General features: G+C 37.8%; 8 protein-coding genes across 33 annotated transcripts in view; 5 read left to right on the plus strand and 3 right to left on the minus strand.

Moving 5' to 3' along the window:
- Positions 1 to 245: 245 nt before the first annotated feature.
- On the plus strand, positions 246 to 42606 carry rxfp2a (relaxin family peptide receptor 2a). Of its 2 annotated transcripts, XM_082156961.1 has the most exons (18): positions 246 to 600; positions 13513 to 13656; positions 13951 to 14028; positions 16942 to 17047; positions 18612 to 18683; positions 23078 to 23149; positions 23941 to 24012; positions 24736 to 24807; positions 27801 to 27875; positions 30643 to 30714; positions 32404 to 32475; positions 32619 to 32690; positions 33239 to 33310; positions 33409 to 33480; positions 33568 to 33797; positions 39159 to 39569; positions 40088 to 40306; positions 41387 to 42606. In XM_082156961.1, exons 1-18 carry the CDS (start codon positions 513 to 515, stop codon positions 41650 to 41652), a joined length of 2265 nt encoding a protein of 754 aa, XP_082013087.1. In that variant the 5' UTR covers positions 246 to 512; the 3' UTR covers positions 41653 to 42606. The 2 variants fall into 2 exon arrangements, with proteins under 2 accessions (XP_082013087.1, XP_082013088.1); XM_082156962.1 differs by lacking the exon at positions 41387 to 42606 and having other exon boundaries at positions 39758 to 40129.
- Positions 42607 to 43676: 1070 nt separating this feature from the next.
- Positions 43677 to 111085, plus strand: fryb (furry homolog b). Of its 13 annotated transcripts, XM_082156934.1 has the most exons (63): positions 43702 to 43796; positions 44361 to 44420; positions 64457 to 64647; positions 70894 to 70947; positions 71950 to 72089; positions 74470 to 74560; positions 74919 to 74998; positions 75207 to 75287; positions 76697 to 76865; positions 77028 to 77120; positions 77328 to 77426; positions 78349 to 78450; positions 79695 to 79798; positions 79984 to 80092; positions 80262 to 80348; positions 80566 to 80737; positions 80841 to 80973; positions 81197 to 81304; positions 81408 to 81642; positions 81754 to 81939; positions 82857 to 82943; positions 83153 to 83412; positions 83545 to 83734; positions 83825 to 83949; positions 84736 to 84793; positions 84960 to 85051; positions 85231 to 85403; positions 86654 to 86814; positions 87351 to 87461; positions 88607 to 88761; positions 88887 to 88986; positions 89255 to 89426; positions 89661 to 89917; positions 90140 to 90286; positions 90379 to 90547; positions 91194 to 91284; positions 91442 to 91524; positions 92528 to 92678; positions 93813 to 93916; positions 94496 to 94681; positions 96494 to 96695; positions 97603 to 97754; positions 97861 to 98048; positions 98173 to 98267; positions 98439 to 99046; positions 99588 to 99685; positions 100172 to 100348; positions 100453 to 100593; positions 100695 to 100877; positions 101981 to 102145; positions 102317 to 102424; positions 102665 to 102832; positions 104335 to 104532; positions 104792 to 104938; positions 105154 to 105314; positions 105413 to 105623; positions 106238 to 106387; positions 106526 to 106624; positions 107644 to 107727; positions 108513 to 108530; positions 108940 to 109050; positions 109150 to 109352; positions 109649 to 111085. In XM_082156934.1, the coding sequence occupies exons 2-63, from the start codon at positions 44369 to 44371 to the stop codon at positions 109905 to 109907; spliced, it is 9084 nt and encodes a 3027-aa protein (XP_082013060.1). In that variant the 5' UTR covers positions 43702 to 43796; positions 44361 to 44368; the 3' UTR covers positions 109908 to 111085. The 13 variants fall into 13 exon arrangements, with proteins under 13 accessions (XP_082013062.1, XP_082013060.1, XP_082013059.1 ...); XM_082156936.1 differs by lacking the exon at positions 44361 to 44420 and having other exon boundaries at positions 43677 to 43796; XM_082156933.1 differs by lacking the exons at positions 43702 to 43796; positions 44361 to 44420 and adding an exon at positions 51830 to 52275.
- Positions 111086 to 111393: 308 nt separating this feature from the next.
- Positions 111394 to 113316, minus strand: zar1l (zygote arrest 1-like). Its single transcript, XM_082156974.1, has 4 exons — positions 112670 to 113316; positions 111969 to 112061; positions 111823 to 111897; positions 111394 to 111741 (listed from the first exon to the last, which is right to left on the minus strand). The coding sequence occupies exons 1-4, from the start codon at positions 113300 to 113302 to the stop codon at positions 111598 to 111600; spliced, it is 945 nt and encodes a 314-aa protein (XP_082013100.1). The 5' UTR covers positions 113303 to 113316; the 3' UTR covers positions 111394 to 111597.
- Positions 113317 to 115409: 2093 nt separating this feature from the next.
- kl (klotho) lies at positions 115410 to 122126 on the plus strand. The gene is made up of 5 exons (XM_082156960.1): positions 115410 to 116530; positions 117733 to 118243; positions 118470 to 118738; positions 119548 to 120673; positions 121488 to 122126. The coding sequence occupies exons 1-5, from the start codon at positions 115805 to 115807 to the stop codon at positions 121826 to 121828; spliced, it is 2973 nt and encodes a 990-aa protein (XP_082013086.1). The 5' UTR covers positions 115410 to 115804; the 3' UTR covers positions 121829 to 122126.
- Positions 122127 to 122369: 243 nt separating this feature from the next.
- Positions 122370 to 125196, minus strand: rfc3 (replication factor C (activator 1) 3). The gene is made up of 9 exons (XM_082156973.1): positions 124996 to 125196; positions 124625 to 124762; positions 124476 to 124543; positions 124303 to 124400; positions 123981 to 124162; positions 123404 to 123540; positions 123139 to 123237; positions 122753 to 122822; positions 122370 to 122636 (listed from the first exon to the last, which is right to left on the minus strand). Exons 1-9 carry the CDS (start codon positions 125080 to 125082, stop codon positions 122445 to 122447), a joined length of 1071 nt encoding a protein of 356 aa, XP_082013099.1. The 5' UTR covers positions 125083 to 125196; the 3' UTR covers positions 122370 to 122444.
- A 15111-nt stretch (positions 125197 to 140307) lies between these two features.
- On the plus strand, positions 140308 to 191033 carry stard13a (StAR related lipid transfer domain containing 13a). 4 transcript variants are annotated; one of them, XM_082156958.1, is made up of 14 exons: positions 140308 to 140338; positions 172219 to 172290; positions 176811 to 176892; positions 178428 to 178491; positions 180710 to 182043; positions 182405 to 182575; positions 183180 to 183339; positions 184198 to 184396; positions 184495 to 184708; positions 185654 to 185768; positions 186351 to 186596; positions 186953 to 187170; positions 188534 to 188710; positions 189533 to 191033. In XM_082156958.1, the coding sequence occupies exons 1-14, from the start codon at positions 140317 to 140319 to the stop codon at positions 189648 to 189650; spliced, it is 3192 nt and encodes a 1063-aa protein (XP_082013084.1). In that variant the 5' UTR covers positions 140308 to 140316; the 3' UTR covers positions 189651 to 191033. The 4 variants fall into 4 exon arrangements, with proteins under 4 accessions (XP_082013084.1, XP_082013083.1, XP_082013082.1 ...); XM_082156957.1 differs by lacking the exon at positions 140308 to 140338 and adding an exon at positions 151228 to 151689; XM_082156956.1 differs by lacking the exon at positions 140308 to 140338 and adding an exon at positions 156087 to 156570.
- The window catches only part of ccdc169 (coiled-coil domain containing 169), a 239433-nt gene continuing 107652 nt past the window's right edge, over positions 156578 to 288358 (minus strand). Inside the window, exon 9 of the transcript XR_014202235.1 lies at positions 156578 to 159166. The gene's annotated coding sequence lies outside the window, so the exon portion shown is untranslated. The remainder of the gene's footprint in view (positions 159167 to 288358) is intronic.
- Positions 204785 to 288358, plus strand: part of nbeaa (neurobeachin a) — a 127160-nt gene continuing 43586 nt past the window's right edge. For 6 of the 10 annotated variants that reach the window (XM_082156950.1, XM_082156948.1, XM_082156951.1 and 3 more), the window contains exons 1-13: positions 204786 to 205389; positions 257196 to 257427; positions 259508 to 259608; positions 260919 to 261014; positions 262149 to 262270; positions 267155 to 267281; positions 270432 to 270551; positions 270977 to 271123; positions 280938 to 281135; positions 281668 to 281801; positions 283558 to 283666; positions 283933 to 284085; positions 286826 to 286994. In XM_082156950.1, the coding sequence (XP_082013076.1) occupies positions 205108 to 205389; positions 257196 to 257427; positions 259508 to 259608; positions 260919 to 261014; positions 262149 to 262270; positions 267155 to 267281; positions 270432 to 270551; positions 270977 to 271123; positions 280938 to 281135; positions 281668 to 281801; positions 283558 to 283666; positions 283933 to 284085; positions 286826 to 286994 (1990 nt within the window). In that variant the 5' untranslated portion in view covers positions 204786 to 205107. Of the gene's footprint in view, positions 205390 to 257195; positions 257428 to 259507; positions 259609 to 260918; positions 261015 to 262148; positions 262271 to 267154; positions 267282 to 270431; positions 270552 to 270976; positions 271124 to 280937; positions 281136 to 281667; positions 281802 to 283557; positions 283667 to 283932; positions 284086 to 286825; positions 286995 to 288358 lie in introns of all 10 variants that reach the window. The other 4 variants (XM_082156946.1, XM_082156952.1, XM_082156953.1 and 1 more) reach the window with 1 other exon arrangement.

The raw sequence follows: 288358 nt of genomic DNA on the forward strand, positions 1-288358 counted from the left end.
TATTTCTATGGTGAATGAGGAGCATGTTAAAAACACTCCAATATTGCTAATGAAGGCTTAAGGGTTTAAGCAATGGCAATAGCAATGTTGACCCATTTATGAATGTAATTCATTTTCACTCAATTTGACTGGTTTTGTGTGACTGTAGTAGCCTAGTAACGTGTCAGTGTTCCCTATTGTTCCCATCTCTCATTGTTGATCACAGGAATATGAATAGGCGTTCTCACAAAAGTGTAAAATAAAAACAAAGACATTTACTACTTAAGTGTGTATAATCCCAAACCACGCTGCAGTGACGAAATTCTCAATGAATAATGTCGAGCTCTGCTCCAGCTCATCAAGTCTCTCAGTCCGCGGGAGCAGGTGACAGAAACTGCTGGACCAACCGAGCGATGCTCTACCGTTCGTCCCCACGAAAGCGATAAACGCTCATCTTCCTTTGGAAATAGTGCGATTTGAGAAAAGTCTGTCCGGTCGGTAATGTCTTTGGAGGACCGCTGTGAGGCTTCAGCATGAAATCCTTCAAATATCCTTCAAACACTCTTTTGGAATTAACCGTCATTTTCCTGTTCATTCAAAAATCCAGGGTGGAAACCGAAGGTAAGATCTTTTTTGGCACTTCATAACCCGTTTCGTTTGGATGTGAATTGTAAAATTTAAGCTAAATGGTGGTCTTTCTCACAACAGTCTTCTTTAATTCCTGCAAACTTTTACTCTTTCGTCCATGTGATTTGCTAACCTCTTACATATGCGAGTCGGAGTCATTATTTTAATGTAGCCTATTCTGATGATTTATTCGAAGTGGCTGTATGTTTGATTAGCCTACTAAATGGATTATAAATAATGCGATATAAAATAATCTAGCTTAGGCTACACATAATCAGCAATGTATTATGCTACCGCCAAAGTAGTTCACTGAAAAGAAGAAAACACTAGTGTCACCTCTGAGGAACTTTTGACCTTTCTCCCGGTACACTCTGTTCCGTGGAATGACAATATTTTGCTTGTTTAACAACACGCGTTCTTTGACTTCACGAACTTCTATCAGATAAAACAAAACACAGGTGGTGGCTTTTCTCGCAGCTTATCTACAAAACAAAACGTTTGATAGGTTCTTATTTATCGCATTAAGTCAGTCACCCAGGTGCTTCTTTCTACACAAAGACTCGATTGAATTGCGTTTCAGCCTGTGCGCACTGCGGTCCCCACGTTGTCAGACAATACAGGTTTTGAATAAAAAGTTGCATTGCTCATAAACCCAAGCCTTAAAGAAACAATAAGCGGTGGGTGGACATCTGTGAGTATTTTAAGTGGATGTAAAAAGGATGAATAAAAAGCAAAGGGGTCATAGCTGTGCGCTATTGGGGTAATTTTAGTATGGTAGCATATACATTACATTGATTTTCAGTCTTAGTTAGTAACTGCCTTTATTTTCTATTACTATAATTTATTTTAGCCTATTGAATTCTAATATTTTACTCCCTTTTCATTTCCACATTTTTTTGTCCACTCTATAAATAAACCTTTTAGTTTAAGAACCTTATTTAAAGAGTTCACATCTATTTAAGATGGTATGGGTTGTTGACTCTTATTTCTGCTGTTATTTAAACCTTTGAGATTGACTTTACTGTCTTTGTTTGAGATCCCAGAGACAGTGATGTGTATGTGAAAATTATGAACAAAATTAATCTCTTATTTTCCCTTCAAATTAATTTAATATGTGTCTTTGTCTTAAAGTCCCTGTCTAAGTTTTATCCTTCTATTACTGTATGTCAGAAAATAAGACGTTTCAAAAAAGGAAACATTTTGTGGTCACATTTACCAGTAAAATATCCTTAAAGCAGGATAAATTTGAGATGCAAAATTATATACAATAATAAATTGTTTTTCCCGTTTAAATATTTTCTTCTTTTTAAGGATTAACCTCACTAAATTTTACCAGTGTGGTAAGATAAAAAACAAAACTAATTCAGAATATATATTTACTGAACAAAACAAATACAACAGTTGGCTGGAGTGAAATACTACAAATATGAGAAATTTTCATGTAAAACTTATTTGCATTTATTCATCTTTTATATCCAGAGTTTCCTATCCTCACATATGCTTAATAACTTTCTTTTTTCCTGGTTTATGTTTAAAGGATCAAGTTGGAATTGTGTTTATAAGTATGTAGCGGGTTTTTAGAACTATTAAAAGGGTCTCTCAGAACCCTAACAAAGCATGAGCCATGAGGGTTAATAAATAAGTAAAATCAGCATTTATCTGTTTCTTAACAGAATCATGTGGAGTCATACCCCTCTCTCAGATAAGTAAAGTTAAATGGCTACAGGCTTTCATGAGGTGAAATAAGGAGGCACAACACAGGGGATCTGAGTGCCATGGTGCAGAGAGATCTTATCAGTTGCTTGAGTCAGAAATAGACAAAAGACCATTCCAAACCAACAGAAGAGTCATGGTAGATGCTATGTTTTATTCAACAAGAATGAAAATTATGCTGTGAGGGATAGACGTGCAGTCTGTTTAAAAAGCTTTAATTTTGAATCACAAGCAGAATGAACTTCAGGGTGAATTATGTGTAAAACCATCCTTTCAGTATGTAAATGGTCCCATTCAGTTCAGCGGGACAATGGACTACTTGCACTGTGCTTCGTGGTGCACTTCCGTTTTGAAATAGTAACGATGTTAGTAGTTCAGGGAAGAAGGAGGCGGGACCTGCAAACGTTCAATGAAACTTTAATCATAAAATAAACTAACACGAAATGAAAGTAAAGCGGCAGCCCCTCACGGATGACTGTCGCACAAACATAAACAAAACACAAGGTAAAGTCCAGGCCTGGTTCTCTCTCGTCTTGCACTGTCGTCACTCCACCTTTTATTCTTCCAGATCTACTTCCATGAGACTCAAAGCAGGTGTGGCGCGCAGGAGATGCTCATTAGCAAATTGATTTAAAAATGGAAACTCAACAGGTATGAAGAGAAAAAAACACTGTTAATGAGAAGACGAGCATTGGACTGCTGCAGGTTTGTAGGAAATATATTTATTTATTATTCAGAATGCCCCTTTGGAAAGAAAATATATTTATAGGAGGTTCAAGATAATTCATGTTAATGCAGAGAACATGATTCAGTGTTTTAATCAATTGACAGCCATAAAATGTAGTAATAATTTGCATCCTCATGAGTAACTGTCTGTATGCAGGCGCGCTGAACGCTTTTACCGGAAACTCTCGAGTAGTAAAAAGTAGAACGTGGAAGTAGTCCATTTACAAATATACAAATTAATTTATGAATTATTTATACAGAAATTCAAGCCCACTGGGTTGTGCCACTGTAACTTCTTGTCAGTCGTTCGGCCAACAAAACAAATTGCTGTGGACAATATATATTGTTGAAATTAATTGAACGAACATAATCACTCTCTTACAGCCTTGTTTCAGTCACGTTACCTTTAAGGTGCAGTAAGCAAGCAATTTCTAAGAATCACTGTTGATATTTGAAATCGACACCCAAATAAACACCAATCCCTTCATTGCTCCGCCCCCAAAATAACAAACACACTATACCACACAGGCAACTACTAAAAGCTGGCGCATAATACAGCTCAAACAATATGGATGAATCAGCTGTGATTCAACAACGACAGCAACAGCATCTTGGTTCTGTGAAACAGCTAAAGCTGATGTTACACACATATCGAGCAGAAACAAAGCAACCTCGGCATCCACTTTCAGGCCTTCCCGCTCTCTCCAGGAAAGCTTTTCCTCTTTTGGTAATACATCTCAACCATTCCACTTTGTTTTTTCTCCTATTTACACAGCCAGGACTATTTACAAACACAATTTAGCACTCTCACACACACACACAGAAGAGACATCTAGAAAATGTTCACAAAATTGTTTGTTTAGGTCAGGGGTGTCCAAAGTTGGCCCTTGAGGATAGAGGGGCCACTGTCCTAAAGAGTTTAGCTCCAACTTGCCTCAACACTCCTACCTGGAAGTTTCTAGAATGCCCAGTAAGAGCTTTATTTGCTGGTTAGGGTTAGGTGGTGTTTAATTGGGGTTGAAGCTAAACTCTACAGGACAGTGACCCTCCAGGAGCAGGATTGTTTGATTTAGGTTGATTGGTTGATTTAGGTGTTGATTTAAATTTTCTGCAGCGTTTCTCAGAAAAATTATCTTTTAAATATGGCATCTACCCAAGCGTATGTGGTTCTTTTGAGATTAAAAACTAATTTTAAAGATTGTACTTAATAAATGTCCAGGATTTGCCATGTCAATCAGGGAACACTCTCACTGCAAACGCATCGTGTTATCAACATCTGACCAGACTTGAATGCCTCCCTAAAGCCCCTTTCACACAGAGATTCCGGAAAATACACGGATAATGTGTCGTTTGATTTTGGTTCATCGTTTGATTTTGGTTCATTCCCACTGCCGGTGATTTTCCGGAATCTGTGAGTGCGTTCACACACATGCCGTAAAGACACTTGATGTGATGTAGATGTGTTGTAGAAAGGCCAGTCTAACAAAGCTGGCGAACAATCTCAGCTTCAGCGTGGATAGTAAGGAGCTCGCTGGTCTCTGCTTCATTCTATTTTGCAGAAATGTTTTCGTTCTTTGTTGATGACGAACACAGACTTTCTTCTAAGAGCAACAAAATACCTCTTACGGCATTGGTCCTGGCTTTTGTTCACAGGGCGCGTTCCGCGACTGATACCGGAAATGTTACTAGGTCCCCATTCCGGCATCGATCCCGGGACGTGTTTGCGTTCACACAGAAGGCACTCTAGCAATTTTACGGCAATTTCCTGGGATCAACGTGCTGTGTGAAAGAGGAAGATTGATTCCTCTCTAAGAGGAGATAAACACATTTATTCTGATGGCAGCATCTGCATTTCATTTCCATATTTATCTCCTCACATTCTCAGCTAAAAGTGATGGAGAGTTGTGTTACACTGCATTTCAAAAGGCCAGTGTCAAAAACTTGCACTATAGCCAGAAGATTGAATGCAAATTAAGTCGCACAAGAACCCTGTTTCATTAATTGTGTAATTAGATGAACATAAAGGCTCAGTTATGACTCTATCAACTTCAACAGTTTTCTTTCCACATGACTTTACTCCATTAAACTCCTGATTATAGGTAGGGTATACAATGTTCTTGTGTTTTTGATTTGATTTTGAGGTGTTCGGGTAATGACTTGGCCCGTTATACTATGTTACCCGCATCAGGGCTCGGAAGCCTGAATGGGTAAATTGAATGGACCACTTTTGCCGGCTCTGTAGAATAATAAAAGACACGCTGTGAGACAGGACTCACAGGAGTACTAGCTGCGAGTACCGGCAAAGTTTAACTCTCAAGCTTTTCTTAGCTCTTTATGTATTCACAACATTAACATATTTAACTATACAGAACAACAATACTTGTTTCTCTGCAACACAACACATTCAACCAAAGAAAACAATATTTCAATAAAGCTTTTCAGAAGTTACTTTTGTCTGTACTTGACTTGTTCTGCAACACATTAGAATCAATCACAATGACCTGCTACAGTGTTTTCACATGTTTTCACATCATCATAAACATTAATTCCATTTTCACACTGCCACATAAATGAATCTCGCATTTGGCTTCACACTAACCTGTTTTACATGCAAGTCGCCATTTTGGCTCTAGTTCACACATACATGCATGAATCTTGGGATATGTATACTGTATATATATATATCTTGGGATCGAGTCATAAACTGCCATCTACTCCAAAGATGAGTTGTCTGGGGAACCTATAGAACAGGTAGATAAAGTAAAATTACTGGCCACAATAATAGATAGTCAGCTGTCATGGGCAGAACATATTGATATCATAGTGAAGAAGATGGGTTATGGTATCTCTATGGTGAGGAAATGTCTTTCTTATGTCCCTACACACATCCTGGGATAAGTGGCTAAATCTTTCATTTTATGTAATCTGGATTATTTTGCCCTTGTATGGTCATCTACATCTAAAGGTCAACTAAAGAAATTACAAACTGCCCAAAACAGAGGTGCCAGGTTAGTATTACATTGTCCCATCAGAACAAACACTATCAGTATGTATGCACCGTCGACTCTCATGGTTAACGGTGGAGAACAGGCTGGTTTTCAATACAACAAAAAATTTCAGAAACACGGTCTTTTCTTCTCAACCCGTTTTCTTATACAACAAAATTGTTAGGTGTGATCAGGTTCATTCTCATTTGACTAGGTCAGCTGATAATGGGCAGATGATTTTACCATGCCCAAAATCAAATGCTTTAAAGAGAACAGTTATTTATCGTGCCATCAATCATTGGAATAATTGCCCACTGAATATACATAAAATGAATGGCAAAGTCTCTTTCAAGTACGATCTAAGAATGCACTATTTAAAATTGTGAGTAGGGAATGGACATATTTACTGTATGAATGTAATAATGAATGTAATACTGTAATAATTTATTCTGAATAATTTCTGATGATGTTTATAATGATATCTACAATGTTTTACCCAGGAAGACTAGCTTGTCTCACTTTGGTGACAGCTAATGGGGATACTTTTAACAATAAACAATAAACATGCGCCACCATTTTGGCTCGAGATAACTCTAGTAGCAAATGTACATTTAACTCGCTTAAACTTTATCATCCAATTACAATCAACATCCAAAACACTTTAGAAACATTCCTAAACTCTTTTCACATGAGTATTTTCTCTCATTTCACTTCAAATTCACATATTTGTCACTCGTGTGTAATCCTATATATGACTCATTACTACTGCATGCGTATGAATAAAACTAACAGTCTTTCTCAGTAACCCATCAAAATCAACATTTACATGTTTGAAACAGTGTTTAACATCAGTTTCGACCAGTTTTTGAATCGTTTTTGCTCACCTGTAACAGGAGACAATAAAAACATTTTCTTTACCCACAACAAAGGTAACGATGAATTTAACCATCAATAAACAAATGTTGAAGGCACATTTATGAACAATACAATTTTTTTTAAAGGGGTGTCCTTTTTTTCCTCTTTTATTTTAATATATATATATACACTGTAAAACATTTCTAACCCTCCCAAATCTAAAATTTAAAGTGACCGATAACATAAATTTTTCAATTGGCCCAAGTGAAATTCTTCTTGCAATAGTCTGTTAACATTGGCTCAATGAGAAATAATACGTCAGACTAATTGAAAAATGTAGATGTTATCGGTCACTTGAAATTTTTTACTTGGGGATGTAATTTTTTTTGACAGTGTATATATATATATATATACACACACACACACACACACACACACACACATTTTCCAACCTACAACATATACATAAACAAATTGAGAGAGTTGTTTTGAGACAAATGAGCACCTGCCACCATGGACTGGAACCCAGTCTCTTTCACTGTATCTGCAGTGTCATGGGGCTGTCCTGTATTGTACTTAAATTTTCACTTAGTCTATATGTCCCATGTACCCCTTTCCCCCACATTTCTGGTATGTAGTTTTTTTTTCTACTGGTTGGCAGTATCTTATTCTGTCACCAAGTATGGTTGCCTGGCAACATTGCCTTAAAAATCCTTTTGCCACTGTCATGGGAGTAAGCCTCTTTCCAGATGTTCGAGGCACATATTAGTTAGCGCCCAAATGTTTCATGTGAGCCCTACAGAGAGCTACAAACCTCAATTGCATGAAACAAAAAACTAAATGCAAATCTAAAACATTTCCACAGTTTAGAGAGCACTGTTCTGCTCTGTAGTGCCAATTGTTACACTTGGTTTCCTTATCTGTGTCATCATGCTCTCTTCTTCTCTTATGCTTTCTCATAAGTAAGTGTTCTTTTGAATTTTTTGCTGTAGCATAATCTTTTGTGCATATCCTCTATTAGCATAAATTACTAATGTGTTTTTCTAAGGCTGTCAACCGAATTAAAAACATTTTCAAGCTAATTTCTTGAATGCTGATTCAATAAATGAGTTGCATACTGTATGTCAATATTTATAAAGTCTCCAACAATAATTCCATGACATTACATTAATGTGGTTCAGACAGGACCACTTTGGCAAGTTACTTGAGTTTATTTAACACAATTTATCTTTGGCGGTATGGTTCCTTATGGGGGTTCTTGCTCCATGATTAATGGCATTACAGAGCTTGAGCATTAACCCCCCATAGAACCATTAGCTTGAGTGATTTACAGATGATTAAGACACTTTAGTAATGTCTGTAAAGCAAAACAGTGTTAACGTGTAGACATGGCAGTAAATCCCGGGGCGTCTATACTGTACCTTGGCTATGAGTATGAATGTCTCTCAGCAATGATGTCCGTGACAGCTAGGACTTGAAAGCCTTGGTAATCTGAAACAAAAGAAGACAACAGCTAGAGGGTGCACAGTAATATGCTTGATGCTTATAGTGGTGAGGGCGGGAGGGTTGTGAGCAGTTTGAGCATGCTACCGAGCAGTAATGACACGTGTATATACATCCTCCCGGTCTAATAGGAGAATGGTAGTGGCATCATTTCCAGTTTCCTCTGTGGAGGATTCACTGGTCTGAACACATGATAATATAAACAGGAATTTGGAATAATGCAGTTATTTAGAGCACTATTTTGTTTACAGAAATATAAATTGGTGCTGATATGCAGTATGTTTACAATCCCTTTGCGGCTCTTCCTCAGGAAAATTAACTTGGAAATATTTAGCTCCATCTTAACCAACAACATGCCTCAATCTCCAGGGGTATGTAAAATGTGCATCTGGGTTTTACAGAACAAATGATTACATTTCCAGACTGAGAATGTGTGTTTTTCCATGTAGCATAAAAGAGACTCCTGAAATAAAGATCCATGCCACAAACTTAGAAGTCCAGTCGATGAAATGTGTCGGAAACATGAAGTTGGCCCCTGTTGTTTCTTTCTCTATTCAATACACCTTTTAAAGGTTTTATTTGTTCCCCTGATTTGAAGGATCAGGTTTTCTTTTGCTTGAATCCCAACTCCAAACATATCCAGAGAAGCCATAAAAGACGACATATCTGGACGACTGCTAATGAGATCATAAAAACCAGATTTGCTGGCTTTGTTGGGCCGTCTGCTCCGGTTACTGGGATTACAGCCGCTTTGTTGTGTACAGGAGAGAGAGATAAATGAGGAGGTGACATATTTGTGGCACAGCTCAATCCCTTGACTATCATCAGGCAAATTAAATATGCCATTATAGGGAACAGGTCATTATAAGTTCATTATGTCATTTTTACCAAAATAATACAAAAACAATAAAAGATTTTTGAGCCATCAATAAAGGTAACAATAAATCTGGCCCCTATTTCTTTTTTTTTTTTTTATCAACCACTAACACAATTTAAATTTCACAGATCTTAAAGGTGGGGTAAGCGATATTTGAAAAACTTTTAAAAGTTGGTCGGAAAGACACAACAACAAACGTGTAGCCAATCATTATTAGGGGGCGTATGATGGTGGAGGAGAGAGAACGAGCAAGATGGAGATTTGAGAGAAAGAGAAAAGCTCATAAGAATATCACTGGAAAAAGGAGGGTTATGATCAGGAAAGAGCTTTAGGACCCCCGTAATATTAGAAACGTTTTCCAGCCCTGGAATGCTAAGCGGGAAGGCCTGAAAACAGATGCTGAGGTTGCTTTGATTAGTGGAATATGTGAGTAACACTGAGTGTCATTATTTGTCTGGAGCTGCTGTGCTGTTGACAACTAACAACAAACTCTTTGTATTTACTCTTGTGTATGTATGTTCATTTTTTGTGCTTTCTTGTTGTTTGTTTATCATCTGCGATTTATTTTTCGTGAAGCATTATTTTGTTGTGCTACTGCTAGAATAAATAGACATCTGCTGTTGCATTGCATGTGAAATGGAGGCTTATTGAGAGTTGTGCAGGCTGATGACTGCTAGAGAATGCGGTGTTTACTGTTTAGCGTCCTTGTTAGTGCACCCATGTGCATGACAACGATCGGGTTCAAGACCGACTCGGAGCAGGGCGGTTAGGATTGGAGGGTGAGCTTTGGAGGCGGAGCAATGAAGAGAGGGGTTCAAATATAAACACTGTTCAGCAACGACTTTAAGAAAGAATACTGCACCTTTAAAAACAATAAAACAACGAAATCTTGTCAACAGCAAAAGTTCCACCCAAAATCTTGCAATGTGCAATTGTTCACATATGTGGTCACAAACTTCTTCATTTTCTGGTTTGAAGCAAAATTATTTGATTAGCCATATCTCTCTTAGCATTCTCAAAACCTGTGCCCTAAAACAACAGTAAAACATTGTCATTTTAATCGCACCAACAAATGCAAATGTAACATCACTTAGGAATACATTTAGTAAAAGCAAAGATTCTGAGAATTCTGTATCCATGTGTGATTATTGTATTGTCTAGTGATTTTATTGGGGGTATTATTTATTGTAAAAAGAATGCCTGAGAACACTTACTGTATACTCCTTCATTCATAGTCTTCATTAAGATGCACAGAAAGTGCTCTGAGAATGCAAGCTCTCCTAGTTGAGATGGTATTGTTCTGTAGAAGAAATTAAGAAGAGACAAAATTACAAATCACCATGCTAAAGTGGAAATTTATTCACAAGCATCATAAACAGATCACAAATCTGGACAATGACAGCCATTAGTTTACAATTGTTTCGTCCTGCAACAAATTTTCTCTGGTAGATGCTGGGCAGTTTACTTGTGTAACTGTCCAGTTTTTACATATACTGTATGTCTGAATCAGTGGGATGGTGATGATTCGAATGAACTCAGCAGCAATGTAGAGATTTAAGAGACACAACACTAAAGATAGCTTTCATTTTTTGTTTTATTACATTAAGCGTTAATGACATCTGAAGACAAAACAGCATTGTTTTTGTGCACTCCATGTTTAAAAACTGCAGGGCCAATCGGAATAAGTGGATGGGAAATTATTACTGCGTCCAAAAAGGCAATTCGCTAATCTATAGTACTTCAACAATTGCAATCTAGTTGACACGGTTATTTTGCAGTCTTTACATGCTTGTTTTGAGATAGAAACGCAAGTTAGCATAACTGACTAAAATGGAAAAATACTAAAGAAAGAAAACTTAACCTATATGTAACAGATTAGTATAGCCACAATAAATTGCTAACTTAAAATAATAAAACTCTGTGGACACATACATAATTTTTTCTATGCAGTTTTTATCAGGATGGTAAGGAATGTTAATCAAATATTCATACCTGACAGAGTCACTGCATCTTCTCCACAACGTGGCTCTTGTGTCTTTTGGTGCTCAGTGTAAGCAGCTATGGTGCGCGCAAAGGTCCAGGCTATATTGTTTTATTAATTTGTGCGTTTCACTCAGCAATGTTAAGTTGACTGAACAAACACTTTTTAAGAAAAGCTGACAATACAAATTTTTTTGTTGAAAATACTCAGTTAACTTAAGTTCATGTAGTTACATGAGTTTTTTAAGTAAAGTGAACAAGGATGGTTTGAATGAAACTAACAACAGTAAAAGTTCATTAGGCGTAATGGTTTTTATACTGTGTAAACTGTATATCCCCCTACACTAACCCTACTCCTAAACCCATCCATCACAGAACATATTTTAGATTTTCAGAAAAAAATCATTCTATATGTTTTGTAAGCTTGTTTCCCGGGTCCCCATAACTTAGAGAAAACCTAGTTCTTGGTCACAGACTTCACTCGCAGACAGGCAGTAAAAAATAATGATTCTACTAAAATTAGGAAAACAAACTAACAAAAGATAAGATAATACTTACATTTTGACTGGATGTGATGTCTCTCTTCCTCTGCGTTTTGCATTAAGAGCTCAACAATAAGGACAGTATACTTTTTTTTTTTATCCTCTGCAAAGTTTCTGTGACATTTGGTTTGCAAAATGTGCTTATTAACTTTTTAAACTTGTCAGTTACCATTATTTAATTATCTGGCTAACGTAAATGAGGATTTCAGCTATTATTGCAAACTGTCTTAGTAAAGAAAGTGTAACATATGATTTGAAAATATATCTGTGGAAAAGATGTAATAAAAAATAATTTTAAAATAGTTCAAATGAATAAAACATGTACAAATATACATTTAAAATTAGACTCATAAAATTCGTATGAAGTCTGAGTACTGGCCCAATCAGGCTGGTGGACAGAAAGGTTTCTATTGAGCTCTGGCGGCTGGCGTTATTACTTTATTACTAAACACCTCTAAAACAACACTATAAAAAATATTGTTCCATGAGGAGTTGTTTTTCATTACCAGCACTCTGGCTCCTGTGGCATCATAGGCTAATCTTCCTGACTTGAGGTTGCTTGATGGAGACTTCTTATTTACAGTATATGCTTGAAGCATCATTTATTTTATTAATTTATGTGTGGAAGCCTGTGCTCTAAGCATTTTAATACAGTTTTCTAAATGAAAAAAAAAAAAAAAGTGGGCAGACTGGAGCAGTAAGCTTCTAGTTCAAGAAAAGAACCCAGTTATTTTAAACTTTTTTATTATCAAAGTGAATATCAATACACTCAATACACTATACGAGTGGCTGCATGTGAAAACAGTATGCTATGGATTACCACGTTTCAGTATAGTGGTCAGTTTTATGCAGAAGCTAAGACTAACCAGCTATACCTATCACTGGTTGTTGTATAAACCAATAATCAAAAAATAATAATTCTTAGCTGCATATAGCTATCATTTGTCATTTCAGTGGCTAGTTAAATCATATTATTCACTAATGCCCAATGTGACATATGGACAGTGTGACAAGTAGGCTCAAACAGAACAGCGTATTTCTTGTATACGAGGCTGTTAGAAACAAGGCCGTGTTTCATTATGATAAAGCTCCGTGTTGAGAGCCACCCACCCTCACAATTTATTACAAATCCACTTTGTGATGAGTGTTCGTGAGAGCCAATAAGAAAAAAACACAAACAGAAATTTATTATGCAAAATGAAGCTGTCAGAGAGTTATTTTTTTATTGCGAAAAAGCCTTCGTGCAGAACTTTTCGTTTGTATATTCTGGCCTGACACCTCTCTTTGTCATGTCATATGGAAAGAAGAAGAATTGCGAGCCATAGGGAACCCTGTCTTCGTAAAGTCATATTTTCCGATTACAAAATACAGCATTGTCGTCATGCACTGTGTGTAAGTGCTTTTCACGTCATTGTATTTACTGCAGCATCTGTAGCCGTAATCGTGCATTGTTAGGATGGTAAAATAAATATGCAAAAAATACACTCTTCATATCTTTTGTCAAACTCAATCGAACTCTGCTGTGTTTTGGTGCACAATCATCCGCATTGGCTTGTGCTTTCCATCTAACACTGCTAGCTGGAGGGCTTCTAGTCATCTACTTTGCCCTGATGGAAGCACAAAGTACTGCAGTGATTTAAAGAGCTTTTCACCGGTGGTTGTCCTTTTTGTACTTTTATAACTTTTCCTTCTCTTCCTCCTTCTGCCCTCTTGCCGCTAGCAGCATCCATGATGGCTAACAGGGCGGTGACAGAAGGTTGCCCTCTTGGCCAGTTCCCTTGTGGGAACATGAGTGTGTGTTTGCCCCAGGTCCTTCAGTGTAATGGCCACAGAGACTGCAAAAACGGAGCAGATGAGGAACACTGCGGTGAGGCCACATATATTTGTCTTTTTCACTTTTATGCTGTTCTCAGTTCTAAAGCATTTCATCCATTTAAAATAGGCTGGAAATGTAAGGTTCAGACTTACAACTGGGACAAAATTTTAATGTTAACACTTTAAAATACATTAGGAGCTGATGTTTATTCAATATTGATGTTATCAGTTTTTCTGCAGGGAGACATTCTGACATCTTTCTTAGGTCTTTTCTTTCTTTAAAGTGTCATTTTTATCTTTTTTACAGTGACTTTCTCATACAAAGACTTGCTTTTACTTTTTGCAGGGGACAACAGCGGATGGGCGGATATTTTTGATCGCACCATAAAAAAGGCAGAGCCACAGGACCTTCCTAATGACTGCTGTATGTGTCCCGGTCTTGATCTGATTTCCTCTGGAAAAGATAGGAATACATAGATAAGCATAAATTGTTATCTTGAGGCTCATCCAAAAAATGTAGTCCAAAACTCAACTGCAATTTTCATGTGAGGGCCAGACTCAGATTTTCTGACAGAAAATCAGAGAGTTAGAGTCTTTTTTTTTTTCTTTGTCCAGAGTTTATTTCATGAATTTACAACCTTCAATAGCCTACTGGTTTCCTTTAAAGCCAGAAATGCTATAGGTTTCATTTTACTGTAATGCGTCATAAATCTGCATGAGTTTTACGATCTTGTAGAAGCATCTGGTTGGAAATCTATTTGCTTTCAAAGTCTGTTGGCCTTGAAATTTTTGTAGTTACCGAGAGGCTCGTAATGACCTGAAAAATGGGGGAACGTTATTAACTTTTATGAATATGGAATGGATCATGAATATTATTTTGGTGACACTTGCCTCATAATCGTCCCAAAACAGATTTGCTGAAAGGCAGGTAAGTGGGCATGGACCATAGTAAAACTATTACTTACTGCTTCTGCGTTTGCTGACAGTACTGGTTAGCAGATGTTTGGTCTTAAGGTTGTCATTTATCCTTTTTATTTTTTTTTATTTTGGAGTTGAACTACAAGCTTAGTCTTCTACAAGCTGAATTAAATTTAGTTCAAATTGAAATGTTATACAAAAGTATATATTGTAGGGGTCCTATTATGCTTTTGGAAACACTTAAAATTAGTGAACACATTCACTATTAACTAGTTGCTTATTAACTAGCATATTGGCTGTTCATTAGTACTTATAAAGCACTACATTCTACATGACCATTTTCTACATCCCTTAATCCTACCCCATACATAAACAACCACAGAAATTAGCAGTAATTTTTTCTTCAAGACGGGTCTTTTTTTTATTTAAGTCGGTTACATAAAAAGGTTGATTGGTCTTGTTTGAATCCTAAAAGTAAAACTGATTAAGACTAACTAATTGCCTATTGGTCAGACTATTTCATAAGTTAGTGGCTATGTTTATGCAACTTGCACCTACCTTGGTTGCGTTTGTTGTCACTGTAGTCACCATGTCCAAGAGAAGGTGTTTTTTCCACCCTGGCACATGTAGTGTTTGCGAAGGTGGTTCGGGTTGATCAGCTTGTTCTTCTTGCTGGGGAGAACTCAGGCTTGAAGTTGATTTGGCAAAACTGATGGCACAGTTTGCATAGTTACAGTTATGTTCACAGTGCCTCAGGAAGCCTTTGGAGCTGATTCTCGCTGATTATGGTTAGGGGCATTACATTACATATTAGACTACATAGCCTATAATAAAAGATAATGAATTTCAAACCTGAACCAAACATATTTTTATTCAAAGATCAACAGTCTGTCATTAGTCTTTAGTGTACCACAAAAACAACAACATTAAAATCATGAACTCAAAAAATGAATTTGCGCCTGATATCTTTGTAGAACATCAGAAAGAAAAAAAAGAAGATGCTGCAGCCAATGATGACTCAACCTCCACGGACAGTTTTTAATGTTTTATCAGACAATAACTACTCAAGATTTTGCTTTAGTATAATTTTCGGGACAATTAGGGCCGGATTCGGGATTCGGGACAACAGCTTAGATTTCGGGACTGTCTCAAATTTTTCGGGATGTCTGGTCACCCTAGTTTAGGCTAAAGGCCATTGCACACTGAGTCCGAAATTTTCGTATGCGTTTTTTCGTGTTCGTCAGCCTTAAAATTCGTCACGCACAGAAACCTTGCACACTGAGTCCGATGCGTATTTATTAAACCTTTGCGGGAAAAAACGCAAAAAATACAAAATGGATTCGTCAAGCAGTGAGGATGATTTTGTTTTTGTTGCCCTCTTTCTTCTTAAAAAGAGAAAAAGAAAGAGGAAATATTGCGTCCATCCAATCCTGAGATTGCGCCGAGAGGAAGGAGATTCACCTCCTTATCAAGGAGTTGCGAAATTATCCCAAACGATTCAAAATTTACCTCAGAATGTCAGTGGAACAGTTTGATGCTTTGCTAGCGATACTGGAGCCAAAAAGAAGACCACCAATTTCCGTGAACCAATCGATCCTGAACAGAGACTGGCAGTCTAAGGTATGGGCGCGCGCGCGCCCACACACACACACACATAGCCTACACGCACACGCACACGCACACACACGGCCGGCGGAAGCGCGGGGCAGACAGAACAGCTGTATACAGGTTATATTTTATACCCAAATAACACATGATTAATTGGCTGCTCAATCCATTGTGGATTTTGTCGTTCGCTTGTACGGTGGCTCTGAATTGTCCAAAAAACCTCTCCAAATACTGGCTGTGGATGCGAAAAACGCAGAAAATCGAACCCGATCCGAATTTTTTTATTACGGACGAAAGTTTCGTAGACAGTGTGCAAGCGTGATTGACATAACGTGAGGTCGAATTTTTTTTTTAACGTGCGAACATTTCGGATGCGAATTTCGGACTCAGTGTGCAATGGCCTTAAGGGTGAAAACAGGCGCTACAACAATGTAAATTATAATACAATTATTATTTAAACATTAAACGATGTAACCATATTCTAGTAGACCCCATTAACAAAAAATGGTAATATTTAAAAGAGGGCGAGGGGACAGAAAGAGAGATCAATGACTAGAAATAGGACAAAAGGGATAAAAACTATATTTTTCTCAGTGTAAGCCTAATTTGAACAAAAAATGCATTAATGCAAATCATCAAATACTGTATGATTTTTTTATGTGTTCCTGATAGTAGAACTTAGAACTTGACAATAGTAAGAAAACTAAAGACGCAACAATAATGCAACACATGTTTGTTTTTTACAGCTTTATGTACTAGATTTACTTTAATAACCGAGTTTATTATGTGTGTTTATGTTGATCTTTTACAGTTCTGAAGCAGTACCCAGAGAGATGTGATTGCATTAAGACAGAGGTGGAATGTGTGGACAAGAACCTGCATGCCGTACCCGTCTTCTCCTCCAATGTGACTTGGTTGTAAGTACATCAAACTGGGAGCCAACTGCAGAGCTTTACTTCTCTGCTTCCACTAGAGGTTATTAATCTGTAGCTGGAGAAGAGGAGTACAGATTTGACATCAGTGAGACATAAAGCTGTAAAGCACTGAATTATAAAGCTTAACGAGATAAAGAGCTTCTTTGCACTGAACAATTACTAAAAGAAAGAAAAATTATGTACACTGCCTGAAAGGCGGGGTTTTGTTTTGTTTGGTTATTATGTTTCAGTTGTTCTACATGAATTCTAGTTGTGCTTTTGATACTTTTATTGGGATCTGGACATTGAAGATATTGAGATATACATGGTGGAAGAGGAATTTAAAGATAATTTACGGTTTTTGGAATAAGGATTCTGGAGATGATCTTTTGGATTCTGGGGATGTTCTTGGAAAATGAAGTCACTTAAGTTGTATCCAATAATTTATCCACATTGTTTCATCTTTGTGGAATGAAAAGACTCCTTAAAGGGAGAATTTATTTGAAAAATGAGAATTCAGTTCATGATTTACTTCCAAATTACCCTCATATCTTTTGAAACATGTGCAATTGTTTTTCTGTGCACACCAAAGGAGATACTTAAAATGTCCATTTCAGCATTCTGATATGTGTTATCTCCATTTGTGTTACAATGAGTTGGTTTTGCTCTGTTTTCTGTTCCCGCTCTTGATTTGTCTTCTTGGTTACTGATTGATTAGCTTACACCTGATGTTGATTTCTTTGATTAGTTTGGTCTACTTAAAGCTGCAGTCGGCAAGTCTGGCAGATTGAGGGGACTTTGCCAAAATTAATGTTTACAACTCTCGTGCCCCTCCCCCACTACCACAGAGCACCCTCCCATTGAGTTTGTGGTGCTCTTCTGTGAACGTGCCCGTCTCATCAGCATCGATCAACACCATGGAGTACTTGGTTACTTGGTACTTTCCTTGGTTGTTTTGGACCTCCTAGCTCTGGTTGTTAACCGAGCAATTGGAAGCTTGTTAGTAGATTTTCTCTCCGCCATCACGTTCATACAATCCAACACACTTGCGAACTTCAGGCGTGTGCATGTGATATTGTAACGTACGCGAGGGGGAGGGGGGATCTGTGGTGTGTGCACGAACTGTGATTGACAGTCAGATCTCACACAGCCCTGCGCTGATTGGACCAGAAGAACCCGGGAGCGGTGGATTTTTGCAAAACAAATAACAGGCTCTAGATGGAGGTAGAAGCGCGTTTGTTTTTCTAAAACCGGCTGATTTATGTTGTTCTGTCGGAGCATAGTGTCGGTTTCGGTGAATATGATCAAAAATATCTTGCCGACTGCAGCTTTAAGCTCTGTTTTTTGTTCAGTTAATTGTCTGTTCTCGTCAGTGTATGGGTTTTGCCAATGTGCTTAGTTTCTGTGTGTTTAAATAAATTGGACCATTGCACTTTGAATCCAGCTTTTATTTCATCCTCGTTTCTGCAACCCAACTGTGACAGTCCACTGTGACTAACTATGCCTGTGTGAATGTTCTGATAGTATTGCGGTGTTGTTTGTAATTCAATGCTTTATAATTGTACAGGTCTCTGAAGAACAATAGGATTAGGATTTTGGATGATCACATCTTCTCCAAATATACACAACTGCAGAGACTGTGAGTATAAAAATGCACATAGCCATTGCATTTGCTTAAAGTCTTCAGCCAATGTCTTCTGAGTCATTCTACAGTTTTACTTTTGCTGTGTATCGCCAGTTCCTGTTGATGCCTAAATTTATGGATGCTGTTAAATTTCCAATATCCGATGAACCAAAATATCTCAGCCCTGAGAACTTTAGGTCACGCCTCAAACCCTGGTACTCAGTGTATGAGTGCAATATCTCACCGATCTGCTGGCCATCGATAAAACACTTTAAAAGTACTTTAGGCCATTGGCCAGTGCAGCAAGAAAGCCTTCATCCTGTCCACATAATCTACTGCTCAGGCCTAAATCTTCATTCATAATTCAGATTGTTCTGAGCTGATGAGCAATACCATTATACTGGTGGAGTTCTCCATATGAGAAAAAATTTAAAGTCCAGTCATCAGAGACAGTTTCAGTTAATTGGTTTTTTGGGCTGCTATATCTCGACTGGAAAGTCACTAACAAATTTGCATATAATTAATTTTCGTGCATACTTTCTTTTCAAATGGATGTTAATGGTGTGTGAAGCTGATATAATCCTACTGCTTTTTATTGGCTGTAGTGAACATGCACTGTTTATTTCGTCTTGTTTTTGAGATGTTTATGATTTATCTTGTCTTGTAGTACACTTCACCATGCGAATTATGCATTTGTTATTCTTTGTGAGAAAAAATGCACTGTGTGAGATATGCACCCATCAATGTGGTTGTTTTCACTTTATTTTTTCTTAACATGAATGATTAGTTGATAGGCTGTTAGGGCAGTTTTTGTGGGCAGTTGGGTTCTGATTAATTGCCCAATCAGAAATAAAGAGAAGAGACACCACTGGCTATAGACTATGCACTGAGAACAGTCTTTATATCCACCCTATCTAACAGTTGGAATGGGCTTGTAGAGGGCATCTACAGAATAAAGTGCTTAATTTTTTTGCCCCGCAGAGGCGAGTCCCGTAGTGAGATCTAAGATGTCAAGCGAGTGAAAATGAATTGAGTGAGAATTGAGTACTGTCTCTGCCAGACAGTAAAATAAATGGTTAAATAAATAATTTTGATCTCTGCCAGGCAGATGAACTCTGCTCTCTGAATTTTTGGTACAGTCTATCAATTCAGAATCTTTTGTCTGATAGTGTCGATGAAATGTTTTGTTTTGTCATATCTTGAAACGCATAATTCCAAAGCACATTAATGTGTGTGCAGAACTTCATAACTTTGTTTGGAAAATCCTGTTTTTTCACTTGATATTGGAAAAGTATGATTCATAAATATCTGACAGATGACAGACCAAAGATATGATGCGTAAAATAATAAACAGCTGAATAGACTTATTTAAACTATTTAGCAGAAGTTCAACACCGGGTATGACTCACACTTGAAACTCTGTCATAAAGCAGTTTAACTTACACATCATATTTTTGAGTGATGATGGAAAAAAACTGGCATTCACATGTGGTGATGAGGATAAAATATTCCTAAAGCCACAGACTAATACATTTTTTGAAGGCCATAAAACTAAAAGGGACAGTGAAGGGCTGTTGGGACCGTCTATGGAATGTTAAGCACTTTATTTGACAGGTCCTCTGTGTTCAGCATTTTACAGCAGTTTTGGCCTATTGGTCTTAATAGCTTATATATATTTTAGGGTTTTGTGATCCAATCAATATTATGATGCATGTGCAAATTCAAGGGATTTTTAGAGATCTAGGGCCAGATTTAGTAAACAGGACAAATTAGCAAGAGACTACAATCTCATAAAAGCTCTAATGGGAGTGGAAAGTTCTTTGGGTGATCTAGTGGCAAAACGCAAATTAAAGAACACAGACCCAGGCAGCGCAACTATCACTGCCATGTCAAGCACAAAATGGGTTAAGACATGGTTTTTGGGCATTAAATAATGGCACAAAAATAGCAGTAAACTTACTATCACAAACCTTTGTAAACCATGTTGCATGATTTATTTAAAATCTCTCAACCCATACATTTTGCGTCTGAAAGGAAAACTCCTACAAATTCATATGCAATAAGGTCAGCCACAAAAATAACTGTCCAGCGCAATTTTTTTCGCTGCATGTCTGACAGCTTTTAATGCCAAAAGAGGGTTTGCGCTGGCGCAAGCTGTTGGCCCTTAATGTCTAAAATTCATTACGTTCCACTAACCTTTAAAACCCCTGAATTGTCCAGATACTATTGTTTTAATATCGTGAGCTCAGAAAAAGCTCAGTCTTTCTCCGGTATGCGCACAGTTCTTCCTAACATATCCGTGAATGCTTTAATGCTTTTCACCACTAAATTCCCTTTTGAATTTGAGAGCGCGTGGTGTTGGCTGATAATGTTTGCAGGTAAGAGCTTCAGAGCTCTGCAACTCTCATGGGGTCAACATGTTCCTCACAGTTTGGAGGAATGTTCTGAATTGAGAGCATGCTTTTGATCTCTTATTACTTGAATTGCACATTCATTTTTAAGCTCTTCTACACCCTCAAAAAGTGCCAGATGAGATTATCATCATTCTTCCAAATTTAAATAATAGGATTTGGAAGAGGCGCTATTTCCTAAATTATATTCAAAATCTTGGAGCTTTTATTCAAACCTTAATTTATTTATATATATATATATGAACTATAAATTCTGTTTAAAATAAAGAAAGGCAGTTGTAGTTCTCTCCAGATACAAATCAGTTCAGTCAAGACTGGCATAACTTCAGTTGAAAATTTCATGGCAACTTTTGCAGTCACTGCTTCTTTTTTTTGTTTTTTTTTGGGAGTTTTGCCTACTACAGTACAGTGTAGATAGAAAATGCAGCACATATTTATGGAATGAGTGGCCCACTCATGATGTTAGTCCAATAATAATTCTAATAATGTTTACACCAAAAATCATCAAATCAAATCCATCATTCCTTCCTTTGTTTAGGCTGATATTTGATTATCTGAAATGTATCTAGTTGCTTTATTAAATATATTTAAAATGACAAGATCGAAGAGACTTGACATCATATTCATATGTAGAGTAAGAGTAAATGGTCAGAAATTGGCATTAAAAAAACAACTTTAAAGACTTTTTTTTTTAAAATGTACCGTTGAATTTTCAGAAAAATTTCATTGTGTTTTTGTTCTGACTGTTCGCCTGTGTGAACCTGTTTTTCCCTTGATTGATCATCCCATTCACCTGTTGCCCAATTAAGCTCGTTGGGATGAAGGCCAAAACATCAGGGGCTTGGGGCATCCTCTTGAAAATCGGTTTTCAATTATTTTTAAGATCACCTAAGATGTACTGCACTTCTGTATTAATGTAGAAGCTCATTTGTGTCTCTTTCTCTTCCTTATGAGATTATTATGAGTAACATTACTCACAGTTCTAATACTTTATAGCCTTGTTTGCCTTAAAAATCTTATTTTCAGATTTCAGATTATTTTCAAGATCACCAAAAATCTCCTCAATAAACAAATAACATGTGGGTATGGTGCTGATTGCCAAAGATGGTGTGTGTCTTGACTCTTTTTTTCTCAAATGTATTATCAGATTACGGTCCATCCCTGTCAAGTAAATAGGTAAAGATACATGTAAATGCTGCTTGCTTTCTGTCTCACAGGCATACACAATTATTATTAGTGACTTTCACTTAATGTTCTAGTACTTTGTGGCCTTGTTTTTCCTGAATTTTTTGATGACTGTACTCTAATCATCAAGAGCATGACGAAAGGAAAGTTATGACAGGTACATAATTTAGTCTCAGTCCACCCGCTGTTGTAACACTGTAAATGAGGCTTGTAAAATGATGTATTAATTAGGTACTTTATAATGGCTGCTATAGTTGTAACAGTAGTCTACTGAAGGTGAGTGTACTGAACCCAAGTGCAGTTTATTTAACATGAACAAAGTTAACAAAAACCTGACTTGATACTTGAAATTAACATGAACATAACAAACTCACCTACAGCAGTAACAGGGAATGGGACAACAAAATGGGAACATGAGGTCTATTTATGCACAGATTCTAATGACTAAACAAGGGAAAATTAAACAATGAACCAATGAGAACATAACACAGACAAGGGAAGCATGTGGCAAGATTACATGACAGAATAAGGGAATCACATGACAGGAACATGAAATAGGGCTAAGGCAAACCAGAAAATAAAAGTGAACCAAAACAAAACACGGCAATAGTGAACAGCATGAGAAGTATATTAAAATGCAAATGCAAACGCAAAGTTATGGTTAAAATTTGCATAAACCAACTTCTTTTATTTAAAAGACTTCAGCTGAATATCTAGCCATTTATGGTGTCAGATGTCCAAATTAACCCAGCTGAATAATAGTATCCATAAACATTTTCAGCACTTATTTGTTCTGACTTTCTTTTCGAACAGGTTTCTTCAGAACAACACAATTCAGACGGTCTCAAGCCATGCCTTCAGTGGATTATTCACCCTTGAAAAATTGTGAGTACTCTTCTTACCTTTCACTTAAGATTACCTTTTTAAAAAAGTTATGAATAATATTTCTGTTTAGTTTTTTCTGCAATTTCATTCTTTAACTTTTATAAGCAACTGCTCCTTCATTAAAAGCCAGGAAGAGATTGTATGGTCATGGAAGAGGTGTTCAGACCTGGAGATGAGAAATTACAGTCTCCGGTCGAATATTGAAGAGTGTGCGCCCTTTCACAAAATTGTATTATGTGTTCAATGATGCAGAGCACAATGGCTTCTTTGGGCTGTAGATCTTTTTGTATGTTGGGCCAGATGGGTGCAGGCTATTTTTTAAGGTGGTTTGAACAAAGTTTTTGCGACTAGCATATAGTAATTGTCTTTCTTTCACAGCAGCTCTGAGATCTCCTTGCTCCCATAAACAGCAGGATGAGGACAAACCTAATCCTGGGAAGATGATGATGTAATGTCATTAGGGAAAGTCAGTCTAGTGGGTCTGGATGATAAATGACATTATCGATTTTTCTTAAAGAGTTTTGTAGGAATTATGATCTTTTACCTTTTCTTTACTGTTCTAATCTTCCTTTAGTTAATTTGAAAGCATCTCAGATGAAGCTCAGTGTGTGTGTGAGGCAGACATTAGTTTTGCAGCACTCGTATTCATTTAGATTCTTAATAGGGCCATTTATTATTTTTATATCCGAAAATCGATCGTTTGGACAATTTAATGCCTAACCTTGACAGCGAATGGAGCTTTTTATCAATTTCAAGTCTGTGTCCCTAATTAAACATGGTCTTTTATGCAGGTTTCTGAGCCAAAACCACATAACCTATTTAGGCCCGGGTGTATTCAGAGATCTGCACAAATTAGACTGGCTGTGAGTATGCATCACAACACATTTAATGAATTACAAAAGGGAAAATGGTTGTTTCTTGATCTTTTGCAACAAATATCAATCACAAAATGTAATATTAATTTCCATTTGTCACTGTTATATTTCTATTTTATTTTATATATTTTTTACATGTATTTCTTTGTTTTATATTTATATTTTAGTTTACGTTTAATTTTTAATAACTAATTTTCTTGTACTTCTGTTATTCTTTGGCTTTACACACCTCATAGACATTTCGTACCATATTTTGCAATATTTGTTTTTATTTTGTGTACTTTGATTTTATTTTCTCATTTAAATTTCCGGCGGGGCACTGTCTCCTTAAAAATAAATACTTAATTAAATATAATATACTTAATTATACTTGGCATAATAGCTCTGAGTTAGTAGAATATGGCTCTGAATATGATTTAGCAAACAGAAGCTGAGAATGACTTGGGTGGCTTGTTGGCACAGTCAGCAGCACACACACACACACACACACACACTCACACACGCGCGCAGACTGGGCAACTTTATGCAGCACAAGAACAAGCACAGTCACTGACAAAAGATATGCCATTAAGATATTTCTTTCTATCATGCAAAAACAAAAAACAAAACAAAAACACACTCAAGGTAAAATATGGCGTCATAACAATGTATTCCTGTGGTTAACATTTCGTAAAAGACACTTCCGTTCTTGTATTATTCTTTTTTCCTCAGAGTCTTGGATCATAATCCACTTAAAAGCTTCACCCGGGATGCGTTCATCGGTTTGAGGTCACTGACATTTCTGTAAGTGTCTTGCTGTTTAAAAATATTTCATGGTGTTTCTCAAGTGTGGCATTTAGTTTTATCTGCTTGTCCTTGTTATCTCTCTAAGGAAGATATTTTTGTATATACTATATATATATACTACTATTAAAATATATATATATATATATATATAATTATCTTTTATCAATTTTATCAAGTTTGTCCCCGTTTCTGATACAATTGTGTCTGACCAGTCAAGTAAATTTGAAAACTATAGGATGTTGTTTTAGGAGGTTGAAATTAAGCAATATTATCTTTTACTTTTACAACTTTTTCTCTGTTTAGAATTTGCCAGTCACTATGAATTAAATCAATTCCCACAAAAATGTGATTTGTCAAAGACACATCTGAGTTTATTTGCTTGTTGGTAACAAGTATGCCAAAAGGAAATGTCATGTCAAGGAAATGTCAAGACGTCATTCAAGAAACAAAGAAAGGGATCTAGGGATCACTAACCCTGTAACACAGCCAATTTTCTTATTGCAACAAAACAACTTTTAGATATTTTCACCGTGATACAGAACTGTCTGTACTCTGTACCCAAAGAAATCGAATACTTTTGGGTTTTAACTTGTGGGTCCGAAGGCTAATGTCATTAATATCTTATGGCTTTCGTGCCTGCTTTGTGATAACTTATGTGCCAAAACTAACTAGAATAAAAGAAGGAAATGTTTTACAATCACAATACTTGTTCTTAAAAAAAAATTCCCCTCCTCACTGAAAAGATTTCATTTATATTTGATTCTTTTCCTCTTGGTATTATCATATCATCCGTGTTCACCTCCGATAAAATTTTTGTGTGTGTGTGTGGCCTAGACTCTGCTGGGGTTGTTCTACATAATTCACACAAATTGGTGCCATAGACATTTTTCTAAAAACAAATAATCTTTCATCATGATAAATACAAAAATAGATTTTACTGTACATGGATTTATTTTTACTTTATTGACATAATACATATAAATTAAATATGACTATTGTAACGCTTGACATAAAGCAAGTCAAATTTGTAGTTTTCTTCTCATTCGAACTACAGAAACGCGACCCGGTTTGGCAAACTTGCATAGTGTGGTTATAGCAGATATAATGCTGCAAAGCGAATCCAGGAGTGCCTTTCACCCTGTTACGACTTGATGAACCACTGATACGATTTTGGAAACATTATTTAAGGTAATTTTTTTCTTTTTTTTCTTAGTGTTGCTTTAAATGCTTTGAGTAAATTCCCAAGTTGTGTTAATTTTAAACTACACATAGATATGTGTAAAATAGGTTCTTTTTTTCAACACATTTTTAGTTAATATTAACACAAAATGTGTAAATTAGAGTGTTACACATATTTTGTGTAATTTTTCTACACATTCCTTCTAAGACTGTATTTACAATTTATTAACACTTACCAAATTAAATTAATTAATTCTATAAATATCAAGAGTAGCGTCGGTTCTGGCAGGTCATGTCAGTCAAGCTTGCATCAGCTGACTCTCAGCTGATCAATGTCTACCGATAGGAATATTATACAGCATCCATAAGGCACCATTCAGTATTATTATTATCAGCAGATTTATCGTATTGTTCAGGAGCTAATAACCTTCCTCCTCTCGTCCACAATTAGGACTTGGCCTTCTGATATTTCTCTTAAAATTAGACTATTATTTATCTTGATTTATGTTGGTAAATTAATTTATTGTCATTAAGAACTTTAATGATATCCGTAATACATTTATGTTGGTTCTGTTCTGTTATTTTTGCTGCAGTCCCTGCTCTTATCCATGTTAGGCTGTATGGATGTTTCTTATCCTTCTGTTATTTATCTTGATTTATGTTGGTAAATGAATTTATTGTCATTAAGAACTTTAATGATATCTGTAATACATTTATGTTGGTTCTGTTCTGTTATTTTTGCTGCAGTCCCTGCTCTTATCCCTGTTAGGCTGTATGGATGTTTCTGATCAGAACAGAACCATACCGCCAATCTAAACGGTATACTGATTGTCAATCATCTTTGAAAATCTGCAAATTACACTTTAAGGTGCGAGTTTAATTTGAACTTCAAAGTAAAAATGAAACATTTATGCCACTTTTGCAAAGTATTTCTAAACAAAAAAACAAGATATTTTAAAGAAGTGTTTCATTTATGTTCCTCCATCTTTATGAAAACCAAGCTTCTCTCAGGGACTGCTAACTAATAACAGAAAATCCAAAGCAGATATTAAGCATCACTCAAAAGAAAAGTACCTCATGAGATTACCTTTCATGAATTAAGATATAAATCTGAAGTCATCCCAGAAGAGACTACACACTAGCCCAGAATGTTTCTCCAGCCAGTTCACTTCGCTCTGTGATTCCTGGATAATAGCTGAAATAACAGTAGTAAATCTCTTGAACGTTTTCCAGCTGCCTGGCTCTGTTTAAGTTTAGCCATTGCATGCAAAAGCTTAGCTTGCGGGAGTCTGTATTTTCAGAAAATTACTTTTTGAGCCCAATTTATTAATAAATAAATACTACCTTGTAAATTAGTAATACAAGTGCTCACTGCATAACAAGCACTCCATTCATTTAGAATTTATGAGTACAAATGAAACTGTTCTCTATATTAGCATAATTAATTAGTTAAATGCATGTTTAATGTTAATTTCAAATTTTCTGGTGTTTTTGATTATATGCATGACCTCCTTTCAGAGGTTAAAATTAATTTCTTAGTTAGTTGATAATAACTAAGGACTCGTTTTACAAAAACTAATTTAAAGCTAATTATGCTTGTGAAACCGAGAACGCCTGTCGTCTAATAGCACAAAGTAGAAAGCCTTGATTGTTTTCCCTCTGAGACTGATTCAGTCGCACCTTGAAGTGCTGCAGGGGGTTTGTTTGACTTCTACAATAAAGATCTTCAAGGCTCTTGCTGTGACAGTCTGCACGTCGAGGCTGGGTTGCCATTTTAGGTGGTTGATTATCATTTTTGTGCTTAATCGCAGATCTATGGTGAACACGTCCTTGATGTGGCTGCCCAACTCGAGTCTCTGTCAACACATGCCCTTGCTCAGCTGGCTGTGAGTACTTCATTTTATTGACCCATTTTTCCCCTCTTAGTAACATACACACACAATAGTGGATTGTGTTTTAGATGTTTCTCTCTAAATTCAGTGGGGGAGAGTGGGGTAATCTGTGCCAGTACACTGTAAAAAATTTCTAACCCTCCCAAATAAAAAATTTCAAGTGACCGATAACATCTAAATTTTTCAAGTGGCCCAAGTGAAATTCTTGTTGCAATAGTCTGTTAACATTGGCTCAATGAGAAATAATACATCAGACTAATTGAAAAATTTAGATGTTATCGGTCACTTAAAATTTTTGACTTGGGGATGTAATTTTTTTTTACAGTGTAGCTGTCCTCTATCAAGGAGAAATGAGATGAAGTAAAACAAAAAAAGTTTTCTATAGTTCACTATAATACCTTTATTTTTTTATATATTTTTAAATATTATTTTATTTTATTTTATTTTAAATAAGACAGGAATAGATTTTAATATATTAAAAATTATAATAAATATTTGTTATAGTCATTTTTGTGTATGAAATAGTGAAACATAAAAAAGGTTAAATTCATGATTATAAAAAGAATTACAAATATTATTATTCAACATTCCATTAATCAAGGTTGCATGGAAATATTACTCCCTCTGTGCAATTTTCCCAGGCTGAAGTAGCTTCTTCATAATTCTACATAATATTATTCTGGAAAATCCTTAATCATTTTGTGCCAGTTAAGTCATACTTAATCATCTCGGTTTCAGAACTCAGTAACTAATTTTGGCCAGTTCAGCCATTGACACAGCTTACCCCAAAGCATCTGACACAGCTTACCCCAAAGCATCTGGCACAGTTTACCCCACATCTATAATTTTGAAAATTTGTTCATTTGTTAATGAATGGCTAATGTTTAGCCAAATAATAATGTGGTATTATAATTTGGCAATACACATATGTGATTTATGTAAGTTTTTACATATTTTTAAAATTAAATTAAAATAGTAATACATTTAATTAAAAATTTTAATTAAGTTTTTTGCTTTGACATAAAATTGGTAGTTCTATTATATCACTTAATGAAATGTGCTGTAAAATATACAGGCATCCTGTAAAAAGGGAAACATTGACACCGTATTTTTACAGTGAATTTCTGGCAACCACAGCTGTCAGTTTTTTACTGTAAAATTAACAGGATATATGTTAGTGTACCAGTGTTGCTGCATGATACTTTAATAATTTTAAAGCCTTCTTGGCTGGTCCATTTATTTCAGTGTGTGTACATTTGCACTGAATCTTGTATAGAGAAAGCATTTCTTTTTGATCCAAGTGGCCTCTACATATCATCAAACTGACTTCTCAGTAAGGTTTTGGTACACTGGGAAGTTTTTTTTGTTGCTACTTTCAGTTGTGTAAGTGACTGTATATGTCTGTATGTGTGTGTTTATACCCACATCTCCAAGGATATTAGTCATCAGGCTCTTTGCTTTTTTTGAATAGGTCATTCTGAGGTTAACAAACAGAGAGAGTCCGAACTCAAGACAATTGAGACCCTATCATAATCCTCTTTTGTATTTGCTATATAATTAGACCGTCAGGTAGGTTTGAATTTAGCTAATCTCACTCGGCATAAATCATATCAGCATTCCACAGCTGTCCAAGTTAAACCTCTCAATATAACTTACGCTGCTGTAATAAGTTGCTTTGCTCAGCTGAACCTTGCAGAGAAGACCACACTCACTTACTGGAAAACCTTTAAAGATGTGTGCTCCAAAGTTTTATAGTCAACAATAACCTAGAAACATGATTATTCTCAGACAGGGCGCCCACGGACTGGCCCACAGGCCACTGACTGACTGTCCGATGCGCATCGCACCCAACACTGGAAAGCATTTTCTGGCAAGCTTTAATCTGATTGGTTGATTTTAAGTAACCTCCTGGAGTAAGGGAACACAGAGTTTATTATCAGTCTACTTGGAAACAAAGTCATGTTTATGAGGTCCCGGGTGAAACGACGAGTGCTTTTGAGGATGAAATAATCTCTGGATCTGCCGGTTTTTCAGGTTAGAGCGAGCAAAACAGATTTTTCTTTTGTCGCTTGACATGTCAGACAGACACTCTCTTCCTGTTTAAGTTGGTGCTTATAGGCAAGATTAAGTTGCTTGTGCTGTTTAGTCAAAGGTCTGACAACAACTCCATTGACTGTCACACATCTTGAGTTAACAATGAAAACTTTTTTCAAAGTGCCTGTATCTTTGCCAAATGTGTTGTCGGTGTTGTTTTCGACCATCTCTCCTTTCATAATGAGCACTTTGGACTCATTTACAGCTTTTCTGTGAGCAATGCACTCTGGTAATTATAGTCAGGATGGAAAGAGATGGACAGTGGACATCAGCAGGGGTACTGTGTTTTTTGATGTTACTTATCCGAGCAGGCTCACTCGTACTGCAATACTCTCGACGCTGAATGACAATTTGCCATCTGCAAGTCCAGCCCGACAGTTCTGTGAGAAAGACTATCAGCGGCACTATCAAAGTCAGGCACGTCCTCTGATCAAGGCACTCACTGAATGAACGATTTCAGCATGGGGCAAGCTTATTATTCATGTAGCTGTCATGCACCTATGGCTCTTGATCAAATTTATTTTTGTTGTTGCAGGCAGAGTAGTGGGATGACTTTTTGCAGCCGTCGGTGTCGTTATTTTGTACTCGAATTTAGGATTTATATGTATTTTTAAATTTACAGCTGTTTTCCTTTCTTTTCTTTTACTTGGCTTGTCTTTCCTCGCAGGGACTTTGCTGAGAACCACGTTGAGTTGCTGAATTATTCCACTCTGATGACATGCACCAAGCTCACAGTACTGTAAGTGTTTTTCGTGCTTTTACCCTCAGCCATAGTTGGTTTCCTCGTGAACGTGATATGCTTACGTTGATGCCAGCATCTCAATTTATAATGGTAATAAAATTTGATTTAATAGTCAGTTTAATTGAATGTGTTACAGATGTTAGTTTATAATGCCAGTCATGTTTTCTTAATTCCCAGTTTATTATCTCTAAAGGGAAATGCTTGTTCTTAGTTAGTCATTAGGATGTGAGTGTCTGCATGCATGTGTTTCTAACAAGTGAAGAACAAAGCTTGATGCCCTTGTGGAGAATGATGTCAAGCACATGTTGAAATCTTAATTTAACTGTGAGTTAAAAAAAATTAGGGACATTTATTATATGCCATATACTGTGGGGTACAATAGTCTGGGACCACTTTTGAAAATGCATCAAACATGTCAGCATGCATTGCCTTTTTTTATTCCATACAATTTTATTTTATTACACCATTTTTATTCGAATTATATTGTCAGATTAACAACTTAACAACTAACATTGTTTTTAAAAAAAGTATTTGATTTGATATATTTTGTTTGATTTACATAAATGTAATTGTAACAGTGTTCAGTTCAGGGAAGAAATTAGGCAGGAACCAGCAAAGTTCAGCATAAAGTTTTAGTGATAAAAAGAAACAAAATGTCCCAGGCCAGGCCTTGTCCTCTCTCCTTTCCACTGTCATCACTCCTCCTTTTATCCTTCCGGAGCTTCGCCATGGGACTCAAGAGTGTCTTGCAGATTTCGCTCATTATCATTCCTTCCACTGTCCTCGCTCCGCTCCCACAGCTCTCTGCCCCGCCCTGCTTCAACAATAATCATTTCTTTGAATTTTGCAGTTTACCAGAGCAAATTTTGCAATCATCACAATTCTACCACAGATTGAGAATGAGTTGTGAAGACTATGTTGAAAGGTCTCCATTTCAGAGATACAAGCTGCACATTGTCTAATGAGGCTTCCATCTGCCAATTATTTATTTATTTTTTGATAATTAGACTTTTTTTTTTAAACAGACTTTCTATTCTCCTTTTCATTTTGCTTTTGGCAAAGTAACATAGTTTGATGCAACTGATGATGTTACTTGGAAAAAGAAATCTAACTCCCATCACTTTCTTACAAGTTAATCAATACCTCAGGACGTTTATCTATGGGCTGACTCATTTGTGGTTGATCACATTTGGAGTATAAAAATAGAGGAATCTAATCCCAGTTTCTCAGAGAGCTGTGAATTTGTAGTCCTGGCACTGTTTTCCTCCAAAAACTGTTGCAAATGAAAGCAGAATGTCTCCTTGGAACAGTGTGATGACAGAAAGATTTCGCCTTATTCGGACAGACTGGAGTCTCTGACAGTGACAACTAAACCCATTCCAGACGTTTTCTCAAGGCTCTATTAGTTTATTATTAAGATGTTCTCTTTTGTAATAGATGTAGGGAAGTGTCAGACGTATCTTAAATGAGATTTTGAGGGAAAGGTGGTATCTTTGCAAGCAGGGTCAGCATGCCCTTTCTAAAAAATAAGCTGGAAATGCAGCAGAAAGCAGAAGGATTTCATTATCATCTGGCTGTTTCACGGACCAGTGACTGTTCTTTGAGGCTTTCCACACAACTGAAAATGTTGAAGTTTAGTCTCATTAAAAAAAAAATATTGTTGTTCTCTTATTTTTATATGCCCAGATCACTGCATGACAATAAAATCAAGATCCTTCCAGAAAACATGTTTCATTCTCTTGGATCTTTGGTTGAACTGTGAGTACTGCAGCACATAATCTGGATGTACAATCTTTTGATTTGATAAGGTTCTGCACTTAAATCATAATTGAGATATCTTTGTATGCACATGGATTTCATTCATCTGATTGTTGTGTTTGTTTCTCCTTCTTGTTTTTTAGAGATTTGTCTTGCAACAGACTTTCCGACCTTCCTAAAAACACTTTCAAGAGTTTAAAATATCTGCAGAAACTGTGAGTTATGCAAATATCAGTCACATTGTTTATTTATTTATTGATTTATTTAATTGGTTGGTGCATGCAGTGCAATAAATGATGCCATGATTGATACAATAGGACAAAATAAAAAATGTATAGGGATATTTTACCCAAAGAGGAAAAATTCTGTCATTTTTCACTCACCCTCATGTCCTTCCAAAACTCTGTGCTTCTATTTCTTCTATGGAACAAACAAGTCTTCATTTGGTGGCTGAAAAAAGCACCACACAAGTAGTCTGTATTCGTGCTAGCTTTTTACAGACTTGAATTTAAGCTTGTCTATAGCCCACATCGGCATTAAAAAAATGGTGTGTTGACACTGTTGATGTCAAAAAATTGTATGGACTTCGGAAGACTTGAAATATAGCGTATGAGTGTTTCATGTCCTTTATGGAGCTTGACGACTCCTGGTCCCTATCCACTGTTGTTTCTGGCAAGAAAAAAAATCTGTTTAAAGAAAAATGGATTTGAAATGTGACTAGTGAATAATCATTTTTGGCTGACATTCCATTTAATGTTTGCAGGAACATGTCCCATAATCCTGCTCTCCATATTCATGCCAGTCACTTCGATCACCTGGTTCAACTGGAGTCTCTGTAAGTATCAGCATTGCATGCTCTGCGTAGGAAAATAATGGCTTTTAGGACACTTTTATTAGGTGTCGGATGAAATACAACATTCATATATTTAACAGAAGTCTGGAGGGCATTGAAATTCCTGATATAACCACCAAGATGTTTCATCCCATGGGAAACCTGTCCCACATGTACGTACCTCTCATTGTGTGGTCTGTGTAATGATCTGCATCTGCTCAGTTTGTAATCTGTTGTTTGTTTATATCTATTTTTTCTAGATATTTTAAGGATTTTCAGTACTGTTCCTATGCCCCACATGTTCGGAAATGTAAACCTAACACCGATGGGATTTCATCAGTTGAAGACCTGTTAGCCAGCCTGGTTCTGCGGGTGTCCGTCTGGGTGATGGCCTTCATCACCTGCTTTGGGAATCTCTTTGTCATCGGAATGCGCTCCTTCATTAGAGCGGAGAACAACCTGCATGCAGCCTGCATCAAAGTCCTGTGTTGTGAGTAGGGCTGAAACGATTTTAAATATTGAATAAATAAATACGTTTTTTTAATAATAATAATAATAAAACAACTAACTTCATTATTGATTAATCTTATCTTTGCACTGAACACTTCATATATTTGATAAAATAAAATAATGCATTAAAATATTGTATTATTATTGTTTTCTTTTTTTAATTATATGAAGTGTACAGCACAAAGACCAGTTATTATTAGTTGTTGTTGTTGTTATTTATTATTATCATTATTTTCCAGTAATTACATGTTGCAACACAGACAGACAGACACACACACACACGGCCCGAATTGAGAAATGGCTCCAAAAAAGTTTGGCTACACATTCTACATTGGCAACAACAAAAAAGGATTTTCCTGGACAGAAAATATATCCAGTAATGCTAAGGCCTTCATCAATGGGGGTATTAGCAGAAAAAAACAAGGGTAACAATAGATAAAGGATTTTATCTGAATAATGGAAGCTGTCAGGAAAGCCTATTATGATTTGGTTTGCTTTCGTGTCTGAATGTATATTCTTGTGGGTGTTTGATTGTTCATTCCTGAACGTTTATGCATGCATCTATAATCCTATTAAGAGAGTGACAGTTTGTTTGTCTTCATATGCTAGCATTTTTTAACTCATTTAAAAAGTAAAATTACAGACTGTTCCACTGTCCGATCGCTTCCTGATGTACTGAACAATAACAATCTACTAATACTTCAGGAAATCTGTGACAGATGTATTTTTGTCCGGACAGATAGAGGCCTTATTTTTCAATACTGCAGTTTTACCGACATGCATCCAATAGGGATACAGTTTGTTTGTAACTGATTGAAAATAGCGGTTTTAAGCTTTTCCTGTGTATTCACAATTTACCCTTCGCTAAGCCACACCCGAAAACCGGCACACACGTGGCTTAGCAACCGTAACTAGGCGCGGGAGGTCTGGCAAGCTTTCGAGCGAGGGGAAACATGCCGAAGCGTTGTGCTTATGGATTGTGCAAATCTGATACCCGGTATCCTAAAAGTTTGGACGGGGGTGGAATTTTTTTCCTTCCCGAAACCTAAAACCCAAGGGGAGAAATGCCGGGCGTGGATCAAGCAGTGTGGGAGGCCCCATTCACAACTATATGTCGACAGGATTAACAAAAACACCTACATTTGCTCCACGACGTGTGAGCACTAGCCTGGCGCGCTAACAATATAAGCGGGAGAATGTTATCATTGCAAAGTGGTCAGGCTAATGTCTTGTGTTTATTCCACAAGATGTATGAATAAGCTGTTTGATTTATAATTATTAGATTATTTTCAAATTTCACTTACCCTGCTGTGCATGAATAGCCTGACGTCGTCATACTCAGATTCTAGTCAGAATGTGAGTCTGATACTGCTCCATTGAGCTTTGATTATGGGGCGTGTTTCAACCGAACCAGGAAGGAAAATGCCTCTGCACTCAATTGGATAGACCTATAACCAATCAGAGCAACGGAGTAAGTGACGTATGTTTTTCATTCATGTTTTCGATCGACAAATGTCTTGATCGTGGTTCTCTGTTCCTCTTTTAAAATCAATGCGCTGTCGATATCTTCTATAACAGACGCGATGGCGAAATCTACACATAACTTATAAACAAAGTTCGAGAGGAGCACGTTCAAATAATCAATCCAATCAACTTGTCATCAAACAATGACCGTCTGGTCTACACTATCAGCATGAGAGGAAGCATATATTTATTCACTTTGTCAACTCACCTAACATTCCTTGACAGTTTTCAGCATCCCTCCACTCACTCTCGGCCTGTTCTTCCACAGCCTGGAATACGGGGGGAGCACTTTGGATTCGGGCCGAATACCGAGCCCGGAGCCTCTCCTCAAACAGCACGCCAAATATGCATTTATTCTATCTGACTTATTTGTAAGTGTGAACTCGTGAAATAACAATTCTCCAGCGGCAGTCATCTGTGTTGTAAACTAATTCAACCCAAGCGCTCATTGGTGATGTGGATGATTACGTTACGTTGCTCATCTGTCCATCATCGTATAAAGCCCGCCCTGACAATTTGATTGGTCCGAACAATTTTTGTTCGGGCATAATAGCTCCTCAACGGAACGAGTCCAGACCGAACTTCCCGACCTAAACATTTTGTGGGCGGGGCTAAGTTCGGCTGGCATCCAGGCTAGTGCATGAACATAGCTGTTCCTCAATTTGTGCGTTTCCCATTTGAATGGTCAGCGTATGAGGGGGCTGCTGCTTGCGATTGGACCTATAGGCTTTAGCTTCAATTTTGATGAAATTATTCTCTAATCGGTAGCATATTATGTCGTGAATATATCCCTCGAAGGCATACTGCAGTCCCTTTTGTCTTGCTCAGATATTTCACCTGTTCGGCAAAAATTACTAATTATCTCCTTGGGAATGTCTGACACCGGTGCATAGATACTGTAATAGACGTGCCAGGTGCGAAAGCTTGTCAGGCGTAGCAACAGTAATTTGATGGAGGGGAGGGTGGGGCTTAGCGAAGGGTCAATTTGATGTGAAACTTGGTGAGATAATATTACTGGCCATGTGTCTTTTTTTGGCTGAACCATATTTTGCTAAAATGAAGCCAGCAAGCTACCTTGATTTCAAAAAAAGGTAAAATGATCAAAAATTATAACAAATTACTTTAATACTGTATATAACAAGGGCATAGTTTTGGTTTGAACATTGGGGGGGTTCAGATGTGAACCGCGGTCCCAGGGAATGCTCCCTCATGAGATATGTTTGTTTGTCTTTGTTGGTCTTTTGTGGTATCTTGCCTATCATTCACAAATGCAAAGTTTTTTGATAATATAACTGCAATAAAGTAATAGCCTGGTTAACAATTACTTGTTTACATAGGATTTTTGATGTATTTTATATTATCTAACCCTCTTTTTTTTTTTTTTTTTTGGAATGGTACAAAAGTTACTGAAAGCTTTTTTGAGAATTCAAGCTCAAATTTGGATCACAACTTGTTTAGATTCAAGGCTTTGATTTTTCTTGCAGTTTTAGAGTAAAACGTTTTTGAAAATATATATATTTCATTAAAAAAACAAATAAACAATAAGCAAAACAATGTGCAACAATAAACAAAATTCTGTAACTTCCCTTTTAAGTTAACTTTTTTTAAACATTTTTCACCAGCAATAATCTGACAAGTGTTGTCTTTGAAAAGAGAACTTAAGTCTGTGCTCTAAATCCTTCAAGATTTACGAATTTTCAGGTCTATGTTCAAAAAGTGAATAAATGGATTATAAAATGGCGTAAATATAATTTGGTACAATAAAATCCCCAAAATATTCATTTAAAAAAACATTATCTTGTCTTTTTTTTTTTTTTTTACGACACGCCAACAGCACCAGAGGCTGGAACCGTATCAGTATGACAGAATTGCCATGGGAAGTTAAAGTAATTTAACATTTTCTTATATTGAATTGTTTTTCAATATAATAGAACAGTTAACAGTTCACCAGGCTCTTAATTATTTTTGGCTGTCATCTCTTAATATCTGAAGGCTTTTCCTAATCATCATTAGAACAGAACACATTTTACACATGGGGAAAACCAATTGTTTGGTTAATAACTCTTGAAGGACCAGACTTTAAAGCTCTTCGTTCTAACACCACTGTGAGGTTGTGGGTGGGGTTTTCCTCTCAGCCCTCGTACTCCACAAACGCTCCCTCGGCAGCACACGATGTTGCGGGCTTACGCACCTGGTCAGACACACCTTGTGGTTTAGGCTCCGGGGCGACGACTCCTTCCGTCCTGTCTTTAAGTTCAGACTCGTCAATCGCAGCTGGCTGCGAAGTCCATGGTCTGCGGTTGGGCTCTCGTATCTCCATCGGGCCGGGTGTCGGTGGCTGAGGGCTGGGCTCCAATCTCATGGCCAATCTCATTAGCCGGTGACACATTTTTAGTTCAGTTCAGTGTCCTTATCTGTACTTGGACTGTTAATCTCAGCTATAGCAGATTATAGTCAGGGTGGGAAAAGGAGCTTGGCCTTTACCTTCTGCTGTTCACTGATTTTAATTGCATCTCTCTGCTCACATTTGCCATGCTGTCTGAATCAAAGATTGCCTGCTATCACAAGATGGTGGTATCATCGCATGGCTCTGATTAATGATGTATTCCATCAAACTGTACGGAAGAATGATGCGTTCATACATTATTCCCAAAACACATTCCCTCTTTTCAAAAGCTTTTAAGAGTATTCTTAAATTTACTGCCTGACTTGTGGGACAAACAGGAAATGAGCAGCTGTCAAATAATTCACACCTGCACTGGGAGAAAATTGCTAAAATTAACCTGCAAGCAACTTTATGCCACTTCTGGTCACACTGTGCACTCTCAGAAAATAAAGTACATAATTGTACCTTTAGGGGTACAATGACTTGTCACTGGGGCTGTACCCTCAAGGGTACAATATTGTACCTTAACCTTTAAAAGAACCGGTACATAACTTTTAATGCTTTTTGACCCTCAAAAAGGTACATATATGTAGGCTACCTTGAGCTTGAGGTCCAATAATAAGCCCTATGGGGTACGTTAGTGTAGATTATACCTTGGGGGACAGAAATGGACTCCTACTGTACCCCTATTTCTGACAGTGTGTCTTGTTTTTATATTGGTAATGAGGAACAGAATTTATGCTGTAGATATTAACATCCACTGCACAAACTGATGCAGCAGGAGCTAGTCACTATTGTTTTAAATAAATTTAATTAGTCTGCAACTAGACCTGAAACCAGGAATAGCAATCTTACGATGCTGCGTACTCATATGCATTGGCGCTTCTTCAGACCGGGCCGAGGACGCTGCGTTTCTTGTTTCAGGCGAGATGATTTCAAGAGTGCCGCCTCTGAACGCTCCTCCCACAATGATAAAGCGCAAGAAGAGTTGACTCGTGCAGTGGCCAGGTTACAACTGGACTGGCCACAGAAACAAGAGACCCCCAAGCGCACAAATTTAAAGGATAGAATTCTGTCCGGTGGCTGAGGGGAGAAGCCTGAGCGGTGGTCTCTCCGCTTCTTTGAAGACCTCCATGACGAGTTCACTCGTTCGTAGGGGAAACATCCAATGACGTCATCATCAGAGGTTATTTAAGCCTCTTTCTTGGCGTGTTTGAACACATGCTTCACAACCGGTCAAACAAAGATGTTTTCCCAATGCGTATGAGTACACAGCATCTCGTTCCTGCTTTTTCAGGGAACACGGTTACAGTTGAGTAACCTGAGATGTTTTTTCATTTATGAAAAAAGTACTGTATGACGTCATGCTTAAATATCAATGTCATTGTTTTGATTATTATTATTTATTTATTTTGCTTTAATGTTTTCTAGGTGCTGACTGTCTGATGGGAGTCTATCTCTTCTTCCTGGGGATATTCGATGTGAAATTTCGTGGCGAATATAACCGGAACGCTCTTATCTGGATGGACAGTGTGGAATGCCGAACAATTGGCTTTCTTGCCATGCTCTCCTCTGAAGTATCTGTTCTCCTCCTCACCTACTTGACGCTAGAGAAATTCTTAGTTATTGTTTTCCCTTTTAGCCATCTGCGGCCAGAAAAGCTGCAGACAGTGTTGGTTCTGGCCTTTATATGGATTCTGGGATTTGTCATAGCAGCTGTTCCCCTGCTAAATGAAGATGTGTTTGGGAACTATTATGGGCGAAATGGAGTTTGTTTCCCTCTGCACTCTGATAGACTGGAGAAACCAACAGCCAAAGGATACTCCACGGGGATATTTCTTGGTTCGATATCTTTGCTCTTCACTGATTTGATTTTTGATAATGTATTCAATTGTTTTCATGTAGGCTATTTAGTATTTTTATAATATAATATAATATAATATAATATAATATAATATAATATATATATAAAATTCAATATACAAAATTTAAGCGGGGTGACCCTTTTTTCTTTCTTTTTTTTTTTAAAGCCCGAACCGGCAAAGGGGATGATCTGCAATGTCCGATTTACCCAGATTTACTGTGGGCTACGGAAAATATTTAATATTTGATAATATGATCAGATGATCAGGAAAATACTAAACCACAAGAGATGGTAGGTACTGCAGAAGGGCACTGTGAAATTTACACTTTAAGTAGGCCTACTTATCATGAAACCGTAACTTTTCTGGGAAATGGGGGATGTCTGGTCACCCTGCAGTTTTTTTTATTCTGTATCTACAGTCCTGCTTATTACTTTCCTAGTATGTCAGTCAGTCCTTAAGTGCATATTCTGAACTAAGTGTCTTATGTATTCACAGGTCTTAATTTGGCGGCGTTCTTGGTGATTGTCATTTCTTACTCCAGTATGTTCTGTTCCATTTATAAAACCGGCATCAATGCCACAGATGTGCGCAGTCGGCTGCACAAAGATGTGGCTGTGGCCAACCGCTTTTTCTTTATTGTGTTCTCTGACGCCCTCTGCTGGATACCCATATTTTTGGTCAAAACACTCTCTCTTCTAAAAGTTGAGATTCCAGGTATGTTGTATATTTCTGCAGCACCATTTTTTGACGTTTCTCATTTTTGCATGAGTCTTCAACCCCATAACATTTTGAATGTAAGGCAGATGGCACAAAATTTATTTTAAAAGAGAAATATCTTGTTATTTCTAATGAGGCACACAACAACTGGGTGATGCAACCAGAATGAACTAATTTGAGTCATATATTCAAATAAAGATTTCAAGTTCCAAACTTACTGTGATGGGTTTAAAATAAAGTAGCTCTCTGTGGTTACTTATCCACTTTATTTTTAAAGTAAGAGCGAGAGCAGCCATAAATTGAATGCGTCAAGGTTTCCAGTCTCATGCACTTCCAGTTATTTTTAGCTGTACAAAACAGCTTGTTATGCTGCTTGATACTGCAAGCTGGTATTTCTTACCATATTATTTTAATGTATTGTAGCAAATAGTTTTACCGCTTACTGCCCTTTGATATTCTTCTATAGCGCTAATGAATCGGAAGTCTCGCACATTCACAGAAAATTTACATTTACATTTACATTTATTCATTTAGCTGACGCTTTTATACAAAGCGACTTACAATTGCTATATATGTCAGAGGTCGCACGCCTCTGGAGCAACTAGGGGTTAAGTGTCTTGCTCAGGGACACATTGGTGTCTCACAGTGGATTCGAACCCGGGTCTCTCACACCAAAGGCATGTGTCTTATCCACTGCGCCACTACCACCCCAAAATAAGGTTGATGTAATAAGTAACTTGGTATTTTTGCCAGGTTTAGCCACATATTTAAGATGGTGATGGCCCTGGTATTTTAGGCCTGACATTTAAATTAAAATAAATAAATACAATTTAAATAAAAGTTTAGCAGTAACCTTAATTACTGTTTACTAATGTTATTAAATACTTAATTACTAATAGTAAAATTATAAAAAGTTTAATTATCCTTTTATTTTTTTATTTTGTGCAAAAAAACAACCGTTTCCTGAAAATGACCCAGTTACCTCTAGCCAAGTGTGTCACAAATCCCCAATTTAAGATGATCAGTCCAATGAGTTCTGCTGTTGTTGACATCAATGTCTTCTGTTTATCTCTGCAGGGACGATAAACTCCTGGGTGGTGATCTTCATTCTTCCTATCAACAGTGCCCTTAACCCCATCCTCTACACCCTGACCACCAGCTTCTTCAGAGAGCAGGTGGAGCTTCTCCTTTGCCGCTGGCAGCGACGCTCCGCGTCAAAGAAAAACCGCAAGAGTCTCACCAGCTCCACCATCTACATGGACCCCTCTCGAAATGCAGAATACCCGGCAAAGATTTCCTTGCCACGACTGTCTTTGGCAGACATGGATAACCAATATGGGTGAAACTGAAAGAGCCAGTGAGTAAAAGGGATCATAGTGTTGAACTATCCTAATCATTATCTATGTTCAGAAAGGAGATTGACGGTCTTTCCTGGAACAATTTAAGTGAAAGGATGGCACTGTGTATTCCTGCTGTTTTTGTTCCAATATGGATTGCTCTTTTAGACGCATGACTCTAGCTTTGATGTTTTCTCCATTAGGAGAAGCATTTTTGAACACTTCAGCTAGAGCCTCGAACCCCTCCAACGTCCATTTTCACCCTAAACACCATGTCAGGCCTGTAGCCCTTGAGCTGGGCTTGTTGTTTGTCTCAAAAGATTTTAAAGAAGAAAAGCAATGACTGCTGAACCAATGCAGAAGACTGACAGTATTTACTGCAGAGCACATCTTTGAGAGATCAAAGGAACTTAAAAGCATAATTTCTTTGAAGGAAAAATTGGTCAAAATATTTTTTATGGAGATGTTTGAAAATGTAATGGATTTTGAGATTGAATTTGAGAGGTTATTTGTAATGTACAGCAAAGGGATTTATGCTTGCTTTGCCATTTCACAGACTCAAAGGGAAATGCCTCAAAGTTGTCTTGGTCAACAAAGTAGATGACTGTTTACTGAAGCATGCAATCAAGATAAAGAGGTGCATATCTTTCATCTGTATAAGATAATATAACATACATTGTTTTTGTTTGTTCTTTGTCATTTTATTTTTATACTCATGTAGACTATTTATAAGTTAGATTTTTCTACGCATCTCAAGATACATGCAAACATTCAAAGTTGTAAATATGTTCATAGTCCGAAATCTCTTGGAATGTGTCAAGCAATATAAAATTGACAATATGACCAGCGTCAAGGATTTCCTTAGCTACTTCAATCATTGTATAACAGAGTTTTTAAACTCTTTTAAAAAACCCTGTTGATTGTTTATAATTTATCATAAAAGACAGTATACCCCACAAATGAGTGATCTTTCATTCTCACAGTCTTGTGTTTGTGCAATTTTACATAAAACAGCATGGATTGCACTACAAAAAGTTTGGAATAATTACGTTTTTTTATATCTTTTTTTTTTTTTTTAAGAAGTCTCGCATGCTCACCAAGACTGCATTTATTTGTTTTCTATTTGAATTATTCCTGTGATAGCAAAGCTGAATTTTCAGCATCATTACATCACATGATCCTTCGGAAATCATTCTAATATGCTGATTTGGTGATCAGGAAACACCTATTATTATCATCAATGTTGATAAACATAGTTGCTGCTTAATATTTTTGTTTAAACCGTGATACACTATCATTCAAAAATGTGGGGTAAGTGCGAATAAAAAAAGGGAAAGAAATTCAAAAGTGACATTTGTAATGTTTTGAAAGATTTATTTTGACAAATAAATGTTGTTCATTGAACTTTCTATTCATCGAAGAATCCTGAAAAAAATGTATCATGGTTTCCACAAAAATATGAAGCAGCAAAAACTGTTCTCAACATTGATAAATTAATAATTGAGCACCAATAATTATTGATAATAACTGATCAGTATATATTACATTTTGAAATGTTTTACTGTTTCTTTGATCAAATAAATGCAGTCTAGGTGAGACTTCATCAAAAACATTTATTTAAAAAAAATTATAATTATTCAAAAGTTTGACAGAAAGTGTATATTTTTGCTTATGCTGTAAACATTTACAGGTAGGACAGACATAAACCAGAAAATTGTAAGTTCTGATAAGTTTTATACCATTTTTAGACTGCATTGGAATAAAATTCCCAGTCAGTTTGAATGAAATTGTGCTCTTTTAAAAGTAAACTCATTCAAAATATTGCTTTTGATGCCTTTTAACTGGGTTGTTTTGAGACTGTGCACCTGTCAGTATCCAGCAGCATCTTTCCAGGCGCTCCAGAACCTAATGGATGGAAGGACACAGACGAACGTGCGTCTCAGCCAATCAGCGATCTCCATTTCTCTCTTCGGTAAATATCTACAATCTGATTGGTCGCTATGGGCGGAGTTTTGCCATCCTCAGCGGCCGTCTTTTTCTGTCAGTCGATGCGAGGAGACGCGAGACTAATGAAGTGAAAATAGCAGAATTCAGCGACGACGCTTGGATAAAGAAATGAACATATAAACTGCTAAACACAAACATACAAGGTATGATGTTTTTTGCTCGATGATTTTAGGGTGTTAAATGTAATCCCGTGTCCGTTCCAGTGAGCTTTTATTTGTGAAACCGCTTAAAATTAACGGAGAAGCCGTGAGGAAGGCCAGACCACCAGCACAGATTGTGTTTGTCTGTTGATAACACAAACACAACACAACATTTTTGGCTTCAAACTGTCCCTTGCATAATTAGAAATAATGTATGGTGTCTAAATGGTTGCCATCGGTGTTCTGGGTTCACGAAGCGGAATTAATGTAATTTACTTATAGCTGTAAATGGAGATAGATGTCTGCTGTGATTATGACAACAATGTAATAGTGGCTGTGCTCAAAATCGAGTGTGCTGCCAACATAGACAGCATTTTGGGGCATCACGGGCGCGTGCAGCTTTTGTCGAACGCGCCTACGAGACACTGAAATTCTGCGCGTGACTTAAATATATATACATATTTTAAAAGTGGGTTATTTAAGGCAGCTCACGCGCTTTTGAGACACATCTACTTCTGATACGGATCATCACTATCAAGCATCACTGATATTGAATTTTACCTTTAGGAAATTGGATGCTTTTGTATTCTGCATGGCAACAATCGCATCCTCCTTTGTCTAAACAGGGTGAGTCGTGACAGATTTTTTTTGTCATTATTTAATTACAGTATTCATGTTACTGTTTATGTATTGTATCTAAGTTCTGAGTAGCTAATACAACAAACCACACGTAGGCTACTCGTTATGTGAAAATTGTGGGGTCCAAAAGTCCCTATTGAAAATCAGGGATTCAAAATGTAATCAAAAAATATAAATAAATATTTCCAAAAATTCTGAACAAAGAGAAGGTGACGTAAAATAGTTGTGCTCTGTTTTGTCACTAATCAAATAAGCAAATTTGTGACAGTGACCATGTGAAATTGTTATGCCTATTACATAATATTAAACAGTATACACAAAAATAGTGTTTTATAGTGGACTCACTGACTTTCGGAGCTCATATTTTTTTCCCCAGTGGTTGTTTTGATCCTTGCAGATTCCAGTGAGGATTGTTTTGAGTCTTTCTGTTTTCACTAGGCAGGAACAGTTTTTGTATCTGTGCTTTATTCATAGCATGTAGTTCAGACAAAAGCGGACAGCCATCTTCATTGCTCTGAACCATGTGTGTTTACTTGAGGGTTTGTAAATATTTACATTCAGTTGCAGAAACCATTTGTGAAGCTTGAAATGTTTTGTTAATCATTCTAATAATTCAAATGCTGATCCAATATGTGGAATAGCTTGCATAGGTCTGTCAAATAGTTCATTGGATTTTAGGTTGCAATGTGTTGCGGTTCGTTTTGTCAGTCATATCCTGATCTGCAGTTAGTGAAGATAACTTTGGTTTTATTTTCACAGTGGAAACCATATTATTTGCATGATTAAATATTAAAGGACATATTTTAGCATCCACATTATCAAGATGTGTTTGGGTTCTCATGACAAAGACATGCTCTCTGGATCAGAATTTGTAATATCTGCAGATTTTAGATTATTTTAGGCTTAAGTGTGCTTTGTATTTTCATTTTCTATCTTCAAATTTCCCATTGACTTAAAGGGATAGTTAACCCTAAAATTTCTATCTTCAAATTTCCCGTTGACTTAAAATGAAAATTAAGCCATCATTTGCTCACCCTGTTGCCAAATCCCCTTCTTTCTTTTTTGGACCACAAAAAATAAAAAAATTTAAAAAATTAAAAAGTCCCGCTGTCACGATCCCAGTCTTATGGTCCCTTGTTGTGAAAAGGACTGTTTTCTGTTCCAATTGTTTCTGTGTTCACGTCCTGACTCCTGTGTTTAGTTCCTGTTTTCCCTTGTTGCATTAGGCTCGTTTGCGATGAGTAAAATCTGCGCGGAACCGATCACCGGTGATCACTACATCCCGGTTAGAAATGTGTCCGAGTGTGGTCCGACTTGCTCTGATGTCATGTTGACGTATGTCAAAAAACTCGCGACGGCGAGGCGGTCGTGTCGGATTCTGCAGTCAGATCAAAAGCACGATTGGAAACGACTTGCTGACCACAGCTTAATGCTTTTTGGTTTAAACAACCATGTAAAAGTGTTCTCTTTTAAACATTTTGATTTGAAAATTCTGATATCATGTTTTTATGTGCATAAATTCTTTAAAAATTTGCATTATGTGTGAATATTTCCAAACTCTCTGACAGTGCAATCTCTCTATGGGTTATGTGATTGTCATATTTCTATAAAAATATAAAAACATGTATGTATTAAAGTAAAAAATGATTGATAAATGTCTTTCAAATGAAATTAAATAACAAGTACTTTGGTTGTCTTGTTCATCATATTTTATTTTCATATAAAAGCAACCAAACTTAAATTACATCCAGTTTATTAGCAACACAGCGCATGAATGTGAATCCCGCTATATCTTCCTTCGATCTCGTTGGTGTCTGATCCACTACGAGAAGAGAGAACTGTCCGTCTTGACTGCACCTTTTTCACTCCTCCCCTCACTGCAGCCGCCTACTCTCACATCTCAAACAAGCCTAGTGTCTCCCTCATTTGTTTCCATGACTACTTATCACCTACACCTGTCCCTTGTCAGCCTCTTGTTAGCCTGTTAGTCTTTGTGTATTTATACCCCAGTGTTTCTTGTGTTTGTCTAGTCTTGTTCCTACATGTATGTTATGTTTGGTGCACTCATTCTTTTCATGGTTGTCTGGTCTTTGTGTTTGATTTGATTGTTTATTTTTGTCAATAAAACTCATTTGGATATCATTTTGAATAAAACTCAGAACATTTGGATCCAGCTCTCCTTTGTTTTTGAATTCACAACATTACACCTGCTCGCGCTCATCCATACAATAGCAGTGAATAGCGACAGAATCAAGCTTTTTTTTTTTTTTTTATGCAGAAGTTTTACAGAATTATCCCATGCGAAACATGCCATAGGGCTGCTCGATTAATGAAAATGAAACCGCACGTGATTTTGCAAAGGCTATGATTTTTTTTGGAGGGGGGGGGATTTTAATTTTTTTATACAGAGAATGGCTCTGTAATCAGTATTGAATGCTGCTCCATCTGAAAGCCAGAGGGTGCTCTCATGCAGAAACTCCAAATATGCCCCGCAGTTATTCCAGAAAATCCCTATGGGCATCTATATCACTGTAGCTGAATAAACAGATGATTGAAACACTTTGATTGATTAAACATGACTAATAAACACACAACTACGACAATATATGGTTATTAGTGCCACTGTTCACTCCATCTCACCCAGAAAAAGCACACAAGTTTTGGGAAATCAAGTTTAACAAAAATGCGACAAAAAAAAAAATCACCTTTTGTGGTCCAATAAAGAAAGAATGGCATATGGCATTAGAACAACACCAGGATGAGTAAATGATGGCTTGATTTTCATTTTAGAGTGAACTATCCTTCTAATGAATTGGTAGAGTGGTTCAAAATCTAAACAACAGAGATGACATCATCTTGTTGTTTGCATAAATAATTGTGAATGCTGCTTTTGCAAGCACTGGTATTTTCTTCAGGAAGTGCAGATCTAATTGTTTTACATTCTGTCCATACTAGTGCATACAAGAGCACACATTTTACTGTTACTGAGAGGCTTGACTGAATGTGTGATGCACTGCCCACTTAGACATTATGTAATCTTAGAGAGATGCTCTTGGTTATTGTGTGTAGGTTAGTGGGCGCTTACAGGATTTTATATAACAGCTTCTGACAGGTAGTTTTAGAAACAGAGATGAATGCATTTGAAACTAGCCACTGTGCTCTGGTGACCGATTTTTAGTCAAGAGTTGTTCACTGTTTCACCTGCTGTTCTATATTATGTATGTCTCTCCTCTCACTCTGGCTGTTTTTCAAAGCTCAAGTCATGAATTATTAACTGGGGAGTAAGAGCTGCAAAAAAAGGACAGCCATAGCAACACTGCATTGTTCTTTCACCTCTATCTCCATCCATTTTCCTCAAATCATTTATCTCTTTGTCTCTTTTGATGCCTTCTTAGACTACCGGTAAGCAATCAGAGTGATGTACACTGTAACTAGCGTAGATCACTTTCTGCGATCTACACAGTAACCCAAAAACAGAGCTATGACAAAAATCACTTTTATTTATACAAATATTCAATTTCAGTAACACTTTATAATGTTTAATTTGTTGATATTAGTTAACCTGTACTAACAATAGTTCTAAATAAACAAAATATTATGGATGATTTCAACATTAATTTAATTTACTAATCTTTTGTATCTGTTTACATTAATGTAATGTGAATTGACATCTGAACCTACAGAGGATAAGAGATTTGGAGAGTGATGGATGGATGGAAAAATGTACAATTGTATTTTTATTAACTAACATTAACAAAGATTAATAAATGCTGTAAAAATATATTTCTCATTAGTCATTAAGAGCTTATGTTAGCTAATGAATGAACTAATGTTAACAAATGAAACCTTATTGTCAAGTGTAAAGTTATAAACTGTTACCATAATACTTTTTTAGAGACATCTTATATTGTACTGAAAGCTTACAGGGATCCCTTGAAGTGATGAACGCTTAAAGGGACACTGTTTAGTGTTGCATTTTAAGTTTGGCCTAAAATAAACTATGCATATACAATTTTAATGATTTTACATACTTTATGCCATAAAATAATTATTGGTGTACATTATCATTTAAAAAAAATTAAATGAATCGGCAAGAATGCATTAAACTGATCAAACGTGTCAGTAAAGATATTTATAATGTTACAAAAAAAATTTATATTCCAAATAAAAGTTTTTTTGAACAGCTATTCATCAAATAATCATGAAAATGTAATGTATCAGTTTACACAAAAATATTAAGCAACACAACTGTTTTCAACATTGATAATAGTAAGAAATGTTTCTTCAAAGCACCAATTTTGATTTCTGAAGATCATGAGACACTGAAACCTGAAGAAAAACTTTTGAATGGTTGAGTACATTTTATTAATTACATTGACATGTGTTAGTATAAATAAAATTATAATGTAGAAGGGACAATATTTTTTGCTGAAATGTAGCTTCTTAACATTAGCTTTGGTTGAAGTTATTTGGATAGCATATTTTAAGTTAAATAAAACTAGTCTGAGATAAACTCATGAACTGTACGTCTACTAAACTCTAGAGGGCAGCCTCACACTTCATTTCCCTCACAGTTCTTGACAGAAATGTTTGTAATGAGAACTTGCTATATCCACTCCTCTTTTCTAGTTTTCACAGTTGAATCTAAAACACCTCTTAAAAATCTCTGTTTTGTGTTTCTGACTCTCTTTAGATCTTCCACCAAGCTTTCATGCCATTTTCACAGTTTCTAAATCACAGGTCCACTTTTCTTTAAAGGGCTTTTTAACTGAAGAGCTTTTGAAACATGACTCTGCTAATGCATAAATTGTTGAGAGAGAGATCAATAGAAGAGCATTTCAAAGTGCCCTTGAGATGAAGAGCCAGTGGACGCCTCAAAATCATTTGCCGAACTTGTCGTAATATGAACATTTATGTAAATATTGACATTTCACTTCATGAAGTCACTTGACAGTGTCTCAGAATGCCTTTCTTTCTGGACAGCGTGTCCATGTGGCGTCACTCTCCTGGCAGACCAGTCCTAACTGCCATCTGAGGAATGTGATATCTGAAGATCACTGGTGATTACATAAAAACAAACCCTGCCTTGATGTGGTGATCACGATTGTGTGTGCGCACAGTCTGGAGTTCTAGGTTATCTCCAGTAATTAGGCTGCACCAATTAAGTGCGCTATTTTCGGGTAGGCCAGTGGTATTTGCAGGGTTCTTTGTATTTTTATCTGTTATATAAAGATGACACATTTTTAAAGGATGGGATGATGAGTTTTCATGCTTGCATGGCCTTAGGGACCATTCAGAACGCGTTTTTCCATTCCAATGCGCTACTTTTCCGTTGTTTTTCTATGTAAACACGCGCTAGACGGACGTGTATAATCAGTTCAACTTTTAATAACCATGCGTTTTTCCCCCATTCCACAGTCCCCCTGTGGTGCAAATCAAGTTTTTAATGTTGTTTATATGTCTGTGGGGTGTTTTTTTAATGTGCTTTAAGACAAACCATGTGCAAATTCATAAGTCAACACCATGTCTGAGTATTTTCTCCTGAAAACTGCTGTGAAAAAAAGACAGTCTCAAAAACGCGGTTTGAAATCACTGGTGTTTCTGACGTCACAAACTACCTTGTAATCAATCACGTCAATGTGCTGACGGGCTTTAGCATATCATTAAAAGCGAACTCGCAGGGGAGTCTCGAGAGATGCCAGGTGATCCCGGTATATTTTTTTGTTGATATGAAAAATCGGGTAGATTTAGCAAAATATAGCGCGTGTATGATGTATATTACGATGTTATGATGAACTATATGCCTTTCTCCACTGACATTCTGAATTGTTTAAAGCATTTCTAATGATTGTTAGAAGGCAGACTGAGATGGCGAACGGGAACATGGTTTGTGTAACATTAGCAACACATTATTAGCTGTTTGATAACATAGTGAAGCAAAAGGCTAATCATATTACCGTTATGTGTTCAACGTTGTAAAAAGCGATACCATTGTGCAGCTTTTACCTCAGTATGTTGGCCGAGTGAATCTGTGAGCTGGCGTGAGTGGAGGCGGGGCTAATTAGCATATTCATGGTTCCACGTATACTAAATGAAGCAAGAGGGTAGAGTTGCATTCAAGCTATTTTAAGGCACGACACATTTTTTTTCACAGGAAAAAAACATTTAAATATGTACTTTTGGTGATCAAAGATGAGTTTTAAGGGATACAATTATTGACTACAGTGGGACTTTAAGTACTTTTTTTGTGTGAACGGGCCCTTAATGTGAGTTTATGTGTGTTTTCTTCTTCACATGTGTGTTTTTAGAGTTCATACATTCAAACATAAACATTTGTGTGAGTCCAGGTCACATGTCATTGTACACTCAGATTGTTTTTGTGTAATTTAGCTTTGAAAAATTCAGTTTTTCATGGAGCCCTTTTCTAATTTCTAACTTGAAAACTAGATTTTTTTATTTTCTGAAAAATATGATTGTTTGTACATGCAAAATTTGCCCCCATAACACTTGTGCGATTGCCAGCACATAGTTTCTGTGGTTTACTAATTGTTGCTGGGGCGTTTCTAGGGGGTTGATAGGAAATCTGAGTTTGTATTCAAGGTTTGACTTGGAAATTATTAGCAAGCTGTTCATACAGCCAGTCTGTGCTTGACAAAAACAAAACAAAAAAAACCACTATATTTTTTGCAGGCGTTAAGACAGAGTAGCCTTCAGTTCTGCAGCTCTGAGATGGCTGAGACGGCCCTTGGGAAGAGACGCTGACCCTTTTTGGATTTGCATCAAAATGTTGTTTATTGAAGAAAAGGGCTGTTTTGTGTTCTCTCGAAGGAGTGGTCAGTCTCTTTGTTTCTTTTTCCCTCTTTTTCATCAGCACTTTCAGCCAGGGCCACTTGGAGAGAGAGACAGAATAAGGTAGTTGTTCCATGTTGGCCTTCAAAAAGTTTACTCCATAAAACCAGCAACGCCTGCAGGTCAGTGAACAGTGCGGCTATTTGTTAGCTTAATGTCATTAAAAGGTGGTCCAAATAAACACCCTCACCCAAGGACTCCACATTTGTCCATTCCCTCTGACTTATAAAAAAACAACCTATAAATGATGTGTTTGTTTTGTGAGCACATAGCATTTGGGAATCAAACTCGGGGGACATGATGCCTTGACGACCATTTTGAAAACACCTTGGATGCGAAACATAAAACAAGTTAATATAAACCAGAAGCAAGTCATTTTGATAGGTTGCTTTCTATTCCCAATTGGCAGTGTTTTTAAAGCACTCTAAAATAAACACTGTATACAGTCACACTTTTCACTTGCCCCATCTCTCCTCCTTTACTTTCAAAATCTCCACCCTCTCTCACACAAAAGAGGCGTGTCCGTCTTGAGTAATTCAACACCTGCCCCATTCAGGCGTGTTACTGCAACTGGCTAAACAGCCTGGACCAGTGAGAGCAGACAGAGAGCTTTAGCACTCATCCCTCTCTGATTTAATTCACACTTTAAAGCTCATGTACCCAGTACAGAGGAAAGAGGGACAAAAAAAAAATTTGAAAAGAAGAGTCAGACAGAACTGAGAGGAACTTCTCTGGAGATCCGTATCCATGCTGATCCTGAGCAGGTGAAAGCAGTCCCTCTCTTTGTCATCCGTGTCGGATATGTCAGTGGAGGATGTCAACAGTGCCGGAGTTGTGGTGGATGGTAAACCGAACCCTTGCGAAACTCAGTGCCAGGATGGGATTGTTTTGGTCCAGATGGCTAGTCTCTCCATGCATATGTTCACTCCAGCAGACTTTAAAGGGAAGTTTAGGAAGATCCAACCGAGAAAAAGACCCACCATCATCAAAGAAGGTACTGCTCAGGTTTTGCTTTGGTAGTGCCGCTGTCTTTAATGTCTTGATGTGTTATGACACGCGAGTCATCCTTCATAGTGTGCGATTTAATTAGATTTTTCTTTTATGTCCAGCCAAGGCGTAGACTCCCATCTTTACCTCACACACAGGACATCAAACTTGTGTTTCTGGTATTTTTTCTTAGTCAGCCAGTTGATAGCCTGCAATTTGTCTCAGTGGTATAGCTCATCGTGTGAAACTGTGACACAACTCTATGATGTCATGTGTTGTAAGACTTTCTGGTAGCCTTCAGCTAGAGATCATTGAGTGGGCGGGGAATTTAGTTGAAACTTGTGGCTGATTGTGGCGGTATCGTATTTAATTTTCTTTTCACGTTATTGAGTCAGGTTTTGAGAAGCCATAAAATGTTACCTCCACCCCGTTTCATTGTGGAGTTTGATTTGTAGTTAGAGACAAAGAAAAAGAGGTTCCCAAGGGTTGACAAGACCATGGCTTCAGTTGGGACCCAAATCTTGCGAGTCAACCTTGCCTACGTGAGCGATGATGGAATAGGGGGAAGGGTGGATGTGAATGATGAGAGATAGCATCAACATCAGGAAAGAGATCATTTTGGGTTTTAATTAGACCTTAGTTAAACCAGCATCTCAAATCATCCGGAACCACAACTGGGATAGTCCTTAAGCAAAGCCAACATATAGAGGAAAAGGCAAAGAAAAAGATCACAAAGAAACAGATGTGTTTGTCTAAGTTAAAGTGACTTTGTTCACACTTCTGGGGAAATGTTAAATTCAGATTTTTATTTAGACACAGATTTAAAAAAAAATGTTTGGTCAGATCTTTTTATTTTTATTTTCAAAATGCAGTTCTTCAAGTAATGATGCAGATGTGGTTTGTAGGTCCAGAATGTTTGAGACGTTAGTGAATGTTTTGCCACTGATTGTGTTTTTTATGAGGGCAGTATCCAAAACATGGGTTGTAGACAATAGAGGAAAAAAATAGTGACACACTACCATTCAAAAGTTTGGTGTTTAAAAAAAAAAGGATTTCATGGTCTCCAGGGCTATATTTTGTTAATCAAAAATGCAAACAATATTAAAAACAGTAATATTGTGAAATTTTATTAGAATTTGAAAAACATTGTAAAAATATGATGTAAAAATAAATGGCAACATATACAGTTAGTGTAACTGGTTTCCATTTTATTATCTTTTAATGAGCCTTCAGAAATCATTCTAATATACTGATTTGGTGCTCAAGAAACATTTCTTAATATCAATGTTGAAAAGAGTTGTGCTGCTTATATTTTTGTAGAAACCAATAGGCCTATACTTTTTTTCAGGATTCTTTGATGAATAGAAAGTTCAAAAGAACAGCATATATTTGAAACATAAAACAAAGGGAAAAAGATTTTAAGGGATAAAAACTTACTCACCCTCAAGTTGTTCCAAACCTGTATGAGTTTCTTTCTTCTGCTCAAAACAAAAGATATTTTAAAGAATGTTGTAATCAAACAGTTGACAGTAGCCATTGACTTCCATAGTAGGAAAAAATACTATGGAAGTCAATGGTTACTGTCAACTGTTTAATTACCAACATTCTTCATAATATCTTCTTTTGTGTTCAACAGAAGAAAGAAACTCATACAGGTTTGGAACAACTTGAGGGTGAGTAAGTGATGACAAAAATTTCATTTTGGGGTGAATTATCCCTTTAAAGGTTGTATCAGCGATTTCAGGCCCAAAAAAAGGCCCAAACATAAATGATCACATTCATCTAATCTTTCCTAATGATCCGCTAGCTGCCCGCCCCATAAGCAGGCCGTCAAAAACAGCGTCTCTGTAGGCAGCCTAGGCTCTGAGATCTGCACACAAAAACAATTGGTTTCACCAAACACTCAAAACCAAAATAAATAGTGTTCCAACCAATCACCGACAGGGGGTGGGTGTTGTGAGGTTTTGCGCTCGTGCACGGCTGCACGCGAAGTCGGAGCTGAAGAAGAAGCCAGCGTCTATCAACGAACAAGAAGAGATTCCCTCCACCTTTCAAAAGCCTTCCCGATAACTATTCGTGTCTTGGAATAAACACGATGGTATTCCCTCGCCCTAATCCTCCTCCTCCTCTTGGGGATTGACTCAGCCATGTTCAATTTCTCTTGTTCGTTGATAGACACTGGCTTCTTCTTCAGCTCCGACTTCGCGTGCAGCCGTGCACGAGCGCAAAACCTCACAACACCCACCCCCTGTCGTGATTGGTTGGAACACTATTTATTTTGGTTTTGAGTGGTTGGTGAAACCAATTGTTTTTGTGTGCAGATCTCAGAGCCTAGGCTGCCTACAGAGACGCGTTTTTTTGACGGCCTGCTTATGGGGCGGGCAGCTAGCGGATCATTAGGAAAGATTAGATGAATGTGATCATTTATTTTTGGGCCTGAAATCGCTGATACAACCTTTAAAACAAAGAACTAGAGTGAGAGAGAAGAAAGAGACTTTGGAGGGAAAGTGGATAGGTTTAGTAGTATAATAAACAATTTAGTTGTTACAAAGGTTTGATCTGTGGTGTGAAGTGTGGTAATGATGTCTTGTGTTTTATCTGGTGCTATATTTTCTTGTCCTTTCCTCTCCAAGGCTAAAAAGGGAGTATATTAGGGGTTTCTGCTGAGTGGGCACATGTGTCTCCCATGATTGGTTTTTCAGAGCTGTACTGAACAGGTGTGTTGGATGCCTGAAAGACTGTGAACCCTCACAGAAGCCTCACTGATGGTTGTCTGAAGAGACCTTTTGTCAGAGGAAAAACCAGCTGAAAACAAAGAGGAAGTTTTGGTTAGATTGCTTAAGAATCCTGAGTTCTGAATCCTGAATCCTGTACAGCAATTAATGTAAATTTCATTTATTCACCCTCATGTTGATCTAAACCCAAAGATTTGTTTTGAAGAATGTCCGCAAGTAACATTTGAAGGAGTCTCTCTCGGTTTTCCTTATTTAATTTTAGCATCTTGACCCGTCATTGACTTTTATTGGAAACAGCCCAATTAGATCATGGGTTTTAGAAGCCAGTGTGCTCGCCAGTACTGACACTGAACTAGGATCATGTTAACAGGATCCTGGTCACTGAGTAGTTATGAGTCAGTGATCCCTGTGCCAGAGTCTTAACAGCTGGCAGAGGCCGCCTGGCGCTCTGAATGCCTGGAATTCTGGGGGTTTCTTGTAAAGATAATCCATGCTTGACTGCTGTGAAGCTCTCCTAACAGAGAATAAAAACCTGAACAGTTTGCTAGGAACGTCATCAGTTGATGCCTAACTTGAGTAACGCAGCAAAATAAACACATGTCTCAGCATTTAATTGCTCTTTATTATTAATACAATCTATTTTAAGCAGCTGTGTTGATTTCAGCTTGTACCTGCAGACATGGACATACATAATTGTTCTGTAATAGCTCTCTTTGTTTGGCTTGCCAAACACGTTTTACAATTTTAGAATGTTTAAATATCAATTCAGCAGAATATTTTGTCCATACAATGAAAGTCAATGGGGTTCAGATATGGCCCTATGATATAAATGCAATGTGGAAAATGTGGACAGAATCACGGAATCTAGTCATAAAAATGGATTTTACAGTATAACGTGGAATGTCACGAAATTGGGCAAAATTTGGATTAATACATCAAAAGTAGGACTGTACAAGTAATTAAATTGTGATATGAACTAGTGTCTGTGAATATTAAATGTAATGTTTTTGATAATACATTTGTATTTAATCATAAAAGAACAGACACAGAATTAAAAAACATTTTATTGGGCACTATTATTGTTAAAATTGTAATAAATTATGACATTTTTTTAAAGTTTTATGAATTAAATAGATGTTTGCAGTTTTGATTATTACAATTTAAAGGGATAGTTCACCCAAAAATGAAAATTCTGTCATCAATTACTCACACGTATGTCGTTCCAAACCCGTAAAACGTTTGTTCATCTTCGAAACACAAATGAACATATTGTAAATGAAATGTGAGAGATTTCTGTCCGTCCATTGACAGTTCATGCAACTACTATGACGCTTCAAAAAGTTCATAAATAGATCATAAAGCTAATCCATATGAATTGAGTGGTTTAGTCCAAATTTTCTGAAGAGACACGATCGCTTTATATGATGAACAGATTTAATCTAGACTTTTATTTATATATAGGCCTAATCATTTATCAACAACACACACATCAGATATGGTAAACAGAAGCTCAAGCATGCTTGCTTGATGTGCAAGAACCAATGAGGTCCATTCTTGTGTTACTTTCACGTTTGAGCTTCGCAAGAACCAATGAGATTTGTTCTTACGCTTCAAGCTTCAATCTTCTGTTTGTTTGCAGATTAGTATTTATATGTGAATAAAAGCCTAAATTCAATCGGTTCATCATATAAACCGGTCGAGTCTCAGAAAATTTGGTCTAAACCGCTCGATTCGTATGAGTTTGATGAACTTTTTGAATCTACAAAGTGGTAGTTGCCTGGACTCAATGGAGGGACAGAAATCTGTCAGATTTTATTTACAAAATGTTCATTTGTGTTTTGAAGATGAACAAACGTTTTACAGGTTTGGAACAACATAAGGGTGAGTAATTGATAATTTTTTTTTTTCGTTTTTATGTGAACTAATCCTTTAATTATACCATTAAAACGTATTCCAGAAAAAAATGTAAACGGAAAACACTTTAAAAGTTGTATTTTGTGATCATTTATTTTTTCAGTTGGACAGTAAGCTGTACTGTTAAGTGATTCGTTTGAAGCAGCTCACCAGATGAAACCGTGAGAGCGTTTCTGTGTGGTGGAAGTGGTGGGTGTGACCCCAGCTGCTGTGGAGATGTGCCCGGGGCAGCTGGGAGAGCTCAGTGTCAGCTGGGACGACTCCACAGTCCACAGTAGCAGTAAAACCCTCAAGAGACCCAGACACTCCTCAATTCAGCACATTACCAAACTTTTTCAGTGCAAACACAATTCATTTTGCACTGATTTGTTTCACCACTTTACTGTTTATAAATACTAGCAGTGTTTACCAGAGCTTTGTCATGACTCATGGGACGTTATTTGGCTCTCTGCATATTAAGCGAGCTGCAGCTGTCATGCAATGAGTAGCACTAAAATAAAGCATACATTTTTTTTAAGCAATTTAAAGCTATTTACACAATATGCATATTTAATTTCCCTCATTGGGCTGCGTAATTTCATTATATAATGCATACTATTGCCTAATTTGGTAACACATCTCACAGAATACAGATCAGTTACTCTGTTTCACATTTATTCGGATGTGACAGAATGTGAATGATCTTCTCCCAGTCCTTTAGCTGAAAGCTATGAGACACTGCAGTAATTACATGCTCTATCAATCAAGTTGTCATATACAGCACACCGCTTCTTACAAAATTGTTAATTTGGTGTAAACATACTGTATGTTTGCTAAGGTAAGCATTACTATTACAGTTGCTCTTTTTTTTCTTTTTTTCTTTTCTTTTTTTTTCTTTTTCTGTCAACGTCTTAATATAGGCAGGGCAAAAGACAACAAAAGAACAAAAACAACAACAATTTAGAGGGCATAGAGGAGAACATGTTTGGTAACTGCTTTCACATGGAAACTATTTACTTTCATTCTTCCAAAACACTTATGTTCTCCCTGCTTTGAGGGAACCTCTGAGATATTAGCATCACATTCCGATACTGATGTGTATCAACCATTAACGCAACACAGTGCTTTGCTTGTTCAATTCTCAGAGCATGTTTTGTAAATTCTGCTAATCATACACTACCGTCCAAAACTGTTTAAAAGAAATTGAAACTTTTATTCCGCAAGGATGAGTTAAATTGATCAAAAGTGACAGTAAAAACATTTGGAAGAATCCTCCAAAAAATATAAATCACAGTTTCAGCTTTGATAATAAGAAAAGTTTCTTGAGCTCCAAATCAGCCTTGGTGAGCAAAAGAGACCGCAAACAACCATAAATTTTTTAACACTACTGCATGTATATGTATGTGTGTATTAAGCACTTGCTCTATTTAAATATTACAATTTAATGGAATGTTCTGGTTAAAAAATTAAATAATAATTCAGGCATGTTCCATTACATACCTTAATTATCCCTTATACAAATTATTTTCTCTATATTCTTGTAAGTACAGCTGTACACTTGTAGATGTGTACATTGAAGCCATTTCTTAGGAATCTCTCGCCATACATTTGCTGCTCCTGCACAGAATGTTTAGAAATGATCAGACCAGCTCTACAGGTTTGAATACAGCTCTAGTCCCCTCCCTCTTCTTTGTCTCTCTTTTCTTCTTTTAAATGTCAAAAGCAAAAGGTGTGAATCAATTCGATTCTGGTGTATAATGTTGACTAGTTTTGATTTTGAAGCATATTGCCCTTTGTCCTGAGGCATTGCCCAGTGGTGACATCACTATCATGGGAATTTTAAAAAGCCTAACAGACAGAGAAGACGACGATGTCATCATGTGAACTGTTACACCTTCAACATGAGTCAAAGGAAATGCTCAGCAGTGCAGTATTCAACCACATGTTTGCTTTAGAAACCCACAGCGCATGTGCCTTGAATGATCTTCCGTTGTATCGCTGCAGTTCTTCGTGTCAGCCAGCAGATGGTGTGACGATGTTATCCCAGTCCCATACTCACTTGTCATCTTCTCATGCACAGTGAACACACAGGATCACATGATCTGTGAGTGACAGGCTGTTGCCCTCCACCACCAGCTATAAAATGTAATTGCGCATATAAAATGAAAGTACTTATTATTAATATTCTAATATTAAAATACTGTGTGCAATAGAGAAGCGTGTGTTGTTTTTATGGCAGCCAGATACATTGGCTGTACATTGTAAGCTGATTTGCTGAAAGACATTGAGAATGAACATTATCAGCAAATCAACTTGCAATCTCTGCAGTGTCATCCTACAGAGAACACATTTACATTTTAGTAAACTGTCAGGATGGCAAACAAGGGCGTTGAGGTACGGTTGTACCGATCTGCTTAGGGAATACTGCGGTAAACAAACAAACCAAAAATCCCCTCCCCCCTCCCTTTTTTCTTAATGTCCTTTAAGGGAGACTGGACAACACAAACAGCAGCTCTCTCTCTCTCTCTCTCTCTCTCTTTCATTCTCTCCGGGAGCCAATCCTCTTAATGCAGAGCGAGAGAGAGAGCGGCTGATGAGGGAGTTTGATGGAGGGAGGGGGCAGGAAAGAGAGAAGAGAGGAGAGAGAACAGTTGGTGCTCAGAGCTGACACAGGACACGTAGGGAAAGGCAGTGCTGCAGCGTATGGCGCTGTAAAGCGGCCTTTCTCTCCCTCTCTCTCTCTCTGCATCACTCCACCAGCTCTCTTTGCCTGGACTCTCATCTCTGTGTCGCTACAGCGACTGAGGCTGCTAACCAGCCATGGCCAGCCAGCAGGACTCAGGCTTTTTTGAGATCAGCATCAAGTCTCTGCTGAAATCCTGGGGCAGCAGTGAGTACCAACTCAGCACACACACGCAATGTTCTACATCCTCGTGAGATGCAGCTGCATTTGTGTGCTGACCCTTGTGTAGGACAGAGTTGTTTATGATCTGTTAAAGACAAGTTTTATATCCCTTATTGCCAGTGATGAGATTTAAACCCAATCCGTTTCATGTCAACTTTATCAGGAGACTCGGGCTAAATTGTTCAGTTCTCTCTGGGATGTTTACATCCTGCTTTTGAATGAGATTATTGACTTTAGTTGTCCAGTATACACACTTGTGGATGCACTTAGGATGTTACTTTATGATGTGCGTGTGTCCGGTTCATTAGTGTTTGGATGGAGAGGTTGCGTTATGTAATGACTGCAGACCAAAGGGGCTCGTGACGGGATCAGGAGGATTTGTGCTGTTGTTTTTTTCCTTCATGTGCAGTGTTTGAGCATGTCAGTATCTCTCAGTGTACAAACATCACTGTGTGTGAGTGTGCACAATGTCAAGGTTATTCACCGATGATGAATATGAAAATGATGATGGTGACTGTGACATCATAAATCTCTGATGATGTAAGAATGATGAATCAGATCACTCATCTTATGCAAAGGCTGAGTGGAAAATGGGTTGTGTTTTGTAAAAGTGTTCTTGTTTTATATAAGCGAGCTGAGAAATGGAGAACGTAATGTACCCGAATAATTTCATATACTAGTTAGTTGTTTAAATTAAATGGACCTACAGCTTTATTTAACAACTATTTTGGTCAATGATTCATCAGTTTATTTGATTCATTGATTATTAAACATATTTTATATATTAGTTGTTGCGGCCCTACTTCTAATACATACAGTCTGAGATGTTAAGTCACTGTTCTGTGCTGCGTGTTTTTGTTTTAGAGGGATCTCTAACTTGCATTGCCAACAGTGGTAAAACTTTCAGCTAAAGGTGATAAAGATGCCTTATTTGTACAATGGAGCTGTGTTGCTGTATAGTGGCTGTTAATTTGTTCCCATGTGTTTTAGACGTGCAGCTCGATCCCTGTGAAGTAGAACAGGTGGCCTGATAACAGTCTGCTAACTCACTCAAGCAAATCCACTCAAATCTCTTTCCAGTCCCCCGATCTCTTTTTCTGCATGCTCTCTTTCTCCCTAAACCACCACTTTCATTCCCTATCACTTGTTACGCTTTCCAGATGCCCTGTCTTTTCTGTCAGATCAACCCTTATTTATGTAAGGTCAACCTGCTGTGAATTAGCTTGTTTACAAACTGATGATTGGGATGAGATGGAGCAACAAATAATCAAGGCTAGATAAAGAAAAATAGATATATGGAGAGAGGGAGTCTATGATTATATTGATAAATAAAGTGCTGTTTGCTGCTTCCTTTCTAATGCACACTCATTATCAAGAGTGAGTGCGATTACTACTGTACATCATACTGTATTTCCGAGCAATCGCTTTCATGATCATTATACAGAAGGTAATGTGTCTGGGCTTGCCTTGCACTGATTCAAAATTATGTTAAATACTTTGCTGTAGTTTCTGTGTTTCTGCATCTGTGTTTCCTTTGCTAAATTTGTCCCTCTAAATCTGGGAATGTTCTCATTTGTTTATAATGCTTTTTGGGCCTTTTTGGACAGAAAGAGACAGTTCATAAGAGCCATTCTTTGTGACTCAAATTAAACTGGTTCCACTGAATGTTTTTTCGTGCAGCTTGTTGTGCATTTGTTGTGTCATAATATCCACTCAATGATGCTGTTAATGGACATTATGATGTTTTTACTGGAAGTTATGTTATCATAATGTCCATTGTAGCATCATTACTGGATCTCACTTAATTTTATGACATCATAACTGGAATTCACTGTGACACATTGGAGTGAAATGTCACAGTGTTTCCTGTGAAATCCAGTGATGATATCATAATTGCATTATGATAACATTTGCTGTATTCCAGTGAAATCCAGTGTTAGGATAGCATTAGGATGGCATCAATGGATTTCACTGGAAACATTGTGATATCATGATTGGATTTCACTGCAATGTGTCATAATGTATTTCAGTGAAATCCAGTAATGCCATCATAAATGGCATTATGATGTCATAATGGGTATTATGATGTCACAATACATATCGTAATGGGTATTATGATGTAATCATAGCACCAATTATGATATCATAAAGGGCATTGTAATGCTTTTTTAGAATGCGATGCTTTTTAAAATTATTAAATCTTGTATTATTCATGTAGGCTCCCAATATAAAGGAATGAATGTGTTAGAATGGTGTGTGTCAGTGCTGAGGTTAAATATAGCACCAAATAGTCCCCTCCCACCCTCTCTCTATTTCTCTTCTCTCACTCTCTCTCTCTTGGCTTTGCTAAAATTCCAGCTTGACCTTCTCCTCAGTTAGGGCTTGCTTCTGTCAAAAGCCTATGAAGAGCTATACACAGGAAGGGTGTGTTCCTTGAACTTGCGTTCTCCAACTCCCATAACTCCAAGAGCAAAGCCCAGCTATCCCAAGTTCATGGCTGTTTGATAGGGCTGCCCAGCATGGTGCAGGTCCACAAAGACAGGACGGGAAAACAAATGGGAAGTATGGAGCTCTGGTGGTGGTAAAGGGCTAGTTTTGTGTCGGATTACTGGAACTAACGTGGCCGCACCATGGAGCTTTCTCCCGTGCGGTGGAGTCGGGCCAGCGTCATCAGCTTCATCAAGGGCCTTGGTAGGTGCCACTGAGCGAAAGGTCTGTGGGTGCGTGGGTGTTGTTCTTGTTCTCTACGCTTGCTGTAAGGAGGTTGCATTCTGTGGATTCCTTGTAGTGTGTTCAAGGCTAAAGTAGTGAACAAAATATTTTACAATTTCTTTCCAGCAGCTCCCCTCCTCATTCAGTTTGAACAGCTCAGGCTCGACAGCAACTTCGGAGTTGTCAACTGATATCCGCTGTTTGTCCATAAATAACGTTGGCGTTAATTCTATCTCCAGATGACTGTCAAGCCAACCATATGTAGCAATTTCAAATAGAAAATGAATACATTTGCAACTGACGTCTGTTTTAGTATTGTTTGATAATGATTTAACAGCTGCTAAATATTGGGGTTTTCTGTCTAGTTTGTATCTCATTTAGCATACTGATTTAGCTGTCATTCAAATGTTCTACTGTTGACCTGAGCAGTGAAACCCTGGTGTCAGGTCATGAACTCCCATTAACATGGTGTGAAGTTTAAGCTATTCAGGTACTGAGGTCTGCGAGAGGAAATTTAGTTCACAAAACATCAGCTTGATGTTATTTATTGCAGTCCATTACTTATTTGGAGCATAAGGTTGTATTTCTCAGAACTATATAAATATGTATTAACACCAGAATATCATAGAAACCACAACTGCATTCAGTAGACAGCATCTACTGATTTGACTGCAGTTTTGACAACATCTACATCACTGTAATATTGTGTTGTTGTGCAACAAGTTTTTCATGTACATCATTCACTTATTCTTCCAAAAAACTGAAAAATCTAGATGACATTTAAGATTAAAGAAGAAAAAGTGTAATACTGATTTTGTGTCTTCTTTGATGCTGCTTGTTTGTTGTTATTGCAGCAGCAGCAATGCATCAGTGTTTTTACATAGATTGCTTTAGTTTTAAATGAGCAAAAGCATGTGCATGAGAGACCCCTTTAAAAGGTTTTTACAGCCTTAATCTCTAACTCTTAATAAAACTGCTTAGGCAATCATCATTTTAAGGTAATTGCCTCATTTTAAGTTACTGCAAGTCTCTTTAAACTGCTCATTTTGCTGTTAGGAAGATTATATTTTGCCATGCGTTTTGCTGCTTGTGACTTGTGATGTTGTAGGGGTCTATTCTAAGAGGAGCACATGCTAGAAGCCCCTGCAGCCACATGACGTGGGCTCCCCCGGCCCCGGCCAGCCGGCTGACCCCCTCCCTCCTTTGGGAGTGATGACATGGTCTTGCCAAAAATGAAAACACCAGCTGCTCTAGCCCTGGCCGACTGTGAGATGGTGCTCTCAAGGCATAGTCTCGGGCCTTTGACAGCACCACTCTCAATTTTTCATACCTGTCAGTATATCTGTCACGTTTTTTAATTTGCTAATCTGATGAGACCATTCCATCTCAAAGCATTTGATTGGTCAGACACTTTTGCCTCTGTGTGGGATCAGAAAATGACCCAAGCTTTATTTAAACTCATTTCACCAGCACCACACGTCAGAGCTTGTGCACAGCACACCTAGTAATATAGAATAATTTACATTTACATTTACATTTAGTCATTTAGCAGACGCTTTTATCCAAAGCGACTTACAAATTAGGACTAAATTAAGCGAGTCATCGTGAAGAGGTAAAAACAATGCAAGAAGTGCTCAAAATACAAAGTTCAGGCAATGCTTAGAGTAGCATAAGCCAGACAAGGGAGGATTAAGGGAAAAGGAAAGGGAAAACCCCTTTTTTTAAGAGGTTAAGTGCTCACGGAAGAGATGAGTTTTAAGTTGTCTTTTGAATGTTGTCAGGGATTCTGCATTCCAGATGAGGGTTGGGAGATCATTCCACCAGCATGGAACCGTGAATGAGAATGTTCTGGAGAGTGGACAACACAACAATTGAGCTCACAACAATTGAGCTACTAATAAGATCCATAATAAACTAATCCTATATTTTTTGTGCGTTCCCAGCATCCCCCGTAGGAAAGCGCCCCCTCCCCCAAGTGAGCTGCGCTCCGGGTGAGAGGAAAGGTCCTGTTGCCACCATGCCGGTTACCGTGGACCCCGAGAGCAAACCGGGCGAGTATGTCCTCAAAAGCCTATTCGCCAACTTCACCACCCTGTCTGAACGCAAAATACGCATCATCATGGCAGAACCACTGGTAAGAGACCTATTTTTTTATATTTATCAGACGTTTTTCAGACAAGACAAAGTTTAACGTCTACTGGGATCTAATTTTGAAAGCCTTTACATGCAGATAATCTAAGACACAAGAACTCAAATGCAAGTAAATAACATCTTGTCCAGTATTATTCAAGTGGTTGATCGCGCGACATAATTGCGCCATTTTACCGTTTCTACAGATTAAAGTGAGAAGCGCGTCAAAACAACAGAGCGGTTCACACCACAAGCACTCAGGGTTTTTTATGGTAATGATCTTTCGGAGTTTTATCTATAATATTTTTATCAAGAGACAAAGGTGCTTCTTTCAACTTTCTGCTCCGTGCACGTTGCTTCTCTCTCTCCCTCTAACAACGTAAAGCACCACATTAAGAGCTTCAAATGACGCGGTTATTTTAACAACAGTAGCAGAAACACGGTGAGCAGCAAAATAGATACTTTCGCTAAAACACTACAGAAAACGAGAGTGCAGCTAATACAAATATTTATATCTTACAAATATATATTTTTTTATCTGTCATACAGATGACTCTGACCGTTTAACTAAACCAGGTTTGTTGACGTGACGTTTTTTCATATATTTATCATTATTAATCAGCATATAAAGGGCATTTCATAATAAACTATGTTAGAATTTCTATGTGCCATACACAAAGGTGTCTAAATGTAAAAAAAAAAAAAAAAAAAAGATATAGCCTGTTAAAACATCTGATCTAACCTTTTTATATCCATATCCAGTTGGGAGAGAGAAATTCTTTTTTGGTAAAAAATTCTTAGACATCACTGTTTTGGCTCTCTGGGCCCAAGATTTTCATGAGTGTTTAGTGTTTTTTTTTGTTGTTTTTTTTTACAAAGTACTATGGGACGGGTGCCTCAATGGAAAGTGATTACTGTTTCATAAAAGTATTGTACGGACCTCCGTTGGGAAGGAAATATTGAGACTATATGTCTTGGAACTTTAATTGAATACCCCTGATCTAGCCCATATTATAAGAAGTTGCCAGAAGTCACAGTTGGGTTTGAGGTTTTTTATGCCTTGTTTTAGCTGATTCTCTGGTATGTTGAGTAGTCTGGAAAAACAGGAAGTATACAGTATGCTGTCTAAATCAGTTAGAGAGTGGAGGAGAGATATCTAAAAGCCATGGCACACGATATATTAATGACCCTGCAATGGCTTTCATTTGTAATTGCTTTAGCTGGCAGGCATCGAACAGTAATACTTCACAATATATCTTCAAACTGCACTAATAGCCGTAAGATACTGTGTCTATTTTTTCTGCAGTGGCTCAGGTTGCCTGGTCTCCCTGAATCATTGTAATTCCATTATGCTGGAGTGTGGATTTAAGTGGACAGGAATGGGTTTCGCCCATTCTGTATGAGAAGCAGTCAAAGCTCTCAGCACCCCCATCTCTAAATGCATACCGCACCCAAACGGTGTGTGCTTTAAGCGAATAAATGTCATCACGGTTGAGGTGCTGAGTTTTATCAGAAAGTGCATTTTCCAGTCAACTTCCAGTAATGTACAGTATGGCTGTGTGATTAATCGTAATTGATTTTCGATTTTGACTTTAAGTCCAAACTTAACATCCAAACAGCCACATAAGTGAGTGTTGTGAAATTTTAGATTAGAAAACTTTATTAATCCCTGTAAGGGGAAACTCATTTGCCACCATTGCACATTACAAACACCACAAATAAACATTAAAAGCAAAAACAATCAGTACACACAAAAATTAGACAACTTCATTAAAAAACCTAACTGCAGTAGGAATAAAATACCTTCTAAATTGCTCTGTAGAACACTGAGGCATTACTAATCTTCCACTAAATTAGCTTTTAAGTCCACTAAAGATACAGTGTAGTGGATGACCTTTGTAACACAGAATCATTTTTAATTTTGCCCTTGTTCTCTTCTCCACAATGACCTCAAGTGAATCAGGATTAAGGCCAATAACTGAGCCAGCCTTTCTAATCAATTTATTAATCCTATTTTTATCATTTACAGTGATACTACATCCCCAACAGAGCCCTGCATAAAACAAAACACTAACCATGATTCCCTGATTTAAAAAAAAAACATAAAGAAGCTTCCTACCGACACCAATAGAACTCAACTTCCTCAAAAATAATAGTCTTGATTGTGCCTTCTTAAAAATAGCCTCACTATTCTTCTTCCAGTTTAATTTACCGGTACTGTCCAAATGGACACCAAGATATTTATAAGACTGAACAATCTCTATTTTCTGACCTCTAATTATCACTGGTAATATCACTTCTTTTTTTCTTCTAAAATCAATGACCAACTCCTTAGTCTTCTCCACATTCAATTTTAGGAAATTTTCATCACACCATGTATCAAATAATTCAACCTCTCTTCTATAGTCCACGTCATTACCTTGATTAATTAAAGCCACAAGGGCGGTATCGTCTGAAAACTTGTCTGATGTCTGAGTGTGCCTATAGTCAGCACTATACAATGAAAAAAGAAAGGATGATAAAACTGTGCATTGGGGGGCTCCTGTTTTAGTTAAAATAATGTCAGACATTGTATCACCCAGCCTAACAAACTGGGGTCGACATCGAAGATAATCCAATACCCACATAATAGTTGTACTATGAAGGTTACAATGCAGCAATTTATTGGCTAAAACGTCGTTGAATTGTATTAAAAGCACTAGAAAAATCAATAAACATAATCCTAACAGAACTGGCAGTTGTTTCCAAATGATTATAAATATTATGCAGCATAAAAAGTATGGCATCATCTACTCCCACACCTTTTCGATATGCAAATTATAATGGATCTTGAAAAACTGACAACTGTACCCAGATGACCAAGGATAATCCTTTCAAAACATTTCATTATATGTGATGTCAAAGCAATGGGTCTCAAATTATTTAAACTACGACCCACATTACCATGTTTTGGAATAGGAACAAGACACAATGTCTTCCACATTTCAGGTATTTTTGATGAAGACAAGGACAAAGAAAAATTTAATGAAGAACTGAGCACAACTGATCAGCACAGACTTTCAAAGTACGTTGGTGAATACCATCAGGGCCTGCTGCTTTGTTGGTCTTAAGGCACTTTAATTGCTGACTAACCTCATTTTCATTAATAACAATTGCTGGACTGCAGCCCACATAACCACTCTGTACAAGAGATTATAAAACAGATCATGAGAGGCAGAGAAATCAAAATCATCAGACCTTGCAGAAAACTTATTTACCTCATTTATATTAATTTACATTCAGTTTAGTAAATGCAGTCTACTGTTGTGCAGTCTACTGTCTACAATTGGAGTTATATAAAAAAATTTCCTGGCTCTTCCAAGCTTTATAATGGGAGTGAATGGGCACCATTTTTTTTAAGTCCATACAAGTGCATCATATCCAACATAAAAGTGTCCCAAATGTCTCAGAGGGGTTAATAAAGGCCTTCTGAAGCGAAGCGATGCGATGGTGTAAGAAAAATATCCATATTTAAAACTTTATCGTCTATAATAACTAGCTTCTGGCAGACAGCCGTACGCATCGATTTATGGCGAAAGACTAAAAACCCTTGAACTTGACGCACAACGTAATGACGAACGCGGTTACCCAGCCCTGTTTGTTTGAACCGCACGATTCGTCAAAGCTTACGCTACTCCTACATCCTACGTCATATATAATCGTAAGTCGACTTGCGTACAGCCGTTTGCCGGAAGCTAGTTATTTTAGTTGATAAAGTTTTAAATATGGCCCCTTTCTTAAAAGAACGCATCGCTTCGCTTCAGAAGGCCTTTATTAACTTTACTGGCTTCAGGGTGAGTAAATCAAGGGCTAATTAAAATTTTTGGGTGAACTATCCCTTTAATGGTTATGTCTAAAGTAAACCTACACAGTTGAGAAAGAAAGCGCGTGTGTAATAGTATATTGGATCCATCCATTAGCTCTTAAAGTGACAGCAGCCTAATATACCTGCTGCAGTCTGTCATTAATGATAAGCGAACAACAAATGACAAAAGAAAATCACTCACTGATCTTGACTGAAAAACGTAAATAGCTTTAATAAGGATTAATTGTGAAATTCCACTGATATTTTAAAATTTGTGATTTTTTTTTTTTAATTGCTCATATCGTGAAATAAGACTGTGATCACATCGCCCACCAATAATCATGTTAAATAATCGTTATTTCAATATTGACCAAAAATAATAGAGATTATGATTTTTGCCATAATCGAGCAGACCTAATGTACAGTTCTCAATTTATTGATCACAACAGTAACTTTGCACCAGATTAATATCTAGGAAACACAAATTTCAACCATACTAGAAATCAGTAACTTTAGAAGCAGAACACAAGCCATGACCTAGACATCAACCTGTTTGTAGAATCTCTGCTCTCCTTTGCCCTTTCATCTGACCCTGTCAATCCTCGCCAGTCTGAAAGCGTGTGTGTGTCCACGAGTGTGTCTGCGTGTTATAGGGTTAATCACTTGACTTGACCTCCAGTTCCAGCCCCAGTAAAGTTGTTCTCTTGGCTCTTTGGCCCACTTTCCCATGCCTGTTCTCCATGTTACATCTTTAGATTAAGTTTAGTCCTGTTTAGTTCAAATTAAGGAATTTCAGAGGATTACTGTTGTTTTAGCGTCAATAATCTGTAAAAGAGTCTTCAAGGATTGTTGAAGCCTTTGATAATGCTCACAGCAAGACAAGTTTTTTGATATATATTTTCTACACTGATTTTAGAGGAAAAATTTAATAATGTGTTCAACAAAGCTGAAAGTACAAAAATTGTATTCGCAGCTGAATGCTTGATCTGAATTAGCCTAAATATTTATCAAACACTCAAGGACTTTGTGTAGAACTTGGTGAATGTAGTTTGAAGTCTGTAAAAGTCTGTGGGTCTTGGTAGGGGTCCTCAAAATGAGCAGAACAAGAAATATGGACTTACCATCCTTATGTCGTCTCGTCACCTGTGAGCAGAGGTCGCTGGTGGAATACTGGTTGTGGTTGCTACAGCAGGGCGACTCCCCGTTTACACCAACGAGGCAGAAAAGGAGCCATAGCCAGCTACCTGGATCTTTCTGGAGTCGATGATAGCTGCCCAGGGTCCACGGATCCAGTTCCATCCTGATTCCCCACCTTCGAGTCTTTGCCTTTTCCCCCGGTCCTGTCCGGCTATTTGGATGCTCCCGGTCCCATCCGGAAATCTTCTTGCTCCGGTGTTCCCACTCAACTTCCTGGTCCCATCCCCTTCACTGGTTCCATCCAGTACTCCGCTGGTTCCACTAGTATCGTTCAGCTCCTCGGCTCTGTCCCCGCTGCTAGCTCTGTGCAGCTCGACACGATGATGAGGATTCCCTGCATCACCTCAGGCCTCCAGGCCCATGTCTTCACCTCGGCCAGTCAGCCCGTTCTCCCCTGTCCTCACTCCCTCCATCGTTGCCCCGGTCTGCCGAGCCCCTGTCTCCGCTTCAGACCCGCGAGCCAGCAGCTCCACCTTGGGCTTCCAGGCCGTGGATGTTGCCCTGGTTCGTTGGCCTCTCTGCTTCACCAGATACTCCATACACCCTGGTTCTGCCTTCGCCAGTCTGTTCCCAGAGTTCCACCCAGCCATTCAGTCAATGCTCCACCCTGGCTCCTCTCACTGTCGGGTCCACCATGGTGTCCTCCTGGTCCCTGACCTTTACCAGCTCCACACCTAACTCCAAGACCCCTCCCTCCTCAGTTGGACATTGTACAACGCGAAGACTCGCCTTTTCGGTGGGGGGTGGGCGTACTGTACTGTCACGACTATCTATTCTATTTTGTTGTTCTGTTCTGTTCTGTTTGTTCCTGTTTTGTCTACTCTACATTTAGATCTGGTTTCATTGGTTAATGATTTTCTCCTTATTAGTGTCTGATTACACCTTTCAGTCATTGTGTTCATCTTGTATTTAAGCTCCCTGTTGTGTTCAGACCCCTGTCGGTTCTCGTCTATTGTATTATGTTGTTTTGTACTCTCCATGTGTTATCATTAAAGACTACTTTATTCGTAATGCTTTTACCTTGTGCATTCATACAGCCTAAGACTGTGACAGATATACGATTTTGGTCATATCGCCCACCCCTAGGTCTTGATTATATGTTTAATCTGGGCTGTTCAAGTTCATGCATTACAAAAGCAAGATTGTTTTCCAGCTGGGAATCTGCAACCAATGATCTATGCCTCCTAAGTTCTTTTTGATGTTCTGCAGGAAAAGCCCCTCACCAAATCTCTACAAAGAGGAGAAGACCCGCAGTTTGATCAGGTGAGATTAAGTAACATTTTCCACATCCTTCCTAACATTTAAGGCTTTAACTCTACCAGACACACACTGACAATTAAACAATTAGGGCTTTGAGACATGATTTTGTTTTGTTTCCACAATCAGAAATGATAAAGTAATGTTGAAAAAGACTGACAAAAAATTAATGATTTTCTCCCATACCATACAATGTTTCCGGCCCTTCTCTATTGATGGACAATTTTTTTTGAGTCATCATCAGTCAGACCCTAAGAATAGCATTCCTGTAGCTGGTGCTGTGCTGTCCTGACTTTACCCTTCTGTATTGAATTCTTAAGTAGCCTGAATGTGTGTGGGTTCTTGAACGTCTCACAGTGGTTGGGGGAATACCAGGCCAACTCTGCCCAGACACCACTCCTTTCCTCTATTTGGTTTAGCCCAGCCTGTATGACCACATTCACTCCCTGGATCTTAATTCTGGCTGTTTTCTGATTACCCAAATTTCACCCATAGTAACATTTCACTTCGTCATAGTAACATTTTCACTGTGTCCCAATTCGCTTACTCGTACTATGCCCTTAAAGTATGTACACTTTTTGTGAAGAAAAATTACATACTTTTGAGTGTGTTGCAGAAGAACAGGCATGTTTTGGGACCATGTCATAATTGTGTCATTAATGGACTGCGCTAAATTACCTGCAATATATTGTGTTTCTTTCATATGTACACATTCAGGCAATGTTCGGCACTCCATACTACCCTCTGTTTTTAATTTAGAGATGTGCACAACATGCACATTTTCTGCCTGCTTAAATTACTCCAGTTCATAATTGATCGAAACTGCATACTGTTTCACATGCTATTTTTATAAGATAGGTGGTGTACAGTATACTGTACAGTACACAGTGTGCTAATATTCCATTCCGTGTCTAGCCTCAGTTAAATCATATTGCATTTTGAGCTGTACAATTAGTGCTATGACAAAACAGAAACATTTCCTGAAGTTACTTCCTTTTTTCTCCACAGCTGATCAGCACTATGAGCTCTCTTGCTGAGTATTGTCTTCCCTCCATCCTGCGGACACTGTTTGACTGGTATAAAAGACAGAACGGTTTGGAAGACGAGTCCCATGAGTACCGTCCACGTGCAAACACAAAGTCCAAAAAGTGAGTTCCCTTGCCTACATTTAAAGTTACATTTCTAAACTATTTTTATACTCTTTGAAAATATTAACTGAAATGCCATTAGGAGTGTGTGATCTCTCCTCAGACAAAATAATACCCATATAGGGTATTGGTAACTAACTTTTGTACCTTTCATATGTACAAAAATAGATGCTTCATTTTTGGAATGCACCAAAATTTCGGCTACCAAAAAAAATCTCAGCCGAAACAGCTATTTTCGGTTCGGGTTGCAATGATTTTAGAGGGCCGAAATCAGTGACTGAAACAAAGGTTTAATTAGCGCTTCTCCGATGGCACTTTTTGACTGTGTTCAGAATCAATCTCATGCACACAACATGGATAAGCTACAACATTTAAACATGTCAGCTGTGTGGACACTAGCTCTGGACTGACGATATTATAATACAATAAAATAACTCTAGAGAAGGGCATTTTGCTAAATATATGCACTGTATTACATATTCATTATATTTTTTTTAGCCTGTTAGTGATGTCTTCGTTATTTAATGTATGTTTGAATAAAAACAAGTTATTACAGTTTATTGTCATTTAAATGTTTATATTTCACCAACAAACTGGGGTAGAAACAATGTTATTAAAAAGTTGACATAAAAACTGCCTTATGTGCAATTTAAATGTTTGTACAACTCAAGATTTTAAGTGTACATTATTAAATCATTTTGATTAATTAGTAGATTATTAAATGATTATTTATTATATATTTATCGGCCAAGTGCATCCTGAATTTTCGGTTTCAGCCCAGAATTTTCTTTTTTTGGTGCATCCCTACTTAATTGCCATTGGCAGGTATGGCGAAAAGTGTATTCATTTTCCACACTCTCTGTAGTGCAAACTTTAGATAAAACTAGAGCACAAGTGTCTGCTCGTCTCATTTCCACAGGTCTGTGTCAATATAATCTGATTTCATGTCTGTTGCATAAGCGTGTTTATGGTGTTCTATGCAAGTGTATATTTGTGTGTTTATGCATGTGTGATCTAGTGTGGATGGGAGCTTGTAATTAATGGCTGTCATCAGGAAGCCTTGCTTTCATCTGATGAAATACAATCTGTACTGCAGTGCACTGTGAAGCAGCTCATCCGATATTAGGCCAGTAATAGCCGAAAGGAATGTGTTGATCGGCTGTTTTTAAACTGTTGTGCTAACAAGATTAGCATTGTCTGCTGGTTTTTTTAAAACATTTATTGTGTATTTTAGAAATTAGTCCCATTTTCTTTTCCAGTCCCATTTAAATTTTTTATATTATTATTTTAAATTACATTTATCTCACCTAAATGTATGCTCACTATGTATTTGTGTTTTTACAGTGGGGTCATTTTGTTGCGCATGATTTTACACAGAACAGTGAAGCTTGATTTCAACCTTGAATTTAATTTACAAAGTAAACAAGAACAAATAAACAAATTACAAGCAGAAGCACTAATAAATACAATAAAATAAAAATACAAATTAAATAAAGAGTGCATGCTTTAAGGTTTTTAGGTAGGTCTACCAGTATTCAGGTACAGGAATAGCTACTACAGAAATTAAATAAATCAAATGTTGCATTATATAAATTAAATCCTTTTGTTGTTTGATTAACATTAATGACACAGACAGTAGCAGGTTCAGGAACGGTTTAAGTGCAATAAGCCGCAAAAAAGCACTCATTTCGGTTCTGCGTGTGCGCTCTGGGTATGAGCGCACAGAAAACCGTCTCTCAGAGAGCGCGCGAGTACTACTGAATGCAATACTGGCCTGATTGGGCAAGTGACAATTCTGTCCCAAAACGTGAGTGAAGGTCTTGTATCGCAGCGTGCAGCTCATTTATACAGACGATGTGGGGATGTGAATCACATTTTAAAAGAAGACGCAGTAGTGCTGAATCACTCTCGCTTTTTGTGACAGTATGTCTCACAGAAAGTTTTCAAATGACTAATTTGATCAGATAATCTGTGTGGATTAATTTGCTTATTCAACCAATAAATTAACTGAATAAATGTTATCCGAAATTTCCCATCTTATAAGCTCGAAACCTGCAGGGATGATTTTTTTTTTTTTTTTACATTTTGCGCTCCAAATCCCGCACCAAAATTCGGGCCCTGAGTGGTAAAGGCAAAGCAGAAATTTCTCAGCAGTAATATGGGATCACATGACTGTGGAACCTAATCAAATAACACTATTGGCAGCTAGGTTTGAATACATCAGTGCTTCAGAATCAAATACAGACCACAGAGGATTTCAGAAGCTCTCATGACACAGACCTCAGAAGCATGTTTATATTTTTGACTTACAGCAAAGCAGCAAGCAGTGATTATCAAAATGCAATTTACTTAATTTCTTCTCGTTCCCTGTCTCTTTCAGTGATGAACAGCAGAAAGATTATCTGATGGAAAGAAGAGACTTGGCAATAGATTTCATATTCTCACTTGTGCTTATTGAGGTTTTAAAACAGGTAGGTTATGATTGAATGATCAGTAAACCGACAACCTGCCCTGAAACAAATGCAACAGGAAGCAGAAATATCTGCTTTGGAATTTGTATTGTAATAATTTAATTTGGCCATTTCCTTGTTCATGAACACGTAATTTATATAAATATATTTATAATTAATCCTTTGCTTTGTAATAAAATATTATTTCATTTAATTTTAGTTTTTTAACCCTTTAATGTTTTTATTTAATTTAGCTTATTTTAAATAAATAAAACGAATAGATACATGCATTTATTTTATTTTATTTTGTTTTGTTATTTAATTTACGTTATACAGCGTTTCTTCCCCTTACTTATCCTGTCGCTTTCTCTTTTTGTAGATCCCTCTCCATCCTCTTCTGGATGGCCTCATTCAGGAAGTCATTAACCTGGCATTCAAACACTTCAAATACAAAGAGGGGTAATGATCCATTTAAGTTATTTCCTCCATCCACCATAAGCCATTATTTTCCTGCATGTATTTGCATTAGTTAATCTGCCTAATAAGCATCTTATATCATTTAAATTTTCACTAAATCATGCGTACTCGCTGTAAATGTAAGTGTGGTTAAGTGTGACTGGATTCTACAGAAGGACAGGAAGAATTATGATATTTCTCTGTCCTGCAGATACCTTGGGCCCAACACGACCAACATGCACATCGTGGCTGATCTGTATGCAGAGGTTGTCGGTGTCGTGGCCCAGTCCAGGTAAATTATGAAGCAGCAAAATAAGCTAATAAGAGCTTATTTAATGTTTCATATTTAGATATGTGGAGTGGGATTTTGGACCAGTGAAACCATCTGATGTTAAGGACATTTTTGTTTGGTAATGTGTTGGGTCACCACTTTGAAGTCCAATGTAAAATCTTGATCCTGAATCAAAACCACTTCCATTTGCAATAAAATTCCCACCTAACTTAAACTCTAAATGGATGGCTTCATGATTCCCGTTGAAGCCAGCGACCTGGTTTCGAGCTCAAAAATGATGGGCCGCATTCTTCTTCCTGCGACAGAGTGTCTACTGTTAGATGAAGCACTAATGGGAGGCCATTACGCTGATAGACGAGACGTCTCGTCATGTTCACAGGGAGCTCCATCAGTGTCGCACAGAGATGGAGTTTCTCCTTATCAGTATGAGAGCTCCAGTCCTGACAGTAATGGCCTCTTTCCATATTTAATAGTGTGAAAAATGTATTTGTGGCAGCACGTATAATAAGGAAGTCTTGAAATTCTTGTGTCTACATGTTCTGTTAAAAGTCAAATGAAATGTTAGACATGCATGTGCTTCATCACCCCAGTACAGTACAAGATAAATAGTATAATTCAGTCAAACAGTGTGTACAGTGCAAATACTCTAATATTCTTTATTTCTCTCAGTGGGAAAGTAGCCAGTTAGTTTGTAGCTCACCTAAAACAAACATTAAGACTTGCAGAGAGACACAGAGTGAGATTCCTCCTTATTCCCCCCTCCAGATGCCTTTCTAAATATAGGTCTGAAGATCTCTTTCTCTGTCAGAACGAACTCACAAACACTCCCTAACACACATGTGTACATGAAACATCCAAGTCCTGGAATTTGGTGGATGAAATGGTGAAATGGATTTAAACTTGGGCTTCCGATCGTTATTTAACTGAATTAATTTGATGATATTCTGATTAATTAATTGAATTAATTGTCGCAAATATCATGGCATCCTGAGAAAAGCCCTCAAAGGAGGATAATTTAAAGACAGACAGGTAAAGCATTAATAGACAACAAGTGAATTTAAAAGTCAGTATATTATTTTAGTTTTTTAGTTGAGTGAATTGTAAATGGAGTTTTTATCAATCTTTTATCAAAAAAGTATAAGTTGGATGCTTTCAGACAGAACACATTTTTGTATACCGTCTTTCAGCTTCAGCATACATTTACATTTATTTATTTAGGAGATCATTTTATCCAACACAACTTACAAATGAGGAATATTTTAACCAGTTTATCATAAGGTATATTATGCAGATATATAGATATACTGTATATATAAGCCAGTGCAAAATGATGGGATTCAAACCGAAACTCTGCTGTATGTTTTATTATTTTTTTATAAATAGTAATCCCTCTTTCCCAATCTTCCCAGGTTTCCTGCAGTGAGGAAGAAGTTCATCTCAGAGTTGAAAGAGCTAAGGCAGAAAGAGCAGAGCCCATATGTGCTCCAAAGCACTATCAGCCTCATTATGGGGGTCAAGTTCTTTCGCATTAAGATGTACCCAGTGGAAGATTTCGAAGCGTCTTTCCAGTTTATGCAGGTACACAATGCAACAATTACTTCAATGTTCTACTTTATTTGACAAACAATGTACACAATTATATATATTTATATATATATATATATATATATATATATATTAAAAAAATCTCTCTCTCTCTTAGTATTCAAAAAGACTTAAAATACTGTTATATGTTTATAGGAGTGTGCTCAGTATTTCTTGGAGGTGAAAGATAAGGATATTAAACATTCTATGGCTGGACTCTTTGTAGAGATTCTCGTCCCAGTAGCCGCAGTAAGTACAGCCGTCTCTGATAGATCTGCTGCAGTAAGCACTGCCAAACTAAATATTTGAATACTTAAAAATGTTTGTTTTCATTCATTCGCTAAATTGTAATTTGTTTGAGTAAGAAAGGCTTACCAAATATGTACATTTGAATAATGTAATAATGTGGCTCTTGTCCAAACTGTAATTCACACTTGATGTGATGTTTCTCTTCAGACGGTGAAGAACGAGGTGAATGTGCCCTGTTTGAGGAATTTTGTGGAAACACTTTACGACACAACTTTAGACCTGTCATCCAGGAAGAAACACTCTCTGGCAAGTCTTGCCCGAATTTATCTACACATTTTTTCATGCTCGAGAGCAATAGAGGGAGATGCATCTACAATAATTGGCTCGTAGCTGACATTTTTTCGCTGTCTGTGATGTTTCAAATACTCCATCTCTAAATATCTTTCACGACTTAACATAGCAACTTTTGATTTTAAACAGTGGCACACAATAGCTGTGTGATGTGTATGCATTTTGACACCCTTGTTAAAAATTTCAGGTGATTTGTTTGCCATATAAATATTTTACAATCCAACTTAAAGAAAACAACTCAAGTGCAAAATTATTGTGACAGGAAAGAGGAAATTGCTTTCTAAAAATATTTTTGAGTGCAGTGCTTCTTAAGGTTTGGATCCCAACCCTTAAATACCCATATAATGTGCAATTTTTTAATAAGTTACATTAAATTAAATTACTAAAAGCAAATGCTCGGGCATTTACTTAGCAACATTTTTAATGCAACCATAGTTTCTGCAAACTAACACAGTTGTTGCAATTATTTTACGCTATTAAAACATTAAACGCACATCTCGTTTAAGCTGTCTATTTAAGCTGTTCTATTAATATTTTTAAATCTTTGTTTAGTTTTATGTTTATGCCATACGCTAATTACTTTTTTGATAAGAGTTTTAACTACATTTACACAGTTTCATTTGTAGTAAAAAATGTAAAAACTGTGGTGTTTTTGATTGGAATTGTGGTTACCAGGGTTTATAATATCATGGAATGTATGTTGCCAGTATTTTTTGAGTCTCAAGTAAACACAGAATGTCTTATTGGGTCTTGGGGAAAGAAAGTTTGAATATTTTGTTCTAGAGTGTTTTTCACTGTCTTTGCAAAGTCATTGAATTACATTTTTCTTGTTAAGCACATATAATGAAACCATTGACTTGCTCCTTGTCTTTCTTAGGCTCTGTATCCATTGGTAACGTGTCTTCTGTGTGTGAGCCAGAAGCAAATCTTTCTAAACAGATGGCACGTATTCCTCAACAACTGCTTGTCCAACCTGAAAGTGAGTATTTGAGATCTACAAAGCTTGTATGATACAGCTTTTACAGCTTTTACAGATCAGCAAATAACAGCAGATCACATGCAAAAAGGAATGCAGTTTTTGTTGTGCAAGGGGGTTGTGTTAGCATCATGTGATTGCAAGTTCTTTTAACCAGTGGAGCCCATCAGTCAAGTGCACAAATATTTAAAGTGGCAGCAGTTAGAAGCAAATAGCTGTTAAAAATGTGTGAAATGCAGAGGGAGTGCAGCAGATTGCAGGAATGTTTTGTTTGCTTGAAGGAGAGGCCTGTAGGATAGGAGAATCCTTTATCATTAGCTGTAACATCTCATTGTACATTTTGTGCTCAGCACTTCAGTCTCTGTACCTGTGTGGGGGTGTGAGAGAGGTGGAATGAAAGAATTAATGAAATGAGTCTGGACAACAGAAAGGAGGTGCATAATAACAACAACCATGATGTGCAGAACTGTGAGAATGGTTTAATAAGATCCTGGATCACTCTATCGAGATTTCAGCTTTATCTGATTTCTGTTATCTCTCAGTCAGTCGTCATGTTGTACTTGCAGAGATCTGCTGCAGTCTGAGAGCTGCTGACTTGTTATGTAATTAAGGTTTTGACCTACAGGAAAAATATCCTGTTTGTTTCAGTGCCCACATTTGGTCAAAAGTCAAAGGAAATTGAACATTAAAGCCAAGAAACACCAAACATGAAAGAATAGATCAGGTTGTAAAAAAAAGAAGAAGAAAAAAAGATGGTAAACTTTCGGGGGGAAAAATAATTTGTATGTTTGTCTTGCCAGTAAAAATATCTAAACATCCTTGTAATAATATATTTTTATATATTATATTAAAATATTAAAAATAAAATAAATATATTTGAATAAAAATATATATCTTTCTTTTTGTAAAATGTAAAAAATATGTATTGAATGTTCTTTTCATCATAAACCTCACTACAGTTGATTAGATTTATGCTTATAACAAGAAAAAAGTAACTAAACTTAATTCTAGAGATATTCTATGAAATTATTATTAGTCTTAAAATTTTTGTATATTCTCAAGTAAATTTATCTTGGTTTAAAAATGTTTAGATAATTTTTTATTGGAGAACAAACTGGTAGAAACTGGTGAAAATCGTGGAATTAATGGAAATTATGCAGAAGTATAAAAAATGCACTCATTTGGTGATTTAAAAGATGCATCACAGGAACATAACAGGAAATTACAATAAAGTGCTCTTCTTGCAGAACAAAGACCACAAAATGGCCCGGGTGGCACTTGAATCTCTCTATCGACTGCTGTGGGTCTACATGATCCGAATCAAATGTGAAAGCAACACTGCAACACAAAGGTAGCATATTGTAAAACTAAATCATACCAACACGATTTAAGAAATATATTTATAATATAAGACATATAATGGATTTCATTTTAAATGCATGGCACTGACCGTAATGATAAGGAATACGAAAATAATAATGTTGATTCTGATTGACATCCATTAATATGACATTTTTATATTTTTATCCATTCCAGCCGCCTCACCTCAATCATATCAACACTGTTCCCTAAGGGTTCACGGAGCGTCGTTCCCAGAGACATGCCCCTCAACATCTTTGTCAAGATAATTCAGTTCATTGCCCAGGTTTGACACTACTCGCACACACACCTATAGACGTCTGATGCGCATAAAGAAAATATTCCACATCTTTTCCTGTGCCTTTTTGCAGGTCCTGCAATTTTACACTGTTGTCACACAAATGATTATCATTTAACACTGTGTAATGTAATCTTTGTTTCTTTTCTGGATATAGGAAAGACTGGATTTTGCTATGAAAGAAATAATATGTGATCTGCTGAGTGTTGGAAAATCAGCCAAAGCTTTCAGTTTAAACCCAGAGGTAATGCTCAAACACACACACGTTTACTTCAAATGTTGTAATGATTTTATCTAAAGCTCATTATTAATACCACCTATTAATAATAATAGAATTATAGAATTATAAATATAGAATTGTGTTTGAACCCATACAAACACATTTAACCCAATAGACCACCTGAGATGAGATCCTGCTATGAGGAAATGCATATTTTGTTCATTTTCTGATGTATATCTAGAGAATGAACATCGCCCTGAGAGCATTCCTCGTCATAGCCGATAACCTGCAGCAGAAAGATGGTGAACCACCCATGCCAAACACAGGGGCCACTTTGCCTTCTGGGAACACACTGAAGAAGAAAAAAACCTACCTCAGCAAAACTCTAACTGAGGAGGAAGCAAAACTGATAGGTCAGGGCACTTAGCTATTACAAACACCTGCCTGTTTGTGTTTGTCGTTGTTGTTCTTTTTTCAGTTTTTCATAGTCTGGGTTGTTTATGCTGTTCCCTGCAGGTATGGCACTGTATTATTCCCAGGTCAGGAAATCCATTGATAACATCCTGAGGCACTTGGATAAGGAGGTGGGCCGCTGCATGATGCTCACCAATGCCCAGATGCTCAACAAGGAGCCCGAAGACATGATCACGTAAACAGTTTTTTCTGACCTGTCACCACCTATTATTTATCTCAGAGTGTAACATGAGTGGGTGAAGGAAACGCTCACAGCCAGACAACTTATGAGTCACGTTCAGCACACACACCCTGTTTAGACAGTCTGACATTCTCTTTTTTCCATTTCCTTGTGTTTCTCTTTACTCTGTCTCTCTCATTGTTTACTTTTTCTTACCTCATCCCTTCTCTTGTGTCAGGGGTGAGAGAAAACCAAAGATTGACTTGTTCCGGACGTGTGTTGCGGCCATTCCACGTATCCTGCCAGATGGCATGTCCAAAATTGAGCTCATCGATCTCTTGGCCAGGTGAGTTTCACCATGTACCCTTTGTATAAACAATACACTGTGGATTAAAAACATAAGAGAAGCTGTAATTGTCATTGATTGTTTTTCTTTCTGGGTTCTGCAGGCTGACGGTCCACATGGATGATGAACTCAGACTCATTGCCCAGAATTCCTTGCAGAGTCTGCTGCTGGACTTCTCCGACTGGCGAGAGGACGTGCTGTTCGGGTACACTAACTTTCTGCTGCGTGAGGTGCAGGACACGCAGCAGGGCCTGCAGGACTCTTCCGTTAAACTGCTGCTGCATTTCCTTACACAGTGGAGGCTGGCGATACAGGCGCCTGGAAAACGCTCGGCTGAGGTATTAGCATGAATTTTTCTCTTTAATGGCTATGCACACTTTACCAATGTAAATGGTTTTCGGGGGCTGTGTGCATGATCATGTGTATGTGTGTATATTTGTTGACCTTAGATGGGATCTCAAAGCAGCGGGAGCTCTAGACTGGCGCCCGATCGCAGTCCTCACTCCACGGTGCTGCACGCAGTGGAGGGTCTGGCCCTGCTGCTGCTGTGCTCCTGCCAGACCAGCACTCGCAAACTGGCCGTGTCCGTCCTCCGAGAGATACGCTGCCTGTTTACAGCCATCGGACAAGCCGAGGTGAGACAGGCTGCTGGGTCTGTAGCAGATTATGCCAGAAACACAAACTAAACTAAACAGAATTTCGTAGAACAAGGTAGAGTAAAATAAGATATAATAGAAAAAGACAGATAATATAATAGAATCTGAAAGAATAAAAAAAAGACAATAGAATTATAAAGAAAAAGATAGCATAGAATAGAAAAGACAGAATAGTACAGAAAAGGATAACATTGATTAGAAAAAAGACAGAATAGAATAAAATAAGATATAATAAAAAAAAGACAGAATATATTAGAACAGATTCTGGTAGAATAGAAACAAAACAAAATAATAAAGAAAAGAGGAATATAGCATAGAATAGAATAATATAGAATAGAAAAAGACAGAATATAATAAATAGAAAATGATAGAATAGAAGACAAGATGATAGAAAAGAGAAAGAGAAAAGAATAAGATAGGTAGAAAAAGACACAAAATATATATATATATATATATAATTAGATAGATAAATAAAACAGAATAGAATAAAAAAACAATTAGAACAAATAAAATAGAATAGAAAGAGACAGAAGAGAAAATTATAGAATACAACCGTGTACAATAACTTGGAAAAAGAAAAATGAAGAATAGAATAGAAAAGAAAAGAAAAGACAAAAGAGTTTCTCTTTTGCCAATTATTGTTGTTGGAGAAATTAGTTTTAATAATTTAATTTAATAATAATCATTTAAAACACAGATAATAACCAAACATTAGGTTGAACTAAAGCTTATTGACTGAATTTGATGTCATGTGACCAGTTGAATTAATCATAAACATGCATGCACATGCAGTGGATATCAGATGCAATCCTAATCAGTAACACCTAACCTGTTAGTGTGTAACCTAAACATTATTCAACACAAGCCTTGTAACTGTCATGTAATTCTGCTCTCAGGATGACGATAAGTCCATGATCGAGGTTATGGACCAACTGGCCCCCAGCGTGCTGGACAGTTTCGTCCATGTGGCTGTCTCTGACTCTGTAAGCATTCCCTATTAACCCTCCGGATGTGTTTCTGTTTGTGGATCCATATGATTGTGTGTCGTTCTCAGTACTGACCTCAACTTGCATAAAATTGATTTGTGCCACAAGAGTTTTATAGAATTCATTTGCCAAATGTCTGTCTTTAAAGTCATAACACTCATGCATGCTTGCTCAAGTTCAGCTATTAAAATCTGTGTTCTGTGTAGGCCACCCTGCCCATGAGTCATCACGTGGACCTGCAGTGGCTGGTAGAGTGGAACGCCCGCCTGGTTAACAGCCACTATGATGTAAAGAGTCCCTCTCACGTGTGGATCTTCGCCCACTCTGTGAAGGATCCCTGGGTGCTCTGCCTCTATAGCTTCCTTAGGCCAGAGCACCTCCCCAAACACTGCCCAACGGCGCTCAGCTATGCCTGGCCTTACGCCTTCACTCGCCTACAGCTGCTTATGCCACTTGTTGACCCAAAGTGAGTTTTTCGATCATCTTTACTCTTAAAACGTCCGGTTTATAGTAGTTTTTGTTATTTTACATTTTTTACGAATACTGGGGTGGAAAACAGACTTTCAAGAATTTCCCTTTCTCTGGTACACATTTGCAGCAGTCCCGTTTACGCCAAAAAGACCAGCACGCCAGGCCCAGCCGATGGCTATGTGACGCTGTGGAGGAATTACCTGATATTGTGCCTCGGTGTTGCCAAACCCAGCATCATGAGTCCGGGTCACCTGAGAGCCTCCACCCCTGAGATTATGGCTACCACACCTGACGGCAGTGTCACGTATGATAACAAGGTGCGTTGTGCCAATAGTAGGACAGTGATGATTTGGAAGATTAAAGAACTGTGATGTCATGAGTAAGTACATGTATGTGTTTCTGATCAGGTGATAGGCACACCATCAGTGGCATGGCTCCTGAAACAGCTGGTTCCCCTCATGAGATCGGAAAGTTTAGAGATCACAGAGTCTCTGGTCCTCGGCTTTGGGCGAACAAATTCCCTTGTGTTCAGGTATTGCTTTTAATAAACATGCCTCTTTCTCACTTAATGAGCTATTTAGCATAATTTTACCCCTAAAAACAGTTGATTTTCAGAGTTTGGATTATTTCCTAAACCAAGGCAGTTTTACAGCAAATTTATCAAAGCATTCTGGCAGCTACACTGGACTTTTGCCACACACACTGAGGGAGCTGTGAAAAATGTGAGGTGTTTGAGAACAGCGCATGAAAAGAGCAAGTAATGTGTGTCCCAAACAAAATAGCACAGATGACTGTCATTCCATTCTGACGTGTGCCGTTACTTAGAAGAGGACAGATGTCTACAGGTTCTACAGGACTTCACTGAAGCTCTTATTGTTAACTAAAACTATTCAAATAATTTTCTGTAATCGGAAAAAAAGCTGAAATAAAATATAAATATTAGATGAAATACATAAACATAAAATTAGCTGCCTTGGCAACTAACTGAAATAAATCAGTTTAAGAATTTTTTTTTTACTAAAACCAAAATAAAATCATTAATAAATAAAGCTAAAACGAAATAACAAGTATATAAAATACTAAAATAACACTCAGCACAGGTTATTTTATGTAATTTGAAATGTCAACCCCTAGATATATGGATTTTAATTTTGACAATTTTTGTCAGATATGAATTCATCGCAACATTATTACAGTTTTTGCAGGAAAAAGCCTTATTTACTTCAGGATTATGAGCCAAAAGCATGTTTGTGGAAATATTTATGTTGCTTTCATTCTGCGGGTGTCTCATGACTGTTTCTCATGTGTGTTTGATTAGGGAGCTGGTGGAAGAACTCCATCCTCTAATGAAAGAAGCTCTGGAGAGGAGGCCTGAGGTGAGAGCTCTGGCCAAATCCAGCTGAATTTGGAAACCCCCGTAGATAACATTATGTGTATTGTTGTGTCTATAGTGCAGTGGCAGTGCTCATGCACAGTAGTATTTACATTTTTAGATTTAAATGGACTCTCTCTCTGTGTCCTTCTGTATTTCTGTCTCTGTAGAATAAGAAGCGGAGAGAGCGGAGAGATCTGCTCCGGCTGCAGCTGCTGCGTATCTTTGAGCTTCTTGCTGACTCAGGGGTCATCAGTGACAGGTGAACTTGTCCACTGATCCCACTGACTGGTTTTGTGGACTTATGAAGTCAAATCTGGGGTTTAACTTTTTAAACTGATCTTCTTTCAAAACAAAGTGAATCTTTGACCTCTGTTGAATTAGGAAAGAGAAAGTCTTGTAAAAATCCCTTGTGCGCCTGTTTTACTTTCTTCTCTGCAGTACTAATGGGGCATTGGAGCGAGATTCCCTGGCTCTAGGAGCCCTTTTCCTGGAGTATGTTGATCTGACCCGGATGCTCTTAGAAGCAGAGAATGACAAAGAGCTGGACATTTTGAAAGACATGAGAGCTCATTTCAGTGGAATGGTGGCCAACCTCATCCAGTGTGTTCCAGGTAAGACTGTACATTAAAAACATAGACCAAATACTTTGAATATCCCTAATTTATTATTTTAGTTAGAACCATCTTCTCCATTAGCATCTCAGTGATCATTCCCAATGTATAATGAATTCTCAGAATACTCCGAAGTGTACTCCTGAATACCATATTAGAGCAGGTGAGATATTTTAGCCTGGTATAATAGAGCCATTGATACACAGGTCTCGGAGTCTAAGGTTATCCAAACATACCGCCCCCTTCAAAGGCTCAATAGGCTCCAACACTGAGTGAGTCACTTACTAAAGGCCCAGGATCAGAGCTATGAATAGAACTGTGCAGGCTCTGATTAATACGCGCTGACTGACCAAGAAAACCCTCAGACCAGCAAAGCACAACATCCCCTCTGACACACAAGTAGCCTACGCAAGCCCATCAAAAGCCCTGCGTCACAGCCAGCTCACAAATCAAAAGCTGTTTGTGATGCAGGGCTGTTCAGTGTGTTCACATCCTGTAAAATATGGGATGAATATTAGCATTTTATATAAATAAATATGACAGTTTTAACCAGTTAAAAGGGGAGTTTATTTTACAAGTTATTTACCTTTACAAAGTAAATGGACAAATGTACACAGATGATTCTTTAAAGAGCTATTTCTACTTGATCTGACCCTTAATTCAATCAATTGTATTATAAATTATAATAGTAGTATAATTTAATATTAAAATGTATTAAAATAATTGTAATTACTTTTAATTCAATATTCATTATACACATAAACTACCGTTATTTGATACCAAATGAAGGAAATTAATGCTTTTATTCATCAAGAGAGCATTAAATTAATCAAAAGTGAGAGTAAAGACATTTGTACTGTTGCAAAAGATTTCAAAATTATTCTATATATTTTGATCATGGTTTTCACAAAACTATTAAGGAGCACAACTGTTTTCAACATTGATAATAAAAATAAATGTTTCTTGACCACTAACTCAACACATTAGAATGATTTCCAAAGGATCACGTGACACTTAAGACTGGAGTAATGATTGCTGAAAATTCATTCAGCCTTGTCATCATAGGAATATATTACATTTTAAAATAAATTAGCAGAAAACAGTTAACATTACTGTTTTACTGTATTTTTTCAATAAATGTAGATTTGCCTGTCCAAACACATTGTACACTGTACCATTAATTCTTGTTTGTAAAACAAAACATCAAAGCATGTTAGATCCTCAAATCTCGTTTGGGTTTTTCTCTTTAGTCCACAACAGGCGGTTATTGTTCCCCCAGCAGAGCTTGAGACATCACCTCTTCATTCTCTTCAGCCAGTGGGCCGGACCCTTCAGTGTCATGTTCACGCCTCTGGACCGCTATAGTGACCGCAACCACCAGATCACACGCTACCAGTATTGCGCTTTGAAGGTAAACCTGGATAAAAAATCTGGTATTGATGTCTCTTAGAGGTTATAAATAACCTCATAAAGGCATTTTAGTAAAAAATATAGTCTCGTAATTTAAGAGAACAGATGAAGTTTTGAATTGTTTAGAATTTGCTATCACAGTTTTGTGGACGGATGAAATGATACAGTCATGTTAGCGCCACTAAATCACAAAAATTTGAAATCCAATCTGGAAAGTACCTGTAAGCTGTATACAGAAGTACCTGTATACAGAAAATTCCCCAAGCTCTCTGTACCCTCCTTGTCCAAACAGGCATGCAGTTGGCAGGTACCCGATGCTCTGATCTTTTTTTCGGCGTGAAAATCCAATTCTGTGTGTTACAATGGATCAGGGCTTTTAGACAGAAGAAGCTTGTGTATAAAGTCTCTCGTGATGATGATTCATTTTGAAATGGGTCGGAACTGTGGTTTGTCCACATGCTCCAAATCACTGAGTGTTGATATGGGATTTCCTTTGATGTAATGTTGTGTTTGTGCGTGTATACTGCTTGTCCTCAGGCTATGTCAGCGGTACTGTGTTGTGGCCCTGTGTTCGATAACGTGGGCCTTTCTACAGACGGATACCTCTACAAGTGGCTGGACAATATCTTAGCCTGCCATGATCTCCGGGTATGCATGCACTTCTTTTTTTTTATTGCTAGAAAGGTGTCGGCTGTAGTCCTTGTCTTAACCTGTTGATGCTGAACAGGCTTCCTGTTTAAAATTTTATAGCTGCTTTTAATACCTGCATCAGGTTTAATACTTGTCATTAAAACTAAACCAACAAGCCTGTCAGGATTGGCCTAAGAACATATTTTGTTTTATATGCTTTTCTTCTTTATTGACTTTATTGGTTCTGGGTTGTCAACCATTCAAATAATGAGTAATCTTATTTTTTTTAGGCCTGCTATTAAAGTTTAATGGGTTACTTCAATTACTCACCCTTGTCATTCCAAACCCATAACACTTTCGGTCATCTTCGGAACACAAATTAAGATCTTTTTAATGAAATCTGAGAGATTTCTGTCTCTCCATTGACAACTAAGCAACTACCACTTTCAAGCCCCAGAAAGGTAGTAAAGACATCATTAAAGTAATCCATCTGACTCCAGTGATTTAACCTCAATTTTATGAAGCGACATAACATAATTTACAACTTTTGTAAAAAAAAATCTCCAACAAACGTTCACAAGAACACCACGATGCATGCATGTTGTGTTGACACGACAGCAGGAGCAGACCTACGCGCTGTCAACACAATGTCATCCAACACGTATGTGCTCGCACGTTCACGAGAACACAATGAAGCATGCATGTTGTTTTGACGCGAGACCAGACGTTGTTGTGTGAACACGCACATTGGAGATTAATATTTTGTAAATAAAGTCGTAAATTATGTTTTGTTTTTTTGGCGCAAACAAAACACTCGCGTCACTTAAACCACTGGAGTTACATGGATCACTTTAATGTCTTTACTACCTTTCTGGGGCTTGAAAGTGGTAGTTTCTGGGGCTTGAAAGTGGTAGTTGCGTAGGCTGTCAATCGAGAGACAGAAAGCTCTCTGGTTTCATTAAAAAGATCCTCATTTGTGTTCCGAAGATGAACGGAAGTCTTATTGGTTTGGAACAACATTAGGGTGAGTAATTAATGACAGAATTAAACATTTTGAGTGAAATAACCCTTTAATGACTAGCAGGATGGAAAAACTTTCATTCAGATTTGATTATGGGAAAAGCACACATTTAAACTGTTTATATCATTGGCCGTGATTGCAGGTGCATCGGCTTGGCTGTGAGGTTGTTATCTTACTCCTGGAACTAAACCCAGATCAGGTGAATCTGTTTAACTGGGCCGTGGATCGCTGCTTCACTGGATCATACCAGCTCGCTTCCGGATGCTTCAAAGCTATTGCTACTGTGTGCGGTAGCAGGTAATCAGAACCTTCATCACTGCCATGGTTACCCTTCATGAAATTTCAAGATTTTGAAATTTCAAAGATGTCACTTTACATCATAATAAAAATTGTTTTTATCTGTATTTTTTCTTACTTTTCAGGAATTATCCATGTGACATTGTGACCCTTTTGAATCTGGTGCTGTTTAAGTCATCTGACACAAGCAGAGAGATTTACGAGATATCCATGCAGCTTATGCAGGTACCTAACCTTTTTTTGTGTGTCTTTTTTGTGCTGGCTCTTTCAAGCCAAGAGCTCAGATTTGTACTTGTTTGTCCTGTATTTTCAGTGGCTAAAAGATTTATTTTTTGTTCCATATGTTAGACAGTAATCTTTATACAAGTTTTTATTCCAAAAATAAATAAATTACTAGCTCCATAGATGCTGTTAATTCATAATCACAATTTTTGTGGGAAACAATGACACGTGGGAAAATGTTATATTATTTTCTATTTTCTGTGTCGCTCAGGTTCTGGAGTCCAAGTTGTCTGTTTACTCAAAGAGGATTGTGGGGCAGAAAACAGGAAATATCCTGTATGGCACACATGGTCCTTTACCACCGCTATACAGCGTCTCTCTCTTCCAGCTCTCAAACCAGCTGGCCTGCATGTATCCTGAACTCACCCTGCCTCTCTTCTCAGGTAAGGTGTGCGTGTCTGCGTATGTGACACACTTTCTCATGCCTTACAAGGAATACCTCTTAGCCACATGTTTGGATGTGTCACCAAAGTGTTGCCCTACTAAAGGCAAATAAACACCTACGTGTAAAAGAATGGGCCTGGTCAGGCGTGCTCTGTTATTGTACTGCAGCTCAACTTTTGAACTTGAATGCTAAACCTGCCTGCTTTTTTCCCCCTCCACAATCATACATGCAGAGGTCAGCCAAAGGTTCCCCACCACTCACCCTAACGGCAGACAGATCATGCTGACCTATCTGTTGCCCTGGCTGAACAACATAGAGCTGGTGGACACAGGACTGCTCCCCCCCACCTCCAGCCCAAGCACCCCGGAGGAAGAGGCCCGTGAGCAGGCCGACAACCTGGGAATCACCCACAGGCTCAAGGGCAACGGCTGGGGCTCTCTGCAGGCCACTTCACTGGTCCTAAACAACCTCATGTTCATGACAGCAAAGGTAAGAGGCGCTGTGGCTATTGCTTAAATACCAGTTGTGGTGATGGCTCGACCCAATACGAAAGAAAAGTCACAAATTAGATCTCTTTAATATCTCTGTTGCAAGAATTGTTGCCTTACATAACTTTCGGGAAAAATACAATGCTGTAAAAGTGTACAAAATTGCCCCTTTAAAGGTTCTACAGTCAACTAAGATGTTACTGTTGTTGGGGTTTTTTATCAGTATGGAGACGAAGTTCCAGGTCCTGAGATGGAGAACGCCTGGAATGCTATTGTGTCCAATGACAAGTGGAGTAACAACTTGAGAATAACGCTGCAGTTCCTCATAAGCTTGTGTGGAGTCAGCAGCGACACCACACTGCTGCCATATGTAAGGAAAACACACATACAGACACTCTTAACCCACATGGTCATTTTATTAGATCTATATAATGGACTAAATTTGTCTCTAACTGTTTTTAGATTAAGAAAGTGGTGATATTTCTGTGTCGGAATAACACCATTCAGACCATGGAGGAGCTGCTCTTTGAGCTTCAGCAGACAGACCCGGTAAACCCAGTGGTTCTACACTGTGACAACCCACCGTTCTACCGCTTTGCTGCCAGCAACAAGACTTCGGTTGTGGCCTCAGGTGAGGCACATATGATCCCCCACTTGGAGATGCCTAGATGTCTGCCAATAGTACTGATTTTGGTTACACTTTATTTTAAGGTGACATAGTTACATTAATATTGCTCAGTAGTTAAATAAGTAAGTACAATTAACTTAATGTGCTTACTATAGAGTTACGGTTAGGTTTGGTTTAGGGTTGGTTACTTGTAATTACATTAATTTATTGTTATTTCTATAGTAAGTTAATGTAGTAATGTATACATCACCTTAAAATAAAGTGTTACCCTGATTTTTTCTTGGTCTGGTGACATTTTTAATTTAAATTTTTAAATCTTTACATTTCTAAGATCAACTTTGAATATAATGAACATGAAATTACTTGCTATGCTATGCAACTTTTATAATAATGGTTGATAATCTGTAAATTATTGCATGAACTATTCAATTATTAAATAATTCATTCTATAAATTAACAAATAGGTTTGTTTCAACATAAATGTAGTACTTGTTGTGACTAGCAGTCGAGCAGTGACAGTTCTTTGGCTTTGTGACATCTTTATTGGCGAACCCTGTGTTGTATCCAATGCTGTGAATCTCATAACCAAACGCATGGTTCTGACTTAATGTTAAATTAATTTGGGTTTTTTGTTTGTTTGTTTGCAAAGGCACAACGTCTAGCAGTAATACAATAGTGGCCGGGCAAGAAAACTTCCAGGAGACAGATGAGGCAAAGATCACCAGAGAGAATGTAGAGAGGTGCATCTTTCTTTATGCAACTGAGATTTTAAAAAAATTATAATAATTTAGCTACTTGGATGTTAAACAGCTTAATACATGTTAAGTCAATATGCATTTTAGGATGCATGTGCATTCTATGTTCCCTAACATGTGATTTGTGTGCACATTTACTCAGGTTGAGCAACGCAGCACGGGCTCATAACCGTCTGGAATCACGTTACAGCAACAGCTCAGGAGGTTCTTATGATGAGGAGAAGAGTAAGTTCTTCATCTGACCTGTATTATGGACATAGTTATGGACAACTTTTTGATTCACAAGCCCTCTGTGCACCTCCAGACTTTATAGGTTACTGCCAGTAATCCCTGAGATTACAAGAACAGAGCAACAGATGGTTCACAGCTGTCAATCCACTCACTGACACATGTAGCTGAGGATACATTTACACTCTTTGTTTTACAGCTGTAGATTTCTAACAGCTGATATCTGTACATGTGACTTACCAGTTAGCACATACTGTATTTACCAAAAATACATGCTGAGTACAGCTTTAAGCCTCCGTTTTAAGGAATTCGGTTCTGAAATTGAGGTCACATTGCATCCTTTTGTCTGTATGTATTTTCACTATTTGCGTGTCAGCCAGTTGTGCACATGTATTTGTGATTTGGGTGTGGGAGCCGACAGCTTTTGTCCTCTCTACATACCTGTCATGACAGCTGATGGACGGGTGGCAACATGTCAGCTCTAATGGAGAGAAATGATTATCTGACTGGATGATGTGCTCTAAAACGACTCCTCACACCAAATGGTCATATGAATTGACAGACTGAAATTTCTCTTTAATTGAATAATTAATTAAAATCAATTCATTATTTTTAAATATTTTGTTAATGATAGATTGTCAGTTTATTTAGAATTATTACAATTCTTTAAAATGTATCTAAAGATAAAATAATATTATATTATTCTACATGAATGTAGAAATTTGCAGGAGGGATTTTAGAAATGTTTCCTGATTGATTTCGATTATAGAAACTCAGATTCAGTTTATTGAACTACAGATTTAATATTAACTGTATGTGAAACTAAAGACTATCAGATTGACCAATCAGAAACTAATCAAAGCATTCTGTGGTCAAATGTTGTATAGTGGTGCTAAACTGATTTAGATTTGTTTACCTGTTCATGGTAGGGTCCTGATCACTCTGTTTTACGACGATGTCTAGGGTTTTTTTTTTTAATGCCAATTGTGTGTGTTGGCAGATGACCCTCTGCCTCCATATGCCGCCTGGCTGATCAGTGTATTGGAGAGTAACAGACCTCAACCTCTCCCCATGCCTGTAAACGGTGGCTGTTGGGCCCCGCTCGTGGACTACCTGCCCGAGACCATCACCCCACGGGGACCTCTTCACAGGTACTGCCCAAACTTTTAATCTACTCTTTTGCTTCGTTTGCAATTTCATGAAGTCAGACTTATTCGAACATAAGATTTATGAAAGGTCTTAAATGTTCAAAGTCATTTTGTCCCTTTTTTGTTTGAACTTTTACAACCCTCCTACAAAAATGCCTCACACATACATGACTTGGAAAACATTTACAAAGACACATGGATTCATACAATAAAGTAATCTTTACAGAGTCTGTTTTGTTCATGTCCAGCGGATGAATTTTATTTACCCAATCCCATAAAACTCACTTGTGTTAGTTTGCTCTGGCATTTTACAGCAGTTACCCTCAGCTCTGTTTTGTTTACAAGAGGGGAACTGTTGTTCCGTTACCATGACAACAGTGATTCTTACCAGCATCCTTATGACGTTCAGTGATTTTTTTCGGGAGGGAGGAATGGGCGGTCAGGCATGCATCAGAGGGTGGTACATCAACGTGTGTTAGATTTTTATAAACCATCTGTCAAGTTAATCAGATATGTGCAGACTCACACTGACATCTGAACAGGAAGATATACATCAAAACTCGGGTGAAGTTATTGAAAATATGAGCAGAATTGCATAGCAGGAGTATCTGCTAAAAACTCTCCTTTGTGTATTCTGTCTGGTTACACAAGCCAAATGAAGAGATCATCTGTCTATACCAGTCTGCAATTTCATCGATCTTAAATTTTATTTGGTGATTCATGGTCACAGCTCTCCCTGACTCTGTATGCCTTCATTTTAGAACCTTTTACCATCTTTATAGATGCAATAGTGACGAGAGGGCTTGAAATATTGGACAATATTTGTTCACAAAGATTGTGAATTGTAAAAGTAATTCGATGAATGCAGTTACTGAATATGTATATCTCTCAGCCGAAAGGTCAATTCACACTGCACCGAACGACTGGCGGCAACAGACTCTTTGTTGGGTTTTGTTGGATGAGTGTGTTACCCCTGTTACCCCTCTCCTTTTTGCCGATTGAAAATGCTGAATCGGCAACGGTCGGTCTTGGAATCTGAGAAGTGACGTACTGTAATCTGGTGACTGTCGGCGTTGATCAGTGTCTGTCGGTGCCGTGTGATTTGGCCTTAAAACTGTTCTTGCTGTATTCTGACAGGTGCAACATAGCTGTGATCTTCATGACGGAGATGGTGGTGGACCACAGTGTGAGAGAAGACTGGGCCCTACACCTACCGCTGCTTCTTCATGCTCTCTTCCTAGGTAAGCACTCTTTTTTTCATCTCTTTGTCTCTCTTTCTTTTCAATGTTTTTAAAATGTGGTGGAACCCCTTATCCAGTGTTTACTCTTTTCTTAGCTGAAAAAAAAAAAAACTATGAAGGAGTGTGTGTTTGTGTCTGGGTCTCTCGCTGTGAGAACGCACATCTTTTGTCTGGTCTATATAGTTCCCGCATTCTCCACTTTAATTCACCCCAGCAGGCTGTCTGAATAACCAGCACAACAATGTCAAAAATGTCAAAAATGTCTGTAATGGAAAATGAGGAGGAGAAGGAAAGAAAGAGGGCTGGCGAAATGCCATCTACTCATGGCTTATCTCTCTTTGACTCTTTATGTCATCAGCACCTTCAGCCAAACAATGTGTTTCTCTTTATGTCTTTTGACTAGAGGCACTAGTATGAATGTATGTTGTGTTATCCACGTTATACAACAGTGGGAACACCCTTTGAAAGTCATTTAGTTCATGTTCAGAATGTGTTTCATTCCTGTCTACTTCACTGGCTTCTGTTCTATTCATCTCAAATCAGTTCAGTTCATTTACCTTTGTATCTCTGTCCTCTCAGGTTTGGATCATTACAGGCCGGAGGTGTTTGAGCACAGCAAGAGGTTACTCCTGCATCTCCTCATCGCCCTCTCCTGCAACAACAATTTCCAGGTCATCGCCTCTGTCCTGTTACTAACCAGAGAGATCGGTGACAACAAGACCCTCACTGTTAAATCCAGCTACCAGCCTGAATACCACTACACAGGTACAATCAGTTCCCAACCCAAAGTCCCATGCTTCAAATACAACATGACATAAAAAGACACCACCAACAGAAACAAACATTCACAGACAGTTTCTTCATAACATTGCACAAAACCAATTCCAATTTCTCGCTAGAAGATTTGTTTCAATTCCCATAAGAAAAAAGTTTTAGAAAAGATCTCAGACTGTGCTCAGATATCAAGATATCAAAAGTCTGCTGGAGAACGACAAAGTGGACACTCAAATTAAACATGATCTATGAAGAACAACCTGTGGAATATTCCTGGGTACAGTCATTGTTTCTTTATCCACAATTTTTTGTTTTAAATACAACAACATTTCAGTCCTGCCAACTTGCACAGCAAGATCAATGCACAAAAATCACAAATACCTTGCCTTAAACTCTCCTGACCTAATTTTGTCACTTCACCTGCTGCACAGAGCAGTCACTAGTTATGTTTCCATCCAAAGTTGCGAATTTAACTTGTGCGCAAAATTGGAATATAATGCATAAAACATTTGCGAATAAAGCACCGTTTCCTTCCCATGTGCTCAAGAGAACAAAATCAGTTTCCTGAAAAACTGGTGATAAATATGACTAAGAAAAATGGAAGTTGATGCAGTAGGAGTAGCCACTATATATAGTAATGTTGTTTGTATAATATATTACTCCTCAGCGCACGCATACGAAACTCAATAAACGCGATCGCCGATCATGTTAACTTGCTTTCTGAGGCGGATACTTGCTGTTTGGGAAGGCAGTCATGTAAGACAGTTCTGGGAGGTAATTATACCGAACCGCTTTGACAACAGACTTTGCTTAGGCATTTCAAAATTACCAAACAGCATTTCAGATTCTGTGCAATGAGATCAGTCCGCTGGTTGATCCAGTTATGCCATCCCATCGAAAAAGTCGCATCTGTTTTGATGCGCATCGAGAAATTTATTCGGTAAATGTGTTTCCATCTTAGTTTTTATGCACATTTTTTGAATTTATGCGCATCTTGTCATTCCCATACGGTGTTTTATGATGTGATATCCCAAAATTTGCATAAAAATAGGTAGATGGAAACATAGCTAGTGTGAACTACTGAACATAAGATTCACCTACATTTACTAAACAGCTTGAATTTACAATGAGGAAGTAGGTTACTATTATTAAGAAAAACCCCAAGGGTTAGGATTTAACTTTCTTTGGCATAGAATTCAAAGTATTTTTGGCAGCTGTTTGTCTTTCCTACTATAGAAGAGACTGAGATGGAGGTAATTAGGCCAGACTCTATGCCAAGTCCCAATTTGCATTATGACTTAGGGTTTTCTAGCACTTAATCTTTCATCCTGCGCGTGCACTGCACTGATGTTTTTGTTTCCTTGTTTAATGATATCTGAATAAACACAATTAAAGCTTGGAATACATCTCACATTTTTGAGATATCTTACAGACCTGCAGCAAAGACTACAGGTCTGTAAACCATGATAGGCGAATTAACTAAGACTTTAAAACCAGGCCACAGACACAATTATAAGAAATAGGAAAACAAAAATGTTTAAGAATTTACAGTTTTGCCCCTGGTTTAACAGACAAGGCTTAAGCCTAGTCCCAGACTAAAATGAATGTTTGAGCTGTTTTAACTGAAAGCAACTTGCACTGACTGTTTTTTCTTAGGCATGTTTACAAAAGCTACTTAAATGCCCTAATTTAACTAAGGCCTAATCTTGGCTTAATCTAAGTCCTGTCTGTGAAACTGGGCCTTGCAGTACTATTTATAACCTTCTTGCACTACATTACTAAACCACACTCTCGTCTGAACAGGAGGATTTGACTTCCTGCGAGAGTGGCAAGCGTCACCTGTGGCGGATTCTGGACTAAGCTCATCCTCCACCTCCTCCAGTGTGAGCCTGGGAGGAAGCATTGGGAACCTGCCACAGATTACAGCTGACCTGGAGGAGCTGGACGAGTCCTCCACAGATTCAGAGGAGAAAACCAACAAGCTCATTGAGTTCCTCACCACCAGGTATGTGGCAATTATAGATGTATAGCAGTTGTTTCAATATATGCGGATGAAAATAGATTAAAAATCTTTTTCCCATTAAAAAGGAGGAGTCAGATGCTGATCTAGAATGCATAATGATAATCAGAATGACGACAAAAATGGATGGTGCATCAGCGATCAAATATTACAAAGCTCACACATCCCCTAGTGGCCAAAGAACACTTTTTTTAAAATGTATTTATTATTATTAATTATTATGTTTATTATTATTATTTTAAATTATTCTAATTACTTTAATTAGTTTACTAAAATTATTATTTTTAATTATTCTACATTTGAAATTCTCACACATGCAATTTGATAAATTATAACCTTTATTTTATCAGGAAAGAAGCACATTGAGATTAAGAATCTCTTTTACAAGAGCGTCCTGACCAAGACTGACAGACACAGCACGTTTGAGTTTAACAAATAACATCCAACAATACATACACACATACACACACAAGCAAATCCAATCAAATTTCAATATCAATACATAACTAGCTAAAACATCTACAGCCCGATGTTTCATTCTCCAAATCATTTAAAACTACTTTAAAAGTGTCCAACGGAACCAGTTTCCTCAGTTTCAATGTACTTTGCAAACAATTCCAGGCAGAGGGAGCAGCAAATTTAAATGCCTTTTTCCCAAATTCAGTACGTACCACGGGAACAGACAGTAAAAATAATTCCTGTGACCTTAGGCTATAGCTATAATCATACTTTGTACAGATGTATGTACAAAGATATGAAGGAAGTTGTTATCCACATATTTTTTGCATTTTTTCTTCAGCAAAACTTTTGGGGAGTTTCCAGGGTCAGTAAATCAGGCAGTTAGAGAGTAGTAGTTCATGTATTTGTGATTTTGGTGGTGGTGGTGGTACAGTGCATGGAGTACTGTCCTGTCCTTACTCAGGGCTTTTGGACCGCTTTGGTGCCACGAAGACATCACACCGAAGAACCCCAACTCTAAGAGCGCAGAGCAGCTCACCAACTTCCTGCGGCATGTGGTCTCTGTGTTCAAGGAGTCCAAATCAGGTACCAAACATTTTAGTGCATTTATGTTTCATATTGACAGAATTAAATATCTTATACATTACATTGGCACAGTGTTTGGTTGATAAGCGTCTTTGTCATGTGTCAGATTTCCACCTAGAGCATCAGCTGAGCGACGTTGCTTTGCAGACGGCCCTCTGCAGCTCCTCCCGCCATTACGCCGGACGCTCGTTCCAGATCTTCCGAGCCCTGAGACAGCCCCTCTCTGCCCACGCCGTGTCCGACCTGCTCTCACGCCTCGTGGAGGTTGTGGGGGAACACGGGGATGAAGTACAGGTGTGTATCCATCAACCAGAGTGTTAAATAACATCTGTACAATAAATACATTTGGTCAAATATATCTGTTTGCTCTTACTTTTCAATCTCTTTGCTATAGTTTTTTTGTTATTTTGCTTTCCAGGGTTACGTCATGGAGATTTTACTTACTCTGGAGTCTGTTGTGGATAATTTAGCTGAATGTCTGAACAACAGTGAACTTATGGCAGCTTTGACAAGGTTAGAATTTCATGCTGTACTTTATGCTTTCCTACTAATTCAACCTAGTAAAAATATTTTATAACTACACTACATTTCAAAAGTTTGGGATTAGTAAGATTTAAAAAAATAAAAATAAGACTTTTGTTCAGTACATTCAGTACATTCCTGCAATGTCTCTTCTACAAACAGAGATTCATCGCCAGACTTCCTGGTGAGCGGGAAGCTCAACCCAAACCGTAAGAGCACAGGGCAGCTGAACCTGCACCAAGAGACTAATGAGCGGAACAGGCACCAGCGCAGTTACTCCGTCCCCAAAAAGTTTGGCGAAAGCGGGGAAAACTCGTCCTCCAACCCTCCTCGCAGTGCCACGTTGGACCGCATCCAAGCCTGTACCCAACAGTGTCTCGCTCGATCGGCCCGCAGCACGTCCTCCAACTCCACCCGTGCCGACACAAGTGTCATCACCGACCCCTCCCACTCCAGTCACCCAGCAAACTTGCTCGCCACCATCTTCTGGGTGGCGGTGTCGCTCATGGAGTCGGACTTTGAATTTGAATACCAGATGTCATTGAGGCTGGTTCACAAACTGCTGGCTCGGGTTCCATTGGATCTGCAGGAGAACAGGGAGAGACTAGAGAAGCTCCAGGGTCAGCTGAGGTGGAGTGGCTTTTCCGGACTGCAACAGCTGCTCCTAAAGGGATTCACTTCTCCAGCTACAAATGATCTTACGCTTCAGTTGTTCTGTCAGCTTACGCCTGTTTCACGAGTGCCAGTGGTGGACACCTCGCAGGCTATAGGTGGGTAGTAGAGAAGATACTTGTACTGGCACTTTCTTAAAACATGTTTATATACTGTAGGTCTAATCTAAGTCGATCGGTTTTAGACTTTGTCTGTGTCCAAACAATTAGTGTGTGTGTAAATGTTTTAAAAGTTAATAATAGGCCATTTGGTACTTAAATTGTCATCATTGGTACTTAAATTGTCAATTGTACATCTCCGCAAACATAGTATGGTTTTTTATGCTTTAGTACTGCCCAAAAAATTAAATAGAGCACCTAGAATTTTCAGCGTTCAAAATGTAACTGACAACGATGATGTAATTGCAGTTTGTTATTTGCATATGCATTACGATTGGTCTACTAGTGTTGAGCCTACGCAAAACAAGATGTGTTGATGTAGTAGGGATGAAGCCTAAAACCCAAGCTTACTTTTGTATTAAAATCTTGTGACAGGGTTAAGACTATTATCAGTGTTATTGTTGAATATTGATTGTTTGTGATATTTAGCAAGTTTTCTGATCTTACACATAATTGTATGTTTTATTTTCTGTCTGCTCAGGTTTTCCTTTGAATGTGCTTTGTCTGCTGCCTCACTTGGTGCAACACTTCGGTAGCCCTACGCAGTTTTGTAAAGAAAGTGCTGAGAGGATCGCACAGGTCTGCCCCGCCTCCTTTTCTCTACACACTCCTACTATAAAACACACCCTTGACTTCATTAATATTTACACCTGAATGTGAAGACTCATTCTCAACACCTAATCCTGTATTATATCCCAACTCATAACTCTTTTGTTTTCTTGTAACAAGAAAACGATCACATATTTAAATAAAATCTCAGCTAGTGTGCATATTTCTGGTGTCTTATTTTTGATTAACAAAGTGTCAGTCTGTTGTAGAATACATTCTGTGTATGTGATAAACAATTGGCCACAAAAAATAAAATATTAATAATATTACATCATACAAGTATAAAAATAATATGAGCTCCCAAATCCCAAATACATTCAATATGAAAAAAATATATATAATTTTTATATATACATACGAGCTATGTCAGTAGTAGTCAGGGCATACTAATAATATTTATTTTTGAAACACAATTACACATGTATTTGACTGTTTATGGTGTGGTGTCTATTCTAGGTGTGTCTAGAGGAGAAAGACAAGAACACTAAACTATCTCACCTGGCTCATGTAATGACCCTGTATAAGACTCGTTCCTACACCAGAGACCCCTTCTCGTGGGTTAATGTGGTCTGTCGCTACCTGCACGAGGCTTTCTCTGACATCACGCTCAGTCTGGTGACATATATGGCTGAGGTGAGATGTCCTGACAGGCTTAAATATCCTGAAGTATAAAATTACAAAATGGCAGATATGGTGTTGCTTATGCAGTTTTAATACCAGCTGACCTCTCTTCATAGTTGCTTGATAAAGGATTACCCAGCATGCAACAGCCCCTGCTGCAGATCATCTACAGTCTGCTTAGCCACATGGATTTGGTTGGAATTCAGGTCAAACCTTTCAATGTAGAGGTGCTAAAGACCATTGAGAAATTTGTACAGGTGAGATCCTTTCTGCTAAACCACTTGAAGTAGGATTAATCTGGTAATTTCAAAGAATTTTGATCTGATTTGTCATACCTAAATGTCTCTGTCCTCTATAGACAGTTCACTGGAAAGAAGCTCTGAACATTTTGAAGCTGGTCGTTTCCCGCTCAGCCAGCCTGTCCCTGCCGTCCTATGGTCATGGTGATCTAGCCCACCTGGAGGTTAGCCGTATGATGTGGGATGGCTCATCTAAAGCCCTGCCAGGAAAGACACTGGAATTCAATTTTGACATATCCGAGGTACTTTACATAGTGTGCACAATATATTTTGTCGTTCAGTTGTTGAAATGCATGGGTTTTTGTTTTGTTTGCTGAAGGCACAAAAACCATTAATGCTTTACAAAATATCAGTTTTCAATGCAATTACACACAACAGGTTCTCTGACTCATTCACCTCTTCAGGCGTGGCCATGTTGTTGTTTTTGAGCATGCATTTGTTATCAGATCCCATGAAGGGCGCAGCCCCTTTTCCTTTTGTTTTTGGTACATTTTAGGCTAAAGGGAAGTCGAGTTCTCAGCTTGCTTTCAGGTGGAGAAATGGGGATAATAGTCAACGGAAGTTCGGAGAGATGTGTTTTGACTGCATTTGTGATTAATAACCTCTCAGATTAATGTGTTGGTGGATGTAATGAGGATTTCTGAGGGTTTCTTCTGAAACCTAATGAATAGGTAGTGGTCTTTTAGGGCAACTTCTAGGGAAAGTGACTGCTAAATAACGTAAAGCAAAATTAAATGAAATTTAACATTATTATTGGACGACCCAATATTGTTTAAAATCTTGGGTTGTCCAATAATAATGTTAAATTTCATAGTCAGTTTCTGGTTATATTCATTTGCATTTAATATGACACTGATCTAAAACAAGGAAGTCTATAATACCTGGAGAAAGTAATCTGTTTGCATTCCCGTTCATGATTCCAGTTCCATTCAGGAACCACCTGAAGTACTGCTTTCTCCAGTTATAACAAAGACCTCCTTAGAGCCAACTTTGTGTATGATTTCCCTCTTGTGGCTTAATGTGCAACTACAGGAAACCCTCTCAGTTCCTAGAATTTAGTTTTTGCTTCTTATCCACTCTGATGGAAGCAGTGATATCCTGTCCAGATGGAGTGGGTCCACACTGATAAGGAGTCCAGCAATTAGGCTGTTTTTCCACACATGCTTGTTTATCTACAGGAAGACTGTGACTCATGGGTAGTGTGAGTCTATGAGTGTCCGTGCTCAGGACCTGTTGTTGTGCTGGTGTGCTTATGTTTTTGTAGGGGGTTAAATATCTGTGTTCAACTTTTATTGTAATATATGTTTGTTTAATGACGTGTTTTTATTCATGTGTTTGCGTCCAGACACCGGTTATTGGCCGCAGATATGATGACCTGCAGGGATCTGGAGGAAGAGATGGGAAAGCCCGTGTGATCGCAGTGACCCGTAGCACATCCTCTACCTCTTCAGGGTCCAACTCAAACACCGTCCTGGTGCCGGTCAGCTGGAAACGGCCACAATCATCACAGGTGACTAACAATTCATGCTGTTCATGTCTGTCATGGTATGAAGGAGGGGAACTTTTTATTTATTTGGGCTGTTCTGAACATCGTCTTTTAATGTTTACCTGTGATACTATGAAAATCTTGATGATTCTCTCAGTCTGGTTTTTCAGCTGGTAATTTCCTTTTGTTTCTCAGAAGCGAACGAGAGAGAAGCTGGTGAACGTTCTGTCACTCTGCGGACAGGAAGTTGGCCTCACCAAGAACCCGTCTGTGAGTCCCCACTGTCATTCCTGGGAAGACACTGTATGTAGACAACCATACTTTTTTTTTTATTATGAGGAAAGACACTTATCACTTTGGTCTTATAGAATGCAGGAATAATAGATTACATCTGTGTTTATTTCATATTAATTAAAGCCCTAATTATCGTGCATCTACTGCTATAACAAATGAAGTATAAGCCTATAAGACTTATAAGGCATCTTAGTAATGGGACCATTGCATACTCTACGCTGACTCCACTGTCATGTTTATTTGCCTCAGGTGATCTTCTCATCCTGTGGTGATCTGGACCTCATGGAGCATCAGCCCAGTCAGGTGTCCTCTGAGGATGGGACCCGGGAGGACACCCTGGATGATACCACCTCAGAGCAGCAGTTCAGAGTCTTCAGAGACTTTGACTTCCTAGACGTAGAGCTGGAAGATGGAGAGGTCAGTAGAAAACCTGGTATCATTTATTTATGTTATTAATGTATTATTATTTACATTCAAATATGTTTGATTTAAAAATATATGTATACACTACAATTGAAAAGTTTTTTTAGTTTTTTTAAACTTTGATTTGCATTAAATTGAATTCAGAAAATTCTGAATGTCAGAAAAGACATTAATAACATTAAAAAATATTTCTATTTGAAATAAATGTTGTTCTTTTGAATTTTGTATTCATCAAAGAATCCTGGCAAAAATGGCTTCACGGTTATATATTAAGCAGAACAACTGTTTTCAACTGATATTAATAAGAAATATTTCAGCACCAAATCAGCATATTAGAATGATTTCTGAAGGATCATGTGACACAGAAGACTGGAGTAATAATGCTTCAGCTTTGCCATCACAGGAATAAATTACATTTTAAAATATATTGAAACAGAAACAATTTTTTATTATTATTGTAATAATATTTCACAATATTACTATTTTACTGTGAGCAGAAGAGACTTATGTCAAAAACATTTTAAAAATCTTACCGACCTCAAACGTTTGAACGGTGTAGTGTGTATATATTTCAGTTATACAGATATAGACATAATAAATGACTTAGGAACTCAAAAGATGTTGATTTCAGAGTTACAATTCCCGTCCCTACTAACAAAAACCTAGTTCCTTTCAACTTTATTTCCTTATTCCTTCAGTTATTTCTTTCATGTTCTCTCTGGATAATGAGTTAACTCTTTTGCTCTGATAAGAGACTGCCTAACTAATGTGCCCATTGCTTTTCCTCTGGACATTCTCACTGTGTAGCTAACACTTTCTCTCTTTCTCTCCTGTGCTGCCATAGGAGCTGCAGGTAAGAACAGCTGTGTTAGCATGTGACATAGAGAATGGCAGAGATCTTGTTTCCATTCCTGCTCAGAATCACTGAGAATTATATGTGTCAGTCATGTAGACTCTCATCTATCAGGCTGCTGTTGCTAAAGAGATTGATTATTTTATGTGTTCAATTCATGGATGTCATATTACATACTATAGAAATTCATGTTAGAAGCATCTCATTTCAATATTTTTTGTTTTGTTTCATTCATATTAAATCATTCCTCACTACTTGTTTTTGTTTTGTTAGAAAACTATTAAAATTCTGATTGTTTCAAATGCTTATTGGAGAAACCTGCTGGTCTAAAATCCTTAAAATCAGGATTTTGTGTTTTGTTCGGCTTTGTTACCCCTAGACTACAAAGAAGATAACTAGTATTAATTTTTTTCATTTGCAAAGTCAGAAACCTTAAACGTAGAGGCAGATATTGTTTCATATTTCAGATTGTTCTATTGTATTTACTGTTTGTTTGCACGTGTTCTTCATTTTTGCATGATTGATTAGAAGTGTGTTGTGTCTACTTCCTGGGTCTTATGAGGGCCAGAGTGGTGCACACCCAACATCAGCTCATGCTAGGAAGAATAGCTGCTGAATCAGTGCTGTGTGTATGTTTTAATAGGGCGAGAGTATGGATAACTTTAACTGGGGAGTGCGCCGACGCTCTCTGGACAGCACAGACCTGACTGAGCTCCTGGAGGAGAGCCAGCACTCTGACATCACCCCCTGCATCGGCCTACACGACCCCCAGCAAGACTCTGATGACTCCTCTGAGGAAGAGTCCAATTCCACCAGCCAAAGCCTCTCCCACTCTCAACTAGTATGTTCTATCTATATATCTATCTATCTAATGTTCAATCTATCTATCTATCTATCTATCGATCAATCTATCGTTCTATAGTTCTATCTTTCATTCTATCTATCTATTCTAATAATACTATCTGTCTGTCTGTCTGTCTGTCTGTCTGTCTGTCTGTCTGTCTATCTGTCTGTCTATCATACTACCTAGTGTTTGTCTTATTGTTTGTTTGTTTTAGCCTAATGGTATTTTTCTAAGGCTGGGCATTTTCTGATTTCAGACCATGAACCTCTCCCCCTCAGAGGACACCAATCATACAGACTCTCTGTCCACTTCCTATGACACCACATCAGCTGACCCAAATTCCCTTAATGCTGCAACACCTTGCTTGGGAACATCGCTTCCAGATGACCACATCATGCCGCGTGTATGTTTAAAATTACATTTAGCACATTAAAGCTTCTTCAACGTGCCCAAATAGCACCAAACCTCAAAGCTAGATGTGTTGACATCTGCTTCAACATGCTGTTTGAAACTATTGCTGGCATGTTTGTGAGACTTAATTACTGACTAATTTAGATTTACTAAGAACATAAACTTTGAGGAGAGAAGATCAATAATGATCTTCTCACATCTTCACAGGTTTTACCAGAAGACAAGGAGTCAAATGTCCAAGAGGACGACCTGCCATTCGGTGTGAATGAGCTGCCAGTGAGGTTTGACTGCGGCTCTAGCACGAATCTGGACCTTCCTGCAGAACAAAACCGGGCTGGAATCAACCAGAACCCAAACTCCCTGCCCAGGTTAATACTGATACACTTCACTACAGTTTTAAAGCATTAGACTACTGCTAACTGGAATGGTTATTTAAGGGTAACATCCTTTCTTCTGGTTTCCATAGCTACCATTTTGGGGAGGACCGAGATGATCTGGATGAGCTGGGCTTTCCTCCTCCACCCTCCCCATTTTTCTCTGCCATCTTGGCAGCATTTCAGCCCACAGTGTGTGACGATGCCGAAGAAGCCTGGCGGAGTCACATTAACCAGCTGTTGTGTGATACAGATGGGTCTTGTGCCGTCTACACCTTCCACATTTTCTCTACAATGTTTCAGGTAACATCACCCTTATATGTACACAAAGTAGTCCTGTTTTAAAATGTATATTCATAATTGCTAAATCAGTGTTTCCCACATGATTTTGTAAGACTGGGGGGGGGTGGACCTCTGTCCTTATTTTGTGGTTCATGATATAGTGTCTCAGTTCACATTATATTCACACTGGTGTTATAGGAAGCCAAACTATTAGGTATAGTAATAATAATAATGCCTTTATATTATCATTATTGTCATACCAACAAAAGTAATACTGTATATTACTATTGTAATACAACTGCACTGTAAAATAATTGTAAATTATAAGTAATTTTTCGCAATAAGTATATTATTTTACTTTACTGTAGAAAAATGACAATACTTTTGTCTTCATTTTTCACTTGCAAGAGTTAAACCCTCAAGCTTTTATTTTGGCGGAAAACAATCGTACAGACCTTTTATGTTATCATGAGAAGTGTAAAAATATTTTCAGTTTATTATGAAACTGTGGCGGGACAGATTAGATTGTGACAGGCCACCAGAGTCTACATAATTAACTGGAAACACTGGCTAATTAGAAGCCCATAAGTATTTATAACAATTAGCATTGTTAAAATTCATTTTTGTCTCTACAGAACATCCAAAACAAGTTCTGCTCCCTAACCAGCGATGCTGCCTGTTATCTTGGAGACGGCCTGAGGGGAATTGGGTCAAAATTTGTGCGATCATCAGAGATGTTGGCCTTATGCTCAGACTGTCCCACGCTGTATGTGGACGCAGAAACGGTCAGTGAATATTCCTCCGCAGCCGTGCTTCAGGGACCTCTCCTAACAAATTATTGAGAATCATTTTGTATATAAAATTTTAAATTGCAAGTCAGAAAGTATTTTTTGTTGTATTTTATATCATCTGTCCTCTTGTAGATTGTTTCATATGGGCTTCTAGAAAAGATGAAGTTCAGTGTTCTTGAGCTTCAGGAGTATCTGGACACATATAACACCCGGGAGGAAGCCGCTGTCTCAGTAAGTCATTCTATCCTGCCAGGCTGCTCATACAGGACCACTGGAAGCTGCTACATTGAATTGAGTTGCTGAAATAGTTTATGCTACAAATGTGAATGAGACTTTGAATCATGCAACTTAAAGAGTAGAGGTTTGCCAATACTTCTCTAAGTGATCAGACTTACAATTTTCGCATGATGGATTTTGAACCAGGCAAAAAAAATCCCATCAATTTACATTTACTTAAAGGACAAGTTCGGTATTTTACACTTAAAGCCCTGTTTACAGATCGTATCTGATGAAATAGAACGGTTAAGATAAAAATTTGGACACATGCTCCTGTCCCGAGAATTTTAGGTTTATTTCGCTTTTGTGGACCTATTTTGCCAAACGCGTCACACCCGTGATTCTTCCGTTGAGAGCTTGAATAATAGACACTCCAGCCCAGTTGGTGGCGATAATGCACCTTTGCCAATTGCAAGCAAACCACGGGCATTTCATTGAATACACAGAAGAAGCAGAAGAAGAAGCGGCGGAGTAATACTGTAAAGGTGCTGCGGTCTCACAGCACGTCCTATTAAGTCAATGGAGTTGGACAAAAACTACGATAAAACCTGTTGGAATGCATCTTTTTCAGCGATTTTTGAGTGAACATATCAGTGAACAACCCTGACCACTCTGTGTGTTTCACGTCTTTGTAAACGAAAGTTTAATGTGTTTTTAGGACGGAATCTTCCAGTGCACATAGACAACCATTGTGGGGGTGGGGGGGGGAAAGCGAAATAAACCTAAAATTCTCGGGACAGCAGCATGTGTCCAAATTTTAATCTTAACCGTTCTATTTCATCAGATACGATCTGTAAACAGGGCTTTAAGTGTAAAATACCGAACTTGTCCTTTAAACTTACACAGAACGGCTTGGCAGCTGTAACACCCCCAGCATCATGGTGTCGGGTTTTGCGCAAAACTACTTATGTTTTAATTGTGAGACACCTGTTTTGAATTTAGTCAAGCACATCCACTTTCTCCTCTTTCAACAGTGGTTGCAGAACTGTAAGTCCACATTTCCGAAGTATCCCGATGATGGTGTGATCACCTGTCAGCCTGGAGACTCTGAGGAGAAGGTGAAAACTGCCGTCTGTCCCCCTTTAAAATTAAATCTTCCATCATGCCACTGTTTACATGAAACCAACATTCATAATATGTACACAGTAATTTCTGATAGGTTTGTACGTTACGGTATGATCATAATTATATTATGATCACCAAGGCTGCATACAGTAAAAACAGTAATATTGTGAAATATTACAATTTAAAAGAACTGTTTTCTATTTTAATATATCTTAAAATGTAATTTATTCTTGTGATGACAACGCTGAATTTTCAGCATCATTACTCCAGTCTTCAGTGTCACATGACCCTTCAGAAATCTTTCTAATATGTTGATTTGGTGCTCAAGAAACATTTCTTATTATTATCAATACTTAATATTTTTGTGGAAACCATGATACATTTTTTTTCTGTTCATATTCTTTGATGTATAGAAAGTTCAAAAGTCTTTTGTAACATTATAAATGTCACTTTTGGTCAATTTAATGCATCCTTGCTAAATAGAAACATTCATTTCTTTAAAAAATCTTACTGACCCCAAACTTTTAAATGGTATTGTATGCAATGCATTATTTCCTCACTACTCTTCTTGTCACTCGGTGCGCCGCCTTCTTGTCATCCTCTGCATGATTTATATGGGTTGGGTTGAATGCGACAGGCACTAATCTTCTAATTATGTGGATGGGATTTCTGAGCACAGTGGCACATATTCAGTCTCACAGATTGCATGCTGGGTATTAATGCTGTCTGTTTCTCCCTTCTCAACTCTTTCCTGTTTTATGACATGCTTGCTCTGCAGCAAATGGAAACTCTGGCTGTAAGTTTGAAACTAAGAACAGTTCTCTTTCTTGTTCATCTGTTAGAGTGAGTGATCTGTGTTTACAGCTTTATAGTTTAGCACATGCATTCAGTTCAGTTAGGGTTAGGTCAGCGAGTGTGTTAACATGCATGATGTTACCCAAACTTATGCTTAGTAAGCATACTTTTAAGATCATATAAAAATGTTTTTGAAGACTGTAGAAGTAATGAATCATTTAAAAATGTAAACATGGTTTTCATAAAACAAGTAATTTTTTGTATTGTTATGAGCATTTTTTGTGCATATAAACATACTCAGTGATGGAAGTTTGAGTTGTGTATTTTTTGTTTGTTTGTTTTTTTGTGGCTGTTCATATGTGTGATTTCCTTACTATATCATGTTACTAATGTATTCGTATCGTCCACAGCAATTGGAGTTGTGTCAGCGTCTGTACAAACTTCACTTCCAGCTCCTCCTGCTGTTTCAGTCCTATTGTAAACTTATAGGACAAGTGAACACCATCAGCTCTGTGCCAGAGGTACACAATGCACCTATGACCCCACTGAGACACCTCATGGTCATGATCCGATTGATTTTATTCGAACCTTACCCTTAATCATGTGCTTTCAATCTGTAGCTTTGGAACATGTCTCGGGAATTGAGCGATCTGAAGAATTGCCTGCGGCTAGCTGAGGCCTCATTGGCTGGTGATCTAGCGGACCGGCAAAGGCACGGCTCCCAGCCCATCTTCCCCAGCTCAGAGGCAGCTGTACAGGCCATCCTGGAGTGCTTGAACAACAACGAGTTCTCTATGGCCATCCGCTACACTCAAGAGTGCAGGTGAGCTATGACACCACTAGGGAGAGACAAAACTCTGTTAATTAGGTGGTAAAGACAACAATGAGGAAATAAAACTAAAATGTATTTTAGTTATTATTTTTGGAGTCATGAAAATGTATTTGGTTTAGTTAGTTTTCCCCAGTCAAGTTAGTTTTTATTTCAGTTAATGAAAATGTTTTGTTTTTTTACAATACTGGTGTTTGATAGCATGTTAGTTTTAACTGTGGTCTTGAAATTGGAATTTGAAATGGCATCAAAATGTTGTTACTGTTATATAACTTTCTTCTCCTTTTTAGACGAATGTGGCCAAACGACATTTTCGGCGGTGGCTCAGAGGACGAGATCCAGACTCTCCTCAACGTCTACTTCCGGCACCAGACTCTGGGCCAAACTGGCACCTTTGCACTGGTCGGCTCGAACAAGGACATGTCCGAGGTCTGCACAAAGATAATGGAGCTCAACGGAGAGATCCGGGACATGATCCGTCGCGCCCAGGGGTACCAGGTGTTCTCATCCAGCCTCCTCGACTCCAGCGTGTCCGGTTTGAGTCTCTGACAGGAAGCCTGCGGCACCCCAGACCAGTCCTGGCCTGGACCCCCCGACCACTGGATCCCTCCATAGTCACCCAACCTCTCCTGCACCAGCCCTCATCCCATGATCCTCCACTCCTGCCACCCGCTCCAGGCCAGATCCAGTGTGACGTTTGGGAGTGCTGCCACCCTTTTGAGGGTTTAACACATAAAATTGTGCCCTTCTTAGGGAAACTTGCACGAGCATCCTTGACTGTACTAAATAGGAAGGGGCTCCTGAGAGTGAGCGTGTCCTCGGGTCCTCAAAAGTGCAGCAATAACGGAGAAACTGAGCTGCTCCTGCGAGATTCCTTGGATTGAGTCACTAAAACACATCTTTTAATTATTGCACTATGTTGACGTTTCATGTCGTAAATCATGAGGAGAAAAATAAATCCTGTTTGCTACTGAGAAAAGCTGCCTTTTTGGAAAGGAAGCACCTGAGTGAGAACTTCTGCTTGGTTTGTTTGTTAACATGGGGAATGTGCAATGATGGATCACTGAAACGGATGCCTTTCTACTGTAACTGTTCAAGATTGTCTTTAAAAGCGAACAGGACACGCCGCACAAATGAAGGAGGGACAAAGGATACTATTTGTATGTCGTCGGTCATCGTCATGATACTTGTAACTGTTTAAAGCTGAGAGCTTGTGTCTTTGTGAACCTGTCCATCACTTACGTACCGCTAAATATCAGCCTCTGCACCTGCACAAAGACACGCAAACATGCTGACATTCAGCGATTTGTTCATACAACTGATAAGCTACGGCTAAACCTGATTATACTTCAAGTGCTGATAAGTGATTGTTTGGCTGTTTTTCCAATCGACATCCTGCGCTACGCCAAACACAGGCTCACCTTTAGGGTAAATTTGTATTTAAGAAATCAGTGTGTTGAACGTAGTTTTTAAAATTGTTCTTTGTCGGTTCAAGTTGCCAAGCATGCATCATTGTACTTTCGAGGTTGTATTTATTAAAAATGTATTTTATTAAAACGTTATTTGTATAAAGTGGAAAAGGGAGGCATCACATGAAGATTAGTCTTTCTCTAGTGCATGCCTAGACAGATTGCACATTGTAAAGCTTCTTTGAGAAAATGGTTTCTTTTCGTTCACTATGTAAATACTTAAAGCTTTTGTGAAATAAATTGTGCTTTCTTCATGTTGAGATTCTTCAGTTGTTTGTTTATTTCAATAAGAAATGAGGAAATTCTGGTGTTCACATAGTGAGTTGCACGGTCTACAAATTAAAGCAGACATTTGAGTGACACTAGGGTTTTATGCATTCATAATCTTGAGCAAAATAATATTCCATTATGCATTACCACAATTAAATTGTGGCACAAGATCTTAATTTCCATACAATGATAGTGGTGTTTTGGACCCCATTGACTTTCATTGGATGGACAAAACAGTTTTCATACTCATGTTCTGCAGAAAAACATTTTACAAGTTTGGAAAGAAATAAGGGAAAGCACATAGCGTTTTAATTTTTGGTTGAGCTCTTAAGTCCTTCACGAAGCAGAAACACTCACAGACTCTAGTATTATGCTGATATACTTTATTAGGTTATATAAACTTGCACATTTATACAAATACAAAAATACAATACATCCCACCCAATGTCACATGGGCCACCAATACAGATTCTAAAACACATCATTATACACCTGAACATTTAGACTATGTACTTGAAACTGTAGATGGTGTCACAGGAAAGGCCTTTGCCCTTGCAGCGGCCACACAGTTCCTGACGGTGAGGACGACGCAGGTCAATGTGCCTCTGCTTTCGCTCACAGCAGCAGCAAGCCTTGCAGCAAACCTGGTAGAGGTCGAACAGAGCAAGGTCAAACTGCACAAACAACTTCAAAATAAGCGCACAATTACGATCAACAACTCCTACCTGGCACTGAATGGATTCAACCCTAAATGGATTCAGTCCCACCTGGCACTTTCTGCAGTGCTGTTTGAAGTACACCTGTGGGAATGATGCCATTTAATTAGGTTTAAACCTCAAGTTTAAATGTTTTTAAAGTCACTGCATTTTACCTTGGAGGTTCCCGAAATGCACCACACAAATGCACTTTCCCATCGAATATTGCACTTACTGCAGTGATAAAATCCATATTTCTGCTCCAGAAACTAAAGAAGAATAAATTGTTAGAATAGAACTCAATAAATAGTTTACCAAAACTCCATGTTACACACGTAATTTTAAAGGGATAGTACACCCAAAAAAGAAAGTTGTCAAACTCACACTCGAGTTGTTCCAAACCTGTACGAGTTTCTTCTGTTGGACAAAAAGACATTTTGAAGAATGTTGGTAACCAAACAGTCGGCAGCACCAATTGACTTAAATAAAAAACAAAACAAAAACTATGGATGTCAATGGGTGCCATCAACTGACGGGTTAACGACATTCTTCAACAAAAGTTGTTCAACAGAAGAAAGAAACTGGTTTGGAACAATTTGAGGGCAAGTAATGACAAATTTGGGTGAACTATCCCTTTAAGGAACCGACAACCAATCAAACTGCAAGTTCGATCGGTTGAATAAAAGTTTTTCGCCTTTGCAAGTTTTCAAGTTGAATAAAATAAGAATTTCCAGACAAAATATCATTAGAACTCTAGTACCAGTCACAAGCGGGATTCTTCCGATCAGCTTTGAACTAATTTGCATATTTCCAAATTGTATTGTATTTTAGGGAGAAAATAGTTGCCATGCTAAACCTTTCCCCTTAACTTACATACCTGAAAGTTAGACCGTTTATTTCGCTGAATCAACGACTTCCCCTGCCGTGATTCGTTGTGCGTGGTTTCATCCAGTTTACACTTCTCCTCATCGTCCTTCGTCTCACTGTCCGTCTTGCTGCTCTCATGCCCGCCATCGTCCTTACTTTCACCGGCAGTCGTGGACAAGGAGAAAATCCTGCGGTCGAAGACGGGGGAGTAGATGGCGACGGGACGGGAGAAGCGGACGGAGTTGACAGGTGTGCAGGGCAGAGTGTCTTTCAGTTTCAGTTTCAGTGGGTTGATGGACGGCGTCCTCGGTGACTCCCATTTATCGCCGCGATAATACAGCGTTTTTTGTCCGAGTGAACACTGGACAGTGGCATCTACCTTTGGGTTTACCTGCACACCGAACTCTCTAGTGTTGGCCTTGCGGAGGCGCGGGGTCAGATTCGGGTTCACCTGAGAAAGTATCGCTTTTAACTGCGCGCGTTTGTAAACGTCAAAATAATCGGGGGCATCTGGCGCAACATACAAATTGTTTCCCTTTTTATTCCAGTTGTTTTGATGCTTAAATTTCGCGTTGCCGGGGTAAAAGGGGAAATAGCCAGGATACCCTCCATAGTTGTAAGGTGGAATGAGATACTCCTCCATTGTGGCGTAATCATTAGTATAGACGTTGCTGAATATTTATGATATTCCTGAGCACACGCCTTAATTGACGCGACCTAATTAACATCGATCACGTGTGGGCGTGGCTCAGCAATACGAATATGACGCATTAGCTTTAGGTAGTGATTGCTAGTAATCGGCAGGCTTTCCCTGCTTTATATATTTAATTTAGCATGAGTTGAAAATGCAGTTGGTTACAGACTGTATTTTATATGAAAAGGCAGGTAGTGACAATGCAGGTTCCACAACTTCACTTCAACTTTATTTTTAAAATAGCATTTTTTTTTTTAACATGGAAGTAAATTAAGATGATTTCTGGAATGTAACACACATTTACTATTTCATTTCAACATGTTTTAAATTATTGCATAATTATTATATATGTAATTTTTATGACCTCATAATAATTAAGAGACACCATTGAATATTTGCACTGTAAAAAAATGATTTATCACAAAAATATAAAATAATGAATAAATAAATGTTTTATTTATAAATAAATGTTTATAAAACTATGAATATATGTTTATAAAAATATATTTGATTAAAAACAAGGTAATTATATTGGTGACATTGTCAACCAGATTACAGATTAGCCTTTCTTTTACTGACTGAGTCGAGATTTGAAGAGCAATAATAATTTGTGAGGTATGTATGTTGCTAGGCGTTTAAATAAGTGGAGGGTTATAAAAGCTGGATTTTAAAACCCTCTCTTATGCTTTAGGCAAACAAGGAGTACTAAACTAAAGGTTTACTAAAGGTCTTAAATTCTAGGTTCACTATAGTTGAAGCTGTTCAATCTAGCTTGCATTACCAGTCTAAAGTGTGTTTCTTATGCTGAGGATTTTGTTCTGTTTTATTTGTCAAGAACCTTTTCATTTTATAATAAAATAAAATAAAGTATGGATCACTTGTTTGCTGCACAGTGCAAAATAAAGTAAAAAAATATATATATATAACTAGTCTTCAAGCACTGTTAGTAGTAGTAGTCATTTAGCCTCAACCAAAGTAACTTTTATTTCAGGGACAGTCCTGTTAGATCAGCTTGCCCATGATGGGCACAAAAGTGATAAGTGATCCCATTGATTCTTCACTTCATGAATTAAACAACCTTTGGATTACCACCATCCCATACAGAAGAAGACCTGACACATCAATTCAATCACTCTTCAATATTCAAGTAAGTTCAATGCTCAGTGGGTGTATTGTTTTTATTCCAGCTTAAAGTACATTTACATCATACATCATCCAAAGCACTGTTTGGATTTGTTTTCCTTCCTTCTCCTCCTCTGTTTTCTCTTTCTAGCCAATCATCTCTATAATTCATCTATATGGGATCAAATAAATTTGACTATAACCTTTCAAAACTGACAAACAAGCCCTGCAGGGAAACACAAGACTCACACCATTGGTTTTCCCTCATATGGATGCGACAAGGAGAGGTGTTGAGAAATAATATTTTGTGCTATTCAGGTATTGGAGAATAATATTGTGTGATTATAGAGAGCAGCAGATAGTTGCAATAAAAATAATTGCATGCTTATCGAAGTGATACAATCTTTATTTCATTAAATTATGTACATTGGCGGTCAATGCTACTGTAATATTGATGATTCGCTTGAGTCAGACAGGCAAATAGCCCAGCTAATTTGAACATTGCCCCTTCAGAGGCCCCAATAGCTGGTTTAAAACTAATAAAACAATCTCGGGGAACATATTATTGGCATTAATGTATTACAATGGCAATTTTTCCTTCTGGCTCCATTCAGGACATGCGGGTGCACCGTACACATTACCATTAGCCTTCTAGATGGAGATAACGTAATATATGCATTCTGATATATTACACATGTAATTCAATTTAAATGCACAAATCTGTTTCATAGTGCATATTACATTGTATTTTCATTTATTCTAAAGTGTTGATTTTATTACGTAATCAAGGTCTAGCTAATAAAAACACCTGTTCGAAGCACTTCCACAACATAGGCTACGGTTTTCAATTGTTTATAATTTTTTTAAATACATTTTACAAAGTTTGGGCTGTAATCTACTGTATGTATTTCATTCATAAATTATTTGTCGGTGAAAGTCATTAAGTAATCCATTTGGATTACTGGATAACTATGTGATCAGTATTCCTGTGATATATGGTTCATTCATATGGGTTTTTCAGTCTTAAAAGATAATCAGTTGTCATTTAGAGCCAGTGGAGAAATCAAATATATATATATATTTTGTAATCATATTTGCCCTATCATACACTAGCAGGAGGAAATGTGTTATTATGGAAGCTGGAATTGCACAGCGCTTGGATACCTATTTACCCGTCAAGTGCCTGGGTAATAATTGATAGATTTCCTGAGAGGACAAAAAACGGGACCAGATGGGGCCAGGTGCATTATACCGCAGTTGCAAGTGACTCGGAGTGAGGTAAGAGACACAACTCACTTGTTTAACATTAGGAAAGTTGTCTCTGGCACCATGACAGGTGCATGGATTGTTTTGGCGCTCGTATTGTTCAGTCAGCTACAGTGGACAGCAGCTGATCCAGGCGCAGGACTGCACACATGGGATAGATTTAGCAAACTTCCATATCCCGGTGACAAAGCCTTCCTTTATGACATTTTCCCTGAGAAGTTTATGTGGGCTGTCGGCACGGCTGCATATTCAGTTGAGGGAGCCTGGGAAAAAGACGGGAAGGGTAAGTCTATCTGGGACACTTTTACTCGCGGAGGGACCCGTGTGTCCAGAGGCGACGTGGGCAGTGACAGTTATCACAACATCCCGGGGGACCTCCGAGCCCTGCAGCAACTTGGAGTCAGTCACTACCGGTTTTCTCTGTCCTGGCCGCGCATCTTCTCCAATGGCACCAAAGAAAGTTACAATGAAAAAGGTGTGGAATATTATAAAAGTCTAATTCGAGGTTTGAAGGATATGAAAGTGCAACCTGTTGTGACTTTATATCATTGGGACCTGCCTGACAGTTTGCAAACCCTGTTTGGAGGCTGGAGCAATTCGGTTATGGTTGATCTATTCAGAGAATATGCAGATTTTTGTTTTAAAACATTTGGATCGGATGTGAAATTTTGGATTACCATCGACAATCCTTTTGTTGTGGCCTGGCATGGATATGGAACTGGGGTTGTGGCTCCTGGTATCAAAAATGACTCAGATTTGCCTTTCAGAGTGGGACACAATCTTCTGAAGGTAATGAGAGCCACATACTCAAATGTTTAAGTTATTTATTTAATTAACAAATGTATCTGTATAATTGTATCTGTCTGTCTGTTTATACTATATATACACTTACCGGCCACTTTATTAGGTACACCTTGGACCCCCTTTTACCTAATTTTTTGTGGCATAGATTCAAAAATGTGCTGGAAACATCTCTCAGAGATACTGGTCTGTATTGGATTGAGGTCTGGTGAGTATGGAGGCCTTTTGAGTGTAGTAAACTCATTGTCATGTTCAACAAACCAGTTTGAGATGATTTGAGCTTTGTGACATGGCGTGTTATTCTACTGGAAGTAGCCATCAGAAGATGTGTACACTGTGGTCATAAAGGGATGGAAATGGTCAGAAACAAATACTCAGGTAGGCTGTGGCCTTTTAAACGATGCTCAATTGTACTAAGGGGCCCAAAGTATGCCAAATGGGACCACTACACCACTACCTCCAGCCTGAACCGTGGATACAAGGCAGTATGGATACGGTTGGCTTTCATGTTGTTTATGCCAAATATAGTTTATGCCAAATTTCGCAGCAGAAATTAAAACTAGCTTCAGTTTCCTGTTCTTAGCTGACAGGAGTGTGTCTTCTGCTGCTGTAGCCCATCTGCTTCAAGGTTTGACGTGTTGTGCATTGAGTTACTGTTGCATTTCTCTCAGCTCGAACAAGTCTGGTCATTCTCCTCTGACCTCTGGCATCATCAAGGCATTTTCACCCACAGAATTGCCACTCACTGGATAGTTTCTCTTTTTCGGACCATTCTCTGTAAACCCTAGAGATGGTTGTGTGTGAAAATCCCAGTAGATCAGCAGTTTCTGAAATACTCAGACCAGCCCGTCTGGCAACAACAACCATGCCGTGTTCAAAGTCACTTAAATCACCTTTCCTCCCCATTCTGATGCTCAGTTTAAACTTCAGCAGATCGCCTTGACCATCTCTACATGCCTTGGCTGATTGGCTGATTAGATAGTAGAGCATTTGAACAGGTGTATCTAATAAAGTGGCTGGTGTATATATATATATACAAAAAATATATGTTTTTTTATTTTATTAATAGGCTTTTTTTATTTTTTATTATGTTGGTTCATTTTGTGTAGTTCAAAGTGCTGTATACGATATATGTTTTTCAAATATAATGTATAGCCATGTATTTTGTTTCGGCCTGTGTTGCCTTCTAGGCTCATGCTGCAGCCTGGCACTTGTATGACGACCGGTATCGTTCCCGTCAGGGTGGGCTAGTGTCCATGGCTCTGGCCTCCCACTGGATCAAGCCTAGCAGAACCAGGCAGGAGAACCGCAGAGCCTGCCAGTGTTCTCTAGACTTCGTGCTCGGCTGGTTCGCCCGTCCGTTGTTTGTGGATGGAGACTATCCACCCTGCATGAAACACAATCTGACCCACAGACTGCCGTCCTTCACGGAGGCTGAGAGCGTGTATGTTAATGGAACAGCGGACTTCTTTGCCCTGTCTCATGGACCGGCTCTTAGTTTTCAGCTGATCAATGACAGTCTGCGCTTCGGCCAGACAGAAGATCTAGGTCTGAGGATGCTGCTGTACTGGGTCCGTGCCGAGTACAACAATCCTCCCATCTTTGTTGTGGAGAGTGGCTGGTATGGAAGTGGTGACACGAAAACAAAGGATGCCAAGCATATGTACTATCTGAAGCGCTTTATTATGGAGACTCTGAAAGGTACTATATATGAACTGAGGATGTTTGATGAAATGATAAACATAGAATGAATGATAATAGAACATATCAGTCAGTATGTTGTAGGCATATGGCCATTTTGAGATCTTTTAATGGTCAAAGAAGCATTTACAATGTGTTCCAATTATCATTTAGCACTGCTATTTTCAACAATTCACATTTCACGATCAGTAACTGATTATGAACAATCATTTTCTCCTCTTTATAGCGATCCGTTTTGATAGAGTAAATGTGATTGGCTACACAGCCTGGTCTCTGCTGGACGGGTATGAGTGGTACCGTGAATATGCAATACGACGGGGGCTTTTCTTTGTGGATTTCAACACTCCTGATCTGAAGAGAGAGCCGAAGACATCTGCCACTTTCTATAGCAAACTAATAGAGAAGAATGGCTTCCCTCAGCTTCCTGAGAACCGCCCAGCACAGGGTGTCTTTCCATGTGACTTTGCCTGGGGAATGGCTGCCAATTCCATACAGGTACAGCTTATCCTGGTTGCTTGCCATGCATGCTTAAATAATTATTTTGTAAAAACACAACTTTTTTGATACTGTATATGATATATATTTTATATTTGAACGTTATTTATAATAATAAATATATTTATTTAAAATATGGATTATGATTAGATTACATATTATATGATTTATTAGTGCTGTCAAATCGATTAATCGCATCTAACATTAAAGGTGGTTTATATAATATATATATATATAAATACAGTATCACGTATATATATATATATATATATGTGTGTGTGTGTGTGTGTGTGTATATATATATATATATACAGTATGTGTGCGTATTTATATACACTGTATATATGAAATATAACTATAAAATAAATTTATATAATTTATGTTTTATAGTTATATTACATATTATATGTTTCTATTTATTAACATGCACACACATATATACATTTACATTTGACAGGGTACATTTACATTTATTTTAATGTTGATTAATGCACATTAAACAAATCTGATTACATCTAACTGCACACATTTCATCAAAAAGTAGAAAATGTCCTTGCTATGTAAAGTGCAGGCTAGCAAATCAATCTTACTTGGTTGTTCTTGTTTGTCCCATTCAAAGGTCATTTTTATAGAACTTAGATTCTGTGTTAATCATATGATGCATCTAGCTTTAATCTTTGACCTTTGTTCAAACTTCAAACATTGATAAACATCATTTGCATATATTCAAAACCTAGTTTTATTCAATTTTCACTTTTCAAATTTTTATATCTAAAATCATCTGAATGTTGTCTGATCCTGTTTTGAAGGTTGACACTACACCAACCCAGTTTGCTGACCCTAGCGTTTATATCTGGAACATCTCTGGTAACGGAGAGTTGAAAAAGGTCCCTGGTGTGCAGACGCCCCCTATGCACAGGCCGCGCCACTGCGCCGACTACGGCAGCATCCTCCAGCAGGTGTCCGATGTGCACCGGATCAAAGTCTCACACTTCCACTTCTCCCTCAACTGGTCCTCCATCATCCCAACAGGCCGGGTGTCTGATGCTAACGAAACACTGCTAAGATACTACCATTGCTTCGTTAGTGAGCTACATAAGGTTAACGTAACCCCTGTTGTGACCCTTTGGCACCACACAGGGAAACTCTCCAGCCTCCCGGCATCCAGGGAGGCTGGTGGGGGCTGGCAGAGTGAGGAGACAGTCCAGGCATTTGCAGACTATGCCAGGTTGTGTTTCCAACGACTGGGAACTCATGTCAAGCTGTGGATCACTCTGAATGAGCCTAACGATGAGGATCTTGAATACACTGTGGGCCACCAGCTTCTTCGTGCGCACGCGTTAGCTTGGCACGTCTACGACAGCGAGTTTCGCAAAGCCCAAGGTGGAACGGTATCGCTGGTTCTTCATATGGATTGGGTCGAACCTGCGTTTTCATTCAGCAGGGAGGATGTGGCGCCTGCGAACCGAGTCCTGGACTTTCGAGTCGGCTGGTTTGCTGAGCCCATCTTCGGTAGAGGTGATTACCCAGCGGTGATGCGTAGCTGGCTCCAACAGCGAAACAACATCGATCTCTTCAACTACCACTTACCGACGTTCAGCAAAGAGGATCAACTGCTGGTAAAAGGAACCTACGATTTCTTCGCCATCAGCCATTTTACTACCTCAATGGTATATGATGGAGTAGAAGACAAATACACCTTCAAGGACAAGTTGCAGGTTCAGTTGATATCTGACGTGACCTGGATCATGTCTCCAAGACGCAACTCTCCTGTGGTCCCCTGGGGTCTTCGCAAGGCACTGAACTGGGTTAACTCCCGATACAAAGGGGTTCCCATTTATGTGATGGCCAATGGTGTTCAAGAGGACACCGCTAGGTTTAAGGATAGCTTGCGCGTCTACTACCTATACAACTACATTAATGAGGCCTTGAAAGGTAAGAAACTGTATAATGGTATGTGTTGGCTTTCACTAGGGTGGCTCATACAGAATTTTATTTAATTTTTTTTGGCTTTGTCAAGAGCTCTGTCTCAGTCACTGTTAACTGAATTAAAATTATGGTGTAAAATACTGTACATTAATTAACTGATCAAAGAAACAAGCACAGAAAACCAATATATTATAATGAATATTCATATTAATAATTAGCAATTCCTAATCTATTTAGTTTTTATTATAAATTTCATACAAATTTTAATACAATTATAATTAAAGAAAATGTGAATCATTAATATTAATTATATTAATCATAACAAATTATATATTGATATTACTGTAAGTGTAACCCACAATTAAACTTATTTTAAGTGTTATCAAACCTTATTTTAATCCATTGTCATTTTATCACATGTTTTAGAGATTATATATTTCACACTTTTTTATATCTGTAGGGTGTTCTAGATGTTGAATGTTTCAACATCTAATTGTTTAAGATACATTTTTTTTTAAGTTTCCTAGTACTGTAACCCACTTGGATAAGTTCTGATGACTCAAATCTATGCCGTTTCTATTTAGAGGCACAAATCTCAGGCTGTACACACACATCCACACGCAGCAGCTTAATTATTAAACAGAAAACTAGGGAAACAGTTTTCTGACCTTAGGAAAACTAGCGAGCCGCTCTTCATCTGAGCTTTGGAAAAATATTTGTTTACTATTCTCAAAACACCGGCAAGGCCTCGCTTTATAGTTATGTCATGGGTTCAGGAGTTCACTTCACTCGCATTCTAACCTCTGATTTGTTCTTTTAGCGTATACGCTAGATGGAGTCAATCTAAAGGGCTATTTTGCATATGCATTCAGCGACCAGCGGGACCCAGGCTTTGGCATGTATGGTCACGTGCAGGAGGAGGTCATTCTGAAATCTTCACTGGCCCATTACAAAAACATCATCCACCACAATGGCTTCCCTGCCACAGGCACACCTCAGCAACAGTGTCCCCATGCTCCAGTGCACAGCTCTGGCCGTTATATCCTCACCAAGCAGCCTGTCGTTGGCTTTCTCTCTCTGGTGAGCTCTTGCATGCTGATCACAGTGTGCCTTATTATCTACTACGCAGTCAAGAGGCACAAATTAGCCACCAAAAAATGAAGGGAAATGGTTCCAGTGGACTCTTATACTTTTAATTTATTTGTTTTAATGGTTAGTTTATGACTACATAACACAGCTTTGAACTCAACATGAGCCTGACCATATATATCATTTCAGAATTATCATGTAAAACCACTATTTATTTGTAAAAAGTAAAATATTTGCATTATTTGGGCAAGTTTGTTATTTCACAGGGGGTTGTAAAAAAATGGCATGTTAAAGAGAAACTGACTATGGTTAGTATAGGTAAATTATGTCATACATTGTCAGATATATTAAATAAATATTTTCAAAGTAATTAAGTGCGATATCTTTAATTTTCTTTTTATATTACCTGTTATAATATATATGCACTTTTATAATTTTCTGTAACATCTAAGCCTTTTATGTCATATGTACAATCCAAAAATCTCTAGAACTTTGTAAGAATCATGTGCAATTGTCTTTATTTTTCTGCTTTTTGTTGTTAATTTTCTGCCTATTTCATACTTGTCCAAGTTCCCTAAAGATGTACAGGAAATAGCAAAAACAACAGTCCAAAAACATTTTAAATAGCTTTTATTATGAAAAACAAACAGTTATCCAACATATCTTATTAATTTTCGGCTAGAATAGCTCAGAACATAAAGTTGTCAAGTCCATCTTCCATAAACTTCTTGTAGATGGCCATGAATTTAGCTACAAAGGCCTCCAGGTGGTAAATAGCTTTGTTGCCGAGCTGCAGTCTGTGCTCGTAGTACGCCGCCATCTGAACCACGTCGGCCTTCAGGTGTCCATCACAGTTACTCAGCAACTCCGTCACCAGGCCCTGGAATACCAATGCGAACAGTGTTGATGCTGTGATTGTACACCAAATCAAGCTGTAATTTAACTTTGATTTCCCAGTATAAAACATTTTAATAAGCTGAAAATAAGCAGCTGTACCTTCATGATGACATTTGGTGGGATGCAGTGAGTTAGAAGTTCATACAATCGTGCCCGGACCTCCAAAAGTCTGCAAAATTAAAACAAGATTTTAGCCATTTGCAAACATCTCAATTATACTGCTTAAAAACAAACCAGGCTACTTAAACCTAAGTTAATTATTAAAAGTTATCATGATGTAAAAAAAAATTAAAATCAATTCCACATTTACTAGAATCACCAAAGCAAAGAAGTGAATGATTTTTTTCTTAACCCTAAAAAGGACTTTGGCAAGTCATGCTCAAGAGGTTGATATTTATTAACATCTATAGCTTTTTAGGTCCTGTTATTAGCACTGGCAGACAGCTGGTGATTTTGTTTTTGCTTGTATTTATGCATGTTGTGACCTTTGAGGGCTCTGCTGGCTGACTATAGCATTAGCGGTCTCTCTGAGGTACACCTCCCAGTCTGTCACAGGGATGTCCTGGTCTGGAGAGAATGGATACCTGCAGGAAAGTAAATTTGGGAACAGAGAACATAAAATGTATGTTTGGCTTGCACTTCAGGTGAGTTATGTTTATTCATTCGGAAGCTGGATACAATCATTCATTTTTTATTTATCACTGGTGAATAGAACGGTCTCTTTATTCTGGTTGAAGCGAAGGCTCTCACTGTTGAACTCTGCAGGCTTCACACATAAGCAGGGCTTTACGGAGGTTACGGCCAGATTTCTCAGCAATCTGTCTGGCCAGTTCAGGAGGAAGCAGCAGGCCCTCCTTCCTGCAAACGCCTGACAGAACACTGCACACCTGAGAAGATGAAGGAGGTTGGGTTGTTTTCAGATGTAAGGCAAAACACAATTCATTTCAAATATATAGTCAAAAATGCAGACAATATACAAGAAATGTTTTCTATTTTAATCTATTTTAAAATGTAATTTATTTCTGTGATGGCAAAGCTTAATGTTCAGCATCATTACTCCAGTCTTCAGTGTCACATGATCCTTCAGAAATCCTTCTAATATGTTGATTTGATGCTCAAGTAACATTTCTTATTATCAACGTTGAAAACAGTTGTGCTGCTTAATATTTTTGTGGAAACCTTGAAACATTGTTCCAGGATTCTTTGATGAACAGAAAGTTACAACAGCATTTATACAGAAAAAATGTAATCTTCTGTAACATTGATTGTAAACATCTTTACTATCACTTTTGATCCACTTAAAAGTATTAATTTCTTTCAACCTTACCTCTTCCACACTTGGCAGGGGGACTCTCACAGCCAGACACCTGCTCCTGATGGGGGAGATCACTTTTGAGGTGGAGTTACAGCAAAGGATCAGTCGACAAGTGGACATGTACTTCTCCATCGTACGCCGCAAGGCATGCTGGGCATCTTTAGTGAGACGGTCCACCTCAGTCAGCAGCACCACTGTGAATAGATTCATTACTGCCACTACTGTTAGAAGTGTACGCAATCACTAATAAAAGGTTATCATATCCAAACACAGCTCTTAGCTATTCAGCTGATTCAGATTAATGATCTAACCCAATGAAAGAACAAAGCCGAACCTTTGAACTCCCTCTGAGCACTGGACTGAATCTGCTGAGACTGGGCGACAGTTTTTATCAGCTCCTGAATGACCACACGGTCACTGTTCCCCGCATCACTGAGGAAAACACATCAGATATGAGGGAACTGCAAGTGAAGATTCCAAACATACGGAGTAAATCTTTTTTATTACCTTGGATTCACCTCTAGATGATAGTTGCTGGCAATAGTGTTGATTTCAAGCTTCTTTTTAGATGGAGTCTACAAGAGACAAACAGTAGCAGTTAATACTGTAGTTAACTATACTTTGTAGATGTTCAAAGTATCTGATGTTTTTAATACCGTGATGGTCTGGTGTTCAATCCTGAGTTTCTCGACCCCGGGTCCGTACAACTCTCTGAGCAGACACATGATCCGTGTTTTCTTCCCAGCACCAGGCGGTCCATAAACCAACAAGTGTGGAAAATCACCACACTGGACCTGTAGAATAAACCGCGAGAGACCATTATATTATCTAATGAATATTAGCCACGTTTAAGTTTATATCACCAGTATTGTTACTGCAATTGTAAAAAGAAAGCTACTCTTCAGCTAGAGAGCGCGATGATGTACATGTTGGTAAAATATAATTCACGTTTAGTTATTTGACGTGACTTGAGTCAGACATAAACAGCACCAACACCAATTAGCTTTTATAGTTTCTGCTTTTTTACCAGGTTTTTCAGATGGTTGGCTTGCTCCTTGTGGTAGTCGAGTTTAGCCAAGGACGTTGGTCTGTATTTATCCACCCATAAACTCATTTTTCTATCTGAATGATGAGAATATTTAATATGTTATTGTGAGAATTTGAGCCGCCTGCTCCCGCGAAACATAAACCCGCGCAGTGAGCTGTCAGAACGGCAACTACAGGGAGCGAGGAAGGACAAGTGCTTTCGCGTTTCGTAAAACTCGATACTTAGCGGCGCTCTTTACAGTTTCGAACTAATGAATTCACAACATACATTCAAGAATTATATTACACATTAAACTGGTATGGTTTTATTTTAAGATATTGGTTTGTTTTGACAATATTTCATGATAATGCCTAGCTTTATTATCGTTAGATGATGCACGTATTATAAAGCTGATGATATGGTCGTGTCAAAATAAAAACACAATAAAAGTACAATTTCATTGTCTTGAAAATAGTGCAATGAAAGTGAATGGTGAGGTTGTCAATGATTCTGCCGAGCATCTTTTGTTGCTGAGGATGTTGTTGTTGTTGTTTTCAACAGAAGTAGCCTATAGAACAATAACAATAATTTCAGGAAAATACAAAACTAAGCACATTATTCCACAGCCTGCAGTTAGGCTATATCATATAAATAGTCCTATACATATCTCCATATTTAATTTATTATAGCTATGTTGATTTAATATAGTTTTTTAAGGTAAGACATTATAGTGAATAATGTTATACTGTTAACTATTACCATTTTTTACCACAGTTTATTACTCATAGTATTAAGACAGTTATGCAAATGCAACACTATCAAATTAAATACGTACTGGTTTGCATACATTTCCAGAACCGAAATATGAACATTGGATAAAGCTATGTTCAAAATCTTATTTCATTTTGTTGACATATTACAGTTAAGTTAAAGGTTTTTATCACTCCAGAAATCAGAAAATACTCTCAACCTCCAGAGGGGGAAAAATCACCATATCCATTTTTCACCATGTGAACAACTCAAAATGTTACAGGCCTATATAGTAATCAGGTAAGAAGAGCAGTGTTAATCTGCTTCATCTGCTTTCAGTAATACTATTTTCTAATTTGTTGAAAATATTTCATTCATATTTCATTCATTCATCACCAGTCTGTTGCACACCATAGTAGGTAGAATAATAATTCTAAATCTTTTGTATCAAGAACATAAGGAATTTAATTTTCAGGTTGTACCTCCATTCCCACCGTCCTCTATTGTGGGTTGTACGGCTATTCAGTTCTGAGTTCAGATCTCCCTTTTATGTTCATCTGTTCCCATGCTTGTGTGGTTCAGCTGACAAACTACCTCTGAATGAATGAAAGGATCTATCTGCCAAACATGCCGTCCTCAAAAAATGGACCTGAATGTAAACTACACTGCTCTAACAGCTTACTGTACATGGATGTTCTTAGCAGATGCTTTCTTACAGTTTCTGGCATTCAACCCATATAAAACAAGGTCTATCTTTTGTTTATTCCTCAAGTCTCACCTTCATCATGTCCTACATCTCACATTCTTGAAGTCATATGCTGCATTTGCTGCCAAAACAGCTTAGTCTGATTACATGTCCATACCAATGTTGATCTCAAACGTACAATATTGTATGACATTTGGTGAAATCATAGCATTTACAAGTCTGTACAGGGAAACCAGAATCTCATCTATTTTGTACTCTGCTCTCATTCTGTCTGATTTTTTGTTTACTTCCTGAGCTCTGTTCATGAGTAAATGAAGATGTGAGCAAGAATGACAAAGAGGAATTGTGGTGTTTGCTGTTAAATGATATTGCTTGTGTTGTGGTATCTCAGGAATGCTCTTTAAATCACAGAAATATTTATGCATTTCAACTGAGGAATTTCAGCTGTCTGTTTAAATGGTTTCTGCTGTCTTGACAATGTTTCACATGCATGAATGGCCTTGTCACAATTTAACAAAGCATAAATATCATAGGGTCACTCTGGTTAAACGTAGTTATGTGTTATCTTTTTCCATGTTTTCCTCTATTTTAACCTTGGTAAATGAATCCTCGGTTTCAAATTGTGTTAAACCTGGTTATTTCCAATTTGCATATTTATAAGGACAATAGATTGGACCCATACAGATCTCCAAAATCACTTGTCAGGGGAAGTGTAGAAAAGTATGTTTCAAGTCACCTCAAAACGCACAAAATAAAACAACTAGCCAACAATTTCTTCCCTAAATGGAACGTGTTTAGCCTACCGTCACTGATATTTTCATTTTTCTCTGATATGCTAAAACTAGACTGCGCTTGAAAATAACAGCGTGAATGAATATTTTATGAGGTAAGTTCTACGGCAGTTTCCGTTCCCCCACCCATATGATGAAAGATGTTGATGTAGGCTATGGTTTAAAAGTAAGCAATGGGTAGCCTATTTAGTGAGGCTGTGCTGTAGCCTATCGTGAATAAGTTACGGCTTTGCGTCGTGCCTGCAACCCCTTCAGCCATGACTTATTTACTACAGAACTAGCCTGGAGTAGGCTAGGCCTACCTTATTGCTTTTATAAAACAGTTACCACACAATACAAATATTAAAGCCAAAAAATGTCCCTGATTGTGAAGCAACATTTAAGTTACATTATTACGCCGTTAGATGGCGGCAAAGGCTGTCTTCATGATTGAGTCATTTAGTAGGCTAGCCTAGTGAAGACTTTTATATTGAAAGTAGCCTACTGAAACTTTTTGTGAACACGGAGGAGCAAGATGCAAACTGATAAATGCATTGACTAGCGCTGTCAGGGTCAGGGCTCTTGCAATTCTCTTCACTATTAAACGGACAAGATATCGTAGATCGGATTTTTTTATTACTTACATAGGACACTCGCTTACTCCATCTCTCTTTGAAAATGGGTGTGCCATCGCTCAGATGACAGGGAGTCGTCTTCCGTGATCACTGATGATGAAACACGTCTTTTAAAAGAGTTTTCTCATTTTCAACAAAAATTAATTGGTTTACAAAGCCATGGCCAGCTAAAGAGAAGATGTCTGAGTGACACACAGAAGCACCCATCAACAAGTATGAAAACCTTTGTTATTCTCTATCAGTTACAGCTTCAAAGAGGCAAAGAATGAGGAGACACTAGCCCAGATCTGAAAATGTGTTTGTTTGTTTGTTTGTTTGTTTGTTTTTTGCTTTTCAATTCTAAAATTATGCCACTAGATGGCAGTAACAGCTGTAGATAGATGGACACTTTTTTTTTTTTTTTTTAGCTTGTGAAGGTTTTAAAACCTGGAGAAAGTTATAGGCCTACATACACTACCATTCAAAAATGTAAGCTTTAAAAATTCGTGTTTTCCACAAAAATATAAAGCAGCACAACTTTAATAATAATATATATATAAAAAGATTCTTGAGCACCAAATCAGCATATTAGAATCATTTCTGAAGGATCATGTGACACTGAAGACTGGAGTAATGATGCTGAAAATTCAGCTTAGCCATCACAGAAATAAAATATAATCAAATAGAAAAGTTATTTTAAAGTTATTTTACATTTATTTGTAATCTTTCTCAAAATTACTTGATTAAAAATCTTACAAACCCCAAACATTTGAACGGTAGTGTAACATGTCCATTCTGGGTTACTAAGTAATGTGCATCTTTTTAAAAAGGGAGCATGTATTGTAGTTTGTGTTGGACAGATAAGGCTGTTCAGGAGACTGTAAGGCATTTAAAGTGTTTATCAGTTTGGTGAGTGTGATCAGATGCCAGGCAGTCCTGGTATTCACTTTTCCCAGCATACATTGGATAAACATATTGTTATGACATCTGAGAATGCTTTTTGCATCACTGTCAGTCTGTTTCCCGTCAGTGCAGCTCAGAGACATTTTGAAGCCCCAAAAGGGATTTATTTATATCTATGGGTTGTGAGTTTGTGGGACGAACATGCAGTGAGGCTTCATTATGCCTGAAATTCTTACAGATATGAGTAGAGCTTTACATTTGATTTGCCCCAAAGATTCATTCTTAAGGATTAGAGGTTTGTTCATATTTAAAATAAATAAATAAAATAAATCAGCAGAATATATAAATGAGAGTATTATTTAAAAATATTATAATAATAAAAAAAAAAATGTATTAATGAATAATGCATAACATTCTTGGCTCATAAAATGCTGCATAAACTGCATCTGCTCTCAGCGATGCCAAAGGTGTTGTTAAAAGTGGGTCAGTCTGTCATTCTTCCTTTCTTGTTCTATTTTAACTTTCTTTAACCATGCAAACATGGTCACGGTCAGGGCCAGTGTGGCTCTGTGCGAATGTAATGCGGGTTGTCTCGTGATCAGGGTAAAATCAATTCTCTGCTGTCGATTAGAAAGTTATGATGATGAGTGACTATTAGTTTTCATTGAAATGCTGTAAAATGTTTTAGAGATCTTAAAGCCCTATTTACATTCTTGAGAATCTTAGAATAGCCACTAATAGAGTGCTGCAGCTGTGACATCAAAACCCAGAAGACTAATTCACCAGTGGTTCCCTCAAGGTCTTCCTATGGGTTTTCATAAAAGGATTTTTCAATTTATGTAAATGTGGAAAACATAATTTGATGATACTTTGACGTTTTTATCTACAACGTAAACTGCACTCACTCTCACCCCAAACGTTCTCTTATCTAGTAATTTATTAGAAACATACGTTTTATAAAAGAAACATAACAGCGTCAAATTTTGTGTTTTCGATATGGGCATGTGTGATTTAGGATTTAGAGCAAAACTTCAAGTATCGTCGAGTTATTAAGTTTAACACAGAACTTATTTTACTCAAATTGGTGAATTAATCTTCCAGGTTTTGACGTCACGGCTGCAGCACTCCATACATACATCCTTAACTCTTTTGAGTATTATAATTCCTATCCGAAGGAATTCAGGGGTCGGTTTTGGGGGTATTTGGACATCTTTAAACTGTTAAAAACATGATTTTATGATGCCACATTCTCCTGTCACCCCACACGATTGATCTCTGAGGGGAGATCTCTGTCTGTCCTGGCATTGACGGCGACACCTGCCTGTAAGGAGTTATTGTGAGGAGAGAAAGAGAGGGCTTTGATGCAGTAGATGGCCACATTTAATGCTAGGAACACAGACCGGATTAATAGAATTAATAGCTGTGCGCTGTGGCACTAATATCTGTCCCAGGATGCTTAGTGTTAGTCAGTGGCCGTACTCGCATAAGGACCTTTTTGAGCAACTTAACAAAAAAAGAAAGAAAATTCCTCCAATCTTTCCCCAGTAATGCTGACAATTAGAAAAAAAGAACCCTCATTTAGTGCCTGGCGACGAAGCCACTTCCTGTTGGTTTACAACCCCAGATCTCCAGATTCCCAAACACACAGCTCCAGTGTTTGTGTGAGAGAGGGGCTATTTTTACCCGCACGAGGCTGGGGGAGTGTTGAGAACGCATAGAGTGATGGAATGTCTTCAGCGATGAATTGCAGCGAGTCACACGGACACACGCACTGACAGACAGACAGACATGTTCACACAGAAGCACTCTCTGCAGGACAAGCATACACTGCAGTGCTTTCAGCATTCATTAAAAGTGCATGTTGCTGCAAAGCACGCTGAATCATAGAGGAGAACTAGGCCCACAAATCATTGGCTAGTGACTTAAAAATGACCCTTTTTGTTATGTAAAAAAACACAATAAGAAATATCACAGTTGAGGTGAGAAGATGCTTTCATATGAAGCTTCCAAGGAAATGATCATATAGCATATAATAATATGATATAATATGATATAATATAATATAATATAATATAATATAATATAATATAATGAATGATGTTTTATATTCATCTTGTGAATTTTGTCATGTTGTAATAGCTACACTAATGTGCATGCCAAAAAGTACCATGCTAATACCATGTTTGTTGGACATGTTGCATAGAAAAATAGACAGAATTACTGAAAAATATCCTTCCATATATTTAATAGCCTAAAACGAATGTTTTTTGGACATTGTAAAATGGAAATTTTACATTACAAAATGGCTATGTTGTAGTACCATGTATGTTTTTGAAATGGTTGCAATGGAGAACATCCCAATACTTATTGCAAAAAAAAAAGCTAATACCTTATGCAATGAAACTTCTGAAGACGTTTATCTTCAGATCGTCTGTAGAAACTTGTTAGTTTTACTGTTGTATTTGTTGTTTAATAAGCTGTGTGCAAATTTAAAGAACTGTAGGCCTACATTATAAACTTATATTATAGTTATGTTTTAAGATAGTATATACAGTTACACTATATTTCATCTCTTTACTTTATTCATTGAGTGAACCAATTCATCCATGACTTCTGCTTTGCCCTGATATGTATCTCCATAACATCAGAAACACCCAGCACTAGTAAATTGATGTGAATTTAACACAAAATGGATAAATTATATAGTAGGCTCTACATGATGCAAATGTCTGCTATGGGGTGAAACTCCTAGTGTGAAGAACATATTAAACATAATTACTGACACCAGCTCAGCATACTGTACGAGACAATCAGCAGTCATGACAGCACTAGTGGAATGTGTTGCCATGTGCGTTTAGACAACACCCGCAATTAATTAAGGATAATTGTTTTGGAGTAAACCTGCGGTTACTTTTCCATGGTAAAATCCTCTATTTTGTTATTGGTTGAGAGAATGTGCCACCTGGCCCCCAGCTGAAACCTTCTGAAATCACCACCTAAGCCACTGCGATTTTTGTGATAAAAACAAAAATGTCTTTCTGAAGTTCCATAGTAAATTTAGTGACATTTGGGGTCGTAAGATTAGGACGTATTAAAATTGATCAAAATTAGAGTAAAGACATTTATAATGTTAAGACTTCTATTTCAATAAATGCTATTCTTTTGAGCTTTCTTTTTATAAAAAAAAATCTGAAAAAAAAACAACTTTTTCACAAAAACATTGTGCAGCACAACTGTTTTCAACATTGCATATAAGAAATGTTTTGTAAGGAAAAAATAAGCATGTTAGAATCATTTCTGAAGGATCATGACTGGAGTAATTATGCTGAAAATTCAGCTTTCCTATCAAAGGAATAAATTACATTTTAAAATATATTAGACTTGTTTTTAAATTGAAATTATATTTCACTGTATTACTGTTTTTACTGTATTGTTGATCTAACAAATTCAGCCAATGGTTAGCAGAATATTTTGGAAAAAAAATACTTAATGTAATATGTAAAAATATTTTCTTTTCAATTGTTCTTTGTAAGTGCAATCGATCTAGAACCGTGAGCCATTAAAGGCATGGTATGTGATTTGTTCCAGAATTTTTGTTTTGTTTTTGTTAGGCTGGTTGAAAGTGTCTTCACATCCTGATAGCAATCACAAAGTTAAGTGGTCTAAATGTATTTATATGTACATATATTGTCTATAGAAGGCATAGGACCATAAAATGTTCATCCAATCATTCAGCCAATCATTGCATGTCCTATACTTGCTTGTCAGCGTATGTATTTTCATACCTCCGCGCACCCTGCTCGCGCAGACATCACACGTCATCAGCGCGTTTCATGTAGAGTTAGACAGTCACCGCAACCCAAACAGCTGCCATAGTTCCTCCTGAACCAAAATAATGAACTTATGCTGCGTTCACGCCATAACTACTGTAATATGGAAGAGATGGAAACCTGTGACATTATATTAGGAATAGATTGTGATTAGAATTTTTGCATTTCAATGGCAACACTATCAACGCCGCAGCCATGTGGTACAGGTTAGTGCTCTTTAAATGATTTATGTTCATTATTTTTGTAATGTTATGTGTTTTGAGTCGTAGTTTAACGGCGTCTCTCGTGACGCTCTGCAGACTCTGCTGTGTGCGTTCATGTGTTTTGAGGGAGGCGTGGCTTTGGAGACGCTCTGAAGGGAGGGTGGGATCTTATGCTTACAAAGCTAGCTCGCTATTGCTAGCCTCTCCGAAAATTACCTACCCTACCTTTAAGTAAATTCCTATATAACTGGTAGAAGCCACTGACTGACTCCACTCTACCGCAGTGTTACCTCCAGCGAGAGGTCTTTGGGGTTACTGAAGTGGTGCCCTCACAGACCCAGCACAGTGTTAAGATGTGCAGACTGTGTCCGATTCAAGCTGGACATTCCTCCAGAGTCAAGCGGGAACTTTGGAGACAAACAACCATTGTGTGTTGGGTGAGGGTCTTTGAGAGAACGAACAAGGGGGACTCAAGAGCTACTGAGAGGGAAGAACATGTTTTTAACACCCCAGTTCAATCCAACACACACACACACCCTACCAAAATAGCTGCGTTACATGCTTGTGTCCATTGACTTTAGTCTGTTGTGGGTCTTGAAGACAAAAGTGGTATTCTTGATGAGGATGTAACTACGGCCCCTCTGTTTGGAGCAACATGACATGTTTGTTCCATAAAGCTGTTGTACAGCATGTTATATCTGAGAAAAAGACAAATTTCAATGGAGAGGATGTGAGGTCATATGGCTGTCATCCTGCCAAGATTATTTCCACTATGCATAAGCTGGCACAGGGGGATCTTCAGTCTGTTGATGAGTAAGCTTGAATCAGTGGGGAATGGGGAGTTTTGGAGTTTCAGTCCTTGTTTGCTGTGATGGCAGTGCAGAATCATCTCTCACGCTGAGGTCCAGACTGGACAGAATACCTGTTGTTTCGTTTCTTCTTGAGTGAAGGGAGTGGTGGTTATCTGACAAAGGTAGATGGGATACTTTACTCCAGTCCTCATTGTCACATGATCCTTTTAATATGCTGATTTGGTGCTCAAGAAACATTTGTTAGTATGATCAATGTTTAAAACCGATGTGCTTCTTAATGCTTTTGTGGAAACTGTGATACATTTTCAGGATTCTTTGATGAAGAAAAGTTCAAATGAATAACATTTACTGAAATAGTAAAGAAATTACATTTATTACAAAAATATTTTGATCAATATAATGCATCCTTGCTAAATAAAAGTATTAATTTCTTTTAAAAAAAAGTTATATGTATACGTAAATAACGTTATAAACTTCTTGTGTAAATGTATCTTGTTTTAAGGAATTTCCCTGGGGAAAGATTTATTTATTTATTTTTTGCAGTTGCTCTTTATTCTAAGAGTGCCTTTACTGTCATGTTCAATTGCATGAGAATGCTTGAGTCTGTTTCAACAAAGGGCTTCTTGTAGTGAAACAATGTTTTGAAGGCCTTAGGTGATTTTAGCTCTCTTGAAACAAAAAATGTCCTAGACGTTTCTTCTTAGGATCTTGATGAATGAAATCAAGTGTGTGCTGACACTGATGGAATTAGGTGTATTTACAGAGCAAGCAGTCAGGCTGAAGCTCAAACGCATTAGTTTGATCAATCCAGCAGAGAGAGCCCACACTCCTTTCTGACACAGATCAAATCTCCCAATCCTATCAACAAACACTGGCATTGTGTTGTAGTTTGATTTGTGATACATGGCGATGCAAATGCAACCTTGAGTCTTCAAGGCTATTGAGAAAAACAGCCCTCACCACATTCGATCATGTTTACATCGCCTGTGTCCTTGAAAGACTCTTTCCCATGTTAGTCTCTTTGTTTGACTTTCATTAGGTGGTGCTAGATAAGATTTATATTGTGTGCGTGTGTGTGTGAACAGCAAATGTAAGGTGGAGTAAGTGTGCACATCCTCCATGTTTGCCTCCACACTAGAGAAAATGTAAGTCCCTCAGATGGATTCATTTACTGTAGTGTGCCTGAGCTCTCTTTGCGTTTACTTCCATATAAAAAGAGCAGTTTGTTATGTCACAGAGAGTATATTTTTTAATCTAATTTGTGTGACACTCACTCAATGCTTTCTGGCATTTCTTTGCTGGAAGGATTAGTGGGTTGTACCCACCATGGGAGGTTCTAAACATATCTTATTTATTATATATATATATATCAAGCCAGACAATTTATTAGATACACACAGTAACAATTTTTAGTGTGAAATTACAGTATATTCCAGGTTAATAATTGGATTACTTTCACAGTAATTCCACAGTAGGACTTCTCTTGTAGATTTTACAAGAAATTTCCAAGAGTGCAGTTAGATACAATATCATACTGTAATTCTACAGTGCATATGTAGGCTACTATGAAGGTACCTACCCAGCATGCAGTGCGGCATGAGTAGATTATGTTGTGGAGTTTCTTGATTCTTGTTGGTTGCTGCTGAACTTATTTTTGGTTCACTTTTAGCAGTTTGTTTATTTTGTAATGTTCAGAATTTATATTTTTTATTATAATTATTTGTTGAGTGTCACCATTGTTGTGTTTTGTATGTCGAGTATTGATTTCTGTGCATCATTAAGTGATGGAAGATAAAAAATCTTGTTGCAAGATGATGTCACCCATAAGATGATGTCAAAGATAAATCTCAGCAGCTTCTTTACTATTGTGAATTATCCATCAACAAACAATTATGAATTTGAAAGAAGATATAAAATAATAATAAATCTTTATGCTGAAATAATGCTAATAATAGTATAGTTTGACTAACTTAAAATAAGCCAATTAGCTTATTTTAAATTCGAACTTGTTTTTATTTGTCACACGTCTGACATGGCTAGATCAGAAATTTAAATATGAATATTCAAGGTCCAATTTCCCACGCAAATTGAACACTAATCACCATTATGGTGACTTTAAAACAATTACAGAACTAAACAATGTAATTTCGTACTGTGGCATAGTTAAAGAAAACTTTATATAACGGTAAAACAAGAGCAGTAAATTACTGTTATGTCAGCATAATTTTGCTGTTGATTAACAGTAATTCCTAAGAAAATGACCCAGCATGCTTTCATTTCACTGTAAATTTCATTTTTTTACAGTGTACAATGAAAATTGTATTAATCTTCACTGTATTCACTTGTTTTACCTCTATTCTGTTCCTGTTAAAGTTTTTTCTCTATTTCCTATCCAATATCAGGGATCTAATTACAAATTAGGAACATTTTGTTCATGTTTATATGTGTGAATGGAGAGATGGTTTCAGAATGAATGTTTAATGATGTTTTAGAGTAGTGTATAGTCATATCAGCATCCTAACTGCATTACTTGTCTGTCTTCTGGTTTTTCTTTCTGTTTGAAATGTCTTCGGGAAACTAAATGGATCCTGCAAAATGCTAAAGATCCAAGAATGCAAAATTCTTACTTTTAGAGCCTTTCCTTTTATTTACATTAGCATAAGCACTGTATCTCATGTACCTTGTTTAACTTGATAAAGTTTGTTTGTTTCCTTTTGAACTCTCTGTTCATTAATTCACTCTCTAAATTAACTAATTTTAGAAAGAGCCAGAGATCATACGGCCTGACTTCACCCCTTGTGATCCAGTGTAACATTTCTTAACCTTGTGACTCTAGTCCCGGGTTGAGTTGGACCAGTCTCCTGTCTAGAGTGAGAGCTCACAGGAGGGAAATAAGGTGACCGTGCTAATTCTAATGATTACATTTACACCAAATGCAACTTGATGCAAATATCTCTCATTTCATTTCATCGCTTCATGGCCGGGCCTCAGAATCAGGTGGAATCAGGTCCGTGAGGAGGATTCAGATGTTGAGATTGTGTGATGTCGATGTTGTCAAACACATCTGGGGATTAAGGGCGGATTAAGTACATTACAGAAAACAATGACCAATGTGATTGTCCTCTGAAAGCTACATCCCTCCCGGTCTTTTAAAACCCCATCTGTGGAGTGCCGACCTGTCAGTTAATACAGGACATGCACTTCAGAACCTCTTTCTACCTCCATTTTATTGATTTCTTTATCCTGTCAGATTGAATAAAGTCAGTAAGAGAGTGTGAAAAACAGTTTTATTTTATTAAGGAGGGTTATTATTTGAAATATCTTGCAATTGAAGGTAGATATAACTCAGTACACAAAGGATTAGGGTTACAAATGGTGAAACCAAACCCATGCATGCATGCCTCATTTACAGAGCCATTTGAGTAATATCTGTTATTTCCAGGCTCTGTGAGGGGTGGTGTGTGAAATTCAGGCTAGCGGTAAATCTGCAGCGGGGGACATCCATTGCCTGGAACTCAATTTTGAGTCAGGCAGAGGTTGCAAAAATGGCCCCACTTACTCTTATCATCACTCAACAAACAGCAAACATGTCTGAGTCTGAGGTCACAAAACCATGAGACATAATGCTCTTGAAATCTAGTCAGATGTTTTATTTGTTATCACAGTTGGGTCTCTTTAACATCTCAGTTATTTCTCCTAAAGCAATCAGATTAAATAGAGAGCAAATTGAGATGTTACAGTAAACCTTCATGATTTAAAACAAGCACTTGACTGTGTTGTTTGTGTACTTCACATTTGAAAGTGAGTGTTTGTATCAGAAAGCAGATATTGCAGCATAATGCAATGTTTGTCTTTGTGCGAATGTGCATGTGTCTTCGTATCATTTTGTTTTGTTTAATGCATATGTTGGAGTATAAGGTCGTGGGATCATACCAGGTTTCTTGGACTGAGTTTATTTTTCCTCGGCTACCGCTGATAAAATGCAGCTGTCCAAATGTGTCTCTGAGTGGTGAGCGAGCCGTAGAGGGTCGAACGCATCCAGCCTTGCACACCGTCCAACCATCTGCAGGCGAAAACAGATAACTGGTCTGTCCTCCCCCAACCTCTGGGTCGAGAAAATAGACCAGGTCACGGTGCGCTTCAAGACGAGCACGCTTGCACAGCTACATTGTTCCTTCTCGGTTATGTAAACATAAAGGAAATTAGATAATTTTGTTACAGAGAAACCTGTAAATTAACCAGGCTTTTGATGTGGTGCTCTGTCCTTAGTTCCCTTTTCCTGGGTTAAAGCTTTCTTAGGCCAAAGAAATGCCTACAGCAAGAACACAGACGAAAATGCTTGTCATTGTAAGCGTGTGGTCGAGTTGAACATACTTAAGCGATAGTTCACCCAAAAATGAAAATTGGTTCTAAACCTGTTTGACTTGTTTTCTTCTTCTGTGGAACACAAAATAAGTTTTTTTAAAGAATGTCTCGGTGTTTTTTTATTTATTGTCCATGCAGTAACAGTCAGTGGGATCCACAAAATCCCACTGTTTTTTTGGACCCCATTGACTTTTAATGTATGGTTAAAAACATTCTTCAAAATAGCTTTCTTTATGCTCTGCAGAAGAAAGTAAGTCATACAGGTTTGGAACGACATAAGGGCTATATAAATGTCAATAGTTTAAAGGGGATGTCTAATGCTATTTCATGCATTTTGACTTATTTACACTCTTAAAGAGTTGGACTCTCATGTTAAACATGGCCAAAGTTTCAAAAAATTAGTTGGAAGTATGACGGATTATTTCTTTGCCAAATACACTCCTTCGGATGTCTTCTAAGTTTTGGAAAGTTTTTTTCTTCGAGTATGGCCCTGTAGGATGTCATAAAGGGCGGAATTTCAAAGAAGTGTGTTTTTGGTTGTATGGGAAAGATAACCTTGTTCAGCTTCCCAAAAAAGCGTTAGGGGAACTGTGGATGCAGTTAGTTTTTCTGGGGCAGCGACGGAGTTGTAGAAGTGTGTTTGTTTGTTCCTGCCATTTCGGTGACAAATGTTTTATAAACATGCCCAGTTCGACGCTGGATTTGCAGATCGTTTGAAACTGAAAGATGGAGCGATCCCAGCGATAAAATATCCCGGTCATGAGTTGGAATTGCAAGCAAAGTCGGTACGTATAAGTGCATATAATGTAAACAACACGAACGTATAGTGAATAAAAAAAAAGTTATCCAGGGATAATGCGATGATGTATTGTGCGTTTTTAGCTCCGCCCACAGCACGCCTTGAGGAACTCGGCTGTTTATGGAAAGAATCGGTAGCCTACAGCGTATATGTTTTTTATAAATCTGCTAAAACCAGTTCATGCTATTAGCCTCTATAGCATACCTTGTGATAGTAATAAAAATGCGTTCACATACTTGTGTTTAGGGCCTAAAGATGATATACAAGTAAGAAATAACTTCTGCCTGTGGTGTCAGAGGACTGTGATTCTGTCTGAGCTATTTCTCCTCTTTTCAGTTTGGTCTTGCTCAAATGAACTTGTGGTCTGTGAGGGAGTGGATCTAGAAAAATGTGATCTTTCCCCTATTCCTTTGAAAAGAACATTTGTTCAGTTCCAACTGTACAGTGTCAACTAACACTTTCATGTATTGTTGAAGTTATTCTTGGTCAGACATCGAGGGCCAGCATTTCCTCTGGGTCCTTTCTTTATTTAGAATATCACATGCAAGCTCGATATGTAGGTCGTATCAGAAAACTATTATTCCTTTAGCTAGTCGAGTGGCCTTCATTCTCTCCCAACTAGATCAGTTCATAGACACCCCTGAGACTAGCTAAGAATGAGGGTCAGAAACAACCCAAAAATAAACGCCCGCTTCACTAAAAGTGTCAATATTTTTAGAGCTAGAGGTTAAACCCTTGATTAAAGAAAGAATGGGAGCCTATTACATTTTTTTTTTTTTACTGCGTTAAGAAAAATATTTTGCAATAATGTATTTTCAACAATCTACTTACTTTGATGTTAGTACTTAATGCTGGTACTGAATTGTGTTTACATGGTACTCCGAGGTATGGTGGTATATTTATACTTTCAAGACAATAATTGACCCTTTCTCGCTTGCTGGACTGAGGTTAGCCGGTCTATTCACTTTGTACAGACATACTGTAGCTCTGAAATCAAAGACTAAAATAGAGCGTCCATTGATTGCTGAGTAGGATCTCTGTCTACTGGCTCTCTTGTGTAATTGGAGCCTTCAATCAATAAGAAAGCATGAAATCAGCACTCGCTGGATTTTGGAATTGAAACAACCTCATCAGCTCTCAGGACAAGTATTCCTCCTAAACCATCTCACACTGTAAAAAAAACCTCAACTTAAATCAACTGGATAGATGCAGATTGTAGATGCTCACACATCCAGTTTAGAGTTTCTGTGATACCTTTTCTGCTTCTTCTAAAGACATCTATCATTGTTGGAATGTTGGTGTTAGTTGATGATGCTCATGAGTTTTTAAAGAACCGTTTCTCACGCGATAAAGAGACATTTTATTGCCATCTGTCTGAAATTGAATGCATTGCTGATGGCCTTTTGAACTTTGATGGTACTTTTTGAAGCTGTTATTGTTGCCGCATTCATGTTTTCAGTTAACCTCTGGAGGTCAAATGTCAAAGTTGAAGTTTATCTGTGGTCACTTTCTGCATATCGTCAGTAATTAGCATTTTGTTGTTTCCCCCCCCCCCCCTAGGACAGGGTGATGATGAATTCAAACTCACCAGGTAGGCAGACCTTTATTCCCATTACCGATTCCATTCCTGTTCCTATTGTAATTCTTATTCATACACATTCCAGTTTTGTTTAGATTCTACTTCCCTTTCCTTTTGAATGTTCCTGTATCAGTTTCATAGACTCTTCTGATTCCCATTCCCAATTGTGTTTTTTTCATTCGCATTGTTTCCATTAAGTTTTGTTTTTGTTTATTTCTGTCCCAATTCTTTTAATTGTGTCTGTTCCTATTTTCATTTCCATTCATTTTTCCATTTATCTTTTTCCCTTCCGTTTGTTTCACATTTGTTTCTGTTTTAATTCTGGTTCTTGTTTCCGTTTCTAGTTCCATTTCCTTTCCTGTTTCCACTAAGGCTTTTTTCTTGTTTCCATTCCAATTTCTGTTCCCGATTCCAGTCCTAATGACATTCCCGTTTCTATTAACAATTTTTTTTTATTTCCTATTTTCATTCCCACACACTTAGAAGTCATAGAATGTCTCTTCACAGGCATCTATTTCAATGCATGACAGTAAAATAGGATTTCTGGGAATGACTTCTCAGGTCTTTCCAGTATGTCAAAGCTTAGCTTTCCAAAAATAATGACAGGCTGTTTTCACTTTATGCCACACACGCTGGTAAAAAAAAAAACACTTTCACAAAAGAATCAACCACACCACAGAAACCCCACAAAGAAGCCTTAAATGAACAGCTGATAATGAGAAGAAATGAGAGAAAAGAACATGTTTTAGATGGCTGTTTCTCCCTGGCTCTATCTCTCTAATTAAGTCTAATTTCCATGAGTTTGTGGTTGCTGAAGGTTTTGTGATGTCCTGCTTAGCGTTGTGAAATAGTTTTTGTTTCATGCTTCTGTGGCCTCTGGAAACGTGAGCTAGAAAGTCTGGAGAAGGAAATGATAGTTCATGATGTTCAGTTTTTAAATGTATGTGTTTTTATTTAAAATATTTGAGGCTTTGTAACAGATTATTTTTAAAGGTGGTTTGATAACTACGTAGAGACATGTAACATTAGAAAATAGCATGCGGTTTCCATGTCAGCAAAATGATTGTAAAGCCAATTGCCAATGTTTTTGTCTATTGTACAGAGACAATCTTTGCAGGAGGATTTGAAACTGTTGTGATTGACAGTGTCAGGCGTCAGACTGCACAGACACTGGCTCGAGTGAGTAAGTGTCGGACCAGCTTCAAGTTGTGTGTTTATAAAGGACTCAGGTTTACCTTGGACTCCCAGTGAAAAAGGACCATTATCAGGAGTCATGTCACGTTACTGTTATTGAGCAGCCTTGGGGAAGTGTGTGGATGTGTGTAATGGGCCCCTGGAGGGCCCCTTGAGGTCAAAGGTCATGCCACTCTAGGCCTTGAAATGGCCTCTCACATAACCTCACTGGCGACGAGCACTGCGTGTGTTTGGAAAGTGTGTTGAATGCCCCGGTGCTTAATATATTTGACCGTCAGTACCCAGCAAGCAATTTTGCGTTTAAAAGTCTAATAGTCCAAACACAGCCCTAACGTCTAGGCTAAAACAAGGCAAAATTTGGGCTGTGAGTGAAAATCTGATAGACTTCTAACCATAGCCCAAGAATAGACTAGTCATCAATTAGATAACATGTCAAAGAAATGAAACCAAACACCTTGTAATCACTGTTGACTTTGCTTACATGATGGAATATCATACATCTCGCAAGTTATTTTGGTCGACATGCAACCAAATTCAAGGTTATTTTGGCTATAGAAGTGAGTTACTCATAGCCAGACTACATCGGGTCTATAGTTAACCTAGACGGTGAAATGATGGATATTGCTTGTTGGGGTAAGCGGCTAGATTATGTGTGTTTGTTTGTAGGAATCTGGTAGGAATGTGTATAGGTCATATCATTGATTTGTTTGTGTTTGTTGTGCGATGGATGATGTTTTAGCTACTCTTACTCTTAACTTTAACAGCAGATAAGCTACTGTTTGTTTGTACCTGGCTGCTAGCAAACTGGAGCCTTGACAAAAAAAAAAAAAAAAAAATTCTAAGGAAACACTGCAATTAAACTTTGCAGATCCCAGGAAAAAGTTAACCACAACCATTCAAAAGTTTTGGGTCGTTGAGATTTTTTAAATGTTTATGAAAAAACATTTGAAAGAAATGTATTATACACTTTAAAATAAAATATTTATTTTTATCATTTGTTACTTCCCTATTATTGCTGAGAACTGATTAAGTGAATTTAGGCATCACAGCATGTACTTTATAATGAATGGATATCCGTTGTTATATTTAACAGCATTATTAAATTATTTGTATTTTTAAAGATTTTCAAAGTGAGTTCATGTGTTTGAGTTTTTTACTTTAAAGGGATAGTTCACTCAAAAATGAAAATTGTGTCATCACTTACTCAACCTCGTGTTGTTCTAAACCTGTATGGGTTTTTCTGTTCTGTTGAACACAAAAGAAGATATTTTGAAGAATGTCGGTAACCAAACAGTTGATGGACCCCATTGACTTCCATAGTGAAAAAAAAAAAAAATACTATGGAAGTCAATTTGGTCCATCAACTAAGTGAGATTTAGATAAAGGTTAATGTACATGTACATGTAAAAATTTGAAATGAACAATTAAAGATCCAATGACCTATATACAGTACCTATATACAGTATATTTTACATCACTAATAAATAGTGTTACAAGGTTCTATTTAGGTTGGGATGCTTGCTGCTTTAGAAGATGGCAGTTTATGTAGACAGCAAGGAAGATCAATAAACCGAGTATATGCACTCTGGGATTTCTCTGAATAAATGCTCTTTATTCTTGTGCTTCTGTACTGTGCAAATTACAGTGTGCTTTTGCAAGAAATTGTACAATCAAGATTCACGTTTACAGCTGTTTTACGTGTGTGTTTTGCATAGAAGGTCATTCCGCCCCAGATCCTTTCTGTCCCGTGTCTCAGAAACCAGCAGAGGCAGAGAACATGTTCTCCACTCCCTCCTCTGAGTTAAATTTAGCTCCTGCCTTCTGTAGAGTGCCTGTGTGTTTGAGAGAATCTGTGGATATAAGTGTTGTACAGAGAAGGGAGAGCATTTGTTCTGCTCTTGGTGTCTTTAGGTTGATGGTTACTGGACGTCAGGTGTTCTGACTGGTCTGTGCTGGTCCAGTAACCAGCTTCTAATCTAAATGCTTTGTGGTGCCATTGATTTTTCCATTCAGTGCTACAATAAAAGCAGTAAGCTACTCAGATTTACGGGGAATATTCCATGGTTAAGTGCTATTGTTAGGCATGACACGGAGCATAATGCCTAACCATGGTAAAATCCTTGCAATATATGGCCTTAAATGTCTCGTTACTTTCGTAAAACAGTAGCAACGGTTTGCAAAAAAATCGATATTGACATACCCTCTCCCCGCTTCTGGTCAGACGGGATGCATTTGCCATTAATATGGTAAAATTTTAGGTCTAATGTTTGTATATGGCAGTTCCTGGACATGAGGCGAGATTATCTCACTGTCGCTACCCCCACTCTTGAGATCAAAACAGTTGTTGATGTTTTCTTCTGTTACGGATTTTATTTTCAGCGTTGAAGCAGCCTGGTAAACCTTACACGGCATTACAATTTATCCTGCACTAAGATGGAATGGTGGCTAAAATGTTTGATAACTTATCTTAATACCTCATTTGGGCCTGTAAATTGTATAAATAAATGTATAGTCAATAAAGTAATTTAAAAAAGTTTTTCAGTTTAAACAATAATTTTCTGTATTCTTACTCTTCATTTTAAATGAATTACATTACATTGTCAAAATTGCTACATTAAAATTTCAGTGATATTCTCGTTCAGTGAAAAAAGACATAAGATGCGAGCACAACAGTTAAACACGGCCGTCTAGTGCATAATTACATTGAAAAACAATGGAAAAGTAGCACAGTGGAATGGAAAAACGTTCTGTGTGAATGGCCCCTATAATGTCATGTAGAATTTCCCACTGTCTTCTCTACTTCCTGCCCTCGGGTTTACCTGCGCCATTGCTGCAGAAATGTTTTTTTTTTCTGCATTCAAAACCAGCTGAAGGATTTAACCCCCATCACATCTCACCCTGAGAATTAATATTCTGTAATGTTGTATTATCTTTAGAGATGCTTAAGCGCTTACAGACCACATTGATCTCAAAATTTCAATTTCATCTGGACTGATCTAATCCACTCACTGTGATGTTCCTATGACCTACAAAAACACACCCTCATATTGTGTCCCTTGTGTATGTAGTAGTGCACATTTGGATCCGTCATTCCTTCCTCATCTCACATCTCACACAGGATAGGGAAAATGTTTTTTCCAAGTGTCCACTAGCTTGTTTCCATTCCCTTGGGGCATTGTGTGTGTGTGTGTGTGTGTGTGTGTGTGTGTGTGTGTGTGTGTGTGTGTGTGTGTGTGTGTGTGTGTGTGTGTGTGTGTGTGTGTGTGTGTGTGTGTGTGTGTGTGAGAGAGAGAGAGAGAGAGAGAGAGGGGGAGAGAGGGGGAGAGAGGGGGAGGGGTTAGGCTGGTTCCTTAATGCATTATTAGTGATATTTGTGCTCATTTTCACTGCACACATACCCATGTTGTCAATGTAAGACTTCACTGTCTGCCCTTTTCTATTAGTAAGTCATGTATGTGTATATGTCAGCATATATATGGAGCTTGAAAGTGACAGTGCATGCATAGCTGTTGGGCCTGACTGGGTCAGCAATGTGTGTGTCTGTGATGAGTTATGTCAGCATATACAGCTGGTACAGTAGAACTGCATCTATGAAATACAAACCCAGCACATGAAAAAACAAAAAACATTTTGACACCAGTGAAACTCAACAATGAACCTGTGACCTTGCAAAGCTAAGATTTTTTTTTTTTTTTTACTGTATTAAATTATTTATTTAAATATATTGGAAAACTGTCACCCAGAATATGTTTATATTTTGCATTTAGAAGATGTTTCTGGTTTTACATATTTATGTTCCTGTATGCCCCGCCCCAGACTATCACATATGGGAAACGTGACTGATTCTTTTATGCTGTTTTTGATCGTTTTTGGAGCTTCTACTTTTGTTTTCACTACAATGGCTACTGTGATGCCCCATTTGCAGTTTTAATGTATATAATTCACTGAATTTCCAATCTTGCCATATACACTCACAGAGAGCACATTCGCATTCGCTAGTGTCAAGCTGGAGGGATTATGTGTATCGCGCATGAGGATGGACATGCATCTGTGTCTTCTGATTAGACCAAGCCTGACAGGACAGAACCTGATAGAACACAGAGTAATATTTCCAAAGTCTCTGGCACTTCAGGCATGTGTTCTCCTGGAAAAACTCAACGAGGCTAATCTGAGGACAGGCAGGGGACATGCTACCATAGGTACCATTTGCCATGTTAATATGTACATATAAGTGTAGAAAGGTGCAACAATTTTGCATGTCTGCATACGTGTGGAAATGCGTGCATAAGTCCAATTAGACTCATCTTGTGTGGTATTTATCTGATTAAAAAAATAACGCTCAATAAAAAGAGTTGTGTGGAACTGCATGTTTTGCAGGCAGTAAAAAAGAAAGCTCTTAGCTCAGCAGTTAACAGCGCATCGCATTTAAAACCACACGTTGCTATTACAGTAAGCCACTATAGAGATTCTCTAGCGTAAAACTGTTGGATGTTTGTAATATCTGGAGAGACCTTTGAGAGTCTCAGAGATTCCACTCCAGATGGATGTCAATTCAGTTTGCTTCTAAACGAAGGTTGCTTAATTAGCCTGCTGTGCAAGTGTTGAGTGTGTTTAATTGGACTGCTAATTCAGCACTCTGAGCTTTGGCAGACAGCCTACTCTGTTCCTACAACAAACCGCACACACAACCATCAACCCTCCCATGGAACTGTTGGCATCGGGGCATGTTTTCCAGTCGACTGTGGCACTCACTCTTGCCCACTTGGGTGGCACTAAGATTCCCGGCCCCCGACTCCTGGATGGCAGCTTGAGTTGTTTTGAACTCTTTCTACTACTCAAGTACTGCATTTGTTATGGATGTGTTAGTAATGATTATTATTATTTTGTTTATTGTTTTACCATGTCATACCTTAAATATGCTTTTTATTACTTTTTATTTATAATATCAATTTATATTTTTTACTAATTTTAAATAAAAACAACGCTAAATAGTCTAGTAATTTATATAAATAAAAATGGTAATACATTTTAATTATTTAATACATTTTGTTATATGTTATATATATTTTGTCGTTTAAGTTTTATAGTAAAGTGGTCAATAATAAGTAAGCCCTGTGTTACGGTCCATGCAAAGGCACTGATTTTATTTCTTGCCAGAAATCTAGTTTACACACACACTTTTGGCCCCTTGCTGAGTTGTTGTTGCATGTGGTTGTGGTCTGTGCTAGACTGTCTGTCTATTTATAGTTCAGACATCAGTAAATCCAACTCAGAAATGCAACTCTAGCTTAAACATCCTCTTTACCTCATAGTCTAATAAAAGCTTAAATGGGATCTCTGTAATATTCTCTAATGGAGCCTGTGTACATTTATCTATTTGTGTGTGTGTGCACGTGTGTGTGTGTGTGTGTGTGCCCGGATTTAAACGAGGTCTTTGTAATTCACTGTAATGGCTATGTGTACATTTATCTTCATTTGTGTAAGAGGATGCTGTGGTCTGGGAATGACATGATTACTGTAGACAAGAAAGAAAAAAAAAGAAAAGGACAAAATTCGGTAATATCTTAATGTCATTACACCCTTAAAACAAGATAGATTTACAAGATATTTTATAAAGTGATTTGTGCAAGAACTTAATACTTAATTCAAGATATATTCTCTGAAAATGTCTATTAATTTAATACATTATTACTCACGTATTAAGAATGTTTAGATATTTAATTGGAAACAGGACAAACATACTGATTAAGAAATCGTTTTTTTGCAGTTTTGTTCATTTCAACTGGCCATCACATGAGAACCATCTTGTCTCTGGCCCTTCTGGCATCTGTGAGATCCACCATGAGAGTTTTGGAGGGCCCTGAGGGGGCTGATTTAGAGAAGGAGGGGAGGTCGTGATCCAGCAGGATATTTTGTCCCACTCAGCCTCAGGGGAAAACAGTTGCTCTGGGTGGCCAACACAAACAGTGGGATCTGCAGGATAGTAAACTCTCACATACACATAAACAGATTTCCTCTGCGTCCATTAGTCATTGTTTCGACCCGGCCCAACCCCTCAGCCTCAGTAATCCTCACCTCCATGATAATAATCTCACACCATTAGTAAGTACTTTAGGAATCAATTTAAACAACTCTGGGGATAAAAACAATGCATTGGCATGTTTATGTTGTGGAAGAGAGATCCGAAGATGGGACGCTCTGGGCAGGGCAGGATTGGACTGAGGCTCCAGACATCCTTTGACCCATTTTACTAGACTCTCTGTTGAGGTGACCAACGCTGCTGATGAGACTGATGACATTAGTGACTCATTGCTGATGTGTCTAAGACATTCTTCATGTAAGATAACTCTAAAAGAAGCTGATCTTTCCTATTCTTTCCTTGAACATTTGGGTATAGCATAACAGATTTTTATTTTTTTTGTCTCAATATTAATAATGGTTTAGCAAGTTGTTTGCAGTATAAAGGTGTCATTATAAATACAAAATCTTAAAAGCAAAGCAGAAAAAAAACCCCGGCTTGTTCATTCGGATCTTTTAACTAACATTAGTCTAAGCCAAACAAAATGTTGAACTTGTTAAAACATCCGAATATCATGTCAGGATGTCAATTTTGAGCAAACCTCTAAAGTTAAACCAGATTTTTTTTTCTTTTACCAAACTTTTCATGATTTTCATCACCTCTCAGAATCTGGCCCCAGATTAAAAACATTCCCCACAGGAAAAACAGCCACAAACCACAAATAAGGTCAATGAAAACAGCACCATCTGGCAGGCAGCTTCTTCCTAATCTTGATGTCTCTCATTTTAAAACTGGTGAGGGAAATGGTTCCAGAGCAACAGGGGGTCTACAGAAGTTCAGAAGCAGCAGGGAAAAGTCAGTTTGAGGATTTTGGGCATGTTTGGGATTAGGGGGAAGTCTGAGGATGACTTTTTTGGGGGAGTTTTTCCAGTCTAAAAGATGTCTACATGGTTACAGAAGAAAAAAGGAGAAGGAAATACTGTTGTGTGAACTGGAAACATGAAGGGGATTTCCTTCTAGATCATGTTTTGACAGAGCTGACCCTTGATGTGCAGAGAAGCCTCTATACTGAAAGTTAGATACGTCCATCTGACCTTGTGGCCCTGCATTCCTCCGTCGTCACTGAACGACCACAACCCTGTAATTATTTACCCACACTGATATCCACACACACATGCTTTTCTCTCCACCACTGTCAAAAGAGAACATTTTCGTGGGCGAAATCCAGTTTCAATAGGAATCCACACAATCTGGAATTTCACGTGAGGGTGAAAGATTTCCCCATGCTGATTTTGTAACGGGTTTGGTCACAGGTTCTGTCCTGTCAATTTGGTCACACATTCGCCACGCTCATCAACAGAAAGATGCTTGGTTAGAACGTGACTTCTGTGTTTCATGCATCGCTACACTATTGACAATGGACCTTTTTTTTTTTGCCCATGAAATGTGGCTATGCGACCACATCTTATGATGTGATAAATTTGATCTTATGATTTGCTGCTATGTTAATCTTTAAAAAAACAAAAAACATATTATGTGACTCAAGAGTTGACTCAAATGTGTAAAGTACACGTATTTTGAAAGGAAAAGGAAGGGGGGAAAGCCTTATCCAGACAGGGGTAGAAAAGAGAGTTGCCGTTCTTAAGTCCCTGTTTCCCATTGAGTCTGTGAATGTCTGTCTGTCCTAATTCTATCCCATTACACGCCCCCACTCAATGGCATGTTTGCTGTCAAAAACAGGTCTGCTGTTGTGATTGGCTGCTCTCCGTAAGGCATGTGGAGGTTGATTTGTCCGTATTTTTGTGGGACAAGTGAAGGACACTTTTTGCTATACATTCTTGCATTCTGGACGATTTTGAAAAAGTAGTACAGGATGCCAGAGGCCAGTGACTCCCTCTGACGCCCACTGGCCTCTAATATGAATATTCATTACTGAGGGGCCCCGGGGACTCATATGAATTCACTCTTTCACACAGATGAGCAGTTAGCTGTGTGATAACCACGCTAACATGGAGTGACGTTTGGGGCCACAAACAGGTTACACATTCAGACAACTTTGCTCTTGATTTTTTTTTTTTTTTTTTGGCCATATAGTGGCATGTAAGTTTATTTATTTATTTAATACTGTGTCAGTTCAATACTTTAAAACTTTAAATTGCTTGTTAATTACCTTGTTGTTTATGATTATTAGAGGCTTTTATTCATTTTCCTTTCTGGTCCTCCTTAAGGGCATAAAACATAAATCACCTCACTAGGATTTATATAGTAATGTTAAATGTGCGAGACCTCAGTGGCGCTGAGACCCTTTCAGCGCCAGACTGGCTCCTGCGCCGCTGTTTTCTGGGTAGAGTTACTCCAGCGTTTTTATTTTGAGGTTTCAGTTGCGGTTACAATCTTTTCCCCTCGGTTTGTGTGTTGAGGAGGTTTAGGCTCTCTGTTACAGCGGCGTATCCGGTTTAACTGTGACCCACCCAGGATGAACTGACTGCTTTACCCCTCCGTTCATGTCTTTCCTTTTCTCTCCACACCTCACTCCAGTCATGTCACCACTGTAACCTACTGACATAAATCTCCAACGCAAAACTTCCCTCTGAAACACCCCCCTCTGAGAAGGAGCTGAGCCAGTGTAATGCCTGACACCCACAGACACTGGAATGTGTGTGTGTGTAAGAGAATGTTTATGTGTATGTGCACACTAAAGAAGGACAGGACTTATGAAATACATTGATACACAGTCTTAGCAACCACAAGTAGCCCCTAACCCTAAATATTAATCTTTTGAACGCTAATCGACAAGAAATACACTATATCGTTCAAAGGTTTGGGGCCAGTAATTTTTTTTTTTTTTTAAAGAAAATAATATTTTTATTTAGCAGGGACACCTTAAATTGATTAAGTGTGGTATTTTTATTTCAAATAAATGCTGGGGGGGGTTTTAACCAAAAAACTTTCTATTCATCAAATAATCCTGAATTTGTTTTTATCACAGTTTCCACAAAATATATTAAGCATCACAGTTGCATCAACATTGATTATAATAAGACATGATTCTTGAGCACCATTCATATTCATATTAACAGTCATTCATATTAACATGATTTTTGAAGGATCATGAGTAATGATGCTGAAAATTCAGCTTTGCCATCACTAAATTACATTTTTAAAATGTATATTGAAATCGAAAACATTATTTTATGTAATTTTAAATTGTAATACTAATTCACAATATTATTGTTTTTACTATGATCAAATCAATGCAATCTTAGTGAGCATTAGACACTTAAAACAAACCTTACAAACCCCAAAGTTTTGAACTGTACTTGTAGCTATATTTGATCAAATTCATTTGTCACACATTTGTCAAATGTTAGTTTGGATGAACTGTTCCATCCCCACCCCCACCCCCACCCCTTTCTTTCTTTCTTTCTTTCTTTCTTTTTGTGTTCTTTTTGTAAGTTTAATGCTTTCTTGCTTTTTTATGCTAAATGACTTAATGCATCTACTGAAGTAGAAATTGTGACAACTAGCCCCAATCTCCCCTATTATTATATATACATTAAAATATATGTACAGACTAGTATCCATTTATTTGTCATCTACCCAGTTTCACATGAGATCCCAATGTCAATATTTCACCTAGAGAGGAGAGAGTGAGCGAGCGAGAGGGAGAGAGAGAGAGAGCTGTAGTGTGTTGTAGTGAGGGTACCACGCGCCTCTGCATTGCATTAGTGCTGGAAACGTCACACAGCTGTTCTCGCTGTCATGTTGCGCTGATTATAGACGCGGGAAAACCTCAGAGAGCATGAGACCCATCCGAGTGGATTCTGCGTCTAATTCAGCCTCGTGCCCGAGCGAAATATAAACACGCTTCGCTGTTCTTTTGCTGCAAGGTGACGCAGCGCCGCGTATCAGGTGGAGTGACGACAACTGCGGCACCAGTGCGAGAGACCCGGACGAGCGAGCTAGCGGATAACGGTCCTCTCAGAGGAAACCCGGGCGCGGTGCTGATATGTGTCACCGTTCACAATGACAACGAGACGAAAGTCCAGCAAACTGCAGCTTCGGCGGTCAATCAGCGAGCAGCTGCGCGATTCCACGTCGAAAGCCTGGGATTTACTGTGGAGAAACATACGGGAGAAGCGACTGGCAGGTCAGTGACAGGACACGAATCAACTTTTATAAATAAACAATGCATCGTCCAATTAATCATATGCCTACTGCCATGGGCCTGGGGAAGGTCAAGTTTTAGGTCATGGTCATTTTGTGCCGTCTTGACTGGGATGGATTTAATAAGCTTGCATGTGACGAATGATTGTGCTGTCTATAAATAATTAAAATCAACATTGACATTGCGCGCCACCGGTCTGTTGTGCGCGTGAATCCGCAGGCGCGCGCTGTAATGTCATTAGCTGATGTCTGCAGCCTCTCAACTCGATTAAATGCGCATTCCTGCACAAAAACTAATCAGGACACTCGATCCATGTCACGTTTTTGTTTTAAACCAATTTTTAAATATTCTTTACACTCTAAAAAGTGGTATGCTGTGGAGTATTGTTTTTTCTGTCTCAGTTTGTTCTCATTTCGACCGACATGTTAGTATTTGAACATGTTATTAGCCTATATAATAGTTATCATCAAGTTCAACATGTTTGGCTACACTAAAAAAAAAGTTGCTGCCTTACATTTTTAAGTCAACTTAAATTACATTAAACTGACTTCAAATTTAATTGAATCTTGTAGCCTAGGCCTATAACTTATTTAAAAAGTAGAAAATTGCTTAACTTATTTTAATGAGTTAAAGCAATGTAAAAACATGTCATTTACTTATTTATCCTATAATTTTACAGTAGCCCATATAGCAGTACAGCACAGTATAGTTTTCTTAAATGTTAAACTGTCTCTTTTTACACCATTATTGTCCTCCACACACACTCTGAAATATCAACTACAGTAGCTATACTCTAATATCAGCTGAATAAAAAATTTGAAGAAAATTCTGATCTTTAAGTAGTTCATCTTAAGTGAGTTTTTGTACACGTAAAGCTCAACAATGTTACGAGTATAAAACTGTATCAATTTGGTTAGGGTGACAGGGTTCAAATCTTTGAGGGAAAAAAGCATACAAATATTTTAGAAAAAAGCTAAATGACAACCAGTGATCAGCAGTGTTGTTGTATAGAAAAGAGTTTTGACACTTTGTTCCACACTGAATAAATAAAAAAGCATCCTGAGGATGATGACAGTTTAAACTTAAATGATTTGTGAAAGTTGTGATTCAGGTGATTTGGCTAAATTTAGGTGAATGACTTGTGAATGAGTGATCTCTAAAATCACTTTTTTAGTCATGCAGAATAATGATACGCTCATTTGAATCAATAATCTGTTTTAGAGACCTAATTTTGTGATGTCTTTGTTTGGACACTTAACTGTTTTCCACCATGGGGAATAAAGTCATTCTAGTGAAATAGAGTCCATTGTAACATGAATGGCAGGGCTCTGCTTACTCCTTTGTGGCTTTGAGTGAGGAAATGACAGGAAAAGTTCATTTAAAAGCAATCTGGACTCAGGGAGTGTTGTACAGACACTCCTCTCTCTCTTTCTCTCTCTCCTTCAACCTACTAACCTCATTCTTCTCTTTTTAACCCCAGGATTCATTTCTGCTCCAGCACTCAGACCTTTTATCTCCTGGGTAAACATAGCATATAAAGATATATATATAAACCGGATATTAAAACCAGTGTTTTGTAGCTTTGTGCCTGTTCAGTGAGTGGATTCAAGTGTATATTGAGCCTGTGGACTCTTGTTTCTAGTAAAACATGTGGGATTACTGTAAGCAGTGTCCCCCCGATTTAGACCATGAACAACTCGCCTCTGGTTGACCCCTACTGAATTTAGCTCATATGTGAATACCCATAATGGCACGGGTTTATTTTTAATGGATCAAGTTCATGTTTAGGTAATTTTGGCACAGCCCTTATGTGGGTGTGTTGGCTGGACTGAATTCTGTGGAGGTTATGCAGCCTGAAGCAAGTCCTCAGCTGAACTGAATCAATTATGAATGGTTTTCAAAACGAATTGCATTTCATGACCACCAGATGGCAGTCATACACTCTCAAAAAAGGTACAAATCCATCCACCTTTTCTAAGGTACACCTTTGTACCTAAAGAGTGCATATTAGTCCCTCAAAGGTACAAATTGGTACCAAAAGTGTACATATTAGTACCTAAACAGTACATATTAGAACTTTTTGAAGGGTACTGTCCCAGTGACAGCGTTTGTACCTTTTTTTCTGAGAGTGTAGTCAGGTTCTCCCTCAAAGATGCCAGTATGCTTCAACAGCATCTTTCCTAGTCTCACGTATAGCCAGATCTTCTGACTGACGGGAGAAGGTCTGGACTCCATCGCATCTTTCTATTGGCCAAGGGCAGCCCAAGAGGACATCTGACCGACATGTAAAGCAAACAATCACAGTTTGTTTTGTTCAGCGTCATGTTTAGGGGCGTGAAAATATAAAGTCGATGTCCCCACAATAACAGACTGGCGTGCAGTTCCTTCAAGCACGTCATGCACATTTACTGCAACAGTGGTGCTGTAAACTTCATACTTTTGAAAATGTAGCGTTTAGTCGATCCTGATAAGGATCATTGTCACTGTTGTAAACACGATGGTGTTCTTCTTCCATAAGGCGGTTTGGCATCACACCGGCTTTGTTAAATACCGTGACACATGTCTCTCAAAAATCCTGGAGAATTCAACCAATCAGATGACTTCGACACTCCCATACAGTGATTTTGTGTGCCATATGCATCAGGCATTCAGTCAGCGGTTCATGGTCGCGACGTCTGAGGCTGAGACTACATCTTTCCAAGCGTGTCCATGCATGTTTCAAGCATTCAAAGTGGAAACACAAATGCTTGCATACAAAATAATTGTGTAGCTGTGGTGTGTCTGAATCGTTGACCTGAAGTGCTTTGCCATTTTCCTCTTAAAATTTTCAATAATATCATGGTGCAGTAGAAATGTTTGGCCAGGTCTGTAAATGTTGATTTTCTCCAAGCTCCACATCTTCTCAGTGTGGAGTTTAATGAGAACAAGGTCTTTTCTGAGCCCACAGAAATGTATAGCAGTCTCTAGAGATGGGCGATATTGATACTTCTTAAACAAATTTTTAGACTTCTACTAATTGATACTTCCCTGCTCCTGAAATATAATCACAGATGAACATCTTTTGTTTTAATGACAAAAAAAAATCTAAATAAACTATTTGAGGGAAGATTACAACCCAAAACCTCTGGCATGCTTAACAAAAATTATATCACCAGTCCATTAAGACAGTCCCCTTGTTACATCATCAGTATCTAAAGTATTTATATTTCTGGATTGATTCACCCAAGAACTTGCTATAGCGATCTCCCAAGACCAACCAAATGTGAGTGGTCCTGGTGGCCAAATATCTTAAGTGTCTTGACTCTAAGCTTCCAATTAAAGGCCCACTGAAGTGCCTTGGCAGCTTTGTATGATGCGTTGACGTAATTTCCACTGAAATGGAGGGATTTATTGAATGGCGCCTCCCTCTTTTCAAATAGCCAATAGCGTTAAGGTTGCCTCACAGACTGCAAGTAGTACTTGACAGCACCATGGAAGCGAATCAGAGCGATGATGATACGTTGGACTCAATTTTAGAGGTGTTAATAAATTCTAGCCATTTCATTCTTAACCAACGTACAGTTGGAAAACGTAATAAAACTTGAGCGCTTGAGCAACCGAACACACATCTCCAACCCATATTGCTCCGTGACGTGTCAACGGTCGCTTTGGCCATGAGGTATTTATAGCATAGGGAGCGGGACAATTCTAGAAAGCATTTGATTGGACAGAAGATGTGAGGAGAAGCTGAAGTCAACAGTGATGTCTAAAAAATCCGTGATACATTTAAGCGGAAGTGCGAGATTGTAAGTTTTGAATGCTTATATCTCCTAAATGTGAATTTTGTCATTGTTTTGGAACACACCAGCTTATTCATAACTTTAAGACTAGCATATTCATACTAAAAGCTAAAAAAATAAATATTTTGATTTCAGAGGACCTTTAAACACAGTTGTCATACTTTGAGTAGTACCAAAATCTGTAGCGTTTCTTTCTGTTTGCTGTTCATATTATTCTGTAGTTACCGATTTAGATTTAAAATATTTAGCATGTCAGATGTTCCGTAAAGATGCATTGAGATCTCTGAGGATATTGCGATACTTTCTGACAGCTCCTTCCTTCCCACTGCATCTCACTTTTACTCTGTTTCTACTAAGATTTCTTTTCTAGCAGAAGGTATGTTGGATGGTGTTTTTTCCCTAGGTGCACCATTCATTTATCTTTTCTTTGGCTGAAACACACACACACACACACACACACACACACACACACACACACACACACACACACACACACACACACACACACACACACACACACACACACACACACACACACACACACACACACACACACAGAGACTGTACTTGAGAAACACACTCTAAAATCGCTCTGAAGCAGGTTCTTGGCTGAAGTTCAGGTGACTCACTGCACAACTTTCTATCCTCTCAACCCTATTGGCTCTTCTCGCGGTCACACGACCATTGAGTGGGTGGTGCAGATGAAAGTGTGCACTCAGATCAGAACTGACTTCATGCCTAGGTGTGTTTGAGTCTTTATATTTGACAGTGTTTATATGACAAAAGGATCACACTTTGTAGAGTATTTCAACAGTACATTTTACTGTGTGTGAAAGTTAAAGGAGTAACTAAATGACAAGTTCGAGGGAAGCAGTTTTGGCTGACTCTGTACCTGTGGACAGTGGAGAGATGGACACAATGTTGACTGACCTCTTAGACGAGTGCATGGACAGTGAGTGTTTGGGAAGCATGACTCCAGAGACTCAAGATATATACCTCAGACTGGACAGCCACCGCAGGCGTTCTGGACTACGCCTGGCCCGGATCATAGCTAGGCAACAGCTGCTAAAGAAGATATCTCAAGGTATGAGAAGTGTTTTAGGGACAGTACCAGTATGTACTCATCTTTATATGCATTTTGATTATTATTTGAATTGTAAGTTTGTCTTAGATGTTTCTCCTAAAATTCATTGGGAGAAATCAAATTAAAAGACACTTTAAATGAGACACGTTAAATGAGACTACAGTAAAAATATAAACCTATAGACAAATGTGAGTTCCTACTGAAATCTGTGACTTTTGATTGCAGCCTTTGGTATATTAGCAAATCTGAGCACAGTTTGAGACATTGCGGTTTCACGTGTGAGATTATTAGGGTCTTTTTGTTAGTATAAACATCTTTATGAGTGAACTTGTCAATTTCCTTTCCATTTATTGTCGTAGCTGTCTAAGAAAAACTATTTAGATAGGCTATTAAAATTAGGTTTTTTGTTCCTACAAGATATCCTTGTTTTTGAAATGTGAGTGAAACTTCCATTGGCATTATCCAGTTTAACAAAAGATGTGCCCGTTCTCATTTAATGTTTTATTTTTTTGTTCTTGTTTACGTGAATATGAAGCACTTTGCATTCAGCTGATCTTCTGTTTTCTCAATTGCAATACAGGCTACAAGACTTTTCTTGTGTTTTCTGGCACTAGAGAACAGGCTGTCCAACTCCAAAGTATTATCCAAAAATCCACAGTATTATTAATGAATAACCCTTTTATACTTAATGTGTATGATAGCAAAACACATGACGAGTATTTTCAAAAGGTTAACGTCACTGCATTACGTTCTTGGAGGTCTAACAAGGCAGTTTGTTTTGGTTTGTCTGCTCATTAACAAGACGTATTATTGAGAAGTACAAATATGATTTGTTAAATATGTTTATAGTTCTACTGATGTTTAGCTTTGGTTTGACAGTGAAATGCTTTAGAGGTCAATAGAAATGCTGTGCGTGGCAGCGTTAGTTTTGGTTGTAATCTGCTCACGTACACACACTTTCTCTCTCACATGGCAGCAGGAATGTTTGGACTGCACACCGGTTATTCTGTCATTGGGCTCGTGGATGTCTGGATGGCTGGAGAGCTCTTGTGAAATCACGGGCTTGTTCAGTCATGATTGTGGCATGTGGATGCATATCATGCTGCATGATTTATTCACCTCCATCTGCGGAGCAAGATTATTGATTTGAAATTATTTTCAGATAAGATAGTTTGATTCTCACTGCCTCTGTCTCAAATCTTAACCTGACCTTCTTTTGCCTGACTGCAGACTAAGTGTTAGCAGCTGTTCCGTGAGTCCGGTCCAAGAATACCCCATTCCATCAAAAACTGGGCCCGAGGCCTGTCATGCGCAGCAATTTGTTAAAGTGGGTCTGCCTCTGCGAATGGTTTGAGCTAAATGTGGACTGAAGTCAATGCCATGATGAGAAATATGAGCATCTTCTGAGTCCGCTTGATAATGTCCGCTTGCATTTTCTTCAGCTGTCTTTGGAGGTCAAAATATAGTGATTTTGTTTCTGATTCACAAACTCGATTTAATTCATTTCCAGTTCACAAGCTCTCGATTCGATTTGATTCCAGTTCACAAACTCGATTCGATTTGAATCTGATTTGCAAGCTCCGAATTTAATTTGATTCCAATTCACAAGCTCTTGATTCTGATTCACAAGCTCTCAATTTTATTTGATTCAGTTTGAATCTGGTTCACAAGCTCTCAAATTTATTTGATTTGGATGTATATTATTTAGAAAGTTAATTTTGCTCTCTCTACTTATGCTGTAAATTATACAAGTCAGTGAATCAGACTGATTCAAACCGGCCTTTTTTTTTCATAACGAAGGCATAATGAAAAAAAAGAGTTTGAAAAGACATGAGGGAATTTTCATTTTTGGGTGAACTATCCCTTTAATGTTACTTATTTAAAGTTAAATCATTAAATGCCATCCTTCTACTAGAAAAAAGTCCCTAACAGTGACAATGAATGGAAACAGAATGTTCTATACCCAAGAAGGATGGCATTTAATGATTTAACTTTAAATAAGTAACATATTAAAGGGAAAGTTCACCCAAAAATGAAAATTCCCCCATGTCGTTTCAAACCCGTAAGACTTTTGTTCATCTTCGGAACACAAATGAAGATCTTTTTGATGAAATCTGAGAGCTTTCTGTCCCTCCATTGACAGCTACGCAACTACCACTTTGACGCTTCAAAAGGTTCATTCAGAGATCGTAAAACTTCCCGAAGAGACTTGATCGCTATATGATGAACAGATTTGATTTAGGCTTTTATTCACATATAAACATTCATCAATTCACACATCAGTTGTGATAAACGGAAGCTCACGCATGTTCGATTGACGTGCGAGAACCAATGAGGTTCATTCATTACGCAGCACGTTTGAGCTTCAACAAGAACCAATGACGTTCAGTTGAGCTTCTGTTTATGTTCGCTGATCAATATTAAATGTGAATAAAAGCCTAAATTCAATCTGTTCATCATATAAAGCGATCATGTCTCTTCAGAAAATTTGGACTAAACAACTCATTTCATATGGATTCGTTTTACGATCTCTTTATGAACTTTTTGAAGCGTCAAAGTGGTAGTTGCGTAGCTGTCAATGGAGGGACAGAAAGCTCTCAGATTTTGTGTTCCGAAGATGAACAAAAGTCTTGCACATCTAGAATGACATGATGGTGAGTAATTATTGACAGAATTTTTCATCTTTGGATGAACTATTCCTTTAATACAGATATTTTGCCTTTAATATATGTACTGTATTGTGTGTGGTAACCATTTTATCAAAGCAATAAGCCCCGTGAAGATGTGGTTTACAGTGAATTTAGAACAGCTAAGGGGGTTCCGCTCCGCCTTGTGCCCCTTAACTCTGTTTTAAAAAAGCTGTTAACCACAGCTTCACGGGGCTTATTGCTTTATTCTATGGAAGAAAATACAGGTTTGGAAAAACAATGCGAGTAACTGATGACATAATTGGCATTTTTCAGTGAACTGTTACTTTTATTTATGGTTTGCAGCTGCGACAGTTATGTACAAGCCTGCCAACTACTTTCATATTATTTTTGTATTGGAAAGAAAAATATGTTTCATCTAAAAGCAGTCCTCACCCACGCACAGCATACCTTAGAGATTCTTGACTGCACGTAAGTCACGGCTTTAAATGATAACCTGCCAAATACGTAATGAAAAATTAAATACTCCATAATTCTAGATTTAATTACTATACCTCATTTTTGCCTCATTTATTAGACACAGTGGCAAATTATTTTTAGAATTATAACAATATGAAATATAACGGTATTTAAAATGAGTCATGATCAGTGCCCTTATCTAACTCTTGTGTCTCAGTATGCTGAGTGGATTCCTGGATGGTGAATATGTACATTTGTAATACCATGAGCTGCTGTGGCATGTGTGCGACTGTGCGGTTGCTCAACAGCAGTCAGAGAGGTAGGGCTGGGCTTCAGTGATTCAGTTCAGCCCCTTAATCCAACAACAATCATCCCCTGTCCATACAGATAAGCATTTATCAAAACAATGACACATTAAAAGCGGGAACTGAAATAGCATACAGTGGTCGAAAGGGTGGTTGTCAAGTCACCTTTATTTATAGAGCTCTTTATGCAATACAGATTTATATATATATATATATATATATATATATATATATATATATATATATATATATATATATATATATATATATATGCATATAAAGCACCTTTAACACAACTCATGGTTGACCTAAAAAGCTGTAAAATACATGTAAAGTCAGACAAAATAGAAAGACAATACAAACAATGTAGTAGATAAGTTATGCCTGGTTAAAAGCTATTGAAAATAATACTTAAAACTTGGTAAAGAGGAAGCCGTTCTAACAGAAATTGGTAAGTTATTCCAGAGACTAGGACCAGCAACAGTGAAAGCTCGATCACCTCTGCAGTGAAACTTAGTTCTGGGAATGGAGAGGAGACCAAGTTTGCTAGATCCCAAGGACCTGTTTGGTTTCAAACACTGTGGCGGGTCTGTGTACTGTTTGTGTGTATCATTATTGGTATTTGCATTAATGGTATTTGGGTCTTGCAAAGCCATTCAGTTTTGTTTTTGTTTGAGATGAAGTTTCACTGGGCTGACATTTTGCAGTTTTTCCCTGGCTCTTGGTTGCCCTCTGTTGGATAAAATATATATAATAATATATGTCAATCTCAGAATATTACTTATTAATTGTGTTTATTAAGGCAAGAATCAGTATTAGTTTTGCTCAAACTATGTGACCTAGCCCCTGTAACCCTAAGTATTATAATTTGGCGCATAACTTTTCCTTACCGCTGGTGCTGCAGACGTGACTGATACCTGAAATCATGCAGCTTGTGCGATCAGAAAGATGATTTTTCCTTGGTGAATGATAAAATGACATAGTCTTACATCGAAGGAGGGACCTAACCCAAATCTAGAGAGCAGAATATCACAGACCTGAAAGACTTTTGATTTGGGTCAGTTAGCAACACCCAGAACTGCCTAGTAACCATACTGGAGCGACCACATAACAACATGCTAAAAAAAAACACTCAGAACACCTTAATGCAATAGTGATCGATAGCAATTTGGCACGTTTTGCATTGCGCACAATAATTCCAAAAAACAAAACAAAAATCAATAAGAATAGCCCACTGTTTAATAGATTGTTGTTCTTTCACTTCTGACCCTTTTCCCCTCATGCCATACGATTCCTGCATTCCTGTCTGCCACTGCTGTCTGTCTTCCCATCTTACACACACACACACACACACACACACACACACACTCACTCACACACACACACACACACACACACACACACACACACACACACACACACACACACACACACACACACACACACACACACACTCACTCACACACACACACACACACACACACACACACACACACACACACACACACACACACACACACACACACACTCTCACACACACACGTGCAGCCTCATCTTGTTCCCAGAAGGGAATGTGTGAGGACTCTAGGGAGTGTGCCCAGAGCCACTTAGCCCACACTTGACCGTCTGGTATCTCTCTCTCACACACACATACAGCAGTCTCTCTTTCTCCTCTGTTGTTATTCTTTTGTGAACCATTCTTCTCCAGTGTTATTCCTCCTCCTATCGTTTCACTGCTTAACTGCGCAAGAAAGTGAGATAAAGTAAATAACAGACTATTAAACGGATCTTTAAAGGGATAGTCCACCCCGTAATAAACATTCTGTCATCATTTACTCACCCTTTAGTTGTTCTAAACCTGTATGACGTTCTTTCTTTTGTTGAACTCAAAAGAAGATATTTTGAAGAATGTAGGTATAACCAAACCATTTCTGGTCCCTATTGGCTTCCATAGTACGAAAAAAAAGAGAACCCCCTAAAATATAAAAGCAGCTATATAATTTCATATTCGTTTATACCATGTGAGACAGTTTACACCTGGTCACTTCATGTGTTTTTACTGATAGGATAACTTTCTGATTTGTTAACGGTTCCATTTGGCCACATAAATGTCTCCACAAAACGAATAAATCTGATTTTCAATTCCCATGCTACATGCAAATTTAACAGAGTTCACATCAACAAAAGCAACAGATATGAGCTGCGTGTTATTTATCATCAGCTAATTTCAAGATCAAAGACCGCATAGGAGAGAGAGCAACATCAGCACTGGTAAGATCATTTAGTCTCATTACTTATAATAAAGATGATTGTGTGTTGCTGAGCGTCTGCGACTTACTTTCCGTTTCATTTGCGGTAGTTTGTGCGTTGGCTTGCTGAAGAGATAATCCGCTGCTCATCTTTGGCGATGCGTGTTCAGTGTCGCTGTCATATCTGGCTATAACATGTCACATATAGAACACACTCTCACACGTTTATTTTTTAACATTTTGGGAGGAGTCAAATGTAAATGTACGGTTTCAACAACCAGATGCATTTACACTTGTCCAGTTCCGTTTGTAATGCGTCTCAGACCACTTCCTGAAGTGATCAGATTTAAATCCGTGTCGAAAGCATTTCAGAGGGCATTTACACCGGATCTTTCCACGATCAGATATCTATCCAATCTGAGCATAAAGTGACCAGGAGCCTGATATATAAACGCTGCGTACGCACACAAAAATGCATTGATATGTGCGTACGCAATTTTCCACGCACATATCAGGATTTATGAAAAATAAACTGGTGGGACTTGATTTTATCCGTCTAAATTTGATTGGATCGAAACATGTTATGCTGTGATAGAATCAGAAAGTTATTACATTTGGATTTTTTGGTATTACTATAATAATATAGATATTTCTACAGTATTTCTATAGAACATGTAAAAACAACAGAAATTTAAGAAAGTGCTTTTCAGGTAAAAATAAGTAAAAATAAATATTGGTGGGAATTTCTCCCAGCACTTGAACAGATTGTGTCATTGTCTGGGAACAGGCAGCTGGACGGGTTGCTTCTACAGCTGCGGGTGTGTGTGTGTGTGTGTGTGTGTGTGTGTGTGTGTGTGTGTGTATGATCTATGGCGCACTGAAGATAAACGCACATGGTAATTTTCTCACATGTTCATGGTTGAGGAGGGGGGCGGGGGTCTGAAGACTGTACATACTCCAGCTGTTTGGAGGAGTGGAGGGGAGGGCGGAAGAGAGATTGGCACATAAGCTTTACAGTCGGGAGGTGAAGTGTAGAGAAAGAGAAACATACAGTTGAGGTCTGTGGTGGAGAGGAGCCGCTCTGGAACGGGCTCTTCTAGAAGGCTGATAGAATAAATCACGCTGAATGTTCAACGGGAAACTCCGATATGGTTTTTGGATCTTACCCATGACCACAGCTGCGTGCCGATGCCTAGAGGTACCAGAAACCAACTGCATCTTCAATTTACTCTGGAGCCCAAATGGCTCTTTTTTTAACTTTATGATATGCATCAAGTTTTTACTATTCTGTCATTTTTAAAAAAAGTTAGTTTTTTCTTTTTGCAAGTACACAGAGGAAATGTTAATGCTCAAATCATGCTCTTTTATGGCAGTTATGTTTTATTTAAGCATCAACTTTTTTCTCTGATGCTGCTTATTCTAAAATCACTTGGGTTATTTTCCCAGGAGCAAAATCTGATTCTTAAACAAAAGTATCCATTTGCTCACCATTATGGCTGCCTAGAAGAAATTACTGAGATATTTAAGGATTTCCTTTGTGATTTTGTTGTCTTATGACTGAGTTTGAATATGGAGGACATGGTACATACTAATGGAATTTCGGAGTCATGTTTAGTTAAACAAGAAACATCCTTATGATCCCAGTGGATGGATGTCAAATCACTTTAGCATGTGTGGGAAAATGGCATTGGTCCATAAGTATTTGTGTGTGTGTGTCTCTCTGTGTGTGTGTGTGTGTGTGTGTGTGTGTATGTATGTGTGTGTGTGTGTGTGTGCGTGTTAACTGAATGCTCTGATGAGCAATACAGGAACTGTCTGGAGAGACCCCATGGGAGAGCTGTGTGTGCGTGTGTGTGTGTGTGTGTGTGTGTGTGTGTGTGTGTGTGTGTGTGTGTGTGTGTGTGTTAGAAATAGTTGAGATGAAGAGTAAAAAGAGACTGCATGTTTGTGGGAGAGTTTGCATTACAAAGCTCAGAAAGGATCATAGTTTTACTTCCTTGGTGGTCTGAGAGTCAAGTTCACACAGTTTAACACACACTCATAGACACCAAAGCAGATTTGAAACACATCTAGCTGCCCGTCAACACAATTGATAGTTTCCGAACAGAGGTTTAGATTTAGTTTAACTTTTGCATTCTCATTATCCTGAATGTTTAATTCAGGAATACATCACATCATGGAAGTAAAATGTGATGCAATTCATGTTGACTGTAAATTAAATAGGATTAGAGCTTCTTTTTCTTTTTTACCTCTGTCTAGCCTATTCACCAGGGACATTTTTTTTTTCCTGTGTTTAAGTGTGTGGATTATGATTGAACATTTGTACTATGAATCCATTAAGATTTTTTTGTTAGTCTTGAAAGTGTTTTTCCATAGGCAGCATTGACTGATGTCTGTGCTGTAGAGGTATTGTATGGGCGTCTCAGATCTCATAGCCTAATGGGAATACTGTCAAACATTTATGATTCAGATACAGCTTTGAATGTGCTGTAGCACTCGCATTCATGATAGCATAACAGCTGAACAGTATCACAAAGATTGAGATTACACACACACACATACTCGGCATGGTCTTAATATGTGTGTGATGAGAATGTATGTTACAATAGATTTCATTGGTTGGAGCAATGGGTTTGAATACTGCTTGCAACATTTCACTCTCATATTATTTATTTTATTTATTTGTTCACTTAAACCCTTCATTACTTGGAAAAAGTATCTAAGGTTTTCTTAAATAAGAAATGCTTCCTTTTTACTATTTGAACAAAAAGCACATTTACAAAAAGTATGATAACAATAACTAATTTAGCGTCCACATTAACACACAGTAACATTGTTTATTATAGGCATGTTCTATATCTTGTGGCTCTTTAAAAGCTTAAAGGAATAGTTCACTTCAAAATGAAAATTCTGTCATCATTCACTACGTTTACATGCAGCCAATATCCGGGTTATGGTCGGGTTAGGGTCACTATTTGGGTTTCTGAAAAATTCGGAATAACGCGTTTACATGCGTGAGCAGAGAGAGTTACTCCTGTATACATGGAATTTACAATATCCCGATGTAAACGGCGACGCGCGGTTAGCGTCTGGACGTACGGACTTCCTTAAGACGCAATATGCGTCATTTCCGATTCTTTTTCCAGTATCCAAAGACAACAACAACAGCAGCAGCACGCGGATAATGAATAGTTCGGGGCAGATAGCGATCGCCTTTGTTGGCGCTTTCCTCCTCGCTCCAAAAGTGTGGTGCTGTGCTGCGTCTCGCCATGTTTACCTCTACTTCTTGTTTACTTCCGGTATACTGCACGCGGGTTCCAGTATGCGCCGTCTCTACTCAAAAGACCAAGATTCCTTGCGAATAGAACATGCGCAGAACACAAATCAATGTCCCTTTTGATGGGGATATGCCGATACGCGTTTACATGACCAAATATTCGGGTTAGAAAGGGGGTACCCCAGGGATAATATCCGGGTTTTTAAAAACCGGGATATGAGCATATCCGGGTTTTTGCCGGTGTTTACATGGCCGTGCGCGACCGGGTTATTGCTAATATCCCGGTTTTGAACGGGTTATTGGCTGCATGTAAACGTAGTCATTTACTCACCCTCAAGTTGTTTCAAACCTGTATGAGTTTCTTTCTTCTGCTGAACACAAAGGAAGATATTTTGAAGAATGTCGGTAACCAAACAGTTGATGGACCCCATTGACTTCCATAGTCTTTTTTTTTTCTACCATGGAAGTCAATGGGGTTACATCAACTGTCTGGTTGCCGACATTCTCCAAAATATCTTCCTTGTTCGGCAGAAGAAAGAAAAAGTTTTGAAGCAACTTGAGGGTGAGTAAATGATGACAGCATTTTCATTTTGAAGTGAACTATTCCTTTAAGCTTTTTCAAATTGAGTGGATTCTGATTGGCTGTGGTTTGGTCAATATTTTTATTGTTTATCAGCTGAAAAATGTCAAATGATATTTGTGCTAATGTTCTGAGAACATTATTAAAGGCCAGATAACCTTTGAACAAATTCTTAACTTGGTTCTTAACTTTGAGAGAACCTTGCCAGAATGTTAGCCAAAGTTCCCTGTTACCTGGGAAAGCCAAAATAAAACCATAACTAAAGTAGTAAGTGGGGGAAGAAAAAACCCCCAGAAAGAATGCAAAGAGCTCAGAGAGTCATTTGTGGGCCGAGGTGACTTTTAAGGACACAGGACCTGTGTTCTTATATAATCAGAGATCTTGCCTGCTCAATCAAAACAAGAATGCCTTTGATTGTGCCCTGCGCCCTGTGGCATCCAGGCTCTGCATGGCATCCGTGCCTGCTGCTCTCTCTCATGGCGCGCTGCCTGTTGTCACGTCGAGGTGATCAGGAATGCCTGGGTCACGAGGGGCTGCGTGTCCTGGCTGCTGGGATTAGATGCCATAGCAGCGTAACATGCAGAGGTGATCGCTGTGTGTTTGTTTCTGTGACATTTTTTATCAGCACCTCTCTATGGTTTATTGTGTTGAGTTGTGTGACTTTGGCTGATTCATGTTCTGTATGCTGCTTTGCTTTAGATTTATTGTTTTGGGCACCTTTTGTGTTGGTTCGGTCCTTTGGTTCATGGCGGGGGATATTAGATATTAATGGTATGTGTTAATTAAACTCTTGACATCACAGCAGTTCTTTATTCCCACGCCGTGGACTCAGACCTACCCAAATTCCCCTCTGAGAGTCTCTTTAAAGTTCCGCAAAACAAGCCCAGTGGTTGGGCTCCGTTTGAGGGCTTCATTAGAAGTTGGTGTTACTACTGATCTGGGAACCGTGCAGTTTTTTTTTTTTTGTTATATTGAAGGCAAGCAGGAAGTTGAGGTTAACTAATTGTAAATCATTATAAAAGAGCACTTTTTATTAGTAGTGTATCGTTATATCGATATATTGCAATATTAAAATGCAACGATATATATCAGTGATGTGAACAACATGTACAGTACCACAGTTTAGAGGTAGTTTTATCCAAGACTCAGATAAGGTTCACCCAAATATGAAAATTCTGTCGTCATATAATCACCCTCATGTTGTTTCAAATTAGATTTATGTTCATCTTCCAAACATAAATTTATATATTTTTTCTAAAACCTGAGAGATTTCTGGATTTCTGAATCCATTAAAATCTCTCTCCCATTCCACTCAAAGTGACAACACACACCTCATTTAAATCGCCATGTCGCATGTTTAGTTTTGGTATTATGATGATTCAAGGTGTTTTAGATGGTTTCTTCTTATGTAAGTGCATTAATAGAGGGAGAGACAGGACATAGTGAGCACCGCAAGCACAAGAGTCTATGCGTGCAGCTTGTGTGTGTAAGAGATCCAATGAAAACCTGCATTGAAAGCGCGAAGGTACTGCGTGAGAAAAAATGAATGTTTACTGAGTAATATAATGTATTGAATATAATGTATAATAATGCAATGGGGAAATATTTGTTGGTCCTGAAAATGGCAAATGTCTGATTTTACCAGTAAAAAACGCATATATTATTTTAAATATATGTAGCCAGTGACAGAGTGCAAGCAAACTCTTTGGTAGTATTCAAAGTATTGCAGTGGTATCGTATAGTGAGTTCAGTATCGTGAATTGTATCGAATCATGACACAAGTGTATTGTTACACCCCTACTTTTTATGTATTTCATGTAATGTTTAAAATCAGCGTAAAATGGTCTGCAACCCATTTTACTTCTATAATTGGACATAAATGAATTTTCAGCATCATTACTCCAGTCTTCAGTGTCACATGATCCTTCAGAAAGCAATGTAATATGCTCATTTGGTGCTCAAGAAATATTTCTTATCTTATCATTATTATCAATGTTGAAAACAGTTGTGCTGTGTAATAGTTTGTGGAAACCATGATACATTTTTTTTCCCCAATTATTTTATGAATATAAAGCATAACATTTATTTTTATTGAATTTTAAAACAATGTAAAAGTCTTTACTGTCACTTTTGGTCAATGTAATGTATCCTTACTAATAAAAGTATTCATTTCTTTTGAAAAACTAGCTTTAACTAACCCCAAATGTTTAAACGGTATTGTATTTCCATGCAAAACAGTTTTTTTTTTTAGCAAGACAAAATTTTGGATGAGTGTTGATTAATCCATCAAGAATGATTTAATTGTGGAAAAGTGGGCGTTATCATGCAGTTGGAGGGGAGAGGTTGAAAAATATGAAGGATTGCAGATGTCAGCTGTAAAGAAAAGTATTTTTTGGAGATGGAAATTTCACATTTTGATGTAAAATAATTCCATTTGTTTATTGTTTAATTTTCTAAATATATACCAGGGACATGCTTAAGAAATTAAATCAGGTAAATTATGACTTCATGTTGGACTTGATAATGTACATTCAACAGCAATATGACATCCTCTTGATTCACGATTTTCACCACACTTCAGTAGATGTTTAAGACCATCACAAACGATCATAAAAACTCATATAATATCATGTTTTATGCACGCTAATGTTCATAATTACACACCATTACACTTTAAATTCCTCCTCCACTTGCACGGACCTGTCTGTTGATAATCAACTCCTTGTGTGATTTAAAATCCCAAAGCTTTTTTTTAACTCTGTCGATGTGAACAAACAAACAAACCATTAAAACGGAACAAACATCCACAGTGGTGACACGGGGGTCTTTTCCTGCCTATGACAGTATGGTTGGCTCCCCCCCGCTGGGCGTTGTTTCTTGATGCCAGTGTTTGCACTCTTTAAAAGGGCCCCATCGTGTCTTTCTCTGATTACTTCCATGTGTGATTGTGAATCTGAGCGCTGAACTAGTATTGCACGAACATGTACAGTAACATACAAGGGATTAGTATGTGTAAGTTTCATTAGAGATGCTTTAAATAGTATATTTTTGATATATTGTTAAATAGTTGCTGAATAGTAGTTGATGCGTTACTTTATGTGAGCATGTTAATGTGCTTGAGGTTGTGATGTCATAACTATAACGATTTCTGAATGAGCAGTTTCAAGAATGAGCTTTGTGTTGCGATTGTTAGCATATATCTCCATGGTATCATCTGTCCAAAGAGCAAAAAAAAGAAAAAAGAAAAAATTCCATCATGTGTCCTTTTACTGCATCCTTTAGAGGAGCAGAGGAAATGACATTTATGACACACTGCTAGAGTTTGTCTCTCAGACTTGGACTTATGTTTGTCAGTGGTATTATTGTATATCAGTAATTCATACCCCTCAGGAGAGAGCTAACCACTGGGGATTGTGCTGTAGACCCAAGTGTGAGGAATTCCTGTCCTGCTGCCAGGAACAATGACAATGTCAGATTGGAAACATACAGAATAAAAAAACGTCAGACAGGGATTTATGTGTCAGCATATTGTTTTTGTACAAATGTAATTGGTGACTTATCCACATGCTTCAAAACAGATTTTGTGGCTAGTTTTTGTTCTCTTTGACTAAATATTATGTGATGATTAGACATTAGCAGAATAGCTTCTGTCAGTAAATGTTGGCATTATCCGCCGGCTCGACTTAACACACACAGAGACCATCTTTCATCATCTCAGCTGCGTGGTGTTTTTTTTCCACGTTGTGATGAATGGAGGAACACATAGAGAGAGAATGAATAGCTTTCCAGAGCCCTTTATTGACCACTGAAAATATTTCATAGAAGTCTCATGCTCATTGCCCCCATTATGCTAGAATGTAGTGAGTGGTTGCCAGTTTGTTGCTATATGATTGCTAATGTGTTCTGGGTGCTATGCAGTTGTTAGAGTATTCAGAGTGGTTCCTGAGAGATTGAGCACATCAACCAGAGGGAGGATATTCAAAAGCGAGTGAAAAAGTTCAGCAAGCTGCTATCTGAGGCATCTGAGACATAACTGGAACGTATGCTGACTGAACCCGATTTTGGACTTTTAGAGACCTTGGAGGAAAAGGGTGCTCAGATCTGAGGGACACATGTTCTCTCTGCATGACGAAGTGATGAGAACAACCAGTAAGTGTGTGAACTGTTAGACTTTATCTACACATGGATGGCAGGCGCCGTATGTATGGGTTATGTGCAGAAAGGGAGATTTCTGCAGACTGTGAGTGGTTTCTATTCTGCTAATGTGTAATTTAGCACAAGTATGTGGAGAATCTTGTGAGAAAAGGATGCAATTGTCGGATTGTGGTGAGGTCATTTCCTGACCCGTCCATTTTTATGGTGGCTTATTTTGAGAGACGCTTTGTTTTTACTCTCTTATTTCATCTCTTGTGGATCATTCTCAAAAGCCAAGTTTCTTCCCAGATTTTGCACTGTTTTGTTTGTGAATTGTGAAAAAAAGTCCAGCCTCTTTGCTCACTAATAAAATGGTGTGCGTAATGACGTCATCCCTACGTCATCCCAGCTCTTGAGACGTTTCCATAAGTAATTTCACGCACTGTATATGGCAAATTATACCGTATCTTTTGTATCTCAAATATTGTAAAAAGAGAGTGTGACAATTTAAATTTTCTAGTTTACACCTTACTATTTTCACAAATAATATGATCAAATTAAGAAATATTAGGAAATATCAGAAGAAGATGGCGAAGTCGAGCAGCTTGTCTGACAGAACTGCATGCAACAGTACAATACAATTTATACTGTAAAAAAGGAAACATCATAAAAGGAACATCAAATTAAGATTTGTAAACTAGAAAAAAAAATTATTACCTCTCAAACATCATTCATCCTTATTTTTGTAATGCATCTTATTCTTACCAAATACCAACAGTAATAAAATAATTGTATGTATAATTAAATGATATGAATATAATAGATAATGCACCTTTGAACATTAAAGAGAAACTGTGCTTTAATGAGAGCAACACCCAGAACACCGACGCTTCATGTAGTCTGTCATGTGACACCACATTTATTTACGATAAAGCCCTATTTCCAAACTAATTTTTTGCGACATTTAAAGCGCAATTTATGCGCTAAAGTTAATTGGAAAAAAATTGTGACAATGGCATTTCCATCAGCTAAAACTTTTTTCGAATAAAAAAAATTGGCTAGAAACATGGCTATTGAAATTCGGTCTAAATGGATCCAGACCATAAAAAAAAAAGTGAGACTGTGTATTGTGCTGCTGTATTATTCTGCTAGTTAAAAGTGTATTAACTTAGAACATTGCTGTGAGCTTGTGATTCATGCGCAAACATGTCTGCCAGCGCGGCATCGCACGTCAAGTTCGTAGAGAGCTTTATTCAGTCCATTTTAAATTCTGATTTTGGCCGCCTCTCAAATCGGCTGAGGTAGTAACGTGACGCTAACCGCAGACAAACGGCTAGTAGTGACAGCAGCGGCAATCCACCTGTCACTCAAGTGACCACTACCTTAATTATGCAGGACTTTAAGGCTTAATAACATTTAAACAGATGAGTTATAAAAAAATTCACCCCCCTCACAGTTGTTATGAAGGGCAAAATTGGCTATATAGACCAAAACCACTTTTTGCACCAGGCTGTAAACATGTTTTTTTTTCTGCTGTAAAGTTGGTCATTTTTACATGGGGGAGATACAGATTTGACTCACTTTTGCATCCAGCCTCAAGCGGCCAATCGATGAATTGCAGTTTAACTCACTTCCCTGTTCTTCCCGGTTTCAAGAGAAAGACGGAGAGGTTGCCGCTTGATCCAGACACAAAAAAACTGAAAAAACACACAAGGATTCTTCATGCTCTTTACTTGTGTATTTGCTACTTTTGTTTTCTTATTGATGCTAGTTGTGCTGCTTATGAATATATAATACTTTTTTATGTCATTAAAATAGTTAAATATAGCTAAAAATAGATAAATATATCATAAAAAAATACTTTTTAATGTTTAATTATATATATCAATAGTGTGTCCATGAGCATGTGTGTGAGATCAGGTTGAAAGATAAACTAAAGAGTTAATCAGGTTAAAGAGATAAACTGCTGAAGAATTGTATCATTGTTTCTTTTCAGAAATCGAGGCAAAGGAAGCATGTGACTGGCTGAGGGCGGCGGGATTCCCACAGTATGCCCAACTTTATGAGGGTAAGAAATGGGATTAATATCTATAAACATAGACACAGATGTCAAAGAATTGCTCGTTGATTCTGTGGCCTCAACAAATGTCTGCAGTGTGGTTGCAGCTGTGAGGTTAAGTGACGGTAAAAAATCAGGAATGCAGTGAGAGAGAGAGAAAGAGTTGCTTTGAGTTTGAGATCATACCTATCCCATCCCACCTCAACTGGGCGGACAGAAGCCAAGCAGTGATCACAAGCTGAATTATTCTTGATTTTCCGCTTCAGACATATGGAATAAAAACTGCATTTATACAGCTGTGTGCTCCATTTGTCAGCACATTTTTCTTCTTCCCTCTTTATCTTTTCTGGTCATTTTCGGGCCACAGCGAGCTATTTGCAGACTAGAGTTTCTATCCAAAGGGAGGAAGAGGTCATGGGAAAAAGTCTTCATTATCACTGCCGGGAAAATACAGGCCTTTGCCTCAGTCTTCCGCATAGGCCAACAAAGGGGTCGAGAGGATACTGTTCTCTCTGCCGCTCTCTCTCTCTCTTTTCCCCTGACTCCTCCTTATGATGCTTTACGTCAATGAGTGATAAAATGTCAACAATTCTATATTTAATGCCGTGTAAATTCATAGCTTGGCTCTCATGAGAAAATGGAAAAAGCTCTCTTTGGCCTTGTGAGGTTATTATGCCATTATGCCATAAATGAACTCCCATATTCCACTGGGAAAATACCTTAGTGTTCATCCTGATCTGTCTCTCCTCCTTTTTGCTAATTGTCTGCATTTGTTTGAGTCATTTCTAGTGAGCGATTACCTATGGTTCAGGTTCAGAGCTGGTCTGGGTAACACTTTACAAAAAACATAAAAGCTTACAATGACTTCAGTCATTACTAGAGAGTTATCATGCTTTTCACTTTAGAATACTGTCCCAAAGAAGTAATTATTCCTTCTGAATGATTTGGTAATTCTTGAATCATTACTAGTGCGTTACCACAATCTTCACTTTAGAATGAATTATACATTATGCATTATTCACATTAACTAAGAACTATGTTCATAGTTAATCATTAACTATGAACATAGTTCTTAGTAGTCCTCTGGGAAGTATGAAAAAAAAGGTTTCACTTTATTTTGATGGTCCCTTTAACACATTATGTTGACTATAAGTTACCTTGCACCTACAATTGGGAGAACAAGTATTTGATACATTGCCGATTTTGCAGGTTTTCCTACTTACAAAGCATGTAGAGGTCTGTAATTTTTATCATAGGTACACTTCAACTGTGAGAGACGGAATCTAAAACAAAAATTGTATGATTTTTAAATAATTAATTTGCATTTTATTGCATGACATAAGTATTTGATCACCTACAAACCAGTAATAATTCCGTCTCTCACAGACCTGTTAGTTTTTCTTTAAGAAGCCCTCCTGTTCTCCACTCATTACCTGTATTAACTGCACCTGTTTGAACTTGTTACCTGTATAAAAGACACCTGTCCACACACTCAATCAAACAGACTCCAACCTCTCCACAATGGCCAAGACCAGAGAGCTGTGTAAGGACATCAGGGATAAAATTGTAGACCTGCACAAGGCTGGGATGGGCTACAGGACAATAGGCAAGCAGCTTGGTGAGAAGGCAACAACTGTTGGCGCAATTATTAGAAAATGGAAGAAGTTCAAGATGACGGTCAATCTCCCTCGGTCTGGGGCAAGATCTCACCTCGTGGGGCATCAATGATCATGAGGAAGGTGAGGGATCAGCCCAGAACTACATGGCAGGACATGGTCAATGACCTGAAGAGAGCTAGGATCACAGTCTCAAAGAAAACCATTAGTAACACACTAGGCCGTCACGGATTAAAGGGGTCATATAATGGTACATGCACTTTTACAAGTTGATTGTACTGAAATGTGTGTTGGCAGTGCCTGTACACAACCATCATAAAATGATAGAAATCCATCCAGTGTTTTTTTTAAAATCTTCTTTTACGTTTCCCCCCATCTCAAATCAAGCTGTTAGATATTGTGACGTTACAAAATCGACGCCCCTCCCACAATTGCTGATTGACAGGTGCGTTTCAACACAGACCCGCCCTTGCTCGTGAGCGAGCTGTCAATCATAGCCCGCGCGGACTGGCGCGGTCATTGTTGATAGCCGGAGCACTGTCTGTCTATGAGCAGAATGGCGGTGTTCTGTTCTTCGGTGCAATAACGAACACAGCAGTCATATTGATGTTCCTAAATCCGAACCGCTGAAGACGCAATGGCTGAGTTTGTTTTCGAAGGGAATATTACTCACGATCAACCTCAATGCTTTCATGTTTGCGAGCGTGAATCATTTCACACACCAGACTGCTTTATAAACTAGGTCAGTATAAAGCTGGTTTTGCTAAGAAGCTGCTCCTGAAAAAAGGATCAGTACCAACTATTCGTGTTCCTGCTGCACCTCCAGGAGAACTGAAGTGATTGAACATTTTATTAACCTTTATATTAATATTTATATTAATCTTTGCAAATCGCTTGCACGCTTCACGAATGCGGCTATTTTTACACTCAGGGTACATTACGGCATGTTTTCTATGTACGACGTTCTCAATATAATTCATAATCCCACGTTTATAATGAACAACGTGTTATGGTTATTGTGTTATTATTACAAACGGTGTCCGCACAGAACAGACGGGCGGGGTGAGCAAAGCTCATTATCATTTAAAGACACATGCACTCAAACGGCATGCTGAAAACAGAGCTGTTTTTGACCAGGTAAAATTTGTGTTTTCTTCCAATACTAATGAGAATTTTTTATTAAAGTATATTACAAACTTTTAATTTAGACCCTAAAGAATCATATTAGCTTGTACAAAAATGGCATTATATGACCCCTTTAAAATCCTGCAGCGCACGCAAGGTCCCCCTGCTCAAGCCAGCGCATGTCCAGGCCCGTCTGAAGTTTGCCAATGACCATCTGGATGATCGAGAGGAGGAATGGGAGAAGGTCATGTGGTCTGATGAGACAAAAATAGAGCTTTTTGGTCTAAACTACACTCGTCGTGTTTGGAGGAAGAAGAAGGATGAGTACAACCCCCAAGAACACCATCCCAACCGTGAAGCATGGAGGTGGAAACATCATTCTTTATGCTTTTCTGCAAAGGGGACAGGACGACTGCACCGTATTGAGGGGAGGATGGATGGGGCCATGTATCGCGAGATCTTGGCCAACAACCTCCTTCCCTCAGTAAGAGCATTGAAGATAGGTTGTGGCTGGGTCTTCCAGCATGACAACGACCGGAAACACACAGCCAGGGCAACTAAGGAGTGGCTCCGTAAGAAGCATCTCAAGGTCCTGGAGTGGCCTAGCCAGTCTCCAGACCTTAACCCAATAGAAAATCTTTGGAGGGAGCTGAAAGTCCGTATTGCCCAGCGACAGCCCCGAAACCTGAAGGATCTGGAGGAGTGGGCCAAAATCCCTGCTGCAGTGTGTGCAAACCTGGTCAAGAACGACAGGAAACGTATGATCTCTGTAATTGCAAACAAAGGTTTCTATACCAAATATTAAGTTCTGCTTTTCTGATGTATCAAATACTTATGTCATGCAATAAAATGCTAATTAATTACTTAAAAATCGTACAATGTGATTTTCTGGATTTTTGTTTTAGATTCCGACACTCACAGTTGAAGAGTACCTATGATAAAAATTACAGACCTCTACATGCTTTGTAAGTGGGAAAACCTGCAAAATCGACAGTTTATCAAATACTTGTTCTCCCCACTGTACATGTCTACTAACTCTCATTAGAGTGTTATTAGAGTATTAGTAGACTGTTATGGTTAGGGTTAGAATAAGTTGACATGTACTTACAAAGTTAATTATAGAATGTCTGTTGGAGGACCATCACAATAAAAAGATAGCAGATATTAGAAGAGTCTACTAATACTCTAATGAGAGTTTGTTGACACATAGGTGCAACGTTACTTATAGTCAACAGATTGTTCAAAAGGGACCATCAAAATAAAGTGATCAATAATAGTTATTGTTTAGCTAATAGTGAACTACCTCATTCAATTGAGTGATATTATTAACTAATTAGATAATCAGAGTTTCTTGTCAATAGCAGTTACTAGAATGTTAATATTGCATTACTCATTTGTTCCTGTGTAGTTATTCATCAATGACGGAACCCTATTCTAAAGTGTTACCCTGGTCTGCTGTGTACAGTATAATGTAATCAGTGAAGGAGCGTCTGCCAGAGATAGCGTTTGATTTATAAGAATTACACCACAGCTGCTGTGGATCTGTGATCCTGTGCAGAACCTCCGCAGATGTCTGGCTGGACGAACTAGAAACATTTTATCCACTTATCTCTATTTGTTTATTTCTCCCTTTCTAGTTGAATTCATGATTGTGATTCGCTTTATATGTCTTGAAAATATCATTAAATAACATGCACATAATCCATATGTGAACTTTTGAAGATGTTGGTTACATTAAACCTCTTGAACAGGACAGAAAAGTGATCTGCTTCCTGTCTCTGCCTACAGATTCCCAGTTTCCCATTGAAATATCCGCAGTCAAGAGGGACCATGACTTTCTCGACAAAGACCTTGTGGAGCCTCTTTGCCGGTAAGTTTCTAAATGTCTAGATTATCTCAATATTTTGAGATTGTTGAGATTGAGAGTCTTGCAGTCTACAGGATGGAATCTGATACACCGTCTTTACTTAAAATGACAGCTGTGAAAATCAAAGGCCTTACTGTCAATCACTCGAGCTCTGATGGCTATGTTGTTCTGGCCGTTTATGTTTAGCAATATGGCAGCTTTAAGGACAACATGAAATTAAAATCATTCACATTTACTTTCTAATTTAATGTTGCTGGTCTTATTGTGCACAATGATGTAGTAGCTTTCTCTGCCACTGAAACAACTCTTCTTTTTTATGAGCAAACATGTTTGAAGAAACTTCACAGTTCTTTTTAAGACCAGTACCCAACCAGACGAAACACTATAGTTGCCCCCCATCCTGCATGTACAAGTACGAGAAAGCTTGGCGGTGCTAGCCCGGTGGCGACCTCACCTCTGTAGCTGTCTGACCCATGTCCTCCATAAAGTCTGTCCCCTTCCCCGTCGCTTTGATCCCTAATGCAGCCCCCGTGGAGTCCGCTCTGATGTCCCTCTCAAAGGCCTGAGGGAGAGCAGGGTGGGGGGGGGGGTAGCGGGATAGGCTACTAACAGATGGTTGTGTGTGTTTTCGTGAAACGAGGCCCGGGGTTTGAGACGTTGAGGGTTTCTAGCAGGTTGTCTCCCTGTCTAATGCCACTAATGACAGCGTTAGGGAGATCTGACAGCTTTACTGTCAGAGAATACACACACTACTCTTAAGGACGGTGTCTGCTGGAATGATAATGGTGTTTCATTATCACGCCACAGACACGATACTTACGCATATTTATGTGGCCATCTGGGCCTGGATGCTTAATTAGGGAATCTAGATTGAAAAGTGGAGCAGATTGTTTCGGCAGACAGCTGATTAACAGAGCTGATGTCATGACGGAACATTTTAGCGTGTCAAAAACAACAAGTCTGGTTTTATAGGTAAAATAATAGCTTGTTTGTGTCTGGAATGGGTATGAAGTGAGGGGTCTGCAGTCTTTTGTAGAGTAAAGAAGATTGTGTCTGTGTGTGTAAAAAGGGGTGGAGGAAAACTCTTCAGGGGTGAAGATCAGTCAGATGAGAACGTTAAAGGGCGCTTTAGGGTTAGATCAAAGAGGAGGTGGACGAGAAGGTGGATTGCCCACTCTCTCGCTCTTTATCATTCTGTTTTTCCTTCTTCAGCCCCATCAGAGTCTCATTCATTCATGGCCATGTCTTGAAAGAGATTAGAACCTATGGCTGCCAAGCTGTCCCGTCACTCTTTCCGGCAGCCAATCAGGACACAGATAGTGAGAGTTTCTTGAAATCTATACCTGCACGTAGAGAGGCAAACAGAGGTTAGACGAGTGTAGGATCTACAGTGGATTGTCTCTCTCTCTCTCTCTCTCTCTCTCTCTCTCTCTCTCTCTCTCTCTCTCTCTCTCTCTCTCTCTCTGTGGCTGTATGGTTTCTTTGTGGTGGAGATGAGAGTGACGGATGCACCAGTGACTGTGTCTTCTCTCTTCCAGTCGACTCAACACTCTGAACAAGTGTGCCTCCATGAAACTGGACGTGAGCCTCCCCAAGAAGAAAGTAAGTGGCTGTTTAATCGATTCTTTTTTGGTTCAAATTTTTTTCAACGAAATATCTGTCATATTTACAAACAATGAAAATGTATTATTGAAAGTATAATGTACAGTGTGTATATATGTATATCGTGATATACGTCTATACTGCCATTCAAAGGTTTGGGGTCAGTAAGATTTTTTATGTCTCACCAAGGCTGCATTTATTTGATTGAAATACAATAAAACAGCAATATTGTGAAATATTACTAGAATTTAAAAGAACTGTTTTAATATATTTTAAAATGTAGTTTATTTTTAAAAAAGCTGAATATTCAGCACCATTACGCCAGTCTTCAGCGTCACATGATCTTTCAGAAATCATCTAATATGTTGATTTGCAGCTCAATAAACATTTCTTATTATTATCAATGCTGAAAACAGTTATATCATTACTGTATTACATTATATTGAATACATAAGATTTTTGTGCATTACAGTAATGAGAATTTTGGGGGGAATGTCCTTCATTGTCATGAAAGTAATTTCATAGTGTCTATTCAAAATACATTTTCAAATAATGAAAAAACATTTCTTATGGCTATTCACCCTTTTATTTTAGAGACAAATGAAAATGAAATATCTGTTCTATTAAATAAACTGCAAAGTTTTTACAATTACTATAATGGCTTTGGTTTATGGTACAGGTATGTCTGCGAAATAAAAATCTCTTTAGAGTAAATCTGTCCGTCTAGGTTTTAAAAATGGCTTTTTGGCTTGTGAACTGCTTATAACAAAGAAGATTATATAAAAAGAGCAGCCGTTCACAGTCAATAGAATTGATGATGGTTTTAAAGCACAGAAGTGTCAGTTTAATCTTCATTCAAGACTCTTTGACTGTTTACTCAGGGGTCGTATTTCAGACTAATTATGATTGTAAGCTGTGGATCTCATTCAGTAGGTCATTTCTGATGCTTCTGCTTCTACTGACGTCTCAGGCATGTGAAAGGGGTCTTTGGGTGTTGCTGTCTTTAACACATCCAGATGGTGATATGATACCTGTTATGTTCATGTCCTCTTGTTTGGATGATATTTGAGAATTCCCCTAACCAGCTAGTATGACTTAGGGGATGTTTTTGAAATGGTATTCTGACATTTTTCAAATACCATGAGCCTCTTTTGACATCATCACTATTATTCAATTTAAATGTATGAGGTCTGTGATATTTTAAATAGGAAATGGGATGTGAAAGTATATACAATGCTAAGAGGGTGTCAGAGCCATTCACAGCTCTTTCCTGTACTGTGAGTTCACATGTCAGGACTTTTCTATCTATAAAACATATTGGTTACATCTGAACAATGAAGACTTAATATCTATCAATATATCATTATGTTAATCACACTTCATTTTTTTTTTAATAACTGAATAAATTACAACTATAAATAAATTAGTAATTTGACTGTCATTTGATTTTTTTTTTTCTGTTTTAGAAAGAAAGACAACAGCTGTGGGAAAGAGATTCAATTCCAAATAAAAACGAAAAAGAAATTATACATTTGCATTAAAAAGATCAAATTAAGACTCATTTTAAAAACATTTGCAAAATAATTTATGAGCATATTTAAATCCCCAAACATAATTGTTGGTAGCTTAACGCAAAGCAAAAAAAAATATCAAATTCTCATTACTGTAATGCAAAGTGACATTATTTAAAGTACACTGAAGTACAGTATGTTCCATAACATTTTCTTTTTTTTTTATTATTATGCGTGTTTTTTTATTTATTATTACTATATATCATTTAATATAATTATACTAAGGAGTTCTGGGTGGTTGCTAGAGCCTTGGTAAGCTAGTTAGTTGCATACTGGCCCTAGTCAAAAGAGCCCATCTCCAAGTCTTAATGATATTTTTTGTGGCAGGGGTGTCCAATCCTGCTCCTGGAGGGTCACTGTCCTGCAGAGTTATGCTCCAACCCAAATTAAACACACATGAACCAGCTAATCAAGCTCTTACTAGGCATACTAGAAACAGGCAGGAGTGTTGAGGCAAGTTGGAGCTAAACTCTGCAGGATAGTGGTCCTCCGGGACTGAGTTTGATTCGTCCACTGAATCAGAATTGCAAGTCAGTTTTTACTTATACCACAGAATAATGTCTAAATACTGTACAGTTTAGGAGCTGAAAATTTTACTCAAAAATATGTCGAACTAAGTCTATTCCTGTGCTTTCTTGTGCCTGCAGAGTGAGGACTCTGATGAGGAGGACCTGCTGGCCATCAGCAATAGATGGACATTTGAGTGGAACAGTCGGCGCTGGTCACGTATGCAAGACATCGATTACCTCTTGGGTAGAGAAGAGGAGCGGAGCCCCTCAGAGGTGGGTGAGCATCTGCGGACCACTGTGAGCAGCGAGAGCATTCTGACAGACCTCAGTGAGCCGGAGATCTGCTCCCTGCACAGTGAAGACTCATTGGCTGCCATGCCTGACTCCGCCTCGCTCACCCCACTGCACTTACCCAGAGAGCTGCCTCATTACAATTCACTTCCTGCCAAGAGCAGGCGACGTGGACGCACACGCGCCAAAGACTTTCTGAGGAGGATGGAGACGCTGGGTCGGACGTGGGGGCCATCGATGGGTCGTTCAGAGCGACGCTCTTTGGTTATTAGTGGCCCAGTTCTGCAAAGCGAACCAGAGGCGTTAAAGACACTACAATGTGTTCAGATTTTTAACGACGGGCCTCTAAACTCTGAAAACATGCCATCTGCCAACAACTGCCCAAATTCGTTGGCCAGCAGTGAGGCCAGCAGCCAGTCGGAGACCAGCGGTAGTACCGGAAGCACGCCGAACATGAAGGGACGCGTCTCAAACTTGTATCCTCCTGGTAAACGTGCAGGTGTCTACCTCGAAGACATTGATGTTCTCGCCGGCGCCCCCCAGAGGAGGAGACCGGTTGAAAAGAGCCGCAAAAATGATTTCCGCTCCTATGATGAGCTATTGGTGCATATCCCAAAAGATCACAAACCTGGTACCTTCCCTAAAGCACTGTCAATCGAGAGTCTGACACCAGCCAGTAAGGGACAAAGAAACTGGAAGGTTCTGGATTCAGAGCCACAGCTGTATAAGTGCAGGAAAGTTGGCGGAAGGGAACTCCGGCCCGTGACGCGCTGCTGCCCGAGGGGAAGCAGAATCAGCGTGTACGATAACGTACCTGGCTCACACCTCTATGCGAGCACGGGGGACTTATTGGACCTTGAAAAGGAGGATATATTCCCACATTTAGATGACATACTGCAGCATGTGAATGGCTTGCAGCAGATCGTGGACCATTGGTCCAAAAATGTCTTGCCGGAGAGTGAAGGGGATGGGGAGGGGGAGGGCAGCAGGGGGCGGGACCAGAGGATTATTGACGGCCAATCTTCCAGTCAGATCACACTGGACTTTGAGGGGACCTTGTGCGAAGGCCTGACCACTCCAAGTGATGGCAACAGGGACGGGGTTTCGTTAAATGGCACGGACACCTCCAGCACCAGAGAGAGGAGGGACTCGGGGGTGGGAGCTTCTCTCACACGACCACAGTAAGACTTCAGGATGGATATACTGAGAGGCGCTCATTCAAATATCAAAAAACTTTAAAGTGATTTGTGTTCACACTAGCTTGTAAGCTTTAGATATCCATACAGCTTCTCTTATATAAATGTATATCTGCAGGCAGATATAGATGAAAAATTGCTTGAATACTGATCATTGAAATGCATGATACAAAATCTTGTGTGACTGCCCCTTAACAAATTTTTGTGTGGGTTTGGTGTGTAAGAACACAAAACATTTTTTATCATATTGCAGTAGTTATTTTTATTTATACTTTAAAGGGCAGCATTAAATGATCTTTACATGATCAAATGTTCATGAATATTTATGTTTTTGTTGTATTTCTAGCCTTAGATGGCCAAGCTTCAGGATGTCAAACCTCCTCAGCCAATCAGGAATCTCGCTTCAGATATCTAGCCAATCAGTTGGCCAGCTTAGCTTGCTCCAGAAATTCTCTTTATTGCGTCTCACTGCAGTCATGGAAAAATACTCCATGTCCAACAAGCACGGGTGGACTTGGTGAGTTGCCTACAAACAAATTTAGGACTGATCATAAGGATAATTCTATTTTTTTTAGAAAACAGTTGTTCTGCTTAATATTTTTGTGGATTTTTGATTAATAGAAAGTTCAAAAGAAAAAAAAAGAAGAAATCATTTGTTACATGCATTGTCTGTACTGTCACTAATCCTTGCTGAATACAAGTATTAAGTTCTTAAAAAAAAAAAAATACTGACCCCAAACTTTTGAATGGAAGTGTACATACATAAGTCAAGGATTCTTTTAAAGCCACAAGATGAGTCAGTCTTGGTAAGTCCCTGTGGGGTGTCACTGGGGTTTTCTTGTCAGTTATTAGCTCTTATTGAATGACACACTGATCAAAGTGTCTCCTCATTCAAGTGAGTAAAGTGTTAAAACTCCAGAGCTTGTGGAACAGTCTTATCCAGTAAATCACAGTTCTGCCCTCCAACTCTGCACTCTTCCATTTGCACTCCTTCCTGCATTATATATCAAGACTCTTATTGCAGATCCTATACACACAGACAGACTGTACCTTTATATACATACATATGGACATAAAATGATCTCCTCTTCTTAATACTGTGCATATATATATGTTCTTAGGTCAGTGCCAAAATTTATGAAGAGAATGAAGGGACCAGACTACAAGGATAAGGTGGTTTTCGGCGTTCCTCTGATTGTCCACGTCCAGCGGTACGGACACCCTTTGCCCTTAAGCTTACAGCTCGCCCTGCGCTTTTTAAGGAGCCAGTGTTTGGACCAGGTACACGGTTTCATTCACATTTGCAAGATTGATTATAAGGTTCAGTCTAATTTAGGCTACATTCAGACTGTCAGTCCAAATCCAATTTTTGTGCATTTAAGATTGAAATCCAATCAGATTTAGCAAGTGTGAATGGCCAAAAATCACATGAAATGCAATGTTTACAAATCAGTTTCGAGCTACATTCATATGTGGTTTGAAATCCGCAATTCTGGAAATCCGTTTCAGTTTGACTGCTCTGATCGGATTTTGCGTGGATTGCCACGTAAAACGTAAACATCAGACGTTGTTATTGGAAACATGTTGAATGTCGCTGCACAAACAAGGTTGTGGTGTTGCAAAGTGCCGGACGAGCAGAAAATGACAATAGCCTAAAATGGAGACATGTTTTGAAACCGATGGAGACGACAGCACATAATAAAGCCGCTCATACCAGCCTCCTACGGTTCTGCCGCTGCCTCAGTAGTCCAGCGCGGAGGCTACATATTATCAAGTTGTATTGCAAACCCCTCGCTGTTGCGGTTGTTGTTGGCGTATGCCTACCAACGCAATATCATTGCCATTAAAACCAATGCAGATGGATTTTACGGAAAATAAAAGAGCGGCATGGACACACAAATCGGATTTGAACAGTTGCGATACACAGTGTGGACATCAATAATTTTTAGATCTGATTCCAATCGCATACACAAATAATTGGATTTGGACTGACTGTGAACGTAGCCTATGATATTGCAAACTCAGAAAAAATCTTGATGGTCTAGTCCAGTGACTGCGTGTTTCTAAAGATAGAAAACGCCACCTCTCACATTTTCTTTATAAGAAGTAAAATTATTTGCTTTTCTTGTTGTGCTTCAGGTGGGACTTTTCCGCAAATCTGGAGTGAAGTCTCGTATTCAGGCTCTCAGGCAAATGTGTGAAACCTCCCCAGAAAATGTGAACTACGAGGATCAGTCCGCGTATGACGTGGCGGACATGGTCAAACAGTTCTTCAGAGACCTTCCTGAGCCTCTCCTCACAAGCAAAATGGGCGAGACCATCCTCCACATATACCAGTGTAAGCATTTCCTGTCTGTCACCAGCTCATGTGCACAAATGCTACATACAGTACTTTCAAATCCCTAACACTTTCTATTTTGCTTTCATTCTACCCAGATGTCCCTAAAGAACAACGCTTACAGGCTGTGCAGGCAGCTATCATGCTAATGGCCGACGAAAACCGTGATGTCCTGCAGACACTGCTGTGCTTCCTAAATGATGTCACTTCCTCTGTTGAGGAGAACCAGATGACCCCCATGAACCTGGCAGTGTGCCTCGCTCCTTCTCTCTTCCACCTCAACATCATGAAGAATGATAACCTGTCGCCTAGGTAACAGAGTTCCGTTTTCAGTGCATTCCAACACATGTGCTCTACTTAGAAAGGGTGAAACTTGGGTTTCATTATTGTATAGGAGCTATAGGATGATATGTGTGCTTTGTCATTACGACTCCCTGGCCCTGAGGTGTCGTGAGAAGGCGTGAAGGGTTTTATTAACTCAATGTACAAACAACTCCCACATCATTGTGTCGAGTAATGCTCCCTAATGAACACAGAGCAGACACACTTCCCTGAGGGCCAGAGACAGGAGGTGTGGAGGGCGTTTTAAAAGAGACGGGTAGTTTAGCTTTACCTCAGACTTACCCAGACTGGGCGAAGTGGGATGGGGGTATTAGGAGACTTCTTCATAATGTACAAAGTGTACCATGAGAGATGTTTAGGTAACATTTTATTTTAATGTCCTTGTTACACATTACATGTATTTACTATAGTAATAACTATAAATTAGACATAATTACATGCTTTTACAACTACCCCCAAACCAAACCCTAAGCCTACACTAAGCCTATAGTAAGTAAGTACATGTATTTAATTAATATTACTCAGTGCGGTTACACTTTATTTTAAGGTGTCATTGTTACAGTGTAATTATATATTTAAGTACTGAGTAATTTTAAGCAACTACATGTACTTACTATAGGGTTAGGGTAGGATTAGGGTTTGGTTGAGGGTTAGTTGCATGTAATTATGCATAATTTACTGTTATTACTATGGTAAGTACATGTAGCATATGTAACAAGGACACTGTAAAATAAAGTGTTACCCTCAGTGCTTAAATGTATAATTACACTGTAACAGGGACACATCAAAATGAAGTGTAACCGATGTTTTTCATTGGTTTAATCATTTGTTTTATATCCTTATAGCCACAAATATTGTGAAAATATAATGGATCACATGGAAGCTCAAGCACATGATGTCTTTTATTGCATTCAGGTCTATTCAGAGGAAGTATGCCACTGGGCGGCCAGACCAGAAGGACCTGAATGAGAACCTTGCGGCTACTCAGGGGCTTTCGCACATGATTGCTGAGTGCAATCAGCTGTTTGAGGTACGAGATACAAGTTCTGTCATGTTTGCAATGAGAAGTTGTACAGTACGTAAAATTGTGTGCAGAACAAGTACAAAATGTTTAGCTGATCATTGTAATCTTTTCAGTATATATATCCTGGAATACATTACCACTAATAAGTTTGGGATCAGTACGAATTTGTATTATTATTATTATTATTATAATTATTATTTATTTTTAATGAAATTAATACTTTTATTTAAAGATGCATTAAATTTGTTTAAAATTGACAGTAAAAACGTTTGCACTGTTTTTAAATAAAGGCTGTTCTTTTGAACTTACTTTTCATCGAATCTTGAAAAAAAGCTGAAAATTCAGCTTTGTCATCACTGAAATAATTTACATTTTAAAATATATTCAAATAGAAAACAGTTATTTTAAATTGTAATAATATTTCAAGATTTGTTACTGTATTTTTGATCAAATAAATGCAGTCTTGGTGAGTATAAGAGACTTTCAAAAACATAAAAAAGTACTGACCTCTATTTAAAAGAACAGTGTTGGAGGACAAAAGGAGCATTCTTTTGAAATGTTTTTTTTCTTTTAATGTGGTTTGTCCAGATTCCTCAGGAGATGCTCTCTCAGTCCAGGAACTCGTACATGGAAGCTGAGCTGCTGGCGCCCTCTTTGGACGAGCTCTGTAAAAAACAGTCACAACCGGACGAGGAAGAGGAAGAAGAGGAAGAAAGTACATATCACTCTTATCTGGAGAGCATGATACAGAATTTGATGAAAGAAGCCAAAGACAAGACCAAAGGCTGGGTGGCCAGATCAAACATTGACAATATTGAGCTATCATTCAAAAAGGTAAGAATGAATTTTAGATACAGATTTATGTATGTTTTTATTCATTCATTCATGTTGCAAAGACTGTGTTTTTAATATTTACTTTTGTAATAAATGAAATACTATAAATTAAAATATTTTTTTATTTTTTTGTTTTTTTATTTAAATGTATTTATTAAATTCTCTCTTTAACATTTTGATTACATTTAGTGAATTAGGAATGTCGGATCAAATTTGTTTGGACACATAATGTGAATATTGAAATTATAGGCAGATACATGGCATGGGAAGTAGTTCATGGTCTATCCTATCCAATAAAAAAAACAAAAGCCTACAACATAATTAAAAGTCTGAGGGAAGTCTGTTGTCCCGCACAGGTGGGAGACGGGACCCCGTTGAGACGCTGGCGTGTTTCTGCAGAGGTGGAGGCTCCTCCATCAGTGGTGCTGTACCGTATACTGCGAGAGCGCCACCTGTGGGACAGTAACCTGCTGCAGTGGAAGGTTCTGGAAACTCTGGACAAGCAGACAGAAGTGTACCAGTATGAGCTGAACAGCATGGCCCCTCACCCCAGCAGAGACTTTGTGGTCCTCAGGTGAGTACAAAAACATCATCTGATCCTGCTTGTGTGATGTAAATCCTGCAAAGATTTTTATATTTTCATTTTTTTTAATGTATGTACATTTATAGCCCTATACTTTGTATTATTAGCCTAGAAATCTAGACGCACCCTAGCGGCAGCAAAATGTATTTTGCAGCCAGGGCAGTCTAGCAACTCTCCATTGACTTTCGAGCTACAAAAACCTTAATTGGGTCAGGCCAATCACGTCGTGTATAGAGTATGCGGGGCGGGCTTAACATGATGACGACGACAGAGTTGCGACGGTTACCTGCTACTTGAAAACAAAGAATGGCGGCTGCTGGCGAACGTCTTTCGAATCGGCTTTGTCCGCGACTCTGGAGGACTTGGAGTTAAGTTTTTCTTTGAGAAAAGAGCATAGAACAGCACTTAAGTCATTCTTAAAAAAAGGAAGATGTGTTCGTAGTTTTGCCGGCCAGATATGGCAAAAGTTGAATCTATCAACTAGCTCCGCTGTTGGGAAAACGCTCTGGTTGGTTGAAGCGCTGTCCTATTGCGTGCCGAGGGAATTTGAAAGACAGCCGTTTATCCCGCCCCTCGGATTGAGCTGTGTCTATGGTGAGTTGCCAGACCCAACATCTTGATGTAGGTCTGGCTTGCCAGGCTATTGTATTATAGTACCCAATTCTGACTGCCGTTATCAATCTCTCTCTATTTTTTCCCTCTTCTTTTGTTATTTGAGCAAATGGGAACACCAAAAAATATATTTCATGTAATCTCTCATTCACCTCTATAGAAGTTTACCCAACTATGACGACATCCGCTTCTGAGAAACCCGGAAATGTGAAAAGGGTTGTTTACTGTTGGATCCGTGTGCTTATGTTTGATCCCATTATCAAATATCTGAATAAGCTTAACTGATTACACCATTAAAGCTGTAATAAAGGCATGTGCTTCATTTGAGCATCTGCAGCCAGAGCTTTTTGTGCGTCATTCGGTTCTTGTGATTCTCAGAACGCTGAGGTCTTAAAAAGATCTAGCATTCCCCTGCTGAGCAGCTGGGCATTCATGGAGTATTACTGAAAGAGACTCTCTGAGCACACTTCTGTTACTTCAACATAAAATGCTTTGAACTAAGCAAATTAGACCACCCAGGTCATGCCCTGAATATCACTGTAAGATTACAGTTTAACATCATTTGACAAATACGCAGCTGTGACGTGCAAACAGTAATCTGATCGTAGGAATATTGCATGTTATTTGATAATTAATCAAATTTGCATTTGGCAGATTGACACCTACATCTTTTGTGTCAGGAATGTCAATATCAAGAGTGTTTGCTGTTATTTATATTGGTGTTGTTTTCTTTTCTGTTTAGGACGTGGAGGACTGATATGCCAAAAGGGGTGTGTGTACTGGTGTCGTTGTCGGTCGACCATGAGGAAAGCCCACAGCTGGCCGGAGTGAGAGGGGTCGTTCTGGAATCACAGTATCTGCTAGAACCATGTGGCTCTGGCAAGTCCAGACTCACACATATATGCAGAGTTGATCTGAAGTAAGTGCATTGAAGACACTACCGTTCATATGTTTGGAGTCAGAAAGATGAGTGAATAGTTTTATTAATATTTTATAATGATATAAAATATAAAATAAATGCTGTTCTTTTGAACTTTCTATTCATCAAAGAGTCTTTCAAAAATGAGTCAGGGTTTCCATAAAATATTATTCAAAAATGTTAACTGTTTTCAACATTGATAATAATAAGAAATGTCCTAATGAGCATATTGCATTGATTTTTGATGGATCATGTGACACTGAAGACTGGAGTAATAATGCTGAAAATTCAGCTTTACCATCACGGGAATAAATTACATTTTAAAATAAATTGAAATAGAACGTTTTTTTTTTTTTAAGTATAATAATTTTTCACAATAGCTTTTTAGTTTTAATATATGTATATATTTATTTTTTTTATACATTTTTAACGAAGTTATTACAAAGCTGATTTTTGCTTTGTCATTATGGGGTATGGAGTGCAGAATGATGTGGGATTTTTAAAAAATATTATTTTAAAGCATTTTAGTGAAAGGCTGCAACATAAAAAAAATTAAATATGTGTAATAAGATTATATATATATTAATAGCACATATGATTTGTTCTTTAATAAAACAGACATGGTTGTTATTGTCTTTAAATAGTTTGTTTTATTTAAACAGAATTATTCCTCAGGTTCATTAGAAAGTACTTTGTGTACTGTTGTGAAATACTTTCTCAAAGCATGTGTTATGAATGCTGTACATCTCTTAATTGTCCTAAAAATGACACCTGAGTACACTTACACTTCACTAAATGTTGTATATTTGCTTGCTGTTCCAGAGGAAAGTCTCCAGAGTGGTACAACAAAGCTTTCGGCCATCTCTGTGCTAGCGAGGCCGCTCGTATCCGCAACTCCTTCCAGGCTTTGGATCCCGAGGGCCCAGAGACCAAAATCTGAGCCGGGCTACGTGGAGTCAGGCGTGAGGGAACTGGGATGTAGTTCGACGTCAGGGCAGATAGTCACAGAGGACGAACTTAGAGAGATTCACGACGGAAGACGAGAGCAAATGAAACAGTTATTTGTGTTTCTAGCCCCCCCTAAACAACAACAAACTGCCATGTCCTGTTGGTTTCATAGACTGTGGATCATTGGGATTCGTTTTAGAGTGTTTTACCCCTTATAGGGCATTTGATTTAGTCCGTTTATTTCATATAAATTTATGCAGCTGTTCAAAACTGCCACTTTTGAAATGGCATTTGTTGTGTTTTGGGGCATGTGATTAGAGAAGAGAAAAGATGGACAGAGAAAGTGACAGAGACAGACTCCAGCGTAGCCGTAAAGCCATGCCTATAAAAGAAAGTCATAATGCTGCTTCCTGTTGTCCAGTCTTTACCACAGCAGACAGCTTTAACTAGCAGTTTCAGAGCTTCGCTTACAACAAACAGATGTGGATGACAAGCCACCTCATGCTAATCAAAACACAGCAGGTCTGGTTTAGTTTTACCAAGCACTTCAAATTTAGGTACCTTATTGTCTAAACATTATTTAAAACTCTGTATTTAGGTGTTTTATCCATAGTTTTATCCTCATTTGAATGAAGCTAGTGTTACAGTGACTATATTTTTAAACTTAAGATTGTACCCTGGTGACGTATTGTTGTGAAGTATTTACTGACAAGCCCATATTATATAAGTTCTGTTGAAATATGTTGTTTATCGTTACATTAGTCTTTGATTTCATTCACTGTTAAGCAATAATGTATTATCATGATAAATGCACCAGTACTCTGCTCTTCTGACAATGCAATATGATTTAAGATGAAAAACCAAACAAAGTTGTAAATAATATAGGCAATGCTAGTGATTGTTGCAATTATGGATTGTTATTATTATTATTATTATTGCTGTCATTGTTATATGTTGCTGTGTCACACTCTACAATGTCTGGGACATGAATTCATTTCACTGCTTCTGAGAAGCATGTCTATTTTATTCACAAAGCTGTACATTTGTGTGTGTTTGTGTATAAATGTGTAGATACAATTCCAGTTGTAAATTTTGTACAAAAATGAGGCTTATTGGCAGGTTTATCTGCATTTATGCTCAGTTATTTTCCTCATCATATCAATATTTTGCTTGAAATATCATTGCAAGCTGGTTTAATCAGCTGGCTTGTTCAGTGCTGTTTTGATGGGAACTGTGTATTTGGGTTTGACTTGAGCTCGGTGGCAGGAGGAGGATGATATGTTGTGGCTCCAAAGGTAGTTTTTGAACAGTTAACAGGGTGGTTGAAGTTCCAATCATTTGGAAATGTGAAAAATAAAACCTCAATGCAATAATGTTTTACTGTTTTCAGTATTTGTTGTGTTTGGGACATATTTTGTTTGAACACATTTTTGTTTTGTTTTTTGTATTGACTGAATTTGCCTTGTTGGCAGTCCAATAGTCGTGTCCTAAATATAGCGTAACTTTCTCAAAACATTGTAATGTAAATCAACAATGGGATCTAACAAAATCACTTCCAACGAATCGACAAGGCTGAATAAAAAGGCTTAACCACCAGAGGGCAGTGTGGATGCACCACAGTAGCATTGGATGCTTGGCGTCGTGTGTGCAGGTACGTTTGAGTACTAACAAAAACTTAGAAATGTAGAGGTCAAAGAACTATCCAATGGCTTATGAACAACATTGCCAGTAAATAGATGTGATTGTGTTTTCTCCTGGGTCTGCAGAACCCGAGAGAGTCTCAAGGGAACTATTGATCCACGCCATTTGAATAACACGTCTAGACACAGAAGTATGAAAGGCAGAGGACACTCACTGCGGGCCATACATCATCATTAGGGTGCAAAAAAGTATGGCGTGTCTTTATACCAAAGAAGGTCATATTTCATAAACATTGTCGACCACAAGCTATTCCTTCAGGAGTGATTTCAGATGCTCCGGGTTTATTTAGCTATTTAACCAGTTTCGCACTCTAATTTCATTGGACAAAGAACTTAAAGTTGTATGCGTACTTGTCTACTACGTAGTAAAATCAGTAGGCTACGTTAAAGGGATAGTTCACTTTGAAATAAATTTTTGGTATGTTTTAGCTTACCTCAAGGGCATCCAAGATGTAGGTGTCTTTTTTTCCGCAGTAGTTTCAATTTTTATATTTTTAGGTCAAACCGTTCTTGTCTGTCAGTCATAATGCAGGTCTATGGTCACGGTCTCAAAACACATGCACAGAGTCCAAATTAAAACAATTCCCCGTCGTCCAAATTAAACAATTCCCCATCGTAAGTACACATTGATGGCCTAAGACACGAAACGAGCGGTTTGTGTGAGAAAACGAACAGTATTTATATCGTTTTTACCACTTATACGCAGCCATGTCCAAGTGATCTGATCTGACGTGTACGCAGACTGGTGCATAGATATATACACTAGATGTCGCCTTAAAGACATTCGTTCCAATGAACTGCCGTAGACAAGGCGACATCTAGTGTGTATATGTCTATGCACCAGTCTGCGCACACGTCAGATCAGAGCACGACATGGCTGCGTATAAGTGGTAAAAACGATATAAATACTGTTCGTTTTCTCACACAAACCGCTCGTTTCGTGTCTTAGGCCATCAATGTGTACTTACGATGGGGAATTGTTTAATTTGGACGACGGGGAATTGTTTTAATTTGGACTCTGTGCATGTGTTTTGAGACCGTGACCATAGACCTGCATTATATGACTGACAGACAAGAACGGTTTGACCTAAAAATATCAAAATTGAAACTACTGCGGAAAAAAAGACACCTACATCTTGGATGTCCTTGAGGTAAGCTAAAACATACCAAAAATTAATTTCAAAGTGAACTATCCCTTTAAATGAGTCCGAGTAGCTTACGCAGTTTTTATGAGATTCTTAAACGTACAGTATGGAATTTTTCGCCACTAGGGGTCGCTAACCTATTTACAATAACAAAGGCGTAGTCTGATGACGCAACATTTGCTAAGAATTATGGATCTTGTCGTCAACGTCAAGCCGACCGATCTAATCTATGGATCTAATAATGTTTATGGATAACTGAATACATCGATGCTTTTATCATGACTGTGATATGAATCAGTTCGGGATTGCTAAGAGACAGCTATCAGCTATCATATAAGGAATATGGACATTTCATTCTACCGAACTAACGTTACACGCGAGTGCAGAATTACTACTCACAGTCACAGGTCAGTTTATTAGACAAATTAAACTTGTGAGGTAACGCAGCGTTGTTTCACTTGGTCTACCATTACACTATCACACTAAACTGCATTTGAATGTGTTGAAATGTAACTTATGTGTTAGTTTGTCTGTATGAGACTAGCAGTAAGCTAGATCAACATTAGAATAACATACAGATCATATTCTAACATTTCATCATGTTGAGCTATATAACATTGATTAGTTTTATGTAAATGTACTCACCTGTTTAATAAAGTACGTGTAGAAGTGGTCGAAGTCTCGGACGTGGAGCTCTCGTTTATATACTGTCTATGGGAGCTCTAGGCATCTCGAAAACACCGCGCTGATATTGATTCTCGTTTTAGTTCTCCTTTTGTATCCAAAGTCTGCTTGCCATGGTCCATAATGTTTGAACGAAACAACAACAGCGTGCAAATAGACATTGCGAACTAACTACCGTCAGTCGCTTTGGTTAGAGGGCTCTGGTTCATAGCTCTGGTTGCCATGGCAGTACGAGCGGAAACCAGGGACAACGCGGATATGACGCCATTGACGGCGACAAAACGGAAATATAGAAACGGGACGTTTCTCGAATTAAATTACAAATTTCTCCTGGTTTGAAAGTTGTTGGAAACAGTCGGGATAATGTAAGTACACAAAAAAAAAATATATATAACATAGATATAGTGATTGTTGCTATTTTTAAAGCAAAAAAGTTACATATTGTGGCTTTAAAGCCACGGTAGCTGAGGTAAAGCTTAAAAAATAGAAAACGACACACAACTGTGAGAATAACTAGTTGTTCCTCGTGTTTTAATTGTACTTTTAACCCATTTTTTTGTGTGTACGTCATCGTCAAGGAACACATACTTTTTTTTTATCTCTTTTTTTTATATAAAAGTAATTAATACTTTTATTCAACGATTATGTGTTAAATTAATCAAAATGTGAGAGTAAAGACATTTTCAATATTATAGGTTATATATAGCTAGTGGTCCTTTCAAAGGACATACTTTTCTAATATTTTGACTGAAATTTGATTAAATATTTTATAAAATGTCCATTAAATTAGAGCATTTTTGTGAAAGTCGCGCTTGTCAGCATTAATTTGTATAATACATCAGGCATCCCCCACCCTGCTTTCCATGTCTGCATTAGCATCGGCCATTGAAAATCCCATATTAATCAACCACTGCTCTGCAGGCATGATACAGCGCTGTGGCCATATCATCATTTTATGACACCTTCATGCTGTCCAGACTTGTTTTGGTTTTTCAGTTGACATCTGACTAAATCTTTCACTCTGTTTCAAAGATTCAGTGCAGATATGCACACCGCCTCAGAGGAAGCCTGGCAGATTGAATTCCAAAAAACAAAAAGCAATCACTTTCTATAGCTCGGACAAATCCTAGCACAGCAATAAGGTCATTAATAAATAAAAGATCAAATGGGTGAATTATTGATGTTTGTGTCTGAGTGTGTGTGAGAGAGAAAGAGAGACTATGGGTGTTTTTGCTTTTGGAGAGGATAATGTCTGGTTTGGCCTTTCAACAAAGCAAAACGTGCAAAACATTCCATAAACAGATCTATAGCTTCAATCAGACGGCTTGATTAGACAATTCTCCTGGGAACAATTCAGGCCAACAATTAACAATATGGAGCTACAACCTTCAGCTAATTACTGTCTTTCTATCAGACTCCTTAGGAGGAGGATTTTAAAAAAGAGAGAGAGAGAATCTTCCAGAGACACATGCAGCATGACCTCACTTTCCCCTCCTGTCCTGTTTATTTCTACTTCTCATGCTTTTAGAGTTGACAGAGTGTCAATTTGGTGGCTGGATATGGTCCTAATGTAGATGTATATGCAGAGAGTGAGAGAGAGAGAGAATCAAAGATGCATACATCTAGAGAAAAAAAATACATGAGTTATGTACAGCCCCAGAGAGACAGAAACAGAGAAATTCAGTTGCCTTGGCTACCATTTTGTTCATGTCACTGACTTCCTCACTATCTCCTGGCCCCTCTAGCACTCTCGTCTATCGTCTTTTCTTCTTTTCTTTTGTTTCTCCTTCCATTTCCCACACAATACACTGGCTATCTGGATGACAGGATTGCAGGGGAGCTCAGAGTCTTTTTTCTCATCAGTTGTGATCTGGGCTTTCTCATAAAAACCACTGAATCATTTTTTCTTTATCACTCTATTGTTATTATCTTCTCTTCCAATCCTAAACCACACGACCTCTCTTGTTTAGTTGTTCTTATTTACTACTATATGATTTACTGTTTTATATATCTTATAGGATGCTTTGTTTTTCAGGTATTCATCATTTTAATATAATATCAAATTAGGTCCGAAAAAGTCATTCAATCTGTATTGTTTTTCCACAACCAGCAACAGTCTACTTTTTTGTGGCCTATTTTTCACAAGTATTTTTCACTTTTATTTTTCCCATAGGGATTTTTTTTTTTAAGTCTTGGAAAGAATTATAAGCCATGTACCAAACCAACCAGCTACGAGATGAATCACAACATTACAAACAAAAAAAAGTAGCAAAAAGGTATTTGAAAATCGGACAAAAAGGCAAAGGTACAGTATAAGCAGTGCTGGGTAGTAACTGATGTAATCTGGATTACCTAATCAGATTACAAAAATTAATTACTTGTAATAAGATGCTTTTTAAAATACTCAAAATCAGAATACTGTTACTTTTTATTGATTACATGATTACTTAATTATCACAAAATGGCAGTAAATTAATCTGAATTAATTTCTCCCTTGTTGTTCTTTTTTTATCTTTCAGATTTTCCTTTCTCGAAAGTTTTATGGCATTGCACACACAGACCGGCCACTAGTCATGTGACTATAATTACATGGAAATCTGAGAGGCCACACAGCATAAACAAATAAAATATTTAATCATTTTTTTATTTTTTTTCAAATTATTTATTTATTTATTTATAACCCTACATAGGGAAACCCTGATGTAATGTAATGTTTAATGCACTTCATGTTGCTAAAACAAATGGAATCATTTTTCTTTCTCTGTATTTTTTTTATATCAATATGGTAGAAGATTATACTATTCAAATCAATGTGCATACAATGTGCAAACTAACTACAATTAGTTTAATCTATTAACCCCCCAGATCCGTGTGGAGCACTTTTATCATGGATGGATGCGCTTTGATGGACTCCCAAAAAAAAAAAAACCCAATCACCCCCATTATAAAGCTTGAAAGAGCCAGGACATTTCTTAATATAACTCCGATTGTAATCGTCTGAAAGAAGAATGTCATGTACACCTAGGATGGCTTCAGGGTGAGTAAATCATGGGCTAATTTTCTTTTTTTGGGTGAACTATCCCTTTAACAGCCTCAATGAGGGGAAAAAATTACAATACCATGAAGCATTGTGTTATGGAACAGAGACTCAAGACAAAATGATACTGGTAAGAAACAGGTTTATTGAAACAAGTAGTGGTGAGCACCAGTGGGTGACCATAATGGAGAATGTCTTTGAATAATGATGGTGAGATATACTGACAGTCTGTGGTACTTTTGCAGATGATGAAGGAGGTCGTGGATGCTATGGTGAGAGATCGCTGGTGTACACACACTGGCACGGAGAGAGCTAAGTAGCTGAGTGATGACAGAAATTTCTTTGGAGAATCATGGGTAATGTAGACAGAAGCATACACCATCGATTACAAGTCTTGTACCTCACAGTAGTTCTGACTATAACTGGTTATAAATTATTAAAATAACAGTTCCCCTATGGAGAAAATAAATGAGATTTTTTCCCCCCTGGAACCCAACTGTTAAAGTATCCAATATGTTCTGATTTGCTGTGATTCTATTGCATATTGCAACATTTCAAAAGTGTGAACGCATCTACATTGTCAACCGAGAAAATACATGTTGCACCTGTTTAGGATGCACGATTGTGGGCCAATGAGATTCAGTTGTGGGCCGGGCTATTCCAACATGGCATGCAAGAAATACAAACCAAGCATGGTGATTTTATTGAATTCAGGATTCATCTCATCTGCTGGCCCAAGACTCATTGTCCTGTCTTCGTTTTCTCCAACTGATGGCTTTTGTTCAACAGACACACATTTAGCTTGCGTGCGTATGTGCGAACACACTTTTCTCTCTCCCATAAAAAGTCACGCTGTCTCTCACACTGTGGCTGTATGCTGTCAATGACGCAAGTAGCATATTAAATCATTTTCGAGGAAATGTAAAGCTATTTGCTGATTGTAATACAAGCCTTAAAGCTGGCATGTGCCTTTATGGGAGTCCTGATTTAAAATAATTTTAAAAAGCTTTACAGAATATAAAAATCCTATTATACATGGGCAGTGAGAGCATATGGAGATATGAATCTAGAATCTAAATTCTTATTCCAATAGTATGTCACGCAAAGCTTTCAGTTTTGGGTTAATAGAAAATTCATTCTTGGAATCACAAGTATCTTTCATCTTCTACCTGGTTTCTCTGATGACTGCCTTTCTCTCGGGCACACTCGCACATCCTGTGATTCACATCCACTCCAGGATGTGACCAATTACTTGGACCTCTCATCAGCAGAACCTTTTACAGATGAGCCTCATCTGTGAGTTCCTGTGATAGCAGGTACTTTAGTCCGCAGGGATGTGTGTGTTTCTGTGTGTGTCACATTCACTGGCTTTACAGTCTCTATTGTGTGAGGATATATGCAGCTGTCTACTCAGAGAGTGTGCTTGTTATATCCCTCATAAAATAAAATGAAATACTGTGGTGTGTATAGTGATGGGATCCAAAGGGTGCTGAATGACTCCCATATACATATACCATGGTATTTACTTGGTACTCCTAAGATTACCTTGGTATTTACCATGCAACATTTTGGTCATTTTTTGATAGTGAGGCCTGAACCCTTTTCAACCCTTACTAGAGAATAACATTGAATTATGTCATTACAAATCCATATGACTTTCTTTCTTCTGTGGAACTAAATGAGGACTTCTGCTGTCAAGCTCTAAAATGTAAAAATAAAGCATTATAAAAGTAATTAGTAACTTGTGAGCTAATACTCCTGAAGTCATACGGTAGCTTTGTGTAAGGAACGTATTACAAACAATAAAAGTCAGTGTGATGCCCTCAGAAATGAAGTGACACAAACCTGTGTGTGTGTGTGTAATTGTATTTGTACTTGTAAAACTATCTTTGTGAGGGCCGGGTTCCGTTTTAGACCATCTGAGTGAGGAAAAATACCTCACTTTCTGAGACCCCTTTTAAAGCCCTGTTTGAGGGTCAAGACTTTGTTTTAGGGATAAAGTTATAATTGATTTATTAGGTTATAATGGATAAATGTACAAGAGTGTGTCTGTGTGTGTCTGGTTTAGGTAAACCCTACATTATGGGGTCAAAATAACCCCACAAAGAAGGCAATATCCGATTCTGAAATCCTTTTCCTTGTGGGGACATTTTTGGTCCATGAGGAAAACAGCTTATTAATCATAATAAGTGATGTTTGTTGAAAATATAAAAATGCAGAGAGTTTTCTGTGATGGGTAGGTTTAGGGTTAGGGGATAGAATATACAGTTTGTACAGTATAAAAATCATTATATCTACAGAAAGTCCCCATAAAACATGGAAACCCAACGTGTGTGTGTATGTGTGTGTGTGTGTGGTGGATGTCACTTTAGTTTAACATGCCTGTTCATTTCTCCTGCCATTGTCAAGCATTTCACATATATGGACAGGGTGAAACGGCAAAGTGACAGCGCTCCGTCCTCTCCCTCTCTCTACTCTTCCTTGCGTTGTCGTTCGTCCTTTTTTCTCTCTCTCTTTCTCCGCCCCTGTCTGTCTGCACCTCTTTCTCCTCAAGGAAAAGAACATCTCCTTGGTCACGGTGCATTTTCTCATCTGTTTTCTCTCTGCTTTCAGAGGTGAGGCGTATGATGCTGACAGGCTGTTAGCATTGAAGGAAGCTGCTTCTATTTAAAAGTTCTTTATGAACTTCTCTCCAAACCTGCAGATTCCATCTTCTTGCCATAATGCAGCATACAAAACAAATATATGATGTACGTCTGTGTTCGCACAAGCCAGTTCATTTCCCATTCACATACGAAATTGAAACGTACAATGGCAGCTGGGACCCTTCTCTGGGACATGCTCTTTAAAACAGACACACACACACACACACATTAGTTCTTTGCCCACTGGGACATTGCTGACCAATGATAACCATGATAATCAGCTCTTCATGATACCAAAACAAACGTATTGGTGATAGATAAATAGATTAAAAAAAAAATGTAAAAACATTTTGTTGTCTTACTGTAGGATATGCCGGGATTCATTTTATAACAAATAAATAAATAAACATGCACATACAATTATGCACATATTATGTGTTTAAATGACTTCATTAGCAGATCCGATTCTGATCTTCATTAAGAATTTGCTCTTGAGATGCTGTTTACATTTGCTCAGTGGTTTATTTGTTTTTATATTTGGAAATAAATTTGGCCAGGTTAAAAGCCCTTGATGCTTATATTTCTTGTTTTACAGCCTCTGGGCATTTGCATGATACGTTATACAAGGATGTGTTGAACTCTGGGCCTAATTAAAATAACACCAAAAGATGCCCTGATGATTCATTCGACTACTAAATTGCACCACAGATATATTGTCAGCATTTGCTTTGCCATATGCAAGAGAAACAATAACATGACTGGAGATGAGATATTTTGTCTATAGAGCCAGTAAACAACTATCTAGAACCACAGTACTCTTTTTCGTCAGAAAATGTAAAAAAGTTCATTCATTATATTTTCTGGTACGTTGAAAAGGTGAGAAAGTGTTAGCCAAAAAACAATGTAAAAATGTGAACGTGTAAGTCATGGACTTGAGCATCTCTTGTGTTTTCTCCTGTTGTTTTGCTCTCGAGTCCAGTGCAGAACAGACCTGTCTGTCAAACCCACGCGCTCTACGGGAACAGGGAGATGTGGGCGAGTGGTGAACGGTGCAGCTATTTTAAACGTAAAGGCTCCCTCCTTTCTGAAGCGCTCTTTCATCCCTGATATGGACATAAAGGGGCTTTTCCTCTCCTGTGACAGAAGATGTGGAGCAGAATAGCGCTATGTTTATGACATTCCCTCAGCCAACCAGTGAGAGGCCAAGTCTTAAACTTTTCCTGAACAGAACGGGAAAGCAGCTCTGCCTCACTCTTTACAGTCTTAAAGGGATAGTGTCATCATTTACTCACTCTCATGTAGTTCCCAAACTGTGTGACCTTCTGTCATTCGCCGAACACAAAAGGCAGTACTTTACAGACTGACAGTTACCATTTACTTTCATTAAACTTTTTTCTTCCATAAATCTCTAACTTCTCAATCCCTCATTGTCAGTCACCTGGCTCCATTCTAGTATGCAACAGCCATTCACAATCTGGTATGTAACGGCCACTATTCACAATCATTTGACTGGATGCATAAAGTCCATTGTTTCACGTTTCATTCAGAAAAGCTTCAGATTGATTAACAGTGCTTCATATTAACTTGAAGGACTTTTCTGGTTTAAACAATCCCTCCAAATGATGGCACATATTCTTGTGCAGGAAACCTGTTCGGAATCATTCAAGTTATACTCTGTTTATTCAATTATAAAAGTTTATTAAATAAATTACACAATACTTTTCCATATAAATGTTTGACTAAAATATTGATGTTTTGTTGTCTTGCACTGTCTTTTAGAGTTTAATACGCTGATTTCACGCAGCCGTTATTTTGAAATCGAAAGCGAGGCTCCGGTGGGAAGAAAACCGGAAGTGTCGCCTTTAGTCACAGGAGAGTCGTGAATGCGATGGCGTATTGTTGTGTTTAATGATGTTGTGTCAATTCTAAAAATGTACATACATTTCTTTCATACTTTAGACTATATACAGTGAAATTCATTTATAAATAAAATATTTTTTTTATATATAATTCAGAATGTAAAAAAAGAAGCAGGAATGAACTATATATATATCCTATATTGAATAGTAACATCCAATAGTGTAAATCGCGGCAGCAGCTTCAGGTTGGTAATCCAAGGCATTGATTGTTTATCTTTACTTCCGGGGTTCTTCCCACCTGAGCCTCACTTTCGATTTCAAAATGGCGGCTGCGTGAAATCAGCGTATAGCTTTAACATTCAAAAGTATGGGGTATGTTTTTTTTTTAAAGGAAAATAATCATTTTTATTAATCAAAAACTCATTAAATTTATCAAAAGTGACAAAGACTTTTGTCAACATTGTTACAAAAAAATGTGTTGCTTTTCTATTCATTAAAAAATCCTGATAAAAAATGAAAAAATTTCACGGTCTCCACAAAAATATGAAGCAGTGGTACTGTTTTCAACATTGATATAACTGCCTTATATTTTTAAGTACAATCAACTTGGATGTTGAAGTCATTTCAACTTACATTGCATTAAACTGACTTAAAAAAATATTTTGAATCTTGTATAACATAAAAAAGTTTAAAATTGCTTAACTTATTTTGATGAGTTAAAGCAATGTAAAAACACATGTTGATCATATCATTTCTTACAGTGTATTAGATTAATTTCTGAAGGATCATGTGACTAAAGACTGGAGTAATGGCTGCTGACACAGGAATACATTACATTATAAAATATAGCCTATTTAAAATAAAACCTTGAAAATGTTAATATGAGCATAGGAGAAACATATATATACATATATATAAATCTTAACGACCCCAATTAAAAAGATACACAACATATATTTAACAGATGCTGTTCATGTGTTCTGCATCATTGTGTCTGAGCTTTGCAGGTTTCCAGTCTGGTGACGGGACGTAAAGCTCTGCAGACTCAGCCTCTTGTCAGCCATTGTATTGGCCGAAGACACTTCTTCACTATCCAGCTGCCGGTCCCTTCTGTTCCCCTCCTCCTCTGAGCAGAGCCCATCCCCCTCTCCACCCCTCCTCCTCTCCTTCACTCCATATATTCATCTCCCCACCACTAAAAAAGGAATTATGTCTCTCTCTACCTTTTTTTTATCCTACTTGGGATGAGATTGCTTGTAAAGTGACTTTTTGGAAATAAGGAAATTACTGTATAAGATAAGCAAGTGAAAGTCAAATAAAACTATATCATACCTCTAAAACATCTTAAACTGCTTTATACCCTATTTGCAAATCCAGTTTTTTAAAAGTGTTGTTAAGACAATAAGAAGCAGTATGGAAAGTGTGATCTCTAGCAAGGATTATCTTAGTTTTGTTGTTTTAGGATTGGCCTAGCAGAATTTTGAATGTCAGCAATAGCTTTTATCTTTTGTTAAAGATCCTTTCTATTTTGAGAGACCGGGATGCAAGTAAATGAGAGTGAGAGAGGAAGAGACATAGGGAGAAAAGAGAAATAAAGAAAGAGGAGAAGAGAAGAAAGGGGCTGGGGGATGAAGAGAGGGCTTAGGAAAAGCTCACTTTCATTCAGACTGACTTTAAACCGCTAGCCGGGCTTGTGCCAAAATGAGGCAGGACTGGTGTCCTTCTGAGTGAAGGAGAGCTCACGTCCCCATTCACAGCTTTCTGCAGTGCTAAAATTAAAACATCACAATACCAAGGTTCTCAGTGAAGGAAAACCGTGAGTCTTAGTGATTTGGTAGGCAATTGTTTTCTGTTTAACTCATATGTTATTACCAATGCTGATGGAGCAGGGTGGCTGATATCAAATACAATATACAAGCAAACTTGATGTACACAAAATTGCCCTTATTTTACACAGTAAACTCACAAGGGCCTTTTCTCATTAACAATAAGGGTCGAAATTCAAATTGCTCTTATTTTCTCCAGCAGTGGATTTGTTTGCTGGCTTCAAAAATGAATGAATGAATAAATGAGGGAGGCATTTATATAGCCCTTTCATATGTACTACTGTACACCCAAAGTGCTCTACAATCATATCAGGGAATCTCTCCTCAACCACCACCAGTGTGCAGCATCCACTTGGATGTATTGGATGTGGATATATTAAAAAGACACTCAAAACAGCAATAATAATATGCAAAATTGCATTTATTTATTTATAATCAAGGGTTTTAGCTCAGTAAAAATATTGATTCAAAAGACACTCAAAACAGCAACAATAATATGCAAAATGGCATTTATTAATTTCATTATTTATTATCAAGGGTTTTAGTTAAGTGCAAATAAGGGTCAAAAGTTCAGGTACACAACTACTTGTTTTTCTTTTCCAAATTGTTTATCTTTTGGTTATATATGTAAAGTACGGAAGCCCTGAACCGCAACGTAAAAAAAAAAAATAATCCGTTAAAAAAAAAAAAAAATGTAAAAAAAAAAAAAATAATAAATTTAAAAAAAATAAAAATGCTATCATTTCGAGATTAAAGTCGAAATGTTTCGAGATTAAAGTCGAAATCTTTCGAGATTAAAGTCGAAATCTTTCGAGATTAAAGTCGAAATCTTTCGAGATTAAAGTCGAAATCTTTCGAGATTAAAGTCGAAATCTTTCGAGAATAAAGTCTTCCGTAGAAGTTGTGTGTGTGCTTGCCGTTATTTCACATTGCCGCACAGGCATTCATGCGTGTGCGTGTGTGTGTATGTGTGTGTGTGTGTGAACTGGATCTATACAAAATGATAGCTTTTTACTTTTATCTGGGCTTTCAACAAAGGGATATTCTACAACATGACATTAGGCTATAGGACTTTATAAAATATACTGTCAGACTGGATCAAGATATCCAGCTTTATGAATGAATGAATGAATGCATGAATGAGGCATTTATATAGCGCTTTCATATGTCTACTGTAGGCCTACACTTAAAAGCGCTTTACAATCATTTCAGGGAATCTTTCCTCAACCACCAGTGGTTATTATATTTGAGGAAATCACGGGATCCGGCCAAATGATTGGATACAGAATGATGCACTTAAAATGTATCCAGAACGTACGGTGTCTATTATAGACGGCAGTTCGACTTCACAAGCGCATGTATTTACACACACGCACACGCATGAATGCCTGTGCGGCAATGTGAAATAACGGCAAGCACACACACAACTTCTACGGAAGACTTTATTCTCGAAACATTTCGACTTTAATCTCGAAAGATTTCGACTTTAATCTCGAAACATTTCGACTTTAATCTCGAAACATTTCGACTTTAATCTCGAAACATTTCGACTTTAATCTCGAAACATTTCGACTTTAATCTCGAAATGATAGCATTTTTTTTTTTTTTACAAATTTTTTTTTTTTTTACAAATTTTTTTTTTTTTTACGGATAATTTTTTTTTTTTACGTTGCGGTTCAGGGCTTCCGTAGTAAAGTATTGGCTGCCAAAGAATAACTGTTCATTGCCCATGAATTTTTTGGGGAAAAAACACACATATACATCTACATATATAGCCTACATATATACTGTTCTCTTCCAACTGTTTTATATATATATCTAAAACAGTTGGAAGAGAACAGTTGTTCCATGGCAGCCAATACTTTATATTTCTGTATAGACACTTAAATTAAAGTATAAACTGTTCATTGCCCATGAAAAAAATGTTGAGAAAAAGTTTATACTTTAATTTAAGTGTCTATACAGAAATAAGCCTAGTCTTTAAAGTTGTATAATGTTCTCTATGAAAGAGTGAAAGAGAATGTCACATTATGATTACATCACTGCGCTAAGGCATTATTTACAATTGTTCAACGGTCCAAAATAATCCCACTCTAATTTTAATAGTCAACATAACATTAATCTGATTTGCCTAATGCTGAGACACCTATTAATGGGACTCGCGCACGTGCTCCTGCTTGGCTAGCACCTTTTGATTGACAGTCGGGCAGCAGCACGCAGGCGTGGTGAGCGCTCCCGCAGACAGGGGGCGTCAATATGGCGTCCTGAGAAAGACAACACAGCCCGACACCGCACCGATCTTCGGCTGACATCGGGATTCGGGAGGAGAGAGGGACAGTTTCGCTAAACATTAGACGTGATTTCGTTCTGCGCATCCCTCTGAACGGGTTTGGATGTGCACATCTCGGAGGAGGAGAAGGAGGAGGACAGCCTTGTGACACCTGATCGAGAATTTTCCTTTTTCATCTGTATTTGATGCTGCTGCTCAGTGCTCGGTGATACAAAAGCAGGTGAGACCGAGGCGACCGCTCCTTTTTGGGATTCTGGTCGGAAATGTCGAGCGAGAAACCGGTTTTAGCACCGGGTTCCGCCTCGCTCACGGACCGAGAAGCCCCCCCACCACCAGTACCACCGGGTTCGGGGCAGCAAGTCGTAACGGGCTCCGTTACTGGGGACATGATGGTGTCTGGATCGGGCGCCGTGGTTCTACCGGCCGGGGTGATAAACCCTTCGGTTCCGATCCGGAATATCAAGATGAAATTCGCCGTGCTCATCGGTTTGATCCAGGTCGGGGAGGTTAGCAACAGAGATATCGTGGAGACAGTTTTAAATCTGGTAAGCATCTGCATACAGTCTATTGAACGCATGTTTTATGTAGCGCGCATGGTGTTTTTAAAGATGATGTCATATGATAATTTATTTCTTGATCAATTAATGCACTAAAGCCAGAAATATTCCCCGGAGGAATGTCACCCTGTCTTTTGTTGACATCCCATCCAGATTCATACCAGCTTTGCTTTAGGGTGACAAAATATCGTACAATAACGTCATAATTCATTTTCCCTGCGTACTATCACACAGTGATCGCTGCGTTTGTTTGATATGCAAAATTGACAGTGTATCAACACGCCGGCCTGCAACAATGACTCGCCAAATAAGGGAACGCATCTTTCGTGGAATATGCTGTTAGATTTATAATTCTCGCCAAGACGACATATTTAACACATGTCTTATGTTATCAAACGATATTTACGAATATGGGTTCCGTTTTTGATATGTAAATATGACTGGTGGGTAGATGTTACGCGACGCAGGAATTCATGGATTAATTCTCATAGATGTACAGCAGTGTGGGTGTAATTAATATTCAAGGCGCGTTAACGTGTCGTCTGTGATGCTCGTTATTTTTAAGCTTTAATAATGTGCTGTGTTTGGCACCTGTTATATCCTCCTGTGTCCGTATATGTTCGATATGGCTGCTGTTTTTGCTCGTGGAGGCCACAGGCTGGTAAGCGAGGTGGATTAAAGCGGGCTTTAACTGAATTCTTGTTATGAAACGGCTTAGAAAACGCATTAACACAGATTCAGTAATGCCTGGTGCCTGGGATGCTGGGAGGATCTTTGTTTTGAAGGAAGGGATGGAGATTTTTTTACCGACGTCCTTATCAATAATTACAATTGGCCGATCGAGCCAGGCCTCCTTAAAGCTGTATGAAACGTTTTTACATGCTAACGTTGCAGTCAGGTAACGTTAGGTTTTTTTTTTTAAGTCATTGAAATCACACCTCAGATAAAAGAAAGGTAGCCTAATATAATGTGCTTTACTATGAAAACGAATCAAAATGAAACGCAGTGAACGTTATTTGTCAACGTTTTTATTTTCTTAAAACAAGCAGTTTATAATCTGGCTTAGTTCAATGGCAAATACGTGTCAACTTCACAAATTACAAACATTTCTAGTTTCTAGTTGATCTTTATGAATGGAAGAGGATGTTTGAATGGGCTAAAAAACGTTAAAAATGTTGAGCGGCGCGCGCAGAGAGAGTTTGACAGGACAGGTTTTCTGAGGCAAGACAGTTTTACCTCAGGACAAACTATATTCACTTCTAAAAAGTTGTGAAAATACATCATGAGAGTAATGTCTTGAGGAATTTTTTTTTTTTTTTTTTTTGGTGTAGGTTATAGTTTAGCTACGAAGGTAGGCCTATATTATAGCTAGTATCAGTTCCTAAAACAACGTGCTAGCAACCTCTTAACAATGTTTCTGCAACGTTGTGAAAACGTATTTATCACGTTATCAATCTCGACATCTGTTCAAAAATGTTGTCGAAACCATTCCACGACTTAGCAAAACGGCCTGCGGGGTAATTATATGCACTATAGAGACCGTAAGCGTTCGATTTATAGTCACAATTGGTGTTTACTCTTTAATAGGAGGCGTCGGTCATCGTGTTTCCGTCGGGTCATTAATTTAGAGAGCTGGATGTTTAGAAACATGTTAGTGGTGATTCTAGTGAAGGGATGCTGCAGCAGTTGCTCTATGCGCAGGGATGCAGAGTTCCTGTAGCCGTGCATGTGGAAGCAGGTGGTGGAGGAGGAGGAGGAGGAGGAGGAGGGTGGGGGTTGCTGCAGTGGTGATGTGCTCTGAAACCTCGAGCCAACGCGATTTAAACCGAAGAGAGTAGCGCAGCACCACATCTCTCTTCTGGCTGGCTGGAGCTACTGGCGGGTCATGTGACTCCATAGAGTTCACTGTTTCAGATCGGAATGAAATTATACCAACGTACTTCCTATGTATGCTGTGCTTTGGATAATACAAAGCGGACGATGAACGTTTTAAACAAGTCACTTGCCATCCTGTCAGCTCTTAGCCCTTCTATTGTTTTTTGGTTAAATTTGGACCCATTACAAGTATATAGCCTAGTAGTTTTTTGTCATGAGGACCTTTGTAGACTCTGTAACATTGTCAAGAACACCTTAACAAGTGCAACTAGCACATTTTCAGTGTTATATGAAATAGTTTTTTATAAGTAATCTGTGGTCTTTTTTGGATCCATATTTGCAACAAATTCTGACGTTTTACGGTTGGTCTTTTAGCAGCTGTAGATAGCTTTAATTTTATTTAAATCTATTATTCAAATTGGAACTGATCTATTAATCAAATTTGAAATGATGTGCATTGTGGGCCAATCTGCTTTCGTCACAATGGAGATGTATTTGTGAAATGCACATTAAATGATTTCAGAATACCACAGTTAAGATTATTGTGTTATTGCAAGTCACCACAATCCATCAGTCATTAATAAAAGCGTTTTGCACTAAAGCGAAACCATGTTTTAATTTATTTTATTGTTGCAATAGTAACAAGAACTGTAGCAATTATGGTATTTTGGCAGAAATGGTTTCCATTGTTTTTTAATGGAGAACGCTGCTGGTCAGGGAAAGAGAGAAGCATTGCATGGTGTTTGGCACAATGCCGATACACAACTGTAGGTGGGGTAGACCTTATGTATTATTCAGCTTTGTCTGAAACCACTGCTTGTGCCTGAGTACAGCCAGTATTGATGGATGGTGAATGCCATTTAGCAGAGCAGATGTACCGATCACCTTAATTAATTGGCGAGTCCGCAGGGCTTGGGAGAAGTATGCGTTTCAGGGGAAAAAAAAGATACTCCGAAAAGGATTCACGTTTGGTTTGGTTGTTCCACTTTTGAAGGCGTTTTGAAGAAGTTTGCATATGATGGATTGTTTCTGTAGGCCTCGTCTTTTGCCAGTTCAAGGCAGTTTCTGAGGGCTGAGTTCTAATTTGGTCAGTGTGCTAGATTCAAAATCCCATTTCATTTTTCTCCAGTGTCTCCCTACTTGCTATTGAAATTCAGACCAGAGAACACATGTTGTGAAGCACTGCTGTTAGACCCTGAATGTAATTAGACTCGTCCTCAACCTCGTGGCCTTACAGTGGTATGCCAGACATCCCTGCCACCCAGCTTCTGAACAAATGACACACGCAGGAGGTGTTGAGAGGGCTTGATCTGGCAGAGGGATGAACGAGTGTCCTGTGGCCCTCTTCATGAGGGCAGTTCCTTATAATGTGCCAGACAACATGCAAGCATGCAAATGTACTATAAAACACGCATGCTGTAGTTTATTATGAACGATGAGCAGCCTAGCTACCAGATGTATTTTAAGACTCAATTTCTTACTGTAATCCTACCTCTGGTCTATTTTCAAATCACTTCTGTTTATGTGTAGAGGGTCACAGTGTCTTTTATTTAGCGTGGATCACAGGAAGACTTCCCTGACTGTATGCAGGGCTCACAGCTCCCTCCCTGTGGATCTGACATAGTTACTATTGTAGTCGTAGCTGCAGTCTTCACCCTCAGATAAATCAGAAAACGGGCTTCGTCTTTTTGGTTGCTGTACTGTATTACATTAATTCTTGTACTGGAAATACGTAGGCTGCAATTATAATATTAGTGGCAATTTGGGTGCGTGGCGAGGGAGATGCAATGTTGTTCATGATACAGTAATTTTATTTGTCTTTCTTTGATGCGTGGTCGTCCTTTACCTCCCGCCATTCAGTTTCTCCTGTGAGAGGCACACTGAGCCAATCTGCTCACTGTCTGTCGTTTTTCTCCCCCCCCCTCTCTCTTTTCTCTACCCACACGTAACGCACATACATGCACAGACTGCCACCGAGGGCCTAACGTTTAGACTCCCATGCCATTAGCAAAGCATCATAGTTGCCATGGAAACGGCACCATGGGATTGTGCTGCTTGCTTCCCACCATACCAACTGTTGTCATCTCTTCCCGGCCAACTGGATCAGCTTTGCGATCTGGACAGGAGGATATACAAGTAGTTTATTTGACATTAAAGCGACTTGCGTGTAAAAGTAGTAAACATTTTAAACCAAGTAAACGAGTTTGTTAAATTTCATCTTAAACCCGTATCCTAATCAGTGTTAAGTATTTTGTCTTTCACAATGAAAGTGAAAATGCTGTGTAATGCGACACAATGCAAACCAATTAATGTATCTTTTGTTTAATATACAGTCACACTTCCGTTCAGAAGTTTGGGGTTGGTCAAATATTTTAATATTTTTTAAATGATTATTTTATTATTCTCACCAAGACTGCATTTATTTGCTAAAATAGTCAAAAACATGTAATATTTTGAAATATTATAACAATTTAAAATAATTTTCAGCATCATAACTCCAGTCTTCGGTGTCACATGATCCTTCAGAAATCATTCTATGCTGATTTGGAGCTCAAGAAGCATTTCTTATTATTATCAAAGTTGAAAACAGTTGTGTTACTTAGCCTAATATTTTCGTGGAAACCCTAACACATTTTTTTCAGGATTCTATGAGGAATAGAACATTCTAAATAACAGCATTTATTTGAAATACATATTCATGAAGCTATTATAGACTTTAAACATGTCTTTACTGTCAGTTTTGAGGCATCCTTGCGTTTTTAAGGCATCCTTGCGTAATAAAAGTATTAATTTATTTTTAAAAAATCAGAATGACCCTAAACTTGTGCGTGTGGCGAGGCTCTGTAGTGTTACGCTAGTCACTTTATCACATCAAATCTAGTTAGAATGTGTTTTACTCTTGAAATGTGTGTATATATGTACATGCATGCATTAGGTCTGCTTTTTTTCAACCAGACCTAATGCAAAATATTATATAATGATTGTGACACTGCTTTGAGGTGTCTGTTTGTATCTTAAATGCGCATGTTTTTCACTCTCTTGTGGCTGAGCTGTTGTTGTCTGTCTAAAGGGATCATCTCATTATTCACATCCACTCTGCAGAATCACCAAGGTCAGGATGCTCTGCACAGTCAGCACAAACAGTCCTCGTTGGCCACAGAGACAGCAGCACAGCTCTATATCGCTCATTCAGGACGTAGCCATGCATAGAACGGTGTGAGACCGCTCAGCGTAACGCAAAGTTCATGCAAATCTTCCTAACACAGGATCAGTAATCTCTAAGGTCAAAAGAGCTCTGGGGAGCGTGAAATGGCACGCCGCATGCAACCTATAGGATCAATTTGTTTGCCTGCAGAACTAAACAACAATAGAGAAGCGGATATGAAATCAGGCCCTCACAATCAGATAAGCCGCATAATCAATTAATTAATTGTTTACCGTACATTTACATCTCAGGGATCCAGCATATGTGACAGTAGCTAATGAGTATGCGAACAAAGCCACTCACGGACTGATCTCTTGCTTTAATGAAAGTGCTTGCATTAACCTGTGACAGTGCTGCGTCATCGTTCAACGCTGAAAGCTTTCAGAGAGAAGGAGATGTGTGCTCTCTGCCTCTGCCACAGTAGAGTTAAAGACCCTGGCAAATGGAAGTTGGTGTTTTGTGGATTTTAGTGCATGTATATTAGCTTTGAGGTCATGTATATGCTAGTATTCATGATGAAACTTCACTTTTAGCTAATGTACACAATACAGTTTAAAAGTATGAGTTAAGTAAGACATTTTAAGGTATTTGGAAGAAGTCTCATTCTCACCAAGGCTGTATTTATTTGTATATATTTATTCGTATTTATTCTATGAATTTACTGTATTTATTAAATCACTTATATTATAAAATATTATTACAGTTTAAAACAACTATTGTCTAATTTGATATATTTTAAAATGTAGTTTATTCAGGCAAAGCTGAAATTTCAGCATAATTTCTCCACTCTTCAGTGTCACATGATCCTTCAGGAATCACTCTATAACATGCTGATTGGCTGCTCATGAAATATTTTATATCATTATTAAAGTTGAAAATGGTTGTGCTGCTTAATATTCTTGTGGAAACCGCAATAGTTTTTTTTCTTTTTCTTTTTTTTTTCTCCTTTTTTTTGTTGATAAATTGATTCAAAATACATAAATGTACTGCGTCCTTGCTGAATAAAAGTATGAATTTCTTAAACAAATTCTTACTGAATCAGATTTCTGCGAATGAGAATGAGAATGAGAATGTCACTAGAGACCACTGAATCTAACAAAAAGATTGGTCCTTCCTGCAATATGCCCAAACTTCCTGTTTCAATGTAAATTGCTTGAGCTTGAACGGTAACATCTGTCTTTGTGAAGACCTTGAGACAGGAATTTCATTAAACCTGGCGGTTTCATTAGAGACCAAGTGCATACAGGCAGGGTGCAGCTCCTAACATTCTTCATTATTGACTTCACTCATTAGTTATGTAGATGGAAGTGATTTGTACCCTTGTCTGACACGGAGAATGCTTTGTGAGCTATGTATCGTGATAGATTAATTCATAACAAGGCAGAAGGGACCCTTTTTTTCTTCAAAAGTGCTTTATGAGTCATATTCAGGCACACAATTCTTTACTTGGCAGTTCTGGTAAATATTTAATGTAGCAAGTCAGATAATCAGCACTGTGAGTTTTGATGTAAAAATGATCATTCTAAATACAAACAGAAAGATAACTTTTTATCAGCAGTGCATTAGATAGAAAATGATTTGGGATGTCCTACATGAACATCAGGGCTCAACATGTGTGAATTATGTATGGTATCCCCTAGGTAATGGTTCTGATGTGTTACGTTTGACCAAACCCCCCCCAGAAACAACTAGTAGACATTTAGCATGCTTTAATATGCATTTACAAAATGATTATGTTGATGTACACACCCAAAATCATCCGGTAAAGAACTGCATAACATCACTCAGCATGTGTCTGATTTGTTGGGAAGGACGAAGCTGAACATCTGCGGGTCTCACAGCTTGCTGTGTCCATATTTTATCCTCAGGCAGATGGACATAAAGCAAGGACACAGGCATTGATTAAAATCTTGTTAAAGGCGAGCACATGACTATGCCTGATGTGCAGAATTACTACAATATTCTTTACCTTGAGCTATAATTCTTTTATTGATTGTAATTCAAGACAATTTTGTAGTACTTCCCTCATTTCCCTTTTCACTTGTATATAATTTGTTCTATTTCTCCTGTGACAGAGTGGTGTGTTTTCCCCTAATAACCTTATCATCTTCATGCTTATTTTGACATGTTAGCTGCCCGTGGCGAGCACGACTGTGGGCTTTTAGCACTTCCACTCTTCCTGTCCACACCATGACCACTGACATCCAATGTTTTCTCAAACTATTAGTGGACTGTAATGTTTTTGCCCAATTTCTCTGTGGCTTGTTTCTTGTCGCTGTCCCATATTAATATGGAACAGGTAGACTTTATAGTTTTTGTCACATTGTGCCTGGTTATGATGTGTTAAGGGCCATTCACACCAAGTATGATAACTATAATGTTTTAGTAATCATTCTGTTTCTCTGAGAATAGGAACGTCCGCACTACAACTGTAATGATAACGACACAGGAACGATGTCATTGGAATGACTTTCACAATGATTTCTTTTCTAGCTGATGAACAATAAACATTGACAGAAAATCCGAATCCATCTGACTATTAAGAGCTTGAGCATGTAAAGTGTTCGAGAAAATTACTGCAGCACTCGCTTATAATAAAAAGAACATTATCATCCATTGTTGTGGATTTTCAATGCTAATTTACCACTATTTGTTTAAATACACTTATCTTGCCATGAAAATGCAAGCATGGATGTTGGTATGGCAATAAAAACAAATAAATAAATCGTCCGTTGGTGTGGATGCTAATATAGTTATCGTCATAATCTTCACAGTTATGGTTTTTGGTGTGAATGGGCCTTTGGGCTACATCACTCTCAGCTCCCTTTATCATGTTTAAATCCATATTTGCTCAATATCAGTGCAGAAAATGCTAAAAATATCAGAAGATTCAGCCAAGGTCTGGGCTAGATGCACAAACATCATCCTTTTCCCACGATTTTCATCTTGACCTTTTTATTTTATTTAGAAAGGCTGCCACATTCCACTTGATAAGGTTGCAACTTGGGCAGTAGCCCCTTTCATAAGAGCTTCTCAAATTGAGAGGCTCTTATGAAAGAAGAGGGTTTAAGAAAAGAACTGTAGCATGATTCTAGATCAGTCCAGTGTTCCTGCCAATTTTGGATCCAGTACCCCTTCCTGATGTATTTCCAGCAGCGCCTCACTGTCCAGGGCCTTCTTTACAAAGCTTCATTATCTCTGCTAATGAGAGTCTCTATACATGTAATCTCTATGCTATTGCGGAGCTGTTTTAAAACAGATAAGTTGGTATTGTCTATCATCAAGCTTCTGCACTCTGGGAACAATTCTCTCCAGTATCCCTGATCTTTCTGGATGAGAGCCCAGAATCTGACACCGAAGTTAGATTTTGGAGTCGGAGACAATCATAAATTTGCTTGCGTTTGACGGCGGCAGAATTCTAACCTCAGCGTAAGTGAAACATGTACCATATGGAGTGTATTTTAACTGAATCATTCCGCACTTGTTTGACGCTGTCAGCTGTCCAATGGAAAATATAGTTAGTAAAGTGCTACGCAGCCATTACTGTTATACTGTTATAGTTATTTTGCCTTGCTTTACTGGTTTTGTGAGGTGGAAAGTTTTGCAGAGGTTTAGCACAGGTTGAAAATATAGATTTCTTGTAATCGCTCAATCAGGGTTTCGACGGTGGGAAGTGTTTGCTGAGTGTTTGCTGCAAGGTCAAAACAGATTCATTGCTGTCAGAGGCCAGACAATATGATTATAATGGACAGACCTTTTTATAGAAACTTTTCCTAGTTAAACCACTCTTTTCCCATAGGCGGTGTAATGGGTTGTACACATTCTGCACACCACCTGGCTCCCAATTTCTTTCTGAATAATCAAAACCTCTTTTTGGCTAGACGTGAGGCACAAATGCTTGGAGGAAGTGTTAAAAAAAACAATCCAAAAAAAATAAATGATAAACTGAATAGAATGGAATGATTCCGACTCCCGAGCAGACCGTCTTTGTCACGCCATCTGATAACAAAGCTCCTGCTTCTGCTGAAATGAATGAAATTGGAAATAGACTTGATGGTTTCCAGCTGCAAACAACTTTGGGAACAATTATAGGATAAACAAATGCTTGTAGTGTGTTCATCGCTACATATTCATGTTTTAATTTTTGAACTGCCATTGCGCTGCGAATGAAACATAACAGGGTTCAGTTGTTTTGCAAGTAGTTATTTTCCAGGTTGAATTTGGGAATGTGAAACTTGCAATGTCACAATCAAATCTCCAGATAAGTGGGATAAAACTCTTTCTCGTTCCCGATAGTGAACAAAGTTGTCACTATTTAGCTCAGACATCCAGTGCTGGCAGGAATGTCATGTACGTCCAGGCATTACAAGCCTCTTGGACGCTGCGATCGGCAGGTATGAGTCGGATAAGCTGTTCTGCATCAAATGAGATGTTCTTGAGAAGAAAATCAGGGCTCAAAATTATAGCTTATATAGCTGTAAACAACTCCCCAAATTGCGGCTTTATGGGATATTTAAGAGCATACTTAGCAAGTAAGGACCATTGCATTGGTGTTATAATTTTGTATCAATATCATACTGCACTACAGAATTTCATGGTACATTATATTCAGGACCTGATTTCACATTAACCAGAAGCAAAACCAGTCAAGCGTCACTGCTGTGTTGATGACATTTGCCAATTTGATTTTGATTCACACTTTTTTTGATTAAATTTGAATCTGATTCAATCCAATTTATTTGTATTCTGAATTTCTGATTCACTGCCATTCAAAAGATTGGGGTTGGTAATTTTTTTTTTTTTTTTTTTTTTTTTTTTTTTTTGAAATAATTCTCTTACGTTCCCCAAGGCTGCAATTATTTGATCAAAAATACAATCAAAAATACATGTAATGTATTCGTGTGATGGAAAAGCAGAATTTTAGCATCATTACTCCAGTCTTTAGTGTCATATGATCCTTCAGAAATCATTCTAATTTGCTGATTTGGAGTTCAAGATTTTTCAAGAGTTCAAGGAGTTTTTTCAGGATTATTTGATGAATAGAGTCTGAAAGAATGTAAAATTGAAATCTTTTTAACAATGTACAAGTCTATACTGCCACTTTTGATCATCCTTGCTGAAAAGAAGTATTAATTTCTTTTAAAACTTTATGATGTCCTTTTGCTTGTATATAAAAGAAATTCTCTCAAATATTGCTGTAAATTATACAGATATCCTATAATTAACATGAATTCAATGAGTAAGGAAGGATTCATCTGACTGATTCAAATGGTCTTTGTTTGAGATTGAGTCTTTTTGAATGATTCCATTAAAAGGACCGAATCAAAAAAGTAATTTGTTCATGAATCAGACTATACTAGTTGTGCTGTATATTTTTGATTCACTAAAAAGAACTGGTTCATAAGAGTCTTTTGTCCATGATTCATGTCACAGTGAACATCTTTCGAGGACAATGCAAGGAAAGATGTGTCTTGTATTTATTGGTAAATGCCTTCACTTACCATCACATTCAATTCAGACTGGATTTTTATTTATCGATATTGAGAATGTTCAAATTAAAATTACAATCAATCTGAAAATGTATATTTTGTCCCAACTGTAATCTTAATGTTTGTCGAATAGCTGGAAAACGTAGCCGGAAAAAGCAAAACCGCACCCTCCTTTTCAGACACCCCACCCTCGCCTCTCCTTTCTCTTCTTTAGATTACACTCATCTACCTCTCTCACTGCAGTAACACAAAGGCACGTGATGCACATTGGCTTGTTTTCTATCTCTTGTGAGTGTGTGTGCTGTTTGTGTAATATCTAACACATCAGTACGTGCACGACTAGATGTCCATCTCCTCAAAAGAATTGCTAAAAGGTCATATTTCTTTAATTCAGTGCTTTTCAGAAAAGAGGTTCATTTCTCCATGAGCATGTTCCAGACAGCAACGGATCTATTATAGAAAAGGGCAGCGGGGAGAAAATATGCTTTTAAGTCCCACTGTCGAACTGTTCAAGAAGTACTCGCATTTACTTGCTCGTGTCTGTAGACTCTCTCTGCTGCTGGTGGAGTGATTTTTGTTTTTCACGTCTAACCAGAGGCACATTTACACAATGAATGACAAGTGTGTGTGTGTGTGTGTGTGTATATGGAGGGGATGTCGGATTGAGTAGCCAGGGGCTCGGATTTGTTTTGAGCTCTGCACAGGTATGTAGAGGCTATGTGTCTTTGTTTGTGAACAAGACCAGGGTCTCACAAGCTCTGTCTTTCTGCTGCAAAGAGTTTCGCTGATACTAGAGTCTGACACACACACACACACACTCACACACATTTTTTGTGTTGCAGAGTGACATCCAATTGCATTCTCCACCACACTGCATATGATCCTGGATGCTCCACCCGCCCCAACCCCCCATCTCACACACACACACACACACATCTTTCTTGTACTTGGTGAGAGTCATATGAAATTCATGTTGGCCTAGTTTTTTGCCTGCCCGCTGTCTGCACCCGCTAAAAGCAGCATGGTATGCTTTGTGGACAGAATTAAACAGGCTCCAATGATGCTTCACCCCAGCTGGTATTTTTGTTTTATCTAAAGATTCTGCTGAAGGGGGGTCCATGTGACTGTATAAGCCTGACAACATATCGTTAAGTTATTACAAATATAAATGCATGCTGCAGATGGAATTGATCTGTTTTATATAATTTATTTAAGTAGTGCATTATGAGTGCAGTGTATTATCTAGGTCATTCAAACCTGAGGCAAATAGTCATACTATTAGTCTAACCCTAACAATACAGTACAATGCAGCTTTGTTCATCGCTGAGGAGCAATTTAGTGTATCTTGCAATTATTTAACCCACAACAGTTTTGGGAAATATTTAGGATAAATTAACTATATTGACACTTGACAGGATGTGGCAATTGCAGTTTTTTATTTTTTTTTACCTCCTAAAAAAAGGACTGATATCATGGCAAAATTGCAATTAGCATGTCAGTTGACTCTTTTCAATATCAGATCTTTTCAATATTTGGAACGATTCAAGATGGTACCAACAATTAACTTCCTACTAGCAGAAAGTCATTTTTTGAAATGGACAAAATTAATTGGGCTGCTTTTTTGTGACCATTGTGTTACCATGATGTGATGCTTAAAAAAAAAAAGCATTAAAAACGGGATGATGGAAAACTTCCATCGTCCTGAAGTTAAGGAATTTTCTAATTCGTTTCTAGGAACATCTGTGGTATATTGGTGGATATTTTCACATTTTATTTTATTACATAAAACACATTGACTAATTTGCTAACAAGTGTCTGATTAGGATTATAGAGGTGGTTGGAGACATTAAATATCATCAACAGGAAAACTCATATATTCACTAGTCCGCCTTCACAGCACCGTTGTGTTCATGCTCTTGCAAACTATACTTAGTCAAACTTAATTTAAATTTTCTAACATTTTAAATAAAGATTGAAAGAGTTGACAGAAGCGTAGTGATGGTGACGTTGAAGTCATTTGACCCTGTGTAGTTCGTTTATAGCCTAACTTTAGCTTTCTGCTTCTGGAGATTGTATTTAAGCATCAAAATTCATAGAAGTTGTGTTAATTTGTGATCAACAACAATGTGTAAGAATCATAAACTTTTGTTGGTCACACAGCATATTTTCTGCAATAATCCAAAAGCCAATGGAAAAATCCTGTTGACTTTTTTGTCGAGGGAACCGGGGTGATGCTAACTTCCGGGTTGGAAAACGATGTCATCACTGCAGCCCCCTATTGTTGTGGTTTCAGAGTTCTTATTTAAGTCTTTCTTTCTCTTTTCTTTCACCCTTTTTGGTCACATTAAGGGAAGTTGGACCAACCCTCTGAATTCTTCTTCAGAGTTCACCCAAATCCCTCTAACTGCCACAAGGTCTCGCAGTGGACTCGAACTCGGTCTGGCCCGGAAAAATCTTGTCCTGTCCTCCAACATGCCCTCTGGCGTACTCGCCGCTCTGACTCACTCTTCGTCTGGCGTTAGACTGGAAGAGGGAGGGCGGTAGAGAGAGTCACAGAAAGGGGGAGGGTTTGAAGAACAAGAGTGAGGCAGCGGTGGAGAGGAGAAGCTCTCCGACTCTTGTTTCCAGCACTGCAGGGCCATTGTGTTGCATGCTGGGGGAATAAACAGCTCAAGAGGGTTATTTAGGACCCACATTATGTTGGTCCTGGTGTGGAGAGCACAGGCCTGCGGGTTGGAAGGGAAAGATAAGCCGGACGAGGATTTGAGTCGGCTTTGTGAGGCTGGAATGCTGATCTTTCACTCATTATCACTTTTCGCTACATTTGCTGGCGATATGTGGAGAGCTCACACAAAGGGGGTTTGTTGATGTTGAGTCGGATCCACACTACATATTTAAGTTTTATTTTTACCTTTTGGTCTTTTTTACACTATAGGTACAGTAGAGCTAGATTTGAACTACTGTTGCTTGCATGAGCACTTTTGCACAATAGCCTATATAAGAGCACACTATTAACCCTTAGACCTGTTATAAATGAGAAAGAAATGCTTTTGACATTAACGCAAGAGTTTTCAGTCTGAATTATTCACTGTCAACATCTACGAATGTCCTCTAATACTCGTTTTTTGAAGATTTTTATCGGGCATGTTCCTTGATTCACCTCAATTTGTTCTGTCCTCCCTTCTCCACTCGGTACAAACCAGCCAACCATTTAATTCCACATCGATTAAGGGTAGAAAGTGTGTGTTGCAGTGTGTATTTTCATTGCAGTCCTGACTGCCCATGGGCATCTGATCTATAGTTATGGGGTAAACAGTACAGAAAAATGTTACGTTCAGCTTGTTTTCTTGTTCAGAAAGATGTTGGGCCCACATCGAGCCCATATTGCAGATCTTAAGTTCAAACACTCTATTTTGACTCCCAAAAAGATCGATTCCTGGTATACACATTTGGCGGAAGTACAAAATTTCACTTTCCATCTCTTTGTGTGTAGTAGTTTTTTGTTCCAAGATTAGTATGTAAAACACAAAGCTATCTGGCCTTGTGTCAAAGCCTCGGTTGATGGGATTTCTTTTAATTAGCTTTTTATTTTTAACATGCAAATTGAATCTCAAGGTCACGTGTATGCAGTGCTGTTATTGTATAAACAAATTATTAAAAACAGTTAAAAAATGTTTTTAAATAAAGGTGAAATAAAAAAAACTAAATGTTTTTAAAAAAAATTTTTTATGTTGCTTAAAATAATTTTAAGTTGAAGTACTAAAATGATGTCAGTTTTATGTCAAAATTACAGCTGCACGATTCTGGTTAAATTGAAAATAATGATTTCTTCTTTTCAAATAGTGATCACACAATTTCCCCACGACACATAAGAGGCAACTAAAGAAAATAACATGCAGTTTACTAAAGGTTCTGACAAAATTTCAATAGCTGCAGTCTATTTAAAATGGTAAATTATTTTAAATGAATACATTTTTGGTTTAAATGAATGATTCAATGACTCACTCATAAATATTTCACTTGTTTCATTACTGGATGAATCGGTGTTTTGAACGAAACAAATCTCTCGAATAATTTGCTGCGTCCCAGTTTGCTACGTTATACTATGCCCTAAAAGTATTTACTCTTTTTGTGAAGAAAAAGTACATACTTTTGAGTATGTAGCAGAAGAGGAGGCAAGCTTTGGGTCATACTACGTCACCGTTTAAACTACACCATCAATCAATTTGTCAAAGTTAAAATCTTCCACATTCAATTTAATTTAATTTCCTACCGTTTCGGAGAGATGTGTAGTAGCATGTTGATCTGCCAGTCGTGGGTTTTTCATGAGGAGAACTTTCCTCGTGTGTTTGCAGTTGGAATAATGAAAAATGTAAAAGTTAATGACCAAACATATCTTTACAAAAGTTCACAATGTTGTTGCAGATGAAATATAATGTGGATAACATTTGAATAAATATCTTTTTGTCAAGTTAGATACTGATAATTACTCAAACCCCTTTATCTAAACTTCTCTACTTAACTGTCGGACTCGCACATCCGCCATGTTTGTAGTTTTTTAACTCTTTTTAATTTGTTTAGTTAATTGAATCCTCGTCCAATGCGCAATGGGTTGTGGGCAATATTAGCCATTTGAGTGATAATAGTATACAGTGGTTTATAAACTATAATGACTGGCTTCTGGTAACGGCCGTGCGCGAGTCTAGTTCTGGTGGAAGAGTGACCTCTGACCCGGCGTATGATGTATCGACGAACGCGGAAACGCAGAGGATAGAGCAAAACGAAACACCCGTCTCGATTTAGAAGTTTAAAACGAAAATATTTAAAGAGAAATGGCGAAGCTTGAGTTTGTTGCTCAGCCCTATTTGTTTGAACCGCGAGAGGCGTCTTCTCTCAACTAAGCTTACGCTACTCCTACATCCTACGTCATGCGTCGGGTCAGAGGTCACTCTTCCGCCGGAACTAGACTCGCGTACAGACGTTAACGTAAACCAGTGATTATAGATTATAAAATTATAAATATGAATATTTTTCTTTCAAAAAAGCATTGCTTTGTTTCAGAAGGTCTTTATTAACCCCCTGGCGTTGTATGGATTACTTTTATAATGGATGGATGTTTTTTTGGGGGGGCTTCAGTTACTATACAGTAAGTTACTATTCACTCCGATTGGAAGCTTGGAAGAGCCAGGATATTTTTAAATAAAACTCTGGTTGTGTTTGGCTGAAAGAAGAAAATCATACAGGCTGAGTCAATTATGGGGTCATTTTCATTATTGGGTGAACAAACCCTTTAATGGTATTTATGAGAGAGAACTGTTTCTCAAACGGCGGTTTGTGACCTAAAGATATTTCCTATATGTTGTTGATGTTAATCCTAGAGGTCTTGAGTTTTTTATTTTTTATGTATTATCAATGTTTTGTCTACAATTAAATATGGTGTCTACCCTGGCAGTGGCTAAGGTCGATATGACTAAGTTGTGTGTGAGAGAGAGTGTGAGAACGTTTTAGAGCCTTCAAGTGTCCTTTTAAAGTTGTGTACGGGTTGTTGTGTGGCAGTTACTGGTGCCTGACATTATTTGATGGTCAATGCAGTGAACACAGTGTGACCCATCTCACAAGGCCATAAATGTATTAAAATGATTGTTGTAATATATATATTATTGTTTTTTATCTTCATGAAAATAGACATCATTTGGCTTTATATTTTAGTAGATATGCTGACATTTAAGTTGACTTGAGTGATTCTGAAGGTTTGGTTTTCTAAACCAGTTATGGCTTGCGGGGTGCAGGACTCAGGGTCAAAGGTCAAACCCTTGCCTCATTCAGCCTTAGCAACAAGCTCAGTTCCAGTGTGGTCTTGTGATGCTGGATTACTTCAGCTTACCCGATTGTTGTTTTTCTCTGTAACACAAGTGGCTATTGTTCGGCAGGCCATGTGTTGAAGTCACAATGCTGGGGAACGGAAGTTAGATGAAAAGAAATAAAAGGTCAGGAAGGTAGAAGAGACTTAAGTCGACTATATAACTAACATGGACTATGCAAATTGATTTTCCTTTGTGGCTTTGCCTGCTGTAAGCACCAATGACAGATACTTTTACTGAATCCTTCACCTACATTTCACCGTTAAGTCTGAATGCATGATAATTGCTGGTGTGCCGGTGTGGATTTCGTGACTTTGAGGTGTTGAGAGATGATCGTGTGTGCTGTCATCTGCATCCAAGTGTGGCAATATTTCAATTCTTATTGGTATATTTGGTTCTTGTTAGAGTAATGCATCCCTCCGGATGAGTTTCCAGTAAAGCTATAAGAAACATGGTCATTTATCAGACTGTATCAGTGTGTGTCCCTGTGACCTCTAACAGGTCATTTTACAGGTAAAAACTGTTTCTCTGAATAAGAATATACAGTATATAAATAGTATTTAATATATACATACAAAGCCTCAGATACCTTTTGAAAAATCTAATTGTATTACTAAAACATAATAAAATAATATCTAATATATCTAAAATATTTAATATTAGTAATTGAAATGTTTATTGATATTTAAAATGTTGATGGTTTTATTAATACATATTATTATTATTATTATTATTATTATTATTATTGTTGTTGTTGTTGTTACTGCTATTATAAATATATATTTTTAAATAAAGGTGTTGGTTGTTCATTTTAAACCGTTTTTTGGTCATTTAATTTGTGAATAAAATAGTAAATACATTTCTCAGGCATACTGGTTATTGTCCTGTATTTTAGTTTAAATAATCGGCTAACATTTTTTTTTAATGCATTAAATAACATTACTACATAATGGTCATCTCTAATGAATCAATAGTGCAGAAGCAGAGGTGCATTATGGACATTCAGCATTTCCTCTTTCTCTGTCCATCTTAGTCTTCTTCAGAGGGAAATATTTACAGATGTTATTTGGGTGTTTGTATCCTCCTAATTTCTTTTTTCCATGCATTTGCTGTATGAAATTGTTTTGAAATGCTTTTTTGTATATGAGCTAAAAAAAAAAACCTCCATTTGAAATGACAGGAAGCAACATTACAAAGCTCTTGTCTTGACTCATCTGATCTAATGTACCTGTGCTTCTGCTTTTAATAGCATGATAGCCCCTCACCTGTTTCCATAGAAACCCAGAGATGACCTCCCACTGTGCCCATTACCTGCATTTACTGTGGTTTCTGAGGCTCTGATGGTAGTCTGCTTTTACTGTTAGCAAGTTCTTGTATGAATATTACTTAGGTCTCAGGGTCAGGGCAGTAATGTTAGTATGCGTGTGTGTAGGCTACTTGTGACAGCAAGCAGAAGAAAAAAGGACCTGGATTGGTGTTCCTACAGCTTTTAAAGTCCCACAGTTATGGCTGGACTGATGCCAGTGGTGTTCTTTCATTGATCCAGAGCTGTGGCTGTGCCCTTGAGCTCCTTTCCTTCTGCTCATACACTAGAGCTCCAGTGGTTCTTGCTGCTCACCACAGCCCCTGCTGCCAGCTCTGTTTACAGGCCTCTGCCAATCAGAGACACTTGAGTTAAAAATGCTTTGGACTTTGCTTTGCTTCCTGGAGTTCTTTTTATTAAGTGTTCCTTAATTCCTGCTGTTAACGCAAGAAAATACTGCTGCATTGTAATTACTCTTCAAGTGTTTTTACATTCCACTTTTCTATTTAAGCAATCATACACCTGTTGTATGTTAAAAATGGGGCAAATTTCTAAGGATACTATATCTAGAAATGTGTATTTTATATATAAAATATATATAATAGTCCTATATGTCTGGCAGGTTTTCTCTCAAAGCAGAAGCAGAAAATGTAAAAATGGGTAGCCTAATTTCTCTGGGCCTGCTTAAAGGTTTACAGAAGCAAACGCGTGAAGTTCTTTTCCATACAAAAGCGTCCTTAGCTTGTTATTGTTGGCTGTAATGTCTTTTGATGGATCTCAGTTGTATTACTCACCGTAGAAACTGCAGATGAGTCAGCAGAGGCTGGAGGTTCACAGCTGCACTCTGACATTTGAAGCTTCAGCTTTGTGCTAGTCTGATGAACAGTTGTCGTCTTGTGCTTTGTTATTGTGGAAAGAAAGCGCGCAGTTGAAAATGGGCCTCATCATCATCTGCCATTTCCACAAGCATGTGCATGATTCCAGTTGTGTTCAGATAATGTGTACCCGGCTGGAAAAAAACAGGTCATACCCAGCTGGAGGTGGTGCCAAAAAGTACCATGGTACTACCTTACTCAGTCCACAATTATTTTCTGTGTAATTTCAGATCCTGCTAGATCAATTCATTGCTATTTTATAGCTATGGCAAGTTAATTGCTTATTTTTCAGTCACCGTTCCTGGGGTTGTAGAAATTAGCGTGACTCTACTTGTAGTTTGTGTGTGTAAGTGAGTGGTAATGGACGTTTAATTCCGCAGATGGATCACCACAGATGGAAAATTGTCAAACTTCTGCCACTCCATTCTCGTCATTGCCAAGTTCCTGTCATTCTATCCTCAGCTTGTTTTCTGTATGTGTGTGTGTGTGTGTGTGTGTGTGTGTGTGCTTGGTCACAAAAGTGTGTCTTTGTTTACCCATTTCATATGGGTCTATACTTCATGAAGTCCACTGAAGTTGTTCTTTTTCTTCTCTTGTGAAACTGAACTCCTTCGGTTTTGAAGGTTTCGCTATTTTTAGAAAGTAATTGTTACCGCTTTCGCTCTCAGATGTTCAACAACAGAGAACAGTACAGTTTTGTATCCCCAGGCACAGGATTTGTAGCATGCTGGAGTGTTTGTTCACTCGTGTAGGTGTTTTCATCTCACACGTTCTCGTTAGACCTTAGCAATGCTCATTAGCGTCCGACAGGATTCACTATTTCCACAGGCGCATTTTTCCTGAGTGGTGCTTCATATATTGACACAAGCACTGTTGCATAAATGGTTAGATGCTCTCTGCTAATTTGGTGAGCCAAAAGGGATGTACTTTTAGCAGCCCACACCGTTGCATCGGTAATGACAGTTCTTCATTAAATGTAGGGTTGGCAGTTTGTTTCATAAACACTTTTTGTTATACTGGTTGAAAATCTCTTCAAATCCTGATATTAAAAAAATATTAAAACATGTGCATATATCTTCTGTGGAAGTCTCAGGACCTAAAAATGTGCGTCTAATCATTGCATACGATGTCCTACCTGTCTGTCAACATATGTATTTCTATACCTCCGCGCACCCTGCTCGTGCAGACATTATCATCAGCATGTTCCATAAGGCTATGCAGAGTTATAGACAGACGTCAGTCACCGATGCCAAAAACAAACAAACCGCAGCCGCCTTTTACAGTTCCTCCTGAACCAAAACAACAAGCTGCGTCTACGGCGGAATTACGGCGTAATTACAAAATGGCAACCAGTGCCATTCTACCCGGAGCAGTTCACGTCCTCAGACTTGGATTTATGCGTTTCTATGTCAACACAATCAACGCAAATGAATCTGCAGCAGTCAGGTTGTACAAGTAAGTACATTCATTTTTGTTGTAATGGTTTTGTAAAATGTCTTTGGGCCCTATTTTAACGATCTGAAACGCAAGTGTCAAGCGCAAAGCGCAAGTAACTTTGTGGGCGGGTCTTGGGCGCTGTTGCTATTTTCCCGGCGGGATAAATGCCTCTTGCGCCTGGCGCAAATCTAAAAGGGGTTGGTCTGAAGTAGCTTCATTATTCATAGGTGTGGTTTGGGCGTAACGTGAAATAAACCAATCAGAGCGACATCTCACATTCCCTTTAAGAGCAGGCGCGCTTGTTCTAAAGCGGATTCCTATTATAACGGCGGCTTTGCCAGGCGCGCGCCAGGAGCGGTTCACAGCCGAGGAGACCGACGTTCTCGTCAGGGACATTGGGGATGGAGAAACCCACCCAAATTAACTTCGGTTAAACAGGCATATGATAATTTGGGTAAATGTGTAAGCTAGATGTATGCTTTTATAATAAATTATCTATCTATCTATCTATCGATCTATCGATCTATCTGCAAAAATGAAAACGGCTGCTTCTGTGTAGATGAGAGAATCAAAGTTCGCGTTGTGCACACGCTACATTGATTATGGCCAAGCATGCGCCCTTAAAATAGCCTATGAATAACATGCGCAACGCGCCACTGACTTTAAACTATTTTTTCCTGGTTAGTGGCGCAATTGTTTTCTAAACCTGCAAAATAGCATGAAGGAACGTTTGCGCCGGAACACGCCTCCTCTTTGCGCATGAACCGCCCCCGGGAGCGCAAGTGTATTTCCTAACTTACCGACGTGCGTCTGAGGAGGGAAAAGTCCGCTTTGCGCGGGTGCAAAATAGGAATGATACATGCGTCGGTGTACAAAGTCAATTGCGCTGGGTGCAAGATAGGGCCCTTTGAGTGTTAATGTATTTTAACGCCGTCTCTTGCGACGCTTTGCAGACGCTGCAAATGTGTTTTGAAGGATGCGTAGCTTTTGAGACGCTCTGAAGGGAGGGTGGGATCTCATGCTTTCAAAGCTGGATTGCTATTGTTAGCCTCTCCGGAATTACCTACCTTAGCTTTAATTTGGTCACACCTGTTGGCTTGAAACCGCAAATGAGTCTTTATCATTATGGTTCTCACAAGTGTTGGGGAAGCTGCTTTGAAGCCGTAGTATTTTGTGCTCATTTGAAGTAGTTAAACTACAGTCTAACTTTCCTTTTTAGGTAGACAGCTACACAAGAAAATAGCTGACTATGCTATTTAAGGGACAATATATTTGAAATATGTAACTTTCAGATTAAATAAAATCAGATTTATTTATTTAATTTTATTGTACTTTAATTCATACGGTTTTATTTTAGTGAACCAATTAATTATGTTTTGGAATTTCTGGGATCCTGTACTCCTGACACTGACACTTGAAAGTAAATTATGAAGTCTATAAAAGAACCTGTGAAGCATTTCCAACTGGAATTCTAGCTGTCAGTTCAGCGACATAATTCCTCTCCTCTTCCCCGGATCCTAGCGGTTGTTGGGAGTGTTTCTGTCTCTGTGGAGATCAGGCAGGAGAGGTTCCATCTTAGTTCTCTGCTCTAGGATGGCGTACTGGAGCGAAACACGGGACGTTGCTAAATACAGAGAAAGAGAAAATGAGGGGGTGGATTAGAGAGAAGTGTCGTAGAAGACTTCTGCTGACGCTGAGAGAAGACAATTGAAGCTCCGCGTGTGCTCTCAGACTTGCACAGGAAGCTGAGGCTCTAGGATGCATTCATTACTGACGACTGTGTGTGTTTGTGCGTGTGCAGCGCGTGTGTGTGTGTGTGTGTGTTTAGCTCTGTCTGGGGGGAGTCTGACTCTGCCTTTATTACCTTTGTGTCTGATTCAGAGACTGATGGATATTTCACATTTGAATGAGTATCCCTCTCTCTTGTATTTAGTCTTTCAAAATAATGGGGACTTGAATAGGGTAAAAAAAAAAAAAAAAAAAAAAATATATATATATATATATATATATATATATATATATATATATATATATATATATATATATATATATATATATATATATATATGTAAATGTGTATATGTGTCAAATGGTCAGTGAAAGGTGTAGCTAACTTAAAAAATAGTTATAACTACAAAGATTGGATGAAAATGGATGTCAATTTTTATATTGTTGCCAGACATTTAATGTGTTTAAAACAAAATACTTTTCATTTTATGATTGATAACAATAATGAGGAGTCATTGAGCTTTATGGATTCAAATTTTAATTTCGTCAAGAGTAATTGACCCTGGTCAGTCTCATTCACATGACATCCACAAATGCACCTTGCTGGTGTTCAGTTGACATTATTGTGTGGTGCGAGTACTTCTTTTAATGAAGCTTAAATTTAGCCGCAGAATAAAACGCTCATTTACATCAGAGGTCATTGCGAACTAGAACCACAGGCTGAACGGAAACAATGGCATTTAGTTTAACAAGCTCGCACAGGTTGTTATCTCAGCTCGCAGCTACGACTGTACCTCAGACAAACACACAAACATTTTACATGATGCATACAGATACAGTATGTGTATAAAATATGTATAACACCGTTTATATAAACCTCAGTCATATCTGTGTCCTCATTTGTGAAGTTTTCCTTTCTTCCTTTTTTTGGTGGCGGCATAAATTGGGTTTCCCCTACAAGTCTCTGGATGTTTTAATGACTCTGAAGTTAACCTAATTTAAAGGGATAGTTCACCCAAAAATGAAAAGTCTGTCATTTGCTATCTCTCATGCCATTCCAAACGGACTTTTTTTTTTCATCTTTGGATCACAAAGTTATTTAGCGGTAGGCGGTCAGGTCACCTTTATTTTTTAGCGCTTTATACAATACAGATTGTTTCAAAGCAGCTTTACAGGGATAAATAGAAAAATAAGGAGTCAATGATGCAAACAAAGTTCAATTCTGCTGTAAAGCAGCCCTAAAAAGAAAATAGTGTCATTGTTCAGCTGAGGTCAGTTCCATTTAATAACTGTAAAGATCATCAAATATGAAATGAGTTCGATTCTACTATAAAGCAGCTCTGTAGAAAACATTGATGTTCAGCTCAGTTCAGTTCTTATCCAATAGTGTCAGTGCAGTCAAATCAATAATATTGCTGAATATTACATATCTCCAACTAAGCAAGCCTGAGGCAAGAAACCCAAACTCCATTGGTGACAGAATGGAGAAGAAAACAAAACCTTGGGAGAAACCAAGCTCAGTCGGGGGGACCAAACAAACCAACATGGTGTGGTTATGATTCCAGGCTTAATCCATGTCAGATTCTGGATTGGTATCATTCAGAATATTTAATCCAGTTCCTTCTGCTTGATGTTCAGGATGCTCTTTCCCAGAGTGTTATTTTTGGTGAACTATCCCTTTTAAAAGCCTTGTAGTTTACTTTAAAACTGGCCAGCGCTCTGTAAAACACATCAATTATTAATAAGCGTTGTGATATTTGCAGAGGTCTGAGATGGCAACTGTTTTGTTTTCCACTGTAGAGGGTGCAAGAATCTCAGGAGAGAGTTTGAGTCTCGCAGTGCAGCGGAAAGAAAAACCTTGTCATGTGTCTGGAGGGGGCGTAGGAGAGAGAGATAGGCATGTGATTGGGCTTATGGTCCATTCCTGAGACATTTAACTCTTTGAGACAGTCTAGTGGAATGCCATCAGCCACTGAGACAGAGGATATTCTCTCTTTGGAGGTGATACTCTGGTAATATTCCCACCAAAGCTGCATTTATTTGATAATGTAAAACAGTTAAGCAGTAATACTGTGAAATATTATTACAATTTAAAATAAATATTCTCTGTTTATGTAGCATATTAACATTTTGATCATAGTGATATTTAGATGTAGCATGCTTACATTAGAGAAGGGTCTTCTCTAATCTGGGTGAATTTAACTCTGTAAAGCCTACAGTATCATATTTGATACGCACATCTCTAAGGCGTGTGATGATAATTTTGTTGAACACAATCTTCTACATTCCTTCTGTCGTCTGATTGATAGGCAAGTGAAAAGGGTCTTTTAGTATAATTCTATAAATGTCCCCCTTTAGTTTGTGGTAAACGTGTCTTTTTGCTGTGAAAACTTTACTAATCTTTACTGATTTTTAGTAAACGTAAGAATAAATATTAAGTTGTTTGTAATATTTCAAGATGAACGCATACTAGACAGAAGCAGCTTAGGTTTACGTGATTATCCACACATAAACTTGTGGAAATTTTATGTTAAAATGTGAGTATCAAATATGATACATCAGGTTTTGAGGAACATTTACTTATACATCTCTGTCATCATTGTATTGCATTGCATTATGTTTTGTTCCCATGATAAAAACAAAAACTAAAAACTTTAATCATAAAACTAAGCATTTAAATGTAATCTTACTAAGACATATTATTGGGAGATATAGAATGACAACCGATATATTTATATGCATTTCATGTAAGTAGTCTGCTATGCAGTTCTCATCAAGATCTCAATGATTTACATTACTATAAGAATTTAATCTTACTTTTCGACCATATACCAAATTTTGTATTTTTGCTCCGTTTGGGTCTCTGGATGAAATTAAGCTGTTTTTTCCCTCCTTGAGTGCGAGCTTCATATTCTCCCATATCATACTATGTAAGCCATAAAAGCCTGATGCACTGTATTAGATATGATACTCAACAACAACAACAAAAAATACATATGCAAGCTGCTTTTTTTATTTTTAGATTTTGTTTAAACGTTGAATTTTTTTATTTATTTTATTATTATTTCATACGTTAGGGTTAATAACTGGTTGAAGGGTTCATATACTTTTGGTAGCTGTTGAATGATTTCCGGACCTGCCCAGAAACTACTGAGGCATTTGGAGTCCACTGCTAAGAGCCTGAGTGAGTCTCTGATGTTGCTTTCAGCCTAAACACTGCTTTTAGTTGTATGATGGCTTTTAGTCTTAATTAAGGCCCAATCTGATCTTTCCAGAACAGCTCCAGTCTTATCACAAAGGAGATACCCGTCAATGGACTGTAATAAGGCTGTTATCGACTTTATTTTTTTGATGCTTATAGATGATTACCCTTCGATGTTTGTATTCCATTCTCCGTCTATCCATTCTCTGCGGCCTCAAGAGCTTCTTTTGTTCTTTTCATCTCAGACGGTCTTATTCCACCCTCTCTTCTCTCTACATTTCTGTCCATCCCCCCTTCTGCCAGTGCCGGGGTCTGTCCTGCACGGCAGGCTTGGAGGCTTTGAAGTGCATTTAGAGTTTAGAGCACAGGCTGCTTTGTTCCTCTCCTTGTTCTGCTGTAATTCGATTGGCCGCAGCCGTTGCTCTGCCCGTAATCGCATATCACTGGATGAGGAACACCACACATGCCTCTCGTTTCCACCAGGGATGGCAAACGTACTGTTAAAACCAAAGAGAGGGGGAGTACGGGACCGCAGGGAGGGGGAACTGGGCCCCTGAAGACTAGGCGCACTAGATATGTCATCATGATCCATACATCATTTGAACAAAGCAGACATATTTACCGACACTATGCTTTGTAAAGGTGGAAAACATGGACTATGTGCTCTCCAAGGTCCTGAAACCGAGGCTGGCCTCTAGACTGACTGTCTGCTCCCCTCCGAATCAAGTGTGTGTTTTTTTTTTTTTTTTTTTTTTAGTTTTCTCTCTCTTTGAGAAAGCAGATGTTTCCTCTGGGTTCAGAACAGTCGGATGAGAGTCTTGGGGGCTTTTTAACTGCTTGTTTTTATTTATTTATTTTATTTATTTTTACATTCTACAATGATTAGGCAACTGGCTGTAGAGTCTTTGAAGAGGTTGTTTACATCGTTCTTCCTTGAAATGCTTTTTTTCACAAGTCTGAGTCATGTGGGTTAGTGCCATGAGCAAACATGCATGTTTTTCCTGAGTAGAAACTAGTCATACCTGCAGTAAATAATAATGACTAACTTCCTATTATCATCTCTCTCTCTCTCTCTCTCTCTCTCTCTCTCTCTCTCTCTCTCTCTCTCTCTCTCTCTCTCTCTCTCTCTCTCTCTCTCTCTCTCTCGTTATGTGAAGTACTCTCTAACCACAAGGTGGCAAAGGTTTAATCATTAGTGTTTTTTTGTTTAGCTAGCATCTCTATTATTGTTGCTTTTTATGGTGTTCTCTATTATTATTGCTCATGATTAGGGTTATGAGTTTGAACAACCCCTTAACCCCATGCACTGGTTTAAACTTTAAAGCACTTTTTCTGTATTGTTTGTGCCACGAATATGAATAAACCTCTGGTCATGCGTTTTTTTCCAGTGAAACTGTTGTTTCTAAGCAATCAGACTTAAGATAATATTTATTCATGTACATTCATTTATTTTATTATTGTTATTGTGATTGATAATACATTTTTTTTAATTTTTTTTATAACATTTTGGCCTGCAGGTATAACTGAGTGAAAGAGTTGATTGAGTTGCATTGATGCTTACAGGCCAAAATTCCAAAACTTGAAAAAATAATTATTAATAATAAATTATTATTTATTTTGACACCAGTGATGGCAACAGTATTGCTTAGGTCTTTACTTTCTAAAAGCCCAGATTTTGTTTTAATTACCAGTTCTTTTTGAACTTTGAGTATATCAAAAATGTATTTTTATTTTTAAGAGATTTTTAATATTTTTTCATGATATTAACCCTATTAAAGCACGTCAAGTCCGAGTTATGCAATCTTCCAGATAAACACGTTCCGTTTAAACCTGTCTGGCTGTAATTTTTTTCCCTTTCCTCTTAGTCTGGATCTTTTTTTAAAGACGACTCTATTGTTAGTTTACTGTTTGTTTCTTAACTGGCACAATTATGCTCCATTCCTTTCATCCCAATTTGTTTGAAGCCATTTATATCGCCTCATCTATTTTTACTGTTGATAAGTAGGACGCATTAGAATTGGCCGCATAGAAATAGAACCGTGTGGATTTATAGCACCCATCAGTTCACATTGTGTTGCTGCGTTACAGTGAATCACTGACTCCAATGACAAATCCCCCAGAGAGCTTTAGTGGAAAGGTGGAAACCCTAAAGTAATCGCAATAATGAATGCAAAATTTAATAACAATATAAGAAGGGCTTTGGGATCAAATTCCCTTCACAAGGTGATCTTCAGTCCTTGGCACTGTCAGCCTGAGGCGGAACACTTATCACTATTTATTAACCTGCCGTTCTTATAGAAGTCAATTAAACATGATCTAAATTGGCATTTTGAAACTGTAGGCCTGAAGCTTTAATGATGATAGATGCTAAGATCTTTTAAAACCCTTTCTTACCAGATTACAATCACCGCAGGTCGTAGACAGACAGCTTGACATTTGTGTGTGCCTTGAGGTAATTGTACCAGCCTTTTCGTTATTTTTACTTGAAAATGACAAGCCACTTGTTCACATGCTCAGGCAATGTTTTGATTTAGCGGTCAATGAGTTTTAAAGTGCTGAAATATATTTTGTGTTTCTCAGCTGAGGTCGGCTTCTCAAGGATACGCGGACCTCGTTTACTGTCTAATGGAGACGACAGGCGGCAAGCGGCTGATTTGTTGCGTCTCATAAATTTCATTGGCTTCCTTCAACATTTTCAATGCTAAAATAGCTAGATAGATTTTCTGCTTGCCCTTCATGGTTTTATAAAGGGCACAAGATGGAAGTGTCTGTGTCGAAATACTCTTTGGACTTGTGTGTGCAACTTGCAGTTTTACTTGTCATTTTTCAATAATAATATATATATAATTTTGTGCTGGGCAACGATTAATCGCATCCAAAATAAAAGTTTGTGTTTACATCATATATGTGTGTGTACTGTGTATAATTATTTTGTAAATACAGTACACACACTTTTTTTGTAAATATATACAGTACATAGTACATGTGTGACACATGTACTATGTACTGTATATATTTACGAAAAATTTGTTATTTATATATTAAATATTTATATTTTTATATATATATATATATATAATATAAATGATGTATAAATACAGTATATACATGCAAATATTTCTTAAATAGATATATTAATTTTGTTTTTGTTTGATGGTTTGACACCAAAAATCTCCAGGATTATCTCTAGTCTATTTTCTTGTTTAGTGACTTAAAGGGATAGTTCACCCAAAAATGAACAGAATAATATTAACCATAGATCTTAAACCTAATATGATGCATTTGATGTTATTTCTGGCTACTGGCACCATATTTTACTTTTTCATTTCATGGCATGCGATCAATATAACACTACTACTACATTTCATTTTATGAATCAATGACATTTCAGTATGTTCCTCATTCAGAGCTGTCATATGGTTTCAAAACATTTGCAATACAGTGCTCAAGTTGTATGGCCTGTTTTTTTTGGTGCAAAATCCCATTTGATCAGGCAATCGAGGACTCGATCAGGGCAGGAATGACCAAATGAGCCTAAATCCCTATTCGCACTGGATTAGTATTATCTGGGGACCTCATGTGATCTGAATTTCGTGTGGCGCATTCTTACGGGATAAGTGAAGATTTTACTCGAATTTACTGACTTATCTCCCGGATATGATGTCAATAGGCTATTGCTTGGAAATGTCTTGTCGTTGTAGGTCTAGCTGTATGATATATCATAAACAGAAGAATGCTCCTTACCGCATGCTGCTTTACATTCATCTTCATCGAATCGTTCTTTGTGTTTTCTAAAGGTTTGACAGCTTTCTCTTTCGGCAAATTGTATAGTTGTGCATGGTGTATAGCGATATGACCCAGCACCCAAAATACTATCAAAACACTCCAACACAGCCAACATTCTTCGTGAAAGATGGATAAAAGGTGCACAGGAAACAAAAACTTTGAAATATTATATACGACCCCGCCAAATCACAGAGATGCCGATTCGCACGGGACTAATATTATTACAGGACCTCTGTGTTCGGCGAAATATGATTGATAGGTCATTTGCGGGGGAATTTTTACTTTTACAAATTACAGACATGGCCGATTCACACGGGATTAAGATCACAGACAACCTCCGCAATTATTACAAATGACTAGAGGTCACCAGGTAATACTAATCCAGTGCGAATAGGGCTTAAGTTATTTGTTTCTAGTCTGTGCCCAACTCTCTCTATTACAGCATTCGCTTTCACCTGAAATCTCATTCTTATTTTGAATTAATTTATGGATTGTTTGCTTGATTAATTAGTTGTAGTTCCAAGACATTTCCCCCCTCAGGTGTAAGCAAAACATGCGAGGTTTAATTATAGGGTCATTTAAAACCGTGCAGAGTCGTTTTGTATTCAGGGCAATGCCTCTGTAATCATTCAGTAATTCATGTTTGGTCACATTATTTGCTTGCAGCAGAATGAACGATGCTCAAGGACGCTATAAGGTAATGTGTTTCGCCCATAAACAGTTAAAGCATAGAAAAGAGAAAGGATCCACGTTGTACGGCGCAATGTGGCGGATAAGATCTCTTTAGTTGATGAACATTAAGACGAAGTGAGCATTAATTGACCTTTACACAGCGTGAAATATTAGAAGTCTTATGAGAGAGAAAATGCCGCAAAAACAGTCAAACGAGTGAGTGACTGTTTTACAGAGGACACGGTTTCACTAGGCTCTCCTGTCCTGCAGTAGAGCCGCGGGGATGGAGCGATGCAGCAACAGAGTGTGAGCTGGAAACACAGTAATCAGCTTCCCGTCACAACCCAGCAGAGGGATTTGGGAAGCCGCTCCACATCTGAAGCCCCATCACTCCACCTGCTGTACTTTCCTTCATCTGTGCACCTGCATGTGTTCCCAGGCACACAGACGCGTTCAAGTCACCCGTGTAGCGTGGAGACACCACAATCCATCTCTCCACAGTTCACTGCTACGCACCGGCTCACCTTGAAACTTGCTCTAGCCCTTCACTGCCCCGTCACCATGGTTACAGCAGCGGCTCGGAGCTGGATGGGGTAGAGAGGGAGGTTAAGAGCTGGCGGAGGTTGTCTACAGGCGATTGCGTCATTGTGCTAATTCCACCGGCTTTTTAGATGCTCATGATTTGATTGTGGGGAGTAACACAATAAAAGAGGGTTAGAAAGAAGTGATCTCCGCAAACAAAAACAGATCGCTTGCACTTCAATTTTGTGAGTGTGCATGTGTGTGAGAGGCCGTATAATAGTATAACACAAAAATACCTTATATATACAGTATAAAATAAAAATAATAGAATAATAAGTGTACTACATCAATAAAAAGACATGCATTATGCATTAATACAATTTTAATATTTAATGTAGGTTTATGTTTTATATATTTGATTATTCATTTTTTTCTTCATTTTTTACGTTTTATTTTTTGTATTTTATTTTGTTCTTTATATCACCTAAGCATGAATGGGTCAAAGCATAATGCTCAGTGACTGCATGAATCTGGCTCTTGTATTGGGTGAATTACACTGCAAAAACCAATTTACACAATGATCACAATTAGGAATGGTCATTTTGTCTAATTTGGAAAGCAATTTCTACTCTTTCTATTAATTGTTGGTCTGTGCCATTGCATTGTGTCTCGCACCAAATTCACACAGTCACTGAGCTTTACAGGCATTCATGGTGCAGTGTGAGGTTGAAAATAGCTCTTTTAAAACACTTCTTTACACCCCAGCTCTATTCAATTATGCTCCATGTACTTGTTCTTGAAAGGAAGGCGTCATCCTGTGTGAACAACGTCTAATCTTGTGCTATTACTTCCTTGGACTGAAAGTCACCTTATTCAGTGTCAGTACAAATTGCTCTTTGCTAAAATTGTACCACAATGTACCACTAAAAATCACAGCAAAACTAATCTAAGTATTAAAAGTCAAGCTCTTTTGACATATTTGTGTGTTACTTAAATTTGAGCAACATGAAATGAGAAAAATAACTGTTTAAAAAAGAGACCAATTGTGTTTTCAAGACATTCCTGTCATAGTACTTGATCAATTGGCCATATTAACTCTCTAGATGGCTTTTATTTCAGTTGCCAAGGAAACATTTATAAAAAAGTTTTTATTTCAGCTTTATATTTCAATAGTTTTAGTTAACAGTAACAACACTGATACATTCATTGAAGATACATTAAATGTATTAATTGTGCAACTTCTCAACAGTAAATAACCCCAAACCATCAGTTGTATCCGCAACTGAGTCCCCAGTCTAGAATGAAGACCGCGAGCGACACACAGCTCCATCCAGCGCCTTCACACGTCCCTCTTATAGTCCATTCACAGCCCTTCAAGACGCCTTTGATGTTTTACCATCTCAGGAGCTCGTGTGTTTTTTGGAGCACCTTTGATCCAGAGCTTGAGAGAGCTCACCAGTGCCTAAAATCCCGACCGTATAGAAGTAGCTGATTTTTTCACTTGGCGTAGGTGTGTTTCTGCGAGACGGGTGTTCCAGCGCTGCAGCTGATGTGATGTGGTTTCTTCTCTGTGTTTCACCTGTGTGTTGTCGTTCTGTGTGTTCCTGCTGACACACTGTACGAGATCACATCCAGGCGACGGCGCAAACAGCCTCAAGACCCAAAGGGAGGGGGAAGAGAAGAAACTAGAATTTTGTTTGGAATAGAGTATTGGGACAGACAGATGTGTAAAAGAGAGAAAGCGAGAGAGACGTTGCCTCGCTGCAGTCTCAGAGGAAGCTCAACAGTGCGTGTAATGGGGGAAAGAAAACGTGTTTTCAGAGCCTACAAATGAAAGCGAGCGTCGCCATCGACCTACTGCAAGCGTCCTGCTAGCCCCACTGGGTGATAACCAGCAATTTACGCTTTAATTACGCCTCCGAATAGATCCAGCTGCACGCTTGCACAATCACCTTTGCACGCAGACTACGGGTTTAAGGGCGTGCTTGGTTAGCAAAAAACCATATTTACAGTAAGTCAGTCATCACTTGTTAATCTCTAAACTCTGCTATAGTCTGTTCTATTCTGGCTGGAGGACGTGCTCTTTCTTTAATGTCTTAAAAAGGTTCAATATTGACTAATTGACATTAACTGTGTAAATTCACAGTGATTAGGACAGGTAACCGTACTTCAAGTTGGCATGAAACAGAAGTTTCAATGGTCTTTTCTTCCCTATCGTGACGTATATCCAAGAGAAATAGCTTCTTGAAGAAGAAAAATGTAGGGCGGGACTTGATTTTGTTCATTGGGAATTGATTGGATCGTTGTGGTTTGCTATTGCTATGATGTCATGTGAGTGAGAGGTTGTCCCGCCCTTGTGCCTGTAAACACATCATCAGAGAAGAGATGTCTCTCAAGAGGGAGGGGAACTAATTTTGATTAAATATTTTTATAATAAACACTGCGATATTCCATAACATTTTCCAACAATTTTTTAATTTTTTTATTTCATGGTGACTTTAATAACAGTCATATAAAGTCAAGATGAACTGGCAACCAAAGTCACTCCTATTCTATAACTTTCTAATAATGTCTGTAACCATAGTGATAGAATATGATACATAAGATCGAGGCTTTCGCATTGTGTCTTTACAAAGATATATCGCACAATTTAATTAAAAGATGCTAAATAGTTGCTGAATGCTGAAAGTATATGACAAAGTATCATAGCGTTTGCCTTTGTTACTAATAGTAGAAAGGCAAACGTGCATGTGCTGCTGTTGTCACTGTCAAAATAAATGTCCTGATGCTGTTAAGATAAAAGTCCTGCTTCCCACACTTAACGGGCAAACAGAAAAACTCATTGGCTGATGCTGATAACTAAAAAAATGCCAAATATTGGTGAGGGGTTGACCACTAAAACACTCCTCAAAGATCCCCAAAAAACAGCAAAAGATACACATATGTGTTACACACCCACAGCAGATGGTGTGTTTTGGTGTATACATTTTTTTTTTTTTATGTTTTGTTCTGCATCACAATCATATCTTGTGCTTTATTAAAAGGGGGTTGTGGGTAGTTTTAGGGTGAAGGTTATGATTACTGTGGTGCAATGACTAGGAATGACTGAAGCTTGCGGTTTGGGGCCTTAATTAATGGAAATTTATACAATGCATCAAAGTATAAGTTCCCCTCTTTTTCATGCTATCACCCCCTCTCTCTTTTTCTTCATCTTCTCTCTCCCTCCTATTTTTTTTATCTTCCCTTTTTTCCAGGCCCACATCCTCAAATACAATTCCAATTGTATGAAGGTTATGGAGCTCAGTATGATGCTCTTAATCTAGTATGCCATATCTTTGCATAATAGACACACACACACACACACACACACACACACACACACACACACACACACACACACACACACACACACACACACACACACACACACACACACACACACACACACACACACACACTCTTTTCTGCAGGTCTTATACGCACACATACTGTACACAGTCTCACATCCACTCTGATATACAGTGCTCATAAGTTGATATACACTTTGGAGAATCTGTTTGATGTTTAGTAATTTAATTTATTTTTTTATTGTATTTTTATTGTATTTTTTTTAACTGCCCGAAGAAGCTGCATAATGGATATTTAAGTATATTCCACAATACAAAAGTTATATATTTAAATATATTCCAAAGATAAATGATCCTGTTCAAAACCATACATACTCTTGGTTCCTAATATTGTCTGTTGCCTCTGGGGAATCAGTGATTGTTTGCAGCCTTTTTTTTTTTTATTGTTTGCACGATTGCACAACTGTCCTAAGTGGCAAAGCTGGATCTCAAAATCATATAGTCACTGTGGGGAAGGCGTCAAATGTGCAAGGCATGCTGGGAAACCAAAAAACATTCAGTAGCTTTAGCACTACTAGCACAATACAGAAGGCTACAAACAGTCATTGATGCTCAAAGAGGGAAAACATGGGTTATGTAGTTGTTGGAATGGGATGCTATGTGTGAATGTTATTATTTTATCCTGGGGAATGTAGTATATAAAATATCAAAAAGCTTCATTGGGAGAGAATAAAATTCATCTTCTCTCCCTTGAGCTCAAGAGCGGGGCATAGAGCAGGACCTGAGGGGTTACAAACTTAGTTGTGCAGTAAACCCCCTCCCCTTCCTCCATGTCGATTTGTGTTCAGTTATGCATGCCTGGCTCAGTTTGGGGTCTTGGGCGTGATTGACAGGTGTGTTCTCATGCCTGGAGGGCAGGCGTCCTGTGCTCGGTGTGTAATCGGGCCTGATTGGGCCCTGGAGCGGCTTTTCCTGCTGGTGATAGAAGAGTGTGTGGGTAGATCCTCTTGGCCTTCTCTTCGTCTTCATCTTAGTGAGTCATCCTCATACATTCCTCTGTTTTCTGTCCAACGTATTTACTGTAATTTCATGCTTTCCTCTTCAAAAAGGATTTTTCTGCGGAATATAGATATGTGTGTTTGCGGGTGAGTGTGCGCTTGTTCATATTGCGATTGAGAATTCTCCTTTGAAGATCTAACTTAACATTGTAAATAAATCACATAAGACATGTGCTGAATACAGATGTGGATGATATTTACTGTAAGTTATTGACACTGGGTAACAGAGCTATTTCTGCTTCCTTCATAGCAAAGACAACCACATAATAATAAAAAACCTTGAGCTTTGGCCTCCATCATTATTAAAACAATTAACAACAGTAGTGCATAAAACACTTATATAAATATTTGTTATACTGTGTGTGTGTGTGTGTGTGTATATATATATAATTGTATTATTCCTTGGCCTCCATTATTATTATTGAAGTATAAAAAAAGAAAAGAAAGTGTTTGTACAAGTGTTCTGAGGCGTGTGGGCCGTGCAGTGTGAATGTTCAGTAATTACTGTGGTCTTATTCTGCATGCTGAACTCAACAGGCCTTCTGCAGATGTAATGAACAGGTGTGCTTAATATACATGACCCACCTCTGGGCAACTCAGAAGACCAATTAGAGAGAGAGAGAGAGAGAGAGAATATCACTTGCTTCTGTCCACAAACAGCTTGTGTATGTATGTGTTTTTGTGAAATAATGCATTGCTTCACTGTTGTCAGAATCTGTTATTCAGAAAACTTGTTGTGTGCTTTCTTTTTTAAAAAAGAAGCTAAAATTTAGGTTATCGCGAGGCACAATAAAGTAAATTGGGCCATCTGAAGGATTTTAAAGCAGAAATGTAAAGCTTGTCATTTTATAAAAGCACTTATATTAATACTTCTGTAACAACGTGTTGTATTTGAGCAATTTTGGGTAGTTTTGCATAGTTTTGGTAGCCTGGTTAAAACCAGACCATTCTCAGTAGTAACTGAGTTATGGTCTGGCAATTTGGCAAAGCTTCATTAATAACTCATTTCCAAAGGGGCGTCACCAACGGACGTCGCTCAAATGCCTCTGGACGCAATTGGATAGACCTAAAACCAATCAGAGTGATCGTCATCGTGTAAAGCCATATGCTGCGTCCCAATTCGCCTAAGTTACACTACGCCATAAAAGTATGTACTCTTTTTGTGAAGAAAATGTATTTACTTTTGAATGTGTAGCAAAAAAGTAGGCAAGCTTTGGGACATACTACTTCGTCATCTTTATGGGACGGATCTGTCGCGTGCATCCTGTCATGTAAACTGCCCTGTCAATCATCTTGTCACAGTTAAAATCCTCTATTAAATCCTAATTTAATTTCCTACCGTTTCGGAGTGAAATGTAGTAGCACGTTCATCTGCCAGTGGGTCTTTCATGGAGACTGTCCTCATGTGTTTGCAATTTGAATATAATAATGCATTTAAAAGTTGAGTGCGCTTCACCAACGGACGTCGCTCAAATGCCTCTGGGCGCAATTGGATAGACCTAAAACCAATCAGAGCGATCGTCATTGTGTAAAGCCCGACCCAACGTTTCTGATTGGTGCCGCGATTTCGACGGATTAGAAATGGGCTTGAATGAGCTCTTTGCCAGACTACTTGCAGAGCAAATCTAAATTTGCCGGAAGTTGTCTGGGTTTTCCCAGGCTATAGTTTTGGTGATGACGTTGTAAAATTGGATATAACTTTACACAGAATGTTAGTAAGTGTTTTGTTTTTTGTTTTTTTTTAAACACATATTGTTGCTATACTATTGAAACAGGGAGTTTCAATGGCCCCATTCACATCCATTGTAAAAGTGCAGTCATGCAGCGTTGTTCCATGATTTTTCGTGGGCAACATCTATTCATGTCTAAAGGAATCCACATGATGACAAATTACCTTTTTTTTTCTGCAAAATTTTGTATACTGAATAAATCAAGCAGGATTTTATCATAATAAATGTTTGCTTTCAAGGCTCATCAAGCTTTCTCTGAAAATACTGCACTCTCACAAACACACATTTCTATTGGGAATTCCTCTCTCTGTCTTTCTGTGATTTCCTTCTGTCCCCTGCTGATGCATTACTGCAGTATTCAGCAATCATCAGGAAGGACATTCTTTCCTCTTAATCTGAGAAATGTTGACACAGCACCAGCAATGGCAGAAACATTGTGTGTGTTTGCTTGTAATACACAGTAGATGAGGGTGCAGGGCAGGCATTCATGAAGCCACAAAAGCAAAGAGTTGGAGAAGGAGGTGATTAACCTTGATGTTGGGGCACAGTCTACTTGAGGTTTGGGCCGAGAGCGGTTTCTATTACTTTGAGAACACAAGGTATCACACAGATAGGCTCCTCTACTGAGTCTTGGCAGTTTTCCCTTTTTTTCGTCTTGGTACAATGTATTGTTTTTGGTTTATCTTCAACTAGATTTTGACATTTTCAGAGGAAAGTATGAGTTGTGTTCGCCTGCACAAAACTTGCCGTCTTGAATAAAAATAAATAAAACTGCAAGCCATTGCTATGTAGTTGTTAAGGTGTTTTGAGTTTATTTGAGCATGTTGCTGGATCTATTATATTCTAGTCCCTGGATAGGGACGTGGTGTAAAAGGTGTTGGACAAGTAGGGTCAGGGATGCATTAAAGGGATAGTTTAAATTGTTTCACCGTTACTCATCATTTCTAAACCTGTATGCATTTCTATCTTTTCTGAAACACAAATAAGATATTTTGAAGAACTTAAATATTTTGAAAGAACTTGAATAAAAATGTTAATAAAACTAAGGCTGTGTGTCCACCAAAGGGTATTTTCCCCCGAAGCTAGTGTATTTTCCCAATTGTTTTCAATGGGAGCGCTTTGTTTTTAAAACGGCAACAGCGTGATGAGGCGCTGAGCGTCTATTTCAGACTGAGCGCTAAGCGCTGTGTTTTTTTACCTTTGGGTAAAACGCAGTGCTCATCACTATCACTTTTTACCCAGCCGTCCAATCACAGTGGAGGAGGGGCGGGACAAATACCACACCAACCAACTGCCACATTCTGCTTGTACAACATCAACAGACGACAAGCAGCATAATAGCGGAACACAATTATTTAAAACAAGAGCCAGAGCAAATACTTTATATTGTATCAATTTTTATATAGAAACTAACTATCTGTGAAATGAGATGCTAGTAACACTTCCTCGGATATTCCGTATCATAGCAAGCAAAGCGTCTCAACTGAAATAAAAACGCTGCGCTGCCGAAGTGTGCTCAAGCGCCCACAGATGGGTGTTTTCAGATGCGCTTCGGTGGACACACGGCCTAATAGTGTATAAATAACACTACATAGAGGTTTGGAATGACATGAGGGTAAGTAAATGATGACATCATTTTCATTAAGTATGAGCAATAGTAATAGTGGTGCTTACTCCCCTAAAAGCTAAAATATTGTACTGGATTGTCATTTCCAGGTTTGTTTGTGAATGAGAGATGCTCAGTCCTAGATTTAGCTTCCCACTCTCTATTTCCCTCATGACGGTGATCAACTGTGGCATATTGATTGACTGCGGCTATACTTGAAAGCAAAGCAGAAATGGTGGGAGCTCACGGCACCCAAGGACTGCATTTCCCAGTGCGCTTTGAGAGCAAGTAAATGACCAGATGGTCATCCAGACAGGATGCGGCTTCTGCTCATGAAAACCTAATCACAGATAACAAAGACACTCTGCCTTCCTCATTGATCTGAGCGTGAGTGTGTGTGTTGGTCTGACAGCAGGAGATTGGCTCCTCTGTTTGTCCTCGGCCTCTGACGGCTTGCGGTTGTTGACACTCTGCGTTTGCGGGAGGTGCCAAGGGACCAAATGGAGAGCCAGGGAACTGTTCAGACAGAAACGCGCCATGTCCCCCATGACAGGCCAAGAGGTTATCGGTTGGGTTAGGCAGCTGTGAAGAGCGCAAAGAGATGAATCTGCATTGGCTGAGAAGGGAAAAGCAGTCTTACTGGAAGATGTGCAGAGGGACGCAAGATCAGGCAGGCAAACAAAGTTAATCTGATGTGCAAACACATAGGAAATTAGGTTATGTATCACTAACTGTTGAACTGTCAGCCTTCTCGCATGTGTTCTACATGGCGGTTTTCAGAGATAGACAACAAATTATAGAGCCATATGTGATACACCCAGATATCGGCAACCAAAAATATTAGTCCGAAACAGCAACAAATAGAATTTTGGCTGAAATGGTTTTGGAGAGCTGATTCATTGTCAGTGTCTATTTCATGCACACAGTGTGGATAAGATACAACAGGTAAACATGTCAGCTGTGTGGACGCTTTAGCTGAGTTGACATTTTGACAATATTGATTTCTCCCTTTCAATCAATCTTCATTTTGATATTGAAGATTACTTATTGAATCCCAAGAATAGGCTATCTTTCATATATGCTGTTTTCAGTTGATGCGTGAACAAAACTTCACTAAATAATATTTGCAGCTCTCCTATCCAATTATCACAATAATCTTTATGCTTTGTAACTTTTGAAATAAAATAAAGGCTCAGCTTTCAAATTCGGTCAATTTATATCACAATATTCAAACTATACATGTCATTTGGATGCTCTTTAATGTGGCGTGACATATCGCTTCAGTTCAAACACACAGCACACGTGAACCCATCAGAACCGATGAATAACTAGCTGAATTATGTTTTGGCCTTCTCGTCTAAACCCTTGTCTGTTTGAATGAATGGCGTCTGCTCAGACCCTTTCCATCCTCCAATTGACACAGAATAGCCATTTGTTTAGCAATGCCTTTGCAGCCACCCACAACACCCTTGCTTCGTGACTTTGAGGTTTGAATGGGCAGATACCACTCTGATTTTCTAGTCTCACTGCAGACTTCAAACACTATTAATAACATTGATGTACAATACAGTTTTGTTATGTACCTTAGGCCTGGACCAACACCAAATAAAGACAATATTATGCATGTGAAGGACTTTATATCATTACCTCTTGTACTTTCTCACCCTACCTCGTTCCGTTCCCCACCACCTCCACCTCCTCTTCCTCCTGCACTTTTGTTCTGAGAAGCTCTTCTCCTCTGGCGTTAAGTGTTTAATCTGTGATCTCATGTCTTGATTCAGCCTGAACAGCACAATGGGTGCAAATTACCCTAGGCAAACGAATACGTAATTAGCCCTCTCTGCCATGACACTCAGCTGCTCGGGCCTTTGAAGGCCTAGATTAATAATGCAGCCCTTCAATGGACCTTTGTCCTATCCACAGGCTAATGCTCGCTAATGGCTAACCAGCCGTACGCTGGTGTCCTCTCACCTATGACCAGTGTGCACAAGGTGAGTGTGCCAGCTTGGATGCACACACTTACTGGATCATTTCTGAATTAAAGGGATACTTCAGGATTTAGCATTAAGCTTTGTATTAGAAGAAAACCTGTAGTATTTTCGAATTACCGTGCTTTCCACCCTCATATCCCCCTGAGATGAGAGATTTATGTATTTTTTGTACGGAAAAAATCCTCCGATGACGCAAAAATCGTCATTTTGCGTCATCGGAGGATTTTTTGGCCAGAGGCTAAAGACTACAGCCAGAAGGAGGGGCTGTCCCGCATGTTTTCAGCCCGCCCATAGGAGGTGGGATCTGATCTCACTCACAGAATGTACACACTACACACAGTGTCAGAGTTCTCTCTTTTTTCTTTTCTTTTTTAACAGTTTTTACCTATATAAATATTTTTAAATGTACAGTACAGGCCAAAAGTTTGGAAACATTACTATTTTTAATGTTTTTGAAAGAAGTTTCTTCTGCTCATCAAGCCTGCATTTATTTGATCAAAAATACAGAAAAAAAAAGTAATATTGTGATATATTATTACAATTTAAAATAATTGGTTTTCAATTTATTATACTTTAAATTATCATTTATTTCTGTGATGCAAAGCTGAATTTTCAGGATCATTACTCCAGTCTATCACATGATCCTTTAGAAATCATTCTAATATTCTGATTTATTATGAGTGTTGGAAACAGTTCTGCTGCCTAATATATTTGATGAATAAAAGGTTAAAAAGAACTGCATTTATTCCCCAAAAAATTTAAATTTCTAATAATATAAATCTTCTTTACTATCACTTTTTATCAATTTAACACATCCTTGCTGAATAAAAGTATTGATTTATTTCAAAAAAAGAAAGAAAAAAAATTACTGACCCCAAATTACTGACCAGTAGTGTATATTGTTGTTACAAAAGATTTATATTTTTTCAAAACATTTGCTTCTTTTTTTCTTTTTTTTATTCATCAAAGTATCCTAAAAAAGTATCACAGGTTATGAAAAAATATTAAGCAGCAGAACTGTTTCCACCTTGTATAATGAATCATCATATTAGAATGATTTCTAAAGGATCATGTGATAGACTGGAGTAATGATCCTGAAAATTCAGCTTTGCATCACAGAAATAAATGATAATTTAAAGTATAATAAATTGAAAACCAATTATTTTAAATTGTAATAATATATCACAATATTACATTTTTTTTCTGTATTTTTGATCAAATAAATGCAGGCTTGATGAGCAGAAGAAACTTCTTTCAAAAACAAAAATAGTAATGTTTCCAAACTTTTGGCCTGTACTGAATGTATTTTACTTATCCTTCGGATGAGACGTTAAACCGAGGTCCTGACTCTCTGTGGTCATTTAAAAATCCCAGGATGTCTTTCGAAAGAGTAGGGGTGTAACCCCGGCATCCTGGCCAAATTTGCCCAGTGGCCTCTGTCCATCATGGCCTCCTAATCATCCCCATATACTGATTGGCTTCATCACTCTGTCTCCTCTCCACCAGTAAGCTGGTGTGTGGTGGGCGTTCTGGCGCAATATGGCTGCCGTCACATCATTCAAGTGGATGCTGCACATTGGTGGTGGTTGAGGAGATTCTCTCCTTCTATGTAAAGCGCTTTGAGTGCTGAGAAAAGCGCTATATAAATGTAATGAATTATTATTACTATTATTTTTTATAGAAAAAAAAGTTTAAAAAAATTTAAAAAATTTAGTTTGGTTAAAAAAATAAAAAAGGTATTTATTTATTTATTTATTTACTGTTTCTTTACCTCTGAATTGCTAAATCTTACTTCAACTAATATGCATTTATAAATGTGGAAGGGAAAGGCATTGTAAATGCATTGAGCATGTGACTCTTTCCCATATGTCTGTTGTCCCTCATTGTCATTCGTGGTGCTTCTGCAGGAAGTTAGTCTCAAGACAAGCGTGTTTGTTTATTATTAAAGCTGTCACTCCACTGACAGCTGTCCTCTCAGCGTGGCGTTTCTTGTTTACACACAAATTCTGTATTCTCCGTCTCCGATGATTTATCAACGTTCAAGTTTATTCATTCTGAATGCCTCATTAAATCACCTTCCTCTGGCATCTTTTTATCTCTGAAGTTGCCCGTCCTGCTGAGCTGAAATTATACGTTCTTTCCGCAGAGTGCGTCCTACTGGCTCGAAGTCACCGCTTTCAGTCATGCCTATCTCTCTAGTCTCTCTCATCGCTCTGTCCCATCCGTCAAAACATAGATATCACACAATAGTCTCTTTTGAAAGTCTCTTCCCATTTCCAAAAAGCCTTGTGTGCCACCTACAGTATAAGAACCAGCCAAGGAAAGTCGTATATCCCTTGGAGAATTTACATTGAACGCCTAACCCAGAGAAATGGATTGGTGACCTTTTGTGGCAGGCTTTGATGAAGAGCGGGTGACCTGGTGTGATGAGGCCGTGGCGAGGAAGCCGCAATCTCGAACGGCGTATTATATGAAATAACAAATGCATTCAGCGAGTGGCTAAGAGGGAGAGAGTGTAAAACCGAAACAGCTGCACCGCACAACAGATGGCAAGGCCGCAGTAATCCTTCTAAGATCTCAAGTGCAAGCAATTGAAAACCGCAATGAGAAAAGTGAATCTGAAAATGAGTGGCCTCACAGTGACTGCTCTGCTCTACTGAAGGATATCTCCCAGCCACAGCACAAGTAAACAAACTCCGATAAGACTTCCAGACTAGCAGAAGATAACTCACTCTGATCTGTAATGTTTACAACCTCATTATTTATTTTTTTGCTTTTCCTACTTTAGAAATACTTGTTGTTTGAACTTGCTCCTCTGCTAGAGCTTCCAAATGGAAAACTGCCAATTTAAGAATATTGATGCAAGGATTACGGTATGTTTCCGAGATTAGACAGTCCCTTGGTTTTCCATGCTGACATAAACATGCCACATCTTATTATTAAGTGGCACGTCGCTGTCATAATTTCATAAAACTGTCTTGATAAAGGGATAGTGCACATAAAAATGTAAATTATGTCATTATTTACTCACTCTCATGTTTTTGAAAAATGTCTCCATGTCATTTTTAAAGTCAGTGATGTTCAGTGTTGTTTTGGACCCCATTGACTTTAATTTAATGGAAACATTCTTCAAAATATCTTCCTTTGTGTTGCGCGGAAGAAGAAAAATCATACAGGACTGGATGAGTAAATTATTTAGATTTTTTAATGAATTATTCTTTAAACTGAAATTAAATTTATTAAAAAACAATAAAAAAAAAATGTATGTGTTGGAACAAGGGTTATTATAGTGAACTAAAACCGCACCAAAACTTTCGTAAATTGAATTAAATATAAAAAATCGTATTTTATTTTAGCTAGTTGCCAAGGAAATATTTCTGTTTCATTTAGTTTAACTTGATGTACTAAAATAACTACAACTGAAATAAAATAAATAAATAAATAATTTGAAATGACAAAAACACAACAAAATTACTAAAACATTATCTACAATTAAAATGAAAACAGGAAATGTAAAAATAAAAACTACAATAGTATCCCAGTATTACTAAAATAACACTGGTAAGAACATCAACTGCTGAGTAATTTCAGAAATGACCTAAGTGAATGTCAGAGGTATAGTTTTCTCAGTAAGGTCACAGAATCCCCGTCCTCAATCTAACGGCGGGAGACTGCAGCGTTCCAGCGACTACGCCGACGCAGAACTTCGTGCCAAAACCCTGAGAAGCCCGTGCCAATTGCCGCCTTCGCCTCTCTTGGCTCAGGTCTTTGTGAGAGGATTGCTAGGCTAGCAAGTGCATAATTACTTGCTCAGTGGTCTATTGGAACAGGTTTCCTCACACCTTTCCTTTGCACCAAATGAAGTATCTTTTCTAAGTACGGCGGTAAATTACACTCCAGGAGTCATCAGGATGCAATAAATTAACTTGCATAACTTGCTGTTCTATTATTTATTTATTTATTGTCAAACATTCTTAATTACTGCTGCGTTTAAAGATGTTCAGATGTAAATATGCAATATTTAATTACGTAAATATTAGGATTTGGTTGCTAAATGATTGCTTGATCAGTATATTCTAACTCTAAGTGCATAGATATGGCTTTGTTTGATCCCATCCGATGTAAATCTGACTCGGTTGACTGAGTTACATGATGAAATGTCTTTATTTTTGAGCGATTGTAATACTGAGGCTTGCCTTATGCACTTGAGAGAACATCATTCACTGTCCTCAGAAGCCGTGTGCTTAACAGACCAACTGTGAAGTGAGGCTGTCCCTGCCAGTACCTCGGGCAGTTTATGCCTCTATTCAACAGACCGCAGTGCTAATTGCAGCGGTTGTGTTGTGCTGGGTGTGAGCTGGGACTGTCCTGCCCAAAAGGGGGTCCAACCCAGTACTGTGTGTGTGTGTAACATGACAGATGAAAGTCTCCTGCTGTTTAATACATGATATGCTCAAGTCGGTTCCACCTCTTTCGTAGGGTATCGTCACACCACAAAACCTATTACCTTCCATGTTCCTACATGGTGTGTGTGATTACTGATTAGAAAAACAGGATTAAAGATTACTAGTCCTCCATCCAAAACTAAGATGGCCTAATAAAATTAAATAGTCCACTTGCATTCCTATTTTGTGGAAATATTTTATTGATATGAATATTATTAAGTGACAAATTATTCAATAAAAAACAGTTTTTTTGTTTTTGTTTTTTTTAAACACTACTGTTCAGAACTTTGAGGTTGGTAAGATTTTTTTGGTTTTTGAAAAAGCCTATTATGTTCACCAAGGCTGCATTTATTTGATCAAAAATACAATGATAATAATAGTAGTATTGTGAAATATGATTAAAATATAAAATAACTGTAATTAAGTGTGTTCTATTTGAATATATATTTAAAATGTAATTTATTCCTGTGATGACAAAGCTGAATTTTCAGCATCATTACTCCAGTCTTCAGTGTCACATGATCATTCATAGAAGGATGCTGATTTGCTGATCAAGAAACATGTCTTCTTATTATCAGTGTTAAAAGCAGTTGTGCTGCCTAATGTTTTGTGAAAACTGCTATTTTTTATGAAAAGAAAGTTCAAAAGAGCAGCATTTATTTGAAATAGAAATCTTTTATAATGTTACAAATGTCTTTTTTTCACAAATGAATGAGTCCTTGCTGAATAAAATGATTTGTTGCTTTTTTACACTTGTCGCAATCCATCCTGTTATTGGCTTATCCAAAAAAAAAACCATGTCTTATAGGCGACTTTTTTCAGGGTTACAGAACTGGATCTTCTTCAGATTGAAACTCAAAAAACAAATAGGCTTGTTCACGGTACAACAGCATCCAGAACATATAGGCTTTGTGATGTTTGTATAGAGATGTTAAAGTGGAGGGGTGGCTTAGCGATTTTCTTTTTCTCTCTCTCTCTCTCTCTCTCTCTCTCTGGCTCTCTCTCTCTCTCTCTCTCTCTCTCTCTCTCTCTCTCTCTCTCTCTCTCTCTCTCTCTCTCTCTCTCAGATTGCTCTGTGTTTGCGTCATGGTAAAACATTCTTGCTGTAGCTCCAGACCCACGTAACTCCTACAGCTGATTTCTCCAGTTGGATATAGTGAGCCCTCTGTTCTTCAGTCTTCATCAGTGCCTGCTCTCCTTTCTTCCTGCCATGTCATATGTTTAGCATGGTACTCACAATCTCAAAATGGACATGGACTTCATGGTGTATTGTAGAATAGATGGTTGCCAGGAAACCTGATATGTTAGGCATTGTACCATCAGTAATTTTCGGTCCTTCACAGTTGGATCTGTGATCCTATTGTATTTGTCAGAGCTCCTAATTAAAGGCGTGATTTGAATTTGTCTATTCGTCCAGGAAAATGAAGATGTCGAAATATTAGCTTGTGAGGAGGTGTTGTCCCGTGCTCTAATCGGAATCCTCAATGGAAAAGAGAAATTCAATACGAGGAGAATTAATTCTTCCCATGCAGCTCGCTACCTTAAGGCTTTGGCCTAATTTTGGCTAATGGATTCTGTATGGAGGGAATCAATGCTTGTGAACTGGCCCTGCCTTTGCATGAATGTGTGGGCAAGCACGGATTAGTTCACTTCCAGGCTTTTTGTTCTTCGAATAATTTATTCTGTACCCCATTAAATACAAATGTTCTCCCAAAAGCCACCCTTCAAACCTCCAACCTAAAGAAAAATTGATCAACAAATGCACCAACGTCGGAGAACTTATGAGGTTCATCTGTCGCTAACAAGGGGTTTACTCCGTTTATCGTGTTATCTATTGAGTAATTTAACACTTAAGAACACTTGTGATTCGCTTTATTTTCCCACAGTTGTTTTTCAGCTCTGGAAAAGCCTGTGCAAATCAGATTCTACCCCTTTCATTATTGGGCTTGTGGCTTGTTTCGTTTCGAGAGGAATTAGCCAGCTTCCAAACACAACTGTCTGTCTGGAATGTAATTGATTATTTGGAGTGGGAGTAGAGGAAGAGACCCATGTGGAAAAATAATTTGTTGCTAACTGCTTTAGTGCTGCGCAGAGTGTAATCTCAGACAATGAGTTAGTGTGTTATACATTAGCTTATGTCTGCAGCTGTTATTCTCTGAAGTGAGGGATGGGAATTAGCATTCCCTGTTAGCACATGTTTGTCAGAACATATTGTGCCTTATTCTTTTTTTAAGTGTATGGTATAGCCATAACCCTAACCCAGCATATATATATATATACAGTTTGTGGCAGTTAACATAACAGTTATGCTGCTAATATAAATATATCTTTTTTTAATAACCTGTGATACTTTTTTCAGGATTCTTTGATTAATTAAAAGTTAAAAAAGAACAGCATTTATTTAAAATAGAAACCTTTTGTAACAATATACACTACACTTCTGTTCAGAGGCCAGTAATCTTTTTAAAGAAATTAATACTTTTATTCAGCAAGGATGTGTTAAATTGATAAAAAGTGATAATAAAGTTAGAAAAGATTTCTATTTTGAATAAATGCTGTTCTTTTATTCATCAGTGAATCCTGAAAAAAAGTATCACAGGTTCCAATATATATATATACAAATCAGCATAGGCCTTTTAGAATTGATTTCTGAAGGATCATGTGACACTGAAGTAATGGCTGATGAAAATTCAGCTTTGCATCTGAGAAATAAATTATAATTTAAAGTATATTCAAATAGAAAACCGTTATTTTAAATTGTAAAAATATTTCACAATATTTCAGGGTGGTTTTTTTTCTGTATTTTTGCTTGATTGAGCATAAGAGACTTCTTTCAAAAACATTTAAAATAGTATTGTTTCCAAAATTTTGACCGGTAGACACACTATATATCAGTGCCCTTGGTAAATATGAGCAGAGGCAGCTGTGGAAAATTAATCTGCATTGTTTATCCTTTTGATCTTTCATTCAAAAATTCACAAAATTCGAACCTTTCATTGAAGTAGAACAATTGAAAGTGGGGGGAAGCTCACATTATGAACTAAATGTTTTTCTCTATTTCACGTTGGCCACAATGATTGGCACCCAATTATTGCAACGTCCTTTTCCCAAGATAGCAGCTCTTCTTCTAAGAGTCTTTTGAGTTTGGAGAACTCATACATGAAGTACAAGGGTCTGTTTTTAAATCTAATAGTCTTTCTATTGCCACACAAATACAGCATCATTATAGTGTACAAAATATGTCAATGTCACTTTTATTTGTATAGCACTATTAAAACAACTCAGTAAGATAGACAAAATAGTAATAGAATAAAAAGAATAAAAAATCATCAAAAGGATGAATAGGCCATGGCAAACAAATTTTCAGCAAATTTTGAGTTGATGATCTCAAAGGTCTTCCTGTCTGATACTCCAGATCTGACAAATAAGTCGGTGCAAGGCCATGGAGAGTTCACCAATAAAATAAGTTTAAAATCAACCCTATATTGTACAGGGAGCCAATGTAAAGAGACCAAGGACGGAGTGATGTGTTCAAGTTTTTGAATATTCGTTAATTATCTCGCTGAAGCGTTTTGAGCCTTTTTTAACCTATATGATAAACATTTAAGGAATCAGAAATAAACTAAATCGCAATGTCTCGGAACATCTGCTGAATTAAATTTTCCAGATAAAATCGACACATCGGTCAGAGATTCAGCCTGGCGTGTAACGCATCTGGCTCGGATTGTTTCCTGATCCCATCCGCCATATCTGCCATGATTAACTTAAACAGATAAAGTCTTTTCCCACTGTAATAAAACATGAGCGAAGTGGTGAGGAGATTGTGAGCTAATGTGCTGGAGGCTGTACTGCTCTTTTGTCTGATCTCTTTTTACAGCTTCTGCTTTCTGCTGTTGTTTAAAAATAGTGTTTGACACCACTGTCAGTGTTCAAGGGTCAAAAAGAAACTCTAGTATTATCCTTTGTCTTTTTGTGTTTGTGCAAGTCTGTTTTATCTCATAAGCATTGTGTGTAGGAGGTAAACAAGTCTATTCTTGTTATACTGCGTCCTTATATGAAGTATTCTACTGATTATACTATATGTTTATCAGCTTTATTTTTACATAAATACTTTTTATTGGACTGCCAATGTCTCTAAATGTTATGGATTTCAACATGCAAGATCACATGTTCATTTTGTGGCCCTGTTACAAACCATTTGTTTGAAAGCTTAATTGCGTTTTTGGTTGTTCACAAAAACCAACCCCTGGTCTCTCTGGGTTTCAAAGGCAATTATTGATGAGTAAACGTCTCGTAATTAATCATCTATTCACTAAAGGCCACTGGGAGTGATGAACCATGACAAATCAATAGGATTTCATCCCCGCTGTCCTTCTTTTTGCACTGTATGGATTGTAAATAGTTCAATGGGACGATACCGTGGTAACACTTTCCAACTAATCCTGTTTCACCCTCCTGGAGAAAAACAGATCACACCAGTTTAAGATGGCAGACTGTGTTATCTACCTCAGTCAGACCAGATTTGACCAGCTAGAAACCTATTTATTATCAGAAGCATTCACTAATTATAACTCACTTCCTCAGCAAGATTCTCATCAGACTGTTTTTCATCCCGACAGCAGATGACCTAAAGGAGCAAAATGAACGTAGAAGACAATTTTGTAGTAATGCCGGCTACAGCAACCTTGCGGCACTGAGAATACAATGCAATGCATTCTGACACATTTTGGAACACAGTGATGCGTGAAATCAAATTTGCATAGCTAGAAGCCTTCAAGTACGTGCATAGAGTATTGTTCAGGCTAGTGCATTGCTGTCCAATCCTGCTCCTGGAGGGCCACTATCCAGCTGAGGTTAACTCTAGACCTAATTCAATTCAGCTCAATTCACATTTATTTGCATAGCGCTTTACCCAATACATATCGTTTCAAAGCAGCTTTACAGAAAATGCATGTTTCTACATTACAATTTAAAGTAATTTTGTAATCAGAGGTGAGTGTGTCAAAGTAATGTCCATATGTTCAGAAATGTACAGTTCTAAGATAATACAAATCATGTAGTTAGCTAACATCACGTATTAATTTAGGCAGAAATGATGATCTCAATAAAGCAGTCATTACAAGTTGTGATCATAAGGATTAAAATATATAGAACGTTTGGCAGTTGTGCATGTTGATTAAACACCTGAACCAGCTAATTAAAGGTTGAGGTCACCCCAAAAAAGAGAAAATTGTCAGCAATTACTCACCCTCATGTCTTTCTAAACTTTCGTTCATCCTTGAAACACAAATGAAGATATTTTTTTAATGAAATCTGAGAGCTTTCTGTCCCTCCATTGACGGTCCTCACAACTACCACTTTGTCGCGTCAAAAAGTTGAGTGTGAGTTGATGAATGTTTAAATGTGAATAACAGCTTAAATTAAATCTGTTCATCATATAAAGCGATCGTGTTTTACAATCTCTTTATGAACTTTTTGAAGCGTACAAGTGGTAGTTGCATGGACTGTCAATGGAGAGCTCTCAGATTTCATTAAAAAATCTTATTTTGTGTTTCGAAGATGAACGAAAGTTTTACTGGTGTGAAACGACATGAAGGTGAGTAAATGATGACAGAATTACATTTTTGGGGTGAACTATCCCTTTAAGGCCTTTAGGATCACAAGAAACTTCCAGGCATGTGTGTTGGAGCTAAAATCTGGCATCAATCAGGAAAGTGGCCCTCCAAAAGCAGGATTAGACGCCCCTGTGCCAGTATTGAGTACATTAAAAGTAGTGGTTGAACTCACAATATTATCCTGATTATCTGAATCAAATTAAAGACATTATTTAATGGTTGTAAAGTCATGTTTAAGGTCCTCACATGGATATTACAAATAATCAAGGTGAATGTTCAGTCAAGGTGAGTGGCATGGACAAATTACATATGCTAAGGTTATCGACGGCCCAATTACAAAATGTTCCCAATTTGACTGTATCAGACAAAGAGTGAAAATCAATAGTTTTCCCAGCAACCTCGCCTTCTCTACGCTCTCTTTCTCGCCAAAATGTAATTTTCAGGAATTTCAGCCTTTATTTTCCAAATCACCTGCTAGGTTTGGAGTTTGCATGGCCAAAAGCTGGCCAATTTCATGCCTGTTGAACTCCAGGACTGATGCCATTGATTATTGTTTGCTGCAGAGCAGGAACAATCTCTGATTGGTTCGTCCATTCCTCTCCTTTCCAGTGTGTTGTTTGAGTCGTAGAGGGCAAGCGTGTGTGTGAGGTCATTATGTTCTTTCTACCCCAGAATTAAGTGACCCTCTCAAATCTAAATCATTATTTATCAGACAGAGTGCTGCTCTCTACGGTAGCAACCTCAAAACTTCTCCTTTAATAATTCTCTCTATATTATTTTTCATTCACTTCACTTGCACAAACTTTCCATTTCCCTTTTCTGTTCAAATTAATGTATTCTCTAATTGCATTATTTTTATGTCCTTATTACATTGCTCTGTCCATCTCATCCACCTTGTGTCCTACATGTCAATCTCACCAACACCTGTCGAATCAGATCACTGAATAATTGAATTAAACTGAGCTGAATAATGACGCTAATGTATATTGTCTTCTGTAGAGCTGCTTTAAAGGTCAAATTTAAGTTGTAACTATAATTAAAATTATTTGAATGGAAATTTTGCAACACTGATGCTGTTTTTCCTTTCCAGTACTGTAAAGCTGCTTTGAAGCAATCTGTATTGCATATTAATGCTATGTAAATATACTTGACCTACTCCCATCCAATTTATTAATTTGTTTATGTGTTTAGTTAGTAGTTTGTCATCATAACTCTTGTTTTTGTTTTTTATAAAAATTTGTCAGTATTGCATTTAATAATTTAAGGCAATTTTACTCTGACATTAAACATTTTTAAAGTACATATTTTTTACATATTTTCTTTTGTTAGCAGTAATATACAGTATATTACCATATTAAGTTGCCAGCCAGCAGCAACATTTTTTATCATATTCACAAAATGTTCATGGCCCCCAGAATATTTTGTTGTATGAATATGTGAGAATATGTAAAGAACAGAGCCTCTGCTAAAAAAATATTCTACCATGAATTTTTCTTGAATGTGTATAAGTTTCATTTAAAAAACAACAACAACAACATTTCGGAAAAAAAGCAGAGAAAACTCTGTCCGGATAGGATTCAGAAAGATAATCAAAACATAGATTGAGTCCATCAACTCCTCAGTAGTTTGTACAGTCCTGTACCTCTTCCTGGGTTCGAAATTTTTTCTCTGTAACGTTCGACGTTTTGATTTAGAAGTTGTTGAATGTTTGATGATCACTTTAGCTTACTTATCTTATCCACTCCTGATTCCCAAATCGTTTTCTTTGCTTGATTTTGGATCCAGAGATTATGTACTATTTAAGAAAAAATCTGTAATAGCGCCCCCTACCATAACAGTGAAAACATGGTCGATTGCCGGAAAAACTTGTCAAAGGTGGGGGTGTGTTGTCATAAATGAGAGAAAATCAACGGCATGAAAAGAGTTAACAGTAAAATTATCATCATGATGTGCATTTTCTTCATCATTATGGTGGAAAATATACAATGAGCATATCCTCAGTAATTTCATTTGAGAATAATGCTCTCTCTCTCTCTCTCTTTCTCAGCTGGTGGGTGGAGAGTTTGACCTGGAGATGAACTTCATCATCCAGGATGCAGAAAGCATCGCCTGCATGGTGGAGCTGCTGGAGCACTGTGACGTCACCTGCCAGGCGGAGATCTGGAGCATGTTCACAGCGATCCTGCGGAAGAGCGTTCGTAACCTACAGACCAGCACAGAGGTGGGGCTCATCCAGCAGGTGCTGCAGAAGATGAGCTCCGTCGACGACATGATTGCTGGTGAGCACTGAGGGAAAGCGTAGAGGGCAGGATCCAAACTTGACATGAAAAGTTCGAAGTCAATGTCTGGCTTGTACATTCAAATAAACGGTTATAGATAAAGAGAAAATGTCTGGCCAATGCCCTCAATAGGTGGGATAACCAGAAACGCTGTCCTGGGAGCATTGAAAAAAAATGTATGTATTTATTAATAATAATAATAATAATAATAATATAAACATTATTTTGTAGTATTTGTGGTTCTTTGTAAAATAAATTATTGATACTACTACTACTACTACTACTACTACTACTATTAATGATAATAATAATAATAATAATAATAATAATTATTATTATTATTATTATTAATAAAATAAACATAATAATAATAAGGCATTTATATTATAATCACTTTCATCATCATTATATTATAATTATATAATAATAAATAAAAGTAAACATTATTTTGCAGTATTGCAGCATCTTTTTGTGGTTTTGGTTCTTTGTAAAATAAATGCCTTATAATAAAAACAATAATAATAATTATTATTATTATTATTATTGATACTACTATTGCTAATTATATTAAAATAAACAACAACAACAATAATAATAAAAAGGCATTTATATAATGTAATAATAATTACCATCATAATTATATTATAAGTATTATATTATAATAATAAAAATAAACATTATTTTTGCAGTATTGTAGCATCTTTTGGTGGTTTTGGTTCTGTGTGGAAAAATGACTTTTTATTATCATCATCATTATTAGTATTATCATTATTATTATTGTTAATAATAGCATTGTTAGTATCCATAATAAAATAAGCATTGTTTTGCAGCATCTTTTGGTGGTTTTGGTTCTGTGTAAAAAATTATTAGTATTATTATTTGTATTGATATTAACAGATAATAATGAATTTGTTCATTCATAATAAATTCATAATGATTATAATAAATTAATACTAATAATGAATTCATTATAAAATAAACATTATTTTGCAGTATTGCAGCATTTTGATTTTGGTTCAGTGTGAAACAAAGAATCAACAGTTCTCTTTTCAGTGTGCAGTGATTTTAAGTGTATTGTTCCCCACAATTCTTATTCCTGTTTAATACTGTTTATGTCAGATCTATGTAAACTCACCTGTTTGTGGTAAATACACCTCTTCTGTGCTTCCTAGCAGTGTAAAGACCCCATATTTTGTCGTGGGCCCTCTGATTTCAAGCCACTTTGGTCCTGAACATATCTATTGTTTACACCAGTGCCTTCGGTTCAAAAACTTCAGTCAAATGAAAATCCAATTCACAGAAGAGAAAAGAATCAGTAATGTCTGTGATAATCTTTGTTGTATCACATGCTTGTCCATATGTTCCAATCCTCTATGATTTGGCTCCGTTACGTTTCAGAAAAACAGGTTCCACTGTCTCGCTAAACCCCTCATTGTGCATTCTGTGTCCAATATTTCTGTGTAATTACGATCAGTGGACCATGGCCGTCGTTTATTGCAGGGGTAATGTGTAAAATTGGCTCTGTGAACACATTTGGGAGAAAGCTTCTCTCTAACTGTTCTTTAGACAGATCCGCGTGTTAGAAAATTCCGCTGCTAATCAGACAATTAGTTCTTATACGCTTCCAGCTTCTGTCCATTTTTGACCAAATTTGTGGCCTTTGAGTGAATGGCGTGTAACTGGGTTATTTTGAAAATCAAATTACAATGATATTAAGCCACGACAAACATCACTGCTAAGGGGTTGTTATTTTTCTCGAAATTAGATTATTTCATGTCTCGCGCAACGTTTTAAAGAGCTTCTAAATTCATAACGCAGATGTTTCGCAAATTACATCAGCAGACGGTTTGACACCGAGCCATAACAGCCGATATGTGAATGAATAGACTTGGGTTTCCATGCCGTTGAGAGCCACGATCTGATGACTAAAGGAGCCTCAAGAGAACTTGCTGTAGATAATGTTCCAGCAGAAAGATAACGATTGGCTTCTTGCCCCCGGGTGACATCATCCTCATGAGTCTGCAATTCTGTGCACCGATAATGCTGAGTCATTTCATTCTCTTCTTTCTGTCTTTCTCAGATCTCCTAGTGGACATGCTGGGGGTTTTGGCCAGCTATAGTATCACAGTGAAGGAACTGAAGCTGTTATTCAGCATGCTGAGGGGGGACGGAGGCATGTGGGTGAGTTTTCCTGCCCCTTTTACACTGACTGGATGCCGTTCAGTTTCAGTGGCCACTGAAAGCAATTACCTTCTCATGTTCTGGACTTCTTCATTCACGATAGAGGCGGTTGGAGTTATGAGGTTTGACAGACATTATGAAGATCCTATAGGGATATGAGGTTTAGTCAAAAGCTCTTTTTAAACTTTTCATTGGTTAAAGGTCCCCTGAAATCAAAATGTACGTTTTTTTTTTTTAGCTTTCATTATGAATATGTTAGCCTTAAGGTTTTGAATAAGCTGGTGTGTTCCAAAACAATGACAAGATTTGCATTTAGGAGATATAAGCATTCAAAACTTAGTCTCGCACTTCCACTAAAATGGATCACGTATTTTTAGGATTTTCAGCTTCTCATCGCATCTTCTGTCCAATCAAATGCTTTCTAGAATCGAAAGCGTCCCGCACCCTATCTGACACGTCACTGAGCAATATGGGTTGGAGATGTGTGTTCGGTTGCTCAAACGCTCGAGTTTTATTCCGTTTTCCGACTGTACGTTGGTTAAGAATGAAATGGCTAGAATTTATTCACACATCTACTATTGAATCCAGAGTATCATCATCGCTCTGATTCGCTTCCATGGTGCTGTCAAGCACGACTTGCAGTCTGTGAGGTAAACTAAACGCTATTGGCTATTTGAAAAGGGGGCGGAGCCTTTCAATATATCCCGCCTTAGCTTCCTGTTTCAGTGGAAATTACATCAACGCATCATACAAAGCTGCGCGTTCCAAGGCACTTCAGTGGGCCTTTAATTATTAATGATTCATGAAAAAAATGGCTGCTATAAAGTTTATTTGTTATAGGGTTAATAACTTGTGACCGTGAAGATTGGGAATCAAACTATGAATGTTAAAATATGTTCTTAAAACTCATAGAAATCTGATATGTGCAGATCATTAGCCAGCTCCCTTTAGAGACTTCCAAGCCCAGCCAACGATCTCCTGTCCGCCAGTCCTCTCCATGGACACATCTGTTTGAGGTTGCCTACGAATCGATTTTCAACTGTGCTGCCGTGGTTAAGACTGATTGATAGGCTATTGATTGGCTGAATTAGAGGTGTTTTTTTGGGGGGGGGTGGGGGGGGGTTGTTGACTCGTTGATGATGGTTACCATTAATTATTTTATTTATTTTTGACTGTCTTGAACATATACATCTTTTCCTCCATTGTCAAAGTCTTCTTTCATTATAATTTCTTTTCATCGCTCTCTCTCTCTCACTAATTACAATGTTCTCTTAATTGTTCTCTTCCTTCTTGTGTCCTGTTTCCCTTAGCCAAGACACGCCATTAAGCTCCTATCAGTGCTGAATCAGATGCCTCAGCGGCACGGCCCTGACACTTTCTTCAACTTCCCAGGACGCAGTGCGGCGGTGAGACTCTCCCACTCCTTTTACAATAAAGCTTTTGTAGAATCATTCCAGACATTATAATTGTTAGCATGAGACTAGTGTGTTATGATTATAAAACACCAACTACAAAAACAACAACAATAATAACTTATCATGCTGTTTATTTCTTAGGGAATATTTTACCTTTTTTTTTTTCTACGCTACACTTTCCTTTCCCAGGTTAATATGCAGAGACTATACTATACTATATGTATAAAGTTCTTTACACTACTGTACAAAATCAGTAAGATTTTTTTAAAATAAATTGATATATTTGTTCAGCAAGGATCCATTATTTGATCAAAAGGGACAGTAAAGACATTTATAATGTTACAAAAGTTGTATATTTCAAATAAATGCTGTTCTTTTGAACTTTCTATTCATCAAAGAATCCTGAAAAAAAAGTTCAACACTGTTTTCAACATTGATAATAATAAGAAATGTTTTTTTTGATCACCAAATCAACATATTAGAATGATTTCTGAAGGATCATGTGACACTGGAGACTGGAGTAATGATACTAAAAATTCAGCTTTGCCATCACAGGAATAAATTACATTTTATATAACAAAATTTCATAATGTTACTGTTTTTACTGTATTTTAATCAAATAAATCCAGCCTTGGTAAGAATTCTTTAAAAAAACATTTAAAATCTTGCCGACCCAAACTTTTTGAACGGTGTGTATTTAAATGATATATTTGTACATTTAAATTATGTAAATGTTAAATAATTATACCATTAAATATGAATAATATTGATATATTATTATCTATTAAAATTATCTTTATTGAATCATATTCATTTACAAATAGAAGCTTCACATTTCCAACTACAGACTTCCACTGTAAAGTGTGTAAATGTTTTTCTTTGTTTCGTACAAACTGAGAAATGAGTCAAATGATCTGAAAATATTGTCCGTGGTAATCAACACTACACCACAGATGCTGTTATTAGAGTGCAAATTGTATGTAATTGTATGTATTAAATACCATTTTACCAAGGTCAAATTTGTACAAAATGGTCAGTTGATTATATGCCAGCTTGTTCTGCAAATGCTGTTTTAATTGTGCAAATATGCAGCTTCTAATTCCCTTGTGTTTTGCCCCCCGGCAGGCCATTGCTTTGCCGCCCATTGCTAAGTGGCCTTACCAGAACGGATTCACTCTCAACACTTGGTTCCGAATGGACCCACTCAATAATATCAATGTAGACAAGGATAAACCATACTTATACTGGTGAGTATGATGTGTATAATACATTAAGGAAGAGCAGAAGTACTAGTATGGCTTAATGCTGACCAGTCGTCAGTCATTATACTGTAAATGCCAAGACTGCAGAAACTCTGAGCGACTTAGACCAACACCTGTGAGCCTCAAGATTCTCAGCGTGGTAGAAACACGGGAGATCTGTGCATAGGAAATATTATATTACCATTTCTGTTTGAAGTGGTAAGTGTCTCTACAGGGCTGGCCCACAAGAAGAGACTGCTAATTTAGGAGAGATGAGCCCTGCCCTATTTTCCAGTTACCAAAAAAAGCCTGCCGCACCAGAGGGCAAACTAGAGAAATTCACAAAATTCCTAAATGTCATAAGAGAATGTCTGAAGAACCTCTGGTTGTTTTTTAGAAACCAGTAGCGTAAACTGAAGATGCCTTGCAGAGTAGCTCTGAGGATCCTTGTTAGTTTTGACCTTTAGTTTAATGTCAGTGCTAAGTTAAAAGGCCTATATTCTACACTTCTGTAGCATTTTATTCTTTAGTCTGGTTTTAATGTTACTCATGTTTTCTTGCACAAAAGCATTGGTAATCCCCTTCAAGATAGCCTGAAGGACCTACAGTACTTGTGGAGTGCAGTTCCCATTATGCTGTGTGTCAAGAGAATAGATAGGATGATCTGTTGATGCACTGTATCGAAGGCTGCAGAATGAGTTACAGTAGTATACACAGTTGTAATTAAATTTTACATGATCATTTCCTGTAGCTCAACTGATAGAACGTGCCACTAACAGTGCCAAGGTCATGATTTGGATTCCAAGAAAAGAGACATACTGTAGATGTATGACTTGAATACACTGAATATATTGGCCTTAAGGAAGCACTGAATTATTACTGTATATATAAATGTGACTTGTATATAAATGTATAAGTCACATGCTTATACATAAAATTAATATCTATATGGCTCTAACAGCAGTTCTTCAAAAGGAATTTACACACACATATATATAATTATGTTACGCAGTGTTCCTTTTTACATGAATAGAAATGTGTGTGTATGTGTGTATATATATATATATATATATATATATATATATATATATATATATATATATATATATTAAAAATACAGAGTGAGGAAAATAAGTATTTGAACACCCTGCTATTTTGCAAGTTCTCCCACTTAGAAATCATGGAGGGGTCTGAAATTGTCATCATAGGTTCATGTCCACTGTGAGAGACATAATCAACAAAAAAAAAATCCAGAAATCACAATGTATGATTTTTTAACTATTTATTTGTATGATACAGCTGCAAATAAGTATTTGAACACCTGAGAAAATCAATGTTAATATTTGGTACAGTAGCCTTTGTTTGCAATTACAGAGGTCAAACGTTTCCTGTAGTTTTTCACCAGGTTTGCACACACTGCAGGAGGGATTTTGGCCCAGTCCTCCACACAGATCTTCTCTAGATCAGTCAGGTTTCTGGGCTGTCGCTGAGAAACATGGAGTTTGAGCTCCCTCCAAAGATTCTCTATTGGGTTAAGGTCTGGAGACTGGCTAGGCCACGCCAGAACCTTGATATGCTTCTTACAGAGCCACTCCTTGGTTATCCTGGCTGTGTTCGGGTCATTGTCATGTTGGAAGACCCAGCCTTGACCCATCTTCAATGCTCTAACTGAGGGAAGGAGGTTGTTCCCAAAAATCTCGCAATACATGGCCCCGGTCATCCTCTCCTTAATACAGTGCAGTCGCCCTGTCCCATGTGCAGAAAAACACCCCCAAAGCATGATGCTACCACCCCCATGCTTCACAGTAGGGATGGTGTTCTTGGGATGGTACTCATCATTCTTCTTCCTCCAAACACGGTTAGTGGAATTATGACCAAAAAGTTCTATTTTGGTCTAATCTGACCACATGACTTTCTCCCATGACTCCTCTGGATCATCCAAATGGTCATTGGCAAACTTAAGACGGGCCTTGACATGTGCTGGTTTAAGCAGGGGAACCTTCCGTGCCATGCATGATTTCAAACCATGACGTCTTAGTGTATTACCAACAGTAACCTTGGAAACGGTGGTCCCAGCTCTTTTCAGGTCATTGACCAGCTCCTCCCGTGTAGTTCTGGGCTGATTTCTCCCCTTTCTTAGGATCATTGAGACCCCACGAGGTGAGATCTTGCATGGAGCCCCAGTCCGAGGGAGATTGACAGTCATGTTTAGCTTCTTCCATTTTCTAATGACTGCTCCAACAGTGGACCTTTTTTCACCAAGCTGCTTGGCAATTTCCCCGTAGCCCTTTCCAGCCTTGTGGAGGTGTACAATTTTGTCTCTAGTGTCTTTGGACAGCTCTTTGGTCTTGGCCATGTTAGTAGTTGGATTCTTACTGATTGTATGGGGTGGACAGGTGTCTTTATGCAGCTAACGACCTCAAACAGGTGCATCTAATTTAGGATAATAAATGGAGTGGAGGTGGACATTTTAAAGGCAGACTAACAGTTCTTTGAGGGGAGGATGACCGGGGCCATGTATTGCGAGATTTTGGGGAACAACCTCCTTCCCTCAGTTAGAGCATTGAAGATGGGTCGAGGCTGGGTCTTCCAACATGACATTGACCCGAACACAGCCAGGATAACCAAGGAGTGGCTCTGTAAGAAGCATATCATGGTTCTGGCGTGGCCTAGCCAGGTCTCCAGACCTAAACCCAATAGAGAATCTTTGGAGGGAGTTCAAACTCCATGTTTCTCAGCGACAGCCCAGAAACCTGACTGATCTAGAGAAGATCTGTGTGGAGGAGTGGGCCAAAATCCCTCCTGCAGTGTGTGCAAACCTGGTGAAAAACTACAGGAAACGTTTGACCTCTGTAATTGCAAACAAAGGCTACTGTACCAAATATTAACATTGATTTTCTCAGGTGTTCAAATACTTATTTGCAGCTGTGTCATACAAATAAATAGTTAAAAAATCATACATTGTGATTTCTGGATTTTTTTTTTTAGATTATGTCTCTCACGGTGGACATGAACCTATGATGACAATTTCAGACCCCTCCATGATTTCCAAGTGGGAGAACTTGCAAAATAGCAGGGTGTTCAAATACTTATTTTCCTCACTGTATATTAGTATACAGTCATGTGAAAAAGAAAGGACACCCTATTGAATTCTGTGGCTTTATGTATCGGGGCATGATTAAAAAAATCATCTGGTCCTTGGCAGGTCTTATATGTAAATACAACCTCAGGTGAACAACAGCACATGACATATTACACCGTGTCATTATTTATTTAACAAAAACCAGGCCAAAATGGAGAAGCCATGGGTGACAAACTAAGTACACTCTTACTGCTTCCATAGGAATTAAGAGGGTGAGTAGCAGTCAGACTCTGCTAATCAAATGCCTTTGATGAATTGATCATCAGCGAGCGTGATCACCTCTATAACAGCAAAAGTTTGGGCAGTTTGCTGGTCCTGGAGCCTTCAGGTGTGTGTTAACACAATGCCAATGAGGAAAGACATCAGCAATGATTTTAGAGTAGCAACTGTTGCTGCCATCAATCTGAGAAGGGTTATACGGCCATTTCCAAACAATTTGATGTCCAACATTCTACAGTGAGGAAGATTATTCTAAAGTGGAAATCATTCAAGACAGTTGCCAATCTTCGTCTCAGTAAATTCACCCCACGGTCAGACCGTGCAATGCAACAGGACAATAATCCCAAGTACACAAAAGAATGGCTGAAAAAGAAAAGAATTAAAGTGTTGCAATGTCAAAGTCCAGACCTCAACCCAACTGAAATGTTGTGGCGGGACCTTAAGAGAGCTGTGTATAAACAAATGCCCGCAAACCTCAATGAACTGAAGCAATGTTGTAAAGAAGAGCAGGTCAAAATTCCTGTAATTCCTATGTAAGAGACTGATAAAGTCATACAGAAAATGATTCCTTGCTGCTAAAGGGGGTTCTACAAGCAATTGAATCATAAGGTGTACTTAGTTTGTCACCCCTGGATCTCCATTTTGGCTTTATTTTTGTTAAATAAATAATGACACGGTGTAATATGTCATGTGTACACACACACATACAGTATACATATATCTTGTCCAGTCCTCCTAGCATTAGCAGTGCACCTCAGGTGATAATGTTGATTTTGAATGGTTCTACAACATCACCATGGCAACATGATTACCACCAGGTGGTCTTTTTTAATATTTGTAACAGCGAATGATGTACTGTATATCCTCCATGTTGGGGTAGCAGCGGTTGCACTGTATTGAGGCGGAGACATTGAAGGTATAGATTACCACTTCAGAAGTCTGAGGGCCACTGACCTCAGTTAAATCAGCATGTAATCCTGTTTCTATGTTACCGTGGTGAGCTCAGCATAGAATTATGTAGCCGTGCAGGCGCGGAGCGAGAGAAACGGCACCGACTGATAGCCAGTCACCTTATCGACAGCAGCCAGCGCTCCCAGCAATCACTGCTGCCAATGACTCAGTCAGCCATGTTTGTTTTCCCGCCAAGAATAAAGCCTGACATCCTCCCTCCATATTTTCAATGAGTTTCCATGTCTGACTATAAAAGTGCAGTGTTGAAATCAGATTATTCTGTAGCATGGACTGAATAATGAGGTTTTTGAGTTGTTTGAGGCAGGGAGAATGTTGTGAATATAATTAGAGTTTGTTTTTGCTGATTCATATTGAATGAAACCCTGTGGAGGGGGCAAGTTGCCTTTAAAAATGTTGAAATATTGTTTCATATTGCCGTTATTTTTTAATTTTTTCAGCATCAAGCACTGTGTTTTTTTCAAGCATCAAGCATTGTATATAAGACTAATACTTTTTTTCTTCTTCATAAAATCAATTTCATAAAATTCATAAAATTTCCTCTTTTCTTTGTCTCCTAGTTTTCGAACCAGCAAAGGGATTGGCTACTCAGCGCACTTTGTGGGGAACTGTTTAATTGTGACATCATTGAAGTCGAAGGGGAAAGGCTTTCAACACTGTGTGAAGTACGACTTCCAGCCCAGGAAGGTGAGTTTTGGCCTGTCTACACACATAAGTAGACATAACTAGACTACAGTACAAATTTATGGTATTTTCTTTCATTAGTGACATAACTCTATTACTATTTTTCATATTTGGAGTAATCAACTGCAAGCCCACATTCAAATCTGCCTCCATCCAAACAACAACCAAAAGAAAGAACCACAATTTATTCTTTTCGAAAACCACCTGGATGTAAATTACAATAGGGAAGAAAGATTTGTCGCTACTTCAGTTACATCAATCCTTCAAATAAATATGATAAATTGGATACTAGGGTGAAGACAAATATGAAGTCAAAGTGTAACTGTCAGGAACTATATGTACAGAGCGTTGTTTTTTTACACAACAAACATTATAATGGAAAATATATTTTTTTCCATTCAAATTTTTTTCTTCAAAGTTATTTCTATGGGAATATCTGGGAAGTGAATGATCAGGTGATCAGCACATATAACTGTATGAGCCCCTTGGCAGCAGCAGCTGTATAAAACCACACCTCTCTCTCTCTCTCACACCAAAATAGCTCTTTAGCTCCGCCCATCCCTATGAACCACTGCGAACGGCGTAATCATGTCGATCTCTCTACACTCTCAAAATACTTAATTTATTTGCGTTAAACGTAAAATATTTTTTTTATATAAATGCAACATTTGTAATCCATCAATTTGATTCTGCTGTTCGCAATGCTTTATGGGATTGTAGTTCTTTCCCTCAGTAAAGCTGTTAAGTACACAGTACACTCTTCTCTCTCTCTCTCTCTCTCTCTCTCTCTCTCTCTCTCTCTCTCTCTCTCTCTCTCTCTCTCTTTCTCTCTGGCTCTCTCTCTCTCTGGCTCTCTCTCTCTCTCTCTCTCTCTCTCTCTCTCTGTCTTTATCTTTGCACAAATTTGATGTCCACTGAGTCAGCCATACCTAAAGCCCTTCTGATTTGATAGCTTCTGCATTTAAGGAACAAAGGGAATTCCAGAGGGATTTATTCCCATAGCACATTTTTTCCCCTTTAGCACACAAGATCTGCCTATTTATCGCTCTTTTCTTTCTTCTTTTCTCTTTTTTTTTTTTTTTTTTCTCACTCAGAGTGGGCTGATACAGCAACATCTGGTTTTTGATAACTTGGCTCCTCTTATTGTCCCAGTGGGATGAATTCGGCTCAGTCGCACGAGTTGTTAAACGACAAATGAAAATCAGTTTGGCAAGGGATGTTTGAATATGATACCTCATCCTGTCTGCTCACCGAGGAAGACGGCAAGGGAGGGTTGTGTGCCAATTAGAATGCAAGCTATACCCCCTTCGCCCAGACACACACACGCTAGTGTGAGAAAATGTGTACTCGGCCTAACAATGAACTTCACAACCCAACCCAATTAGTCAGCACTTTGTTCTGTTATTGAAACAGTGCGGTGGGACAAAAAGGCTGGATTTTAATCAACCACTTTGTTAGTCACTCTTAGATTTATATTAAGCTTCCTTAGATATTAAAGAGGGGAAGAAAAGAGCCAAAACAAGGGATCACAGAGGATCAGAGATGCGAAAAAAAAAGAAATGTAATTGAATTGAACTGAGCTAAAAGATCTGTCCAGAACTTAAATAGCACAGTTGTTCACAGCTTGTTATTGGTCAATAGACACCAAGGGGTCAGAGGAAAAGTTCAGCAATGGACTACTCTAGGGCTGTGATTCAAAGCCTAGTCTAGACAAAGACAGTCCTCTCTTGGATTTATGTAAAATCTTAACTGGCATTAAAAGCTATGAAATCTCAGTTATGGGATGGATTTTCAGTCTAGCAGATTTTGGCTTATCCTCCCCTCTGTCACCCCAGCTAATATCGCCTTACGTTTTAATAACATGCTTGGAAGGTGGAGAGGATATTTGGGAAATTAGGCCTTTTGAGGAAGTTTGCATTATCTAAATCTCCCGATCTGTGACGAGCCACAGTAATTTATTTGAATTACGATACATGGTTGACACTTTTACGTGATCCGTGCTGTTGTATTCCTCGCTGGAGAGCTTTCAAACGTCAGGGCTCTGATCTTTAATTCATATGCCAAAACAGCTTTTAGCATTGCTGCAATCAAACAGAATGATTCTGTTTTAGTAAATTTAGCTCTCAGTTTAGAAGCATGTAATGAGATGATGGTTTATGTGCTTGATCTATTTGAACATATTCATTTTGGGGCCGGGTCATTTCCACAAAATTTTCTTGGTCCAAAGCTTGAAGGAATGGTTCAATATTATTAAATACTGAAATAAGCATTTCATGATATAGACTGATCCTTTCATCCACAAAATTATGCACCCCTCAAATGTGATGTGAACTCAAACCTGTGAGAAATGAAGTGAGAATTGTGTGCAAAACAATCGCAATTGTTAACTCAAAATTGCCAGTTATAAACTCTAAAAGTCAGAATTGTGACAAAAGTCGCAATACACTAATCGCAAGTCGCTCACCTCTTGTGTAGACAAGGGGTTGTTTTTTAAAATAATTGTTTAACAGTGGAATTCCTGGTGAAAAACTGCATTACCCATGATGCAGCACAGAGAATTACACTAATCAGAGAGTCAAAAAAAGCAACGCACACCAAAATAGCTTTTTAGCTCCGCCCATCCCCATGAAGCACTGCAGCGTAATCATGTCGATCTCTCTATTTATTTGTGATAAACTGAAAAAACATTGTTTTTATATAGAAATTCAACATTTGTAATCCATCAATTTGATTCTGCTGTTCGCAATGCTTTATGGGATTGTAGTTCTTTCCCTCAGTAAAGCTGTTAAGTACACAGTCTTGTACCTTTGTCTTTTTTAACTTCAAAGTGCCAAATGTTATGAATCACCTCGTTGCTGATTGGCTAATTTCATTGCTTATAACTCTTTATTATGAAGACTTTTTTTAAAAATCCCTATTGGAAATATGAATGGAAAAATATACTTCTAAAACCAGTGCTGCTGAAAAAGGGGGTGGGGCACTGTTTGACTCTATTACCTTTTTATTAAGTTTTCTTATTCTGTGGTGGAAATGTTCTTGCACAATGAACACTATGTTTGCTACTGTACCTTTAAGAATTTTAAGTAAATGACCTTTCATGCTTGGCTGTGTGAATATCGAATACCTATTTCTACTTCCTGTCCTCTCCTGCAGTGGTACATGATCAGCATAGTCCACATCTACAACCGTTGGAGGAATAGTGAAATCCGTTGCTATGTCAATGGCCAGCTGGTTTCCTACGGCGACATGGCGTGGCACGTCAACACCAATGATGTAAGTGTTTGTGCTGCTAGCAGCTTTCCCACCGTTCTCATTTTTTACCGTACACAGCCTCGAGAAGCACAGGACCATCTCGACGTTGCCAAAATCATGAACTTTTTTTCCTCAGCTTTAAAAAAGATTGCACCTGAAGGGTCCAAATGATACGTGTTCAGATAAGCACTTGTCTCTATGGATCAAAGAGATATGGAGAAGCCATAGTGTCCCTCTTTCCCTAAGGCGAACCTTTAAAGTACATTGTGACTAGACTAGCTAAAGTTAATCAGAACAAGATGATAGCAAGAAGATAGCAAGTAAACTGCTCCAGAGGGCCTTTTCAGAAAACTCCCAATCCATTGAACCACTTTTGGTGTCTGTCTTCCTGTTTTTTTTTCTTCCTTTATCTTTATTATTTTCTCTTCCTCTCTCCCATCCTGCAGAGTTATGATAAATGTTTCCTGGGCTCTTCAGAGACTGCGGATGCTAACCGGGTGTTCTGTGGGCAGCTCGGAGCTGTCTATGTCTTCAGCGAGGCGCTGAACCCCGCACAGATCTTTGCCATTCATCAGCTCGGACCCGGATATAAGGTACAACCCCTGAGATCACTTCTGAGAGAGTGTCTGAATGTAGAATGGTCATTAGTTGTACAGGGAGAGCGCTGCGCTGCTGTGAGAAACTCCTCCATCTTTGCTGCTTGATTGTTGAAGTACAAAATTAGTGTTTTGTGACCAATTACTTTATGCCGTAATTACACTCTATGCTGAGAACATTCAGATGGATTAGTTCTGAAACTGACAGGCAGTGTGTGGCGAGAAGCAGGCAGGGCAGAGACCCATGGGAACGGAGTGTGAGTGTTAATGAGCGTCACCTGTGTGTCACACTAGCCTTGAGTCCCACAGAGGAGCTCCGGAAGCATAAAAAGAAGGAGAGAGGACCAGGCATGGGACTTTACATTGGTGTTTTAGTTTTAGTTTATGTGGCAGTCGACCGTGAGGGGCTTCCGCTTTACTTTCGTTTTGTTGTCTGTTTATTTTATTATTAAAGTTACATTGAGTGTTCACAGGTTCCCGCCTCCTTCCCTGAGCCTTTAACATCGTTATACGGTGTAACATTAAATTGCATTTAACATTAGACACTTGGTTTCTATGATAATGTATATACTAAAATTAAACCTTTTAAGTGATTTAAAGTCTTAAGTCACTCAAATGTCATTTGAATGCAGCTCCTCAGATAAAGAGACACTTAGTAGTTGATTCAGGGTTGTTTTTTGTTAACTAGATGGTGGCGAAAGTCTGTACCAGTCTGCAGATTTTTCCGATTTTTTTAGCTTCAGACTGTTTACACTAGTGTGTTTTTGTTTTAAAAAACGCATAGCTTTTGCTATGGTTACGCCTGGCGTTACACTTCTCCAGAGTTTTCAACCCTCGAAAATGGAGACTTTTAGAAACGCTGCAGACCCCGGTTTAGTTTGAAAAGTCCGGGGTTGCGTTTCAGTGTAAACGGACCAAAACGGAGACTTTTGAAAACTAACTACCACACTACGCTACCTGAACAAGACAATAACAGACCAGAGCCTACTCTTTCAAAGGCTTTGTAACAGACCAGCCTTGACGACCATGTAAACGATCACATGGAGACTGAACTGCAAGCTTTGCTGACTTTGTTGTCCGTTTTAGCAGCCATTGTGCAGTTAAACTCTGCATTTAATAATACTGCTGCTGCCTACATGTGCAAGAGCCAAGCTATTATTAGAGCAATCGGCAACTGTTTAGACTTGTACGCGCATGCCCAGTGTGCATGAACGATCATGTGACATGCGTTTTCAGCCATTTAGTGTGTACGGAGATCGTTTCTGAAACGGCATTAGGGACAAGTATTGTTTTCATTTTAAAACGCCGTGTTAAAACGAAAACACATTAGTGTAAACAGGGCCTATGATTCCATCCAGTTGGGGGATGTCAACACATGTTCGATATTATGAGCCAATTTTAGATCACACATCGTAGCATATGATGCATCGCTACTGAAACCAAGCTGTCCTACTACCAGTGTTCCAATAAAATGAACAGAACATGCGTAACAGATTTTCCTCTGTGACCATTTACAAAGTTGGCAAGTTTATGATGCCTAGTGTTCTAAAATTGGATCCGATTTTACAAGTCGTGTAGTGTATTCCAGCTTTTAGTTAGAAATGTTGCCATTACAACAAATAAGTTGAAATACCAAAATGTCTAAAACTGAAATAAAATTAAAGCTAAATTATATATATATATATATATATATATATATATATATATATATATATATATATATATATATATATATATACACACATATATGTGTGTATATATATATATATATATATATATATATATATATATATATATATATATATATATATATATATACATATATACATACAATATATATATATATATATATATATATATATATATATATATACACACACACAGTGCGTGCAGAATAACTACAATTAATTTTGTATTTAATCATTTATAAGTGAAATATAATTGTTCATGAAGGCTGGAAATGAAAAATGCCTTATTTTCAGGTGTGCAGAATTATTAGGCACGTTTTCTTTTACAGATAAATAAGCCAAAAAAGAGATTTAACTCAGACTGAAAAGTCAAAAATTATTAAATGCCCATGAGAAGAATGCAATACTAATGCAATACTAGAGATTGCAGTTAAGGCATGACCATTGGACAGTGAAATGCTCATTGGGTCAGCAGGGTCAGACAAATACAGGTGGAGAAGAAAAGACACATGTTAATTGCAAAAGAATTAGGAATTAAGGTGAAGAATTAAGTGTGAAACCATCAGGAACCCTTTAGTCTCCAGCGCCACCATTTTCCAGAACTACAACCTACCTGGAGTCTCCAGAAGAGCAAGGTGTCAGGGTCTCAGAGACTTGGGTTAGGTAAAGAATCCTAAAAATGTACCCCCTCTTAATAAGAATCACAAGCTGAAGTGTAGTGAAATACATGAAGACTGCTTTTTTTATAGGCTTTATAGACAGACAGATTGAGAGTGACTCTTGAAGGACCAGCACCACATCCTCTTCTACCACTATTTGAAGAATTCATCTTCCAGAATCTGACAGTAAGTTTTGGGAGTTAACTTTTAGTCCATCTCTGCAAAACAGACTTCAGGGTAGGAGATGGACTAAAAATAAACTCCCAAAACGTATTCTAGAAGATGAATTAGTTTGGCATTGAGTTTTCACATTTTGCTAATGATGCAATAAGCTGGAAAAATATTTTTAAATAAAAATAGTTTAGATGGAGCTATTATCTTATTGATGAACTAACAATAAACAATATATTCTTACAGCATTTATTAGTCTTTGTTAATGTTAGTTAATAAAAATGTTCATGTTAGTTCACAGTGCATTAACTAATGTTAACAGATGCTGTCATGTCAGGAGTGCACCTATGAATTGGAGAATGTGTTTTTGTTGGTTGTGTTTCCAGGTGAACTGATAAAAGCCCGGACTGTTGCAGTGCATTTTCTCAATCTGTTTTGTATGCTTTCCATTTTTGTGAAGAAGTTCACTGATCGGACATTGGGCTGAGAAAGCTATTCCTGAAACATGCGCCGTGCTAAAGTACTTTCTCATTACAGCGGCTCTACATTTCCCTGACAGATCTGTTAATAATACCTGATGTTCCACTCTCTTCTCTCTTCTCGTTCATTAACCGGACTCTCACCTCTCAGACGGGCCTGTCTCGCGGGTCTATATGCATGTGGGAACCGATTGCTGCTTCTGCTTGATGGGGTGAAGTGTTTATGCCAAAGCAGCGCTTAAAGTAGATGAACCCTTGGAAAATCCCTCCTTGGTATAAAACGAAGAGTAAAGGATAGATAAGTGATGTTAATCGCCGTCTCATCTTTCTGGTTGACCAGTTAATAGCTGTATTTCAGAGAAGAGCGTTGAGGGGAAATCCAAGCCGTCAAGTTTGATTTTTCTCCCGCACGATGTTTCCGTCCAGCCGAGCGCAAGGCTCCCTAATTTAAGCTAAGCTCACAGGAAGCGTGCGGACAGGGCTTGTTTACCCGAGTCAGATGATCTGGTGATAAGCAGCTTTTGTTTACTTCAGTCAGATGATGTTATTGTACATTATGGCTAAATGGACAGATGATTAACAGCATCTCTCAGTTCTAATCTTTGCGTTGTTTTTTCATTAGGCAAAGCACAGCTTGTTTTGGCTGCTGCCTAACAGGACAGGCCGATATTTCTAATATTCACAATGTATTAACACTGATTTTGCTGTTGATATAAAATTAAGCAACATGATATATATCTCAATGTGCTTTTATTTGACAAAGTTTATTCATTTAATTTAGGTATGTTTTTATTTTTATCTCATTAGACTATGTTTTAATAACCTCTTTGATTTAAACTTCAGTAGCAGAAACTGTGTTGGTTCATTTCAGTTTGATTAATAACCATCCATCTCAGTGAATTGATTCAAACTTTGACAGTTTTTTTTAAATCCTCACTCAAAAATGTGTGACATTTACTAAATATTTTTTAGTAAAAACATGATTTATAATTTTTGTTTATTAATATTTATTTGATTCATATTTTATTTAGTTAATTATTAATATGTTGGTAAATATTGCTGTGTATAGTTATGTTTGTCCATATAAATGAAAGTCATAAAAGTTTGATTTGTTTCCATGAATCAGTTCTAACAGTCCATTTCAGTGAATCGATCATTTTTTTTGAAAAAAGTCTCTTTTTATTAAAATAAGTAAATTCTTTTTTGTTTAGTAATGTTTAATTGATTCATAATATTAAGGTACGTAATAATTATTATAACAACAACAATATTTAGGTAAATATTGCTTTTATCGTTATATTAGTTTGTATAAATAAAAGTGATAACTTATTATTATTCCTTGTGTTCTTTTAGGAACAGGCTAATAGGAACATAAAGTCTACATTAAATCTGAGAATTAAAAACGAAAGCATGTCATACTGTCTCTCTCCCCCGCTCTCTCTCTCTCTCTCTCTATTGGCACAGAGAGTTAACTGCATCTGGACTTATTGAGGGATTTTTAATTATTAATCCTTGGACCCACGCGGCTAGAAGTTCCCCGGCGCCTGATTGCAGCTCACTTTAGCGATAGAAGAAAAATCAAGAGAGCAGAGAGTGTGGATTATTCATGGGATGTGTGTGTGTGTGTGTGTGTGTGTGTGTGTGTGTGTGTGTGTGTGTGTGTGTGTGTGTGTGTGTGTGTGTGTGTGTGTGTGTGTGTGTGTGTGTGTGTGTGTGTGTGTGTGTGTGTGTGTGTGTGTGTGTGTGTGTGTACACTCTCTGATGTGTGTACAACGCTCTGACTCTCTGTCATGAAGATGGAGAGAGAGACCTGATATATGCAGTGAATGTTTTACATTATTGATATAGAAGTTGATTTGGATTTTTAATGCAAAAATCTCTTACAGCTCTTGTTAAAGGTAGGGTAGGCAATTTTTTTCATAAACACTTTTTGTTGTTCTTGGGAGGGTGGGGTCTCTGGCTTTCAAAGCTAGCTTGCTATTGCTAGCTGCTTCGAAATTGCCTACCCTACCTTTAAGATGCTGCTTCATAGCAACAAATTGCTTGTTCATAATGGAATACTATGGATACATAATGGAATGCTTTTCGCTGCATTATGTGCATTGCTTACTACTGTACTACCCAACATTTATAAATGGTAGTATATGATAGGAATTGCACACCTACTAAATTTAACCAGTATTTTTACTATTTAAAACTATTTTTATGTAACTGTTTTCTATTTTCATATATTTTAAAATACAAAATATTCCTGTGATGCAAAGCTGAATTCTTAGCATCATTACTCCTTCATAAGTCATTCTAATATGCTGATTTGCTGCCCAAGAAACATTTATTATTATTATTATTATTGTTATTATTATCAGTGTTGAACACAGTTGTGCTGCTTAATATATTTGTGGAAACTGTGATAGATTCTTTGTCAGGATTCTTTGATGAATAGAAAGTTCAAAAGAACAGCATTTATTGGAATTACAAATCTTTTGTGACAATATAAAAGTCTTTAATGCAAATTGAATCTGTCTTTGCTGAATAAATGTATTCATTTCTTTTAAAAGAAAAAAATCTTTTGATCGGAGGAAGTAAGCAGCATGCAACAATAAATGTTACAGATACTGTAATTAGTGTTCGATATTGCTGATTTTATTGCTTTTTCAGTTCAATTCCTTATATGAAACAGTACGCATTATGCAGAGATGAACGTTTCAAATAATAGCATGCTACATTGTTGTCACATTACCTCAATAGATTGCATTTTGGAATAAACACCATCTGGTGAAAAGCAATTATTTTGCATTATTAATTCAATTTTGTGTGAAAATGTCAACTTTTGGAAGTCTGATCAAATAACGAGTCAAGGAAAAGATGGTAAAAATCATGGTTGATTAGTCACTTCAGATAAAGGTCAAGTGTATATGCTCTGTATACTGCATGCGTGAAATGTACAGATTCTGCACAGCACACATACTGCAAAACTGGTATGTGTAGTATGTAGTGGATCATATGTTTATATTACATGCATATCATTTATGTGGAAAATGTGTGCTCATTTGTGTCCTTAGCTGTCTGTTTGTCTGTGAAAGTCTGGGTGTGAGTGTGTATTGCTGCTGCAGCCAGTTGATATGGTCCTGGTACCAAAGGAAGTCCAGATGTCTGGTCAGCATGTGTTAGCCAACAAGCTGCTCTCTGGCTGTGTGTTGCCGTGGTAATTAGCATGTGAGGTATGGGGCACTTGGCATTGTCGCAAAGAGAGCCGTCTGGACTGGCGCCTTTGTGTGTGTTTAAGTTATATAGATCATCATTCATCAGAGTGTATGAAAGCTCTGCTGGATTCCAGTGCTGTTAGTCTCTGTCACTGCTGCTGGTGTGGCTGTCCTCTCATGGGATTGCAACGAGCAAAAGAGAGAGAGAGACGGCAAGGAAAAAGTGTGCAGGCTTTGCAGCATCGGATATCTGCCATAGGGTGTCGAGGCAGTGACCCGTTTCCCGGACAGCTGGTTGAGTTTGCCAGTGCTGCTGTGCCCTCCGTGACTCAAGATGAATGGCATATGTCGAATGCTGGATGAGATTACAGCAGCAGGTTTATATTCATGGGGCAGTTGTGGCCCAATGGTTAGAGAGTCAAACTTGTAACCCGAAGGTCATGGGTTTGATTCTCAATACAGGCAGGAAACGACTGAGACACCTAAACGCTCCCTGGGCACCACCGGGTGTGAGTGTCTAGTGTTTGCAGTGTGTGTTCACTACTCACTGCTCCCACACTGGAAACAATTATCGGTGGTTTAACTTAAAGTGAGTAACCTGGTTGCCTTGAAGTTTTAAGTTCATTGAAATAAAAATATTGAGTTGATACAATGAAGGAGATGTCTTGTACCAATGTCTTTTTCATAGTGTATGTGATTCTGACCTATAGTAGTTGTGGTTTGGATGCAAATTTGATGCAATATGTCTTCAGAAGTTATATGAATCTGATAAAACCTTTCTGGAATGTTCTCAAAAAAAAAAAAAAAAAAAACTTTTAGAGATGAGTCATGATGGTGGATATGACGGGCATAAAACCACTGACTAGTCAAAATAATTAAGTTGACTATTGTATATTTATTTATTTTGAAATCTTTATTTATAATTTTAGTTTTATATTGTAAAAATATTTATTTTTTTATATTTATATATTTTTTCTTTTTCATGCTTTAATTAGCATGCTGACAGCATGATGTGCTTTCTCATATTTATTGGTTATTATTTTATACAATGGGATTAGTCTTTGGATGACACCGGGGAAGAGAACCATATTGAAATTATTGGTTAATATTTTCCCCTCTTTCATGGTCTTGATTTTTGGACATATTTAGATTTTAGTTTTAGTTTTAATGCTTTAATTAGTGTTCTGATAGCACGCTGTGCTTTATCTGCTAGACTCTTTGCACGGTTAAACTTCTCATGCTGTTCTTAATAATGTTTATAAATAATAGAAGGCTAAGATATGTCCCTATTTAGAGAGCTAGTTAAACTTAAGCTAGTTGTTTGTGCGTATTTTGGTCCGGAATGAGTGTGTGAGGCGTGTCTGGAAGATAAGTTTTGATGCTGTGTTCAGTGCCAGTCAGTGTGTTGCTAAGTGGACACATTGGCACTAGTCCTGAGGAAACTGCAGCGAATCTCAGTGCCAGTGCAAGGGCTTATTTGCATCGTACTGTTCTTTGAAAAATTGCTCTGTGCGTGTGTGTGACTGTGTTTGGTCTCATTACTAATACATCTGTCATTCCTGTTCAGAAGTGCTGCTGTAGACTCGTGAGGCAGTTAGATGTTGCAGATTGTATTTTCTTATGTGCATGCCTATAATATTGCCTATAATGCTTAATATTCAGTCTTTTAGAAAGTTAAAGGGGTCATGACATGAGAAATCAAACTTGCCTTGGTCTTTTGACACATATGAGGTCTATGTACCATTACAACATCCTGCAAGTTTCATAGCTTAAATGAAACATCCTCCTCATTATAAACAAAGCATTTATTTAATCAAGCTCCAAAAATATCTCATTTGGATATTGCGGGATCTGTGACGTCACACTGGCAAATATATTTGCATAAGACGGCCTCTAGAAAGACATTGACGAATAGATCATCGCACCATAGGCCCCGCCCACTGGCATTCAGTCACTTAACGGCTGACATTTGCCTATATTGGATATGAGTGTTGTGTCAAAAGCAAAGAGACTCCATTATAATCACTGACGCTGTCTACACTGGATACAGTAAACAGATGTGCGCTTAGTTTCTGACATACTCTACGCCCCTTGAGTCTGTCGATAACAGGACAAATGTAAGAGTGAAAGAACATTCGCTTCAACGCGTCCCGTTTAAACAGCTTGTTGGTGTCTCTGTAGACTTCAGTAGGATCCCAGCATCAGATGGTTTAGTTGAATAGCGTCAGAGGTTTATATGTTTGTTCGGAGAATTTTGTTTTGTAACCGAGGCACAGTGTAATGGAGAGTTTGCAAAGAACTTTTGTTGATATGAAGCAGTCAGCTGTATTAGATCTGACAGCAGCTTCATCGAAAAACGCAAGTAAATGATTTCATCATGCTTTGTCTGTAAATGGCAGTTTTATATGGACAATGTTTTCAAAATACTTACTCGCATGCTATAACGATTAGGCATTGATACTGTTTCCTATATAATGGCGTTAGCCAATCATAACAGTGGCCGGTTACTGACCAGCCTTAAAGGAGCCGCCTCTTAAAAACAGATCATTTCAGACAGAAGGTCAGAATGAAGGTTGAAAATAATAGTTTTTCTGCATATATATATATTTGTTTTTGTATGCAAAAAAACAACAACCATTATTAGCTTTATAAGTGAACCTCAAAACATATTAAAATAATTTAAAAAAAATCCATGTCATGATCCCTTTAAGATGGCTTTTACAAATATACTTTTTTATATTAAAATATTATTTTATTACATTTTATTTATTTATTTATATGAGTATTACTTTTGTATATTAACATTTATTTGAGGATGAATTTTTAACAATACTATTTATTGTGTATTTATTTATTTATTTATTTATAACTAGACTATCCAGTATATTTGTTGTTATATGTCTTTAAATTGGCCACATATCCAGGATTTTTCCCTGCCTGTTGCTTGAGATGCTGGGATAGGCTCCAGCATCCTCAATATGACATTTGGTTTGGAAAATGGATGGATGGATGCCTTTAAATTACACATTTATCTGAGGAAAACACTTACACAAAGGCTGTTCACTGGGTAAAATGCATTAAAAAAATCCTAATAAGATCAAAATAAATAGTTTCCAAACATCCCATATATAAAATCTTGAGGGAAAAGCAAATTAAATGGTGAGTTGAAAATCCTGTCATGCACAGTCAGGAAATTCTGCATGATCTTATGTAAGTCCCTCATTCACTCCCTCAGTTGAATAGATGACTAGTGGCACAAAGTGCTTCACATGAGAGAGATTTTGCAGATACATGCACATTTACACACACATGCTCATACCGGCATACACTCACGCTCAGAGCCATTAGTGAAATGGCACATTTCTGTAGCCAGACCTTCATTAAGATAATGTACGCCTGTTTGTGTGGCTGCTCTGTTCCTCAGTAATTAAAGCTTTTTTATTATTATTATTATTATTATTATTAGTATCAGTCCTCTTGGATGCAGCCCAGTCCCTGGTGCTTTCCACAAGCCCGCTGCCAAGAGAAGCTGAAAGAGAAGCAAAATGTGAGATAACTTTGTTTGAAGGATGTTACTCATTTACCAAACTTGAATTATCTTTTTTTCACAGAGCACGTTTAAGTTCAAGTCAGAAAGCGACATCCACCTGGCTGAGCACCATAAGCAGGTTTTGTATGATGGGAAGTTGGCCAGCAGCATTGCCTTCACCTACAACGCTAAAGCCACCGACGCACAGCTGTGCCTGGAGTCCTCGCCCAGGGAAAACTCCTCCATATTTGTGCACTCGCCACATGCCCTAATGCTGCAGGTCGGTTGTTTCTCTTACACACAAATAACATCATGTTTATCACTGCTGTTGCTCACTGATTCTTGAGGACTGAAAAAAAAAAAAAAACAGGCTACAGAACTGAAAAAAATATGTATGTAGAGAGGGAATGGTTTGGAATAATTCAAAACAAAATATGTATTTCGGTTTCGGTGTAACTTACAGTTCCTCTATTTTTTTTTATGTGAAGTGTTTCAATGTTGAAAAATAGCCATTTAATCACACATTTATTCAGGACACTCTAAAAATGAGGTATAAAAACAGTATATTTATAATTTGGGTAATGGCATTGACATATTATGGTTGTAACACTATATTGAAATGTGCTATATTGTAAGGCTAAATGGCTTTTTTAGGCTCAACATGTTGCTTATCATAATCATACAACTGATTATAATGTACATTATATTGTATACTGTATTCGAATATAATGCATTATGGCCTTCTAAGAAGATTTTCCAGCAAACACTTTATATTCAGTTTTCTAATAAGTCATTTTTGCATGTGCATGCAGGATGTGAAGGCTATCGTCACTCACTCCATCCACAGCGCCATCCACTCCATTGGAGGAATCCAAGTTCTTTTCCCGCTCTTCTCACAGCTGGACTACAGGCAACCCAACGACAGCCCTGTGGAGACAACCGTCTGGTGAGTAGCTAAATTTAGATTTTCAACACTCAGGGTTCAGTAGATCTTTTTATTTTTTATATTTTTTTATATTGATAATATGACATTTATATCTTAAAGAGAATATTCTAATTTGTTATAATCATTTGTTATAATCCCAATAATTTATATCTTAAAGAGAATATTCTAATTTGTTATAATCAGAGGCTATACTACAGTATACTAAATACACTACTGTTCAAAGTTTGGGGCCAGTAAGATTCATTTTAAGATTCAAGGACGCATTAAATTGATCAAAAGTGACAGTAAAGATATTTATAATGTTACAAAAGAATGATTTTCTATTTCAAATAAAAGTTTTGTTTAACTTTCTATTTATCAGAGAATCTAAAAAAAAAAACTTAAAAAAAACAGCATCACTTTTTCATCATTGATAATTATAGGAAATGTTTTTTGAGCGGCAAAGCAACATATTAGAATGATTTCTGAGGGATCATGTGACACTGAATACTGGAGTAATGGCTGCTGAAATTAAGCTTGGGTATCACAAGAATAAATTGCATTTTAAAATATGTTAAAATAGAAACAGTTCTTTTTAATTGTAATAATATTTCACAATATTACTGCTTTACTGTTTTTTCAATCAAATAAATGCATCCTTGGTGAGCATAAGAGACTTCTCTCAAAAACATAAAAAACCTTACCTACCTCAAACTTTAGAACGGGACTGTAAACTTTTTTTAAACTTTGAAAAGTAAGCCTTTTTTGTTTGTTCTGTTGGATGTTTTTTTTTTTTTTTTGATCATCCAAACCACACTAACACAGAAACACTGGCTTAACCAGTGGTGTAAGTTTGGGGAGCTACCAATATCTCAAAAACTCCACCAGTCGTTATTGAGAAACCTGTTTGAAAACAGTCATTATTTGTATTGTAAATGTAGAAGTAATGTCTTCATGACCCTCTCAAAACTTGAGTCTAAAGCTTCTACTTTTGCATTTGATAATAAGTTAGTGCCATAATGTAGACTGAAACTCAAGTCAGTCACTGTCAGGAACGTCTGCCATGAATTATAAATAGAATCTGTCATTCTCGGATAGAAATAGAGCGTGACAGAAAGAATGTTGGATTTTGAGAGATTTATGTTCATATAGACACTAGACCGCTCAAGGAGGGATGGGAGGCTGGTATGGCCGTACCCTCATTTCTCAGGTCGCCGTGTGGTTCTGCTCTATGGGCTCACAGGCATGGCGAGTAGATTAGAGATCAGCAGTGAGCTGTCAGGCATAATCAGCAGAGCAGAGGTCTGTGGGGTATCGATCAGTGGTAATGTTCCCCGCTGGGGTTTACAGTCTGCGGGGAGATGGGTGAGGTCACAGGCCCATCCGTTGGCTTATGGCAGTTCAGAAAGAGACATTTCATCAGCAATCTCATCACCTCAACAACATCATTTAAGAAACCAAGACATAATTCGTGCTCGCTGTTTATATCGCTTCTAGGGAGGGGAACCATCATTATGAGTGTGTGTGTGTGCTGTACATTTTTATGTATAAATATATATTATTTTGTCCTTGAGGTGTCCCTAACCATTTAGCTACCATATGAAATGTAATGAATATTGGAGCTGTGATTTTGTTGTTGTCCTGCAGATATGTTGAGCCTTGGTGCTAATGTTAGAGATGCAGGTTCAAACTCAATACACATTGTATTCTAATCCCATTCTCTCACAAAAGCTACATATTTAAATTATTTTATTTTTTATTTTTATTTTTCTTGCAGTGCCACTCTCCTCGCTTTCCTAGTGGAGTTGTTGAAGAGTTCAGTAGCCATGCAGGAGCAGATGTTGGGCGGAAAAGGCTTCCTGGTCATTGGCTATTTGCTAGAGAAGGTAAGTCGTCCACTCATTTTTTGAATTTATAAAAGTCTGTTTATTATAAGTTATAATTACTTTTGGCCAAAATTGTGTCTGATTCAAACTTGCACTGCTTGTATGATACAGGGTTGAGTATAGCTTGCATCGTGGCCCTGTCCCATAACCAAAAAATGTTGTCCCCTGTCTAGCATTTCTGTTAATAAAAAGTGTTAGAAGCCTGAAATACACTATCTGTCTCATCTCCCATGCTGTCTCTCTCTCTCCGTCTCTCTCTTCATCAGTCTTCTCGGATGCACATCACCAGGGCGGTTTTGGAGCAGTTTCTGTCCTTTGCCAAGTATCTTGATGGGTTGACACATGGAGCTCCTTTACTGAAGCAGCTATGTGATCACGTTTTGTTTAATGCTGCCATCTGGATCCATACACCCGCTAAGGTGAGCTCGTCCCACACGTGAGGAGTCACGTTTCACATCTGTCCATTGTTGTTAAATGTTGCAATCCCCATGGATTAGCCATTGGTGTTACTTTTTAAATAATATTTCAAAGGATTGCAGTATGTTACACTAGCTTCCAAAAGTCTGTAAGATTTGAAAGTTTTGAAAAAAGTCTCTTATGCTCACAAAGGTTGCATTAAAGAGTAAAAAGTGTAATATTTTGTAATATTATTACAATATAAAATAGCAGTTTTCTATTCTATATATTATAATACAGTATATGTAATGTATTCCTGTGATGGCAAAGCTGAATTATCAGCAGCCATTATCAGTCTTCATTAACTGTAATGTTGATTTGGTGCTTAAAGTGGAAATGAAGCGGTCTAATTAACATTATTTAGTAAATGGATTTCCACTCTAATCAAAAATTAGACAACAAACACGATAAATGTAACCATTTAAAAGAAAAAAAGGGATGTTTTGCTATAGCTTTTGTTGCAGTACTTCGACCTGTTGACAGACTGCTTCATTTCCACTTTAAAAAAAACATTTCAAAAACATTATCAATGTTGAAAACAGTTGTGATGCTTAATATTTTTGTGGAAACTTTTTTCAGTATTCATTGATGAATAGAAAGCTCAGTAGAAAAACATTTATTAAAAATAGAAATTTTGTAACTTCTCTATGATAAATAATAAATTAATAAATGTCTTTATTTTCACTTTTGGTCAATTTAATGTTATTGTAATTTAAACTTAGCATCTTACGCTAAACTTTTGAATGGTTGTTGTATTTTACAGGTATTTTCACATTGTATTTAAATGCAAAGAATCAGTATTTTAATTACTTTTTCAAATAAATGTATAGATTTTCTACATAATAATTATTTTTTTGTTTTAGTAAGAGAAACAAGTGAACATTGCAATAGATGCGATATATAGTCTTGATACCATCTGTGTACAATGCAACTACTAAAGGTCTTGTAAGTGAGGTGTTAATGACATTGTAACCCAAGAAGTCAGCTTACATTATGCATGCAGAACTTGATTGCTCAAAGCATATGCTTCTAGATATTTTTATCCGCCAAGCTTACTGGGTGTGAAGTGTGTGAGAAAGCTTTGCATTCAAAGACACTTGATTTACTTATTTGGAAAAAAGTGCCTTTCCTCTACAAAAGCAGGCAGGCTCAATTATTGGATAATGACCTGGGAAACATGACCGCAGGATGAAACGATCGTCCGATTTCGTTCCCTCACCCTTCCATGCGGAGGAGTGAATATCCCACGGCGACTACAGCCCTTTATGATAGAGAGAATGAAGAAACATCCAGAGGGAATGAAAAAGAGAGAGATAAAGTGAACGTTGGACTACAGGAAGCAGATATATGAAAGATTATTTCTATAGAAAAAAGAAAGAGGTTATTGGTAGAAGTTATAGCTCAGGTTTTTCGGATTGAGGCAGATTTCACACTTTTTAATGTTCTACCTTGTTCTGAAGGAAGGCATTTTTTTCAAATCCCTCACAATTCATGAAAAACCACCCATAACACCTTAGCAAATGCATTGCAGCGAGTTTAGCCCAGGCACTACTTCTATTTTCCTTTAAAAAATGTTAAAGTGGATTCAGCTTGTCATAAAGAGGTCCTCGTGGTCTTGCTTTCTCTTTGACCTGCTTGCATATAAAGCTGTAATTTAGTTTGAGGGGAAATGTCCCCATGATATTGACCTGAATCAGCAGGCTGGGTCAACATGAGATTAAACGCACTGATAAAATGTGGTTTCCACGGCAGCCTCATTAAGCCTGAGCCTAATTACAGTAGCATGTCCATGTTGATCAGTGTAAGAAGTGACTGTGTGTAATAAGTGTATGTGCACTTATGTGTGAGGTTCCCAAAGGGATGGCTTTAAGAGAATCGAAAAAAAAATGTGAAAAAAAATTGTAACCCAGATGTGTTTTTCATATGTATTTGTTGACTCTTGGAAAGTTTATCAGTTTTTCCTGCTAAAGGAGGAGTAGGATATACACTACCATTCAAATGTTTGGGGTTAAAGAATATTTTTTTTAGGTAAATCACTTTTATTCAGCAAAGACGCAGTAAAAGTGGCAGTAAAGGCATTGATAATGTAACAAAAAAATTATATTTCATATACATGTTGTTCTTATGAATGTTCTTTTCATCAAACAATTATGAAAAAATGTATCATGGATTGTTTATATTATTTATATTGATAATAATGAGAAAAAATTCAGCTTTCCCAGCATAGGAATAAATTATATTTTAAAATATATACAAATTTCGCAGTATTTTTATCCTTGGTGAGTGTTATTCTTAATATAGCATATTCATAACAGCCTTGACTGCCTTATTGCTAAAATATATTTGAAAATATTATTGTTTTTATCTAAAAATTAAAAATTGTAAAAAAATATATATAATTATATAATTACAAAATATTATAATATTAAGGACAAAAAGTTAACTAAAATGTTTTATTTAGCGAATTATTTTAATACATTAAAAAATCAACTTTTTATTTTGTAATTTAAAAAATTAGATTTTTTATTTATTTATAATATTCGTAAAAAATAAATAAAAATAATTAAGTGTCATCCTTCCAGTAGAACAGCACTATGTATTTTAGTAACTCTGTATTGACCAATCAGCATCTAAGACTGGAACGTTCCTTTTTACTATTACCCATTTTAAATTGTGATCCACTGTGTGTTTTCCATATCTCAGGTTCAGCTTTCCCTCTACACGTACCTGTCGGCCGAATTCATTGGCACTGCCACCATCTACAGCACCATCCGCAGAGTGGGCACGGTCCTGCAGCTCATGCACACCCTCAAATACTACTACTGGGCCAGCAACCCTCTGGAAAGCAGCGGTATCACCCCTAAAGGCCTCGGTGAGTGCTCAAACATGCGTCTACTTGCAGTGTTTACAGCCATATGTGGATCCTGAACAGTTGCACTTTGCTGACAGGGTCAGGTACCAAAATTGGCCTAAATGAATCCCTAGATATTGAGATATCATGTTCATTTTGATTTTAACAAAACAATATACCACAGAGGAGATACACGTTCTGGGAACAGCTGAGCAGTTCAGAAGTCCACACACATGCTAGCCGGTTGTGGCAGGGTGGAGCGTGTGTCTACAAAAAGACAGCTAGCAATATTAAGTGTGAATAAATCTTGAAACACAGCCCACTCCATTTCCCCCCCTCTGTCTCAGTCTATTTTCGTATCCTGTGCACTTTTGTGCCTCAGACTTCTGTTCTCTCTTCATTCTAAATCTTGTTTTTCTCTCAAGATTACTTTCTCTCTGTCTCACTCTTGTTTTATCAGTCTCTTACTTGTCTCATTTTCTCTCGCGCTGTAGTTTTTCTTTCACTTGTTTCTCCTTCATTTTTACTCTTTTCCCAAATGCCACATGCAAAATCTGTCAGTTTTTCCATCTGTTTGCCATCTCTGTCTTTCTCCATCCTGGGCTGTCATTCCCAGAGGTGAGTCTCTGAGTTAGATAGATGGTGTAGTGAAGTGAATGATTTGTAGCATCCAACATGTCTAACAGCATCATGAGGTGTTTCACTGTCAGCTGCAGCAGTAATTATCTGACATCATAAGAATTGCTCATTAGCTTCCCAATACAGATGATCTCAATCATCTCCTTGTTTAACCAAGCATATACTATTTTTTTTAATCTAAAGATGCACCGATATTAAACTTCTGGCCAATGCAAATAAGCCAATAGTTATTTTTATGTCATGGCCAATAACCAATAAATGGCCAATATTACAGTTCTATACTGTTTTTTCTAAATAAATGAATTAAAAACAAAACACTGAGAAATAAAATCAATTGTTTTAAATGTAAATGTAGGCATCACAAGATGGCGGCTAAGGTTCAAAAGTCTGTAAGACTTGTTGTGTTTTTGAAAGTAGTCTCTTATACTCACCAAAGCTTCATTTATTTGATCAAAAATACAATACACAGTTAATTTGTGAAATATTATTACAGCTTAATAAAACTTTTCCAATTTAAAATATTTTAAAATGTGAATTATTCCTGCGATGGCAAAGCTGAATTTTCAGCATCATTACTCCAGTCTTCAGTGTCACATGATCCTTCAGAAATCATTCTAATATGCTGATTTGCTGCTCAAGAATCATTTCTTGTTATTATTAATGTTGAAAACAGTTGTACTCCTTAATATTTTTGTGGAAACTGAGATAAAAAAATATATATATATTACTTGTTGAATAGAAAATTC

This window comes from Leuciscus leuciscus (genome assembly GCF_965113295.1).
Source record: "Leuciscus leuciscus genome assembly, chromosome: 24".
NCBI lineage: Eukaryota > Metazoa > Chordata > Actinopteri > Cypriniformes > Leuciscidae > Leuciscus > Leuciscus leuciscus.

Excerpts from the sequence above, each read along its gene's own strand:
- fryb (XM_082156933.1), top strand. The coding sequence starts at position 52,083 with ATGTCAGTGGAGGATGTCAACAGTGCCGGAGTTGTGGTGGATGGTAAA. Across the intron at positions 77,427-78,348 it reads CCAGGAAGAAACACTCTCTG|GCTCTGTATCCATTGGTAAC; the intron begins GCAAGTCTTGCC and ends TGTCTTTCTTAG. Across the intron at positions 99,686-100,171 it reads GTGCTGAGAGGATCGCACAG|GTGTGTCTAGAGGAGAAAGA; the intron begins GTCTGCCCCGCC and ends TGTCTATTCTAG.
- rxfp2a (XM_082156961.1), top strand. The coding sequence starts at position 513 with ATGAAATCCTTCAAATATCCTTCAAACACTCTTTTGGAATTAACCGTC. Across the intron at positions 14,029-16,941 it reads GGACCTTCCTAATGACTGCT|TTCTGAAGCAGTACCCAGAG; the intron begins GTATGTGTCCCG and ends GATCTTTTACAG. Across the intron at positions 30,715-32,403 it reads TGCACCAAGCTCACAGTACT|ATCACTGCATGACAATAAAA; the intron begins GTAAGTGTTTTT and ends TTATATGCCCAG.
- zar1l (XM_082156974.1), bottom strand. The coding sequence starts at position 113,302 with ATGGAGGAGTATCTCATTCCACCTTACAACTATGGAGGGTATCCTGGC. Across the intron at positions 112,062-112,669 it reads ATAAACGGTCTAACTTTCAG|TTTCTGGAGCAGAAATATGG; the intron begins GTATGTAAGTTA and ends ATTCTTCTTTAG. Across the intron at positions 111,898-111,968 it reads GCATTTCGGGAACCTCCAAG|GTGTACTTCAAACAGCACTG; the intron begins GTAAAATGCAGT and ends TCATTCCCACAG.
- kl (XM_082156960.1), top strand. The coding sequence starts at position 115,805 with ATGACAGGTGCATGGATTGTTTTGGCGCTCGTATTGTTCAGTCAGCTA. Across the intron at positions 118,244-118,469 it reads TATTATGGAGACTCTGAAAG|CGATCCGTTTTGATAGAGTA; the intron begins GTACTATATATG and ends TCCTCTTTATAG. Across the intron at positions 118,739-119,547 it reads TGGCTGCCAATTCCATACAG|GTTGACACTACACCAACCCA; the intron begins GTACAGCTTATC and ends CCTGTTTTGAAG.
- stard13a (XM_082156956.1), top strand. The coding sequence starts at position 156,339 with ATGACAAGTTCGAGGGAAGCAGTTTTGGCTGACTCTGTACCTGTGGAC. Across the intron at positions 182,576-183,179 it reads AACAAGCACGGGTGGACTTG|GTCAGTGCCAAAATTTATGA; the intron begins GTGAGTTGCCTA and ends ATATGTTCTTAG. Across the intron at positions 187,171-188,533 it reads AGAGACTTTGTGGTCCTCAG|GACGTGGAGGACTGATATGC; the intron begins GTGAGTACAAAA and ends TTTTCTGTTTAG.
- rfc3 (XM_082156973.1), bottom strand. The coding sequence starts at position 125,082 with ATGAGTTTATGGGTGGATAAATACAGACCAACGTCCTTGGCTAAACTC. Across the intron at positions 124,763-124,995 it reads CCAACCATCTGAAAAACCTG|GTCCAGTGTGGTGATTTTCC; the intron begins GTAAAAAAGCAG and ends TTTATTCTACAG. Across the intron at positions 123,541-123,980 it reads CCCTGCCAAGTGTGGAAGAG|GTGTGCAGTGTTCTGTCAGG; the intron begins GTAAGGTTGAAA and ends TCATCTTCTCAG.